Source organism: Microcaecilia unicolor, chromosome 7, assembly GCF_901765095.1.
Source record: "Microcaecilia unicolor chromosome 7, aMicUni1.1, whole genome shotgun sequence".
Classification (NCBI taxonomy): Eukaryota; Metazoa; Chordata; class Amphibia; order Gymnophiona; family Siphonopidae; genus Microcaecilia; species Microcaecilia unicolor.
The window spans coordinates 43,651,115-43,920,129 of record NC_044037.1 but is presented as its reverse complement, the minus strand read 5'-3'; the positions used below and the strand labels follow the sequence as shown (position 1 = coordinate 43,920,129).

At 44.4% G+C, this 269,015-nt stretch overlaps 1 protein-coding gene across 4 annotated transcripts; it reads left to right on the top strand.

Moving 5' to 3' along the window:
- The first annotated feature begins 77,581 nt into the window (after nucleotides 1-77,581).
- Nucleotides 77,582-247,720, top strand: LOC115474359 (integrator complex subunit 6-like). Of its 4 annotated transcripts, XR_003942838.1 has the most exons (19): nucleotides 77,582-77,850; nucleotides 78,063-78,140; nucleotides 127,790-127,939; nucleotides 145,033-145,122; nucleotides 153,347-153,530; nucleotides 154,875-155,003; nucleotides 170,006-170,169; nucleotides 177,519-177,671; nucleotides 178,181-178,313; nucleotides 179,099-179,193; nucleotides 190,038-190,148; nucleotides 209,571-209,786; nucleotides 211,408-211,531; nucleotides 230,545-230,687; nucleotides 232,511-232,745; nucleotides 234,036-234,413; nucleotides 245,869-245,962; nucleotides 246,741-247,115; nucleotides 247,484-247,720. XR_003942838.1 is itself a non-coding variant. In XM_030209804.1 (18 exons), exons 1-18 carry the CDS (start codon nucleotides 77,740-77,742, stop codon nucleotides 246,838-246,840), a joined length of 2,688 nt encoding a protein of 895 aa, XP_030065664.1. In that variant the 5' UTR covers nucleotides 77,582-77,739; the 3' UTR covers nucleotides 246,841-247,720. The 4 variants fall into 4 exon arrangements, 2 of the variants coding, with proteins under 2 accessions (XP_030065664.1, XP_030065665.1); XM_030209804.1 differs by having other exon boundaries at nucleotides 246,741-247,720; XR_003942839.1 differs by lacking the exons at nucleotides 77,582-77,850; nucleotides 78,063-78,140 and adding an exon at nucleotides 108,978-109,051.
- Nucleotides 247,721-269,015: the final 21,295 nt, after the last annotated feature.

Here is a 269,015-nt window from a genome sequence, read left to right as displayed (position 1 = left end):
TGTTCTTGATTATGAGTACTGTATTCCGCCCAGCAAGCTTGTAACCTGCCTTTAAGCATTGGATCTGAACTGAACTCCAGGGGAAATTGCCATTTGTATTCCTGTAGAGTTGTACCGCTTGGTATCCATTCTATCTTAACCCAGGCATGGTCCGACACCATGTACGGTCCTATCTCCGCTGTTGTCACTTCCCCAAACATCTGACGTGATGTCAGAATATAGTCAATTCTCGACTGAGTGGAGTGGGCCCGCGACAGGTGTGTATAGTCTTTCTCACCTGGGTGCAGCACCCGCCACACATCAACCAGGCCCAACATCTGGCTCAACTGTAAGAGGCCTCTATTATTATAACATGAAGAGGCCGTCTCCGGGGCTGATCTGTCCAGGGAGGGGTCCCAAGTTGCATTTAAATCACCCCCCAGCACTATAGCTGCGTGCGGTTGCCTAAGCAAAAAATTTATCAAAGTTTGATAAAACTTCCGATCATATCTATTTGGAGCATAAACATTACAGATTAGCAGTTTCTGTCTCCCAACTACCACTTCCAATATAACATAGCGGCCTTCAGTATCAATCAGAAGTGGATTAATTACAGAGGCTATGCCTTTTCTAATTAGTATCGCTACTCCTCCCTTTTTACCTTGTGCATTTGCTGCTATACAATCCCCGACCCACCAGGTGCTGAGCTTGGCATGTTCAATCTGGTTCAGATGCGTCTCCTGCAAGAGTGCTATGTCCGCCCTTTGCCTATTTAATTGCTGTAAAATCTTAGAACGTTTGATTGGCGAATTAACTCCGCCTACATTCCACGTTAGTATTCTTACTATTCTTGGATTTGAAAGTGTGTGCCTTTCTCCATAAATGTCCACTGTTGTACTCGAGGGGGACATCCCAGCCTCTGCCCCCCCCCCCCACTTGCACCTCCACTGTGTCAACTTCATTGTTATGTTCTACATCCTTACTAATTAAGACTTGTGCCCTGCTTGCATCCTTCTTCCCTCCCCCCACCCCCCTCCCCCCCCCCAAACCCTATATCCCTTATTCTCAGGTCCACCAATTAGGACCTTGACTTCCTTACGTCTCTCCCTCCCCCCTCCGCATTATACAATGTTACAGTAAACATAAAACATAACTTTCTTGTCAAGCTGAGCAGACACTTACAGGGTCTCCCCCCTCTTACCAGGGGTTCAAATCGGTTCACCCACAGGCTGTGTCTGCCATATAGTGTCTTAATTAACAGCAAAAAAAAAAAAAAAAAAAAAAATAAAAATCAACGTTCAAGTCTAACTCACAAACCATAGGACCTTAACTTTCCAACTGCAGCCTTCTTGCCAATCTTTCTGCTACTATAAGTGGTCCATCTTTGTTCTTGGCTGGGAGATTACTGTAGTGTCATATCTTGACCAATCAGGTCTCCGCTGACCTCTCCGTATGACATTACTCAGTGTTCTCAGAGTGTTCTCTTTCTATGCTGTTCAACTTGCATCTGAAGATAATGTTCCCAGCTGTTGTAGAAATTCTTTAGCCGCCCCTGCCGTCTCATATGTCTTAGTAATGCCATTATGCGTGACCCGCAATTTGGCAGGGTATTGTAGTGCAAATCTTATTTTCTTTTGGAATAGCGTTGAGCAAACCTCCGAAAACTGTCTCCTCCGTGTTGCTACCCCTGCTGAATAATCTTGGAAACATCTTACTGGGATTCCTTCATACTCTAATGCTTTCCCAGCTCTCAGCAACTTCATCACTTCTTGTTTTTGCGCATAGTTCAAAAATTTTAGAATTACCACTCTTGGCTTATTGGTGCCCGTCATTTTCATCCCGATGCGGTGAGCCCGTTCTATTTGTATCGGCCCCGAGGCTTCTGGGTATTGTAGTTCACTGGCAAACCAGCGTGCCAAAAAAACCTCCAAGCCCCGTTCGGGTAACGTTTCTGGCAGGCCCACCACTCGGATATTATTTCTCCTGGACCTGTTTTCTAAGTCCTCAATCTTTTCCTCCATCGCCTGCAGCTTTTTTTGAGTTATTTCTTGTATTGTCTCCACCTCCGTTACTCTATCCTCAATTTCACTCACACGTGTTTGAAAGCCTGCACAATCCCGAGAAAGATCTGTGAGCTGTTCTTTTACCTTTTCCAGGTTAGCATTTATGGGGGAAAGCCGGCGATCCAACATAGCTTCTAACACTGAGGACATTTCTGAGGTTATTTCGGCGATCCAGGCCGATGACACTGTCGGGCCCGGCGGACTTGCGGGCGGCGCCATCTTGTCTTCTGCTCCTCTACCACGGAGCTTATCTTTATGTACATTTTTCGCTGCCATTACGCCGCCAATTAAGTTAAAGTGTACGTTGCCGGCCTCTCTACCTTTTCAGGCTGCGGCGAATTTCGTTTTTAGATCGCGGTTTGTGAGCTGATCATGCGAAGGGGGGATTGAAGCCGGAGAGATCTTTTTCCTTCAACCCCTCGCGGTCATGACGTCACCGGAGGGAAAATTTTTTTTAAAAAAGTCAATCCGAAAATATATGTATCAAATATAATAGAGAATATCAGATGCCTAGAGAAACAATTCTTACAAATAAGGATATACCAAAACAAAGGGGGACAAGAGGGAGTTCAGTATAGGCTGAACATTCAGTCGAGCTAGATATCAATGAGAGTAGCTGCAACTGCAGCTCACTTATAAAGCTCTATACATCATGGATACTTATAAATGTACCCCCTAATTTTTTAAGTTTTATCAATAATAATAATACTATTGTAATTCACTCTACGCCGGCTGCAAAGAGCAAATACTCAAAAAAACTCCAAACAGCCCAGAACACGGCAGCCAGACTTATATTCGGCAAACCAAAATACGAAAGCGCAACACCCCTTCGTGACAAACTACACTGGCTCCCACTCAAAGAACGCATCACGTTCAAACTCTGTACCTTGGTCCACAAAATCATCCATGGTGACGCCCCAGCCTACATGTCGGACCTAATAGAACTACCACCCAGAAATGCAAAAAACTCCTCCCGCACATTCCTCAATCTTCATCCTCCCAAATGTAAAGGCTTGAAATACAAATCAATGCATGCATCAACCTTTTCCTATACAAGCACACAGCTCTGGAACTCACTGCCACGTAACCTGAAATCGGTCTACGAAATGACCAATTTCCGCGAACTCCTGAAAACTTCTCTCTTCGACAAAATATATCATAAAGAACAACACGCGTAACTCTAATTTCTTTAAGATATCCAGGAATGTTCTTTAATGTCTTTTGCTTTCACACTATCATGCACCTAACGTCTATGGCTTTAACACTATCATGTATTTTACCATCATGTAACCAAAACTTCTGCTAAAACAAATGTATACTCTTTTCTATTTCCAATATTAAGTATTTCACCATCATGTACCCAAAACTTGCTGTAAAACCAATGTACATTCTTTTCTATTTCCAGTATCCATGATGAATTGTAAGCCACATTGAGCCTGCAAAAAGGTGGGATAATGTGGGATACAAATGTAATAATAATAATATCTTTCAATAACTTTTAAACAGAAAATTTTTAACAAGTATAAAAATAAAAAAATCTTCAATAGGCATCCATATACTCTAGAGGACTCCCAGTTCCAGAAAAATAGCACCTATCTGTTTAAGGGCTTGCTACCAACACTATATAAGGTCATGTACAAAAGCAAAAGCACTGGAAAAAGGAACAGACAAGAGCAAACTTATCTTAAATCAATGAGCCACTGTTCCATTGAATGCTCCAAACGTCCAACAAGAATCCCTGTTTCAAAATCTCCAGGGACGCCAGTGCCATTCACCATAAGGGGCAAAATGAACATCACAAGACTTCTAATAGGGAGGTTCTGGAAGCCAAATTTATGCTCTTAAGTAGAAAGTTGAAGCCCAGATCCTCCAAGGTTGCATTTTCAGAAATACTCCCTGTTCCACACGCAGGACCTAAAAGGCAGGCAGAGCTGCGAAGTCTCAATGCGTGGTTGAGATGATGGTGCAGGGATGAGGGATTTAGATTCGTTAGGAACTGGGCAACATTCTGGGAAAGGGGGAGACTGTTCCGAAAGGATGGGTATCACCTTAACCGGGATGGAACCAGGCTGCTAGCGCTAACTTTTAAAAAGGAGACAGAGCAGCTTTTAAACTAGAATTGGGGGTGGGGGGGTGGGGACCGAAAGTCGCCCGGGAGCACATGGTTCAGTGTGGAGTATCCTTGAAAGATACTATTGAAACAGGACATTTAGGGAATTCCAGCAGAGAGGTTTCAACAATGCATACAGTAAGCCAGGTGTGCTTAATGAGAGAACAGGATAAAGGATGCGCATTATCCCCTTCAACTTCTAAGCAGCTTGTAGATCAAAGGAAAAAAACACAATTTGAAGAGCCTGTACACAAATGCTCAAAAATAAGATGGGAGAGTTAGAATATATAGCACTAAATGATAAGGTAGATATAACAGCCATCTCAGAGACTTGGTGGAAAGAGGACAATCAATGGGACACTGTGTTAACATGGTACAAATTGTATCGCAATGATAGAGAGGATCAAATTGGAGGGGGGTTGTGGTATATGTTAAAGAGGGAATTGAGTCAAATAAAATAAACATTCCACGTGACACATAGCAACGTGGAATCATTATGGATAGAAATTCCATGTGTGAAGGGAAGGAGTATTCTTGTAGGGCTGTACTACCGTCCATAGGGACAGAACAAACAGACGGATGACGAAATTTATTTTATTTTTTATTTTTGTTACATTTGTACCCTGCGCTTTCCCACTCATGGCAGGCTCAATGTGGCTTACATGGGGCAATGGAGGGTTAAGTGACTTGCCCAGAGTCACAAGGAGCTGCCTGTGCCTGAAGTGGAAATCGAACTCAGTTCCTCAGTTCCCCAGGACCAAAGTCCACCACCCTAACCACTAGGCTACTAGAGATTAGGAAAGCTGGCAAATTGGGCAATGCTATAATAATCATTGATTTCAATTACCCAACATTGACTGGATAAATGTTACATCAGGGAGTGCCAGGGAGATAAAATTTCTGGATGTAATAAACGACTGCTTCTTGGAGCAGCTGGTCCCAGAACAGACGCGAGGGGGAGCCATTTTGGATCTGGTCCTTGGTGGCGTGCAGGGCTTAGTGCGAGAAGTGGTGGTGTTGGGTTCCCTGGGAAACAGTGATCATAACATGATCAAATTTAAGCTACTATTTGAGATGAACTCGCAAAAGAAATGTACTGTAGCTGCATTTAAGTTTCGAAAGGGCAACTATAATAAAATGAGGAAAATGATTTAAAAAACTAAAAGGATTGGTGCAAAAGGTTAGAATACTAAATCAGGAATGTTATTAAAAAATACCATCTTGGAAGCCCAGTCCAGATGCATTTCACTTATTTGCAAAGGTGGAAAGAAGAGAAAACATCAGCCTACATGGTTAAAAGGTGAAGTAAAAGAGGCAATTACAGCCAAAAGATTGTCCTTCAAAGAATGGAAAAAGGACCCAAAGAAAATAAGAAGCAACATAAGCACTGGCAAATCAGATGCTACCTTATGAGGAGAGGTTAAGAAGGCTAGGACTCTTTAGCCTGGAGAAAAGGCGGCTGAGGGGTGATATGATAGAGGTCTACAAAATTTTGAGTGGGGTAGAGCGGACAGATGTGAAGCGTTTGTTTACACTTTCTAACAATAATAGAACTAGGGGACACAAGATGAAATTAGAATATGGTAGGTTTAAAACAAATTGGAGAAAGGTCCATCAAGCCTAGCACTCCGTCTCCAACAGCGGCCAATCCAGGCCCCAAGAACCTGGCAAAATCCCAAAATGTAATAACGATCAATGGACTTTTCCTTCAGGAATCTGTGCAGACCCCCTTTAAACTCAGCAAGGCCAGCTGCCGTCACTACCTTCTCCGGCAATGAGGCATATTTTCAAAGCACTTTGGGAGGCTAAGTTCCATATGTTTCTATGGAACTTTGGGAGGCTAAGTGCTTTGAAAATAAGCCTCAATGAGTTCCAGAGTCTAACCACACGCTGAATAAAGAAAAACTTTCTCCAATTTGTTTTATGTTGCTTCTGATTTTTACAGGTAACTCATCCCAATTCCCGGCCTCTTGATAAGCAAATGAACCTGATAAAAATGTTTTATATACAACCGTTAATGGATCTGGATAGTGAAGAGTTAAAAAGCGCCTAAAACTCAAAACAATATTTCAAGCTGATAAATAAGATTTGTCATATAAGAAGGTGTCTCTCCGTGCACAATTTAAAAAAACCAAGGAACAGAGTTTAAAAACTATGCGTGCCTGTACTGGTAATCAATGCAATTGCACAAGCAATGGGGTGGCTCTATCAAACTTAGGTACCCCAAAAATTAAACGGGTAGTTGTATTTAGTAGAGCCTGAAGTTTTTTCACTACCACATCTTTGCAACTTAGATAAATAAAGAAAACCCATAACAGAATTTATTGGAAATCACTACCAGGATCTTGGAAACATGGACATTAGCATTCAAATTAAAACTGAATAGGGAAAAAACATGTTTCCTAATACTCTCATTACCATACAATACTGAACAATTCACAAACATCAACGCCATGGAAACATCCCTCACAACAGCAGACAAATTAAAAATCCTACGAGTCACCATAGACCGCAATCTATCCTTCGATGACCAGGTAACAAACACTTGTCCAGACCATGGTTCTCGCCCATGCAGACTACTGCAATGGAATCTACGCAGGATGCAAGGAACAAACATTAAAGAGATTACAAACAGCACAAAAGACAGCAGCAAGACATATATTTGGAAAAAAATGATTTGAAAGAGCGAGACCACTACTCCAAAACCAACACTGGCTACCTATCGAAGCATGCATATCCTTCAAGGTATGTTCCCTGGCCCACAGAATAATCGTTGGCCTCGCACAAGAATCCTACCTCACCATTCACTTTCCCAGATGCCAAGGCCTAAAATATAAATCTACATTTACAACCAATTTCACATACATTTGCACCAAAATTTGGAACTCTCTACCTAAAGACTTAAAATGCATGGACAACTACCTAACATTCTGAAAAAATCTGAAAGACCACTTTTTCAGGAAATTTCTTTCCAACCAACTCACATAATCACAGAGAACCCCGGCCATCACACCACAACACATAATCACTGACAAACTCGAACTAGGTTTGCGTCAACCCCAAACAACTTTGTAATTTGTCTACCTTAAGTTAACTGCAAACCACATTGAACTTACCACCAGGTTGAAAACTGTTGGGTACAAATGCAGAAATAAATAAATAAAATAAACAAACAACCCTGCCTTGAACCAAGTAAAACAGAGATTCTATGGATTCCTAACACAATCTGATTTCAAAATACCATTTAGGAAATATGAACTCCCACTAAAATCACAGATCAGGAATATTGGGGCATTGCAAGACTCATCACTTACTTTGAACCCACAAATTCAAACAAACTTTAAAAATGGTTTCCATCATCAGTCGGAATTACAAAATCTCCATATCAAATTGATAAGTCTGAACCTGAGCCATAGCACCTAAATAACTAGCCTTCTACATACCTATGAGGCCTCTAAGAAACAGGAAAAATGAAGGCAGATACATACCCTATGGCCTATCCAGTCTGCCCATCCATGCCATCAACTACCTCTTGCTCTCCCTCAGAGATCCTAACAAGCTCATTTTCAAAGCACTTAGCCTCCCAAAGTTCCATAGAAACCTATGGAACTTAGCCTCCCAAAGTGATTTGAAAATATGCCTCCATGTATGTGTCCCAAGCTTATAAGACCATAAGAATAATGGGTCAGACCAATGGTCCATCTAGCCCAGTATCCTGCCTCCAACAGTGGCTAATTCAGGTCACAAGTACCTGACACAATCCCAAATAGCAAAATTCATGCTACTGATCCCATGGACAAGCAGTGGCTTTCCCCATGTCTATCTCAATAGAATACTATGGACATCTCCTCCAGGAACTTGTCCAAACCTTTTTTAAACCCAGATACACTAATTGCTGATACCAGTTACAGAGCTTAACTATTCATTCTTGAATTCAGACATAGTCTTCATCTCCACTGCCTCCACAGGGAGGTCAATGAACAAATTCATCATCCTTTCTGTGAAGTAGTATTCCCTTAAGTTATTCCTGAGTCTGTCCTCTTTCACCTTCATTCAAGAGCTGCCTTTCACCTGACAGAAACTCATTTCATGTGCATCTATGCCCCAGATGTATTTAAACATCTCTATCATATCTCCCGTCTCCCACCTTTCTTCTAAAGTATGAATACTGTGATCTTTAACTCTGTTCCCATATACTTTATGACAAAGACTATTTTAGTAGAGCTTTCTGGACCAACTCCACCTCGTTTATATCTTTTTGAAGGTGCAGTATCCAGAACTGTGCACAGTACTCTAAATGTCCTCTCAAGGAACATCCCAATCTGTATCTTTATCAAAAGAAATCAAACTGTGTGATACCCGCAGAGTATACTCTGGAACTCTCCCCAACAAGGGCTATGTCTAACTCAAGGCTACTTCTACTTCAAGGAAACAGCTGAAAATCTGGCTCTTTTCCCAAGCCTTTAATAAACATGGAGGCCGACTATAAACTCACTCTGCATCTGGACTAGCTTGCTACACACCCTGTTATTAAGACCAGTTCCTCATACCTTATGCAACTGTACATATAATTTGCCTTCAGTTTAGCCACCCATCTATTTATTCCAATCATTTTATCCTATCCAGCTTGTCCATCTGTATGTTCATATAATATAGATATGATACTTACATCAGCACAATACAAATGAAACACCTTAATAGGCACACAGAAAATGAAAACACCTTATCTATACAGTACAAAGCAATGTACAAGCTGGGGAAATCAATGTGAAACAAACTTTACCTAAATATAAGAAGCTCACAGTGTGTAAAGATAATGGAAAAATAAGGTGAAAGATGACCCTCAGAAGTTTAACTCAACCATGCGGCGATCCAGAAAATCTGGTCGCTATAGAGGGTGGATGAATTTTTCATTCACTGGGTCTTCACACTGCAAACTGGCCCTTTACCAACCTTGTCGTCAATACCAGCAGTGTGAGAGAGAAATATAAGCACAGACAATCCGTACACACTGTAAGCTAAGTATAAACATTCATACCATATCACACAAGTTTTATTAGCTGTTAGCCTTTTTGTTTTCGATTTTCAGATTGTTGCAACTGTACCAAAGTCCTTGAGGCGGATGTTTTCGAAATCCATGGTGTCAGGCATTTAAGGAAGCTATGGAGAAGGAATGGTTTCATTTTCTAACATGCAAGGACTACAGCGCTGCTGGGTATAAGAGTTTCTACATGGCAGCATGAAGATAAGCGCTGTATTTGTAATACTATGAAAAATATTGATGATTTTGTGATTTCTTTTCCATAAGGACTGTTACTGCATTTATGATAAAACTCGTGTGATATGGTATGAATTTTTATATTTAGCTTACATTGTGTACGGATTAAGCATGTTTATATTTCTCTCTTACAATGCTGATATTAATGACAAGGTTGGTAAAGCGAAGATACTTACCTGTAGATTGTAAGCTCTTTGAGCAGGGACTGTCTTTCTTCTATGTTTGTGCAGCGCTGCGTATGCCTTGTAGTGCTATAGAAATGCTAAATAGTAGTAGTAGTAGTAGTAATGTTTTTAGAGGACAGAAGGGCTTTATATTCTCACAAGTGGGTGATGCCAACCCCCATCGCCCAGTCTGAGATTTACAAAAGTAAATATAGAGCTTTGTGGAGTGCAAGACATGCTCCACTGCGCATGTGCAAGTGCCTTCCCGCCCATCATGTAAACGCAGTCTCCTCAGTTTTATAGTACAGTAAAAATAAAGTAAAAATGGCAAAGGAGACAACTATAAGGAGGGGTGGGACAGATTGTGAGAATATAAAGACTGCTGTCCTCAGAGAACACCTGATACAGATAAATATATTCGCTTTCTCCGAGGACAAGAAGCTTATAGATTCTCACAAAAGGGGAATCCCTTGCATCCAGGCTCACCAAAAACAAACAACATTGGTCAATTGGGCCTCGAAACAGCAAGGACATAACACAGATTAACCTGAAACTGTATACAATCTGAATGAGAGTGCAGTCTGGAACAGAATAAAACGGGCCTAGGAGGGAGGAGTTGGATTCTAGACCCCAAACAGACTCTGCAACTCTGTCTGCCCAAACAGACTATCGCGTCAGGTATCCTGTTTAAGACAGTAATGAGATGTGAAATGTGTGGACTGAGTGTGTGCAGAGGACTACTCTGTTGTGATGAAACTTAGTATAAGGTACATCCATCACTAAGGCCTAAAGCTCACTGACTCTACGAGCTGAAGTAACAGCCATCAAAAGGAGCTTTCATCAGCTGGGTGAGAAGGACGTTGAGATCCCATGACACTGGTAGAGGTCAAACCTCTCATGAAGCAAACAACTAGAGGCTGTCCAGAGATGGGCTTACCTTCTACATGTTGATGATGGCACTAATTGCACTAAGGCGAACCCTTACAGAGTTGGTCTTGAGACCAGACTCTGATAGGTGTAGAAGGTATTTAAGCAGGGTCTGTGTAGGGCAAGCAAGGCAATTTAGGGCCTTGCTCTCACACCAGATGGTAAACCTCCTCCATTTAAAAGAGTAATACCTCTTAGTGGTATCTTTCCTGGAAGCCAGCAAGATCCGGGAGTCACCCTCCGAAAACTAAGGAAGCGAATTTTAGGCTCTCAATGTTCAAGCTGTGAGAGCCAGAGACTGGAAGTTGGAAAGTAGAAGAGATCCCTCATTCTGCATGACGAGGGTCAGAAAACACTCCAATCTCCATGGTTCTTTGAAGGATAACTTCAGAAGAAGAGGGAACATATCTGCTGCGGCTAGTATGGGGCGATCAGAATCATGGTTCCATGGTCTTGCTCGAGTTCCAACAAAGTCTTTCCCATTAGAGGTATGGGAGGAAACGCATACAGAAGACCCTGCCCCCCCCCAATGTAGGAGGAAGGTATCCAATGCTAGTCTGTTGTGGGCCTGAAGCAGAACTGGAGGACCATGTGGTTGATCTGAGTGGCAAAAATATCCACTGAGGGGGTGCCCCACACTTGGAAGATCTTGTGGGCTATGCCCATATTGAGAGACCACTCATGTGGTTGCAATATCCTGCTCAGTCTGTCGACCAGGGTATTGTTTTCACTTGCCAAATAAGTGGCTCAAAGAAACATGCCATGTTGGCGAGCCCAATGCCACTTCTGGCCAGCCTCCTGACACAGAGGGCGTGATCCGGTGCCCCCCTGCTTGTTGGTGTAATACACTGCAACCCGACTGTCTGAATGGCTACAATTTGATGAGACAGCCGATCTCCGAAAGCCTTTAGAACATTCCAGATCACCCAGAGCTCCAGGAGGTTGATCTGAAAATTCGCTTCCTGGGTGGACCAAACACCTTGGGTGTGAAGCCTATCTACACGAGCTCCCAATCCCAGGAGAGATGCATCCATCATCAGCACTTTTTGAGGCTGAGGAATTTGGAATGGAAGTCCCAGAGTCAAAACGGATCGAATGGTGCACCACTGAAAAGAGCGTACAAGGTCTGGGGCCACTCTGATGACATCTTCCAGGCTCCCCGTGGATTGATACCACTGAGAAGCCAGGATCCATTGAGCTCTTCCAGGCTCCCCGTGGCTTGATACCACTGAGAAGCCAGGGTCCATTGAGCTATCTCATGTGACAATGTGCTACAGGTGTAACATACAATGTGGAAGTCATTACCCAACAATCTCAACATCTACTGAGCTAAGACCTGCTGAGAGACTCGAATCTTGGAAGCAAATGCAACAAGAGTGTCAGCTCTGATCTCCTGAAGGTAGGCTCAAGCCTGTGTACCGAGCAGGGCTCCTATGAACTCCAATTGCTGGACAGGATGAACATAGGACTTGGGGTAGTTTAAAAACAAACCCTAGTAGCTTGAGCACCCGAATAGTCATTCGCATAGATTCCTGAGCTCCATTCAAAGAGGTGCTCTTCACCAGCCAATCATCAAGATATGGAAACACATGGACTCCCAGTCTGCATAAAGATGCTGCAACTACCATTAGACATTTGGTGAAGACCCTGGGAGCTGACGCAAGGCCAAAAGGCAACAAGTGATGTGTTCTCAGCCAAAATCGAAGATACTTCCGGTGGGCTGGAAGTATCAAGATGTGAGTATATGCATCCTTTAAGTTCAGAGAACATAACCAATCATTTTCTTGAATCACTGGGAGAAGGGTGCCCAGGGAAAACATCCTGAACTTTTCTCAGACTAGGAATTTGTTTAGGGCCCTTAGGTCTAGGATGGACGCACCCCCCATATTCTGCACAAGGAAGTACCAGGAATAGAATCCCTGCCCTTCTACCCTTGGTGGAACAGGTTCAACCACATGGGACTTCAGAAGGGCGAAGAGTTCCTCTACAAGTACCTGTCTGTGCTAAGAGCTGAAGGAATGAGCTCTCGGTAGGAAACTGGGTTTTGGGAACCAACTGAATGTGTAATCCGAGACAAAATATTTGAAGAACCCATCGGTCGGAAGTTATAAGGAGCCACTTTTCAAGGGAAAACTTCAGCCCCCACCCTCCCCCGGCAAGTTGACTAGGATGGCCACTTTTACTACAACTATCCTCTGCTGCAGCCAGTCATAAGCTCGTCCCCTGCTTTTGCTGGGGAGCAGCAGGGGCCTTAAGTGCATGCTACTGACATGAATGAGTGTGCTGAGGCTGAGCCTGAATGGGCTGGCGAGTCAAGGGGTTGTACCTACCCCTCTGAAAGTAATAGGTACTCCTCAGCTTGCCAAAAGTCCTCCTAGCTGAGGAGGCAGATGTAGACGGCACCCGGCGGGAGAAAGAGGAGATGGTATGTGTTTTGATTTGGTCAGCGACCTCCTCTCTAAAAAGGTTATCCCCCTGGCATGGGGCATCTGCCAATTTCTGCTGAACAGAATGTTCTAAGTCAGAAACATGCAGCCGTAGAGTCTGTGCATTGCTACACTCTGAGCAGAGATCCTGGATGCCCCTGGCCAAGAACTTTCGACATGCTTTCTGCTTCTTGACCAACTGGCAAAGTGACTCGGCCTGCTCCGGAGGGAGCATCTCAGCCAGGTCAGACAACTTGCACACAGAGTTTCGCAAATGGATGCTCATGAAGAGCTGGTACGATTGTATATGGGAGACGAGCACTGAAGCTTGGTTCATCTTCCTCCCAAAATAATCCAGGGCTCTAGCTTCTCTACCTGGGGTGCCGAGGCATAGTCCCTGAACTCCTGGCCCTTTTGAGAATGGATTCCACCATCAGGAATTGTGAGGAAACCGAGGCTCATCAAAACCAGGTGCACTGTGAATCTGATACTGGGTTGACAATATTCTTGAGCAAGAGCGGGACCGTTAGAGGGGACTACCAGCTCCTAACGAGGACTTCCTGGAGTATTTCATGGAGACAGACAGTCACAGCCTCCCTAGGAGGTGAGGTGTAATCCTGGGCCTCAAGCATCTTGGCCCTGGGCTCGTACTTCATTTCCAAAGGAAAGAGAATAGCATCAGCCATTTCATTCACAAAAGAAGGGAATAAAAGGCTCTCTGGAGGAGACTTTCTCCTTTTAGGTGGAAGGGATGGTTCAGAGGGAATTCCATAGGACTCATCTGAGGAAAAAGTACCCTGGATCCTCCTCCTCAGTGGCAGACAATACTTCCCGATGGGAGTGTCAAGACTGAACCTGCTTTGACATGATGAACACGTCCTCGAGAACTGTGTGAAAAATCATTTCCCGCCTCAACTCCAGCAAAGCTTCCTCTGAAGTTGAGGGAATGCCAGCTTGGGTGGCAGTCGACACCAGAGCCACATGCAGCTTTGGTGTCAGAGGCCGCACCACAGGCTGAGGGCCAAGCGGGGCCGCAACGGTAGGTAAGGTAGGCACAAGCACCCCCAATGGCGATGCAACTCATTACATGAGGCCATCCAGCAGCTCTGGGAGCAAGGCCCAGATGCACACCAGGAAAGGCTGGAGTGCCAGCTCAGGCCCAGGTTGCAGAACCGCTGGTGTCGATGTGGGAGCTGGGTCTTGGCTGATAGGAGACCGGCGCATCAGCACTTCCTATATGGAGGGGGAGCGTGCCTCCCGGTGCTGAAGCTTCTCGGGTGACAAAACCTTTCACGTAGCTTCTAACACCATGTGTCGAGGGCAACAGATGATGATGCTTCTTAGCCTTCACCCAAAGCAGGTCACTGAAGGATGCCAACAAGGATGACATCAAATCCACGTCGACTCGGGGTCGGGTCTGACAATGGACAGTCCCGGGGGCCCTGCACAGCAGGAAGCCTCGAGGCAGGTGGAGACCTACTCAATGTATCACTTCTCCCAGTGTCTAAGGGTATAGTGGCAGCCATGCTTACTGAAGCTCCCAATGCCAGTGCAATGCTGAATGTCGATACCGAGGAACTGGACTTGGCTCCAAAGACCTTCTTACGTTCAACTTCTCTGGAAATCTGGGTCCTCTTCTTCATGTGAAGACAGAGAACAGTTAGAGTGGCTATGGTAGGGCCCAAGAAACTGTAGACACCAAGAATGGGTGTCTTTCCTAGAGATTGTCCGATGACACTGGGTACAGCGCTTAAAGCCACTGGGAACTTTTGTGGACATGGAAGGAAAAACTTCCTCGGCTAAATTAAATGAATCGATGGTGCCTGAAAAAGGAGAAAGGCATGACAGAAAAAGAAAGGGAAAGTTCCCAGCCGGGGTCAAAACCCAAACGCAGTTTAATGACAACGAAAATAAAGGAAACAAACCCAGGGAAAAATAACTAAATGGAACAACAAAGAAAGGAGGTTCCACAACAGGAACACAATAATGGAGAAAAGAATGGATGAAAAATAGCCAAGACACTAAAAAAGCTCTTTAGGACTGAGCAGTGTGAGAAGACAGCATAACCCCCCCCCCCCCCCCACCCTCTCTTCATCACAGTAGAAAAACTGAACCTGCGTTCACACGGCGGGCGGGAAGGCACTTGCGCGTGCACAGTGGAGCGTCTCGCACTTCACAAAGCTCTACTTTTACTTTTGTAAATCCCGGACCGTGCGACGTAGGTCGGCGTCACCCACTTATGAGAATCTATACGCCTGATTTTCCTCGGAGAAAGGGCCAGTTTGCATTGTGAAGACCCAGTGAATGAAAAACCCATTCACCTTCTATAGCGACCAGATTTTCTGGATCTCTGCATGGGTGATAAACTTCTGTGGGTCTTCTTTCTCATTATCTTTACACACTGTGAGCTTCTTATACTTAGGTAATATTTGTTTGACTTTAATTTCCCCAGCTTGTACATTGTGTGTTGACTGATTATTTGGGATTTATTACTGTACAGTACAATAGACATATTAATAGGCATGGATAAGAATAATCAAACAGAGATATGGTGCTCATAATGTCAGTACACTACAATGAATCATCTCAATAGGTAGCAGAGGGGGCACATGCAGTTGAGACATTCTTTCTATGCTACCTATTACGGTATCATTTGTACTCTGATATTTATCGTACTTATATTATGTGATTGTTCTACTGTGCTGTTTAATATGTATATTTCTGATACTGTATCATGTTACTCCTATTTGCCCCATGCCGTACTCTGGGGGGAAAATGTTTTGAGAATCAAGCCCTAAGTGATAAGTGTTTTAAATCAGATGTACAATGAAGGCTTGAACAAGCATATCTGGTTTTCAATTTATTCACAAAGTAATTGTATACAGTCTATTTTAAAGAAAAATTAGGTTAATTTCTATTTACTATCAAATATCAGACCAGTTGGAGGCCCTCAAGGTTGGAAGTCCAGCACCTCTCTAATAACAAACATACAGCTTTATACACCCGATATCACACCATGATTTGAAAAGTATACCTCAAGATCTTTAAAAATTAGATATGTAACTTGATGAACTGAAATCAAAACCACTTGGCCTTGTCATTTCTCTTACTTAATCTCCATTTTCCTCTCCATTGGTTATCATTGTCTCCATCTCTTGGGGAAACAGCCTCCAGCAGATACCGAGAAGATTAATGAGCAGAATGTAAAGCTGTTTTTCCAAGACTAACAATCATGCTATCTGTACACTGTAATTTGGGTAGTGAGCTCCCTTAATAATTTGAGCAAATCCTTTGTTCCAAAAGAGGTCGAATAGCTCTATAATTACTCTGTACAGCCAGGCTAATTATCAGGACAAGAATATCAAAAAGTGGTTTGTGTTAAATATTATTCATACGTATGTGGCATTTGGCAAGTGGGTCTGGTCTGACATGTCTCAGCTGAAAAGGGGAAGATTCAAAAGAACATTCTGTGCCATATAAAGGGGGGGGGGGGGGGGGGAGCTTTTTTCATCTGCAAAGTAGTTAGTGTAGTAATTCAACCAGAACAAATACAGAGAAATGCATGTGAAAAAGCAAACAAAATTAGCCCAAGTTATAATGGAAATTTAAATCACATTGAAAAGAGCTTGGTCCCTGGCTGTCAATTCTCTCTGCCGCAGACTCTTCCACTGATTATAGGTGTCAATGCCCCTCTTCCTTTGTACAAGCTGTTACTTCCTGTATTCATTCACCAGTTGGGACACAGATTGCCAGCTGATCCCAGTTGCAACTAGGAAAGCTCATATCACTTTTAAAGCGGGTGGGTCTTACCAGCATATGGATGCTGGACATCTTAGATGGCTACACTTCTGCTTCACACACCTACCTTTTAACCATATAATCCTTTTCCCACAATCATTACAATTTGCCTACATACATAGAGGCCGATTTAATAAAGTGCAAAAAGGCCTAGTGCACAGCTTATTGTGTATTCTGTGCACAATTTTCTGCACTATTATGGTCATCCTATGCAGAGAGGAATTTCTGTAGTTAAGAAAATTGTGGACATCAGCACACTTTTCATTTAAATCCAATGGTAATAAAAGGTATTAGCTAATAAACCCAAATGCAGAGAACTGCACACACATGACTCAAAGGCTTAACACCTGGATTAGAACAAGGGAGATGTAGTGCCTGGTCTGAGGAAGGAATTAAAAAAGGGTTGGCCAGTTTCTTCTAAGCCAGCATGACCGATCCACAAATTTGTTTAATTAAAAGATACGAGTGAATAAATCAAGTTAAAAAATGAAGACAAAAAAAGAAAAAAAACCAACAACAACAGGAAGATAAGGAGCTGAGGGGATCACATCGTCAAATGTACTGTTAACATGGTTGTGAAATAGTGAACAATCCACTTGACTGCAGAAATTTACATACCATACTAATAATATTTATGCATAAAATGGGTTGCAGTTTACTGTGGTTTATTTGGCATTCCAGATACACATATCTAATGTGCATAATGCTTCTCCAGTCCTACTACAATTGTTCTTGGCACAGAATCAATATTCTCTGCAAATGCACATCCAATAGACATGTTTCCATGACAATCAGTGCATTCTCCCATGTCTGTGTGCACATTTGCATACAATTAGTTCACTGCATCAGCAAAAATATTTTTTTACATAATTAGGAAACTGTACATACAGCTTTAATGCATGGCTTATTACACTGGCCTCTACTATCACCTATAAAGAGTAAAAACAAACCAAAATGGTTTTCTTTCTGCAGTATGCAACAAGACAAGTCTGATCCCATTAAAGTGGGATAAATAAAAAGGAACTGTACCTAAACTTCCCAGCAGGTGCTCCATGTTCTCAATGATATGCAATGATCAAGATGGCACAGTCAAGCTAAATGTGTCATGAGACCAAGGCAGCTTCATCCAGCACTGACCTCAGATGATGGCTACAAAACATACAAAAAGGTTTGTGTGCAACCCACAATATATAAGGAAGAAAGCTGGAATGAAACAAACAGCAACCAACCACCTTCTTTATGGAACACAACTGTAGTTCTAGTTGTATCTGTGTTGCAACTGGATTGTAGTATTAAGCATGTTTGCCTATGAATCCAATATTTGTCCATTATTAAAGGGATGGCAAATTGCCAGAGAATATACCTTTGTTTACATTTATCGAACATTCTGAGTTGTTTAGGTGTACTATAAAACTAGTAATTGATGCTGTTCATCCTTCTGCAAAAAACATTTACAGAAAAAGCCAGAAAGTTGCAAGCGCATATGCTGAAAGTCACAGTAAGAGGATCTCAGGGTCGCCACAAAGCAAAACTATTATTCTGAAGAAAAATTGTCCTTAAAAATGGAAGAGAAGCAACACCCTCTCCCAGAAGCTCTTCCTTGAGCAGACAGAAAACAGCCATTAGAACAGTTTATAACCTCATTATGAGCAATTTACAGTGCTGAGAATAAGTTTTTCAGCCTCTTAGAAAGGTCTGTATTTTTTCTACTCAAAACCTGATTAAATTCTAATCTAAATCCTGATAAGAGAGAAAATAAACCCACTGAATAATCAAACTATTTCATTTATAAGATATATTCAACAAAATAACTGAGTAATAGCCTTAAGTAAAAAAGTAGATGCCTCCATTCAGTAATTAGTAGCACTTCCATGGGCAGCAGTAACTTCAACTAAACATTTCTCGTAAATGCCGATCAGTCTCTCATTTTGCCCTTGAGATATTTTGACCTATTCTTCTATACAGAACTGTTCTGCTCTGTGATATCTGCCACAACATTTCAATAGGATTTGGTCAGGATTTTTACTTAGCCAATCAAAGATAGGAAACTTCCTTCCACCATTCTATAACAGAAGTAGTTGAATATTTAGGGTCATTGTTTTGCTGCACAACCCAAAGTTGGCTCAGCTTCAGCTCATGGACAGATAACCTGGCCTTTTCCTCTAAAAATTTCTGATTTAAAGCAGAATTCATGGTTCCATTAATGATGTCAAGCTGTCCAGGTCCTGATGAAGACATGCAGCACTACACCATACCTCCACTAACATGCTTGACAACCAGAATGAGGCCCTTGTCTTGGAAGGAAAGGTTTGCCACAATAGCAAATATTTGGTTAGATGAAAACCAAAATGTTCAATTTTTTTACTCATCTGTCCAGAAAACATCATTTCAGAAGTCTTTTGAGTTTTCCAAATGCCCCTTGGAAAACTTAGGTAGGAAGCAGTGTTCTAGAGAGAAATGGTTTCTTCCCCTTTTTCCTTTTAGTTGACACATGGACCCTCACATAAGCCATAAGAGAGGAATGCAGATCTTTAAATGTTAGTCTGGGACTCTCTGTGACTTCAGGGATGAATTTCTGCTTTGCTGCTGGGGTGATCTTGGCAGGATGCCCAGCCCCAGGTAAAGTCCCTCTAGTCTTCAAATTCTTCCATTTGTTGACTGTTATGATACTGTTTATAAATGGTCTAACCCTAGACAGAGAGATGACCATCAGCTACTCTTTCCCATAGTTTCTCTGAAACGCTTGCTGTTGGCGACATGAGTTCTCACTTTTTTCCTACAGCAAAGACCAAACTCAAAACCTTTTGGACATTTATACTGGATAAAATGCCCAAACTTAGTTATACAGATTTACTCTGCAGGGTGGCTTACTTGTTACCCAATTTAAGCACCTAATTTTAATTGGCCAATTAACTGTGTTAAGGAAGATGAAACTATTCATACCTGTTAATTTCCTTTCATTGAGTCCTGCTAGACCAGTCCTGTGAAATGGGTTGTCACCATACCACTAAATGGAAGGCAAAGACAAAACTTGAATATTCCAGTGACATCACCGCTATAAAGGAGTGGTGCAATCTGAAACAATTCAGTATACTTATGGCAAAGTCAAATGAAACCAAATACACACTTCCAGGAACAAACAGGAAAGAAAAGGAGAAATCTCCAAACTCAAGTGTAACTGTGTTATGAACAACAAACTTCAATTTACAATATACACACAATGAGAGAGAGAGAGAAAAAAAAAATCAGGGAGACTCCAATCCTAGGGCTACAGTCTTCCAAGGAGAGGTGCTGTACTGGACTAATGGGATTCAAGGAAAGGAAATTAACAAGTACGAATAATTTCACCTTTCTTATCATCCTGCTAGACCTGTCCCGACAAATGGGATGTAGGGAGAAAGCCAAGGTCCCCTCCAAAACTGCCTTTCCAAAAGAGGGTAAAGCAAACACACTAAAGGAGGACAGGGTCAAAGGGTAACACTGGTAATTTAACTTTCACCAAAAGCTAAGCGGAAAAGCCAGGTTTCCAATTCAGTTTTAAAATCCTTAAAAGAGGAATTGCCTCGAAGGGAAAGAGGGAAATTGTTCCAGGTATGAGAAGCCAGGAAGAGGAATGCGCTGTGACGGGTTGATTCCAAGTGGGCATGTTTTGGAGCAGGCAGAACTAAGCAATGATCAGGCAGAACTAAGCGGTGATCGTTTAATGAACGGAGGGCTCTGGAGGGGCAATAAGGAATAGTTAAACAAGAGAGAGTTGGGGATACCAAGTCTAAAGGCTTTGAAAGTGAGGGTGGCAATTTTATAAGTGATCTGCTCAATGGGGAGCCAATGATATTGTCCACCTGTGCTGCACCTCCACCAACCTATAGTGCTTACGAAAAGAATGCAGCAATACTCACATTGCTCCTTTGCAAATATTCTCCAGGGAGATGTTTCTGACCAGGAAGCTGCTTATGATTTGAGGCCCTCATGCATTACCTGTGAGAAGAAATATAACCAGACTCAATAGCAGACAATCCATTCAGCACCAGTTGATTTGGAAGTGGCCCCTCCTCTACACGGATCACCAAAACGAACAAACATATGCACCTGAAATCTAGCTAGCAAAATCAGAACTCTCTGAATACCTAACATACGAATAACTCTACTGGAACCCTCCTTTGTAAGTATATGAAATGCTAGGAGTAACACAGATTGATTCAAGTGGAAAGAGGAAACTACATTCTGTAAAAACAAGAGAACTGTGCAAAGAGAAACAGAATTCTCTGAAATTTGAAGGAATGGATCATGATACAAGACAGCTATAAATCCAAAACTCTGCAACCTAATAAATCACTACCAGAAATGCAATCTTTAGAGGGAGATGAACCTTGCTTTGTGTTCTCAAAGGAGATACCCTTAGGAGGCAGCCAGGAGATAGGCCTGAAACAATCTTCTGCTGCACTAGTTTAACCTCACTATCTGCTGGAAGCAGAGAAATACTGAACCGTTTACTGACTACACCACCTCTTATAGAGGTGATATCACCAGAATATTCAAGTTTTTTTTCTCTGTCTCCCATTTGCTGATACAGGGACACAACCCATTTTTCTGGACTGGTCTGGCTAAGATAATAAGAAACTAGGGTTCACTTACTATTTCACACACCAATTCTGAATTAGTCTTATTGTTTCTGCCTTGTAAAATTACTGTGTCTGAAAAAACAAGGAACTATTCATTTTAGACTCTATCACATAAAAAAGGACTGGTTTCAACAATGCCAAGTTTAATGCATTAATTATACCCTTGTGCCTTTTACTGTGGCTCTGAATATGTGCACAGTTGCCATTTGTTGGTAGCTTCCCAGAGGATTGGTGGCATTATTTTGATTTTTCTTGTGCATTCACAGCATTGGGCTTGACATTTTCTAGAAGTGGAAAAGAGTTTGCCTGGCCATATTTAAGTTTGTAGTCAACCAACACACAGCAAGGCAATGGTCCTTAAAAAAAAAAAAAAAACAGGAACTTACCCCTCTATTACATTATAAATATTTTATAATACATAAAATATTGAGAAATAAAGAGGATTTTAATTTTTTTTGAAAGGCTAATAAATCCGAGGATTTCAGGACCCCATACCGTCCACTTCTATATGCCTTTCCTTCCTCTTATTTTATTTGATCTAAACTCTTAAGAATTTAATTATTTACAAACTTATATTCTGCACAATTCAAGTCATTGGCAGATCACAGTCATACATGGGAAAATTAGGTTCTTACCTTGGTAATTTTCTTTCCTTTAGTCATAGCAGATGAAGCCATTACGTATGGGTTATGTTCATCAACCAGCAGGGGAGATAGAGAGCACTCAATCTTTCACAGTGCCCTCTTGGCCAGCTAGCTCCACTGCCTCTTCAGTATTTGAAGCTTCCAAAGCAGTATGGCAAACCGCAATGGGAATCACAAGAGCTTTCCTCACAGCGAACAATGGCCCATCACAAGGGCATGAACTCATAAAGGAGGGAATGCACATCCTCCTGGAGGGAATAAACTCATCCTCCTATTTATAGACCTGGAGGGGAACACACGCGCCTCCTGGAGGGAATGAACACATCCTCCTAAATTTAAACTGAACATGAATCCTGAAGATTGTTTTCCAACTTTCTCCCAAGGAAGGAACTTCAGGAAATTAGAACAGAACCTGAAAAACAGATTCACAGCATACAGACAATCATACAGGGAGGGCTCATGGCTTCATCTGCTATGACTAAAGGAAAGAAAATTACCAAGGTAAGAACCTAATTTTCCCTTCCTTGTCATCAAGCAGATGAAGCCATTACGTATGGGATGTAACAAAGCAATCCCTAGATAGGGTGGGAACAAGCCACACCACGCGCTAGCACTTGTGCACCAAAACGCGCATCCCTCCTGGCAGCCACATCCAGCCTGTAATGTCAGGCAAAGGAGAGCTTAGAAGCCCATGTTGCTGCACTGCATATCTCTTGAAGAGAGAGTGCTCCAGTTTCAGCCCAAGAGGAAGAAATCGCTCTAGTAGAATGTGCCTTAAAGGCTACAGGCGGAACCCTGCCGGCCAGCAGATAAGCTGAAAAGATAGTTTCTTTGAGCCAGCGGGCAATAGTGGCTTTAGACGCTGGAGACCCTCTGCGAGAACCGGATAGCAAAACAAACAGATGATCAGAAGTCCTGAAAGAGTTAGTAACTCGCAGATACTGCAGCAGAGTCCTGCACACATCCAAAAGGTGCAGCTGCCCAAAAGATTCTGGAAACTCTTCCTCTGAAAAAGAGGGCAAGAAAATAGGCTGGTTTAAGTGAAAGGCTGAAACCACCTTAGGCATAAAGGAAGGCACGGTCCGAACCGTGACTCCGGACTCTGAAAATTGCAGAAATGGGTCTCTACAGGACAGCGCCTGGAGCTCTGACACCCGTCTCGCCGAGGTAATGGCCACCAGAAAAACGGCCTTCAGTGTCAAGTCTTTCTCCGATGCTCGCCGAAGCGGCTCAAAAGGAGATGCCTGCAGGGTTTTCAAAACTAGCCCCAGGTTCCAAGCTGGACAGGGTGCTCACACTGGAGGTCGGAGCCGAAACACCCCTCTAAGAAACCGTGCCACATCTGGGTGAGCAGCCAAAGACACGCCTTCCACCTTACCACGAAGGGAGGCCAACGCTGCCACCTGCACCCGCAGGGAATTATAGGCCAAGCCTTTTTGTACACCTTCCTGCAAAAAGTCCAGAATCGGCGAGACAGGAGCCCGCATTGGAACAATGGCTCTGGAAGCACACCAAGACTCAAACAGGCACCAAATCCTGGCATAAGCCACGGAAGTGGACCGCTTGCGGGCTTGCAGGAGAGTGGAAATAAATTTATTGGAATAACCTTTATCCCTCAATTGCGCCCTCTCAATAGCCATGCCGTAAGACCAAAGCGGCCGGCGTCCTCCATGGCTACCGGTCCCTGAGTCAACAGGTTCGGTACCAGAGGTAACGGCAGAGGAGCCTCCAGGAGCATCTGTCGGAGGTCTGCATACCAAGGTCTCCTTGGCCAATCCGGGGCGATGAGGACCACTTCTCCTGGGTGCAGCCGAATCCGCAAGAGCAGGCGCCCTATCAAGGGCCATGGGGGAAACACATAAAGTAGACCCGGAGGCCAGGGTTGAGCCAAGGCATCCAACCCCGCCGAACGAGGATCTCTCCATCTGCTGAAGAAGCACGGGACTTTGGTATTGGCACTTGTCGCCATTAGATCCATCACGGGCTTGCCCCATTTGGCACAGATCTGCAGGAATACTTCGTCTGCCAGATTCCATTCTGCTGGATCGATCTGATGCCTGCTCAGATAATCGGCCTGCACATTGCTCTGACCTGCAATATGAGCTGCCGACAGACACTGAAGATGCAGCTCGGCCCAGTGGCAAATCAGTTCGGCCTGCGCGGCTAGTGCTCTGCACCTTGTTCCGCCTTGTCGATTTATATAGGCCACCGTTGTTGTGTTGTCCGACATCACTCTGACAGCCAATCCTTCCAGGGTCACTTGAAAGGCCAGAAGCGCCTGAAACACCGCTTTCAACTCTAGGCGGTTGATGGACCACTCCGACTCCTCGGGTGTCCATAGACCCTGGGCATGCTTCCCCTTGCAGTGTGCGCCCCAGCCCTTCAGGCTGGCATCTGTTACCACTAGGCACCAAACGGGGAGCGTCAGCGGCATTCCTCGCCGCAGCATGCTGTCCGAGAGCCACCACTCCATGCTGAGACGGGCCGCAGGGAGCCAAGTAAGTCTGCATTGGTAATCCTGAGAAATAGGAGACCATCTCCGGAGTAGGGAATACTGTAGAGGTCTCAGGTGCGCTCTCGCCCAGGGTACCACTTCCATCGTGGCTGTCATCGATCCCAGCAGCTGGACAATGTCCCAAGCTCGCGGGTGGGGCATCCTCAGGAGCAGACGGACCTGATTCTGAAGCTTGCACCACCTTAGCTCGAGTAGGAACACATAGCCCGAGACTGTGTCGAACCTGGCCCCCAAAAACTCTAGAGATTGTGAAGGGGACAGGTGACTTTTGGCCATATTGACGACCCAGCCTAGAGATTGCAGTACTGAGACCACTCTGGCTGTAGCTTGTAAGCTCTCTGTTGCAGAGTCTGCTCTGATGAGCCAGTCGTCTAGGTACGGGTGAACCCTGATACCTTCTCACCTGAGAAAAGCAGCTACTACCACCATTACCTTCGAAAAGGTTCGGGGAGCTGTGGCGAGGCCAAAAGGCAAGGCCCTGAACTGGAAATGTTTTCCCAACACCGCAAACCTCAGAAACGTCTGGTGCGGGGGCCAAATCGGAATGTGCAAGTAAGCTTCTTTCAGGTCTAGAGACGTGAGAAACTCTCCTGGCTGAACCGCCGCAATGACGGAGCGCAGGGATTCCATGTGGAAATGCCGCACTCTCAAGGACTTGTTCACTTCTTTTAAGTCCAGAATAGGGCGAAAGGACCCACCTTTTCGCGGCACCACAAAGTAGATGGAGTATCGGCCGCAGCCTTGCTCGGCGGGAGGCACCGGGGTCACTGCCCCTAACTGAATCAGACCTTGTAAAGTCTTCTCCACCGCCGCCCGTTTGACGGCAGAACCGCATCGGGACTCCACAAACACGTCTCTTACTGGGGCGTTGAATTCTATTCTGTATCCATCTCTGATCAGGTCCAGAACCCACTGATCTGAGGAAATCTTGGCCCACTCCTCGACAAAGAGGGAAAGCCGTCCTCCGATGACAGGCATCGAGGAGAGGGCCGGCGCACCATCATTGAGAGGGTCGCCCCTGAACTCCTGGTCTTGAGCCACCAGCTGCGGAACGCTTGTCCGAGCGAAAGGAGTTCCTCTGCTGACCACGGGCACGAGAAGTGAACCCAGCAGAACGCCCCGGGCGGTACCTTCTAGCTTCACGGAGGCGAGGTCTGTACGAAGAGTGGACCGCCTGGCCCTTAGAGGAAGGTCTCTGCCTATCTTCAGGCAAGCGCTGGGGTTTTGGATCACCCAGGCCTTTCACAATTTTCTCTAACTCCTCACCAAATAGGAGAAGTCCTTGAAAAGGCAACTTCACCAACCTTTGCTTAGAGGCCATGTCCGCTGCCCAGTGTCGTAGCCACAGACGACGGCGAGCCGCCACTGCTACTGCCATTTGTTTAGCCGAAGCTCTGACAAGGTCATAAAGGGCATCAGCCAGAAAGGACAAGGCCACCTCCATCCGCGGAGCTACATCCAAGAAGGGCTCCGCTCCATCTCCAGGCTGAGCCACTGCCTGTTGCAGCCAAGCTAGGCAGGCTCTCACAGCATAACAGCTGCATGCAGACGCCCGAACAGTGAGACCTGCAATTTCAAAGGACCGTTTCAACGCTGTTTCCAGCCTACGGTCTTGAACATCCTTCAGGGCAACACCTCCTTCAACAGGGAGGGTAGTTCTCTTTGTCACCGCAGTGACTAGGGCATCCACTGTAGGCATTTGAAAACAAGCCATATGTCCCTCACGCAGAGGGTATAACTGCCCCATAGCCCTGGAAACTCTCAAAGGTCCCTCGGGGTCAGCCCACTGAGCCGAAACAAGCTCTAGGATGGAGTCATGCAAAGGGAAGGCCCGAGCAGCTTTCTTGGTACTAGCCATCCTGGGATTACCCGAGGAGGCCATGCCACTGTCAGGATCTTCAATCGAGAGGGCCTGCAGGGTATCTGAAATAAGCGCTGGCAGCTCATCACGGTGGAAAATCCTCACCGCGGAGGGATCATCCAGATCCTGTGGTAAATCCGCACCTGACTCTGGTTCCTCAGACCAAGAACGTCTGTCAGAGTTCTCCAAATCCTCACACCCCGACCACGGGGGGGGGAAAAAGGTGCACCACAATCTGAAGGGGAATTAACCCTTCTGCGCTTATCTTTAGGCCAAGCATCCGGGAAAAAAGCCTCACTGGGCAGTCCCAGGCCAGAATCCATCGGGGGGGCAATCAGAGGAGCCTCAGGCGACCCTTGAGGAAGGGCTCTTTTCATCATGTATGCTTTATGCAGCAAAAGCACAAAATCCGGGGAGAAAATCTCACCCTGGGCACCCAAATCCTGTCCGGTGCTAGCCACTCCTGAAATAACCTCATCTCGAGGTGCCCCACCCGGCTCAGGTCTCTCCGTGTCCACGGAGGCTGCGCCATGCGGTGTAAGCAAAATGGCGCCTGCTGCCAGCTCAGAGCGGGAAGAAACATCGCTCGCCATGCTCGGGCCGGCTCCTACGCCAATACAGCACGATTTACAGAGCCCTGCTGCTGATTTGCGCTTGCCACAAGTGGAACAGTGCTTTACATTGTCCGCAGCCATCGCCGAAAAACGGCGGTAAAATCCAAAATGGCTGTTTCGCGCCAAAATCGCCCCGATCGCGGGCCCACCCCGGAGGAGTTGGAAAACACTCTTACCTCAAAGGATCTAGTATACAACTACGATCCTGCTGAAAATCAGGTCAAAAACCTCTGTTCCAGCGTCTCTGCGTTTAAAAACGCGATGCGCCTTTTTTTTTTTAAGCTGTGAGGAAAGCAGAGGTATTGAAGACTCCGGAGGCTTAGATGAGTGGGAAAGGCAGGGAAAGGGCGAACCTATATGCCTGCATCCACTGTTGGTGGGTAAGGACAGGGAAAACAAGGCAATATGTCCACATCCACGGAGGTATGGGTAAGGCAGGGAAAGGGCTAACCTATGTGCCTTTAAAGTGAAGCTGCTATAGCCTCCAACACCCCGGTTAACAACTGGCAAGCGAGGAACCACCTCCCGGCAGATTTTTCTGGAGCTCGAACAAGCTGCAGCCACCCTGCTAAGGGAGATAGAGAATACTGGAGAGGCAGTGGAGCTAGCTGGCCAAGAGGGCACTGTGAAAGTTTGAGTGCTCTCTATCTCCCCTGCTGGTTGATGGACATAACCCATACGTAATGGCTTCATCTGCTTGATGACAAGGAAACATAATATACAAATCACAAAACATTACAAATAAAACAATTTACTAAAACCACCTTACAAAAAAAATAATTTCCATCTTCTCAATTCAGCCATCTACCCTCTCATATGTCTGCACAAGCAGAAGTTTTCAATTCTCTTTTAAACTCATTCATATCCCAGATCTTCCTCATCCTTAAAGGCAATTTATTCCAGAGCAAAGGGCCTGCGATATAAAAAAATTGCTTCCTTAATCACTTTCAAATTTATCACATAGAATGATGGCACATCCAGAATAGCATGAAAGAGGAACTAAATAATAAAGCAATCATGAAATCATACTGGCATCCTAATGGAAATTGTGCCTCAAATATAATGAAAGACAAGGTTCATCAAATTGTTGTTGAATAAAACAGCGTCTAAGTGATTATAAGTTCAATTTAGGTCATCAAAGACTTGAGGTACCTCTTGTTGCTCATAGTAAAACTAAGTCACATATATTCAATGAGTTATCTATGAGAGGAGGAGATCATGATCTTAAACTTTATCAAATCGAACAACGCTGGATACACAGACTAAAGTCCCTTACTCCATTAGGACTTAATAACAGGATGGAATGAAACGCTTTCATTTAATGTAACTCTGTTTGCATCTATGTTTTACTTCTGCAGTAGGTCTGTTTATTATATAGAGAGGATCGCACAGTTATACTGTAGCTTTAAATAACTGCTTTAATTTGATTGGTGTAGGAGGAATGGTGGCTCTTTAAAAAGTGGCGGCCATTTTTGCATAACAGTCCTTAGAAAGGAAGGCAAGAGAACATATGGTAAGAGAGACCACCTTATGCTTTAGTCTCCAGAATACATACTTCTTTCTCTCTAAAATGATGTTATATGCATTGTTAATTTCAGGGCTATACCATGGGTATGGAATTCGCTCCTTAAGAAGCCTGTAGCGAAATGGAAATTTTCTGTAGAGCGTGCCCAGCCGCAGTGGTCTTTAAAATCCCAGATAAGTACCGTTGATACTATAGCTGTAAATTTATATAGGTCATCGGAATAGATATAGCAAATGCTATTATTACATATTAGGAGGTTTTTTTTAAAGACTAATGAGGAGCTTAAGCGCAGTCCACAAGGGAGCATATCCCAGCTAATAGTGGATAGGAGCAAAGACCGTTGAACATCTGAAGTCTTTTTCCTCCGTAACAAAAAACTGAGAGTGAGACTTGCTTATTTAGATATTGAACTAGAGTTAACTAGCAAGTGCCATATCAAGTTTGATTTGGGTTGTATAAAACAAAAACTTCTGCAAATATATTCCAAATCAATGTCTATTAAAAAAAAAAAAACGTTTTCCTATCCAATTAGTCTCTCTCTCTTTCATGAACCCCCTCTGCCTTCACCCAGTCTCTCTCTCTTTCACTCACGAGACTTGAGACTGCGAGTCCAATCTTAACTTCCGGCGCCATGCAGCTCAGAGTTGCAGATGAACGAGTTATAGCGGAGAAGCAGGGATCCTGCAGCAGAAGACTGGTGAGGGGAAAGAGTCCAGGTAAAGGAAGGGGAAGGAGTACATGAGAGAGAGACCAAGTGACTGCTGGAGAGGAGGATACATGAGAGAGAGTGAGCGAGAAAGGCTTGGTGAAGCCTGGAGGGGAGACATGAGAAAGAGACTGAGTGAAGTCTAGGGTGGTGGGGTTTGAGGGGGGCAGAGAACATGAGAGAGAGAGAGAGAGAAACTGGCTGGCCAAGCCTGGATTACACTAATTTCTTCAGTGAAACAGCCCACTTACCTATAATAGCTCAACTTGAGCTTCCCTGACTCCATTTATTTTTGTTTTTTTTTATTTTCCCAACTGTCAACGACAAAAGCATAGGAACAAAACTACATGCTGTGGGGGTACACGAGAGAGAGAGAGATGGGTGAAGTACATGACACAGAGAGAGAGAGAGAGAGAGATGGGATGAAGGCTATGAGGGTGGAGTACATGAGAAAGAGAGACAGGGTGAAGGCTGGGGGAGTACATGAGAGAGACAGATGGGCTGAAGGCTGGGGGGGAGTACATGACAGAGAGATGAGGTGAAAGCTGGGGGGAATTACATAAGAGAGAGGTGAAGACAGGGAGAAGTACATGAGAGAGAGAGAGAGTGTGAGTGAGTGAGTGAGTGAAGGCTGAGAGAGGAGTACAAGAGAGAGAGACAGGGTGAAGGCTGGGAGGGGGGTACGAGAGAGAGAGACAGGGTGAAGGCTGGGGGAGTACATGAGAGAGAAATGGGGCAAAGACTGCAGGGGGAGTACATGAGAGAGACGGGGCGAAGGCAAGGGGATTGTACAAGAGAGAGACAGGGCAAAGGCTGGGGTGAGTACATGCAAGAGAGAAAGACAGGGCGAAGGCTGGGGGGGGGGAGAAGTACATGAGAGAGAGAGAGAGAGAGAAAGACGGAGCGAAGGCTGAGGGGGGAAGTACATGAGAGAAAGATGGGGGAAGGCTGAGGGGGAGTACAAGAGAGAGAAGGCTGAGGGGGAGTACAACAGAAAGAGAAGGCTGGGAGGAATATGAGAGAGAAGGCTGGGGGGGGGGGGGGGGGGGGAGTACAACAGAGAGAAAGAAAAAAAGCCAGAGAGAGAGGAGTGAAGGCAGTGGGGGAGTGAGAGAGAGTGAGAGAGAGAGAGAAGGCTGGGGGGGGGGGGGGGAGTACGAGAGAGCGAGTGAGAAGGCTGGGGGGGAGTACGAGAGAGAGAGAGAAGGCTGGGGGGAGAGTACGAGAGAGAAGGCTGGGGGGGGGAGTACGAGAGAGAAGGCTGGGGGGGAAGTACGAGAGAGAGAGAGAGAAGGCTGGGGCGGGGAGTACGAGAGAGAGAAGGCTGGGGGGGAGTACGCGAGAGAGAAGGCTGGGGGGGAGTACGCGAGAGAGAAGGCTGGGGGGGGAGTACGAGAGAGAGAGAGAAGGCTGGGGGGGGGAGTACGAGAGAGAGAGAGAAGGCTGGGGGGGGGGAAGTACGAGAGAGAGAGAGAAGGCTGGGGGGGGGGGAGTACGAGAGAGAGAGAGAAGGCTGGGGGGGGAAGTACGAGAGAGAGAGAGAAGGCTGGGGGGGGGAGTAAGAGAGAGAGAAGGCTGGGGGGGAGTATGAGAGAGAGAAGGCTGTGGAGGGAGTATGAAAGAGAGAGAGAGAAGTCTGGGGGGGGGGGAGTACAAGAGAGAGAGAAGGCGGGGGGGAGTACGAGATAGAGAGAGAAGGCTGGGGGGGTACGAGAGAGAGAGAAGGCTAGGGGGTACGAGAGAGAGAGAGAAGGCTAGGGGGTATGAAAGAGAGAGAGAAGGCTGGGAGGGAGTACAAGAGAGAGAGAAGGCTGGGGGGAGTACGAGAGAGAGAGAGAAGGCTGGGGGGAGTACGAGAGAGAGAAAGCTGGGGGGAGTACGAGAGAAAGAGAAGACGGGAGGGGTATGAAAGAGAAGGCTGGAGGGAAGTACGAGAGAGAGAAGGCTGGGGGGGAGTACGAGCGAGAGAAGGCTGGGGGGGAGTACGCGAGAGAGAGGGCTGGGGGGGAGTACGCGAGAGAGAAGGCTGGGGGGGGGAGTACGCGAGAGAGAAGGATGGGGGGGAGTACGAGAGAGAGAAGGATGGGGGGGAGTACGAGAGAGAGAAGGATGGGGGGAGTACGAGAGAGAGAAGGCTGGGGGGAGTACGAGAGAGAGAAGGCTGGGGGGGAGTACGAGAGAGAGAAGGCTGGGGGGAGTACGAGAGAGAGAAGGCTGGGGGGAGTACGAGAGAGAGAAGGCTGGGGGTGAGTACGAGAGAGAGAAGGCTGGGGGGGTGAGTACGAGAGAGAGAAGGCTGGGGGGGTGAGTACGAGAGAGAGAAGGCTGGGGGGGTGAGTACGAGAGAGAGAAGGCTGGGGGGGTGAGTACGAGAGAGAGAAGGCTGGGGGGTGAGTACGAGAGAGAGAAGGCTGGGGGGGGGGGAGTACGAGAGACAGAGAGAGAGAAGGCTGGGGAGAGTACAAGAAAGAGAGAGAAAACTTGAGAGACGGGACAAAGGCTGGGGTTAGAGTACATGAAAGAGAGGTTGAAGACTGGGGGGGGGGGGGAGTACATGAGAGAGATTGGGCAATGGCTGGGGGGAGTACATGAGAGAGAAGACTGGGAGGGAGTACAACAGAGAGAGAGAAAGCTGGGGGAAGTACATCTCAGGGGTGACATGATACAGATGTTATTTGAAAGGTATTAATCCATAAACAAACCTTTTCCGGAGACGGGAAGTCGGCAGAACTAGAGGACACAAATTGAGGTTGAAGGGGGGCAGACTCCGGAGTAATGTCAGGAAGTATTTTTTTCACAGAGAGGGTGGTGTATATGTGGAATGCCCTCCAGTGGGAGGTGGTGGAGATGAAAATGGTAATGGAATTCAAATGTGATTGGGATAAACACAAAGGAATCCTGTTTAGAAGGAATGTATACATGGAATATTAGCGGAGATTGGGTGACGACACCGGTAACTGGGAAGCAAAACCGGTGCTGGGCAGACTTCTACGGTCTATGCCCTGATCATGACTGAATAGATATGGATAGGCTTGAGTGTAAATGTTAAGGGGCTTTGACATTAGCATCAGAACTTTTAGTACAAGAACAGTGCTGGGCAGACTTCTACAGTCTGTGCCCTGCCGTGAGAATGGCACGGACAAAATCAAACTCGGGTACACATATAAAGTATCACATACCATGTAAAATGAGTTTATTTTGTTGGGCAGACTGGATGGACCATACAGGTCTTTATCTGCCGTCATTTACTGGGACTCCGGGAGGGGGGAACGGGTAAGGCAGGGAAAGGGTGAACCTATATGCCTTTAAAGTGGGCACTACCAGCCACAACACCCCTGCTCAACTGGCAAAGCACAGGAGCCACCCCAGGCAGAAATCCAGGAGCTGATCAAGCTACGTCCACACCTGCTGAGAGATACAGAAATACTGAAGGCAGATGGGGCTAGCCGTCCAAGGGTCACTGTGGTTTTTCAGTGTTCTATATTGGCGGATACAACCCATCAGTTAATGGATTCATCTGCTGCTGATGACAAGGAAGTTATGTTTACTATCTTACTATGAGAGAGAGAGAGAGAGAGAGAGAGAGAGAGAAGGCTGGGGGTGTATAAGAGAGAGTGAAGGCTTTTGGGGGGGGGGGGGGGGGAGTACCTACACCGCATGCAAATCTCTCTCATGAATATCCATTGTGGATATCCTGAAAACCTGACTGGTTGTGGTGCCTCCAGGACCAGGTTTGGGAACCACTGCATTAAGGTTATTCCTTTATGTTGCTGTTGCTGCTTTTGAATACATTGAGTGAGTAGCTGAAGCATATTAAGAGAAGGAAGGGCTGCACTGCAGACAAGTGGCTGACTAGAAAGCATAGACAGAAACAGTGGGGAGGCTGAAGTCCGATATAAGACTGGAGTGAACTAGGGTAAGTTTCCCTAGAGCAGGGGTAGGCAACTCCGGTCCTCGAGAGCCGCAGGCAGGTCAGGTTTTCAGGATATCCACAATGAATATGCAGGAGATAGATTTGCATACCATGGAGGCAGTGCTTGCAAATCTATCTCCTGCATATTCATTGTGGATATCCTGAAAACCTGACCTGCCTGCGGCTCTCGAGGGACCGGAGTTGCCTACCCCTGCCCTAGAGGAAGCCAGGTACAAATACTAATGTCAATGCCAATAGTCAGGCCAATGAAAATGATGATGCCAACGTTGGCTTCAAGAATGTGAGATTGAGACCAGCACCTAGAAATTAAGCACGGTAAATCAAAAATAAACAATTGCCTGACAGTGTGCCTTACTCAGTTGTGCTGATGTTGTTGGCATCGAAGGATTTGGCATAAAGGTGTCCCGATGGAGTGTAAGAACCTCCTCCTGATGTCTCTGCATATCCTTGCTGGAGTTGTGAGTGTCAACATGAACAGGCATGGCACCGAACATGTTCTGTAAGCCAATGTGAATCTGATCCTGAACTCCAAGCGGAACCATGTGGGAGACAGCAGAAGCTCCTTTCTCACTGAGCTGTGGCATTGGCGACAATGCACTTGCCTCACTCAGCTGTGGTAATGGAGTTGGGATCGAAGTGGTCAGAGTAGAGGACTGCTGATGGACTCCCATTACATCCTCCTGATGTCTGTGCACATCCTTATTGGAGTTGTGCATGTCAACGTCAATATATGGCATGGCACCGAAAGTGCTCTGGATGCCATTATCAGCCGGCTCCTGATCTACCAGCGCTAACACATGGGATTGAGGAGGGTCAGTCGAACTGTCCACCATAATAGTAGATGTAGCAGACTGAGGCTCGTTAGGAAAATTAACTGCAACAGAGCTTTTCTTCTTGATATAGTCTGAAGCTGGCATGTTATCTGAAGAAGACATAACGTTGTTAATTCAACTATTTGCGGTGACCAAATGTGCAGGTCAGAATTAAAGATTTTTCTGGTTTAATATTTCTGGTAAACTAAATTAAAAAATGATTAAATGAGGAGGAAAAACTACTGAAAAGATAAATGAAACTAAAAGAAAAAAATTATTGAAGGGACTGAAAGGCTACACAAGGTCTTGTCACAACCGCAGATAAAATAAAACTGAGGCGGGAAGAGAACGGTACAGTATTTATAGTAGGTACAGTAGGGTGTGAGCCTAGGGACATGCACGGAAAGCTCTATTAGAGTTTTCTAAGCTTTAAAAAGGATAGGCCAGCAATGTCACCATGACATCACTTCAGCCGTGTGGCCATAAGATCTGAAGTCCTGGGAGAAGGGCTTGTTCCATGCTACATGGTGCTCAAGAACTCCAATTAGCACCTGAAGGAGCCGAATGAGGCTTTTGAGACACCAGTTGGCCATTCTTATTCTAAATCATAAAATTGTCCCTTCTTACTCAATGCCAGAGACAATGCATGCTGAAGACCAAAGAGTTTTCTACCCTTTTTTTTTGGCAACTATTTTTATTTCAGGCTTAGTCAAACCAAACAACATACAATAATCTTACATAATATACAGATAACCATCTGAGGTCCCTCCATTCCATTAACCCTCTCAGACTAACTAAGAATCCACCTCATGGCCAACCCCCCTGCATCCACAAATCCATCCCTCTATCAAATCCCCACCACTCCTATTTCTAGTCTTCCCAAGTAATCCTCAGCAACAACCATCAAACAAAAACTGCCATCCCAACCTTATTTTGCATACCCTATAATTCTTTTCAACCCCTCTCCCCCACCTCCTAAACCTCACTTCCCATCATGCTCCTGCATGCCTTGTTTTCTTTTTTGGGCCTTTTAAAATGTATTTAGTCATCGGCAAACACAAGGCACCAATTTTATGCAGTCTTCATCCTTCAGTAACCTTTTACAACCAAACAAAAACTCCTTCCTTTTTCTCTCTAGGACACAGGAAAACACCATTTCTCCTCTAGTTGGACTCTTACCCAGAGGAGGTTTTACCACTGTCAGTTCTACTGCATTCCATCCCCCTCTATTTTCTCCTCCACTCCACTAGCTATCCTGCATACCTTGTTTTCATTGGGATTCTTCTTTTGGGCATTTGCTAGGGTATATTCTGTTTTAAATACACTCTTACCACTAAGACAAAGTAGACCATTAAGATAAAGTGGTAATAAAGCTGGTCTTGAACTCTGTTTTCTCCCAAAGGGACCCCTTTTCAGTGGTTGTCTATATCCCAGCCAGGGTCCCTGACAGTCCTCAGTAGATCACGTGACAGGGCATTAACCTCTCTTACTACAATATGCTATACACTGCTTATACTTCCTTTCCATTAACACTTCAGATACCTAGAGAAGCATTTTCAAAACAACATCCAAGTTAGAATTAGGACATCCTGCTCATAATATCAAAAAAACAACAACAACAAAAAGTCCATCTTACAGCAATTTTCAAACAGGGAAAAGGATGTCCAGAGGCAGGAGGGACTAAGGGTTGCTTCTGCCCTTCTGCCTCCAACTGTCAAGGTGGAGGGGTGGATGTCACTAGACCACCATGGAGGTCTTTTGGGTTGTTGGGGGTGAACTCGAGAGATTTTTGGTTTAGGGGGTGGGGGGGTCTGCTGGAATATCAGGGAGTTTTAAAGTTATGGGGGGGGATCGGGGGTCTATTGGACCACCAAGGAGTTTTAAAGGTTATGGAGGGTCAGGAGGGGTCCGATCATCGCTGGACATGGCCACAAGAGCTGTGCCTACCGTACATCTCTTGTGGGCATGCACCATGAATGCTCAGACCCTTTTTACTACTACTATTTATCATCTCTATAGCACTACTAGATGTATGCAGTGCTGTACACTTAAACATGAAGAGACAGTCCCTGCTCGACAGAGCTTACAATCTAATTTGCCAACCAATCCTCAAAACTAACTGCGTGCATATAATTTGAAAGCTGTTAAGTGTTGAGCATTGGTCGATAATTCCAACTCAGTGTTAAGCCGATGTTTTTCTGGCACTATTCTTTACAGCAATGATCAAAAACAGCGAAGATGACGCAAAAAATGTAAAAAATGGAAAAAAAGGATGAAAACTAAAAATTAAATGAAAAACAGAAAAGAAGGGAATGAAAAATTAAAAAAAAAAAATCCACACAAGAAAAGAAAAAACACTGAGAACAAGATAAAAACCAAAATATAAAAATCAGAAAAAGACGACACAAGAAAAATGAAAAAATTGAATCAATTTATTAAGGTGATTTGACTCGACACAGCTGTTCTTTACAGCGCCAGAGTTTTATGCATCAGGCCCAGAGTCTGGTTTTCCTATCCAGTCTCATTTTCAGGGGAGAAGGAGGGGACAAAAACCACTGGGGGATTAGGGAGGGGTCATGCCTTAATCCCTCTAGCGGTCAACTGCTCAATCAGAGCACCACTTTGTAACTTGGATGTCAATGAAACAGGTCTAGATAAAAATGTCTTTTTTAGACATGGATGTTGGTTGGACATCCTACTATTGGGCTTCCCTACTCCCGCTCAAAACACGCCCCATTGCTATTTGGACAAACTACAGTGTGAAACGTTCATATTCTGACTTTTCAAAATTGGGACTTGGCCATTTTTAGTGGACGTTTTCTTAGGCATTTTGAGGTGTCCATCCGCTTTGAAACTGAGCACCCAAGTGCCATGCTTTATGTCATTTTTAAAAATGTTTAATTTCTTTTGTTTTCTGATTGGTTTTTCTTTATTAAATTATTAATTGTACACTGCCAAGGTACCTATTTTACTAGTCGTATATAAATATTCCAGATATATAAAGTGATTATTTTTTTAAACCTGGCAATTTTCTCCTGCTCCTTTGGGATTCCAGAAATAGGTCAAAGCAGTTTACAAAACTATAAAAGAATAGAAAAGAACGCTAAATAAAAATAGGACAGGTAATCTCAAACACACAAAGAGAAACCACACATGCTAAAACAACCAGAGAACTGTTCCTCACACACAGTACCATAACTTCAAAAACTTTATCAGGTCAATAGTCGACAAAAGTTTTGTTAAAAAAATGTGTTTACAAAGCCGCGTTATTTATTTATTTTTTTTAAGAGAGCTCCCCATGGACAGGAGGGGGGAAAGAGTTTCAAACTTTGGGGACCAGGAAAAAAAAAAGGCAGAATGCCTTGTGGATTCACAATTGACATGGGATGAAGCAAGGAGAACCAAAGGATGGGAGTCCATGGAACAAAGGGATCTAGAAGGGGTACAGCGAAGGATCAAACTGGACTGGTAAGGAGGGTCACCTGAGTGAAGGGTCTTGCGAGATAAATGCAAAATCTTGAACTGAATATGCTATCAAACTGGTAACCAGTGCAAAGTCTTTGGGGGAACAACGGTTGAATCTATGAGCATTACAAAGAAAACAAGCGGCACTGTTTTCTAATGTCTGTAACTGTTTAAACTCAGATTGAGAAAGAACCACATATATCAGAATGCAATAGTCTAAACATGAAATAAAAAATGTATGAATTCTGAATCTAGCTTCCATGTTTCAATTTCTCATTCATTTGCCATAGCTCTACTCAAGACCACAGGCCAAAAGATGAGGAGTCAATGGCAGGAAACAAAGTTACTTTTGCCAACTACAAATTCCAAAAAATTAATCATGTCTGAATACATAACAGCAATAGGTATTGCATTGCTATACCAAGTATATTCAGCCCTTCCTAGCCATTGTCTTAAAAAAGCCATATTTAGCAATTCAGGTGGAGGTTGGAACAACTTCTGCAGTAGCCTGGGAATGCTCAAGTCAAACACTCATACAAGGGTTTATTAAGAAACCTGATAAGTTTGTTATTCTCTGAATGCTCCCTGCTCTTAAAAATAAATCCAGAATCTGTTACGTAATCAAACTCCCAACAAACAATTTTTGGACTACAAAAACAGTTAAAACTAATTTACTAGACTGAGCACTGGGACAAACACTATATCTTCAATGACTGAGTCAACTGTACTCCTTCCAGCTTAAGGCTGAACTATCCATATTTGCTAAATATTTACTTAACACTTCTTTAAAAATTAAGTTAGGCAAGATGTAGACAATATGGTCATACTTGATTTTGTGTGTCCATCATGTTCTCTTAGAGGCCTCCGAGATCATACAACACCGTAGCAGCCTTGACATGAAATAGAAAAACAAATGGATCTATGCACTAAAGCAGTAACAACTAGCTTGATTCGTGTTTTACTCAACCCCATAAATCCGTTTGTTTCTTGACATTTTCTTCATTTAGAAAGTCCCATGCCTTCTTTATTGCCCTAGTGTATTTTACTGTAGAATAAAACTGTGTACCTCTATGGTTAAGCACACAGTCAAGCCTACCATGTATCAGTGGACGGCCTGCACAAAGGGTTTAGGAACACAACACTTTTACACCTTACTTTACCGAAGCCTTCTTCCACCTAGAATAAACAAACACGCGACACTTCCAAAGCGGTAGAGTCCAAATAACGATCAGAATTAAAAGCACATCTAAATAACTGTGCTTGTTTTAACCAAGGTTCTTAGAAGAACTGCTGATTTAAATTAAGTAATATATAAGCAATAAGGGCTGGACTTGCAAAGATACCAAGTCGCACACGCAATTCTGTACTCACACGCTCAACACCCCTCCTCACACGCATTCGGGAATCGGGGTGGGGGGGGGGGGGGACCGGTCTCCCCTCCCCATGAACTGGCACCTCTCCCTCTATCTTCCACTCTCCTCTTTATCCGCGATACGGCATCTCTCCTCCAACCCCCCCTCCCCACCGCCCCCCCGGTCAAACTCATACCTGAGATCGCCCACTAACAATCCCACAGCGCAGAGCTTTCCTTCTCCAGTGCCCCGTCCCCTATACACACAACTTCTCCTGTCCCTACACATCCCGCCTTGCCGGAAACAGGAAATTGCGTCAGAGAGGAGCGCGCGCACTTAGTCGCAGCATGTCCGAAGTGGAGTGGGTTGGTGATGGTGAGGCAGCTACGATGTAGTAGTGTTCCGTAAAAGTATGCAGGATATCCATGTAGCTGCTTTATACATATTTATGGGGTAAACTGTGAAGATGCGCTTTTCTACTAGTCATAGTCCGAAGACGATAAGCTGTGTCATGAGGAATCTGCATTTTCATAGTAGGAAAAGATACAAGCCACTATCCATTGTGACTGATTTTGAGGCAGGTGCCGCTCCCGTAGAGAAAGAAATAACTGAGATGGGCGGCCTGGGGATGTTGTGCGAGTTAAATAAATAGTAAATGCTAGCGCATAATGTAAAGTATATTTGTGGCCCCCCCCCCTGACCAGGGACACCAGCCCCCACCATCATTTCACCTTTCCAGAAGTAGCAGGGAAAAGTGCAGGGCCTAGCTGTGGGTATGATAGCAGTATTAATTTGTGAGTGAGTTACTGTTGCCAGAATTCTGCTCCAAACAAAAATTAAAATTCTTCGCACAAAATGTGCACATTTTTTTTGCATCCCTCTCCCTCCCACAGCATCTCTTTTTATAGCCTCCACCCATCCACAGCATCTATTTTTTTAACAGCCACCCACAGCATGCCCCCCCCTTTTTTTTTTTTTTACAGCTGCTCCCTCCAGACACCCTCACACCTGAGGTAGGAGCTGCAGCAGGCAGTGCTAGTACTGTGCTTTTTCAAATGGCCACTGAGACTTCAAATCGTGGTCTCATGAGATTACCGCTTGAAGTTCTCAGTGGCCATTTTGAAAAAGCATGGCAGCAGCAAAGAGTGGGGTTCTTTCCTGCCCCCTGAAGAGATCACTAGACCACCATGGAATGCACAGGTAGACCGGGCGGCAGTGGGCGGAGAGTCGAGTGGGCAGGGGGTCCACCCTTTTGTGGATTCTGCACGACTGGGAAATTCTGCGCTTCACAGTTGCACAGAATTCTGGCAGGAATAGTGAGCATAGGGACTATGCAAGCACATGGTTTGAATGGAGAGGCTTAATGGGTAGAGAAGGAGAGCTGCCAAGTTGCCCAGTTACAGGATGGAAATTCTGAGCCAGTCCTGGATTTCTTCAACCCTATCCTGGTGGTACATTATGAGACCTAGAGTTACCATATGTCCTCTTTTTGAGGGCACCATGGGATGTCCAGGCGGGATTTTCCAGCCTGCCCATATGTCCAGGTTTGTGGGCAGGCCTCAGGGTGCCCTCCCCTCATGTACTGTTATCGTGCCCTGAACTAGACCACCAGGGCACGATAATGGTAAGTGAGGGGAAGGGAGGGGGTGTGGATAGAGTCAGGTGGGGTGGATGGGAAGGAGCTGTAAAAAAAAAAGTGGATGGAAGGAGACTGCAAGGGGACGTACATGAGATGGAGGGAAATGCATAGAAAGGGATGGAGACGAGGGGAGGAGGATATGTTGCTCATATTTGGGAGGGAAAAGAAAGGGGGAAATGCCCATGAAATGAAAAGATGTACATGATATGCTCATGAAATGCTTAGAAATGTACATTTCGATATAGTTGTCATAGGCGGGTGTGGGAAAAGGAGCTAGGTAGGAACATGGGGGAAACAGAATGGGAGAGTATAGAAAGAAAGGTGCCGGATGTTTCTATACATGTACCGCTCAAAGAAAATGCAGTAAAGGTATTATATAGGTGGTACCTTACTCCGGATCGGCTCCAGCGAATATACCCGACAACAGCGGGGCTATGCTGGAGGGGATGTGGTTTGAGGGGGACCATGGGGCATATATGGTGGCGTTGCCTTAAGGCATTCTGGAAGGCAGTGCAAGATAGACTTCGGGGTTGGTTGGGATGCCCGATACCCTGGGTCCCTGGGGTGTTTCTTTTTTCTGCACCGGTGGGAGGGCTGACATCTTGTCAACAGCAGTTGCTGAGACAGGTGAAAGCAGTGGCCCGAGTGACAGTAGCATTGCACTGGAAGCAAAAAACAAATGGCAAAACAAATTAAAATATGTGTGTGAGATGGAAAGACTCATAGCAATACAAAAACATTGGATAGGTCAATGGCATTCTATATGGCAGTTCTTTGTAAATGCAGTTAACTAGAAGTAGAGAGAGAATGCAGTTAATGAGTGTGGAGGACCAGAGTAAGAATTGGCAAAAAAAGGGAGGGACTTGGGAAGGGGGAGATGGAGGGGGGGGGGGGAAATAATGGATAAAATGTTATAAAGCTGATGAAGTCTACGATGGTACAGGGCTGATACAATGGGGTTGAAGTGCACGTAACACTGGGTTTAAAAAAATGTTCACGGTTTTCATGTAAAAAAAGCGAAGATTGTTTGTTTAAAACACTCTTGTAAAGATTGAAAGTTCAATAAAGACTTCTCACACAAAAAAAAGAAGTGTACATTTCATGAGCATGTCATGTACATCTTTTCATTTTGTATTTAGCAGAGTATGGAAGATAATGCATTTCTGTTACTGAACCAGTATTTTCACTGCTTATAGAATCTGGCTTTCTTGTGGGGGGGGGGGGGGGGGTCAAGGTGACTGCATGGCAGACTTATGTGACAGTGGTCATTAAGGGGACAAGAGGGGCTCAATCACATACTGAAAATGGACTGTAAACAATGTTTCATAACTGAAACTTAACACTTAGCTGGAAAGGTTGAAAGAGGTGCACTTCACATCCCAGTACTCAGCAGTTGCAATTCATTTTCTAGATAGTTTCACTACTTAACTGAAACAAAAACATAATCTCAACAAGGGCCACTTGTTTCACCTCTGGCTGCTTCAGGGGAAATTAAGTGAAGCAGCCCTGAGGCAAAACAAGTGTGGTCCTTGTTAGGATTATGTTTTTGTTTCATTTAAGTAGTGAAACTATTTAGGAGATGAATCACAACTGGTGAAGTGCACCTCTTCAACCTTACCAGCTAAGGGCTTCTTTTACAGAGCTGTGCTAGCAATTCTTGTGCGGTAAATGAGAGAAAGCACATATGATTTGAACAGGCTTCACGTTTACCACACAGGAATCTCTAGTGCGGCTTTGTAAAAGAACCTAAAGCCCGGACTCTGCAACACAACAAACCCAAAGCACGAAATGGACATAATATAACTCTTCCGCTCAATGACGACATAACTGTGTTTGTTCCACTCCAATCTATAATACACAACATTACTTTGTATTCTGTTTTTCTCACTGGATCTGTCTTTCCTACCGGACACTACTTTGCATTTGTTTTCTTACCGGAATCAGCAATCGCCTTTCCGGTAACATGTAAGCCACATTGAGCCTGCAAATAGGTGGGAAAATGTGGGATACAAATGTAACAAATAAATAAGCTGCGCTGTAGGCGCGTTAACGTTTTAGAACGCACTAAAAATTAGCATGCGCTAACAATAGAGACACCCATTCTATTCCTATGGGTCTCTCTAGCATTAGCGTGTGCTAAAAAGTTTGCGCACCTACAGCGCAGCTTAGTAAACAGGGCTCTAAGTGTTAAACGTTTTGGTTTCCTATGAATATTGTTTTATAAAAATTACTTGGATATTTTTTATTAAGATTAGATTATTGATTTTAATGTAATTCTATGCGGTTGGGATAGCTCTTTGCTCTGATCTGCTTTGAATTGCAAGTGGTGGAATAGAAATTGAAGAATAGAATAAATATTTTTCATTCTGATATTTTTGCAGATTATATTTTAAAGCAAATTGTTGATTGGCTTGTGTGGAATTTTTTTGATCCGAAGTCTTTTTTCTCCCAGTTTGAAATTTTAAACAAAAAAAAAAAAAGTTGGAGTTTTTTTGGCTTCTGGTGTTTTTCTCCATATTTTAAAATATTTTGGGGTCCTTTTACTAAACTACGGTAGGAAGTGGCCTATTGTAGCATGGGCACGTGGAATTGCCACAGCAATAAATACCCTATTTTTTTTATATGGAGGTCATAAATGGCTGTGCACTGATAAAATTGACGTGTGGCCATTTATTGCCTGACCCCTTACCGCCTCCAATTTAGTAGGCAATAAAGGCTCATTTCTAACCCAGCATTAATCAGGCGGCACACAGCGCTGCCCAATTACCACTGGGCATGCATACTCCCTGCCCCCCGCGCTAGATAATATAAAACTATTTTGTAGCGTGGGAAACAGTGCTCAACAAAAACAAAACTATTGCTGGCTGCCTTGGTGCACCCAGAGGTAGTTCTGTTTTGGTGTTTTCTACCTACTTTCTAGCCCTGCTGTCTTTTAGTAAAAGGACCCCTTTGTTTGGTGTGTGTTTGTCTTGCAGCTTGGAGGATATATGAACCAATGATAAGGTATTGTACCCTATGGTAAGCCTTAAGCAGAGTTGAAGGCTTTGAAGGGGTTTTGAGGTCTGCTGTCTCCTTAATTATGGGCATTTTTGATTGATATGGTGCCTGTCAATATTAGCTTTATTTCAGCAATTTTGCATTTTATGAACAATTGTATGCATACAATTTGTTGCTTTCATTGTGGATATTTCTTGTCAAGAACTGATTTCAGTTAACCCAATATTGACTAGATAAATGTAATGTCGGGGTATTCAAGGAAGATAAAATTCCTAGTTGAAATAAAGTACTGCTTCATTGAACAGCTGGTTCAGGAAATGACAAGAGGGGAAACAATGCTAGATATAATACTTAGTGGAACATATGATTTGATGCAAGAGGTAATGGTGCTGGAGCCACTTGGCAGCACTGATCATAAGGTAATCTAATTTGATTTAATAACTGAAGTGAATACATAGAGAAAAAACACTATGTTAGCATTCAATTTCTAAAAAGAACAATTTGAGAAAAATAGTCAAAAGAAAAATGGGAGAGGGGCAGCAACAGCAAAGGTTAAAATTTTACTTCAGGCATGGATGTTGTTCCAAAATACCATTGTGGAAGCTCAGGCCAGGTATATTTTATATATTGAAAAAGGCGAAAGGAAGGCTAAAAGGCAGTATAGTTAAAAAGTAAGGTGAAGGAAGTTTAATAGTTTTGCTAATGGTTAAACCAGGCCTGCTCAAACTCCACCATCTTGTTTCCACGCCCATATCCTTCAAGCCAGTTCTTCTCCCTTCTGTATTTAATGTTGCTATAGATGTGAAGCAATTGCAGACTTATTTCATTGTCTTCCAGCACCACATAGCTTTTAGGGAGTTTAAATCATACAGTGACCAAACTCCTGCACTGCTGTCTGTCTTAAGAGAATAGTGTGTGATTTGGGGCAGTAAACAGCTTAAACTCACTGAGACCTGCATGGTGCAGCTAGAAAACAGAATAATTTTTGGAGAGGTATGCCTGGCAGAAGATTCTGAACTAGGGGAAGAATCATAAGGCCACAAATAATCCCAGGGCGTTGCAATGAAGAATACTGCTATAACAACATTTTAGTCCATTCACCTTAACCTTAGTAGATGACACCTGTAAGCTATTAACAACACTTTTCATACATTAGGATGCAATACACTTAGATTCCCTTAGTAGACTTTTATTAGTTAAAATTCCAGGTTTCTTCTAAATTCCCTATAGTGTCAAAGTTACAGCACATGACTGAGATTTTGTATAACATAAGTTAAAGCCTTTAGTTTGGCACTTGCTTGTATTTGCTCTGGAAGGCATAAAAAAGAACTAGACAACGTATTTCCCAACTCCTGTGTTCTATTTTGCATGAGGGTAGATAATTGCTTATTACTTTTGTCAATCTTGTTTTCTTCATCACCGGACGAATCGCTGGACGATAATTTAAAGTTTACCCTCCTCCCCCGGGCCTCCCCTTTCTCCCGCACCTTCTTTTATCCATCCAACTGTAGATGTACCCCTTCGTATAGTCATACTTATCCCTTCAAAATTTGGCTACCTTTAGTGCTCTCTGTTCCATTCGATATTGTTCTATTTTCAAATTGTGTTCATTTACATTTTTCTCAAACACTTGCTTTTCCTGTATGTGCTTAATAGCAGATCTTGCTTATTTTTGAGTTCATCTCGATGCCCCTGGATCTCTTCCTGTAGGGCATCTATGGTCAAAAGCATGAAGTCCAGGGAGCACTTGCTTTGTAATTATGTTTTAATGATGTATGCACTGCTGGGTTAGTCCTGCAGCTCTGACCTGTAGTTGAGTATGCAATCAGTTTTTAATCTCAAGTCAGAAGTGAATTTTGAGGCCTTTTATTGTTATTTTGTAATTAGTGGTGGAGAGGGGACACATAGATACATCCTGCATTGCTGCTATATTGTTTGGGAGGTTGGTAGCAATGGTTGAAGTTTAAGGGGGGGGGGGGGTGGCTAGTGGCAGAAGCACAGGCAGAAATTAATTCATTACCGAGATGTCATCTGCCCTGTTGGGCGACCTATAAAGAATTTGGGGGATAGTGAAGGAGCGGGAGGGATGGTGGGAACCAAATATTATTTGTATAATGGCAATGTTCAGCAATTATATGCAGAAGCTCTACATTTAGTTTAGGCCTGTCAAATAGCAGTCCAGCACTAAACAGATGGCAGGGGCAGTGATTGTCACTTAAGTACACGGTATATTCAGCACTGTTCTGAGATATACAGTAGTTGAATACACATACTAAATGCTATAGCCAGTGTTTAAATAAATATGGAGACCACAGTTCCTGAATATTTTCCTCTATATTTGTAAATGTGGGCATATGTAGCTGGAAGGTGGGAAATGTAGGAGAAGAGGTGTTGGGATAAATGCCCAAGGAAGGGGAGAAATAAGGAAAGGTTTGCTTATCCACTAAGAACATAAGTGTTGCCGTACTGAGACAGACCGAAGGTCCATCAAGCCCAGTATCCTGTTTTTAACAGTGGGCAATCCAGGTCACAACTACCTGGCAAGATCCCAGAACAGTAAAACAGATTTTATGCTGCTTATCCTAGAAATAAGCACTAGATTTCCCCAACTCCATCTTAATAATGGCTGTGTTTTAGACTGGGCATATGTTTAACTTTCTAACATGACACTTTTGTGTGTGTGTGTGTGTGTGTGTGTGTGTGTGTGTGTGTGTATAAAAGCCTTCAATGTTCAACCCATCCTTTCTTAAATTCAGCTACTGAGGCGCTAATCTTTTTATAAACCGTGGTGAATTGTGGCAGGACGCGCTAGGGACCAAACTTTGAAGCAGTGCTGAAGGAAGGCATTCATTGAACATAATCCCTTTTCTGTCTTCCTGACAACACTCAATTTGAATACACATAATACATAACACTTCAATCCTGTTTTTCCTTCAACAATTACTTTTCAGTCGGTTAAGAGCATTACTAGTTTTATTCTAGTTGTTTCAAAAGAATGATTGTATGAGCATGCTGCATGGAGAATCTAGGTTCAGTTTCCAGTTCATGTTCTCCATTCCCTAGGCTAGCTAGTAATGCTGCAGAGGCATCCTTGTGCAGAGGGAATTCATGTCATCATGCAACAGCAGCAATTACTAGCTGTACAGAGCCCATTACTGTGGGAATCTAGAGGGAGCTCTACTGTATGAAGTGAGCCAAGGATTGCTGTTGAACGCTTGAAATGAGTAGGTAGTTGCAAATGAAGACTCATGGCAGCAATATGCCCAACAGAGACCGCTTTCATCTGAGCTAGAAGCCCAACAGGAGCAGGCTGTTTCAAACCTGCCTGCAGCTCTTGCTACGAAAGCGGAACTGGCTGCTATAGTCACAAACTGTTGACTTCAAGCAAATAGTCAAGCATTTTTCTTTCATTTCACTTTTTCTTCATGTACACCTACCCCTGGATTCTACATAGCGCAATTTAAGTTGCGCACACAAATCTGGTCATGTTCTGGATTTGTGCAAGCAACTTAATTAGTTAACAAGCCAGTCTGTTCTGATAATTGCCACTTAACAAGCAATTATCGACACTAATTGGCATTAATTAGAATTTACGTGCAAAAATGTCTAAGTGTATTCTATAACGTAATACGCGTAAATTCTAAGTCACATAATTGAAAAAGGGGCATGGAATGGGTGGCTCGTGGGTGTTTCTCAAATCTAGGCGCGTTGTTAGAGAACACACCTGGTCCATGCCTAATTTAGGCTTTGGGATTTATACCAACTTGGCATAACTACCCTGACTACATTTAATCATGTGGATGGGCGCTCGGCATATTCTATAATCTGCATGGAAAGTTAGGTTCTTTCTATAAAGTACACCTAAATTTAGGCATATTTTATAGATTATGCATAGGCATTTTTTTGTGTGGATTTTTCAGGCACCATATATAGAATGTAGCCCTAAATGGCTTTTAAAAAGACAAATTATTAAAAAGGAGAGATACTGTGGCAGATAGCAGATTCTGCAGCAATACCACTCTAAATTAACAGCTATCTTGCTACTGATTGTTTTCCTAATAAATACCAGGCATTTTTAACTATGAACTTAAAACAGAGTAGCTTGAGGTGATCTAATACCTCGGCTCGAGTGTTGCTGCGTGGGAGAGCAGCCTCATTTCCCAGACTTGCATTACTGCACTGATACGTTAGACTAGCAAATCTCTGGTGGCAATGTGTGAGGTTTGAAGACATGCTGGTTTATCAGCTCCCTGGCAACTCATGCTGGTTCCTATTACTACTTTCACTGCTGTTTCTGGCTTCTCTCCAACCCTCTGTGCCAAAGATTTGCTCCCCTCCCCGTGATTCTCCTTGCTCCCCAGCAGCCTGCAAAGCCAAACACCTGCTGATTCCCAAAGCTGAGACACAGGGCTGATGATCTGCCACTTCCCATTGACAAATTGTATCGAAAGCCACCACCAGCCATACAGTTTGAAGAGGGGAAAAAAGAGGGTCATGGAAGCACCATAGGAGGGCAGTCCTGGCTAAAATACAAAGATTTAAGATGGGAAATGACATCAGTGGTCCTCAGGGAAGAGGGGTTATTTGGAAGTCAGTCGGAACTCTGGGAGGTGGGGGAACTGAAGATCATGGAGGGACAGATCTAACAACACCTAGAGGGTGGCTGGCAACTAAATCTATCATTGGACCCAACTCCTGCTTTTTGTGGCAATGAGAACTGACGATGCTGTAGAGCTAATATACATAGCCTGTGAGGGAAGGCAATGCTGGCATCACAATAGCAATATTCACCTGTTCCAACCACTGGAGAGAAATGTATGAGATAAATCTGCATGCAATAGAGGCAGTGCATGCAAATCTGTCTTACATTCAGTATGAAAATCCTTGTCTGGCAGAGGTCCCCAGGTCAGGTTTTAGAACCACTGCTTTAATGCCCTCCTACTTGTGTGGGGATTCCTGCGCTAAAGATAGGTATATTATGGACTGAAGGGGAGGAGGGACAATCAGCTGTATTAACTAATGTACTAATCCTGACAGGGGTTCCATGTTTCACTGCTTCAGGCTGGAATGTATTACTCCAAGAACGATGATAGACTGTATCTTCCAAGATAAGTACTTGGTATATGTTTGTGGGCAACATTTTTTGCATACTTTCTAAATTAAATTCTGTATTTTAAAAAATATTTTTGTCATTTTGTAGAGATTTGAAATATAAGTGGAGTTCTTTTTATGACTAATGATTATGAAGAGTCCCCTACATTTATGAAGGCTTTGCCTTACTAGTAGGGGTGCCTCTTTTACATACTGAAGTATTTGTTCTCCACTTCTTTTGTTATTAAATTGTATGACATTCTTTCGGATACAGAATAATATTGTAGAATGGGTAGAGGTAAGTCCCTTGTTCACCCTTTCCAAAAATACTGACTAGGGAGCACACAATGAAGCTACTAAGTAGTAAATTAAAAACAAACTGGAGAAAATATTTCTTCACTCAATGTGTAATTAACCTCTGGAATTCATTGCCAGAGAATGTGGTAAAAGTAGTTAGCTTAGCAGAGTTTAAAAAAGGTTTGGATAATTTCCTAAAGGAAAAGTCCATAAGCCATTTTAAAGATGGACTTGGGAAAATCCACTGCTTATTTCTGGGATAAGCAGCATAGAATCTGTTTTACTGTTCTAGGATCTTGCCAGGTAGTAGTAGTAGTACTTGTGACCTGGTTGGCCACTGTTAGAAACAGGATAGTGGCCTTGATGAACCTTTGGTCTGCCCCAGTTTGGCAACATATATTCTTATCTGATGCTGTCATAGAGGCTGGTATGTACTGTTTGTTTCACAGTTTGGGGGGAGGGGGGGTGGGAGCGGGTCAGTGACCACTGGGGAATAAGGAGGTTTATACCTTGATCCTTCCAGTGGTCATTTAGGGCACCTTTTAGTCAATTAGTCGTGATTGAAACAGCTCTAGCCAAAAACATCTTAATTTTGGCCCTAGACATTTTCATTTTGTTCCATTATTGCAGAAAAATGTTTATCACTTGGTGCCACCTATGTTCCACCCAAACCACACCCCCTTGAAATTTGGATGAACTGTGGAGGAAAACATCTAAAATCAGGGTGTCAAAAATAGCAACTTGGACTTTTTTGAGAGAAAAATGTCTTTGTGCCACCTTATGACATTTTTTTGGATTTTATTTTGTTTTGAAAATGAGCTACATGTGTAGGAACTTTTCAGTCTTAAGGCCAGACAAGCAGACTTCCTCTCTAAAGACTCTATCAATCCAGTGGACAGTCACCTCAGTATAAAATTTTCCATGGAATGAGCATTAGTCTCTTGTGATAGAGACATATGTCTGTTCACCGAGAACTGCAATGAGCTTTAGCTCATTTAGGAACTTCAATGCAACACAACTTTGTAATCTACTCTACCATTTATGCACTCTAATGCAAAATCACTCTGTATTTCTTAATCCGGAAATGGTGATCGCCATTGCGGCACAATGTAAGCCACATTGAGCCTGCAAATACGTGGGAAAATGTGGGATACAAATGCAGCAAATAAATAAATCTCCGCTTCAAAGTGACCCAGCTCCTCACTGTTCTTGTTTGGCTACAGACCAGTATTTATTTATTTTATTTTTGTTACATTTGTACCCTGCGCTTTCCCACTCATGACAGGCTCAATGCCGCTTACTTGGGGCAATGGAGGGTTAAGTGACTTGCCCAGAGTCACAAGGAGCTGCCTGTGCCTGAAGTGAGAATTGAACTCAGTTCCCCAGTTCCTCAGGACCAAAGTCCACCACCCTAACCACTAGGCCACTCCTCCATTGTTGCTACTATTTGAGATTCTACATGGAATGTTGCTGCTATTCCACTAGCAGCATTCCATGTAGAAGTCAGCTCTTGCAGATCACCAATGTGGCCGCGCAGGCTTCTGCTTCTGTGAGTCTGACATCCTGCACGTACGTGCAGGACATCAGACTCACAGAAACAGAAGCCTGCGCAGCCTTCTACATGGAATGTTGCTAGTGGAATAGCAACATTCCATGTAGAATCTCCAATAGTAGCAACATTCCATGTAGCATCTCCAATAGTATCTATTTTATTTTTGTTACATTTGTACCCTGCGCTTTCCCACTCATGGCAGGCTCAATGCGGCTTACATGGGGCAATGGAGGGTTAAGTGACTTGCCCAGAGTCACAAGGAGCTGTCTGTGCCGGGAATCAAACTCAGTTCCCCAGGACCAAAGTCCACCACCCTAACCACTGGGCCACTCCTTCACTCAGTAACCAATGCAACTTCACCGTTCTCATAGGCTATATTCACTGAACAACAAAACTTAAGATGATATGGTCTACTGTTAGAGTGACAAGATTTGCAATAGCAAAATCCTGTTTCAGGTTTTGCTATTTCATTTGGTTTACTGAGGAATAGTCATTTATGTTTTGCTGCTGCTTTTACTTTTTACTTGTAACTGCAAGTATCAGATGTAACTAACTAAAAGTAGTATAAATTGTTGTATTTATCACTTCAGTAAAAGTAACAAATGCTTCCTGGTCTTCTTTAACAAGTAAAAGTGACAAAACCTTTACTTAAGTACAGTAACTAATTACAGTTATTTTGGGGGCCCTTTTACAATGCCACAGTAGAATTATTGCAGCATGCGCCAATCCAACACTACTGCCACCCCACCGCAGGAGCCGGTGGTAGTGCCGCCCCCACCGCGCATCATTTTCAGTGCGATGGAAATTATTATTTTTTTCTTTTTTGCCCCGGGGGCTTACATGGCAGTAATTGAGCAGCGCCGCATGCTGCCCGGTTACAATAGGGTTACCACAAGAGCCCTTACTGCCTCCTAAATAGGTGGTAGTCTGTCTCCCCCAAGAAATGGCTGCGTGGCAAGCGTGCACTTACCTCGCAGCCATTTCCTCTTTTTTTTTTTTGCCTTTTACACGCTGTGGTAAAAGGGGCCTCAGTATGCAGCAACTCTACCTCAGGGCCCCCTTTTACCACAGCTTGGTAAAAGGCAAAAAAAAAAAAGAGGAAATGGCTGCGAGGTAAGTGCACGCTTGCCACGCAGCCATTTCTTGGGGGAGACAGACTAATCTTTTAAAATTCCTGGAGTATTTTTATCTCACCCTGAATCTATTGGAACTGAGTTGATATATCAGTCTTCACCCTTTCCACCATCTGAACTAACACATTGACTTTTACCACCAAGGAAGTTACCTCCTCTGCAGATTTTCTAACAGTGGTATTAAAGATCTTATAGAGCTTTCCAAATAGCGCCGGACACGGTAGGGGACTGGAATCCAGAGGGGACAAGATGATTTTGAGCTTCAAGAGGACAGACTCCCCATCTTTCTGTCCCACAGCTGAGCTCCGGGGTTTAATAGTTGAGGTACCAGTGGTGTACCGGTCGATCTTCTGTTGCATAGGGGATGATGTTCAGGCCGGTGAAGGAATAGCCTTCATTACCCCCTTACTCTTGGTGTGGGGCAAAATTTTCAGCGGAAAAATAGAGCAGCAAGAGAGGACAAATGCCAGTCTCAGCTTACAGGAGTCATGCCACACATGCCCTTTTCAGCTCTGCTATTTAGTGACTGGAGCTGAATACTTGGATACAGTGGTCAATGTCGGCACTCTCTGGATGGTGGTAATATTCAGATTGCTATCTGGATAGCTAACTGAATAAAGTTTGGACAGCAACTTTGTTCTTCTTACTTCATCCTGACAGTTATCCAGTTACCAATCTGAATATTGCCACTAACCAGATAACTTTAAGGACCGCCCATGCTCTTCCACTGCATTACCTCAGCACTATCTGGATGGTGCCTTGAATATCCTCAGATAACTGCGGCTAGGGGAAATATCCAAATAATGCAGAAGTTATCTGGATACCTCCCTTTGAATGTTAGGCCCAATATCTTTCCATGGTATTTTGCAAAGTACAGGAGGGAACACATCTGTGCTCTTCTTTATGTGTTTTTACATATATTGTGTATGTTTTATTGTTATCCGCTTACTACATAGGATAGGGCCCCTTTTACTAAACCGTGCTAGCGATTCCTGTGCGGCAATGCTGACGAAACCCATTCACTTTTCTTATAGTGTATTTTATAGCTAATTTAAAGAGGAGGAGGGGACTGTGATGTGGTGGGTATGATGCATAGAAATGTAATTTTGCCTCGACTTCTATTCTTAGCTTGCCCCCCTCACCACCACCCCAAATAGCATCCCAAAGACTTCTGTCTAGAAGATGCCAATCCCAGAAGCCTAAAAAGCAGGAGAAAGTAAGAACAACAACAAAACAGATGGCTTTGTGGCAAAACAACTACGCCCTCTCCCTTGCTGGTGTGGACAGCAGTACTATGTGATCCATTCAAATCTACTTCAGCAGGAACGAAGTGCTAAGAAGAGCATTCAATGTAAGGGAAAGCAATGGCATACTTCTAGTATTGCTGCTGACATCTTGTGGCAAGAACATAAAACTATATGTTTTCACTAGATTTACTGCTGACAGTTCATCCCATAGAGAGATTAATATACTATTTTTGCTATTATTGTGTTTATATTACTTATGGAGAAATGATGAGGGATGAAAGAAACTGAAATAAAATGTTTCTATGATGTGTGCCATATGCACAGACACACTTTTGCGTACCTGCACTCTTGCACATACACACTTTGTCATGCACCTTCTTGCTCCGTCTCTCACACTCAGGGCTGGTGTTAGAGGGGTGCAAACAGGGTCCCTATGCTACAGGAGGCTCCAAGCCTGTTGGCATGCTGGTGGGCTTTGGGTCGTCCTTCCAAATTTGTGCCTTAACCCCCAGCATGTTTAACAGAGGCCCTTCTCACACTTACTTTCCCACACACACAATATCTCTGTCTCTGACACTCATCATCAGACAGTCTCGCTAATGCACATGCTTTCTCACATACTCTGTCATATGCACTCCCCCGCTGAGTCACACACTCCCTCTGTTTTTACTACAGTATTCATCTCTCCAGTCTTTGGTATCTGTGGTCAACCTCCCACCCTCTCTCTTTACACTTTTGTGTTTTTTTTGTGGGGCGTTTGAGTTCTCCGGTCAGGCATATTCTCCTGAATCGTATGCTCTTACACACACTGTCTCTTGCAGTCTCCCACACGCCAGGCACTCACATGCTCTGTGGTTCACACATTCTCTTCCATATACCCTCTCTCACAACACTTTCTTAAACACACTGACTGTCACTCACACACAGTCACGCAGACTCATTGTTACTTTCTAACTAACATATTCTGTTTTGGTCACATTAAGCAACTTTACTGTGGTGTGTATTATTTCTCCTCATTGCACACTAGTTTGCTTTGTAATATGCTATCAGCTTGCTGCATGTGTTCTTGTGCTAAAATGCTGCTATTTCTCTTCAGCAGGGCCGCCGAGAGACAGTGCCGCAGCCGGCCCCCCCCCCACACACATTCAGGACGCAATTGCCAGGTCCCCCCCCCACACACTTAGGACGTAGCTGCCGGGCCCCCAACCACACTCAGGATGCAGCCGCTGGGCCCAACCCGGAACGCAGCTGCCGCTGCTGCCTTCACTCTTGGGGCCATACCCCCCCGTTGGAGGCCGGGGAGGAGCAGATGCACTGATGTGGGGAGCCCCCGCCCCCTATGTCGGTGCTTCTGCTCCTCCCTGGCCTCCAAAGGGGGCCCAGCGCCATGGTCTGCCTCTTACCTGCTCCAATGTGCCCGGGACCGGTTCCTGAAAGAAGCAAGAGAGAGACAGACCCCGGGGCCTGGTGCTGGGCCCCCTTGGAGGCCGGGCCCGGGAAATTTTGCCCCCATCTCAGCAACCCTGCTCTTCAGCACACACTTTGCTTCTGTAATGCTTGCTTTTTCTCTGCTGTGCTATTTGCAGACTGGACCCACAGCAATGCCAACATTATTAATCTATTTTTTTACCGGTTTCCACTTCTGTGGGCCAGTTTTCAATGGAAAATCATCAGGTGGGATAGGGGATGGGACTTAATAAACCATCTTTCTGTGGTTACAATCAAAGCAGTTTACATATTACATACAGGTAATAGGTACTTGGGGCAGTCGAGGGTTAAGTGACTTGCCCAGAGTCACAAGGAGCTGCAGTGGGAATTGAACCCAGCCTAAGGACCACTAATCAGTGAGCACATGAAGACACATACAGATTCAGGAAATGGGTGTTTTTCAGCTTGATCAACAACAAACACAACTGAACTGTACATTTGTCCTTTAGATTGTAAGCTCCTTGAGCTGGGACTGTCCTTCTATGTTAAATTGTACAGCGCTGCGTAACCCTAGTAGCGCTTTAGAAATGTCAAGTAGTAGTAGTAACCCTAGTGAATTATATACATATAATTTACTCCCATTAGAAATATGATTGATACTTATATGTATAAATGGTTTTTACATATTTTTATTTCTAGTTTTTTTCTCTCTCAGTGGTCTCTATCATCATTTATCCATGTTTCATGTGTATCTTCCAAGGATGAGAGGTTGGTTGAAGGACTGAGCATAGGTGCTCTCTCTGTGGATGCTTGGGTACCCCTAATGTTGAGCAAAATCAGAGCTTCCAAATTATCCACTCCAGGACATAGAACTTGACCAGGTCTGGATTTCTGTCAACCTCATCCTGGTGCTTCATAGGACCTGAAGCATTCATTTCAATGGGTAAAATCGTGGACTACAAATACAACACTGCTTTGGGATATGTAAGTTTAAAACCAGGAGCAGCCAAAAAGTCTCCCTCCTGGAATGAGTAACTTGGCAGTTCTGCTCTCTCTTGTGGCCATCGTCCATTTGTTTCCCCAATCTCCAGCTCTGCAATTCTGATCTTTATGCAAGATTGCTTTTCTCTAGTGCAGTGGTTCTCAGGACACACCTAGCCAGTTAGATTTTCAGGATATCCACAACGAATACACATGAGATGCAATGGAGGCAGTGCAGGCAAATTTATTTCATGCATATTCATTGTGGATATCTTGAAAACCTCTGGGTGTGTCCCAAGGACTGGGTTGAGAACCCCTGAAAAGCTAATATACAGGGGCCTGCTAAAACTGCATTACCCTTATGGTTGTGGCTGTAGGTCTTAGAAAAGTAATGCAGGATTGATGGGACAGTACAGGGTTCACTGCAGAATTAAGTTGTGCGATGACTTTCTGGTAGAAAGAAGTAGTGGAACCAAAGATTCCCTTCCTCCCCCAGCATGTTTTAGCTTTTTCTCAGGTTCCATCTCTAGTTGGGAAGATGAGCTACAACTCCAGAAGGATATAATAAAGCCAGCTTGTTGTGGCTACCCACAGCCCACCCCCTGCTCAGGCCAGCAGCTATGATATGAACCAGCCCAAGTTGCTTGTATTCACATGCCAGGCACAGGCTAGTTTTGAACACTCCAGCTAGCTAGGACAAGGGGGCATGCGATGAAGCTGCAGTGTAGTAAATTTAAAATGAATCGGAGGAAATGTTTCTTCACTCAACGCGTAGACAGACTCTGGAATTCATTGCTGGAAAAAGTGGTTAAGGTGGTTGACTTAGCGGACTTTAAAAAAGGGTTGGACGGCTTCCTGGAGGAAAAGGCCATAGAATGTTATTGAATGGACGTTGGAATAATCCACTATTTCTGGGATGGGCGGGACAAATTGTTCTTTTGGCCGCTGTCGGAGACAGGGTGCTGGGCTCGATGGACCCTTGGTCTGTCCCGGCATGGCGATGCTTCTGTACTTATTACTGGTTGTGCCACGTGCCCCATGTTTTTATGATTCTGAGAAATGATTGATCTGAGGACATCTTCCCCACTTCTTGTTATACACCCTGCTGGCTCACTATTTGTTTGATTTTATTTATTTATTGCATTTGTATGCCACATTTTCCCACCTCTTTGCAGGCTCAATGTGGCTTACAATACATCATGGATAGTGGAAATATAATAGAAAAATAGGCATTTAGTGTTTCAGAAAATTTTTGGTAACATGATAATGATAAGACATGATAATAGTATGACAAGCAGATGTTATAAGACATTTCTAACTACGTGTGGAGATTTATGTATATTCACATTGGTTGATCTTTGTGGTAAGCCTTGCTGAAGAGATGGGTCTTCAGTAGTTTGCGGAAGTTCGTTAGTTCGTAGATCATTTTTAAGTTGCGCGGCAGTGCGTTCCATAACTGTGCTTAAGTAGGTGAAGTTTGACGCGTGCATTACTTTGTATTTTAGACTTTTGCAGTTAGGGAAGTGCAGATCAAGGAATGTGCGGGATGATCTTTTGGCATTCCTGGGTGGTAAGGTCTGACATGTAGGCTGGTGCATCTCCATGAATGATTTTGTGAACTAGGGAGCAAATTTTGAACGTGATGCGTTCTTTGAGTGGGAGCCAGTGTAGTTTTTCTCGTAGGGGCTTGGCACTTTCGTATTTTGTTTTGCTGAATATGAGTCTAGCTGCAGTGTTCTGGGCTGTCTAAAGTTTCTTGATTATTTGCTCTTTACAGCCGGCATAGAGTGCGTTGCAGTAATCTAGATGACTGAGCACCATTGATTGTACCAGATTACGGAAAACATTCCTTGGGAAGAAAGGTCTTACTCTTTTTAATTTCCACATTGAGTGGAACATCTTTTTGGTTGTGTTTTTCGCATGGCTTTCAAGTGTTAGGTGTCGATCGATGGTAACTCCAAGAAATTTTAGGGCGTCTGAAATAGGAAGGTTCAGATTTGGTGTGTTAATGGCTGTGAATTTGTTCTTGTTCTGTTGAGATGCGAGTATTAGGCATTGGGTTTTTTCTGCATTAAGTTTCAATCTAAAAGCATCTGCCCATGAATGCATAATATGGAGACTTTGGTTGATGTCGTTGGAAATTTCCTTTAAATCTTGTTTAAATGGGTAGTCCTTACCGACTTCGATTCCTGGCTCTCCGTTTTTCTTGAGCCCTCATCCCCATCCCTCATTCTTGGTGACTTCAACATACACACTGATAACTCAACCGACTTATACACTTCTCAGTTCCTCACTCTAACCTCCTCCTTCAACCTCCAACTGAGCTCCACCACCCCTACTCACCAATCTGGTCACTGTCTTGATCTCGTCTTCTCTTCTACCTGCTAACCCTCCAATTTCTGCGCATCAGCTCTTCCTCTCTCTGACCATCACCTGATCACATTCACACTTCATCACCCTCCCCCTCAGTCTCGCCCAACTCTAATCACTACTTCCAGGAATCTCCAGGCTGTTGACCCCCCCCACCTTATCCTCTAGTATCTCTGATCTCTTCCCTTCCATCATGTCCTCTGAGTCTGTTGACAAAGCTGTCTCCACTTACAATGCCACTCTCTCCTCTGCTCTAGACACCCTTGCACCGTCCATCTCCCGTCCCACAAGGCGTACCAATCCCCAGCCCTGGCTGACCCCTTGCACCCGATACCTTCGCTCCTGCGCCTGTTCGGCTGAATGCCTCTGGAGGAAATCTCGCACCCATACTGATTTCATTCACTACAAATTCATGCTGTCCTCCTTCCAGTCCTCCTTATTCCTCGCCAAACAGGACTATTACACCCAATTGACTAATTCCCTCAGCTCTAACCCTCGTCATCTCTTCGCCACCCTCAACTCCCTCCTCAAAGTGCCCTCCGCTCCACTATCATCTTTATGCTGATGACACCCAGCTTTATCTCTCCACACCAGACATCACTGCGGAAACCCAGGCCAAAGTATCGGCCTGCTTATCCGACATTGTTGCCTGGATGTCCGACCGGCACCTGAAACTGAACATGGCCAAGACCGAACTTATTGTCTTCCCACCCAAGCCCACTTCTCCTCTCCCTTTACTCTCTATCTCAGTTGATAACACCCTCATCGTCCCCGTCTCATCTGCCTGCAACCTCGGTGTCATCTTCGACTCCTCCCTCTCCTTCTCTGCGCATATCCAGCAGATAGCCAAGACCTGTCGCTTCTTCCTCTATAACATTAGCAAAATTCGCCCCTTCCTCTCATCCACTCTCTCATTACCTCTCGCCTTGACTACTGCAACCTACTCCTCACTGGCCTCCCACTTAGCCATCTATCCCCACTTCAGTCCGTTCAGAACTCTGCTGCATGTCTTATCTTCCGCCTTGACCGATATACTCATATCACCCCTCTCCTCAAGTCACTTCACTGGCTTCCGATCAGATACCACATACAGTTCAAGCTTCTCCTACTAACCTACAAACCTACTAACCTACAAATGCACTCGATCTGCAGCCCCTCCTTACCTCTCTACCCTCATCTCCCCTTACGTTCCTACCCGTAACCTCCGTTCTCAAGACAAATCCCTCCTTTCAGTACCCTTCTCCACCTCCGCCAACTCCAGGCTCCGCCCTTTCTGCCTCGCCTTACCCCATGCTTGGAACAAACTCCCTGAGCCCATACGCCAGGCCCCCTCCCTGCCCATCTTCAAATCATTGCTCAAAGCCCACCTCTTCAATGTCGCTTTCGGCACCTAACCACTACAACTCTACTCAGGAAATCTAGGCTGCCCCAACTTGACATTTCGTCCTTTAGATTGTAAGCTCCTTGAGCAGGGACCGTCCTTCTTTGTTAATTTGTACAGCGCTGCGTAATCCTAGTAGCGCTCTAGAAATGTTAAGTAGTAGTAGTATGTAAATCGTTACGTTGTCTGCGTATATGTATGGGTTAAGGTTTTCGTTTGATAGTAGTTTGGCTAAGGGTATCATCATTAAGTTGAATAGGGTTGGCGATAGGGGGGATCCCTGTGGGACTCCACATTTGGGTATCCATGTGGCTGAAGTAGTCGAGTTGGATGTCACTTGATATGATCGTGTGGTTAGGAATCCCTTGAACCAATTGAGAACATTGCCTCCAATTCCGAAGTATTCAAAGATATGTAGTAATATTCCATGATCAACCATGTCGAAAGTGCTTGACATGTCGAATTGTAGAAGAAGTATGTTCTTTCCTGTTGCGATCATTTGTTTGAATTTAGTCATGAGGGTAACTAGTACTGTTTCAGTACTGTAGTTAGACCGAAATCCTGACTGGGAGTCATGGAGTATTGAGAATTTGTTTAGATAGCTTGTGAGTTGTTTGGTCACCAACCCTTCCGTTATTTTGTTTAATAATGGAATGGATGCTACTGGCCTGTAGTTGGTTAGTTCACTGGCGCTTTTCTTTGCGTCTTTGGGGATGGGGGTGAGTAGAATATTTCCTTTCTCCTTCGGGAAGAGTCCATTTTGTAACATGTAGTTCAAGTGTTTTGTTATGTCTGTTATAAACTGTTGAGGAGCTGATGTCATAAGGTTGTTTGGACATATGTCTAGTTTGCAATGAGATTTGGCAAATCTTTTGAGCGTTTGGGAGATGATATCCTCTGGTAATGTCTCGAAGTTGGTCCAGGTTCTGTCTGCTGGGTAAATGCCAGAGTCTGGGTCTAGACAGTCAAGGAGTTCAGCATAGTCGATGGTACTGGCAGGTATCTTAAGTCGTAGTTGTACGATTTTCTCGTTGAAGTATCTTGCGAGATTGTCTGCTCCTGGTGCATCTTTACTGTTGGTTGTGACTGGTGTAATATCTAGTAGTTTATTCACAAGTTGGAAGAGTTTATGTGTGTCCTTGAAGTTTGGTCCAATTATAGTTTTGTAATGTAATCTTTTTGTTTGTGTTATGGTATATTTGTATTTTCTTTGGAGTTGTTTCCAGGCGTTGTGTGGGTTCGTCTTTCTTTTTATTCCATGCTCATTCTAACCTTCTAACTTGTGTTTTAATTTTTTTCAGTTCTTCATTGAACCATGGTATTGAATTCTTCCTATGTAAGGTTCTGGTTTGGATTGGAGCTATCTTGTCTAATATGGATCTGCATCTGTCGTCCCATTCTAGGAGGAATTGGATTGTATCTGTTTTTATTGTCCATTCGTTGTAGTAGATCTGTTGCCAGAATGGTTTGTTTGGCTGGGGCTGGGGATCTGTTACTCATGTTCGCAGATATTTGTACCACTTTCTAGCCACCATGTTTTCCTGTTTGTCTGCCATGATGTCTTAGACTTAGAGATTGCTGACCATTGCCTGCTTAGAAAAAGTACCTGCACAGAATATGTAAATTGCTGTGGTTGTACCACAGAGAGGCAGTATATCAAGTCCATGATCCTTTACCCTTTGTCTGTTTTCTCATGGACTGTTCATGAAGGTCAGTTTCCAGTTAATGATGATAGGTTTCCTCATCAGTAGGTCTTGGAGAGGCTTTATCCATGGTGTCTGCCTACAACCACAACAACCCAGCCAGGGGTCCCACATAGAATGACTAGCTGCAGCTACTGCTCCACCAGCCCATTGTGTGACACAGGTCCTCCTTCTTCCCCATTCCCCTGCCCCTACTTTTGCCAACTTATGCAAATACTCACTTTGCACACCCAGTCACCCCAACCTTGTCTGTATAAATATATGTTTAAAGTCTTTGAAAGTTTGTTCCATTTGTTTAATTTTATCTGAGCAACTATAAAAGAGAGATTTTAAAGCATCTTTTTTTCTTCTGTATTTTCTTCTGTATTTATTTCTAATTCACCATCTGCTTATGTTTTCTTTTACCAAGTTATGTGTTCCTAGAAATAAATTTAGATTGCTGTAATTGGGACATACTATTAAAAAACAAACAAAGGAAAAGGGAGAAGAATGCCACCAGTACTGAGAACATTGAGCTCCTGTAGAGGACTGACACTAACAGCAGCACCAGCTCCTGCAGCTGCCACCCAAGACTGTTTGAATTTGGTAGAGCCCCGGTACAGCTGCTTTGCCCTGAAGAGATGGAGCAGGTCACCACAGAAGGGGAGAGCCAAAAGGAATTGCCTCTCTCAGAGCTGATTCAGAGCCATGTAGGAATCACAGGGGTGAAGTAGTAGTATATGGGTTTATGGGAATGCATGTAGGAAGGGAGTTTCACAAGGAAAACAGAGCTGCGTGTAATGAGAATTCTCTGTAGACAGAATGGTAAATTAGCAATCCTACAGAACTAAAGGTTTTCGGGATGCTGGATTGGTGTTCCGATGAACTTGAAGACCAATAAAGGAAGATCACACAACCAGCAATGATGCTCCAATGGACCTTCATTGATGATGTGTGTCTGAAAACCCTCATTGAGGAGATGCATGAGATATCATAAGCTCAGCCCCAGAGTACAGCAGAGTGTCCTACTCTTCTACTACACGGTGAAAAGTTTCCATTTGAAACCATAGCATGTATGTGGCAAGAAGCTGACATTCAATATCTGTGTAGTCAGGACCAGAGGACAAAGGTTCCAGGAATAGATCTGTCCCTATTGTTGGGAGATCAGCATGGGAAATATATCCAGATGAAATTCTGGTTCTAATTAACTCAAAGAGATATAGAATCCAAATTTGACAAGGCCAGCATTGTTCAATGATTATGACCTTGGCCCTATCTCATTTTGGTTTCGTTAACAGTGCTGAAACTAATACGGCATTGAAGACTACTCTCAGTTCTGACAAGTTTATCTGAGAAGCACTCTCCTGTTTTCTCGGGGTCTCCTGCATGCAGAGGGAGACGGCATAGATGCCCCATGAGCACAACTGTTGAAAAGGAAGATCTTATGTATGCACCTCAGACAATCCCATCGGAAAGCCAAGATCATCATGGGTCACCAGTAATCTGTTTTGATAGAGCGTGTGTGAGTACCACTGGAGTTAGAATCTCCACTGAAACTGTTGCATATGAGTTGAACAAATGGTAAAGCAGTATGACTAGTACAAGCCATGCTGGGGCCTTCTTGTTGGTCCTGAGACAATTAGACAGTTAACACAACTTTAGCACTCTCTTTTTGAGAGAAAAGCCTTCCCTCCTACCATATTTATTTAGGTACCAATGAACAGCATATTCTGTGAAAGGGTTAGGCTGGACTTCTTGAAGTGTATGACAAACCCCATGCAAGAGGGTTATTACAGATGTCAGGGAGATGGACATCTTCATTTTTTCAGCCAGTCATCCATGTATGGATACATGAAGATCCACCACAGCCAAAGGTAAGCTGCCACCACCACTAGTCATTTGTGAATACCCATGGTACTAATGTTAGATCAGGTGGTAGTAGCATCCATAGATGATAAACTATAGGAATCGCTTGTGGTTGAAGCAGTGGCATAGCCAGAAGGCAATTTTTTAGTGGGCTAAAGGGTGAATTAGGTGGGCACAAAGCCTTTTCTTTCTGCCCCCCTCCACCTAATCAAATACAGAACAAGAGATCACAAATTTAGAAATATAAATTTGAAGACAAAAATTGAACTGGGAAACCCCCAAGAAGTCAAACTAGTCAGGTACCACAATACGGGAGAAATTAAAACAGAAATGCATTTCCTCCTGTACTGATCAAAATACAAATGCATCGATGATGCATATTTCCAAAAGCGAACATATTTCGGTTAATAAATTAAAAAACGGAGATCACGTGATGTGCTGAGGAGAGCGGAGGCAGGAAAGCTCACCTCTTAGGCCGAATCCCCCACCCCGCCGACAAAATAGCAGCCTAGTACTCCTTTGAACCAACATTCACTGAGGTAGGGTCGCGCAAGTGAATGGACCCTTTTATTACGCGATTGGAATCAAAAATGCCTCCGAAATCGACAAAAAAAGAAGCGGAGAGGCCCCGTGCCGCAGACCCCAAAATGGCGATGAGCCCGCAGCCTGAGGCGCCAACCTCGATGTTCTCCCCGCCACAGCTGCAACAAATCACCGACGCAGTAAAGCATGCCCTGGAACCGCAATTACAATAGCTCTCTGGGCAAATGAAAGCGGTGGAAAGTTTGCTGGCTGACACGACCCGACGAACGGGAGAACTAGAACAGAGAGTATCATCTGCTGAGGATGAACAGGCGGGCATGGCAATGGAACTTGCAGATCTAAGACAAACGGTGAAAAAACAATCGCAACAACTTGATGATCTAGAAAATAGATCGAGAAGGGGAAACCTTCGAATTATAGGAATACCAGAAACAGTATCAGATCGTTCTCTGCCCTCTGTATTAGAAAAATGGCTTCAAACGGAATTTGCCCTGTCTGATAGTATTGGCGCGCTCTGCCTCGAACGAGCACACCGTGTGGGCCGCAAGACAGACAGTAACCAAAGACCTAGAATGGTAATGATAAAAATACATAACTTTATTCACAAAGCAGAAATCCTCAGAGGAGCGCAAGAGAAACGCAACACACTGGCTTTTGAGGGTTCGCCAATTAAAATCTTTCAAGATTATTCTCCTGCGTTACAAGAGCGACGGCGAGCTTATGGACCTGTTTGCCAAACACTGGTGGATGCTAATCAAAAATTTATGTTAATATACCCTGCCACGCTGCGAATCAATTTCCAAGGCACCTGGCGAACATTCTTAACCCCGAAGGATGCGCAGGAATGGCTGGTAGAGAACCTCAATGTCAAAGAAAGTAAGATTTCCTTCACATGAAGCATGGCGCCAGGCAGGTCTGGAGAATACAACTGTAAACCAAGAAAGCGATCCTGAAAAAATAAGGAGGTACTGGGCAAGATTGGAAAATTCAAAGTAAGGGGGGGAGGGAAAGCCTCACATTATTGATCCCCATATTTTTCACATTAGATAGGAGGAAGGGTAAATAGTGATGCAAGGGAATGGGAAGAGACAAGGGGGGAGGGCAAGGGAGGGTATAAAGGTAAGGAATAGGTACTGGAGAACCAAGCAGAATAAACAGGAGGGTAGACTACAAATAAAGTCCAAAATGAATAAGATTTATAGGAAGTCCTACATTACAGATCAAGGTGTATTTGCAACCCTGGGTGGGGCTGGGCACCCGGGGAAGATTATTGGTAGACAGAAACAGCAGATGAACGCATATAGAATAACTCCACATTAAGACCACAAGATTCGCCTCATGGAATGTGGGGGGGATCTCTACACCAGTAAAGCGGGCAAAAATACTTATGAGCTTAAAGAGACACAAAGTAGATATAGGATGCCTGCAGGAGACAAAACTTACCATGGAGGAACACAACAAATTAAAGAGACAATGGGTGGGCGAGGTCCATGCAGCATCCTCGGGGGATCGTAAAGGGGGGGTAGCAGTAGTGATCCGTAAAGGGATTGCCTCAAGATCAGAACTAATAAGAGCAGACCCAAACGGACGCTATGTCTTAGTACGCCTCTGGATCCATCAGAGGGAGCTCCTGATTCTAGGGGTGTATGGCCCCAATGTATATGATGCAAAGTTCTATACCAGCCTTGTGCAACTTTGTCTCCCATATAAATCTACGCAGCTGCTGGTGATGGGAGATTTTAACTTAGTGGTGGATCCTAATGTAGATTGCTCAAACCCCAGGGTGGCATCAAGGGGGGGGGGCCTAGGGCCCATGCGCTCTCCTTTTTTCAACGGTCCCTAGGCCTAATAGACACATGGCGCTGCTTACATCCTGAGGAGCATGATTACACCCACTTATCAAGAGCACACGGGACTTTTTCCAGGCTAGATTATATATTTATCTCCCAACCGGCGTTTTCCTGGGTGTTAGTATCGGAGATAGGCCCAGAAGAGGTCTCAGACCACTCCCTAGTGTGGGTTGACATTGAAGTGCCATTATTTTATCAGCAGGCACGAAACTGGCGTTTCCCAAATTATCTAGCAAAGAACAGTGAATTCCAAGACTTTCTTCAAAAAAAATGGTCAGATTATCTTTATAACAATAGTGGCCACATAGATCAACCAGAACTACTTTGGAGTGCAGCAAAGGCTGTCCTTCGAGGCGAGATCATTGCCTTTGTTCATGCCAAAAATAAGAAGCAATCCATAGCAATAACACGATTAGAGCAGAGTCTACGGAAAGCCAAGTCACAATTTATTAAACACCCGACCGCAGAGACAAAAGAACAATTGCGAGCAGTGCAAGTAACCCTGAATGCTTTATTACACGAGCGGGGACAGAGATTTTTAGCGACCCAACGATGTAAATTTCAAAGATTTGGGAATAGGCCAGGAACACTACTATCACATCTAGTCAATGCATGGGGACCCCGTAAACCAATAGTGACGCTCCGAGATTCAACAGGGAAGATACATAATAAAAGTGACAAAATAGCTGAGATTCTCTCAAATTTTTTTGCCAACCTGTACAGCTCACCTGACGAACCAGATGTAGGGCAGATAAACCAGTTTTTAGATAAGGCAGGGCTATCAAAACTATCAGAAAAAGAAAAACTCGAAATGGGGGCACCCCTGGAGGCAAAAGAGATTCAGGAAGTCATCAAGTCAATGCCCACAGGGTCGGCTCCGGGTCCAGATGGATACTCTGGGGAGTTTTACAGGCTCCTGCCCAGCTCCTTCTACCCAGTGATACATGCATTTTATGAGCAAGTAATAGAAGCAGGCCACTTCCCGCAACACGCAAACTTAGCTTTAATATCATTAATTTTGAAACCCGGGAAGTCAGATGACCTGGCTGACTCCTATAGACCCATATCACTTATCAACGTGGACTTAAAAATCCTAGCCAAGATTCTTGCTAACCGGTTGTCAGGGATACTACCCAGGGTGGTGGGAGAGGAGCAGGTGGGATTCGTCAAAACCAGACAGGCAACTAAGAATGTACGTAGGCTATTAATGGCAATGGCAGCGGGACAGCTGACGGAGACACCAACTGCTTTATACTCACTAGATGCCGAAAAAGCATTTGATAGAGTGAACTGGACATATCTGTTCGCTGTCCTGCGGTACATGGGCATTGGGGGATGGTTCTACAATGCAATCGTAGCACTATACACAGACCCATCAGCTGCAGTAATAGTAAACGGGATTAGAGGCAAGCCTTTTGAGATAGCGAGGGGTACAAGGCAGGGTGGCCCACTGTCCCCAGCACTGTTTATCCTGTCATTAGAGCCCCTGCTGAGAATTTTGAAGAAGTCAGAAGAAGTCTCAGGAGTGCAGGTGGGGAATAAAATTATCAAAACCTTAGCGTTTGCAGATGACTTGATGATTGTGACAGCTCATCCTTCAGCCTCACTAGACCAGATTATACAGAAAACTAAGGAATACGGCCAAATCTCAGGGTTTACTCTGAACAAAAAAAAATCACTGGCCATGGAGGCATACCCAGACAAAGGAGGCCCAGACCGGGAGGACTGCCCTCTGACCAAAGTAACAGGGAAGATTAGATATTTGGGCACTAACATAACACAAGATCTGGACAGATTATACCAAGAGAATGTTGAGCCCTTGCTGGAGAACACACGTCTAAAACTAAGAATGTGGGAATCATATCCTCTGTCGCTGCTGGGGCGCGTCACTGTCTATAATATGATGATCGCGCCCAAGTGGATGTATGTTTTCCAGACTCTCCCTCTGTTTCTGAAAACAGAAGATGAAAAACAGTTAAATAAATTCATCCAGAGATTTTTATGGAGAGGGCGAAAAGCAAGGCTGTCGATACAATTATTGCACACCCCGCGAGAATATGGAGGCTTGGGCCTATTGAACATGCGTTATCTCACCGTTGCCAGTGGTATGCGACACATCACAGATTGGTATAGGAATACCACAGAATTTTCAGACACGCCCCTGGAAACTTCATTAACTCAAGGAGTCCATTTTAGTTGCTGGCTACATATGGGAATGGGCCAACAGCCTAGGATTCTCCAACAATCACACTTACTCCCAACAGCCAGATCAGTATGGAGATGGGTATGTAAAAAGCACAACTTTTCGTGGAGAGTGACCCCATATTTATCTATTTGTGAAAATCCGCAGTTCCAGCCCGGAATTATACATGATGGGTTCCGCAGATGGAGGCGAAACGGTCTGGTATACATTCATCAAGTGGTAACAGAAGAGGGGCAAATGAGATCTTTTGAAGAACTGCAGACACAATTTAACCTCAAACTATGGGATCGTTTTCATTACTGGCAGTTGACTCACTATGTAAAAAGTTTGCCTTGGGAATGCCTCACAGAGGATGTGCAGGAGGAACTTTCATCGGCATACTCCCTGCAGTCCCAGGGTAGAGTGTCATTGTCCATGAATCATCGGCATCTAAAAGACAGGACAGAAGAACCGGACTACCAGTGGCTGACTAGGCAGTGGAACATGGACTTAGACACAATCTTGCTACCAATTATAATACAGGAGTATATCAACAAGATCCAAAAAGCCTCCAAGATGGTTCAATACAGCGAAATGGAATACAAATTTGTAATGAGGGCATATATCCCTCCAAGGAGAGCCTTTCATATGGGAATATCCCCGGATGGCGCTTGCCCTAAGTGTGGGGCGCAGGGGGCGACACTTGGACATATGTTTTGGTCATGCCCCAACATCCAAAAATTTTGGACAATACTTACCCAGTCGATTTCACAGATGTGGGGTGCTACCTGTAAGAAGGGACCACAGATGTTATTTGGAAAACCCATGCTGGTGCGCCCGATTCCGACAGGGTTTAAGGGATTTACTCATAGAGCCATAATGATTGCAAAAAAAGTTATACTTACTGAGTGGATTACAAATAAAACTCCAACCTTGCAGCAATGGCGTGGTTTGATGATAGACTACATGAAGTTTGAAAAGAAATTGACAGACTATAAAAGTGAAAGAAGATTTACAGAAAAGGACTTTTATCGGATTTGGACTGCCTTCTGGCAAACTATTCCCTTAGGGGGAAGAGGTCGGATCCTGAATTTGTAACAGAACTGCTTAGACAATCCAGTACAAACTGATCTGCTAAGAACACAAGAACATAAGGGAGGGTGGAAGTGGGAGGGAAGGGGGTGGAGATAGGAAGCTAGGTACCAACAGGAAAGATCTCACAGGAATATTAAAAAAGGTCATTGGAAATAAGTTGTAGGTCATGGTAGATTAGAAGTTTATGTTAGGAAAATTAAGAGAAAGTTTAAGTTATAAATATCTTGTTTATGCTAGACATGAAAACTGTTTAGAGCCTATTTCTGAATATGATATGGAATTTTCTGTGAAAATCAATAAACAAATTTAAACATAAATTAAAAAACACATTTTTCAACCTTTGTGGTCTAGGCATTTTATTTTTCCAAGCATGTTCGTCTCAGTTTCTTTCTTCAGCTCTCTTTCCAGTGGGTACTGTTCATTTGTCCTTTCTCCATTTTCCTCACTACATCCATCTCTGACATATTTCCTCTCTCTTTTCTATCTGCCCTCTCAAATTTTACTGTCTTTCTTCAGTTCTCTACCTATATTTCGCTTTCCATCGCTTATCTCACCCTCTAGGTCTCCTGTTCCACTCCTTCCCTGGCCTTTTATTCCATTCTCTTTCACCCAATCCCCATTACTACACTTCTATCATCCTCTTCTCACTCATCTCCTTGACAACACCCATATTCTCTCATACAAGATTCCACCATACCCAGTATCTCTCCTCCCTCACCCTTCTTATACCACTGTAGCCCAGCCTCTTCTCTCTTTTTTTCCACCTACACTTGTAGCTCAGCATATGTCTCCCCTCTCCCCCTATGGTCCTGCATCTCCTTGTCTCCTCTTCCTTTCCCCTTTATGGTCCGGCAGCACCCTTTCCCTTTATGGTCCAACAGCTCTCTATCCCTCTCTCTCCTCTTTCCCCTTGTGGTCCACAAGCTCCCTATCCTCTCCCCCTCCACCAAAAAAAAATGTGCAGCTTCAATGTTCTTCAAGGCAGTGTCTCCAAGGGGAGACAGGCAGCAAGAAACCCTGCCCATTAGCAGAGGAGGCAGCTACACAAACTGCGCTGCCATGCTCCTTCCTGGGTTGTGTAGGCAGTAAACTATACATGAGAAGTGAAAGCTTGCTATATGTGGTTTACTGCCTACACAACTCAGAAAGAAGCTGTGTTTGGGTTTCTATAGCCGCATCTCCTGGGGGTCCAGCATCTGTCTCCCTCTCTTCCCTGCATCTCACAATCCAGAATGTGTCTCTTAATCATTCTCTCCTACCCCCTCCTCCATAGTTCAGCATTGTCCCCTCTTTCCAGCCCCCCCCCCAATAGTTCAGCATGTCCCCCTCTCGCTGGTTCCTTCACCTGTGGTCTGGCATCTTTCCTGCATCATTGCCCCCCCCCCCCACAAGTCCAACATCTCTCCTGTTGCCCTCCCATGCAAATCCAACACCTCTCTCCCAGCCCCCATGAGCCTATTACTTCTCCATCAGCAACCCTCCCCAAAATTCCATTGCCTTTCAGCCCTTCCATGCTTCCAGCACCTAGCCCTCAGTCCCCGTTCCCCCCCCCCCCCCCAGTCCAATACCTCTCCCTTATCTCCCCCAGGTCCATGCCATTCACCGCTGTCCTTCAACTTTCACTACTCTTCCAGCAGCGCTAGAATTCCATCTGCACCTCCATGTGACCATGGGCAAGTCATTTAGCCCTCCTTTGCCCCAGGTACAATAAACTTAAGATTGTGAGTCCACCAGAGACAGTGCAAGTACCTGAATAGTCATATGTAAACCGCCTCGATTTGTGCTTCAAAAGAGGCGGTATATCAAAAATTGAGAAACTTAAAAACACCACCAGGTTGACCTGGAGCCTTTTCTTTGCCATATCCTGCCCCAATGATGCAACTTCCTGTTTACATATGGGCAGGATCTGGCAGAGAAAAGGTATCCAGTCAGCCGCTAGTGTTGATGGAAGAATAGTGAAATTTGAAGGACAGCTGTGAGGGGGACAGGGAGGATAAGGAAGAGGTTTCTGGATTCATAAGGTGGGAAGCTGTGTGCTGGGCTTGCAGGCAGGGTAGGGAAAAGAGGATGGCCAAGATACATGTGTAATAGGTCCCACATGCACAGCTGTCAGTCATTTGGAAAGACGTGTGGAAAACATCTACATACAAACTCTGCCTTTTTCATGTGTAGGAAAAAGATATATATATATATATATGTAGATTGTAAGCTCCTTTGAGCAGGGACTGGCCTTCTTTGTTTAAACTGTGTCAGTGGGTGTGTACTGAGGGGTGTGTGAGAACAAGTGAATATGAGTGGGGTGTTTTGCTGAGTGCTGTATTAGGATGGGTGCGTGCGTGTGTGTGTGGGGGGGATGAGAATGGCTGAGTGTGACTGGGGTGTTATGCTAAGGGGGTGTGAGAAAGGGTGACTGACATTGAGTTTAATACTCCCTTAAATCAGAAAATGTGGAGACTGGATCCCTACCTAGCACTAACTTTTCTTTTCTGATCAATTTGTTTCGGTTGATTTTCTTGATTAGTTGTTTCTTTCAATCTAACAAGAGCCTGCTGTTTGGCTTTCACCATTTTCCTGTCAAAACACAGCCTTCTTTTCAAGGGCATATTGAAATTCAGTTTCCCGTCCTTTTCGAGGAGAATTCCCCTGGCAGGGTAGTGAATTCATGCACAGACACACATTTCCCAGCCGGACCCCAATATTTTCTCTCTACCCTGTTCCCAGCAGTCTCTGAACCCCTCTTGTACTGAAATTGTTATGGAAGATGGTATTAGAGAATGTTTCTCCCCACGTAGGGTTACCATATAGCTCCAGAAAAAGGAGGACTGACCCCACCAGTCTCTAAGCTCTCATCCTATCCCAAGCAGTTTGTCACTTAGCAACAGCAAGAAAGCAGTTTGTTGCTTAGCAACAGCAAAGTTGCAATGCCACGGTAAAACCGCGGAATTGGGTTATTTCCCACTTCTCCTCACGGATTTTTTTGAAAGCCTGCAGGTCACAGCTTTTTGGGCTATTTTTGTCGCAGTTTGGGCAATGTTTCATTGCCGCAGCTTGGTTGCTCCTTAACTGCGCGCCTTTCTATTGGTTCTAATTGGACCAATAGGAGGTGAAATCTGGCCCTGTTTAAAATGCTATCTGCGTGCACCTTATTTTTCTCTCTCTCATCTCTAAACTCAGAGTGACTGACATGGTCAGGGCCAGTCTTAGCAATTGCGGGGCCCTATGCAGACCAGTTAGGTGGGGCCCCCACCTAGCCCCACCCCTTGTTGATAAGATGCATTTTAAACATTTTTTTTATTTCAAATAAAGACAAATCAAGCAAAACTTGTACAGAAAAACTAATTCAAATATGCACAATGCTATCATAGGAAACCTTTGGGTTTAAAAAGCATGTGCATGTAAGGACTAGATAAATTAATTAAAACAAATCTGCTTAATATGTAATACTTGGTAGCAATAATTAAACAGCAATTGAATATTCACATGGCTGCCTAAGCCAACAGTCTCGGCAGCCATTTTTAAAGAGCGATGCGGCAACAAGGCATCAGCGCCGGCAGCGGGCAGGAAAGACTGGGGATCTTTCCTGCCCTGATGACTCCACTACACCACCAGGGTGGCCTCGGGTATATGCCGGGAGGCCACCCTGCGGCTCGGGAGGGGAGGAAAGGAGTCAGATCGCGGCAGTGGTGGTGAGTAGGAGGGAGCACCGCGGGACCCTGTGCGACTGCTCCACTTGCCCGTGCCTAAGACTGGCCCTGGACATGGCCCATGCCCTGCAGCGGCCATGCTTCTCAGCCGGAGGCGAGGCAACTGCGAGGCCCGAGACAGATGTCAGTCACAGTGTTGGCTCTGGTGGTGGGTCCCCTCGTGATCTGCTCTCCGAGTCAGACAGCAGATCAATAGGAGAGGGGGACCCACGGCTGAAACCAGAGAGAAGGAGGCAGTGCAGTGAGTGAGTCCAGGGAGAGAGAGTTGGAGCGGAGGGGGAGAAAGTCCAGCTATGAGCTGCTGCATCCACGTTGTGCTTTATTGTTGGTAGCATTTTTATTTTATCTTACTTATATTTTCAAACATGCCAGCTTGTGCAGCATACAGATATACACAGAGGAAGTATAATAACGGAATAACTATTCATAGGTAGAGTAGTAATTTGTTATAAATCGTAAACAGTGTGTCATTTGGAGGAGCTGGTTATAGGGACACCCTAGCACGTGTTGTGTTCATGAAGAGACTTCTTTTCTCCTGGTAAAGGGCCACTAAAACAGACATCATGTTATGAGAATCAGGTGCTCCTCAGTCAGAGTTTCTATCTATTTCCTTATTTATAACATTTATATCCCACATTAAACATGATTTAAGTTGAAACCTGGGAGCACATGAAATCTTTTTTTTTCCTGTGCCTAGATCAAAAGAGAGAGATGGTTTGTGGTAGGAAATTGCTTCTTTTGTTTTGTGGGTGGATGGATGGATTATGAATTTGTGCTAATTATGATGATGCTGCAGATGCTGACTATGATTATGCTGATTAAAATATCAATATTCATATTAATATTGTGCTATTTTTGGACTACTTTTGGGTTGGGAAAAAAATTCACCATCTAGCAACACTGAGCAACAGCAAGAAAGAACTTTCTGACCTGTAGCCTATTCGTTTAATGGATGGAGGTATTGCTCCCTCTCCCCTGAGTGCTCTTGTGAACCAAATTGCTTCAAACTACACAATAACTTTGGCAATGGCAGGTACAGTCTGCATGCTGGGTTTAGTGGCTGTAGCTCTTTGGGGGCCAGAGGAGTTTGGACATGGACAAACAAAAACATGTGTCTGCTTTATATATATATATATAGATAAGACCAAAATTCCTCAAGGACAATGTGAAAAACTGATCAGCAGTAACAACATTTTAGTTGAAGTTATGGCTGCTCAAGACAACACCATTAAAACTCAGGTACTATCTTTCTCTCTTACTAGGGCTTAGATTAAGATTTAATCATGTGCTCACTGCCGAGTACAAACTGTGGTAAAATACAGACCATCATAGTAGGTTCACAAATTTCTCTCAGTACCATATATAAATGTTCTTACTTGTCTATGTTTAACCTTTTTTTGTGCAGCTCTTTTACTAAAACTTTAATTTCTGAAATATAAAAATTATGGGCCTGATATTGAAAGTGATTTAACTGGACAGAAGAGGCTCCTGTCTGGTTAAATCTATTTTATGTAAAAAAAAAAATCTATTTATTACAAAAAATGATATTATGCTCAGTCCCAGAGTCCTTGGCAGATTACAATTATACATACATAATAAATTAACCAACAACATTCAATAACAAAACAGACAAACCATTGCCAGTTTCTCTACTTCATAATTATTGTAAGCAGCTTGCTAGTTTTACTACTTCATAAGTACCACCTTTATAATTCATTCCTCAATTCTCTGGTATGCCTGGATAAACAAAAAGGTCTTCAGTTCCTTTTTTAATTCACTTATGTTTCTGATCTTTCTTAACCTTAGGGGTAGTCCATGCCAAAGAAAAATTGTGTTTCTATAGTCAGCCAATTTCACCACATGAAACGAAGAGACAGCCAATAAAAATTGGTCAGCTGATCTCAAAAACCGATTTGGTTGATAAACGTGAAGCTTAGAAGACGATCTTAGAAGCCTGACAGGATGTTATTTTGAAAACTATGCAGGAATTTTTATATTGAATTCTATATTCAATCAGAAACCAGTGTAATCCCTTCAATATTGGAGTAATATGATATCGACTTCCACTGCACAGCACCCTAGCCACTGCATTCTGGGCTACCTGTAGGGCTTTCATACTCAGCAATCTAGATGGTGATATGGTGATATTCATTAGCATTTAACTGGGCAGTGCCACAGAAAACTGGCTCTGAATATTACCCAGTTAGTGCCAGGATGGTCTATGGGTGGAGTTGGGGTCAGGCCAGCAGTTATGTGAGCATCAGTTGTACTCAGTGCAGGTGCCTGCACAGCTAAGTGGGTAGATAGGACCGCACAAAAGGCATTCCTATCTTTGCCCGCTTAGTGATGAGGGTGCTAGAACTGAACATTGGCTGACAGCTGCATAACTTCCAAGTTGGCAGCTGACTCCGGATATTCAATGACAGTGTCCAGACATGGCTTGGCACTGAAAATCCAAGCTTAATTCTGCCCATGGCTACTGACTGCCATGGGCTAAATATCGTCACCTAGGTTATGTCACCTTGGTGCATTCACTGAGTTATAGGTAAAGGGGTTGAGTATCCTACTAGAATACTCATTTCAAAGCCAGCTTCCCTGAGAAGTCTGTTCACAGAGGAGAAATTCATCATTACATCATTATACAGACCACTCTTCTGAGTGCAGCTACATAAGAAAGGATGGGTCAAGAGTGTGGCGGAGAGTCAGTGTTAAGAAAGTAGTGGTAGACAGTTTTACATACAAATGTACATGAAATACGATAAGTCAGGATTGAGGTTACCATGGTTACCAGTAGAGGAGATAAATCAGAGCTCATATTTGAGAAGTAAAATGAGAGAGATATTATTGCTTTCAAGGAAGCTGCTTTCCTAGAGAACTTCTCTCTTAACTAGAAAATATGAAACAGAACCAAATGCTGACATGGTCAAAGTAAAGAGCTGTAATGGAAAGGAAGGGAACATTCACAGCGTATTATTTACTTACAGTTGAAAGCCATCTGCATGGAAGTGATAAATAGGGAATAAAATTGGAAAATGGGTAGGAAAGGGAAGGATATAGGGGGGAAAAAATGGTAAGTCCAGGGACAGAAAACTTATATAAGAACAGAGATGAAATGAGAGGCAGAAATCCGAGGGAATGAAGAAAGAAGAGGCCTAGAGATACCAGTGTAATTCTGAAGACGATCATGATCAATTATGTTAAAACAGCACTTGGATAAAAGAGGTAAGAAGGAAAGAGGAACCACAGTTCACACACAGCAAAACATATCTACTTATAAAGATGGGTCATTTAAGTGAAAAGTTGATTGACCCCAGTCTAGGGCAGCAGCAATAGTGATTAGATGGATGAGAAAATGCCGCCTTCTCAGTGGCAATGTGGAGAAACAGGAGATTTAAAAATGGAACATACAAAAACTAAGACATTCTGACCAGCCTCAGTTCTATGTCTCGCCATGTGTAAACTTGAAATGGGATGCTCTTAAAGGCTTCTTTGAGTCAGAAATCAAATTGAAAACCTGAGCACATCCCATACTATACAAATTTTGTATTACATTCTCCACAGATACCTTGGTATATTTTTGTGTAGCATAGTCCTGCCTCGTTCTGTCCCTGATGGCATGCCACTTATAAAGGCAGATTAGGGCCAACTGATGCCCTAAGCACAGCCAAACAATGATGTCACTCGGCTCTTCTGCTGCTTAACTAGCAAGATATTAAGACTCAATAAGTGCTGAGAAATATTATTATTGTACAAAACAAAACATCCTTTATAGACAAACACTGAAATTCATGTTGGATAATGGGTGTGGCAGATGGCAGTGAGTTAAGGGCATGATAGCTTGTGGAAAAAAAACTTCCCTTGGTGCTTATTTTGCGTAATGGTTAATCCAGGGCTGCTGGAAAATAGATTGATCATGATAATGACATACAGGACAAGGGACATAGAAGTACAGAATATCCACCTTGATGATTCTTGCTACCTCAAATATAGTCTACTTTGCTAGTTTCTATCAAATATAACAAGTTCAGAAACTGAAATGAATAGCTGATATAATGTAGTAGGACTAAGATACATTTTGTACAACAAACAAGACTTTTTGTTGTTTTACAATTCTTTGGAACATACCCTCATTTGTGCAAGCATCGTAGGATGTTTGTATCACATACATACAGCATTGTTTCTGCTTTGGGCACCAAAACCTTCACTTTCTGGCATCTTTCAGCTTTAAACTATGCCTACCACCTTTCAAGATTTGGCTTTTTCCACTTGTAATTTTTCATGGAGATGTAGCCTAGTGATTAGTGCAGCAGGCAGAGAGCCAGGATTCAAAATCACACCGATACTCCATATGACTTTCACAAGTGTTCATAAAAACAGAGAAAAATGAAGGCAGATAAAGACAATATTACCTATCTAGTCTGCCCACCCATGCCATCTACTATCCCTTCCTTTACCTTAGAAATCCTTTCTTGAATTCAGATACAGTCTTCAGAGAGACTTTCCATTGTCTCAGGTACAAATTTAGGGCTAGATTTACTAGAAGATGCTAACACACAATAACATGCATTATTTAATGTTGGGCCCAGTTAAGGTAACGGGACCTATTTACAAACAACTTGCATTAACAGTGTTAGTGCACCTTAGTAAATCTTGCCCTTAGATTGTGAGCCCACTGGACAAATAGTCACTGTACCTAATGCATTGGTAGCTCAAGGTGAGTTACACAAGCTAAATATAAATAAGTTCAATAGGAAATGCAAGGCATGAAACTTTAAATTGGGGATGTAACTAACATTTTTTAAACTGATACTGACAACTAGAAATAGTCATATATCAGGTTAATGAAAAGGAAATATCTAGTAATGAGACCAGAAAGATATCCATAATATAGGCAATCTCGAGATATACACAAAATATTTTAAAATACATGTTTGAGCACAAAGATTAAGACTATGCAGCTATTTAGTAAGTTTCTTTGTGCTTTGGAAACTCCTGCTAGGAAAGTATAATCATGCAACCCCAGGACAATCTGCGCTGTAGAACAGCAAAACGAGTAATATTTGTTTTGCGCTATATATTGAACTCTTAAAACCTGCGGTTACACCATGTCAGCGAGCGTGGGCAAACCAGCAATTGTCAAAAGCACACACGTATTAGCAAGTTGCTGGAGCGACCTATGAGAAGGAAATGACAGAACACCGATCGTAACCTGGCTTGTTTGCTAAACACAAACGAGCAGCAGCAGTTTTCCACTCTGCTTCTCAAACCTCCTCTCAAAGACGAAATGGGTTCACCGCCTCTTCCTTTTTTGAAACTTTTACAGCCTTCTAAAACAGTTCCCAAAAATGTCGAGCCTCATGTCAGGGTCACGTATGTACCAAAACCATTAGCTGTACGTACTGCATTAAATTAGAGGAGCCTGCAAACTGCTCGGGATTAATAATCAGACTTTTAACCCTAATTTAGCAGCTCTAACCACCTGCCTGTGAAGAGCCAAAACGGGGATCTCATGTAACAGGGAGAGGTGGGCGTAAGGAGGACTTTCCTGGGCTGGGCGAGAAGATAACACGTAGAACTACAACTCCCAGGGATCCATCGGCTCCGCGAGGCCACCTTCTCCCTACTGAATATGCAAAGCGCTTCCAGCCAATGGCGCGGGGGCTTGTCACATGGTGCTCGGGTAGGTTAGGAAGAGAAGTTCTGTGTGCCAGTGGACACACAGGCTCAGTAAAGAGATATACGGCTCAAGTGAGCGGTACAGCAGGCAGGGGCCGCCCGCCAGGGGGGTCGGGGGACACTCGCTCACACATTCCTCTCTTATGGCCAAGGGGTTTCAGCACAAGAGAGAGAAAAAAGAAATAAATCCGGGCCCAAGCCATTGTTTTCCAGCGTAGCATGCTCTAAAAATGCCTATTTTACTTTTCCTCATAGACACGTCCGCCTCAATGAACCAGCGGACTTACTTGGGTACGACGTATTTGGATATTGCTAAAGGCGCGGTTGAGATATTTATGAAGGTAACAGGAATTTGGTTTTATTTGACGATATATACATTATATTTTTTTTTTACTATCATGCGGGGCTGTTACATTTCGTTTAAAAAATCTTTTATTAGGGAGGGGGCCGTTGGTTTAAGTGTAAATGAATCACTGCGGGTCCCCGAGGCTCGGAATGTGCCCTGGAGACTTTGTAACCGTTTTCCCCCCTCTTTTCCGCTCTCTCCCGACAGCTGCGCGCCCGGGATCCCGCTAGCAGGGGAGACAGGTACATGCTAGTTACATTTGACGAGCCACCATACTGCATCAAGGTAAATGTATTCTCGTTTTTTCCCCCCCATCGCGGCGCTGGCTGCTTGGTTTCGGGAGTCGAGGCCTCAGCAGTGCGGGCGAGCAGCGGAAGGGGTTGGAGGGCGCCAGGAGACGGCCTTCCGAGGCGTCTTTTTCGCATGGAGACTGCAGAGCGCTCGGCCGCAGCCTCCGAAGATGGCGGACATTTTGCTTTTGTATGGCCGAGGCGCTTGAGATGGAGGCGGGGGAGATTTATTGGGCCCTATGACGTCATGGGACGGATGGGCGCCCTCCCACCTTTGATTGGGTGGCCGGCGGAGCCCGTGCTGCCTGTTCCTGTTTGGCTAAATTCTGGCTGTGGCTGCACAATGATTGGCAAAAAAAAAACAAAAAAAAAACCTCGAGCCACTTGTCTGTGCAAAAACTTCTTACAGTTCACTCCCTTATGAGCCTCCTCTCGTCTGACATTTTTGCAGCTTTCCTGTTTCCTGACGTCCTCCAGCACTTGGGACTGTTGTACACCTCTTGCATTTTCTTGTGTTGTGTAGGAAGACGAGGCGGCTGTTGCTCATGCCTCCTCCTTATCGCTGAAAGATAATTTCTGTTGTATTTTCTCCCACCTTTGAAAACACATAACGATAGTGATGGTAAAGAAAGCAAAAGGATGGGAGGTGAACACAACTTCTGGGTAACACGTTTTGCTACTAGTTATGTGCCAAGTCCCATTAACGCGTTCAGTTTGCTTTCTTTTCTTTTCAGCAGTACTTATTGATGGAGACATTCACAATAACAAACTGTCATACGAAATTTAGTAAACTTTCCAGAACTGTAACAAAACATATTGCTTTGGTTTACAGTATTTAAAGTATGAGGTTAGGCATTGGTAATAATTACCAGAGGCTTTTTATACATTTTATAAGGCCACTCCACCCAATATCCTTTTGAATTGCCCATTGAGTTGCACGGAGATTAATTACAGCAGAGAGCCAGGAAAGACCTTCCCTGCTCTGAGACTTGCTGTGTTAAAACAGTAGTGTAAGCTCTTGGGCATATGGACCAGGAGAGCATGGATATTGTCCTGACACATAAGCACAATAGAGCCATTCAGTTTTTATCAGGATTTTATTTCTGTTGTGTGGACTCCTAAAAATTATTTTTAGCTATAGTAAAGTTGCCTAACAAAAACAAAAATCTATTAGAACAAAAAAGAAAGGTCTACAACTATGATGAGTAAGGAGCCTTTGACTAGCCCAGCTAAGTTGAATTTCTGTACAGGAGATCCAGGTTTGATTGTCAAACTTAGCTTTTGCTCTTAGGGGCTGAGGGTACAGCAGTGTTCAGTCCAATGGACTTTTCAGCCATTACCCAACAAGAAATCTCTTGGCTAACTTGAGGGTACATTTGTGTTATTCATATGGAACAGCAGTTTTGCTGTCTACCAGACCACTGTTTCTGCAGTAGTTTGACTAGATGAGATAGAGTTAAAAAAAAAAAAATAGACTCCATACCCTAAACTTTTAGGTGGCTCATAGCATTTTTAAAATTTTTGTTACATTTGTACCCCATGCTTTCCCACTCATGGCAGGCTCAATGTAGCTTACATGGGGCAATGGCGGGTTAAGTGACTTGCCCAGAGTCATAAGGAGCTGCCTGTGCCTGAAGTGGGAATTGAACTCGGTTCCTCAGTGCCCCAGGACCAAAGTCCACCACCCTAACCACTAGGCCACTCCTCCTCTCCACCAAAATTTGTAGATGGCATTTATTAGCATATCTGTTTTTGATCCTATTGTCACTAGTACCAGTGAATGGGATTGAAACAGCTTCTGCAGGGACTAGCGTGCCCAAAAAATATGAGATAAGTAGAAAAACAAATTTTAAAAATGAACTATTCAGTTTATGTAAGAGTCTTAAATTGACATTTGCTTCAAATAGACTTTCAAGATAATTTGATATATTAGGACTGGTTGATTTTGAAAAAGCCTGATGCAGAAAACCACCCAGTAGAGATGCATGCTGATGACTCAGCGTGTGGCTTCTACCACAGAATTAATGAGAAAATGTTGTGTGGCAAAGCAGTAAGCTAATGATACACAAATTCAAAGTGCGCAGAACTTGCACACTAAGCAGAGAAAGCCTGACGGCCACATACACAAAGGTTGTACATAAGAGTGGCTTCACTATGTGCATGTCCAAAGAAAATGAAAGTGCCAATACACAGCTGTGCATAAATATTAGCCTTACAAAAATTTCTTACACATAAAATGTTTGCGCAGAACATGCCGTTATCACCTTTTAAAGTTACAGGTACCTGCTAGAGTCACAGAAAAAAACCCCCCAGGAACTGGAATTAAATCCTTTCAATTAATCCTGGCGGTGAATTTCTCATGCGGTGCGCATGTTAAAATCCCCTGTTTTCTTCTGTGCATTGCAGAGAAATACCTAATGCAGTGGTTCCCAATCCTTGTCCTGGAGGCACCCCAGCCAGTCAGGTTTTCAGGATATCCACAATGAATATTCATTGCAGATATTGTGAAAAATCTGACTGGCTTTGATGCCTCCAGAACCAGGTTTGGGAACCACTGACCTAATGGCCTCATTACCATTTAATAATATACTTATGCGCCCATGTGTACTGGGCGAGTTAAGTTCTGGATCGTGCGCCCACTAATGTGCACATCTACCTCAAGGTACCTACATGCTTCCATTCACAGTAGCTTTCTGCACAGACCTCTTTGAATTTTGTTTTCTAGGCATTATTCCATTTGAGATTATTTTAGTTAGCACCCATCTACAAATTTTGTTAGGAAAAGAAATAGATTATAATTTTGATCCGCTGAGTGGATACGCTTACTCAATATAGGAACACATAATAACTTCACAAGTCTACTTGTGTGGCAGGTCAGAGTTCTGCCTGCTTGTTATGGGTGTGATTGGTGAACCAACTGGTTATGTCAGAAGCTGAATCTTCATTTGTTTAGTAGGATGAACATTTCCCTGGTTCCTTCACTTGTTTAGAATTCTAATTACGGTAAATACTTTCTTAAATGGAGATAATTGCTCCACAAAGCAAGTTTTATACTAATCATGATTAGCATTTTTTTAAAACCAGTATTGCATTCTTTTTGGAATGTAGAAAGGAATCGTTCATTCCCATTAGTTTGCTGTTCTCTGAACTACCTTGTCTAGCTTTGTATGTAATGGTATCATTTTACATACAAGTGCTGATTTTGAACTTCTGTGTCGCAGTGCTGCATGTCATTTATAATGTTGGTTGTCCTTATGGTACTTTAACTTCTTGGAAAGACCAAGCAGCCTATGCAATTTGTAGTGCTAGCTCAGACCAACTACTCAGAAATAACAATGAAATAATAAAAAAAAAAAAAGCTGAGAATATTAACTCTGCACAGCACATAATTATGCAACACTATAGTTCTTGTGACATATTGTTGAGTTCAGCTTCCTGATACACAGTTCAGTGTGGCAGCGGCCAGACCCAGTTTTCCTGGGCAACACTGGCCTGGAACAGTTTCAGTTTTACTTGTTAGGGGATATTGATTATTTTGCATTTTGGAGTCTATTTTAAAATTTCAAAATCAAAAATTGAATTAGAAGTGTGTATTTATCTATAGGTATGTGTGTGTGTTTATATGATATGACACAAGTTATATGTTTAGATATCTCTATATATATTGAAATATTTATTTTCTAATGATAGAGAAAATAGAGGTAAGCAGTTAATACAGCAGTGCACCCTGGCTGCCCCAAAGAGTTAACAGTGCAAGGGGGTACCTGAGGCAACGGGAGATAAGGTGACTTGCCCAAGCTCATAAGGAGTGTCAATTGCAGGAGCAGGATTTGAACCCCAGCTTCAGCTTCTCAGCCCATTGCTCTAACCACTAGAGCAACCTCCTCTCCTCATCCAACTGAGCCACATATTTAGGTGGAAGGTTAAAAAAAAAAAATTCTGAACCAAACTGCAACAAAACTGGTTAAACTTAGATCTCAAGGCCTGCAAACTACTTATTCTTCATGCAAAGGGGATGGGATGACTTTCCTATGAGGAAAGGTTAAAGAGGCTAGGGCGCTCATTTTCAAAGCAGATGGATGTCTCAAAATGCACAAAGAATGTCCCATCTGCTAAAAATGTCCAAATTGCAATTTTCTAAAGGCAGAATTTGGATGTCCTACACTGCAGTTTGTCCAAATAGCAAGGGGGCATGTTTAGGGTGGGACTAGGGAAGGCCCAAATTTAGGACATCCAAAAAGAAGGGTGTTCTAAGTTAGACCTGTTTCCATCACATCCAGGGTATAAAAAGGTGCTCTGATTGAGTAGCTGACCACTAGAAGGATTAAAGCATGACCCGTCATGAATCCCCCAGTGGTTACTGTTCCCCTCCCTCACTCCTGAAAGTGGCACTGGAAAGGGAAACTAAAGGCCCTGACATCAGGTACTATGGGCATTCTGAACACAGCAACAAGCAGATCTGAAGGGTAGCCTAGTGGTCAGTATTGTGGACTGTAATCTAGGCGACCCAAGTTCAAATCCCACTTCCTCTTTTTTTTTTTTTTTTTTTAAACCCTTAAATTGTGACCCTCCAGTACCAGAGATTTACCTGCTGTACCTAAATATGAAAGACACCTGCGAGCCTGAGGGTTATTGAGGTTGTGCTCATTCAGGTATAATAGGTATTTCCTTATTTCTGGAGGGTTCACTATTTAAAATAAGAGTTGCAGTGGAATATGAACGTAGGTTTCCTGGATTAAAGGCCACGCATTGACCACTAGGTTGCCCCTCTGCGCTGCAGGGATGTCTGGCTATTTTCGTACAAATGCTGCCAGACAGACGTCCTTGACCCTGTTTCTTTTGACGTTCATCATTTGGACATTTTTTTTGGATTTTCTCACGTATTTTTGAAAGGAAACCCACAACGTTTTTCCTGTTTGAAAATGGTTGTTCTATGGGCATTTTTAAAAACATTTTAAGCAGGATGTCCCAATTCTGACTTGGACATTCTTTTGAAAATGCCCCTCTAGGGCTGTTCAGCTTGGAGAAGAAATGGCTGGGAGGAGGTATGATAGAACTCTGTAAAATCCTGAGTGGAGTGGAATGAGTAGACATGAGTCACTTGTTTACTGTTTCCAAAAATACAAGGACTAGACAGCATGCAATGAAATACTAAGTAATCAAACATATAAATTGCGAGTGACCAACTCACCTGCAAATGCGCAGTAGAGACTTTCCCTGTCTGTCCTGCCCCCACGTCAATACGTGATGACGGGGGCGGGACAGGGAGGGAAACCGCAAAGGGGAGGGAGGGAAACCGCAAAGGGGAGGGAGGGAACTGCCGAGGTCGCTACCGCTCCCCCCCCCCCCCCCCCACCCGGAGCCGCTGCCGCCCCCCCCTGTTCCACCCGGCCCGGGCCCTCTCTTCGCAATTGAACTTAAAGCGCAGAAAACGCAGCAGGCAGGCAGATCAGCTGAGCTCCCGTTGGCCTTCCTTCCCTGCCTATGTCCCGCCCTCGCCAACGTTATGTCACACGAGGGCGGGACAAGGGCAGAGAAGGAAGGCCGACGGGAGCTCAGCTGATCTGCCTGCCTGCTGCGTATTCGGCGCTGTAAGTTCAGTAGCGAACAGAGTGCCCGGCCCGGGTGGAGGGGAGGTCGGGGCGGCGACTCCGTGGGGGGGGGGGGAACGGAAGCGGCGGCTCCGGGGGGGGGGGGGGGGGAACGGTAGCGGCGACATCGAAGGGGCGGCGACGATGATGACCTGGCGAGGAGGGTAGCTGGAAATCTCGCCTGTTTTAACGGGCACAACGTCTAGTCAAACATATAAATGGCAAGTGACCGACTCACCTGCAAATGCGCAGTAGAGACTTTCCTCGGTCCCGCCCTCGCGTCAAGACGTGATGATGTCAGAGGGCGGAACAGAGAGGGAAACGGAGTTGGACGCTGCCGCTGGAGCCTGGAAATGAACATCGCGCGCACCAACCTCCACCGTCCCTCCCCCCCATCCCCGCCACTCCCGCCCCCCACCCTATCGGGTCCCCTGCACTGACCTGACAGCGCCTCTCACCTCCGTGTGGAAGCGCTGCAGGCAGCAGCAGAGCGATTTGCTGCTGCCTGCAGCGCTTTCACACGGAGGTGAGAGGTGCTGTCAGGTCAGTGCAGGGGGCCCGGCACGGAGGGGGGAGGGAGCGGCGGCGAGGAGGGTAGCTGGAAATCTCGCCGTTTTAACGGGCTTAACAGCTAGTACATGTATAACAAATCAGAAAACATTTATTCACTCAACATGTAATTAAGCTGTAGAATTTGTTGCCAGAGAATGTGGTGAAAGTGGTTAGCATAACGGGTTTTAAAAAAAGGTTTGGGCAAGTTCCTAAAAGAAAAGTCCAAAAACCATATTAAGATGGACTTGGCAAAATCTACTGCTTGTTTCTGGGATAAGCAGTATAACATCTGCTTTACTCATTTTAGATCTTGCCAGGTACTTGTGACCTGGGTTGGCCACATAGGGAAACAGGATACTGGGTGATGGACTTTAGGTCTGTCCCAGTATGATGATGGTTATCTACATATGTACAAAGCATATGCTAATCATTTGTACTGTATACAGACTCACTTTTTTCTGTCATTTGAATTAAAATCTTTATAGGTGTGATATCTATCTTTGGATGAACAAAACAAATGTAGTACCTGAACATTTGAAAGCACAAAGGTCCCTTCCAGTGTTTTAAGCTTTGTATCTGTGGGGTAAAGCTAGATCCACACTGAACATAAGAATTGCCATACTGGATCAAAGCAAAGGTCCATCAAGCCCAGTATCCTGTTCATCAATGGCCAATCCAGGCTACAAGTTCTTTGGCAGGATTCCAATGAAGTAAATAGGGGGAAAGCCACTGCTTATCCCTGGGGGTAAATAACATAAAAACATGGTAATAATGGTTTAAGGACTTTTCCTCTAGGAATTTGTCCAAACCTTTTAAAAACCCAATTATGCTAAGTGCTTTTACCACATCCTCTGGCAATGAGATCCAGAACCTAATTATGCACCGAGTGAAAAAAAATATTTTCACCTGTTTGTATTGGAATAATACATTCCTTGTTCATATACTAGAAAACTGGAAGCACCTTTCCTATGCTACTGGAAGATCTAACATGTTAAGTTGAAAGCTGTGGGAATGCTTGTTAATGATTAAATTATATGTAAAGTCAACAATCACCAGTTCTAATATTTTCAATCTCTTCTTGAAGGTTGTAAAGGAATGGAACATGAGAAATGAACCTATGGTTGGAAAAGTATCTAGATTTAGGGCTTCGTTTACTAAACTGTGCTAGCAATTCCCGGAGCAGCAAATGAGAGGAAGCCCATTCAGTTCCTACAGGCTTCTTCTCATTTGCATTGGGGATTCGCTAGCATGGCTTTGTAAAAGGAGCCCTTAGACTTGATGTTTTCTCAGTGTAGTGGCGTACCAAGGGGGGGGGGGGGCGGTCCACCCCGGGTGCACGCCGCGCGCCTGTCTGCTCCGCTCGTTCCGTGCTCCCTCTGCCCCGGAACAGGAGATAACCTGTTCCGGGGCAGAGGGAGCATGGAACGAGTGAAGCAGACAGGCGCGCGGCACCCCCCCCCCCCCCCCCCCCCAGCAGGTAAAAATGCACCTGGGGGGGGGGGTCCCTTCGCTGGGGGGTAGGGGGGGGGGGGTCGCGCTCCGCCCCGGGTTTCAGCCACCCTAGGAACGCCACTGTTTCAGTGTACAGGCAGATGTAAGATTTGCACAGGTAAAGTGATGCTTGTTCTATAATAATGACTTTGAGTACATTATTTCTCCCAAAATTATATCCCCTGTTGGACTAATTTATTTTAGCCCATAATGACTACAGTGTATCTGTCCGTTAGCCTTGGATCCTTCGAAAACGCAGTCCATTTCTCTTAATATACATGATTTTTTTGCTCAAGCAGTGAATGAGAATGCTTGGAAAATGTTGCCTATGAACTCCTGAGGATTATCGCTTTGTAGTCACTGAGGCCAATATTCAAAGAAGGCTGGGTGCCTATCATACTACTACTACTTAACATTTCTAAAGCGCTATTAGGGTTACGCAGCGCTGTACAATTTAACATAGAAGGACAGTCCCTGCTCAAAGAACTTACAAGCTAAAAGACAAATGTACAGTCAGTCAAGTAGGGGCAGTCAAAATGGGGCAGTCTAGATTTCCTGAATAGAGGTATAAAGGTTAGGTGCCAAAGGCGACATTGAAGAGGTGGGCTTTGAGCAAGGATTTGAAGATGGGTAGGGAGGGGGCTTGGCGTAAGGGCTCAGGAAGTTTATTCCAAGCATAGGGTGAGGCAAGGCAGAATGAGCGGAGCCTGGAGTTGGCGGTGGTGGAGAAGGGTACTGAGAGGAGGGATTTGTCTTGTGAGCGGGGGTTTTGGGCGGAACGTAAGGGGCGATGAGGGTAGAGAGGTAGTGAGGGGCTGCAGACTGAGTGCATTTGTAGGTAAGAAGGAGAAGCTTGAACTTTATACGGTATCTGATCAGAAGCCAGTGAAGTGACCTAAGGAGAGGGGTGATATGAGTATATCGGTTCAGGCGGAATATAAGATGTGCAGCAGAGTTCTGAACAGATTGAAGGGGGGATAGATGGTTAAGTAGGAGGCCAGTGAGGAGTAGGTTGCAGTAGTCAAGGTGAGAGGTAATGAGAGCGTGGATGAGAGTGCGGGTGGTATGCTCAGAGAGGAAAGGGCGAATTTTGCTGATGTTAAAGAGGAAGAAGCGACGGGTCTTGGCTGTCTGCTGGATATGCGCAGAGAAGGAGAGGGAGGAGTCGAAGATGACACTGAGGTTGCGGGTGGATGAGACGGGGAGGATGAGGGTGTTATCAACTGAGATCGAGAGTAAAGCAGAGGAGAAGTGGGTTTTGGTGGGAAGACAATAAGTTCGGTCTTGGCCATGTTCAGTTTCAGGTGCCGGTCGGACATCCAGGCAACAATGTCGGATAAGCAGGCCGATACTTTGGCCTGGGTTTCCGCAGTGATGTCTGGTGTGGAGAGATAAAGCTGGGTGTCATCAGCATAAAGATGATAGTGGAAACCTTGAGATGAGATCAGTGAGCCCAGGGAAGAGGTGTAGATTGAAAAAAGAAGGGGTCCAAGGACAGATCCCTGGGGAACTCCAACAGAGAGCGGGATGGGGGTGGAGGAAGATCCATGAGAGTGTGCTCTGAAGGTGCGGTTGGAGAGATAGGAGGAGAACCAGGAGAGGACAGAGTCCTGGAACCCAAGTGAGGACAGTGTGGCAAGAAGTAAATCATGATTGACAGTGTCAAAAGCGGCGGATAGATCGAGGAGGATGAGGATGGAGTAGTGGCCTCTGGATTTTGCAAGGAACAGGTCATTACAGACTTTAGAGAGTGCTGTTTCTGTCGAATGTAGAGGGCGAAAACCGGATTGAAGCGGATCGAGGATGGCCTGAGGAGAGAAAATCAAGATGCCTACCCCCCCCCCTTTTACAAAGCCGCACAGTAATACCGACACAGCCCATTTACTTTGAATGGGCTGTGTCGGCAATACTGCACCAGCAGTAGCTTTGTAAAATGGGGATGGGGTAAATTTGGCTGAATAGTCACCTAGCTTTAGGTTCCTAAGACTGAAGCCCTTAAATTTAGCTCTATTTATTTGCTTACATTTAGGAACCTAAGTTAACACAATGAAATCAGCACCTTACTTCCCTTGATTTGACCACACTCCAGTCCCAGCCTATTCTTTAAGCACTTAAATTTTGGAATTGAGTGAAAATGGGCACCTAAACTTAGGAAATCAGCCCTAGCCGATTTAGGGGGCCCTTTTACTAAAGCTTAGCGTATGCTAAGTGCCACGTGGCCCTAGGTGTAAGATAGGGCGCTTAACATTTAGTGCGCTGTACTGTCTGTTAGTGTGCTCCTTATGGCCTTTATCTGCCATCATTTTCTATGTTTCTGAGCTTTAGTAAAAGGGCCCCTTGGATACCTAACTGGGAAATTTAGGTTCCTAAACTCTTTGAAAACTGAGCCCACTGTTTTTAGCCTCTTTATGACCTTGTTTCTTCACTACTAGCTGTGGTCAAGTGCATCATCCAGTGGTACCTGTCAAGCAGGTCTGTTTATGTTGCTTGCCCAATGTAGTAATGTGCATTGCCATGTTAGGGCATGGCAGTCAGTACGATGTACAAAACTTTCCGCATGGTTATCGTGGGTTTAATGTTGTTTTACCTTGGGTTATATACTAGCCAAGGAATGCAGAAAGGGTTTGTGTGGGTGTTAAACTCGTGTGGAATCCCTGATTGCACACTGCATTAAAATGAATGTTAATGCAGTGATTGCCCATTCTGTGGCCATGCAAGAGAGAAAAAAAAGTTTTGCATGCATGGCTTCATGCAGGAAAATTTTGCCAGATCCGGGGCAGCATAGGGTTGGTTTAGAGGATTGGGTGTCTAGTGGCACCCCTTCTATCTCCCCAACTTGACTGCCCTACTGTGGATACCTTTTTGCATTGCCCCCCCCCCCCCCCCCCCACTACTTCAAAAACATTTCCCTGGTAATCTAGTGGCCCCTCTTTGAGCCAATCTCCCTTTCCCTGACAAAAAAAAAGAAAGAAATCCCTGGTGTCTAGTGGCACCCTCCCACCTTTGACCTCTCTTTCAGGCCTACTTGCCATATCTTTAAACAGGAGGCAAGAGCAATGCCCACTTACTCATGCCTCTAATGCCACCATCTTCAAGATGATGTCCTGCCCTGTGTGGTGCATCCAGCCTACCATATAAGGGAGTTTTTCTCTTGTATGGCAGACTGACCTTGCCCAGGTCATCCCCATAATTCACTGCATAAGGCAGGGTGCCACCTTTCTTAAAGATGGCAGCTCCAGAGGCAAGGATGAGTGGGTATCACTCTTACCTCCTGGGTAAAGGTATAATGGGTGAGCTCGGGCAGGCCTGGGGAAGGGGGTGAGAGGATGCTACTAGACACCAGTGTTTAATTTTTTTTTAGTCAGGGAAAGAGGGATTGGGTTGGGGAGAAAGGGGGCCACTAAACTACCAGGGAAAGGTTTTTGAAGTGGAGGCAGGGGGTGGGGGAGGAAATTGGGCAGATTCAGACCACCACTAAGGGTTTTTTTTTTTAAATGCCATTCTTCTGTCAGTACTTGAGCCAGTCACTGCTCAGGCATTGACAAGAATGGTGACATTCCCGCAGTTAGCTGTGGATTACTGCCACGTTTTTAATTTGGTGGTAATTTGCATGCTCATTGCATATAGCATGCTGGCGCTATTTTTTCCACGTTAATTCTGCATTAAAAGCGCTACCCTGTGCTGGCTGTACCACATGTCTTTCAGCATTGGTCCCAATGTGAAGTATATATCATGGGTCCCAAAACATAACATTTCCACCTCCATGCTTGACAGTGGGGACGGTGTTCTTTGGGTCATAGGCAGCATTTCTCTTCCTCCAAACACGGCGAGTTGAGTTCATGCCAAAGAGCTCAATTTTTGTCTCATCTGACCACAGCACCTTCTCCCAATCACTCTCGGCATCATCCAGGTGTTCACTGGCAAACTTCAGACGGGCCGTCACATGTGCCTTCCGGAGCAGGGGGACCTTGCGGGCACTGCAGGATTGCAATCCGTTATGTCGTAATGTGTTACCAATGGTTTTCGTGGTGACAGTGGTCCCAGCTGCCTTGAGATCATTGACAAGTTCCCCCCTTGTAGTTGTAGGCTGATTTCTAACCTTCCTCATGATCAAGGATACCCCACGAGGTGAGATTTTGCGTGGAGCCCCAGATCTTTGTCGATTGACTTTCATAAAGATCAAAGTGGTAGTGGTGATGGCCTTTCTCAGTAAAGAAGGGATCAAGGTTCATCCATCCTGGTTTACTGGTTGATCTGGGCTGATTTGAAGGAGGATGCTGTGGCAGCCACTTTAAAATGATTCAGAAATTATTGGAGAACCTTGTTTGGTTAGTAAATTATGTGTAGAGCAGTCTGTTTTCCTCATTCCTAGAGTATCTGGAGGCAGGGGGTCCATGGCAGCAACTCTGAAGATGCTCTGGTGGATGAGATCCTACATGAGGTCTCTACAGTAGACACTTCTTTCTAGCTGGTCCCCCTGTTCACAGTCTGCCCTTTTGGGGTTGATCAGGAGCTCTCTTATGGTGGTCCCTATCCCTCCCCCCCATCGTAAGGGCATGGACTTGGAATCTCTCAGTTGGGTAGCAGGCATGACCAGTGCCAGCCTCTGATGGAGGGCTTACTGTTAAGGGTAAGTGGCACAGGGAACTTGGTCCACTCAGGAGACAGCCTTGTATATCAACAGACTGAAATTCAGGGTAGTTCATCTAATGCTGGTGAGCTTTCCTGCTAATAAGGGGTGTGGTGGTTTGGGTTCTGTCTGACAAGTGCCAGAGCAACAGATAACAACAGGGAGGGGGCACCAAAAGTGGATTGGTAGCAGAAGAACGTGCCTTGCTGTGTCAGTCAGTAGAGAGCCATCTGATAGCCAGTTTGGCATTCATTTTGCTGGGGTAGAAAATGTATAAGTAGACTTTCCCAGTTGGAACATTCTGGACCTGGGTGAATAGTTGTTGAGCCCCACAGTGTTTAAATGGTGGTGGATAACTGAGGTCTGCTGGTTTTCTTTTTTTTTTTTCCTTTGTTTATTTTCCTTTTATTGAAAAAGTAATGTGATAATACAGAATTGTCAATGAACAATACAACCATAAACCAGCCCCACTGACTAGAGCATAGAAACAAACGCTAATAACAGTTTAGCCCCCATTCCCTCCCCCTCCCCTTCCCCTCCCAAGATGGAACTCTCTGGTCTGGGTATCAGATGAGCAGGAGGCATCCGGACGAGAGGGCCACTTAACATATAAGTCCCAAATTTTATGGTATTTAGTTAGATGTCCCGTGCACATAGCTGTGAGTCTTGATATCAAATGAATACTGTCCAGCTTACGTAAAATTGTTTGAAGGCCAGGGAGAGTGGGGCTCTTCCAAGCCGCCGCTAAGACCATCTTACTTGCCACAAACACCTGTGTGGCAAATTGGTGAACAGGCTTTTTAACTCCATGAGGTTTAAAGTGCAAGAGGCAAGAGTCCATTTTCATAGGATTACTAACTGCATCTACATTAAAGATAAATTTCAAAACATCCACCCAGAACGTCTGAGAATGCGGGCAGGACCACCAAACGTGAAACATATCTCCCTCTGAACCACACTGGCACCAACAGAGTGCTGAACCGGAGTGGGACATCTTGGCAAAACGCTGGGGAGTATAGTACCAACAGTAAAGTATTTTGTGCCCATTTTCCGCCATTGCACTTGAAATAGAAACCTGAAGCAAAGATTTAAATGCTTGTTCCCATTGTGAGAACTCTATGCTACATCCAAAGCTTTCTCCCACTTAGACAGTACTCAATAGGGTTACGGAATGAGAGGAGAGCCCTATATATTCTCAAAATGCCCCCTCTCCCTCTCCCACACATAAGCCCTTGTTCAATTAGGGTCTTGGACAAGCTTAAGTCACCTCTTGCCCTACGTACGATAAGATCTCGCAGCTAGTAATATTGAAAGGCATGCAAGGGAGAAAGCCCATACTCTTTACATAGCTCTTCAAAGGACAAGACTACACCCTCCTCCCATATTTGACCCAACTCGCAAAGACCCAGGCCCTCCCACAAGCGGTAACAGGAATCCTGGGTACCTGGGGTAAAGTGGGGGAGCAAAGCGGATAAACGTGTGCAGAAAATATGTATGGCCTGGGAAAAAATTTCTCGTATTCTACTCCAAGTTGTCAAAGGCCACTGGAGCAGAGGCGGGCAATCTCTGATTATCTCTCCCAGAACCTGTCTAGGTAGCCATGATATTGCTCTCAGTGGGTGAGGGTTTAACCACCCCTGCTCAAGCCGTTTCCAAATCTTCCCTGTACCCTGTAACCAATCTGCCAATATTCTAAGATGGGCTGCTTGGTAGTATAATAGAAACGATGGGACTCCCATCCCCCCCCCCCCCCCCCCCCCCCCGTGTTCTCAGCTGGTACATCACCTCGTTACGCACCCGCGGAGGCCTTTTCTTCCATATGAAGGAGAAAACTCTACATTGTAAACCCTGCAGGAATTTGTCTGGTAGGGAGATAGGCAACGCCATAAATACAGTGGTGGAAATAAGTATTTGATCCCTTGCTGATTTTGTAAGTTTGCCCACTGACAAAGACATGAGCAGCCCATAATTGAAGGGTAGGTTATTGGTAACAGTGAGAGATAGCACATCACAAATTAAATCCGGAAAATCACATTGTGGAAAGTATATGAATTTATTTGCATTCTGCAGAGGGAAATAAGTATTTAATCCCTCTGGCAAACAAGACCTAATACTTGGTGGCAAAACCCTTGTTGGCAAGCACAGCGGTCAGACGTCTTCTGTAGTTGATGATGAGGTTTGCACACATGTCAGGAGGAATTTTGGTCCACTCCTCTTTGCAGATCATCTCTAAATCATTAAGAGTTCTGGGCTGTCACTTGGCAACTCGCAGCTTCAGCTCCCTCCATAAGTTTTCAATGGGATTAAGGTCTGGTGACTGGCTAGGCCACTCCATGACCCTAATGTGCTTCTTCCTGAGCCACTCCTTTGTTGCCTTGGCTGTATGTTTTGGGTCATTGTCGTGCTGGAAGACCCAGCCACGACCCATTTTTAAGGCCCTGGCGGAGGGAAGGAGGTTGTCACTCAGAATTGTACGGTACATGGCCCCATCCATTCTCCCATTGATGCGGTGAAGTAGTCCTGTGCCCTTAGCAGAGAAACACCCCCAAAACATAACATTTCCACCTCCATGTTTGACAGTGGGGACGGTGTTCTTTGGGTCATAGGCAGCATTTCTCTTCCTCCAAACACGGCGAGTTGAGTTCATGCCAAAGAGCTCAATTTTTGTCTCATCTGACCACAGCACCTTCTCCCAATCACTCTCGGCATCATCCAGGTGTTCACTGGCAAACTTCAGACGGGCCGTCACATGTGCCTTCCGGAGCAGGGGGACCTTGCGGGCACTGCAGGATTGCAATCCGTTATGTCGTAATGTGTTACCAATGGTTTTCGTGGTGACAGTGGTCCCAGCTGCCTTGAGATCATTGACAAGTTCCCCCCTTGAAGTTGTAGGCTGATTTCTAACCTTCCTCATGATCAAGGATACCCCACGAGGTGAGATTTTGCGTGGAGCCCCAGATCTTTGTCGATTGACAGTCATTTTGTACTTCTTCCATTTTCTTACTATGGCACCAACAGTTGTCTCCTTCTCGCCCAGCGTCTTACTGATGGTTTTGTAGCCCATTCCAGCCTTGTGCAGGTGTATGATCTTGTCCCTGACATCCTTAGACAGCTCCTTGCTCTTGGCCATTTTGTAGAGGTTAGAGTCTGACTGATTCACTGAGTCTGTGGACAGGTGTCTTTCATACAGGTGACCATTGCCGACAGCTGTCTGTCATGCAGGTAACGAGTTGATTTGGAGCATCTACCTGGTCTGTAGGGGCCAGATCTCTTACTGGTTGGTGGGGGATCAAATACTTATTTCCCTCTGCAGAATGCAAATAAATTCATATACTTTCCACAATGTGATTTTCCGGATTTAATTTGTGATGTGCTATCTCTCACTGTTACCAATAACCTACCCTTCAATTATGGGCTGCTCATGTCTTTGTCAGTGGGCAAACTTACAAAATCAGCAAGGGATCAAATACTTATTTCCACCACTGTAGATTTTCTTGGCTGAAAATTGTCCTCCATTCAGTGGTTAAAAGTATGCATATATATTTCATGTTACATGTATTTGTAGTCGCATGGAAAAGGAATGAGGCGGGGGGGGGGGGGAGGCAAAATATTTAAAACAAATAGGAAGAAATATTTTTTCACTCAATGAATAGTTAATCTGTGGAACTTGTTGCTGGATGATGTGGTAACTGCAGTTAGCATATCTGGGTTTAAAAAAGGTTTGGACAAGTTCGTGGAGGAAAAGTCAGACACTGCTTGCCCTGGGATTGGAAGTTTGGAATCTTGCTACTAATTGGGGTTCTGCCAGGTACTTGTGATCTCGATTGACCACTGTTGGAAACAAGATACTGGGCTAGATGGGCCATTGGTCTGACCCGGTATGGTATTCGTATGTTCTTATGCAGGAAGGTGTGCTTGAATGGTTTCCTCCTGGTAGGGGAATTTGGCACTAGCATTGAACCTCTGAGTAAGAGAAGGGGCTCAAAGTCTGAGATGGCCTTCAAATGAGTGTGACAAACACCTAATCGGTGAGACTTAGCATCTCTGTGCATCAATGGGCAACTTCTTCAGTCCTGCAGAGAATTATTAAACTGAGTGTGGTTCTATTTCACACATTAAACTACTGGTGGCAGATTGGAAACACACCTACACCCAGTAACCACATAAGCAGTGGTGATATCTAAAGCATAAACTCAAAACAAGGAGATCCATGAACATTTCATGATACCTATTTCCTGCAGATGGTCAAGTACTAAACGGAAGCATTTGAAATACTCAGATGTGAGCCAGTGGCAAGGAAGCTGTCAACATTGAATCACAGCGATTTCTGACCCCCCCCCCCCCCCCCCTGAGAAGTCAGATTTTTTTTTTTTCTTTAGAGAGAAGCAACTTGTTTGACATTTTGTCATATTTCAAAGGGCAGGGCAGCTTGATGACTTAACAGATTAGTTAGTTGAGGTACTCTGTTTCCTTATATATATTTAAAAAAAAAAACAGGGAGTGTAATTGTAAAGGATGTAAGGGGCACAAGAATTGTGAGCTGGGTGCTTGCTATCCCTGGAGGAAATATGAATGCAGTTGGATGAATGACTCAAAAGTTTGTTTTGACAAGGAGGAGGGACTGATAGACCTGATCTTATAAGGCTGATTTCTCTGTATGAAACTAGGTTCATAAATCCATTAATATCTGGTTTCTTAAATTTTTTTTTACAGGCAGCATCTCTTTCAGTTTAGAGCTACTTTTTACATAACTCAAACACAGAAAATATTTTAATTAAATAATAATAAAGTGATATTAACCCCCCCCCCCCCTTACCAAGCTGTGTTAGTGGCTACCAGTGCTGTAATGCTGACACAGCCCATTCAAGTGAATGGCCTGTGTCGGCATTACCGCATGACAGCTGCTAGCGTGGCTTTGTAAAAAAAAAAAAAAAGTGGGGGGTGTAATAGTTAATAGTTCAAAGCCAGCTATAAACTTATCAATTGAATAGTAGCAAATATACAGTTCACTTTGTAATTAATTACAGTGTTACTTTAAATTCTACAAAATTAAACAGCAGCTTAAGGTTCTTAGAGGCTCAAAAAGCATCAACCTACCCTTTCAACTGAACTGCTTTTATCATCCCAGGCTGAAAAGGACACCAGCGTGGGCAGGGTGAGAAATGCTGGGATACCAGGAGCAGGCTGAGGTCAACTGAGGCAGGTGGTGGTGGTGGTGGTGGGGAGTTGTATTTTGGCTCTGAGAAATACTTTTCTCTTTTGTGCCACAGTTAACAAAGCAGTACAGTTAAGTAGGATTCATAGTCCAGTCAAGTAGCTCATAAAGATATGAGCAGAAGTTTAGAAAATGTAAAGCCAAAGACATTTTGTTTTAAATTTCATGTAGGAGAGAAGGTTGCTATTTTTAAGACAACATCATTGGTTATGAATACAGGCAAGGGCAATTTTTAAGGCTCTAGCAATAGTACATGGTTCAGCGCCACTTCATATACAGAAAATAATTGAGGTACATTGTCACAGCAGAAGTGTATGATCTGAAGGACAAATGTTGTTGAAATTGCCAACAGTATGTGAATATAGGTTGTTGAGACCATAAGGGATAGAACATTGAAGGGCAAATTACCGGCACTGTGGAATAAGTGCCAAGGGAAGTAAGAGAGAAAAGTTAATACCTGCTATTAATAAAAAGATTAAAAACCTGACTGTTTCAGGAGTATTTATTGAAACAGGAGAAAGTAAATCTGTGGTGTTTAAAAAGGACTTTATTACACCCCCAACATATAAACTCAATAAAGTTTTGAATTTGGATTAGATAATTATGTTGTATAAAGAAATGTTGCAGTTTTTAAGATTATGTAATCTATCTTGAACTTTTCATAAGGCAAAGCAGAAAAATACCCTTTTTTCCTAATTTTTGAGCACAACAAGGAAGACAGGCATAAAGAACTGGGTCTACAAAGAGTTATTAAGGGTATTTGGAAGGAAGTTACAAATCACAAAGATAAATTTAGATATTGAGAGTAACCAAAGTCCTGCTCTTGGGTCAAACAATGAGAATTATCAATAGATAAAGGCATAGCGAAAGCAAGAATTTTAAACACTTTAATCTGAGGTGTGCCATCCACATTGTACCTGCAGGGAGTGGTGCAGCATTTTTACAGTTTCAATTGCATAGGTTAGGCAGATCTCCCAGGAGAACTTGCTTACTGAGCAATTGAAACCTTAAGATTGGTGCACTGGATCTGATGGTAAATTCGTGGGCAGAGAACTCCAATGCACCTTAGATAGAGGAACAGTATTTAACATCGTGGCAAGTGAATTATATTCTCAGGCAGTCATATTTTTAGGATTTCTGCAATAAATATGTAATGAGAGAGATTTGCATGTACTGTTCCAAGTACCTGTAAATCTCTCTGATGCATATTCATTATGGATTTCTTGAAAACCCAACTGGCTGGAGGTCCCCTGAAAAGGATTTAGAGCCACTGTAATGCAGATCATTCTATAGGGAAAACTGAGTTATACCACTACAAATGATCAACATAGGAATATGTTTATCAATTCATAGCATATCATGTAATGTAAAGCAGTGGTTTTCAAATCAAGTCCTTAACTATCCCTAATAGGTCAGGTTTTCAAGGTATCCATAATGCAGTGAAAAATTACAAGAGGACCTTATGAGACTGGGCATCTAAACGGCAGATGACATTTAATGTGAGCAGGAGGAACCCGAACTATAGCTACGTCATGCAAAGTTCCACGTTAGGAGTCACCGACCAAGAAAGGGATCTCGGCGCCATTGTTGATGATATGTTGAAATGGTCTGCTCAGTGTGCTGCGGCAGCTAAGAAAGCGAATAGAATGTTAGGTATTATTAGGAAAGGAATGGAAAACAAAAATGAGGATGTTATAATGCCTTTGTAGCGGTCCATGGAGTGACCACACCTCGAATATTGTGTTCAATTCTGGTCGCCGCATCTCAAAAAAGATATAGTGGAATTAGAAAAGGTACAGAGAAGGACGACGAAAATGATAAAAAGGGGATGAGACGACTTCCCTATGAGGAAAGGCTGAAGCGTCTAGGGCCTTTCAGCTTGGAGAAAAGACGGCTGAGGGGAGATATGATAGAGGTCTATAAAATAATGAGTGGAGTGGAACGGGTAGACACAAATCGTTTATTTTCTCTTTCCAAAAATACTTGGACTAGGGGGCATGCGATGAAGCTACAAAGTAGTACATTTAATACAAATCGGTGAAAATATTTCTTAACGTGTAATTAAACTCTGGAATTCATTGCCAGAGAATGTGGTAAAGGTGGTTAGCTTAGCGGGGTTTAAAAAGGGTCTGGACAGCTTCCTAAAGGAAAAGTCCATAGACCATTATTAAATTGACTTGGGAAAATCCACTGCTTATTTCTGGGATAAGCAGCATAAAATGTATTGAGCTTTTTTGGGATCTTGCTAGGTATTTGTGACCTGGATTGGCCACTGTTGGGAACAGGATGCTGGTCTTGATGGACCTTTGGTCTGTCCCAGTGTGGCAATACTTATGTACTTAATAAGCCAATCAGCACTGATAATTTCCACTTAAGCAATTATTGACACTAATTGGCATTAATTAGAATTTGCACACAGCTGTCTAAGCATATTCTATAATGTGATGCGTGTAAATTCTAAGTCAGTAGTTGAAAAGGGGGCATAGCCACGGGTGTGGAATGGGCGTGGTTATAAAATACACCCAGTCCACGTGTAATTTAGGCGTCGGCATTTACACCAAGCTGGGCTTTTTTTAGACCAATGATGAATGACACAACCCCAACAGAAGACGCCAAAGTTTTAGTAAACATTTGGGTGTTTTGAAGTCTTTTTCCTCGTGTTTTAATTAGTGAAATGTGACCATATATCTTTTTGGTTGTTATTACTAGACTCTTCATTAATTGACAGTGTTTTCTTATAGCCACCAGCCTAGCCTCTGCTTCTCTTGTTTTTCACCCGTCCTCTGTGGCTGCCATTATGGCCTCCCTCCTCCTTATTAAAACCCACCAAGGCTCACCTCAGGCTATGCTTTCTGCTTCCTCTATGCATGTACTTGGTAATTATATTTCATGGGCAATTTTTTTCCATATTCTTTCTTTGTATTGAAGTTTAATGCGGTTATACACAAAAGGGAAAATGGCTCATAAACCCAAATCATAAAACAAAATTACAGACATAATTGCATCTCATTAAACCATCCCGATGCATATTGTGAAAGTATGATTTAAAAAAAAAGAAGAAGAAGATTTAAACAGAAAGGAGTTCCCGACTGCATCACCTCACCAACAAATAACTACACTATTTTTAATATTTAGATTGTACCTTTTCATTGGTTATGCAAGGAGAGTTCAGGTACAGTAAGTATTTCCCCGCCCTCTGATTGCTTACAGTCTAAAGTATGCTGAAATTTTGGATTAACATGTCCTAATGTTGAATTTTCCCACATGCTAAGCCCAGATATAATGTGGCACAATTTAAGGCTTTTAAACATTTTTTTTTCAGGTCATGTACTAATGTTCACATTAGTGTGCGGTACCTGTAAAAAGATAGCATGGGAGTCCTTACCGCCTCCTGTTTAGGAGGCGGTAAGTGCTCTTGCGATAATTCTACGTTAGCCAGTTAGTACGCGTTAATGCAAATACGCTTCACTTCCACACCCATTCTCTGTCCATGGCATGCCCCCTCCAAAAAATATTTTTTAAAAACTAGCTAGCGTGTACTAACAGCAAAATACTGCGAACACCGTAACTCATTTTGCAATACCTTGATTTGCGTTAGGGCTTAACACCCTTTAGTAAAAGGGCTCCTCAGTTTCCTCCTGCGATAGTAAAGGCTGAAGTGTCGTGCCGCACAAAGTACATGAGAGGGATGCGAACCTTGGATTTCCTGGTACTCAGCCTGCTGCTCTAACCACTATCCAAACACAAGCATATTTGTCCACTTGTTCTCATGCTGCACTTATATTTTCTTACTAACCTGTCACTTCTGTAGCTTCAAATCAGTCAGCATGGCAGTTAGTTGCCACAACTTTTGTTGCTAATTTTGTAGTTCTTGAAGATAGGTATTTTATTGCCTGTACTTTTAAGAAAGACAAGACAGAATACAGTTTATTTATGTTACACTGAATTTTAAAGCATTACCAGTGTATACAGGGTTGGAATTTGTGGATTTTGGACTAGCAGCGTTGCCTGTCAGCAGAGTCCAAACAAAACTGAAATAGAAGATTAAGCTTATCTGCAGTTAGGTCTTTAAGTTTCCTTAATCGTTTGCAAATTTTTATAACTTTCAAATGTACTAAGTTATGACTTTTCCACAGGAAAAATTTAGCTATTAACTTGGCCGAATGTAAAAATAGTCAGTGTGGGCCATTTTGTTCTCTATCTACCATCATTTGCTATGTTACTATGGGGCTTATTGTCAAAAGAGAAAAACGTCCAAAAAGTGGCATAAATCTGCATTTGGACATTTTTTCTCACAAAAAGTCCAAATTGGTATTTTCAAAACCAATTTTTAGACATTTTTCTATGAAGTCCGTCAGAAGTGTTTTCAATTCACAAGGGGGCGTGTTATGGGCGGGATTTGGACTTTTTTCTACCATAATGAAACAAAACAAAAACTTCCAGGGCTATAAGTTGGACATTTTGGTCTAGACCTGTTTTATTACCAAATAAGCCACAAAAAAGAGCATTAAATGACCAGGTGACCACTGGAGGGAATCAGAAATGACCTCCCCTTACTCCCCCATTGGTCACTAACCTCCTCCCACCCACCAAAAATGTGATTAAAAACATTACTTACCAGCCTCTATGCCATCCTCAGAAGTTATACTCAGGTCCATTAGAGCAGCATGCTGGTCCCTTGAGCAGTTTAATGGTGGTTGCAGTGCACTGCAGACAGGTGGACTCAGGCCCATACCCCCCCCCTACCTGTTGCACTTGTAGTAGAAGCTGTGAGTCCTCTAAAACTCACCAGAAACCCACTGTACCCACATAAAGATGCCCCCTTCACCCATAAGGGCTACTGTAGTGGTGTACAGTTGGGGGTAGTAGGTTTTGGGGGGCTCAGCAGACAAGATAAGGGAGCAACGGTGAGATGAGAATCTGGGAGCATTTATTTGAAGTCCACTGCAGTGCCTCCTAGGGTGCCCCATTGCTCTCCTGGGATGTTTGTGTGGCCAATCTACTAAGAATCCTGTCGTCTCCTTCATCCCAATGGCTTGATTTTGTGCTTTTTTTCACTTGGAGTTTTTTTTTTGTTGTTGTTGTAATGGACCAAAAAGATAAACGCACAGTGCACAAACATGTCTAGCAAATAGCCATTTTTGAAAAAAAAAAAAAAAAAGATACGATGTTTTTCTGCTTTGAAAATGGCTGTATACCCCACTTGAACTAAAATCGTCCAAAGTTGGACTTAGACGTCACATTGAAAATGCCCCTCCACGGAAGACAAAAATTATCAGTCTTGTTAAATAAAATGATACTGATGAAGCTGAAAGTTAAATAGAGTAATACAGATGCTTGTATTCTAGACAGCAAGTCTGGGAATACTTTCTGCTCTTAATATTGTATGATTTCATGTTGATTGCATCTGTGCTAACAGCTTGAAAGCAAGTTGGTGTGGGTTTTTTTTTTTTTTTTTTTGCTGTGGTGGTTGTGTGCCATCCCCTGGTTCTGCTTATTTTTGGCAGATGGCACATTGTTTCTCACTTCACTGCAGAGCCTTGCTGTTTGAACTATGCTTTAATATGTAAACCTTTGAATCATCTCATTTTCCTGTCTGATCAGGTAACTGCCAAAATTTCATAAAGGTGGAATTTATGAGGATAAGTATATTTAGGTGCTCATTTTCTAAGCAGATAGACTTACAAAGTTACGTAATAACATATGTAACTTTGTAAGTCTGTGCCTTAATCCTTTTGAGGCTCATTTTCAAAGTGTAATTTAGGGAAATGTTTAGGCATGGAGGCTAGAGGATTATCGATGTGTACCCATACACTGTAGGCTGAGATCATGTGACTATTCTAAGGTGCTGGAGTTGTGTAAGCAGTAGCAGAGAACATAAAGGCAGAAGAAATACATTTTGAGTTTGAAGTTCAGGTGAGCAATTCTGATCTTCAATTGCCCTGCAGGGATTTCAGGATATCCATGATGAAATATGCATGTCTTTGCATACAGTGGAGGCAGTGTATGCCAATGCATCTCATGCGTATGGATATTTTTAAAACCTGACTGACTTGTAGCATTTGAGGACTGGAGTTCCATATCTCTGTGCTAGTATGCTGCTGTCTGAATTTTCATACTAATATCAGTACTCCAGTTTTTCAGCAATGGCATAGCATCAGGCAGACTACATCTGTTGAAAAGAAATGTTTATCTAAGTTTAACAGTTTTACGTTGCTGTTTTTAATGCTACTTACCAAGCGATCCTGTGTCGAGCATTCTGACCCACTCATGGGATCCTCTAGGGCTGATGATGGTTTTATGTAATATCGGGGAGTAGCAAAGGGGAACCATGCCAGCTTCTGCTCAGAACCTTTTGGCTTGTGACTTGGTTTCAACTTTGAATTTTTATTCTTGCTTCATTTCCTTTTGTGACTTGACACATTGATTTGACATTGAATTGTTTCTATAAACTTCTGTTTATATCCACTGGGTGAGAGTGCGAAGATTTGTATCTTAAAGTTTTGAAAAGTCAGCTATTGAATATACATAGTAACACTTTCAATATCTCCTGGAGAGGTAAAGAAATATAATCTACTTCTTCCATTACGTCTCTTCCCACTATTCCAGGACTTGTGGAGAATAGTTACGTCTCTCAATCAGCAGGTAGAGTTAGAGAACACAGAATTGAGCTGTGCCATATATCCTCAGTCAGCTAGCTCAGTATTTTCTATGTGCAGCAGCTGGATGGACATACTTTTCAGCCGCTGGTTCTGAGTGCTCTGCTCCTGGTCCAGTTGGTCAGCTGGTTCCCAGTTGAGCTTGGCAGATGCCTGGTGCTTGCAGATTCATATCTGGAGGTTTCAGATCCCTGTCTCTGGTGCCCCGCAGAACCACCCCCTCCTCCCCTTCCTGCCTCTTCTCTCCTGTGCCTACACAGCAACCTTACAACAACAACAACAACAAAAGAACAGAAGTAAGCAAAGAGAGAACATTAAGGCACCTTTTACGCATTGGGAGTTGTCCTGTCATGGTAAGGCTTGTAGAGACAGTGAGTTGGGGGAAGCCAGCAGCGGTAAGTCCATCTAATTTTTCACTCAGATCCACGTTCCGGGCTGTGTTGAGTAATTCTTGTGTGTGTGTATGTTTGGAGGGGGGGGGGTTCTGTCTCAGTGCCTTTGAACAGCGGCAGCTGTGCAGCATGGTGGCTCTCGCTGAAGCTGTTAAACGGTGTTCCTGCTGTGGAGCATGGCGGCGTCTTCAAGTGCATGCAAGCCGGGAATCCTGCGGGATGTGGTTGAATCTGCCAGTGAAGGCACTTCTGCAGACTGTGCACAGCAGCAGGCTTTGCTGGCAGAGTTGGGCTCTCCTGTTCAGATGACATGCGTTTCTCTCAGGAAACCGTAGGAACAGCAGCCAGTTTGGCAGATCAGGCAGGTAGTGGAATCTTGGCTCCTGATCTTCCTGCGTAATCTGCAGCCTCCATTTTACCACCTCATGGCTCAGCAGAGTTGCAGTAATCTTCAGGTGCTCTGTTTTCCCCTGAGTTTGTTTTACATCAGGCATATTTTCTGAAACAAGGGCAGGCTGAGAACCCTTCAGTATCTTTCACAGCTTCCCCTCCAGCTCCCAAGAGGTCTCGTTGAGACCTCCAGGAAGTGGCTGAGGAGGCATTTTTCTCATTCTTTTTGTCAGATGAGGTCTCAGTATGTTTAGAGGAACCATCCATAAGAGAGCCTTTGGAGGGAGGGGAATGACACGAAAATCCTGTGGCTCTTTCATAAGGAGGAGTCGAATTCCTTAATTTCTGAAGCACTGGCAGTCCTTTCCATTGAGAAGTCATTAGTACATAAGTAATGCCATACTGGGAAAAGACCAAGGGTCCATCGAGCCCAGCATCCTGTCCACGACAGCGGCCAATCCAGGCCAAGGGCACCTGGCAAGCTTCCCAAACGTACAAACATTCTATACATGTTATTCCTGGAATTGTGGATTTTTCCCAAGTCCATTTAGTAGCGGTTTTTGGACTTGTCCTTTAGGAAACCGTCCAACCCCTTTTTAAACTCTGCTAAGCTAACCGCCTTCACCACTTTTTCCGGCAACGAATTCCAGAGTTTAATTATACGTTGGGTGAAGAAACATTTTCTCCGATTTGTTTTAAATTTACTACACTGTAGTTTCATCGCATGCCCCCTAGTCCTAGTATTTTTGGAAAGCATGAACAGATGCTTCACATCCACCTGTTCCACTCCACTCATTATTTTATATGCCTCTATCATGTCTCCCCTCAGCCGTCTCTTCTCCAAGCTGAGTAGCCCTAGCCTCCTTAATCTTTCTTCATAGGGAAGTCGTCCCATCCCTGCTATCATTTTAGTCGCCCTTCTCTGCACCTTTTCCAATTCTACTATATGTTTCTTGAGATGCGACGACCAGAATTGAACACAATACTCAAGGTGCGGTCGCACCATGGAGCGATACAACGGCATTATAACATCCTCACACCTGTTTTCCATACCTTTCCTAATAATACCCAACATTCTATTCGCTTTCCTAGCCGCAGCAGCACACTGAGCAGAAGGTTTCAGTGTATTATCGACGACGACGACACCCAGATCCCTTTCTTGGTCCGTAACTCCTAACGTGGAACCTTGCATGACGTAGCTATAATTTGGGTTCTTTTTTCCCACATGCATCACCTTGCACTTGCTCACATTAAACGGCATCTGCCATTTAGCCGCCCAGTCTTTCAGTCTCGTAAGGTCCTCTTGTAATTTTTCACAATCCTGTCGCGATTTAACAACTTTGAATAACTTTGTGTCATCAGCAAATTTAATTACCTCGCTAGTTACTCCCATCTCTAAATCATTTATAAATATATTAAAAAGCAGCGGTCCTAGCACAGCATTAATGTCTGGGGAGCAGCCTGCATCTATTATGAAGGGTGTTCAATGTTCCTCTAAAGCCTTTCCTATGTATTCTGATGTTCAGGATCTGATTACGGCGGAATGGTCTTCTCATACTCAGACTTTAAGGTGGGAAGAGCTATGGCGCGGCTTTATCCTCTAGTTCCTGAGGAAAAAGAGAAGCTGCAGCTTCCCAAAGTGGAGTCCCTAGTTACAGCGGTGACCAAGAAGACTACCTTGCCTATAGAGGGTGGCATTGCCCTGAAGGATCTATAGGATAGGAAGCTAGAAAATGCTTTGAAGCAAGCATTTGAGGTAGATGTCCTGGGTCTTCAGGTGACCATTTGCAGTTCTTTTGTGGTGAGGGGTTGCCTGAAGGGGCATTAGCAGTCTGGACCGCAGGAAGGCCTCCATGCATCCCAGTTAGAGGCAGGTTTGGCTTATTTGGCAGATGTTGTTTATGACATTCTTTGTGCCATGGCCAAGAGCACATCTTTGGTAGTCACTGAGCGTAGACAACTCTGGTTGAGGAATTAGACTGCTGATGCAACTTCTAAGTTGTGCCTGGTCAAGCTGCCTTTTAGAGGCAAGTGGCTCTTTGTAGAGGATCTCAGCAACCTAGTTAAGCAACCAGGAGAGACTAAACCCCAATGATTGCCTGAGGACAAGCCTAAAGCATCTGCTCAATCATCTTCATGGTCCTCCTGTCAGAGGTTTAAGGACAGTAGGCACTACAGGTCTGGCCATCAGCAATTTGGCCAGAGGTCCCACTTTCAGTCACAGCAGTCTTCCTTTCATGGAGACAGGAAGTCCGCTATGCAGTCGTCTTGGGGGGGGGGGGGGGCATACCTCCCAGCCTTAGCAATGCTGTGAGGCCAGCCCACTCTTTTTCTTTTCTGGTTGGAGGTCAGCTTCAAGAGTTCCAAGAGGAGTGGACCAAAATTACAGCAGACCAATTGGTCTGGGATATTCTGAGGGAAGGTTTCAAGCAAGAATTCTGCCCAGTCGCTCCTCACTTCTTAGTCTCCTTGTTGAGGAAACTCCAGAGTGGCTCAGATTCAAGTTACCATAAATTCCTTGGTGGCACTTTTGAGCCATTATCCTGCTTTATAATCGAAAGAGAAAAACGCCTATATTGCGACCCAAATCGGGAGATAGGCGTCTTTCTCCCGTGGGCGCCCAAATCGGTATAATCGAAAGCCGATTTTGGGCGTTTCCAACTGCATTCCGTCACGGAAACAGGTAAAGTTGACTGGGGCGTGTCGGAGGCGTGGTGAAGGCGGAACTGGGGCGTGGTTATCGGCTGAGGAGAGATGGGCGTCTTTAGCTGATAATTGGGAAAAAAAAAAGGCGTTTTTACCACGATTTTGGGTCACTTTTTTTGGACCCTTTTTTTTCATGAACAAGTCCCAAAAAAGTGCCCCAACTGCCCAGATGACAACTGGAGGGAATCGGGAATGACCTCCCCGGACTCCCCCAGTGGTCACTAACCCCCTCCCACCAAAAAAACCCCACTTTAAAAACTTTTTTCCAGCCTCTATGCCAGCCTCAAATGCCGTACCCACCTCCATGACAGCAGAATGTGTTCTATCCTGTGACAGCCTTTCCCTGGTTCTGATGTGGCTCTCGGGTGAGTGTGACACCTTTTCTGTTATGCGCACTGCAGAGTCACATCAGCAATGCATTGTGGTGGGTGGTAGGGTATTGGGCTCCGTGATTCCACTAGCTTGTGGCAAATGCTCACGATGTTGGTAGTTGGTAGGCTCTACTCCCATGGTGCTTTTCCCCCTGCTTACTGGGTCAGAGTGTGCCCTGTTTTGTTTCCGGTAGTCCATGAGGTAGTGGCCATTTTTGTAAGCCAGTTTTAGATCCCTTTCACGTGTTAGCCATGTGACAGAACTTAGTTCTTACCTTGAATGTGGCTGAAAGAGGGGCATTGTACACTATTCTGCCAGCTCTGACCTGCTGCTCATCTCAGTACCAGGGAGACTCGTTGCCAGTGGGGCACAACCTCTGATCTGCAGTTAACTGTGAGTAAGCGTGCTTATTCCAATAAAGGACGTTTTCGGAGAGATTAGTCTTCAGGTGTCAACTGGTGTGCCAATGTTATATAGCAGCAACAAGTCCTAGAGGCCTGCGTGTATGCAGGTCCCTGGAGCACTTTTAGTGGGTACTGCAGTGCACTTCAGCCAGGTGGACCCAGGCCCATCCCCCCACTACCTGTAACACTTGTGCTGGTAAATGGGAGGTCTCCAGAACCCACTGTACCCACATGTAGGTGCCCCCTTCACCCCTAAGAGCAATGGTAGTGTTGTACATTTGTGGGTAGTGGGTTTTGGGGGAGAGGGGTTGGGTGCTCAGCACCTGTGGTAAGGGAGCTATGCATGTGGGAGCTGTTTCTGAAGTCCACCGCACTGACCTCTAGGGTGCCCAGTTGGTGTCCTGGCATATCAGGGGGGCCAGTGTACTACGATTCGTGGCCCCTCCCATGACCAAATGGCTCGGATTAGGACGTTTTTGAGCTGGGCGTTTTTAGTTTCCATTATCGCTAAAAAAAAACAAACGCCCAGCTGAAAAACATCCATTTTTTCAAAAATACGGTCTGTCCCGCCTCTTCACGTACCCATTTTCGGACATAGACGCCCATGGAGATAGTTGTTCGCGTTTGATTATGCCCCTCCAAGTCTGTTCTGCAGCCAAGCAATTACGGTCGGTCATTGCCTCGGTGCAAGCAAAAGAATTTCTCACTGCTCTTGACCTAAGCCAGGTGTATTTTCATATTCCCATTTGGCTTTCACATGAGCAGTTTCTGTACTTTGTGCATTGTTCAGCCATCACTTTCAGTTCAGGGCTATGCTCTTCAGTCTAGCAACTGAGTGGGTTCAGAATTAGGGAAGCACAGTTTAAATCCTAGTGCAGTTCTTTGTGGTCTTGGGCAAGTCACTTAACTCTAAATTGCCTCAGGTCCAAAGTCGGATTTTAAGCACTCTGGGAACTGTAAAATACATGCTGTACCTGAATGTAACTTGTCTTGAGCTACAACTGAAAAAAGGCATGAGCTAAATCCAGAATCCCTTCCTTTTCTTTTCCTTGTAAAGCTTTGGGTGCTTGTCTGTTTGCTCTGGTGACATTTCTTTTCTAGCATTAATCACTACCTTGAATAGTGGTCCTGACTGGTAATTTTGTCAAGTTTGCTAGTCTTAGAAATCAAGAAAGTTAGGCTAAGAGAGATAAATAATTTAGCTTTATGAGAGTCTAACAGAAAGGAAATCAGGTAAATAGCTGTTTTGATGTCTTACTCCAGACTATACCATATGGGCCCATCTGTAGCATTCCCTCTATGGAGGGCTGTCTGCAGCTTGGAGAACTGCATCTAAAAGCCACATTTTGCTGATGCTTGTTTATTTATATGATGATGTTTAATGAAGGTGTCTTTCAGGGAGCTGGTTTATAGAAATCAAGTGAAGCCCTTACATTCTCAGCTTGAAAGGTAAATAGCCCTGGTAGAATGAGGCTTGCTGAATTCTGGTATCCAGTTTAGATGATGTTGAATTCATAAATACATAAGTACAAAAGCATCGCCATGCTGGGACAGACCAAGGGTCCATCGAGCCCGGCACCCTGTCACCGACAGCAGCCAAAAGAACAAACAATTTGTCCCGCCCATCCTAGAAATACTGTATTATTCGTTCGTCCATTCAATAACATTCTATGGCTTTTTCCTCCAGGAAGTCGTCCAACCCTTTTTTGAAGCCCGCTAAGCTAACCGCCTTAACCACCTTTTCTGGCAGTGAATTTCAGAGTTTAACTACACGTTGAGTGAAGAAACATTTCCTCCGATTCGTTTTAAATTTACCACACTGCAGCTTCATCGCATGCCCCCTTGTCCTAGTATTTTTGGAAAGCGTAAACAGACGCTCCACATTGACCCGTTCCATTCCATTCATTATCTTATAGACCTCTATCATATCTCCCCTCAGCTGCCTTTTCTCCAAGCTGAAAAGCCCCAGCCTCTTCAGCCTATTCTGATAGGGAAGTCGTCCCATCCCCAGTATCAGCTTTGTCGCCCTTCTCTGTACCTTTTCCAATTCCACTATGTCTTTTTTGAGGTGCGGCGACCAGAATTGCTCTGTATGTAGAAATAGTACAGTAAATGATGGCAGAAAAAAAACTTGAACTAACCCATCTAGTCTCTTCAGCAAGAGTGTTGCAACTATCACTCTGTCCAGGTTACCCCCCTCCTTCCTCATGCATTTATTCACATTTATCCATCACTTCTATGTAAATTTTCAAATTGATCTATGATAAAATATTTACACAAATTTTAAAACAAACATCCTATCTCATCAATAATACAATCATCTTCCTAACTACCCCCCACATACTGCTCTTAATTAATACCTTAAACTACCCACCAGTACCTTTATTCTTTATGCTAGTACTAGATACCCCTTTCTGGGGAACAGGCAAAGTCATTTATGCAAAACTAAACTAGAAGGAAAAAAAGAAGAAACGAAAGAAAGAAGAGAAGAGGACGTTTCTCTGGTAAGTGAACATTATTGTGCTTTGGGAGCTTAAAGATTGGGGTATAAAGGATAAATTGTAGGTTAGTGATAGGCAGAATAAAAACATAAAAAAGCAAACTTTGTCAACTAATCTCCATACTCTTTTCCCCCTAGTTTTAAAACTTGACATCGTTTAATGGGACAGAGTCAGCATGGGTTCAGCTGAGGGAAGTCTTGCCTCACCAACTTGCTTCATTTCTTTGAAGGCGTGAATAAACATGTGGATGAAGGTGGGCTGGTTGATGTAGTGTATCTAGATATTCAAAAAGCTTTTGATAAGTTCCTCATGAGAGACTCCTGAGAAAAATAGAGTAATGAAATAGGAGGCAAGGTTCTGGTGTGTATTAGGAATTGGTTATTGGATAGAAAACAGAGGGTAGGGTTAGGTTAAGTGGTTGTTTCTCTCAATCGAGGAGAGTGAACAGTGGAGTGCCACAGGGCTCTGTACTGGGATCGGTACTATTTAACATATTTATAAATGATATGGAAATCAGAACGACGAGTGAGGTGATCAGATTTGCAGATGATAAAAAACTATTCAATGTTGTTAAACATTTGGACTGTGAAATATTGCAGGAAGACCTTAGGAAATTGAAAGACTGGGTGTCCAAATGGCAGATGAAATTTAATGTAGACAAATGCAAGGTGGTGATGCACATTGGAAAAAATAATCTGAATCACAGTTACCTGATGCTAGGGTCCACCTGGGGGTCAGCGCTCAAGAAAAAGATCTGGGTGTCATTGTAGATAATACACTGACATCTTCTGCTCAGTGTGGTGGTGGCGGCGGCCAAAAAAAGCAAATAGGATGCTAGGAATTATTAGGAAAGGGATAAGACTGAAAATACTTATAATGCCTCTGTATCGCTCCATGGTGTGTCTGCACCTTGAGTATTGCGTTCAGTTCTGGTCACCGTATCTGATGTAGCAGAATTAGAAAAGGTTCAAAGAAGAGCGACTAAAATAATAAAGGGGATGGAACTCCTCTTGTATGAGGAAAGGCTAAAGAGGTTAGGGCTCTCCAGCTTGGAAAAGAGATGGATGAGGGGAGATATGATTGAGATCTACAAAATCCTGAGTGGTGTAGAACGAGTAGAAGTATATCGATTTTTTTACTCATTCCAAAAGTACAAAGACTAGGTGACACTTGAGGAAATTACAAATAACTATTTTTAAAACAAATAGGAGGAAATATTTTTTTCACTCAATGAATAGTTAAGCTCTGGTACTCTTTGCTGGAGGAGGTGGTAACAGCAGTTAGTGTATCAGGGTCAGACTCTTTCCTGCTGGTGAGGGGCCTCTCAGAATGGGGCTTAGGACCTAATACTGGTGCAGGGAACTCCTTTTTCTCCAGATCTCCAGAGTTCGTTTTGCTCTTTCTCCAGGCTTTTTTGCTCAAACAGAGGGGTCAGCAGCCCGTTGCTGGTAGGAATCTTGCTGTTTATTCAGCCCCAGAGCGGTCACGTTTGGAGTTTCAGGGGGAGACTGAGGAGGTGTTCTCCCAAGGGTCCCCATTGTCAGTGATGGCCTCACTGTGTTCAGAGGAGCCCTCTCTGGGAGCCCTCGGAGTAGGGTGAGCTCCCTCCCGAGGAGGGGATGATCTGAGAGTTCTTCGCTTATTTCATAAGGAAGAATTGAGCTTTTATTTCTGAGATACTGTTGGCCATCTCAATTGAGGAACTCCCACTGGTGCCTGCTGGGGGGGGCCAGTTCTTGGCCATTATGTGGTGGCTTAGGGGGCTGTCCATGTATCAGGATATTCAGGACCTGATAACTGCAGAATAGATTGCTCAGGGCACTGGCCTTAGGGTGGAGAGGGCCATGGTGCCTTTACCTACTGGTGCTCGAGGAGAAGGACATGCTGAGTCTGTCCAAGATGAACTTCTTAGTGACAGCAGTTGCCAAGGAAACTACCTTGCCAGTCAAAGGGGGCATTGTCCTTAAGGATCCGCAGGACAGGAAGCTGGAGCATACCTTGAAGCAGGGGTTGAGACCGTGACCCTGGGGCTTCAGGTGGCAGTTTGTTCCTCCTTTGTGGCGACAGCTTGTCTGCAGTAGTACCAGGCCACTGACTTGCAGGTCGCTTAGGTGAAGGCTGTCATAGCCTATCTGGCAGATGCCGTGTATGACATGGGCGGTCGCCAAGAGTGTCTTTGATGGTGGCCGCTAGGTAGCAGTTTTGGTTGAGGAACTGGGCAGTGTAAGCAGTTTCTGTTTGGTAAAGTTGCCCTTCAGGGGCAAGTGGCTGTTTGGGGAAGACCTTAGTAATTTGATGAAAGAACTGGGAGTGTCTAAGCCTCAGTGGTTGCCTGAGGATGAGTCAAAGACCTCAGCTCACTCTACGGGACTGTCACAGGCATGGTTTCAGGACAGCAGGAAATATAGACTGGGCTGGCAGAAGTATGGTCAGAGATTCTGTTTTCAGGCCCATCAGTCTTCCTTCTGGGGGGACAGGAAAGCCCTCTTCACAGTCTGCTAGGGCACCTGGTGCCACTAGACAGTCGCAGTGATGCCAGGCCAGCCCTCGTTTCTCTTCCTGTTGGGGGGCACCTTCAGGCATTCTGAGTAGAGTGGGCTATTACTTCAGACCAGTGGGTGTTGGATATTCTACGGAATGGGTACAAGTTGGAATTCTCCTGCCCAGTTGTTGCTCTCTCCTTACAGTCCCCATGTTGAAGAGAAGCCAAAGCGGTTCAGATTTTGGGAACAGTGGCCTCCTAGTTGGAGTTTCAGGTTATTGTACCAGACCCTCCTGTAGAGCAGGGTCATGGCAGGTACTCGGTCTACTTGTGGTCCCGAAGAAGGAAGGCATGGTACGACTGACTTTGGATCTCAAAGGCTGAACTGTTGCCTCTGCGTCTTCCACTTTCGCATGGAGACTCTTCGATCAGTCATTATGTCAGTTCAGGTGGAGGAATTTCTCACCACTCCCAATCTCAAGGAGGCATATTTGCATATTCCCATTTGGCCACATCAGCAATTCTTGCGTTTTGTGGTGCTCAGCCATCACTGTCAGTTCCAGGCCGTACCCTTTCAGCTGACCACGGTGGTCTTCCTTCGGCATCTGGGTCCATCCATACCTGGACGACTGGCTGATTTATGCATCCTTCTATCAGGACAGCGTGGAGGTGACATAACGGGTCATTCAGTTTCTGCAGCCGTTGGTTTGGGTGGTCAATTCTGAGAAGAGCAGACTCATCCTTTTGCATCCCTTCGCAGAGGGATTATCTTGGAGTACTCTTTGACACTCAGAAGGAGAGAGTTCCCCTAACAGATCTCAGGCGCAAGAATTTGGTGTGGCACATTTGCCTGCTTCTTAGTGGGTCAAGCTCCGAGCCTGGGACTACATGCAGGTCCTGGAGTCCATGACAGCGGCCATGGAAGTAGTCTCCTGGACATGCATGCATTTATATCCTCTGCAGGATTCTCTGCTCAGTCACTGGTCCCCAGCTTCCCAGAATTACAGCCTGATTGTCGTGGAGTTGAGCTGCCAGGCAGAGTGTACATTGGTGGTTGTCCCCATGGAATCTGTCTCTCGGTGTTCCATTTCCCATCACTCAGAGGGAGGTGGTGAATACAGATGCCAGCCTCTCGAGTTGGAGAGCTCATTATGGGGTTCACCTGGCTCAGGGAACCTGGTTGGTGGAGGAGTCTCGCTGGCCCACCAACCGCCTGGAGCTGCAGGCGGTTCACTGAATGCTGACTGCCTTTGCTCCGCTTTGAAGGGTTCCCTGGCGCAGGTGTTCTCTGACAACACAACAACAGTGGCCTACATCAACAAGCAAGGGGGGGGGGGGGACATGCAGCAAACATTGGAGGCCAACCTACTCATGGTCTGAGTGGAAAAAAATCTTCTGTGTCTGTTGGTGGCTATATTGTGGGGTCTCTAAATGTGGAGGCCGACTTCCTCAGCAGGAACTCTCTCAATCTGGGGGAGTGGGAACTGTCCATTGAGGCATTTCAGCTTGTGGTGAGTTGCTTGGGGGAGGTCCCTCTCTAGATCTGATTGCAGCAAGGGCAAATGCCAAAGTTCCACGGTTTTTCAGTCATTAAAGGGAGCTGGGGGCTCAGGACCTAGACATGCTTCTTCAGCAGTGGCCAGACACCGGGCTCCTCTGTCTTCCCGCCTTGGCCAGTTGTCACAGGCTGTTAAGGAGAGTGGTTCGGCACCGGGGCTGGGTGATCTTGACTGTTCTGAATTGGTCGTGCAGGCCCTGGTATGTGGATCTGGTGAGACTGCTGGATGGAGACCCACTTAGTCTTCCACAGACTTGGGGTCTGCTCCAGCAGGGTCCAGTGCTCATGGATCCCTTCTCCTTTGGTCTTATGGCTTGGCCATTGAAAGAGATACGTTGAGGAAGAAGGGTTACTCGGAGTTAATCATTGTTGCTCTGCTGCATGCTCGAAAGCGCTTGACCACCTCAGCGTATGCCTGGGTGTGGAGCACTTTTGATGGCTGGTGCACAGAAAGAGGGGTGAACCCTTTTTCCTCTTCGCTCACTCATATCTTGGCATTTCTTCAGTCAGGGGTACAGAAAGGTTTGGTTTTGGGCTGCTTGATAATGCAGGTAGCTGCCTTGGCTTGTTTCAGAGGCCATCTGCAGAATTCCTCTTTGGTGGCTTATCTGGATGTGGTCTGCTTCTTGCAGGGATTCGGCCATCCTTGCGTGCTTTGTGTCCAAAATGGAATCTCAACCTTGTCCTACTGGCTCTTTATAAGTTGCCCTTTAAATATCTCTGGAAGGCCATCTTGAAGGATCTTACACTCAAGGTGGTATTCCTGGTGGCTATTGCTTCAGCGCATCAGATCTCGGCGCTCCAGGCATTGTTGTGTTGGGATCCCTTCCTCCACCTTACAGAGGCCTTGATTCGGATGGGGCCTCTTTTCTGCCAAAGGTAGTCTCGGTGGGTTCCACATTAATCAGTCAGTGGAGCTTCCAGCATTACATAGGGAAGAGGGGGAGGATCAGTTCACCTCCCTGAGGTTTCTGGACGTCCACCGGGTTCTGCTTCGTTATCTTGAGGTCCCAAATGATGTCTGGATATCGATTCACCCTTTTGTTAAGCAGAAACTGGGTCTGATGGTGTCTAAGTCCACCATTGCTAGGTGGCTGAAAGAGACCATTGTTCTGATGTATATACTAAGGGTAAATAAGCCCCTCTGGTGGTGAAGGCTCTTGGGCAGAGTTCAACTGTTTGTCCCCAGTGGACATTTACAGGGTGGTGATGTCGCTTCCAAAGCATTATCGGGTGGAAGTTGCTGCCTGTATAGAAGCAGTGTTTGGGGCATCTGTTCCAGGGGTCCCACTCTGATTAGAGATTGCTTTTGAACATCCTGCAAGTCCTGGAATAGTGGGCTGACTGGATATATATGGAGCAGCTTAGTTCTGGGTTCTCTAGCTCCACCTGCTGGTCGATGGACATGACTATCTTGCAAGTCCTGGAATAGTGTGAAGAACTAATGGAAAGAAAAATATTAGGTAAGTCCTAACTTCTCTTTGTGAGCTCTCCAGAGACAGAAAAATACCTACTGTACCTGAATGTACACTGCCGCGATAGCTTTCAAGCTTGTAGGTGGTATATAAGAAATTAAGCTGTAAGAAATTATAGACCAATTGCATCCATACCCTTTTTAATAAAGGTCATAGAGGGATTGGTGGTGAAACAATGGTAGACTACTTGGAATTTTTTGACATCTTGCGTAACTCTCAGTCAAGGTTTAGAAAAGAATATAGTATTGAAAAGGTATTGGGCATACTGGTATCAGAGGTTAAAACATTGATTACCACTGGTAATTAGGTGTTAGTCATGCAATTCAATTTGTCAGGTGCTTTCAATCTAGTTGACCATGATCTGTTAATGAAAATTGAGTAATTATGGTATCACTGGAAAAGTATGGTGCACAGAAAGGGGCACCCAAGTTTTCCTGAGGACGTCCTCGCAGGACGTCCCGGCGAAGGGGCGGGGAAACCTGTATTATCGAAACAAGATGGGCATCCATCTTTTGTTTCGATAATATGGTCGGGGACGCCCAAATCGCAAAATTTAGGTCGACCTTAGAGATGGTCGTCCCCGATTTTTGGTGATAATGGAAACCGAGGACGCCCATCTCAGAAATGACCAAATCCAAGCCCTTTGGTCGTGGGAGGAGCCAACATTCGTATTGCACTGGTCCCTCTCACATGCCAAGACACCAACCAGGCACCCTAGGGGGCACTGCAGTGGACTTCAGAAATTGCTCCCAGGTGCATAGCTCCCTTACCTTGTGTGCTGAGCCCCCCGAAAACCCACTCCCCACAACTGTACACCACTATATAGCCCTTATGGGTGAAGGGGGGCACCTACATGTGGGTACAGTGGGTTTCTGGTGGGTTTTGAAGGGCTCACATTTACCACCACAAGTGTAACAGGTGGGTGGGGATGGCCTGGGTCCACCTGCCTGAAGTGCACTGCACCCACTAAAACTGCTCCAGGGACCTGCATACTGCTGTTGTGGAGCTGGGTATGATATTTGAGGCTGGCATAGAGGCTGGAAAAAATATTTTAAAACCTTTTTTTTTTTTTGAGGGTGGGAGGAGGTTAGTGACTACTAGGGGAGTAAGGGGAGGTCATCCCTGATTCCCTCCGGTGGTCATCTGGTCATTTAGGGCACATTTGTGTGGCTTGGTGGTAAGTAAAAAAGGACCAGGTATAGTCGTCCAAGTGTTCGTCAAGGACGCCCTTCTTTTTTCCATTATCGATCGAGGACGCCCATGTGTTAGGCACGCCCAAGTCCTGCCTTCACTACGCCTCCGACACGCCCCCGTGAACTTTGGTTGTCCCCTCGACGGAAAGCAGTTGAGGACGCCCAAAATCAGCTTTCGATTATGCCGATTTGGGTGACCCTGGGAGAAGGACGCCCATCTTGTGATTTGTGTCAAAAGATGGGCACCCTTCTCTTTCGAAAATAAGCCTTAGAGTAAAAATGTTTTTTAATCTCTTGGAACATGTGGAATCTCTTAGGGTTAACCTATTTTACCAGTATGTTCAATGTGTTGATGGCCTCATTGGGTGAATTTTCTGCAGTGGATATTTAGTGCTTTATCTATTTGGATGATATTACACTAATTTTACTTTTTTCATGTGATGCAACAACAGTACAACCTGCTATAAGAGGTGTCTAAGTGTCCCGTCCCGGGCTCTTACCTGGCGGCCCGCAGGAGGGAGCGGTAACCAGGGGCGCCCACGGGATCCGGGACGGCGGGATGAGGCTGCCGACAGGGCCGGCGCTGCCGCTGGCTGCTCCGAGGCCGGCGATCCGAGGGAGCAAGCGCCGGCCTCGGAGAAGGAGATCCGCCGTCCAAGATGGCGGCGCCGGCGTCGTCGTCCTCCTCGTTGGAGCAGGACCAGCGAGGCAGCTCCGCCCACTTGCGCCGGATTGGCGCACCAACGGGGAGACTCCGCCCGCCAGACAGGGGGACCAATCCGGGCCCCCTCTGCCTGCCTGGGCGAAGAGGATTGGCTCCAGCTGTTACCAGAGGAAGGACGGGCGGGGGATTTAAACCCCGAGACGGAAGGGATCCAGCGCTTCCGTTTTGTTTGTCAGAAGCCGACACAGGGGTTGCGTCCTGCTAGCCCCCTTCAGAGACTGTGTCTTCCGCTAGCCGTCCTTGCTAGCCAACTCCAGAGACAGTGCTCCTCTTCAGCTAGCCGTCCTGCTAGCCCCCTTCAGAGACTGTGTCTTCCGCTAGCCGTCCTTGCTAGCCAACTCCAGAGACAGTGCTCCTCTTCAGCTAGCCGTCCTGCTAGCCCCCTTCAGAGACTGTGTCTTCCGCTAGCCGTCCTTGCTAGCCAACTCCAGAGACAGTGCTCCTCTTCAGCTAGCCGTCCTGCTAGCCCCCTTCAGAGACTGTGTCTTCCGCTAGCCGTCCTTGCTAGCCAACTCCAGAGACAGTGCTCCTCTTCAGCTAGCCGTCATGCTAGCCCCCTTCAGAGACTGTGTCTTCCGCTAGCCGTCCTTGCTAACCAACTCCAGAGACAGTTCTCCTCTTTAGCTAGCCGTCCTGCTAGCCCCCTTCAGAGACTGTGTTTTCAGCTAGCCATCCGGCTAGCCATCTCCAGAGCCTGAATCTCCTTTCGGAGTCCTAGCCGCCTCTGCTAGTCCTCCCTTAAAGACTGCGTGCTTACTGTCAGCCAGGTCAGCCGTCGCCCCGCGGTTCCAGCAGTCCTGCTGGCCGCCTGCAGCTGAGGGCTCAACCCTCGGTGAACGGCGGTCGCCGCGGGTGAAGATTCGGGGTGCTCGGCTGCCCTCTGGGGCCTTGTGGGGCCTCGGGGAACTTGAGGGCTCACCAACCAAGAAACAACAGGGACGCGACACTAAGCCTAATGGAAAACTGGGTGCTTTCTCATCAGTTGAAATTGAATAAAGAAAAAACAGTTTATGGTTCTGGGTACACTATGGTAACTCTGACCCAACAACTTTGGAGTTGATAGTAGAAAAAATTAATTATGTTCTGAAATCCCAATTTAAAATCCTGGGAGTAACGGTGGATAACACATTAACATTCAAACCACAGGTACAAGCAATTATCATGATATTCTTATGGATATTGAGAAAATTAAAACATATTTGCAGTTGTTTAGAATTCTATCAGTTTAGATTAGTAGTTTGGTTCCTTATTCTATCACAGCATACTGTAACATCGTATATGTACGCTGCCAAGAGAACTTAAAAAAAATTGCAGACTCTACAGAACAGAGCAGTGTAATTATTGTGTTTGGCACATAAATTTGACAGAATAACGCTGTTATTTATTAAACTTCAATGGCATCCCATAGAAGCCAGGGCTGTTTTTACATTATGCACGATGGGGTTCTCTTCAGGGGCGAGCCCCTCAATATATGTATAATTTAATAGTTCTTTCAAGCAGAAATTGTGGCTGTTCATCCAGACATAATTTAAATATTTGTGTTCCATACCCCAAGAGGGTACAGTATAAGAATATGTCAACCTTGTCATTCCTGTATCAGGCAGCTAAATGGTGGACTATTCTATTAATAGAGCTTAGGCAACATTCCTGTTATATTGAATTCCTATTATATTGAATAAGTTTTAATTTTCTATGTGATCTTAGAGGTAGTTAATTCCTAGGTATTCCTAGTTCTCAAGTGTTAAACCACATTGAACCTTACATAAGTACATAAGTATTGCCATACTGGGAAAGACCAAAGATCCATCGAGCCCAGCATCCTGTTTCCAACAGTGGCCAATCCAGGTCACAGATACCCGGCTATACTGCTTATCCCAGAAATAGTGGATTTTCCCCAAGTCCATTTAATAACGGTCTATGGACTTTTCCTTTAGGAAGCCGGCCAAACCTTTTTTAAATTCCGCTAAGCTAACCGCCTTTACCACATTCTCTGGCAACAAATTCCAGAGTTTAATTACACATTGATTGAAGAAAACTTTTCTCTGATTCGTTTTAAATTTTTTACATTGTAGCTTCATCGCATGCCCCCTAGTCCTAGTATTTTTGGAAAGCGTGTACAGATGCTTCACATCTACCCGTTCAACTCCACTCATTATTTTAAAGACCTCTATCATATCTCCCCTCAGCCGCCTTTTCTCCAAGCTGAAGAGCCCTAGCCGCTTTAACCTTTCCTCATAGGGAAGTCGTCCCATCCCCTTTATCATTTTCGTCGCCCTTCTCTGCACCTTTTCTAATTCACTATATCTTTTTTGAGATGCGGCGACCAGAATTGAACACAATGTTTGAGGTGCGGTTGCACCATGGAGCGATACAAAGGCATTATAACGTCATCATTTTTGTTTTCCATTCCTTTCCTATTAATACCTAACATTCTGTTTGCTTTCTTAGCCACCGCCGCCGCACACTGAGCAGAGGGTTTCAACGTATCATCAACGATGGTGCCTAGATCCCTTTCCTGGTCGGTGACTCCTAATGTGGAACCTTGCATTACGTAGCTATAATTCGGGTTCCTCTTTCCCATACGCATCACTTTGCAGTTGCTCACATTAAACATCATCTGCCATTTGGATGCCCAGTCTCGTAAGGTCCTCTTGTAATTTTTCATAAATCCTCTTGCGATTTAACCACTTTGAATAACTTTGTGTCGTCAGCAAATTTAATTACCTCACTAGTTACTCCCATATCTTGGTCATTTATAAATATGTTAAAAATCAGCAGTCCCAGCACAGACCCCTCCCGCTACCTACCCTTCTCCATTGAGAATACTGACCATTTAACCTTTCTCTCTGTTTGATATCTTTTAACCAGTTTTCAATCCACATTTCCTCCTATCCCATGACTCTCCAATTTCCTCTGGAGTCTTTCATGAAGTACTTTGTCAAATGCCTTTTTAAAATCCAGATACACAATATCGACCTTTATCCACATGCTTGTTCATGCCTTCAAAGAAATGTAATAGATGGGTGAGGCAAGATTTCCCTTCACTATTCCATGTTGGCTTTGTCCCATTAATCCATGCTTTTGAATATGATCTATAATTTTGTTCTTTATAATAATTTCTAGCATTTTTCCTGGCACCGATGTCAGACTTGCTGGTCTATAATTTCCCGTATCTCCTGTGGAACCTTTTTAAAAAATCGGCGTTACATTAGCCGCCCTCCAATCTTCTGATACCATTCTTGATTTTAAAGATAAATTACATATTGCTAACAATAGTTCTGCAAATTCATTTTTCAATTCTATCAGTACTCTGGGACAGTACTTCTGTACGTGTTTCCTCCCATACCTCTTGTGGGGAAGACTTTATGAAAATTCAAGCCAGACCATGATCTTGATTGCACCTTACTGGCTACGGCATATCTGGTTCCCTTTTTTTCTGGAGTTATCCTCCAAAGAACCATGGAGATTGTTTTCTGACCCTCATCACGCAGAACAAAGGATCTCTTCTGCATCCCAATCTTCAGTCTCTAGCCCTCACAGCCTTGATGTTGAGAGCCTAGAATTTGCTTCCTTGAGTTTGATCAAGGGTGTTTCCTGGGTTTTGCTGGCTTCCAGGAAAGATTCCATTAAGAGGTGTTATTCTTTCAAATGGAGGAGGTTTGCCATCTGGTGTGAGGGCAAGGCCGTAGATCCTGTGTCCTGCCCTATACAGACCCTGCTGGAATACCTTCTTCACCTATCCAAGTCTGGTCTCAAGACCATCTCTATAAGGGTTCACCTCTGTGCTTGTCAATGTGTAGAGGGTAAGCCCATCTCTGGACAGCCTCTAGTTGTTCGCTTCATGAGAGGTTTGCTTTTGTCAAAGCCTCCTGTCAAGCCTCCGCCAGTGTCATGGGACCTCAGTGTCATTCTCACCTATTTGCTGAAAGCTCCTTTTGAGCCACTTGATTCCTGTCATCTGAAGTACTTGACCTGGAAGGTGATTTTCTTGGTAGCTGTTCCTTCAGCTTGTAGAGTCAGTGAGCTTCAGGCTCTAGTAGTGGGTGCACCTTATAGTAAGTTTCATCACAATAGAGTAGTCCTCCGCATGCACCCTAAGTTCGTACCTAAGGTCGGGTCAGAATTCCATCTGAACCAGTCGATTGTCTTGCCAACATTCTTTCCCTGACTTTATGTCCATCCTGGTGAGAGCACCTTGCACACCTTGGTCTGCAAGCAAGCATTGTCCTATTACATGGAGTGGACAAGGCCCTATTGACAGTCCGCTCAACTTTTTGTTTCTTTTGATTCCAACAGGATAGGGGTCACTATTGGGAAGCACACAATCTCTAATTGGCTGGCAGATTGCAATTCTTTTCATTTGTGCCCAGGCTGGGCTGAACCTGGAGGGTCATGTTAAGGCTCACAATGTCAGAACCATGGCTGCGTCGGTAGCCCACTTACGGTCAGCCTCCATTTAAGAAATTTACGAGGCTGTGACGTGGTCTTCAGTCCACACATTCACATCTCATTACTGCCTTGAGCAGGATACCCAACATGACAGTCGGTTCGGGCAGACGTTGCAGAATCTGTTTGGGATCTAGAATCCAACTCCACTCCCCTAGGCCCATTCTGATGTGTTCCAGCCTGCACTCTCACTCAGTTTGTATATAGTTTCGGGTTAATCTGAGTTATGTCCTCGCCGTTGCGAGGCCCAGTTGACCAATGTTGTTGTTTTCAGTGAGCCTGGATGCTAGGGATACCCCAATTGTGGAAATTAATGGTGTGCTTGTCCTCTGAGAAAGCGAAGATACTTACCTGTAGCAGGAATTCTCCGAGGACAGCAGGCCTGATAGTCTCACAAACCCTCCTACCTCCCCTAGAAGTTGTCTCGTATTTTTTATGCTGTAACTAGTACAACAGGCCTGTTTCTGACACAAATGAAACTTGCGCTAGCAAGGTTTTTCTCGTAGTGTGTATGTTTGAGAGAGTGTGTGTGAGAGTGACTGTGTGTGAGAGAGAGTGAATGTGCGAGTGTGTGTGACAGAGAGAAAGTGAGACCGCTGGATGCGAGTGTGTCGCGTCTGTCCCCTGCCCCTGTCCCTCCAGCCACCCAGCGATTCTCCTCTCTCCCCTGCTCCCCCTCCAGCCACCTAGCAATTCTCCTCTGTCCCCTGCCCCCCCCTCCAGCCACCCAGCAATTCTCCTCAGTCCCCTGCCCCCCCTCCAGCCACACAGCGATTCTCCTCTCTCCCCTGCCCCCGCTCCAGCCACCAGAGGTTCTCCTCTGTCCCCTGCCCCCCTCCAGCCACACAGCGATTCTCCTCTCTCCCCTGTCCCCCCCAGCCACCCAGCGATTCTCGTCTTTCCCCTGCCTCCCCCAGCCACCCAGCGATTGTCCTATCTCCCCTGCCCCCTTCCAGCCATCCAGCGATTGTCCTATCTCCCCTGCCCCCCCTCCAGCCACCCAGCGATTGTCTTGTCTCCCCTGCCCCCCTCCAGCCACCCTGCGATTCTCCTCTCTCCCCTGCCCCCCTCCAGTTACCCATCGATTCTCCTCGCTCCCCTGTCCCCCTCCAGCCACCCATCGATTCTCCTTGTTCCCCTGTTTACCTCCGTCGAAGCGGCCGCGTCTTTGAAAGCCGTGCCCATCTGTAGCCTTCCCTTCGAGTTCGTTCCCTCAGAGTCCCACCTGCTGACGTCATTTCCTCTTTCTGCGAGGACAGGACTCTGAGGGAATGAACTCGAAGGGAAGGCTATAGACGTTGAGATTGTGCCTCGTGCTTCTATCCTGTGGTTGGCTAGTGCTGTTTGTGACGAACCTGGAAGTGCGTGACGTCAATTCAGGAGATGGATACAGCGTTAGAGGCAGCACGAGCCCTTCAAACTTTCACTGCCACGGAGTCAGCTTCAGAACGTTGGAGGTGCTTTTTATTATATAGGATATTTAACTGTAGTAGCTGTGCCTTTGCAGCATGCTGGAAGGCACCTGCACATGCGAGGTGGAGCATGTCTCGTGCTCCACAAAGCTCTGTAAAGCTTGTTATAAGCTCTGAACTGGGCAACGCAGTACCACATTACTCAGTTGTGAGAATATAATGCCTGCTGTCCTTGGAGAATACCTACTACAGGTAAGTATCTTCACTTTACTCTGGGAGGGCAGTGACTGTTCACACTGATAAAGACTGCTTTTGATATATTGTATACCAAGCCTTATTAAGATTAGTAAAGGAAGCATTTCAAAAGCATAATATGTAAGATCTAGGCTGGTGCTAGGGAAGGAGAGGTAGGAGAAGCTTTAAGAGCTTAAAGTCTGCTGGTCTCAGACCAACAGATGGCACTGTACCCACTGATAGTTTGGTATGAGATGCAGTAGAATAAACATTACAGCCATATAACAAAGAGAGGAAAGCTGAGGAATTGTGTATAGTAAATTAAAATTTCTAGATTGTAAAAGCAGCAGGTGGTAGAGGTGTTTCAGGACATGAGACTGAATAGCAAAGATAAACAACATGTTCAAGTTGTATGTTTCATGCATTGCTTTATAACAGTTTTGAATGTCAGAAAATAAAAAGGAGTATTTGGAGTATTTTGATTGTGTTCAAGAAATCAGAAGCAAGGTTTCTTATACTGCTGCTCCTTACAATGCCTTTTAGTGCTTTTCCTGTCAGTTTTCCTAGATTCTCTGTGTCATACACTGGGTCCTTGATCTTCATTCCCAGCCCTCTGGGACCACCAGCAAGTCAAATTTACAGGTTCCTTGTCATCAAGCAGATGCAGCCATTACAGATGGGTTGTGTCCATCAACCAGCAGAGGGAGATAGAGAGCACACTTTTTCAGTGCCTCATACCAGCTTGCTCAATTGCCTCTCTTCAGTATTCTCTATCTCCCCTAGCAGAGTGGCTGCAGCTTCTTCAAGCTCCATCTAAAATCTGCCTGGAGGTGCTTTTGCCAGTTGTTAGCAGGGGTGTTGGAGGCTATAGCAGCTTCACTTTAAAGGCACATAGGTTCGCCCTTTCCCTGCCTTACCCATACCTCCGTGGATGTGGACACATTGCTTAGCTTTCCCTGTCCTTCCCCACCAACAGTGGATGCAAGCACATAGGTTCGCCCTTTCCCTGCCTTTCCCACTCACCTGAGCCTCCGGAGTTCTATTTACCTCTGCTTTCCTCACAGCGTTAAAAAAAAAAAAAGTTACGTCGCGCTTTGGCGCTTAGACGCTGGAACAGAGGTTTTTTCCTTGCCTTTTTCTGTGGGACCGGTGCTGTGATACTCGGTCCAGTGAGGTAAGAGTGTTTTCTGACTCCTCCGGGGTGGGCCTGCGATCAGGGCGATTTTGGTGCGAACCGCCATTTTGAATTTTACCGCCGTTTTCGGCGATGGCTGCGGCGACAGTAAAGCACTGTTCCAAGTATGGCAAGCGCAGATCAGCAGCGGGGCTCTGTAAATCGTGCTGTACAGACGTTAGAGCCGGCCCGAGCATGGCGAGCGACGATTCTTCGCGCTCTGAGCTGGCAGCGGGTGCCATTTTGAATTTACCACATGGCGCGACCTCCTCTGAGACGGAGAGTCCTGAGCCCGGGGGGAGGCCTCGGAGTGAGGCTGATATGGGAGCTACTAGCCCCGGCAGAGATCCGGGTGCCCAGGGTGAGTTTTTCTCCCCTGATTTTGTCTTATTAATGCATAAAGCATATATGCTTAAAAGAGCACTCCCACAAAGCCCAGCACGGGCTTCTTCTAATGCCCCCCCCCCCCCACCCCGGTGGATTCTAGCCTGGGTATGCCCTCTGAGGCGTTATTCCCTGATAATTGGCAGAATATAAAGCGCAAAAGGGCTCATTCCCCTTCAGAGAGTGCTGCACCTCCGTGATGGATCTAATGGCGACAAGTGCCAATACCAAAGTCCCGTGCTTCTTCAGCAGACGGAGAGATCCTCGCGCGGCGGGGTTGGATGCCTTGGCTCAACCCTGGCCTCCAGGCCTACTGTATGTGTTCCCTGTGTGGCCCTTGATAGGGCGAGTGCTCCTGCGGATTCGGCTGCATCCATGAGAAGTGGTTCTTGTCGCCCCGGATTGGCCCAGGTGGCCTTGGTATGCGGACCTCCGACAGATGCTCGTGGAGGATCCCCTTCAGTTACCTCTGGTTCCCAACCTGTTGTCACAGGGTCCGGTGACCATGGAGGACGCCGGCCGATTTGGGCGTATGGCCTGGCGAGAGGGCGCAATTGAGAGGCAGAGGCTATTCCAATAAAGTAATTACCACTCTCCTGCAAGCGTTCCACTTCCGTGGCTTATGCCAGGATTTGGCGCCAGTTTGAAGTCTGGTGTGCTTCCAGAGAGATCACACCCCTGCGGGCTCCTGTCTCGCCGATTCTGGACTTTTTGCAGGATGGTGTACAAAAAGGCTTGGCCTATAATTCCCTGTGGGTGCAAGTGGCAGCATTGGCCTCCCTGCGTGGCAAGGTTGAAGGCGTGTCTTTAGCTGCTCATCCGGATGTGGCACGGTTTCTTAGAGGGGTGCTTCGGCTCCGTCGTCCCGTGCGTGCACCTTGTCCAGCTTGGAACCTGGGGCTAGTGCTGAAGGCCCTTCAGGGTGCTCCCTTTGAACCGCTTCGGCGTGCTTCAGAGAAAGATTTGACACTGAAGGCCGTCTTGTTAGTGGCCATTACTTTGGCAAGACGGGTGTCAGAGCTCCAGGCGCTGTCCTGCTAGGTGGATTTACTGGTGAAAGGTATTCGTAGGCCAGGTAAGACTTTTCCAATGCATCAGGATATTAGGGACATCATTCAGGCACAGTGGGAGGTGCCAGATTCTGCCTTTCGTCTTGCCAGATCCATGCTCAGGCTTTATCTTGTTCCGGATTCAGACAAGGATCTTTTACGCCCTCCAGTGGTGGATGCCGTAGTGTCCGCAGTCACTAAACGAAATATGGTTCCTGTGGATGGCAGGACGGCTTTGAGGGATGTCCAGGATCACCATATAGAATCCTTGTTAAAGAATAGTTTTGATGTTTCTGCTCTGGCAGTGCAGGCTGCTATGGTTCTTTAGTAACGAGAGCCTGTTTTCATTGGTCTGAAAAGGTCTTGGACTGTTCTTCTGATGATTTTTCAGCAATAGATGCTGAAGTGGCGAAGTTGGAAATGGGTTCAGCCTTTTCGGCGGATGCTCTTTACAACTTGCTTCGGGCCTCTTCTAAGTCTATGGCTCTTTGCGTGGGGGCCCGTCGCTCTCTTTGGCTTCGTGGCTGGTCTGCGGATGCGGCCTCTAAGTCCAAGCTTAGTAAATTTCCTTTTAAGGGTTCTTTTTGGCGATGAGTTGGATAAGCTGCTGCGTAGCCTGGGTGAGGCTAATGTTCCGAGGCTTCCTGAGGATCGACCCAGGGGGCCTGGACGTGGTGTTTTTTTTCCGGCCGTGGTAGGGGCCGTGATTTTCGGTATAGACAAGGCACAGTAGTTCTGTTTCAACGATCCAAGTTTTTTCAGAGGACCCACTCCTTTTGGGGTGGTCGTAGAGGCCGATTTTAGATCTCCAGGCGGTCAATCGAGCCCTCAGGGTGCCTCGTTTTGTATGGAGACTTTGCGGTCGGTCATTGTGGCGGTGCAGACTGGGGAGTTTCTGACGTCACTCAACCTTACAGAAACCTACTTGCTTATCCCTATTCAACCGGCACACCAACGTTTCCTTCGGTTTGCAGTGCTCGGCAAGCATTTTCTTTTTTGGGCTCTTCCCTTCGGGCTTGTGACTGCTCCTCGGATGTTTACCAAAGTCATGGTCGTAGTAGCCGCAGCACTCAGAATGGAAGGCATTTTAGTCCATCCTTATTTAGACGATTGGTTCCTGTTTAATGTGTCTTGGCCAGGAGGGAAGGCTTAGCTTCGTGAAAAATGTCACTACCCTCATGCCTTGAAGGCAATATTCTTGTTATATTTATAGCTTCTTTTTTTTTCTGTGAGCAAGGGAAACTTGCTAATAATCCAAGGCTGTCAGGTGAAAATACCATGATGCCTAATAGCTAGAGTTACTAATGTAGATCAACACTTTTAACATGGTACTAATAACTTGTTCCTACTACGTAAAATGGGACCTGTGGTTTAACTCATATTAATGGCATTAAGCATGTGTTAATGTGATATAATACATTGGGGACTCTAGCTGTGATTGCATGGTTTTGTCACTCAACCATTAGCTTATGCCACGTTGCAAATGACATAAAATATGTGCTCTTGTCAAAAGTGAAGAACCTTCTTGGAGGTAAAGTAGCTTGCAGTCTGTTCAGTTAACAATGTGTTTTCAACAATAAGCCAGTTTGAATTTTGAACACGAGTTTTTTCTTCGGTCAGAAATCACAGAAGACATGTGAAATTATTAAAATCATGAAATGAATGGCCCAGAGCAGTAGAGCTTGGTGCCAGCGATCTCTTGTGAAAAACCAACTCAGCAGCATGCAGATGATACATAGAATTAATGCAGTGTTTGCTTAGAATCCACTTACATAATTTTAATTTGGTGCTTGTACTCGAACACACTTGGCATAAGTCAGTGCAAGTGGGATCCCGAATGTGATAGATTTTTAAGGAAGCCATTACAAGTAATCCCCGAATTATGTATGTTAATAAACGGAGCATTCAAATCCAGCCAGAATGCAAAGTACTACAGGTTACTCTACACTTTGGGACTGACTCTGAATAGCTAACATGAGCAACCTGTTGTCTAGCTTAAAAACAAAAAAAAAAAACCCCATAAACCTTTTGTACTGTTTTCTTTGCTGCTGTTCTGCTGTGGTTAAAAATTTACAAATAACAGAATATTGCTTGGTTTTTTTTTTAAACCAATCTTGAAAATTATGTACCATTTTTTTGTCAGTATGTTTTTGTATTGTGTGTAGTGACTAGTTAGTTCAACATGATTGGAGTTGGATACCCGATTTGTGGTAACATTTTCAGTATTCTTTTGATGGGAATGCAAAAATGTTTCCAGGAGTCTTGAGGAGATCCTGTTTATCGTAATATATTACACTGTTTGCTTTTACTGGATATTTGGTTGATCCTTGCAGTTGATTGTTCACACATCTAAGATACTGCTAATATGTATCCTTGGAACTTTGACATTTGAGTAGCATCTGTGTACAATATTGGCAAAGATGGAACTAGCTACCATCTTGAATGGACCATAAGTCCTATGGTGGAAGGAAATGAATCCATCTGTAAATTTGAAAAGTTTGAGAAATTTTTCTATTTTAATGTTTTGCAAACATGTAATATTTGACAGGGTCACTGTTGGAACAGATTGCCATTAAAAAAACAAACAAAGAAATCTCTTGACTTTAATAGGCTGGCTGGAAAGAAAATCATGCAACATTCATGAATGAACTGAAAAATCTTCAGGCATCAGGACTGACTACACTTGGCCAAGCTCTGAGATCTTCATTTGATTTGTTAAATCTGAACAGATTGGTGTCTGGAATTGACAATTATGGACAGGTAACAACAAACTTTTAGTTTTCCTTTTCAGTTGGTTTGTTAAATTAAATGTAATTTTCTGAAGGGAGGTATAAACAGTCTCTTGTAGGCTTTCTTGAGGGGGCAGTGTTTCCAAATGGGTTAATTTTACACATACCATGACAGTAATGAATCTCACTCCTAAGAATAGGGTATGTGGAGTATAATCTCAGTCTCTCATGCGTGGGATAAACATAAAGGAATCCTGTTCAGAAGGAATGGATCCTCAGGAGCTTAACCGAGATTGGATAGCAGAGTCGGTAGTGGGAGGCGGGGCTGGAGGTTGGGAGGCAGGGATAGTGCTGGGCAGACTTATACGGTCTGTGACAGAGCCGGTGGTTGGGAGGCGGGGCTGGTGGTTGGAGGCGAGGATAGTGCTGGGCAGACTTATACGGTCTGTGCCCTGAAGAGCATAGGTACAAATCAAAGTAGGGTATACACAAAAAGTAGCACACGTGAGTTGTCTTGTTGGGCGGACTGGATGGACCGTGCAGGTCTTTTTCTGCCGTCATCTACTATGTTACTGCTAACGCCCACCATAATACTTTCATTGTTCCAAAAAGAGCTTTCTTCTGGTGTTCATAAGATGTAGCATATATAGGCAACCTATCATGGTATGCTTGAAAATTCTTGATCAAGCCTGTGGCACTCAAAATGATGGGAAATATCTTTCTGTCATATTTTCTTGGTTTCTGACTGTATTTTTTGGCACTTAAGGATCTTTTCTCTGTCTATATGATTCACAGAATAATTACTTAGCACTAATGCATATTATCAGTTCAGTTCTTATGTTTTTCACCTTTCACTTTCAGCCAGTTTTTTTTTTTTTTTAAATATCAGTCTTTTGTAAAGTAATCAGAGTTGCAGATTGCAGTTTTCTAGTGGACTGGCAATAGAGTTGTAATTGGCTTTTGGAGTAATACTCCTTTATGTCAATGGCAAAAAAAAAAAAAGTTCAAAAGCACATCGAACAAAATTCAACTTATTATCCCTGAGTGAGATGTTTTAATGATGCAGGTAGGTTGCATAGGCGGTTGTTTACTCAGCTGTTTGAGGAGGCTAAAGTGGGAGGGGCTAGGGTCAGGGTATAGTTGTGGCTACTGTGGTGTATGAAGCGGAGTAGAAAAGAATGAAGCAAGCTAAAATTCTTGGAGAGGGGAACAACGCCTATGTCAACAGTAGAAGGACAGTGGGACACTTTTGAAGACAGCATGGAACAAGTCCTTCACTATGTGGCTCTGGTGCAGCTGTATCAGCTGTCACCCCATTAACCTATGTTACTGATGGTAATGTGCACACTGAATATACTCCAGAAATTATATGCCAAAAAAATAAAAACAATGCACCAAATTGATACAACATATTAAACAGAACAATATTTGCAGTATTCTGCAAATATATGCAAGTACTTTAACACTTGGCTCCCAGATAGACCTAGCTCCCTAGTCCATCATCTTCCTGTTCACCATGTGAGCAATGATGCTCAGCAGCACTGTAACAGAAATCTTGAGGTTAATAGCAACCATAAAATTATTTGCCTATCAAGATTTTTGGCAGGTTGCCAAATGGCCACCAGGATTCTATTGTTGAATTAACAAATATGTTTGGAATATATTTTATCAGTATTAGTCTTAGAACCAGGAAAGCCAGAGTTCAAATCCCACTGTCACTCCTTGAGATCATGGACAAGTCACTTAACCTTCCATGGTCTCTGGTGCAAAAAGATTGTACAAGCTCCCCAGAGACAGGAAAATATCTACTGTACCTGAATATAACGCGGATTGCGCTACAACTGAAAGAGGCATGAGCTAAATCCAAATCCACAATCCAGTACCAGGCATACTGGGCCCATTTTACAAAGCCGCGGGAGGGCTAGCAAGTGCCAAATCGGCACTGCCACTGGGGTAGCGCATGCACCCGGCGGTAATTCAGAGTTTGGCGCATGCCAAATTCCGTGCTAGAAAATATTTTTCTATTTTCTACCACGGGGGGCACTCCTGGTGATAATTGGCAGTGGGGCCACGGCGCGCGCTGCATGGTACTGTGTGAGCTCTTACCACTAAGTCAATAGCTGGCGGTTAGGGCTCAGATGTAAATAAGTGCGCGCTAATTTTAATTTTTGCACATGACCATTTCTTAGCCCATTAAAAATGGCCTTTTTCCCAGCCGCGGTAAAAAGTGGCTCAGCGTGTATGCCCAAAAGATGTGCCCACAGTACTGTAGGCCACTTTCTACCTGGCTTTGTAAAAGGACCCCACTGTGAAGTAATACAAAACTCTAGAAAACCACTCAGGACCTATAAAGCAATTCTGCCATACCATAACAATACTAACTTTCAGGGGTCACAAAACTAGGTCCTTCCTAGGAAAAGGCAGCCCCAATAAGCATTACAGTGGGTAGGAGAACATCAGTACACTTAATGGAAAACTAAACAAGCTGGATTAGTACAGATCAGTCCTACACAGAATCAATGCTAACAGAATAACTAGCCTTTTTCAAACACAGACCCTTAAGTATAGAATGAGTAACCACAAACTAAAAATAGAAATATGTAGACAAAAATTAAACTGAACTCCCAAGAAGCTACACTCTGCATACAGTACAACACCAGAGAAATAGAAACAGTGATGCATGTCTCTCTGTACTGTGCAAATGTAAATTTCAAATACTCACCTTGAGTATTGTGTTCAAATCTGGCTGCCGTATCTCAAAAAAGATATAGCGGAATTAGAAAAGGTACAAAGAAGAGCGACCAAAATGATAGAGGGGATGGAACTGCTCCCATATGAGGAAAGGGTAAAGAGGTTAGGGCTGTGCAGCTTGGAAAAGAGACGGCTGAGGGGGGATATGATTGAGGTCTACACAATCCTGAGTGGTGTGGAGCGGATGGAGGTGAATCGATTTTTCACTCATTCAAAAAGTACAAAGACCAGGGGACACTTGATGAAATTGCATGGAAATACTTTTAAAACAAATAGGAGGAAATATTTTTCTCTGAGGATGTCCAGAATTTACTAGAGTTAAACGAGAGTTTGGTGGAGCGTGAGTGCCTTCCTGCCCGCCATGAAAACACAGTCTCCTCAGTTTTTCTTTTACTGCGGTGAGGAGAGGGTGTGGTTTTTTACCATCTCCTCATATCGCTCGGTCCTAGAGAGCTTTTTTGTGCCTTCTGGCTATTTTTTTTTGTTTATTTTTTCGCTTACTGTGTTCCTGTTGTGGAACCTCTGTCTTTTAATTTTTTTCCTTAAAGTTTTAGTAACTTTGCCCAGTTTTTAATTTTCCTTTTATTTTCTGTCATCAGGCTGCTTTTACGCCTTCAGCCAGGAAGTTTCCCTTTCTTTTTGTTGTTCCTTGCCCCTTTTTCAGGCACCTTTGCGTAGTTTAATTTGGCCATCATAAGTTTTTCCTTCCATGTTCATGAAGGTTCCCAGTGGCTTTAAGTGCTGTACCAGGTGCAATCAAGACAATCTCTGGAAAAGACACCCATTCTTGGTGTTTACAGTGTGGGCCCGACCATAGCCCCACTAACTGTGTTTTCTGTCTTCGCAAGAAGAAGAGGACCCAGGTTTCCAGAGAGGCTCAATGAGAGAGGATTTTTGGAGCCATGTCCAGTTCCTCGACGTCGGCATCAAGGTTGGTGGCATCAGCATTGACATTGAGCGTTGCACTGGCATCGGGGCATCGGTAAGCATGGCTGCTACTAGACCAGTAGACACTGGGAGCAGTGAAATGTTGAGTGGGTCTCCACCTGCCTCGAGGCCTTCTGCTGTGCAAGGCCCTCCAGACCGTCCATTGTCGGATCCAACCCCGAGGCAACGTGTGGATTCAAAGTCGGCACCAAGGAGCCTCTGCGACACTCTTCGGGTGAAGGCCAAGAAGCATCATCATCGGTCGCCATCAACACGTGCCGGGAGCTCCAGGGTGTAGAAGGATTTGGCACCTGAGAAGCGTTGTGGCCAGGAGGACCACTCCCCCTCCATACAGGAGGTGCTAGTGCGTTGGTTTCACAGCAGCCAGGACCCTGCTTCTGCATTGACACCAGCAGTTCTGCAACCAGTGCTCAAGCTGGCATCCCAGCCTTTCCCGGTGTCGACCCTTGATGAACGCATCCAGTCCTTGCTCCCTGAGCTGCTGGATGGCCTTATGCAACAGTGTGCATCAGCATCAGGGTTGCTTGTGCCTACCCTACCTCCAGTTGCGGCCCCGCTTGGCCCTAAGCCTACGGTGTGGCCTCTGACACCAATGCTGCATGCTGCTGGTATCTACAGCCACCCAAAGTCAGCACTCCCTTGACGTCGGTGAAGGAAGCTTTGCTGGAGTCAAGGCAGGAACCAAGTTCTCAACGCCGTTTTTGAGGACATGGTTCCTCCACGTCGAGGTAGGTTCGGTCTCGACCCTCCCATTAAGAGGTTTTGTCTGACACTGAAGAGGAGCACTCATAGGATTCAAAGGAGGATTCAAAGTACTTTTCCTCGGAGGAGTCCTATAGAATTCCCTCTGAGCTCTTCCCTCCACCTGAAAGGAGAAAGTCTCCCCCGGAGAGCCTTTTGTTCCCAGCTTTTGTTAAGGAAATTGCTGATGCTATTCCTTTCCTTTAGCAGTGGAGAATGAGCCCAGGGCCAAGATACTCAAGCTCCTGGATTATATGTCTCCTCCTAAGGAGGCTGTGACCGTCCCTCTCCACGAGTCCTTATCATGCCCAAGAAGACTGACACCCAGTATCGGATCCACAGAGCATCTGGTTTTGTTAGGCCTCAGTTGCCTCACAATGCCGTGGTGGTGGAATCCGCTCTCAAAAGGACCAGGAGTTCCAGGGATTATGCCTCAGCGCCCCCAGGTAGAGAAGTTAGAACCCTGAATTCTTTTGGGAGAAAGATGTACCAGGCTTCAATGCTTATCTCCCAAATACAATCGTACCAGCTCTTCATGAGTGTCTACTTGCGAAACTCGATGTGCAAGCTGTCAGACTTGGTTGAGACCCTTCATCCGGAGCAGGCTGAGCCATTTTACCAGTTGGTCAAGCAGCAGAAGGCATGTCGCAAGTTCTTGGCTGGGGCATTTAGAACACTTTTGATGTGGCATCCAGGATTTCTGCTCAAGGTATAGCAATGCACAGACCCTCATGGCTGCGTGTTTCTGACCTAGAACATTCTGTTCAGCAGAGGTTGGCAGATGCTCCATGCCGGGGGGATAACCTTTTTTGGAGAGAAGGTTGGGGAAGTCGCTTCTTTCGCCCACTGGGCGCGTTCTGCATCAGCCTCCTCAGCCAGGAGGTCTTTTGATAAACCAAGGAGGAGTGCCTATTACTATCAGAGGCATAGGTACACTCCTTCGGCTCGCCAGCCTGTTCAGGCTCAGCCCCAGTGTTCTTGTTCACGTCAACAGCGTTTGCCTCAGGCCCCTGCTGCTCCCCAGGCAAAGCAAGGGACAAACTTTTGACTGGTTCCAGCAGAGCATAGCTGCAGTAAAAGTGTCCGTCCCGGATGACTTGCCAGCCCAGGGGGAGGTTAAAGGGTTTTTTTCACAAAAGGTGGCACTTATAATCTCTGACCGGTGGGTTCTTCAAATAGTCTGTCTTGGATACGCACTCAGTTGGTATCTCAAACCTCCAAATTGCCCACCGAGAGCTCGTTCCTTCAGTTCTCAGCACAGGCAGGTACTTGCACAGGAACTCTCCACCCTTCTGAAGGCTCATGCTGTCGAACCCATTTCACCAGAGGAAGAAGGACAGGGATTCTATTCTAGGTACTTCCTTGTGCAAAAGAAAACGGGGGAGGGGGGGGGGGAATGGTCCGAATCCTAGACCTAAGGGCTCTGAACAAATTCCTAGTCCGAAGAAAATTCAGGATGGTTTCCCTGGGCATCCTTCTCCCAATGATTCAGAAAAATGATTGACTATGCCAGCATTTCCCAAACTGTGCGCAGTGGCACCCCAGTGCACAATGGCGAACTCACAGGGGTGCCACGGGACATTTGGGAGTTCACATGCCGAGTGCCTCCACTGCCCCACCCGCTCACTCGCTGCAGGCAGTGATGTAAGAGCTGCCTTTGGCCTGCCCCCGAAGCCTTCTTAGTACAACATCCCGCCTATGCGGGAACAAGAAGTGGCTGTACAAAGAAGGCTTTCGGGGCAGGCTGAAGGCAACGCTTACACATTGCTGCTGATGGCAGCAGTCTGGAAGTTTGGAGGCCTGCTTCCGCCCCGTGATCCTGGTTGCTCACTACTCAGCTGTCAGGGAGAGAGGACGGGGCTGCAGACATTATGTTGCCTCCCTCCTGTGCTCAGGTCCGGGCTCGTCTTCATACTCCTCTCCCAGGAACAAGGTAAAAATGGATTATAATGGATTACAAGGGGGGCATGGGTTGGGGGGGGATGGTACATGGGGGAGAGAGGGAGAAATATTAGACATGATGTTCGGCGGGGGGTGGAGACCTGTGTGGCAGTGCGGGAGGGGGGGGGGTGCCACGAAAAATTGCACAGACACTAAGAGTGCCGCGAGCTGAAAAAGTGTGGGAACCACTGGGCTATGCTCTCTGGACTTAATATTTTCAGCCCACTGGAGGTATCTTTAAATTCGGCTGGGAACACATCACTTTCAGTACCACATGTTGCCTTTTGGCCTTGCGTCAGCTCCCAGGGTGTTCGCCAAATGTCTAGCGGTAGTTGCAGAATCGCTATGCAGACTGGGAGTCCATGTGTTCCCATATCTTGACAATTGACTGGTGAAGAGCACCTCAGAGGACGGTGCTCAGGAATCCATGCAGATGACTTTTAGGGTGCTTGATCTATTAGGGTTCATTTTAAACTACCCCAATTCCCATCTCCGCCCTGTCCAGCTACTGGAATTCAAAGGAGCCATGCTCAATACTTATGTCCAAGGTTTGAGCCTCTAAGCAGGTCACAGCTTGGCAGGTGTTGAGATTGTCGGGCCACATGGCTTCCACAGTGTACGTTACACCCATGACATGTCTTCACATGAGATCAGATTAGTGGACCCTAGATTCTCAGTGGTTTCAAGCTACGGGGAGTCTAGAAGAAGTCATCCAAGTGTCCTCAGAGCTTTGTACACTGTCTTCATTGGTGGACCATTTGATCCAATTTGACTCTGGGACTTCTTTTCCAAATTCCTCAGCCTCATAAAGTTCTGACGACGGATGCGTTTCTCCTGAGATGGGGCGCTCATGTAGATGGGCTTTACACCTAAGGTGTTTGGTCCGCCCAGGAAACGAATTTCAGATCAATCTCCTGGAGCTCCGGGCAATCTGGAATGCTCTAAAGACTTTCAGAGATCAGCTATCTCATCTAATTGTTCTTATCCAAACAATCAGGTTGCAATGTATTACACCAACAAGCAGGGGGGCACCGGATCATGCCCTGTGTGTCAGGAAGCCATCCGGATGTGGCATTGGGGTTGCCAACATGGCATGTTCCTTCAAGCCACTTATCTGGCAGGCAAAAACAATAGTAAATGTAACAGAAACCTTCAAAACTAATTTAAACAAAACTTGTCACTCTCATTATTCATATATGTATAGTGTTTTTCTGGAATAAAATCCAATAAATCAAACCGCTGAACTGTGACCATTATGGTCTTATATTTTGCACGGAGGGATTTTTTTGTAAAAAACATTGCAGTGGACAAGAATTTGGCAGGAAGAAGGTTTTTTCAGCACATCTCTACTTAAGCTAAGTAACTGCTATTTATACACTTTTTGAACATCAAGTTTACTATTTTTTTGAATTTTACCCATCTATTGAACAATAGTAATAGGATGGAGGTAGGATGTGCTATGATGTAAGGGTGGTGTTCCTGCTAAACTTGGATTATCAGTCCACAGCAATACACCAAAAACTGAGCACAATACATATATATATAAAAAAATTTATTGGATTTTATTCCAGAAAAACACTATACATATATGAATAATGAGAGTGACAAGTTTTGTTTAAATTAGTTTTGAAGGTTTCTGTTACATTTACTAATTTCATAATTTGAAACCGTTTCTTTAAGAACACCCAGAATTATGTTAGGCAAAAACAATACCCTGGCCGACAGACTGAACAGGGTAATGCAACCTCATGAGTGGTCTCTCAATATGGGCTTAGCCTGCAAGATCTTCTGAGCATGGGCACTACCTCGGTGGATCTTTTTGCCACGCGGATGAACAGCAAAGTCCCTCAGTTCTGTTCTAGGCTTCAGGCCCACGACAGACTACCACTGGATGCCTTCCTCCTCAGTTGGGAGACAGGTCTTCTGTGTGCATATCCTCCCATACCTCTAGTGGGGGGAAAACTTTATTGAAACTCAAGCAAGACTGAGGAACCGTGATTCTGATCGCGCCGTAATGGCCGTGGCGGATATGGTTCCCTCTTCTTCTGGAGTTATCCTGCGAAGAACCGTGGGGATTGGAGTGTTTTGAGACCCTCATCACGCAGGACAAGGGTCACTTCTACATCCCAACCTTCAGTCTGGCTCTCACAGCTTGGATGTTGAGAGCCTAGAATTCACTTCCTTGGGTCTTTCGGAGGGTATCTCCTGGATCTTGCTGGCTTCCAGGAAAGACTGTTAAAAGGTGCTATTCTTTCAAATGGAGGAGGTCTGCAATCTGGTGTGAGAGCAAGGCCCTAGATCACCTTGCTTGCCCTGTACAGACCCTGCTTGAATACTTTCTACATTTATCAGAGTCTGGTCTCAAGACCAACTCCGTAAGAGTTCACCTTAGTGCAATTAGTGCTTATCATCAACGTGTAGAAGGTAAGCCCATTTCTGGACAGCCTCTAGTTTGATTTATAAGAGGTTTACTTTTGTCAAAGCCCCCTGTCAAACCTCCACCAGTGTTATGGGATCTCAACATCATTCTCACCCAGCTGATGAAAGCTCCTTTCTAGCCACTGAATTCCTGCCATCTGAAGTACTTGACCTGGAAGGTCATTTTCTTGGTGGTTGTTACTTCAGCTTGTAGGGTCAGTGAACTTCAGGCCTTAGTGGTGGATGCACCTTATACTAAGTTTCATCACAACAGAGTAGTCCTCCTCATGCACCCTAAGTTCCTGCCGAAAGTGGTGTCGGAGTTCCGTCTAAACCAGTCGATTGTCTTGCCAGCATTCTTTCCCCAACCTCATGCCCATCCTGGTGAAAGCTCTACTGCAAGAGAGCATTGGCTTACTACCTGGAGCGGAGAAAGCCCCATAGACAGTCCGCTCAGCTTTTTATTTCTTTTGATACCAACAGGATGGGGGGTCACCATCGGGGAAACTCACCGTTTCTAATTGGCTGGTAGATTGCATTTCCTTCACTTATTCCCAGGCTGGGCTGGCCCTGGAGGGTCATGTCATGGCTCATAATGTCAAGCCATGGCTGCGTCAGTAGCCTACTTGCGGTCAGCCTCCATTGAAGAAATTTGCAAGGCTGCGACATGGTCTTCAGTTCACACATTCACATCGCACTACTGCCTTGAGCAGGATACCCAACGCAACAGTCGGTTCGGGTGGACAGTGGTGCAGAATTTGTTTGGGATCTAGAATCCAACTCCACCCTCCTAGGCCCATTTTATTGTGTTCCAGTCTGCACTCTCGTTCAGATTGTATATAATTTCAGGTTAATCTGCATTGCCCAATTGACCAATGTTTGTTGTTTTTGGTGAACCTGGATGCTAGAGATTCCTCACTTGTGAGAATTATAAGCCTGCTTGTCCTTGGAGAAAGCAAAGGTAGCAGGTTTTCTCCTTGGAGTTGTCTCCTTTGTTATTTGCTGTAGTATTAAACGGAGGAGACTGCGTTCTCGCAGCAGGCGGGAGGGCACTTGCGTATGTGCAGTGGAGTGTGTCTCACACTGCACAAAGCTCTCGTTTAACTCTAGGAAATTCCGGACCGGGGGACATGGGTCAGCGTCACCCACTTGTGAGAACATAAAGCCTGCTGTCCTCGGAGAGCACCTGCTACAGGTAAGTACCTTCGCTTTTCACTCAAAGAATAGTTAAGCTCTGGAACTCACTGCCAGAGGATGTGGTAATAGCGGTTAGAATATCTGAGTTTAAAAAAGGTTTGGATAAGTTCCTGGAGGAAACGTCTACAGTCTGTTGTTGAGATGGACATGGGGGAAGCCACTGGTTTCCCTGGGATTGATAATATGGAATGGTGCTGCTAATTGGGTTTCTGCCAGGTACTTGTGACCTGGATTGGCCACTGCTGGAAGAAGGATATTAGGCTAGATGGACTGGGATTGATAATATGGAATGGTGCTGCTAATTGGGTTTCTGCCAGGTACTTGTGACCTGGATTGGCCACTGCTGGAAGCAGGATACTAGGCTAGATGGACCATTGGTCTGACCCAGTATGGTTATTCGTATGTTCTAAAACTGACATATTCAAATTGCTTCATTATAAATTAATTCTTTGGGAATTCATTATAAATTAGCAAATAAAACGAAATCAGAAAATAAGGCAATACCTTTTTTTTTTTTTAATTAAAAGTAATATTCTTTTTTTTTTTTACCTCATCTGTTTAGCCATTTAATTTTTTTAAATTGTGTTGGCCTCGGTCTCAGGTTCTGCTTTCCTGTCTTCCTTTAAAGTCTTTCCAAGGGTCGCCTTTTTTCTCTTCTGTGTTCTTTACCTCCTCCACTTCATCCAGCTCCAGCACTGATCTGTTCCTTTCAGCTTTCTTCCATTCTTTTTTCTGCCTATTCATTCAGATTTCATTCATGTTTTCCAGAATTTTATCTCCTTCTTTATACTTTGTCTATGTACAACTTTCCATTTCTTTCCCTCACTCTAGCCCTTCCATTTTCCTTCCTCTTACTCCCCAGTCTTTCACTAACTTTTTCCTCTCTCCCCCTTCTGTCCAGCATCTTCTCTCTCTGCTCCTGCAATTCAGTATCTTCTGTCTCTCCCTCCCCCTATGACCATCCAGCATCCTATTTCTTGTTCTCTCCCCCTACCATCCAGTATATCCTCTCTTGTCTCTCTCCCTTTCAGCATCCCTTCTTCTGTCACTCTTCCCCCCTCACTGCTAGCCAGCCAGCATCCTGTCTCTTATCTCTCTCCCCCTCTCTTCCACCTGCTAGGCAGTATCCCCTTTCTTGTCCCCCGCTCTCCCATCCAGTATTTCCTCTCTATTTCTCTCTGCCCTGCACCCACCATCCAACATTGCCCCGTCTGTCTCTCTTTGCCCCTGACATGCATCATTGTCCATCTCTTTCCTCCCCCTCTCCCGCCTGCACCATTCAGCATTGCCCTGTCATTTTCTCTCTGTCTTCGCACATCAAGCTTTGCCCTGTTTCTTGCTCCTCCCATGAAGTATTTCTTCTGTCTCTCCTTTCCTCCACCCCATCATCCAGCATTGCCTGTTTCCTTGTCTTCAATACCAGACCAGACAGATCAATGGGTTATGTCCATCCCTCAGAAAGAGATAGAGAAAAGAAACCCCATAACTCCAAGCACTTTGCCGCTTAAGTGTATCGTGCAGCCTGGAATGCCCAGTTTTTTTCTCTGTCTGTTAGCAGATGGTGGACGGATCTGCAACTCCTTTTGGTCATGGCTGGCTAGCTCTTGCATACATTCTGCTGTGTGACATTTGAGCCAGGGGTGTGCTAGCTCCCAAAGCTGGGGTTTCACTAAGATGACACTGTTTTACTGGGTCCCTCATCGGCCAGCTAGGGAATACCTAGGTTTCCTAGGTCCCTCTCTTCCCCTCCCTCACCTGAAGCCTTTGAAGCTCTGCGGGATGGAATGTGGCAAGGACATGTTTCTACTTACCTTTCATGCTGAGTAAGTATGTTTACTTTCTGAGTCGGCACAGTGAGGTAAGACGTTCCTTTTATTTTCTTTTATTTCCAGTTTTAAAAAAAGAATAGCATCTGCAGTACTTTTATTTGTTTCTTTTCTGTTGTCTGGTTCTGATACAATTCAGTCTCAGCAACTTTATTTTCATGGGCTTTTAGGATGCACGCCTGTTTCTAGTTGTCTGAGGCTGCGCTGCTTTTGCGATCCGTTGTCTCAGTTGCAGTAGTGAGCCTTTTTTGTTCACGCCGTTCTACCTTCAGCTCGTCTTCCATCAACTTCCGAGGTTCCCCTTGTAGGCCAGTGTTCCTCCAACGAATATTTCCTTTTCCCTGACTTGACTACAGTGCAGCGTGCCAGTTGCCATGACAGTTGCTTCTCTTCTCTGGTACTTCTTGGGCAGCAGGCCTGTTTATAATGCCCTACTGCATGGAGTTTTTCCCGTCTTCATTTTGGCATCTGCTGTTTCCACCTTTGGGCGCTGTGTCCGTCTCGGGCTGGCAGTCCTTCTTCCTTTTTATTTTTCCTTCTTGGGTTATTACAGCTGTGTTTGTGGTGCATCGGAGCGCTGCTGTTGTGCTTGGGGTCCTAGAAGTTTCTGCTGTCCTGAGCAGCCCTGCGGTTCCTTCCTGGTGTAGGTTGTGAGTAGGAGTGTCAGCTGGTAGCTGTTGATTTGCCTCGTGGGTGCCGCAGAGGTTTTCTTTGCTCTGCCAGCTGGGTTCAGGTCCCATTAGACTCAGGCCCCTGGCTGTTCTTCTTTCTCCTCTCTGTGAGACCTTCCAGTTTCTCGGCTTGATGCTTCTTGCAACTTATATTCCCTCTCCCTTCGTTTCAGGGGAGAGCGCAGATTCCTCTCCCTTTGGAGCTGGCTTCTGCTACTGTTAACCTTGGGGGCTGTAGTGCTCCTCACTTTCAGGCTGGCAGTCTCTCCTGTCTCGTGATGTGGTTCTCCACGGCCTGGGTGGTGCAGTTCTCTTTGGGGGCTATGGTTGACCTTCTTCTCTTTCTTTTGGAGTGCACATGGAGCTGAGGAGGTTCCTATAGTCCTCTTATGTGGTTTACTGTCTTCTTCTGGGTCACTTCGATGGTTTGTTTCCTTACCCGATGGCTCTGAATGTGTGTTGCTCCTACCTCTGGAGGAGAAGTATAGATTCTTCCTGTAGGGTCTTGTGGATTGAGCGTGGCACCTACTCTGTACGTCTGACTAGTCTTCCTCTCGGCTTGAAACTCCTTTCTCCTACAGCCTGTGCTTCATACTCTTCTTGCTGCCTGTGGACTTTTCTCTGCAGGTCTGGCATACCAAGTTGTGGCAACCCTTGAGCGGGGCTTCGCTGCTCGGGACTAGCTTCCTCTCTGGAGGGTGAGCTTTGCTTCCTCTCTAGTGGTCAAGCCTTGCTCCCTCTCTCGAGGTCGAGTTTTGCTCCATCTCTGGAAGTTGAGCTTTGTTCCCTCTCTGGTGATTGATCCTTGCTTCCTCTCTAGGAGTCGCCTAGCTCCCTCTCTGGAGGTCGAGCCCTGTTCCCTTTCTGGGGGTTGAGCTTGCGCCCTCTCTGGAGGTCGGGCCTTGTGCTCTCTCTGGAGGTCGGGCCTTGCGCCCTCTCAGGAGGTCGGGCCTTGCTCTCTCTCAGGAGGTCGGGCCTTGTCCCTCGCCAGCGGTCGAACTGAGCCTTGCTCCCTCTCTGGAGGTCGAGCCTTATTCTCTTTCTGGTGGTCGATCCTTGCTCCCTCTCTGGAGTTCGAGCCTTATTCTCTTTCTGGTGGTCGATCCTTGCTCTCTCTCTGGAGGTTGAGCCTTGCTCTCTCTCAGGAGGTTGAGCCTTGCTCCCTCTCCGGATGTGGAGCCATGCTCCCTCTCCGGATGTGGAGTCATGCTCCCTCTCTGGAGGTCGAGCCTTGCTCCCTCTCTGGAGGTCGAGCCTTGCTCCCTCTCTGGAGGTTGAGCCTTGCACCCTCCGGGAGTCGAGCAGAGCCTTGCGCCCTCTCCAGGGGTCGGGTGTTGTGCTCTCAATGGGGGTCAGGCTGTACTTCCTTTCTGGAAGTTAAGTCCATTTCTGTGTCTGGAGTTTCTAGAGATCTAGCCTAACTTCTCTTTGGTTAGAATGGGCTGGCTTTCTCGGCGGCAATTCTCGTACTGTTGTTCTAGAACAGCCCTCAATCCTTCTCCCCCTCCCCGCTCCCCCTGTTTTCTATTTCTGTTGATGGCTCTCTCATTCTCCCTGTCTCCTCAGCTCGAAACCTTGGGGTCATCTTTGACTCTTCTCTCTCCTTCTCTGCTCATATCCAGCAGATTGCCAAGACCTGTCGTTTCTTTCTTTACAACATCCGTAAAATCCGCCCCTTCCTTTCCAAGCTCTGTACCAAAACCCTCATCCACACCCTTGTCACCTCTCGTTTAGACTACTGCAATCTGCTTCTTGCTGGCCTCCCACTTAGTCACCTCTCCCCTCTCCAGTAGGTTCAAAACTCTGCTGCCCGTCTCGTCTTCCGCCAGGGTCGCTTTACTCATACTACCCCTCTCCTCAAGTCGCTTCACTGGCTCCCTATCCGTTTTTGCATCCTGTTCAAACTTCTTCTACTGACCTATAAATGTACTCACTCTGCTGCTCCCCAGTATCTCTCCACACTTGTCCTTCCCTACACCCCTTCCCGTGCACTCCGCTCCATGGATAAATCCTTCTTATCTGTTCCCTTCTCCACTACTGCCAACTCCAGACTTCGCGCCTTCTGTCTCGCTGCACCCTACGCCTGGAATAAACTTCCTGAGCCCCTACGTCTTGCCCATCCTTGGCCACCTTTAAATCTAGACTGAAAGCCCACCTCTTTAACATTGCTTTTGACTCGTAACCACTCGCCTCCACCTACTCTCCTCTCTTCCTTCCCTTACACATTAATTGATTTGATTTGCTTACTTTATTTTTTGTCTATTAGATTGTAAGCTCTTTGAGCAGGGACTGTCTTTCTTCTATGTTTGTGCAGCGCTGCGTACGCCTTGTAGCGCTATAGAAATGCTAAATAGTAGTAGTAGTAGTAGTAGATGGAGAACCTGGCTCCATCTTTGGTTGTTGAGTCTGGTTCCTCTTTGGGTGGTTACTCTTGTTAGGTCTCGGCCTTGTAAGTTGAGCTTCCTTCTTATGAGCCAGACACTATTCCCTCTTGGCCAGTTGTCTGGGGTCCTCTCATGCCTCTCTTTTGGAAGATCGAACGGGACTCTATTCCCGGATGTCTCACATCACTTTCTTCCCATCTTCTTCAGGAGATGAGTTTTTCTCTCTGTCAGGAGATGCAGAATACCTTCGTTCCTGGAGGTGGGGGTGTTGCCTCCTCCCTGCTCATGAATCAGGATGCCGTTTCTGTAGGTGAGGTGTGATTCAGTTTTAGACTGGTAGGTCTGTCCTTGTGTCTGGACAGACAATGGACCTATGTTCTGGCTCATGCCCAGGAGGTCTGTTTCTGTCTTTGGAATTGTCCTTTGTCGCTGTTTGGTGCTCGGGCCTTGGCCTTGTTAGGCGAGTAGGTTTCTTCCTGTCCTGAAGGCAGTTGCTTTAGGGGAGTCGAGGTGATTCCATCTTTGGATGGTGTTGCAGTGCCTCTTGGTTGTCATGTTTAGTTCAATCTTCCCATTTCTTGGATTGGCTGAGTTCAAGTTGGCAGTGTCTACCGCCGTTTCGGTTGGTGGCCTCTTCCTCCATCCTTTCGGGTGGGATGTATCCCCCCTTGGTTTGCCAGTCAGAGTCTCAGCTCCTTTAGATTCCGACTCGGGACCCCCTTGCTGCAACTTTGGCGGTGGTTTGACTTAGCTCCAACCTGATGAGTGGTGTGTGATTTCCTCCCTCCTCTAGGACTTCCTTTTCAGCAGATGCTGTCTTTGGTGTCTGTTCAGGTCCTTTTTCTTGTGGGCCTCTTCATGGGCAGACTTGGGAACCCCTGACTGTACTTTGGCTGGAACTCCTTAGGCTCCTTCTCAAGGCCTTTCAGGCTGTGCAATGGCTTCCTTCCGGGGCTTCAGCCTTTCTCATATTTCAAGGACTCTATTAATTTCTACAGTTGGAGACCGTAGGAGTTTCTGCCTGGTGCGGGTTCTTTTTAGGCTGTTGCTTGGCGTCTTTGCGGACGTTTCCTTTGTCCCTTTGGAGTATTGCTATTCTTCTATTCGTGATTTTCCTTTCCCACCCTAATGCTACTACTTTGCAATATCCCATTGGTCTGAACTGGTCTGGTCTGGTATCGATGACTAGGAAGGGAAAATGATGTTTCTTACGTGATGGTACTCATACCAGACCAGTCCAGACACCCACCTTGTCTGGGTTTTCTTGGTTGCTTTCCTGTGGATATTTCTAGAGCTTGACTCTTCTGTATCAGTGTTGGAGGCTCTTTTTGGCTTCTGGAAGCAGAGGACATTTCAAGAGGACGGGATGCTACCTTACTGTTCATGCCACTTGGCGATGCCAGCTATGCTTCCCCTTTGAGCCAGTTCTCCTGCTTCAGAGGTACGTTTGCTTGACAGATGAAAAGGCTGAGAGATGACCTTCCTTCCCTTCTGATGAGTGGCTTGCCTGCCCTTGGCCGCGCAAGAGCCCGCAATATCTCCCATCTGGGTGTCATTGGAGTTCTAGTAAGCTCTGTTTTCCTGTTTTCTTATTTTGTTGCAGTTAAGAGCACCATTGCTTGTCTATTCAAAATACTGAACATTCCAGGCTGCACAATACACTTAAAGGGTGAAGTGCTTGGAACTATGTTTTTTTCCTCTGTCTCTTTCTGCTGGTGGATGGACATAACCCATTGGTCTGGTCTGTTCTGGTCTAGAATGATTAAAGGGAAGAAAACTATTGGGTAAGAAATATAATTTTCCCCTCTGTTTCTCTTCCCCTGGCATGCAACACTGCCCCTGTCTTCCTCCCTCCCCGCACCCTGCACCATTCAGCATTGCTTCTGCCCACCTCTCTTTCCCTTATCCAAATTTGCTCTTCTCCCCCTCCTATGCAGTATTTCCCCTGTCTGCTGTGTCTCTCCAGCCCACCCAGTATTGCCTGTCTTTCTCCCTCTGGCATGCAGCAATGCATTTACAAAGGCATAGAGTTCCCAATTTTCAAAAATTGTTCTAAACAAAGATTTTTAAAAGAAATAAATGTGATGGTGTCACTGGGGGTTTGTTGGATATGCCAGATGGTTGGATTAGCAAATATCAGATAATTGAGACTGTACTGTAGTAAGAGAGGACGATGAATACATTTGGAATGGAAATAACCTGAAATATACTTTATGTTTACTTTATTTTGTTTTTTGTATGTTCAAGGGGAGAAATCCATTCTTTTTAGAGCCATCCATTTTAATTACGATCACAGATGGAAACAAGCTGACAATTACAGCTGGTGTCAAAGAAGAGGTGAGGTTGGTTTTGTTTTTTTTGAAGGGAAGACAGAAAGTTGTAATTTTGCTTTAAAATAGATTTAGCTTGTCTATTTTTTTGGTTCCCAAAAATTATCCCTTTACACAAGAAAATCGTACAAAGTCTACTGCTTTTTATACATTTTAAGATATAGCTTGCCTTTCATATATTAAAGCTGTGTGTAAATATATGGGATGTACTAAGTTTGATTAGGTCTTAAATTATATTATGTAAGTTTCTTGATTTTATTTTGATACCATATTTTGCACTGCATTGTACATGTTTTGTTTTATTTGTGCCTCTGTTAGATATGAAGAGAAACTTGTCAGGTTGCACTAATGGCCTATTTCCTTATTCTGCTAGACCAGTCCATGCAAGTGGGTTGAGCCATCCATATAGCAGATAGAGAAAATTGAATTTCATTGATGTCATCACCGGTGTAAGGATTAGTGCAGCCTTGGAACTTGTCAGTATTCTCTGCTTCCAGAAGATGATTGCGGCTTGGATTGTGCAGCATAGTTGTTTGGTATCTGGCTTCCTGGGAATGGGTTGCAGCCTGTACCCAAGGTTAAGCTTCAGAGTCTGTTCTTAGAGATTGGTTTGTGTACTTTTGCCCTAATTGAGCTAAGAGTCAGTCCTCCTACATGACTCAGACCATGAATCCCAATCCTGCTGGGCTAGGATGTTCCGTGGTGGTGCAGCCCCCATGGGTCCCTACCTGGGAAGGGGGCAGCAATTAGGCATTGGTTCTCTCCTGTTTCTGATCCTCATCCCTACTTCATTGACCCTCAGTCTCTCTAGCCTTTACTTCCTCAGCAGCCTCTTCCCTAATAAAATTGATTTAAAAGAATAAGAGATCAGAAAAGAGAAAAGGGGGGAAGGCTGCTTTTGAGGCAATGCAGTTCTCCATCAGGGAGCCAGGAGGCTGAAGTAAAGTATTCTCAAGAGAGCCTAAGGGTTTTGCTTGGCCCGCGTATACAGGGGCAGGAAGGATGTGCATATCAGTTGGTCAGAAGTGTGGCACTTGTAGCCCCTAACGTTTGCAGTGCATTAAGTTTAGTCTGAACCATTTGCAATGAGAAGTAGGTGGGGCTCTCCAGAAGAGATACCTATGTCTTCAGGCCACGAGGCGTGAGCAGATGTAGGTGGGGTGGCATCCCCAGTGGTCTGCCTGGATTTGAGCTCTCCTTAGAGAGGGATGAGTCCTCCATTATTCATCTGTTTAGATAGGAAGAGCTAGCATCACTCATTTCTCGGGTCTATTTACTTTAACACATCACTTTATATATTGCCCTTCACTTGGGGCACCAGAGCGGTTTACAACAAAAGCAAGCTAAAAGGCAATTGAGAACAAGAAAAATCAGAAAAAGAGAAACTAAAAAGCAGTCACCGCTGAAACACTCAAGAGCACCTAACTCCAACCTAGCAGTCCACAACCTCATCAAAGACTGGATAAAAGAAATTTGCCTTATCCCCTCATCAAGTTCAAGAAAGGGCTTGTTTCACTCTGAAGATAGAAAGGAATAGAATTTCATAAGGAAAAGCCCCCAAAATAAAACGTAGAATGATGCGTGCAATTGAGATGATTGACAGATGGTGGTAGAATAACAGGAAGGTTTCTTGGAGTAAACTCATGGGCTTATAAGAAATCAACATATCAAACAAATTCTCTGGTAACCCTGAATGCAGGACATTATGGACCATGACCAAGATTTTAAACTTGACTCTGTAAGTGATGGGAAGCCAGTGTTTTGTTTTTGGATGATCAAATTTCCAGGCTTTAAACAGTAACTTAACAGCAGTATTCTGAATAAGGTGCAGCCTTCTCAGGGAGGACAATTTGAAGCCATTATAGATAAAATTATAGTAATCAATGTGACTAAAAAGTAAGGCATGAACAAGCATGTAGAGCGTAATCCCACCAAAGTAAGATTTAACTGCATGGATTCAATAAAGAATTAAAAAACATGGCTTTAGACACTGAAGCAAGTTGAATATCGATCTGAAGATGGAAATGAAATGGACTCCCAAAATAGGGATCAAATCAGAGTGCATAATTGGAGATAAGAATAGGAAGTCAGGAAATGCCTGAAATACAAAGGGCATGGGATTTCTAAGAATCAAGTTTTAAATAGTTGGTCCTGAGCAATTTACAGCTTCCAGGCAATGTTTGAGAGGAGACAGATTAACAGAATGTGGGTCTGCATAGATTACAAGATGAATCTCATTGACCAAGAGATTGCACTAATCGTGTAAAAGGAACTAGAAAGATATTAAATAGGGGCCAAGACCAATCCTTGTAAGCCACATTGAGCCTGCAAAGAGGTGGGAAAATGTGGGATACAAATGCAATAAATAAATAAATAAACACTACAATTAAGCTGATACTGATAGAAAGCTTAGCTCCAACAGAGACCTTAAATAGAAAACTAGATAGCCATGCCAGTACCTTATCACAAATACCAGCAGTAGCAGAAACAAGCGATAAACCAAAATTTCAAGTATACAAGAATCCAAAAATCTTCAAATCTCGGTTAACAATGTAGTTAATTAGGTTTCTGTATTGTGACCTTTCTTAGGATATAACAAGTTGGTCTTCTCAAAAAACTTGTTATTAAAGGAAAACAACTTTTTCCAGAATTTTAGATAAAGGGAATATAAGAGACAGGATGGATATTTTCAGAGTTAGATACATCTAAAATCAGCTTTCTTTCCAAACAGCAGTTACTTGACATGCATCAAAGCTGAAATGCACAACTGAGCAAAGAAAAGAAAAAATTATTGTAAGCCACGTTGAACTTAAACTTGTGTGGGATAATGCCCAATTCTAGATCTTTAAACATAGCAAGATTAAAAGGAAAGAACTTTCTGAAGAGTAAAAATTAGCCATGGGATTAAAACTACCAAAGACAGCAGCAAGGACAGTAGGAGTGAAACTTAATGCAAGTGGGACTAGGACAGCAATAAAATTACATTGAATATTAGACATCTTTTCAGAGAAATATGAAGCCAATTTAGCTGAAGGGGAAGAGTTTGGAGATACAGAAGCAGATCCACAAGCTTTGAAAAGTTAAAAAAAAATTGTAGGGTTAGTCTGTCCCAAATCTGGACTAAATAAGTGTTTTTTTAAGCCATTTTCACAGTTTGTGGTAAAAATGTAAGATATCCTTATACTGGATAAAATTATCTATTGATTTGTTGTTTAACCAAATACATTCTGAGTATCATGATTACTATTTAAGCAACCTTAGGCCAGAGTGGTACCAAGGGGATTGATGATGAAGTGTTACTCAAAGCCAAATTCTAAGCAAGAACCTGGTACTTGAGGGATAAATTACCGAAATCCACTGAAAATACAACACAGTTTGAGGCAAAGTCCTCTCTATTAATGGATTTCAGATTCCCTAATTTGTTTACAAGTGGGACCCTATAACGATCCCACAGATGTCAGAGGTGCCTACGAAGGAAGCCATAGATTCTGATTCCATTTTAGAGGGCTTATGAAGACTAAGGGGGGAAGTTAACGTGGGCTACCGTTAAGACGGGTTATTTTACCATAAGTCATGCTATTTTAGTACAAGGTCTCATTGCATAAAATAACCCCTCTTAGTGGTAGCCCATATTGATGAATTGCCCCAAGTCCCTTTCCACAAAGCCCTGAGGAAGATGGTCTTGGTTATGTGTAAATTGCCAGTGGCAGTTCTGAAGGGGATCAGTGTCATGGGGAATCCCATCCTATACATGAGGAAGATCTGAACCAATTGCTTTGCCTCCCCAGGGTGGGCTCCCTGGTTATGGTGGGGGCAAAGAAGACCACCATACCAGGTTTACCCTTGAACTCGCAAGACAGGAAAGTGGAGGGTTTCCTAAAGCAGATGTTTGCACCATCTGCTCTGACAATCCAAGGAGCTTATTTTTGAAGCATATGAACATAGCAAAATGCCCAAATGGATGTCCATGTGCTTGAAACATCCAAATCCCAATTTTCCAAAGGCAGAAAAGGAACGCCAACAGTGCAGTACGTCCAGATAACAAGGCTATGCTGTAAAGTTTGCAGTACCCCTCTCCACTGGTGCTGAAGATGACAGTGGTGACTGATGCATTTCGGCAATCACACCAGCTGGGAGCCATTGTTCCAGTTCCCTTAGAGGAGTGCGGGCAGGATACTACTCTTTATTTTGTCATATCCAAGAAAGGAGGCTCATTCTGTCCTTTTTTTTTTTACATCTCAAAGGTCAGTGCCACATTGTGTATGCCCTGATTTCACATGGAGATCTTACAATCTGTGATCATGGTGGTCAAGAGGGACAAATTCCTCTCCTTCCTCAACCTGACTAAAGCATACCTTCACATCTGGATTCAGGATCAGCATCAGCTGTTTCCCCACTTCTATGTCCTCGGTCAGCACTATCAGTTTAGAGCCCTGTTGTTCAGTTTGGCCATGGCCCAGAGGACTTTCATAAAGGTCAGAGTGGTAGTGGTGATGGCCTTTCTCAGTAAAGAAGGGATCAAGGTTCATCCATCCTGGTTTACTGGTTGATCTGGGCTGATTTGAAGGAGGATGCTGTGGCAGCCACTTTAAAATGATTCAGAAATTATTGGAGAACCTTGTTTGGTTAGTAAATTATGTGTAGAGCAGTCTGTTTTCCTCATTCCTAGAGTATCTGGAGGCAGGGGGTCCATGGCAGCAACTCTGAAGATGCTCTGGTGGATGAGATCCTACATGAGGTCTCTACAGTAGACACTTCTTTCTAGCTGGTCCCCCTGTTCACAGTCTGCCCTTTTGGGGTTGATCAGGAGCTCTCTTATGGTGGTCCCTATCCCTCCCCCCCATCGTAAGGGCATGGACTTGGAATCTCTCAGTTGGGTAGCAGGCATGACCAGTGCCAGCCTCTGATGGAGGGCTTACTGTTAAGGGTAAGTGGCACAGGGAACTTGGTCCACTCAGGAGACAGCCTTGTATATCAACAGACTGAAATTCAGGGTAGTTCATCTAATGCTGGTGAGCTTTCCTGCTAATAAGGGGTGTGGTGGTTTGGGTTCTGTCTGACAAGTGCCAGAGCAGCAGATAACAACAGGGAGGGGGCACCAAAAGTGGATTGGTAGCAGAAGAACGTGCCTTGCTGTGTCAGTCAGTAGAGAGCCATCTGATAGCCAGTTTGGCATTCATTTTGCTGGGGTAGAAAATGTATAAGTAGACTTTCCCAGTTGGAACATTCTGGACCTGGGTGAATAGTTGTTGAGCCCCACAGTGTTTAAATGGTGGTGGATAACTGAGGTCTGCTGGTTTTCTTTTTTTTTTTTTCCTTTGTTTATTTTCCTTTTATTGAAAAAGTAATGTGATAATACAGAATTGTCAATGAACAATACAACCATAAACCAGCCCCACTGACTAGAGCATAGAAACAAACGCTAATAACAGTTTAGCCCCCATTCCCTCCCCCTCCCCTTCCCCTCCCAAGATGGAACTCTCTGGTCTGGGTATCAGATGAGCAGGAGGCATCCGGACGAGAGGGCCACTTAACATATAAGTCCCAAATTTTATGGTATTTAGTTAGATGTCCCGTGCACATAGCTGTGAGTCTTGATATCAAATGAATACTGTCCAGCTTACGTAAAATTGTTTGAAGGCCAGGGAGAGTGGGGCTCTTCCAAGCCGCCGCTAAGACCATCTTACTTGCCACAAACACCTGTGTGGCAAATTGGTGAACAGGCTTTTTAACTCCATGAGGTTTAAAGTGCAAGAGGCAAGAGTCCATTTTCATAGGATTACTAACTGCAGCTACATTAAAGATAAATTTCAAAACATCCACCCAGAACGTCTGAGAATGCGGGCAGGACCACCAAACGTGAAACATATCTCCCTCTGAACCACACTGGCACCAACAGAGTGCTGAACTGGAGTGGGACATCTTGGCCAAACGCTGGGGAGTATAGTACCAACAGTAAAGTATTTTGTGCCCATTTTCCGCCATTGCACTTGAAATAGAAACCTGAAGCAAAGATTTAAATGCTTGTTCCCATTGTGAGAACTCTATGCTACATCCAAAGCTTTCTCCCACTTAGACAGTACTCAATAGGGTTACGGAATGAGAGGAGAGCCCTATATATTCTCAAAATGCCCCCTCTCCCTCTCCCACACATAAGCCCTTGTTCAATTAGGGTCTTGGACAAGCTTAAGTCACCTCTTGCCCTACGTACGATAAGATCTCGCAGCTAGTAATATTGAAAGGCATGCAAGGGAGAAAGCCCATACTCTTTACATAGCTCTTCAAAGGACAAGACTACACCCTCCTCCCATATTTGACCCAACTCGCAAAGACCCAGGCCCTCCCACAAGCGGTAACAGGAATCCTGGGTACCTGGGGTAAAGTGGGGGAGCAAAGCGGATAAACGTGTGCAGAAAATATGTATGGCCTGGGAAAAAATTTCTCGTATTCTACTCCAAGTTGTCAAAGGCCACTGGAGCAGAGGCGGGCAATCTCTGATTATCTCTCCCAGAACCTGTCTAGGTAGCCATGATATTGCTCTCAGTGGGTGAGGGTTTAACCACCCCTGCTCAAGCCTTTCCAAATCTTCCTGTACCCTGTAACCAATCTGCCAATATTCTAAGATGGGCTGCTTGGTAGTATAATAGAAACGATGGGACTCCCATTCACCCCCCCCCCCCCCCCCCCCCCCCCCCGTGTTCTCAGCTGGTACATCACCTCGTTACGCACCCGCGGAGGCCTTTTCTTCCATATGAAGGAGAAAACTCTACATTGTAAACCCTGCAGGAATTTGTCTGGTAGGGAGATAGGCAACGCCATAAATAGATATAGTAATTTGGGGAGTATGATCATTTTAACTGCGCTGATCCGCCCTACCCATGAGAGTGTCATCTGCTGGTTTTCAACTTTAACGACGTCTTGCCAAAAGCTAAAGTTATGCAAGAAGGGAGTTTGTCACCCAAGGGCATCCATGCTGTGATCCAGCCTTGTCTCCTGGAGAGCCTGTTGTATATGCACTCTCCATGGCCTCTTGTCAGATGGATCTTGCACGGAATAGTAACTCCTTGTTTGGTGATCCTGATGGTCGCAGATTGGCTTCATCGTCAATGATGTGATGATTTGGACAGGTTGCTGACAGGCAGTCTGCTGCACTTACTGCAGAGCCTGGACCTCCTCAGGCAAGAGCTTGTCTTTATGGAGGACCCAGATCCCATTGGCTAAGCTCTGGCCATTGAAAAACATAGACTGATGCACAGGGGTTACTGTTGGGCAGTACTTTCTACTCTTCTTAAGGTGCACAGGATCTCATTCTTGCTGGCTTCTGTGCAAGTCTAGTGAGTGTTTTAAGACCTGGTGAAGACCCAGGACCTGTCCATGAGACAAACATATTTCCCTTCCATTTTGGCCTTCTTACAAGGAGGTTTTAAGCGTGGTTTGTCCGTCGATTCCCCCAAAGTGGATGTGGCTGCTTTGAAAGGGGTCTTCGTGCACTGCACACTTGACCTTGTTCCTTTTTTTCCCGGCGGCAGGGAAGAATATAAAGTAGGTTCCTTCTCTGCTCCGGACAGTAGTTCCACAGTGGTTTTAGAATGTGTGGTTAGAGTTGTGCCTAGTTTTTTAATCTCAGCTTTTCAAAAAGTATACTGACAAGATCCAGGGCTGCACCAGTCTTTATAATGGTAGTGATGTTGCTGGATTTCCATTTTCTCTGTCTCCCATCTGCTGATTGGGTGGCACAGCCCACTGCTCTGGACTGGACAGCAGGGCTCAAGGAAAGGACATTATCAGGTAAGAGCAAATTTTACCATTGTGCACTCTGCACATAATGTTTTTGAACAGTTGAACCTTGTGTGAAGCAAGGTGGATGAGCAAACCTTAGAATTTTATAGTTGTCTAACTTGAGGATGGCTGTGGGTTGGGGTAAAGTTGTGCCGTTTGCCATAGGAGATTAAATTGAGGCTTGAACTGAGGCTGAGAATACTGTTCCTTGTTTTGTATAACCCTTATTTATGTAATTTATTATACACTACTTAGATCTTTTTATGGGCTGTTGGTTAATAAAGTATAAATACAAATCTTATCAGGTCTTGAATTTGAGGATACTCAGGTAGTCTCACAGAAGGCAACATTGCAGTTACTAATTTATCAAGCAATTAAATGAAGTAAAATACTGTACATAATTTTAATAAACAGGATTTCTTAATGCTTTCTTTCAATATCATCTTCCTCAGCTTCATCTTCCTTTGAATTCTCCTTTACCTGGAAGTGAACTAACCAAAGAGCCATTCCGCTGGGATCAGAGGCTATTTGCCCTGGTGTTACGACTTCCAGGTGCCTCCCCCATAGAACCAGAGCAGCTTGGAAGCGTCCCTTCCGATGAGACAGCCATCACTCAGATGTGTGAAGTCACAGGAGGTATTGTGCAGTGGTCCCTCTCTGTTCAACATATTAAAAACAAGATATCAAGAAGTCATTGCATTAGGGATTTTTAAAATCATTTATTTATAAGTTTTCATTTTACAAGGGTCACTTGCAAACAGTAATACAGAGATGACTGTACATTAATACAATATAGAGGAAAACAATCTCAACTAGATAAATGGATTATATACAATCTTTCTCTTTCTTAGACCACAAAATAAATAGGGAGAGTGAAACAAGACAAGGAGATCAATTAAACAACAATAAACAAAGAAAACGTGGTATTAACCTGATTATCCCCAGTTATTATTTATCTGAATCATTATTCCACATTGATCGTCTGGTTGGCTTCTTCAAACCCAAGACGGTATATAGTCAATTAATTTTGTTGGAAACATACTTATTGTCCAATATTAGTGGAAATAATACACCTGATTTCATTTTTTTCTCTTTTAAAACCAGAAATTATTTAACAATACAAACACTTGAATCTCTAATCCAATTCCCACTGATTAAGGTAATCCCAGTTTCATAGGCTTCACTCCTTTTGAATTAATATACTAAGAGGAATCATTTCAGAGGAAAAAACTTTAGGAGTCATACCCGGAACTCTGGGAAAACAACAATCTAGATATTCATTTTGTTCAAATTTTTCTGGTCTATTATCATTTTCAAAATCTTAACCGTTTCCTACTCCTGTAGAACTTCATTTGCTGTATCAATTTTTCATTCTCAAAGGATTCGATTCGATTATCCATATGGCTCACTAATAAGATTATATCTGAAGCAAAATTATTTACTACCACCGTTAGTTCCTGGAGTGCCTTCCAGATGGTATTCAATGTAACTTCCACAGGAGCCAAAAACTCCAAGCACATTAGGGATTTTTTTAATGTATATTTGTGTTCCAAATTAAAATAGGTAGGAGTAAAAGAATTTTTAAATTTTCCATTTTGAAGTGGCACTTCATAAAATAACTTTTTTTAATGTACTTATTTCTTTGTAAAATTAGTTTCTTGTTTTATAAACATGATCTTAACAAATCTGAAGGAACTGATCAGAAATACAGCCCCTTACCTCTCTGTTCAACATATTAAAAACAAAATTTCAAGAACTCATTGCATTAGGGACTAATATATATATTTCTGTTCCAGATTAAAAATAGGTAGGAGTAAAAGTATTTTAAAATTTTCTATTTTGAAGTGTGGCGCTTTGCAAATTAACTCTTTTTAATGTACTTGTTTCTTTGTATTCTTTGTAAAATTAGTTTCTTGTTTATAAACATGATCTTAAAAAATCTGAAGGAACTGATCGGTACTTCTCTTCTTGCGTCCATAGGTCGCTCCTATTGTGTCCGGACACAGAGGATGCTGAACCAATGTTTGGAGTCACTAGTACAAAAAATTCAGAGTGGGGTTGTGATTAACTTTGAAAAAACAGGACCAGATCCTGCTCCCAGCGGAGAAGGTAACTACAAAATATAAAACAGTATGGATAATGAAGCTTTTCCTCAGGAAAAGCACAGGGAAATAATCTCCCACTGCAAGGATTTTGTTTGCTTGTTAAAGCATTGCTCAGCAAAGCTGAATCAAGAACTAATTGACTTGCTCTAAGACAGTAATTCCCACATTTGTCCTGGAGGATCCCCCCAGCCAGTTGGGTTTTCATAATATCCTCCATGAATATGCATGAGAGAGATTTGTAGCAATGAAGGCAGTGTATACAGATCTTATCTTATGCATATTCATTGAGGATATCCAGAAAACTTGAGTGGCCATGGGTCCCCCAGACAGGTTTAGAAACCCATAATGTATTTGTATGTGGTATATTGTGAACAGCTTTGCTGGTTTCTGAAAGGGAGTATACTAAGAACCTAATAAACATAAACCACCATTCTAAGGCACAGAGGCAATAAATAACCTAAATGGATAAATCCTTCTTATCTGTTCCCTTCTCCACTACTGCCAACTCCAGACTTCGCGCCTTCTGTCTCGGTGCACCCTACGCCTGGAATAAACTTCCTGAGCCCCTACGTCTTGCCCCATCCTTGGCCACCTTTAAATCTAGACTGAAAGCCCACCTCTTTAACATTGCTTTTGACTCGTAACCACTCGCCTCCACCTACCCTCCTCTCTTCCTTCCCGTTCACATTAATTGATTTGATTTGCTTACTTTATTTATTTTTTGTCTATTAGATTGTAAGCTCTTTGAGCAGGGACTGTCTTTCTTCTATGTTTGTGCAGCGCTGCGTATGCCTTGTAGCGCTATAGAAATGCTAAATAGTAGTAGTAGTAGTAAATTAATGAGGTCAATAATGAAAGCGTTGTCCTCATGTAAAATAATTTACCCACAGAAATCAAGCCTTTGATAGCTGCCCAGTCTGTCTGTGGGTAAAAGTATCTACAGTGTTTAACTGGAGAAACATTTATGAAGAGTGGAGGGAGGGGAGAAAGTGTGGAATAACGTACCTAGGTTTGTCTAATCAAAACTAAGTGTTTTGCTTTTTTGCTTAAAAAAAATGCTTGCAGAAAAAAAGCGGGGTTAATGATCTGTGTGTAAATTTTCATTAGGAAAAACACCACGGATTACAATTACCCATAGAGTTTCTAGTACCGTTGCCAGGCACATTATTAGCCCCTTCCTTAGCATCCACAAAAGGTCAGTCCAGAACTTGTGGATTATGCCCATCTACCAGCAGGTGGAGATAGAGGGTACAAAACTGAGCTCTGGCATAAAAGGTACTGTGCAGCTGCTCCAAACCAGTATGTCTCTATATCCAGCAGGTAGCAAATGGTTCTCTGTGCAGCTCCTGCTCTGGTGTATCTGGTTCCAGTTGAGCTGAGGGAAAGGTTCTTCCCCCCCCCCCCCCCCAGCTAACGCTCTTCTGCCCCGCTGTTACAACTTTAAGATGGGACATAATCACAGATATTTTCTTACTGCTGCCTGTTGTAGCATCTTTATTCCCAAAGAAGCCTTTGGGACTGTTTCTGTGCTCTGTCAGTGCTCGAAAGGGGAGGGGGTGTTGCCTGAGTGCTGGTGAGTACTCATTCATCTGTTTGTCTGCTCTACTTTTGTATCATGTTAACACCTCTCCCTGTCTTTCTACATTCATGCAATGGCAGCACTGGCTGAGGCAGTTAAACGCCACTCCTGATGCAGTGCTCAACGAGTGGCCTCAGGGCAGTGCTTATCTTATCTTCTCTCTCCTCGACAATGGTCAGACTCAGCAGATTTTTTAGATGCTGGTTGTGGCTCAAGTTGGGTCGCGATGCAGGGGCTTGGGGAGACTTTGACAGCACTTCAGGGCTTGGCTTAGGTTACTTCAGAAAGTGTGGAGGGGCGGCCATCTTGGATTCTTGCCAGCCTCTACCGGTGTTTGTGGATATGCTTTCTACAATTTAGGTGTCTCACTTCTTGGCAGATTCAGCTCTCTAGCACCCTGTCACTGGTTCCTTTGAGTCTCCTGGGGATTTAGCTTTTCTCCTGAGTTTATATTGTTGCTTCATTTTGCTTATTTGCTTAAAAGGGCCCATTCCTTGTCATCAAGCAGATGCAGCCATTACAGATGGGTTGTGTCCATCAACCAGCAGAGGGAGATAGAGAGCACACTTTTTTCAGTGCCTCATACCAGCTTGCTCCACTGCCTCTCTTCAGTATTCTCTATCTCCCCTAGCAGAGTGGCTGCAGCTTCTTTGAGCTCCATATAAAATCTGCCTGGAGGTTGCTCCTGTGCTTTTGCCAGTTGTTAGCAGGGGTGTTGGAGGCTATAGCAGCTTCACTTTAAAGGCACATAGGTTCGCCCTTTCCCTGCCTTACCCATACCTCCGTGGATGTGGACACATTGCTTAGCTTTCCCTGTCCTTCCCCACCAACAGTGGATGCAGGCACATAGGTTCGCCCTTTCCCTGCCTTTCCCACTCACCTGAGCCTCCGGAGTTCTATTTACCTCTGCTTTCCTCACAGCGTAAAAAAAAAAAAAAAAAAAAAAGTCGTGTCACGCTTTGGTGCTTAGACGCTGGAACAGAGGTTTTTTCCTTTCCTTTTTCTGTGGGACCAGAGCTGTGATACTCGGTCCAGTGAGGTAAGAGTGTTTTCTGACTCCTCCGGGGTGGGCCCGCGATCGGGGCGATTTTGGCGCGAACCGCCATTTTGAATTTTACCGCCGTTTTCGGCGATGGCTGCGGAGACAGTAAAGTGCTGTTCCAATTGTGGCAAGCGCAGATCAGCAGCGGGGCTCTGTAAATCGTGCTGTACAGACGTTAGAGCCGGCCCGAGCATGGCGAGTGACGATTCTTCGCGCTCTGAGCTGGCAGCGGGCGCCATTTTGAATTTACCACATGGTGCGACCTCCGCTGAGACGGAGAGTCCTGAGCCCGGGGGAGGCCTCGGAGTGAGGCTGATATGGGAGCTACAACCCCCGGCAGAGATCCGGGTGCCCAGGGTGAGTTTTTCTCCCCTGATTTTGTCTTAATGCATAAAGCATACATGCTTAAAAGAACTCTCCCACAAAGCCCGGCACGGGCCTCTTCTAATGCCCCCCTGGTGGATTCTAGCCTGGGTATGCCCTCTGAGGCGTTATTCCCTGATAATTGGCAGAATATGAAGCGCAGAAGGGCTCATTCCCCTTCAGAGAGTGCTGCACCTCCTCCCCCCCCCCCCCCCCACCCCGTGGCTGGGCTGCGAGGATTCGGAGGACTCTGGCAGGCCTTCATGGTCTGAGGAGCCAGAGTCTGGTGCAGAAGTGACTCAGGATCTGGACGATCCCTCCGCGGTGAGGATTTTCCACCGTGATGAGCTGCCAGTGCTTATTTCTGATGCCCTGCAGGCTTTCTCTATTGAGGACCCAGCCAGTGGCACAGCCTCCTCTGTGAATCCTAGGATGGCTAGTACCAAAAAGCCTGCTCGAGCCTTTCCTTTGCATGACTCCATCCAAGAGCTTATTTCGGCTCAGTGGGCTGACCCCGAGGGACCTTTGAAAGTTTCCAGGGCTATGGGGCAATTATACCCTCTGAGTGAGGAGCATATGGCTCGCTTTGCTATGCCTAAAGTGGATGCCCTAGTCACAGCTGTGACGAAGAGAACTACCCTCCCGGTTGAAGGAGGTGTTGCCCTGAAGGATATTCAAGATCGTAGACTGGAATCAGCACTTAAACGGTCATTTGAAATTGCAGGTCTCTCTATTCGGGCGTCTGCATGCAGTTATTATGCTGCTAGAGCCTGCCTGGCTTGGTTGCAACAGGCAGTGGAACAGCCCGGTGATGGAGCGGAGCCCTTTTCAGATGTGGCTCCGCGGATGGAGTCGGCCTTGTCCTTTCTTGCTGACGCCCTTTATGATATTGTCAGAGCTTCGGCTAAACACATGGCAGTAGCAGTGGCGGCTCGCCGTCTTCTTTCGCTACGGCATTGGGCGACGGACATGGCCTCTAAGCAAAAATGGTGAAGTTGCTCTTTCAAGGCCTTCTCCTGTTTGGTGAGGAGTTGGAGAAAATTGTGAAGGGCCTGGGTGAGGCTAAACCCCAGCGCTTGCCCGAAGATAGGCCTTGGCCTTCCTCTAAGGGTGCGGAGGTCCACTCCTCTTACACACCTCGCTTCCGTGAAGCTCGAAGGTACCGCCCGGAGCGTTCTGCTGGGTTCACTTCTCGGGCCCGTTTTCAGCAGAGGAACTCTTTGCGCTCGGACAAACGTTCCACAGCCACTGGCTCAAGGCCTGGAATTCAGGGGCGACCCTCTCAATGATGATGCACCGGCCCTCTCCTCGAGTCCTGTCATCGGAGGACGTCTTTCCCTCTTTGCCGAGGAGTGGGCCAACATTTCCTCAGATCAGTGGGTCTTGGACCTGATCAGAGACGGTTGCAGAATAGAATTCGACGCCCCTGTAAGAGACGTGTTTGTGGAGTCCCGATGCGGTTCTGCCGCCAAACGGGTGGCGGTAGAGGAGACTTTACAAGGTCTGATTCAGATAGGGGCCGTGTCCCCGGTACCTCCCGCCGAACACAGCTGCGGCCGCTACTCCATCTACTTTGTGGTGCCGTGAAAAGGAGGGTCTTTTCGCCCTATTCTGGACTTAAAAGAATTAAGCAAGTCCCTGAGAGTGCTGCATTTTCACATGGAAACCCTGCGCTCTGTCATTGCGGCAGTACAGCCAGGAGAGTTTCTCATGTCTCTGGACCTGAAAGAAGCTTACTTGCACATTCCAATTTGGCCCCCGCACCAGAAGTTTCTGAGGTTTGTGGTGGTGGGAAAGCATTTCCAGTTCCGGGCCTTGCCTTTTGGCCTCGCCACAGCTCCCCGCACCTTTTCGAAGGTTATGGTGGTAGTAGCTGCCTTTCTAAGGCGAGAGGGTATTCGGGTTCACCCGTACCTGGACGACTGGCTCATTCGAGCAAACTCTGCTGCAGAGAGTCAGCATGTAACAGCCAGAGTGGTCTCAGTACTTCAATCTCTGGGCTGGGTCGTCAATTTGGCCAAAAGTCACCTGACCCCCTTGCAGTCTCTAGAATATTTGGGGGCCAGGTTCGACACAGCCTCGGGGTATGTGTACCTACCCGAGCAAAGGCGGTGCAAGCTTCAGAATCAGGTCTGTCTGCTCCTGAGGATGCCCTGCCCGCGAGCTTGGGACATTGTCCAGCTGCTTGGATCGATGACGGCCACCATGGAACTGGTGCCCTGGGCGAGAGCACACCTGAGACCTCTATAGTATGCTCTACTCCAAAGATGGTCTCCAGTATCTCAGGATTACCAATGCAGACTCTCTTGGCTCCCTGCAGCCCGACTCAGCATGGAGTGGTGGCTCTCAGACAGCATGCTGCGGCGAGGAATGCCGCTGGCGCTCCCCGATTGGTGCCTAGTGGTGACAGATGCCAGTCAGAAAGGCTGGGGCGCACATTGCAAGGGGAAGCATGCCCAGGGTCTATGGACACCCGAGGAGTCGGAGTGGTCCATCAACCGCCTAGAGTTGAAAGCGGTGTTTCAGGCGCTTCTGGCCTTTCAAGTGACCCTGGAAGGATTGGCTGTCAGAGTGATGTCGGACAACACGACAGCAGTGGCCTACATAAATCGACAAGGCAGCACTCAGTGCAGAGCTCTAGCCGCGCAGGCCGAACAAATTTGCCACTGGGCCGAGCTGCATCTACAGTTTCTGTCGGCAGCTCACATTGCAGGTCAGAGCAACGTGCAAGCCGATTATCTAAGCAGGCATCAGATCGATCCAGCGGAGTGGGAACTTGCAGACGAAGTGTTCCTGCAGATATGTGCCAGATGGGGCAAGCCCGTGATGGATCTAATGGCGACAAGTGCCAATACCAAAGTCCCGTGCTTCTTCAGCAGACGGAGAGATCCTCGCGCGGCGGGGTTGGATGCCTTGGCTCAACCCTGGCCTCCAGGCCTACTGTATGTGTTCCCTGTGTGGCCCTTGATAGGGCGAGTGCTCCTGCGGATTCGGCTGCATCCATGAGAAGTGGTTCTTGTCGCCCCGGATTGGCCCAGGTGGCCTTGGTATGCGGACCTCCGACAGATGCTCGTGGAGGATCCCCTTCAGTTACCTCTGGTTCCCAACCTGTTGTCACAGGGTCCGGTGACCATGGAGGACGCCGGCCGATTTGGGCGTATGGCCTGGCGAGAGGGCGCAATTGAGAGGCAGAGGCTATTCCAATAAAGTAATTACCACTCTCCTGCAAGCGTTCCACTTCCGTGGCTTATGCCAGGATTTGGCGCCAGTTTGAAGTCTGGTGTGCTTCCAGAGAGATCACACCCCTGCGGGCTCCTGTCTCGCCGATTCTGGACTTTTTGCAGGATGGTGTACAAAAAGGCTTGGCCTATAATTCCCTGTGGGTGCAAGTGGCAGCATTGGCCTCCCTGCGTGGCAAGGTTGAAGGCGTGTCTTTAGCTGCTCATCCGGATGTGGCACGGTTTCTTAGAGGGGTGCTTCGGCTCCGTCGTCCCGTGCGTGCACCTTGTCCAGCTTGGAACCTGGGGCTAGTGCTGAAGGCCCATCAGGGTGCTCCCTTTGAACCACTTCGGCGTGCTTCAGAGAAAGATTTGACACTGAAGGCCGTCTTGTTAGTGGCCATTAGTTCGGTGAGACAGGTGTCAGAGCTCCAGGCGCTGTCCTGTAGGGACCCTTTTCTGCAGTTTTCAGAGTCCGGGGTCATGGTTCGGACCGTGCCTTCCTTCTTGCCTAAGGTGGTTTCAGCGTTTCACCTAAACCAACCTATTTTCTTGCCCTCCTTTGTCGAGGAGGAGTTTCCAGAATCTTTTGGACAATTGCACCTGTTGGACGTGCGCAGGACTCTGCTGCAGTATCTGCGAGTTACTAACTCTTTCAGGACCTCTGATCATCTGTTTGTTTTGCTATCAGGTCCTCGCAGAGGGTCTCCAGCGTCTAAAGCCACTATTGCCCGCTGGCTTAAAGAATCTATCTTTTCAGCTTATTTGCTTGCCGGCCAACCTCCGCCTGATGCCTTTAAGGCGCATTCCACTAGAGGAATTTCCTCTTCTTGAGCTGAAACTGGAGCACTCTCTCTTCAAGAGATTTGTAGTGCAGCAACATGGGCTTCTAAGCTCTCTTTTGCCCGACATTACAGGCTGGATGTGGCTGCCAGGAGGGATGCACATTTTGGACCGCAAGTGCTGGCGCGTGGTGTGGCTTGTTCCCACCCTATCTAGGGATTGCTTTGATACATCCCATCTGTAATGGCTGCATCTGCTTGATGACAAGGAAGGGAAAATTAGGTTCTTACTGTGATAATTTTCTTTCCTTTAGTCATAGCAGATGCAGCCATGATCCCTCCCTGTCTGATGCTATCTGCTGTAACTCTGTTTCAGGTTCTGTTCGTGTTTCCTGGAGATTCCGTCCTTGGGAGAAAGTCGGAAAACAGTCTTCAGGATTCTTGTTCAATTAAAGGAGGATGACTTAATTCCCTCCAGTTTCATGTTTTGGAGGATGAGTTTATTCCCTCCGGGAGGATGAGTTTATTCCCTCCAGTTATGTCTCAGTGGAGGATGAGTTTATGCCCTCCGGGAGGATGTTTCATTCCCTTCATTCTGAGTTAATGCCCTTTGTTGTAGGGCCATCGTTCGCTGTGAGGAAAGCTTATGTTATTCCCATTGCGGTTTGCCATACTGCTTTGGAAGCTTCAAATACTGAAGAGAGGCAGTGGAGCAAGCTGGTATGAGGCACTGAAAAAAGTGTGCTCTCTATCTCCCTCTGCTGGTTGATGGACACAACCCATCTGTAATGGCTGCATCTGCTATGACTAAAGGAAAGAAAATTATCACGGTAAGAACCTAATTTTCCCGTCTTACAGCTGTTTCTTCACAGCTTCAGGAGGAATTGTTTTCCAAGAGAAGGAGATTGGAGTACAATCAAAAATTGGATATGGAATCCTTTCCCTTAAATCCGTGGATTCAGATTCCTTGGAACGAGGGGGAACTTCCAACTGAGAATGGTGTTGCTTGTGAAATTGTACAGTGCTGCGTAACCCTAGTAGCGCTTTAGAAATGTTAAGTGGTAAAAGTAGTAGAATGGTGAAGATCCTGCAGTGGTTAGGCTTTTTCATAAGGAAGAACTCTCTTCCCTAATTACCAAACTTTTAGAGGTTTCTCAATATTTCCTCTCTGGTAGCTCAAGGTCCCTCTTCAGGGTCGGATCCTTTTATGTCAGGTACTAAAACTTCCTAAAGCTTTTCCTGTTCATGACCTCTGTAAAGATCATGGTCATATAGCAGCCCAACGCAAAGGAATCAAGTTCATCCATACCTAAACAACTGATTGATCAGAGCCTCCTTTCATCAAGAGAGTCTTCCAGGTCACCTTCAGAATAGTGAATGTTTTTCAGTCATTGGATGGGTGGTCAGCCTTGCAATGAACCAATTAATATCCTTTCAGTCTCTTGAGTACTTGGGAGTCCTGTTTGGCATGCAGGTCAAGAAGATAATCCTTCCTGTTTTTCAGGAGACACAAGCTTCATTCTCAAATTCTGCTCCTATTACAGCTTGAGAGTCCTTGGGTGTGGGACTATATGCAAATGTTAGGATCTATGGTGGTCACCTTGGATGTAATTTCCTGGATGAGAGAACACAGAAGACCACTCCAGCATTCTCTGCTGAGGTGTTAGGAGGAATAGCCTAATGGTAGTACAGCAGCCTGAGAACCAGCGAAACCACGTTTGACTCCTACTACAGCTCCTCCTTTGCCCTAGGTACAAAATAAGTACCTGTATATAATATGTAAACCGCTTTGATTGTAACCACAGAAAGACGGCGTGAAGAAACAGTGTGTTTTGAGCCTGTAAAATGTATTGGATATTTTCCTGCGTTATGTTCTGAAGTGTACTTCTCCTATTTGGCCAGCAGATGGTACATGTTTATGCTTAAATCTGTTATAGAGGACTAACTTCTTTTTCTTTTAGTTGGTGCACAGATAATAGGAAATGCCTGTAGTAATGTAGCCAGTTTTTATTTGAAACCTGACTGTTCTGGGCTCTGATTGGCCTGGAGTTTGAAATTGCCCAGCAAATGCTGGCTGTTGCTTCAGTCCTAGCCAGGAAAAAAAAAAGAGCAGGATCTCTTTGCTGAGGCTCAGTAAACAAGCAGTTATACAGTGGGGGAAATAAGTATTTGATCCCTTGCTGATTTTGTAAGTTTGCCCACTGACAAAGACATGAGCAGCCCATAATTGAAGGGTAGGTTATTGGTAACAGTGAGAGATAGCACATCACAAATTAAATCCGGAAAATCACATTGTGGAAAGTATATGAATTTATTTGCATTCTGCAGAGGGAAATAAGTATTTGATCCCCCACCAACCAGTAAGAGATCTGGCCCCTACAGACCAGGTAGATGCTCCAAATCAACTCGTTACCTGCATGACAGACAGCTGTCGGCAATGGTCACCTGTATGAAAGACACCTGTCCACAGACTCAGTGAATCAGTCAGACTCTAACCTCTACAAAATGGCCAAGAGCAAGGAGCTGTCTAAGGATGTCAGGGACAAGATCATACACCTGCACAAGGCTGGAATGGGCTACAAAACCATCAGTAAGACGCTGGGCGAGAAGGAGACAACTGTTGGTGCCATAGTAAGAAAATGGAAGAAGTACAAAATGACTGTCAATCGACAAAGATCTGGGGCTCCACGCAAAATCTCACCTCGTGGGGTATCCTTGATCATGAGGAAGGTTAGAAATCAGCCTACAACTACAAGGGGGGAACTTGTCAATGATCTCAAGGCAGCTGGGACCACTGTCACCACGAAAACCATTGGTAACACATTACGACATAACGGATTGCAATCCTGCAGTGCCCGCAAGGTCCCCCTGCTCCGGAAGGCACATGTGACGGCCCGTCTGAAGTTTGCCAGTGAACACCTGGATGATGCCGAGAGTGATTGGGAGAAGGTGCTGTGGTCAGATGAGACAAAAATTGAGCTCTTTGGCATGAACTCAACTCGCCGTGTTTGGAGGAAGAGAAATGCTGCCTATGACCCAAAGAACACCGTCCCCACTGTCAAGCATGGAGGTGGAAATGTTATGTTTTGGGGGTGTTTCTCTGCTAAGGGCACAGGACTACTTCACCGCATCAATGGGAGAATGGATGGGGCCATGTACCGTACAATTCTGAGTGACAACCTCCTTCCCTCCGCCAGGGCCTTAAAAATGGGTCGTGGCTGGGTCTTCCAGCACGACAATGACCCAAAACATACAGCCAAGGCAACAAAGGAGTGGCTCAGGAAGAAGCACATTAGGGTCATGGAGTGGCCTAGCCAGTCACCAGACCTTAATCCCATTGAAAACTTATGGAGGGAGCTGAAGCTGCGAGTTGCCAAGCGACAGCCCAGAACTCTTAATGATTTAGAGATGATCTGCAAAGAGGAGTGGACCAAAATTCTTCCTGACATGTGTGCAAACCTCATCATCAACTACAGAAGACGTCTGACCGCTGTACTTGCCAACAAGGGTTTTGCCACCAAGTATTAGGTCTTGTTTGCCAGAGGGATTAAATACTTATTTCCCTCTGCAGAATGCAAATAAATTCATATACTTTCCACAATGTGATTTTCCGGATTTAATTTGTGATGTGCTATCTCTCACTGTTACCAATAACCTACCCTTCAATTATGGGCTGCTCATGTCTTTGTCAGTGGGCAAACTTACAAATCAGCAAGGGATCAAATACTTATTTCCCCCACTGTATATCATGGTATCATTCATGTCAAGTGGACTGGTGGTCCCTACGCGACCATCACAGATTTCGATGAAATTTTCTGTGAACACGCATACATGTCCCCAGTGAACATTGGTAAAGTTTTACGTTCGCCGATACTTGCTGAGATATAGTAATCTGTTTGACACTGTACTGCGGCTTTCTATGGTATGACTCCGAGATTTCGGCAACTTTGAGACACTATCTTTGGCAATATTTTGTTGAGAGAAACAAAACTTGGCCATCTTGTACAACTTTTTGCGCTCTGTTCAACAAAATAATAAAAAAATCTTCATGCGCGATTTCCATGAAGAAAACTTGGAGCAAACATGGTCCGAAAAATTATCCTAGGTTCCTAAGTCTAAAGTGGGTATCTTAAATGGTTCCCAAGCCGAAGTCCGTAATGTTTGTATGAACTGCCAGATTCCAACAATTGCTTATTTATTATTGAATTTACAAGCCACTTTCTTTAGTGTCACTTCTGGGAATTGATACTGGCGGCCTGACGACGTAACTGATGGTGCTGGAAGCACACAAATAAGATGTTGTGCTGGAACCCAACAAACATCTTTTCTTTCAGGCCAATAAAATGAATGAGCAGGGCCTGGTGGATGCATAAATGTTACCAATGCATCATTTTGTTCGATGGAAATTTCTACAACGTTGCCTACCCACCACTTATTGTCATAAATGCAGGCAACATAACAACCAGGCAAGAGTTTGGGCAATTTTAAATTAGAATCGACGATATCGGAAATTTTGGCCACAAAGTTAATCGTGTCATTTGAAACTTTGCTGACAGAAATCGAATTTGAATCAAGTGATGGGTAGACAACGTAGAAATTTCCATCGAACAAAATGATGCATTGGTAACATGCATCCACCAGGCCCAGCTCATTCATTTTATTGGCCTGAAAGAAAAGATGTTTGTTGGGTTCCAGCACAACATCTTATTTGTGTGCTTCCAGCGCCATCAGTTACGTCGTCAGGCCGCCAGTATCAATTCCCAGAAGTGTCACTAAAGAAAGTGGCTCGTAAATTCAATAATAAATAGGCAATCGTTGGAATTTGGCAGTTCATACAAACATTACGGACTTCGGCTTGGGAACCATTTAAGATACCCACTTTAGGCTTAGGAACCTAGGATAAGCTGCCCAATCGTCGGCTTGGGAACCGGACAGATACCCACACAAGGCTTTGGAACCTTGATGAAGAAACCAAACTAGAGGCTTGGGATCCTCATCCAAGAAACCCACCCGTGGCTGGTATTGCACAGCTATCGGGCGTGACCCCTATGACGATGGGGTTACTGGTTCAAGTTCCTGAACCGGTAGTGACAATGTCACCATGGACCAACGCAATTTAGGTACTAATAATGTCTGTATAAAACAAAAATAATAGAATGCATGTGATGTTGCGATAGCAGCGTGCGATAGCAACGTCCTCAACTTTGTCCCTATTTCCAGGGCCTTATATGCCAGCGATAAAAAACCAACCCTACTTTTTTAAGGGGTTTGAAACATGCTCTTTCTAATGAAAATGATTAAAAAGAGTTTCCAGAAAGTCTTTTTTTTTGTAAAAGTGGGCTAAAAATACCCTGTTTTGGGCATTTTTGCAAAAATCATCAACTTTACACTCAATTTGTGAACTAATGGAAAATATTAGGATAATGAAATTTTATATTTGAAAACCTTGTGTTGATAAGTTGTGTGCAAAGTTTCACGTTTATCACACCTTTAATTCCAGAGATATAAAAAGCCAAACTTTACAATTTTTTCGAGCCACAAATTTTTCGGACCAAGTTTGCGCCAAGTTTTCTTCATGGAAATCGCTCATGAAGATTTTTTTTTATTATTTTGTTGAATAGAGCGCAAAAAGTTTTACAAGATGGCCAAGTTTTGTTTCTCTCAACAAAATATTGCCGGAGATACAGTGTCTCAAAGTTGCCGAAATCTCGGAGTCATACCATAGAAGGCTGCAGTATGGGGTCAAACAGATTACTATATCTCAGCAAGTATTTCATCGGCGAACGTAAAACTTTACCAATGTTCATTGGGGACATGTATGAGTGCACAGAAAATTTCATCGAAATCTGTGATGGTCGGTGCTGGGGAAAAAACAAGATGGCTGCCGCACTGGTTGTTTGTTAAAGCGTTCGGCGAATTTGAGCTGTATTTTTCTTCTTTTTTTCCTATCTGGAAAATGCCTCATACTAAACGCAAGGGATTGCTGAGAGTAGTGCCTCCACCTACCTCAGCCTCTTCTCCTGCTCAACCGTCGTTAGAGCGCTTTTTCCCCAGTGCTTCCAAGTTTCAACGGGGAGAGGATTCCATAGCGGGAGTTTTCGGAGAAGCGAACTCCCCGCTGGGAGAGGAAGTCTCCCTGTCTCCACCATCAGTAGTGCAGATACCTCCGTGTCCGGCGTCGAGAGCGGCCCTGGTGGGAAACCCCGACGACTCTGATGATGTGTCGGTTGGGGCGCCCGGTGAGGACCCAGGCAAGCAAACGGCGATACGTGGAGCTGAGGAAGGTTTGTCTTCCACAACAGTGAACTCGGCGGTGACTCTACAAACGTTGAAGGTGATGTTGGACCAGATTACTACTACTTTACAGAAGACGTCAGGTGATGTGCTCAATCTAAATGTTAAATTTGAAGAGCTGACAAAAACTGTAGACTCTGTTAAAGGTGAATTAACTACACAAGTACAATCTTTGCAAAAGGAAGTGGATACACTAAACGCCTTTAAAAATTTGGCTAGCAAAGATTCTATGGACATAAGAAGGAAAATAGAACAAATAGAGAATTTCAACAGGCGCCTTAATCTCCGTCTTTTGAATTTTCCTATTATCGCTGGGGTAACTCTAATAGATACCTTTCATAGATACCTGTTAGAAATTTTGAATATTCCTCAAGAGGCAACCCCACCGGTAAATAAGATATATTTCATTCCTAAATCTAGAGGAGAAGTACAAGGACCTGAAAAGGATATTGCTGACTTACAAAATATCTCAGATATATTGGAGCAATCTTCAGATGTTATAATGAATAGAGCTACTGTGATTGTTTCTATGGTGTTTGAGCAAGACTATAATACTATTTTAAGACTATACTTCCGGAATTCTAAAGCTCAATTTTGTGGCTCCAAAGTATGGATATACCCTGACGTCACTAAATCAACTCAACAAAAAAGGAAGATGTTTCTTGCTTTAAAACAAAAAATTATAGATTTAGGTGCTTCCTTTTTTCTCGCTTATCCCTGTAAATGTGTAGTTAATTTAGGTCAAACTAAATACATTTTCTTTTCACCGGAACAACTTAAAACGTTTGTGGAATCGAAACAGCTAAATAATGTATAACTTGGAATAAGTGCAGCCTATACCTTTAATTTATGTTTATTAATACACACTTTTCTGATTCTTTTTTCCCCCCCATTTACATTTATAATTGAGGTCTAAGAAAGGTTATATAATATAATATGAATATAATTATACTCTAAATTTAGAGATTTATCTCTTTTGTTTATTGCATAGTTACTTAATTGTATGATAAAGTATGTTTGGAGTTATGTATATTATTCCCACCTGTATTTCTGAACAAGGGGATCCTTGATTATTGTAATTAAAATTATAAATAAAAAAAAAAATTAAAAAAAAAAAGAAATCCGTGATGGTCGCACAGGGCACTTCTCTGAAATCAGACCACTTGACATGGAATGACCCCATGATCTTCCCAGGTACTTTTCAGAAAGTAAGCAAATGTATAGCTAGTGTATAATTCACATTTGGTTATGTTACATATTCAATAAAGTGTAATATACCTTCACTGGAAGTTTTTTGGATTTTCCATTGTGCTTCTTTAGCCTTTTTGAGGTCATCTTCACTGTTTTTTGTATTGATTTCTCCATGAGGAACCTTTTTTTTTTTTTTTTTGCTTTGGTCTGTTGAGAATATGTCCCACCATATGCAGTTAAAGCATCTAAGCTATTTTTCAGTGCTGAAGTGTGCCTATAGTGTTTGTATAGTAAGATCAAAATAAAGACAAAACACTGATATAAAGCTAAAAAAAAAAAAAAATAATCTGTCTGAGAAAATGCCAGCCTTTTGCAAGGTAAAATCCCAATTCAGCCATTGATGCTTGTACAGCTGCTAACATTTTTCATCATGGTTAATCAAGGCTAGTGAATGGTTGGCTACAGAGAGTTAAACTTACTATGAAAACACATGCAGTATTTTCTAAATCTCATTTTATTTTCTGGCTAAACTTACAGATGGACTTGTTGATGCGATCAGACCCATCAATTCATTTGCTTCTCAAGCGTGGCATAGTTGTCATAAGCTCATTTATGTGCGACCTAACCCTAAAACTGGTGTTCCTGTTGGGCACTGGCCAATTCCAGAGTCTTTCTGGCCTGATCAGAATTCACCAACATTGGTAAGTGTTTGATCTGAAATAATCTAATTTTATTTAACTTACTATTATTGCTACAGTAGAGACTTGGAAGTCAATCTGAAAGGTGGGGCAACACTATTTTTTTTCTGATCCTCTCTTAAACAGCACCATTTTGCACAGATTTCACATAAGACAGACATAGCATTTACAGCAGGAAGAATCTTAAGTGCTTGACTATGGTGTTTCTACACATGAGCTTTTCTATGTAATAGTTTCTTTTTAGAATTTTTTGAATGAGAAGCGTTGTTGAAATTGATTAGGTAATAAGCAGAATTAAAACACAGAAAAGAAAATAAGAGGATTCCCTATCATCAAGCTGATCAATCCATAGACTGGTGGGTTGTGTCCATCTACCAGCAGGTGGAGATAGAGAGCAATCTTTTGCCTCCCAATATGTGGTCATGTGCTGCCGGAAATTCCCCAGTATGTTCTCTATCTAGCAGGTGTGTGGTCACACAGCAGCAGCTCTGGCTAGGTCTCCAAGCCTAATTGTTTAGGTTTTATTGAGTACCTGGGGTTGAGGGCTCTTCGTGAGCAAGTGCAAACCTGGTGGTGCCAGGTCCTCCTTTTCTCCCCCCTCCCGCTGGCTCCGTTTAAAAAAAAAAAAAAAAAACAACAGAAAAATAGACGTCCTTGAGAGAAAGACGTCCTTGGTTGCAGCTACTCACTGGGACTCCAAATCGTTGCAGCTCGGAGCGAGAAGCAGGTAATTTTACCTTTTCCTAGCGGGCAGGGGGTTCCCCGAACGGTCTCCACGTGGCTATGGTGTCGGAGGGCAAGGGCGCGAAAAGACGCTCCCCAGACCGCGTGCGCACGTCTAGCGGGGAAGCGGGGGGTTCAAAGGCAGAGACGCCTTTCCGGAATTGGGAGAGTTCCCCGGGTTTTCCTCCAGGGCAGCGGTTTTTCCCGCCTTAGGCGCCCCATCCCCCGCTGGCCGCCCTCCCGGTTGTGGCCAGCCACGCTGCTCAGTCGGGCCGCCCTTGAGGTGGGAGACGTTAATGGTGTGGTCGCCCTTGACTCGGGCGACGGTATAAAGTCAGCGAAATTAAAGCGCCATTCTTCCCGCGCGGCTCCTTCGTGGAGTGTCGCAGCGAACGCCATTTTGGATGCGCAGTGTGCCTCTCCCCTGCTCTTGGGAGCGCAGGTTGAGAGTGCCTCTAGGGCCGTGGCCCAGGCTGCAGAAGTGCACAGACTGGGGGGTTTCTCCCCTGAGTTTATTTTACTGCTGCATCAGGTTTTCCTTATGCAAAACGCTGCCCCTGCTCCCCTGTCTGATAAGGGTGATGAGGCTTCCATGATCAAGCGCCCTCGGGTGGATCTCCAGGCCCTAGGGGACTCGGTTTTATTTATTTATTTGCATTTGTATCCCACATTTTCCCACCTATTTGCGGGCTCAGTGTGGCTTACAATACATTGTGAATGATGGAAGTGCAATTGGTTGCAGTACAATTCTGAGTTACATTGTGAAGAGTTATCGAAAACAAAGTAAATCGGTCTCCTCTGATGTGGATGAGGGCAGCGTATCTGAGTTCTCCCAAAGGTCCTTAGGGGATTCTGTGGAGGAGACTGTTTCCCGCTCGGATGGAGCGGATGACCCATCTGCAGCGCGGCTTTTTCGCTCAGAGGATTTGCCCAACCTGTTAGTGCAGGCCATGAGCATTCTGAAAATTTCCTCTCCGGAGGAAGGCCCTCTTTCAGCCTCAGCTGGCTCTGCCATTATGCTGGGAACTAAGCGCCCGCCCAGAACCTTCCACGTTCATGAAGCCATGCAGACTTTAATTTTGGCTCAATGGGATGCCCCTGAAGCGAACCTTAAGGTAGCCAGAGCCATTTCCCGTCTGTACCCCCTACCTGAGGGTGAACGGGAGGCCTTTCTCTGGCCTACAGTAGACTCTTTAATCACTGCGGTGACTAAGAAGACGGCTCTGCCGGTGGAAGGTGGTACTGCCCTGAAGGAAGCTCAGGACAGGAGATTGGAGGCGTCCTTAAGGTTGGCCTTTAAGGCGGCCACCCTAAGTTTGCAAGCCTCGGTTGCGGCTCCTATGTGGCCAGGGCACGCCTGACCGTTTTGCAGCGGGCTTCCCCCTCGGATTCTTCCTTGAGGGCGGACTGGCCGGCCCTGGAGTCGGGCCTGGCCTACTTGGCGGACTTGCTGTATGATGTCTTGAGAACCTCAGCTAAAGGTATGGCTCAGACAGTTTCTGCCCAGCAGTGGCTGTGGCTTAAGCACTGGTCGGCTGACCATGCCTCAAAATCTCGCCTAGCCAAGTTGCCTTTTAAAGGCAAGCTGCTTTTTGGGGACGAGCTGGACAAGATCGTGACCGAGCTCAGCACATCTAAGGGCAAGAGGTTGCCGGAGGTCAGGACTCGGGCCGGCAGTGCTCACCCTGGTCCCTCCAAGGGCCGATTTCAGGAAGCCCATCGGTATCGCCCAGGCAAATTGGCCTCCTCTTCCTCCTCTTCTTTCAAGCGGAACTTCTGTCCCAAGCAGCATTCCTTTTGCAGGGACCGCTGTCCCGGAGGTTCTTCCTCCGGCCCTCCCCCAGGGTCTCGTACCCAATGACGGGGCCCTGGTCCATGCCCCTGAGCAGATCGGAGGACGGCTATCCTCGTTTCTGGGTGAGTGGACCAGGGTAATTTCAGACGCTTGGGTTCTGGAAGTCATCAGAGACGGCTACAAGCTAGAGTTCTTCCAACCCCTAAGAAACGGGTTCGTAAACTCTCCCTGCAAGTCTCCAGTCAAAGCGGCGGCAGTACAGCAGACTTTGGACAACCTGCTCCGCCTGGGCGCGGTGGTCCCAGTGCCAGTAGATCAACTTGGCAAGGGACGTTACTCCATTTACTTCGTGGTGCCAAAGAAGGAAGGTGCTGTGCGGCCTATCCTCGACCTCAAAGGAGTCAATCGGGCCTTAAAGATATGGCACTTCCGGATGGAGACTCTCCGCTCCGTAATAGCTGCGATGAAAAAGGGAGAATTCCTGGCATCCCTGGACATCAAGGAAGCTTATCTACATATTCCCATCTGGCCGCCTCATCAGCGCTTTCTGCGCAGTACTCACGTTCGGGTTGGCTACGGCTCCGCGGACCTTCTCCAAATTAATGGTGGTCATCGCGGCCTACCTCCGCAAGGAGGGAGTGCAAGTCCATCCCCATCTGGACGACTGGCTGATCCGAGCCCCTTCCTATGCGGAGTGCGGAAGAGCTACAGACAGGGTCATTGCTCTTCTGAGCTCCCTGGGATGGATCATCAACTGGGAGAAAAGCCAGCTGTGCCCGACTCAGTCCCTGGAGTATCTGGGAGTTCAATTCGACACCCAAGTGGGCAGAGTGTTCCTGCCGGACAACCGGAGCGTCAAGCTTCGGACCCAGGTGGACCAGTTCCTAGCCTCCTGTACTCTTTGGGCTTGGGACTATGTGCAGCTGTTGGGCTCCATGACGGCCACGATGGAGGTAGTGCCCTGGGCCAGGGCTCATATGAGACCACTACAGCACTCTCTTCTGCGGCGGTGGACTCCAGTCTCAGAGGATTACGCTGTACGCCTTCCTTTGGATCCAGCGGTGCGAAAGGCGCTGAGTTAGTGGCTGAGGCCAGGCAAGCTGTCCGCAGGAATGCCTCTTACGACCCCGGAGTGGGTTGTCATCACGATGGACGCCTGCTTGACGGGCTGGAGAGCCCACTGCCTGGGACGGGACAGCGCAGGGGCTCTAGTCTCCTGCAGAGACGAAATGGTCCATCAACCTCCTGGAACTCCGAGCCATTCGGTTGGCGCTTCTAGAGTTTCTCCCGGTACTGGTGCTGAGGCCTGTGCGAGTCCTGTCGGACAATGCCATGGCTGTGGCCTATGTCAATCGCCAGGGAGGTACCAGGAGTGCCCCTCTAGCTAAGAAGGCCATGAAGCTATGCCTGTGGGCAGAAGCGAATCTGGAACAGCTGTCGGCGACCCACATTGCGGGAGTCATGAATGTCAAGGCGGACTTTCTCAGTTGCCATACCTTGGATCCCGGAGAGTGGCAACTGTCTGCTCGGGCGTTCTTGGACATCACGAAGCACTGGGGCCGACCGAGCCTGGATCTGATGGCGTCCTCGGCCAATTGCCAAGTGCCGCGTTTTTTCAGCAGAGGACGGGACCCTCGATCTCTGGGAGTCGATGCTGTTCTCCAACAGTGGCTGGCACAGGAGCTTCTCTACGTGTTCCCGCCCTGGCCCATGATGGGCAGGGTGCTAGGCCGGGTGGCAAAGCATCCGGGCCGGGTGATCCTGGTGGGTCCGGATTGGCCCAGACATCCCTGGTATGCGGACTTAATCAGACTTTCGGTGGACGACCCTCTGCGGCTGCCAGCGGAGCGGGGCCTCTTGCATCAGGGTCCCGTGGTGATGGAGGATCCCTCCCTCTTTGGTCTTATGGCCTGGTTCTTGAGCGGATGCAGCTGAGGAAGAAGGGCTTCTCAGACAAGGTCATCGCCACTATGCTGAGAGCAAGGAAGCGCTCTACTTCTACCACTTATGCCAGGGTTTGGCGTACCTTTGCGTTGTGGTGCGAGGCAGGCTCTGTATCGCCCTTCACTGCTCCAATATCTTCAGTGTTGGCGTTCCTGCAAGAGGGGCTGGAGAAAGACCTGTTGCTCAGTTCGCTGAAAGTCCAGGTGGTGGCTCTGACTTGCTTCAGGAGTCGTCTGAAGGGGGCTTCCCTGGCTTCACAGCCAGATGTGGTGCGCTTTCTCAAAGGAGTTAATCACCTGCGCCCCCCTCTGTACTCAATAATGCCTACATGGAATCTCAATCTGGTGCTACGGACCTTGCAGAAGCTGCCCTTCGAGCCCTTGCCAAGGGCATCGCTGAAGGACTTGACGTTGAAAGCGGTCTTCCTGGTGGCTATCACATCAGCCAGAAGAGTTTCCGAGCTCCAGGCGCTCTCGTGTAGAGAGCCGTTCCTGCGATTCACTGAGGCAGGAGTATCGATTCGCCCAGTGCCTTCCTTCCTGCCCAAGATTGTTTCTCAATTCCATGTGAATCAGCAGCTTTACCTACCCTCCTTTCGTAAGGAGGATTACCCAGAGGAGTACCCTGCGCTCAAATACCTGGATGTTAGACGGGTCATCATCAGATACTTGGAAGAGACCAATGATTTCCAGAAGTTGGATCACCTGTTCGTGCTGTTCGCAGGCCCTCGTAAGGGTCTGCAGGCATCTAAGCCTACGGTGGCACGTTGGGTCAAGGAGACGATTGCGGCAGCTTATGTGGCGGCAGGGAAGATTCCGCCTATTCAGCTGAAGGCACACTCTACTAGAGCACAAGCAGCCTCGATGGCGGAGTCCAGATCTGTCTCCTTGGAAGAGATTTGCAGAGCGGCTACTTGGTCGTCGGCTCATACCTTCTCATGACATTACCGCTTGGATGTGGCTGCTCGGGCCGAGGCCCAGTTTGGGGCTTCAGTGTTGCGTTCAGGGATTTCCATGTCCCACCCTGGGTGAGTACTGCTTCGGTACATCCCACCAGTCTATGGATTGATCGGCTTGATGATAGGGAAGGTAAAATTATGTATCATACCTGATAATTTTCTTTCCCTTAATCATAGCCGATCAATCCATAGCCCCTCCCAGATATCTGTATTGTTTGTGTTCTGGTTACATTTCAGGTTCAAGTTCAGTCTTCAGTTCCTGTTCACGAGGACTTCGTGTTCAAGTTCTTCCAATTGAAGTTTCTTCAAGTTGAGACGATTTTGTGTTACAGTGAGCTGCTGCTTCCTCTCCCCCCGTTTCGGCGGTGGCTGGATTGATAACTAAATTATGCCGGCGCTCCCTCCCGCTTCGTGCGGCTGTAGGGTAGCTTTGTATCCCTCCCGCTTCGGCGGTGTTAGGGTAAGCCAGCTCCTCCCGCGGTTGCAGGATAAGCCAGTTCCCCCCACGTCGGCGGGTGTGGTTTCCCACCCACCGCCCCGGCGGTGGAGCGCTGGAATATTTCCCCTCCCCCGCTTCAGCGGTGGTGAGCTGGGCAGAGTGTCCCTTTGTGGGTGTAATTCTCTGAGTCCTGCGGATGGAGCTTTGATATCGACATACTGGGGAATTTCCGGCAGCACATCACCACATATAGGGAGGCAAAAGCTTGCTCTCTATCTCCACCTGCTGGTAGATGGACACAACCCACCAGTCTATGGATTGATCGGCTATGATTAAGGGAAAGAAAATTATCAGGTATGATACATAATTTTACCGTCCTTTTTATTGGACTAACTTAATACATTTTTTGATTAGCTTTTGAAGGTAACCCTTCAGATCAGAAATAAGCAAATGTTGACAAATATCAGAATATATAAGTGAAAAACAAAAGCATTCCAGTGACAGTCTCACAGGAAGAGGGTGGGGTGGGTTAGGTGAGAAAAGGGGGGAGCTGGGTGGATAGGAGACAGGGAGAGATGGATGGTTGATAAGAGGGTGACAAAGCAGTAGAATTTTATGGTTTATAATGGGCTAGAAAACACAGTTCTTTAAGTCCTGTCTGGTGGGTGTCAAAATATTTCATCATTTTGACTTCAAAGGTCTTACATTCCTGGATTGCTTTAGTTTCCTTTTAGTATTATCACCATAAGATCATTGATTCAGTGTTCTGGTATTGATCAAAACTGGGTACACACAGACTTGACAAATGTCATTACACTTTTGTGTTCCTTAATGTTGGCTGATTTTTGTTACTTTATTTTTCATTGTTCTGAAAATATGCACTTTGTATAAAGCATATCAGACTGCTTAAAAATTTATTACTTTAAACATTTACTAATCAGCACTAGCAGTTAGATAATTTTATAAATGATTTGAGCATGTAGAACAGCATTATAAATGCACAAATAGATACTTTATAAGATTGGCCAGAGGTATGCACATCTAAGAGAGAGTGCTCAGAAAGCATAGTGCTACAGCAATATGCATGTAAGTGTACCTGAGGGTGGACTACACTGAGCTGGCCAGGCACCATATTCAGCAGCACTGCCCAGTTAAGTTCTGACTGCCGTGCTACAATCTGTATTCAGTGCCCATCCCCGTATGCCTAACTGACAGATAGGACCCCTTAAAAAGCCGTCCTGTCTTTACTCAGTTGGGTATGATGGTACCAGCACTGAATATTGCCAGTATCCACAGAACTATGGGGTTCACCAGAGACCTGGATATTCAATTCCAGTGCCCAAATATGGGCCACCATTGAATTTCTAGGTCTAATTTAGCCAGCATCAACTGACTGTTTAATGTACAGTTGAGGTACAGTAGATTATGGTACTTTAGAGGAAAAGTGTTGATCAGCAAGTCTTATTGTTTTTTTTTTTTTCTTTTCTTGGCAGCCACCTCGCACATCACATCCTGTGGTGAAGTTCTCCTGTATAGATTGTGAACCTATGGTAATAGACAAACTTCCTTTTGATAAGTATGAACTTGAACCTTCACCCTTAACTCAGTACATCTTGGAACGAAAGTCTCCTCATAGCTGCTGGCAGGTATTTATTTACCTTTGAAAATAAAAGACTTGGCAGTTTCAAGAAAACTACAGCATTGCAGATATGAGTTTATAAAATGGTGGCCGCAATCTGTAAGAGATGCTAGAATGATTGGTAGGTTTACTATAAAAGCAGTAATAATGAGCAATGAAGATGTGTGCAGACGGACAGTCTCAAGTACTTGTGGTTTTTTAGTGTTCTAAAGTATAAATTGTTTTGTATCTGTGGATTTTTATGACCTCTTCACAACGGACTTAGTCATACAGAGATAATGGCAACTGTCCTAATCTGAAAGGATAGGATGTGTTGCCAGTAATAACAACCAGTGCAAACTGGGGTATATCCTTAGAAGGCACAAATATTATTTGTACCTTTTTGAAATAGTAAAAAGAAACAGTTCTATAGAGAGGCGATCTGGGAATAGAACTGACAGAAGAAGGAAAAAGGCACATTCTGAGGATGGTAACATGATGCTTTAATAGTGGCACTTCTTTTCTTATGTCCTTCAGGTATTTGTGAGTAATAGTGGGAAGTACAATGAGCTTGGCCATCCATTTGGGTATTTAAAAGCTAGCACCACCTTAACCTGTGTGAACCTCTTTGTGATGCCTTACAACTATCCTGTCTTACTTCCTTTGTTAGGTAAGTAACATCCCTTCTCGAGTAAAGACCATAATCAAAGACTATGATTAGAAGACTTTCGAGTCAGGTTTAAACGCTGCAACAAACATTTGTTCAAAGTGCTGGCTGCTGCCTATAAATATCCATTTATATTCAGCACTTCATATACGTGGACAGCGCTGACTACAGTCACTATGCATATAGCTAAGCTTTTCCTAATTTAAAGTTAAACTGATGGCAGCTGAATATCCCCGCTGTCTACATACCTAGAAGAAATACCCTTGCTCCACCTCTGTGCTATTACAAATAGTGCTAGAGAAGTTAGAAAGCTGAAAATGTATGCAAGAGGACTTATTCGTATAGTAGTGGCTGCTATACAGATAAGTACTTTTGAATTTCAGGTTCTATAAAGCTAGTCATAGAAAAAATTAGTATTATTTGATTCATTTTAATCTGGTATTGATCCTTTTGCTTGGCATTTAATTTAATTTTACTTGATATACCGCAGTTTGGAGTTCTGTCACAATGGTTTACAATCATTCAGTACAAAGTAGCAATTATTGGTATTTGAAATCACCCCCTCTTTCCAGTGACACTAAGAATACTGAGCTGCTTATATCCATTCAATATTGTGATATCTTCTAGGTAGGCACATCTGGAAGCTCGGTCTTTTTTTTTTTTTTAATAATAGTATGGTATTCTTGTGGTGTTTGGAGACTTCATAGAAATAATCCATAGCAGAAAAGTTTACTGTTAACATGGTCATGAGTGGTCCTGTATTTATTAGCTGTGTGTTTCTCTTGCAGATGATTTGTTCAAAGTGCACAAACTCAAACCAAATTTAAAGTGGCGCCAGGCCTTTGACAACTACTTGAAGACAATGCCTCCTTATTTTTTGTTGGTATGTCTTTGTACTTTCTTGGTCACATTAAACATGATGCTTACTGGACACCATTATCATTCCAGAATTTATCCTTACCTAATATTTTCTTCACTCTTGAGCTGGTGTTTGCCACTTTAATGATGCAAGTATAGAGGAAGATGGTGCATTAGTTCTTTTGCTGTGGTTTATTGTTGCAGGTCCGAGTCTTCTAATGCCAAATGTTGTTTAATTGTAAAGTACTGTAATGATTTTTACTAAAAGTACTTTTATGATTTACTGAGTTTTACAAGAAAAAAATTATGAATAAAGAAGCCTCAAAGGAGAAATCCCTAGTCAGTTTGGAGGGGAAAACAAAACTAAAAATATGTATCCTTCACAGACTTAAGCCCTATGAAAAATGAAATCTCCAGAAGAGGAACATCAGAAGACTTTGCTGATCTGAAAGGAAAAGTACATTTTTATACTTTGCAGCTAATAGAATTTACAGATTTACAAATATCTGCAATAAGTAGAAATTAGTAAGATGAAGTTCCCATGGTTGAGCTGTAGCACCTCAAGCAGTTCTTGCATTCTCAAGAAAAAGGTTATCCCCCACCACACTTCCTGTCAAACCCCTCAGCCTGGAAGAAGGGACCGGAAAACAGGAGATCATAATAAGTGGTTTATTGGCAAACCTTTTTTGGAGAGTTCATATAAGGAGAAGACATGAATTTTTACAGTGAACCAGTGCTTTAGTAAGAATCTTGTAAGATTGACAAGAGCTAGATTTAGCTTTGCCAACGCATATATGCCCTATTCAGCTGCTAGAAAAACTACATTCATGAATTAACAGCTAATAGAGTTTTATACCTTTCCTATTGAGAGATTGTTGTTCATGCCAGATTACAATGAGGAATTTGTTCCCCTGAGGATGAGCAGGATATCAAGTTCTCATATTTGGGTGACACTAAATGATGGAACCCATGTGGGAAAAAGACTCTTCAGCTTAGAAAAGATGTGTAAGCTTTTAGGAGGTAGTACCACACATATGCCTGACTTCCTTCCTCATATCTCTATGTGAGACCTTCTCTTTGTTTAGCTGTGGAGCCAATAAGATATTGCTTACCTTTCTGAGAGTATGAATTTTTCCTTAAATTCGTACTTGCTACACATGGAACCTCTTCTTTATCCATTTATCTTTCCAATCACTTATAAATTTTCTTCATTTTGTATATTCACTTGTTGCTATCCCCATTGGTGCTTGGCAATCTGGACCACAAAAACTTGACCATGTAACAGCCTTGCTTGTGGAGAAACTTTGGCTACCAGTATTATTTAGGATTAAATTTAAGACTAATTCTAGTCAGTAGATCCTTCTATAATGAGGTGGTGATAAGGACTCCCACACTAACCCAGTGGTAACCAGGCAGCGCGCGGTGATGCCTGATGACTGCCGAGTATCGCTGCACAAGCCATTTCTGGGGGCTTTCTTTTTGCCCCGGAAATATCCCACACTTGGAGTGGGACTATGGTCGTGTCAGGCCGGCAGTAGTCCCAGAAGAGTGAGCGGTAAGCCCGCGTTGGGCTTACTGCTGCTCTGTAAAAGGTCCCCTTAGTGACTTTCCAAGATCATAAGAGAGTGTCCTTGAGATTTGAACCCTGGTTTCTCCGGTTCTCTGCTTTCTGCTCTAACCATCAAGCTACTCCTCTATTCTTATAATCTCTGATCATTGGGTTCTAAAAATTGGCTGCCAAGAATGGTTCCAGGTCAGTTCCCACGTGGACAATTCCCACCCACCAATTCCCACCTAGGACAATTCCCACCACACCAGGGAGGACAATTCCCACCCATAACTCAAAAAAAAAACAACAACAAAAAAAAACCACTAGGACAGTCTCCTTCCCTTCCAGTTGATTGGGGGGGGGGGGGCAATACCACCCCTCCTTCCCTTTTCCCTTCCAGATCATTTGGTGGGCAGTGCCCCCCAAACATTACCTTTTACACACCCCTTTCCAGATATGCAGTTTGTGGGGGGGGGGGGCAGTGCCCCCCCCCAAACTACATCCTCACCAGCCTAAGCCCACTAGGCGCAGAAAAAAAACATACAGATAAAAATATGGTAATACGAAAAATATGGTGACATAAGAGAAAAGGTTGCATTGACTCTATAAAAAGATAAGATACAAATAAATGTACAGAGTACATGCACATGTGTAACTCAAAGCATGACTAACCTAAGCAGTGATGATACAACAGAAATAAATCTGTGAACATATCTGAATATGCAAAATGAAGGAGAAAGAGCAGATGTAAATCATAAAGTGTATACAGGAGGCATATTCAAAAGTACACCAAAGAACAGCAAGGAAAATAAAATCAAATGAGTGAAAATCAATAAAATACCTGATCATATATATAAAAAACGATATGGAGATAAACTTGAATAAGAAAAACAAGATGTATTGTTATAAAAGCTCCACTAACAACAACCACATTATACTTATATGAGAGACTTATGGTACTTCGAAAAATAAAAACAAACTATGAAGTAATTTAAAATGAAATATACTGCTTATAAGTACCAAGTGGCATCTGATGGCACACAAATAGCAGCAGCAACTCAGACTGATAACTGGTGTCATTTAATACCATCGGACTTCCAGCTTTCACACATTCCTTGCAGTGCCACAACCCCGGGACTGATCCTTCCTGTCACCGTGTAAAAAAAGCAGCGCCATTAACTCAATGCGATACACCGCCAAAGCAACATGATGCACCATCAGGATACACTGGGGCTCATGGGAATTTACTCCGAAAAAAAATAATTACGATAGCAGAATGAAAAGATAAAGAAGAAAAGGATGGGGAGGGTGGGAAATGACAGAGAGGAGGGAAAGTCCTGGGTGGGAATTGTCCCCCTTAAGTGGGAATTGTCCTTGGGGGAATTAGTGGATGGGAACTGTCCAGGTGGGAACTGGCTGGATACCCTAAGAATATGTGTAAGTTAGCACCAAATTGCCCACCAACAGTATCATGGACAAATTTTCAGCCCAGGAGTTCTTGTCAAGGAGCTCTCTTCCCTCTTAGAAATCAATATGTTCGAGCTTGTTCCACCAGAGTAAAGATTGCAGAGATTTTACTTAGAATATGTCATAGTCACAAAGAAAACATGGGATTCCATCCTATCCTGGATGTGAGGGCCTTGAATATGTTTCTGGTTTGAAAAGAGTTCAAGATGGTTTCCTTGGACACCTTTATTATTATTTTTCTACAAAAGAAGACTGGTTAGTTATATTCTTTGAACCTAAAGGAAGCGTATGTCCTCCTACTTCCAGTAGCTGGGGTGTGTCTATCTCAGATTTGTAATAGTATTGTGTCCTGCCCTTTGGCCTGTCATCAACGCCATGTTTTTATTTATTTATTCTTATATCCCATAATTATCCAAAAACAAGTTTTGGTTCCATGTGGCTTACAATTATTACAGAATTACAGTATTAATATTTAGTTACATATATTATGGAACATTTATTCATATGAGATTAACCATAAACTTTCTTGAAAAGGTATGTTTTTAGCTTTTTCGGAATTGGAGGTAATTGTTGATGCTTCTTATGACCTTAGGAATTGAGTTCCACCACTTGTGCCCAGGTAGCTGAATCCCCCAGTATAGATGGATTTGATTGTGGTGTTTCTGCAGTTAGGTAGGTGAAGTAATAGGTAGGCTTCTGGTTTCTGGACTTGTGTTTCTTGGTGATAGCTCAATCAGGTTTAACATGTAGTCAGGAGACAAGCCAAACAGTATTTTAAAGATTAAAGTGCTAGTTTAAAAGATCAATCTAGCTTTGATTGGGGGATTTTTTTTTAATATAAGACTTACTGCTGTGTTTTGGATGGTCTGTAGTGATTTTAGTACATTATCTTTGCATCCTACGTATGCTGCATTACAATAGTCTATCTGTGGTAGTATCAGAGATTGTATTATAAGCCGGAATGCATGTCTGGGAAAATAGTCTCTTATCCTTCTCAGTTTCCATAGAGTTTTGAAACTCTTTGATGTCACTGCCGAGATTTGATTTTCAAGAGATAGATGTTTGTCAAAAATGATTCCTAGCATTTTTAGTTGTTGTTCAATAGGGTATGTTGTTTGGTCGATTGTGAGATTTTGGTAAGAATTGGGATTATGTAGGCTGGATAGTACCAGTAGTTTAGTTTTGTCTAGCTGTGGTCTCTGCACAACTATGCAAATTGGGAGTGCATGTGTTCCCTATCTGGATGATTGGTTAGTCAAGAGCTCATCTCAGGAAGGAGTCAAAGATCCATGCATATAATCATCCTGGTGCTGGGATCATTAGGGCTCATAATACACTACCCAGACTCACATTTAAGCTCATCATCTCAGTTGTTCATTGGAACTTTGATAGACGCAGCGCAGGCAAAAACCTTTATCCTGCCAGAAAGGATAATGTGGCTGTGTGGTTCTGGAAATCAACAGATATCAGCATGGGGCATGTTGAGGTTGTTGTGTCACATAATCTTAACCGTACAAATAACTCTTTTGGCATGACTCGGAGTGAGACAGGCCCAGTGAATCTTGCATTCTGAGTAGATGTAGGCCATTCAGAGCCTATCAGACAGTCTGGTTCTCTCTGTTTTGGTGGATTTGCCAGTTCAACCATATGGAAACCCAACAGATTGTGGAACTCTTCAGCGTTGATTGCGCATGCTCTGTTGACAGTGTTGCATCGAGTCCATCTCTCTCACAGCATGGATGTTGAGAGTGTTGGCTGCTCTGAAACTGCCTGAAAACATAACACAGATCCTTCTGGCTTCTAGGAGAAACACGTAGACTATAGTTATAAGTGAATGACTTATCTGGTATGATGGAAAGGATCTAGACCATTTGTTTTGTCTCAACAAAAACTGCTTGAATGCCTCCCACATCTGAGTCAGATTTAAGAATGAACTCAATTGGGGTTCACCTTAGTGCACCTAGCGCTTATTGCCACCACGTGGAAGGTAAACTCATCTTTGTAAAGTCTTTAGTTCACTTTATAGGGGGCTTACGTCTATTGGATTTTAGCTCATGCCTTTTTTTAGGAGTGACCCAAGGTGCATGATATTCAGGTACTGAAGGTCTTTCTCTTAAGGGTTTACAATCTTGTTTGTACCTGAGGCAATGAAGCGTTATGTGACTTGCTCAGTATCACAAGGAGCAGCAGTTGAATTTAAACTTGACTTCCTTAGTTCTCAGCTAACTGCTCTAACTACTAGACTACTCTTCCATTGCACCTCCCATCAAGCCATCCACTGTGGAACCTCAGTGTTGTGGTAACCCAGCTAATGAAAGCTCCGTCTGAGCCACTGGACTCCTGTGAACTGAAGTACCTGTCAGGGTTAGTGGGATCCCGACAGTAGTGTCTGATCCACCCTGCACTAAGTTTTTCCAACAATAGCATGGTTCTGTGCACCCATTCAAAGTTTCTTCCTAAAGTGATGTTGGATTTCCACCTTGACCAATCGATTATCCTTCCAACATTTTTCTCTAGGCTACATGCCCACATGTGAATGTTTATCATGCTTGGATTGCACAAGAGCCTTGGTTGCCCACCAGGAGTAGACTAAAGTCCACCATCTTTTTGGCCTGGTGCTGCCATTGCCAGTTGTACATTTCCCAATTGGTTAGCAGACTGCATCTCCTCCACTTGTGCCCAAGTGTGCTTGATCTTAGAAGGTTATGTCAAACCTACTACTACTACTACTATTTAGCATTTCTATAGCACTACAAGGCGTACGCAGCGCTGCACAAACATAGAAGAAAGACAGTCCCTGCTCAAAGAGCTTACAATCTATTAGACAAAAAATAAAGTAAGCAAATCAAATCAATTAATGTGAACGGGAAGGAAGAGAGGAGGGTAGGTGGAGGCGAGTGGTTACGAGTCAAAAGCAATGTTAAAGAGGTGGGCTTTCAGTCTAGATTTAAAGGTGGCCAAGGATGGGGCAAGACGTAGGGGCTCAGGAAGTTTATTCCAGGCGTAGGGTGCAGCGAGACAGAAGGCGCGAAGTCTAGAGTTGGCAGTAGTGGAGAAGCGAACAGATAAGAAGGATTTATCCATGGAGCGGAGTGCACGGGAAGGGGTGTAGGGAAGGACGAGTGTGGAGAGATACTGGGGAGCAGCAGAGTGAGTACATTTATAGGTTAGTAGAAGAAGTTTGAACAGGATGCGAAAACGGATAGGGAGCCAGTGAAGGGTCTTGAGGAGAGGGGTAGTATGAGTAAAGCGACCCTGGCGGAAGACGAGACGGGCAGCAGAGTTTTGAACTGACTGGAGAGGGGAGAGGTGACTAAGTGGGAGGCCAGCAAGAAGCAGATTGCAGTAGTCTAAACGAGAGGTGACAAGGGTGTGGATGAGGGTTTTGGTAGAGTGCTTGGAAAGAAAAGGGCGGATTTTACGGATGTTGTAAAGAAAGAAACGACAGGTCTTGGCAATCTGCTGGATATGAGCAGAGAAGGAGAGAGAAGAGTCAAAGATGACCCCAAGGTTTCGAGCTGAGGAGACAGGGAGAATGAGAGAGCCATCAACAGAAATAGAAAACGGGGGGAGTGGGAGGTGGGTTTGGGGGGGAAAATGAGAAGCTCGGTTTTGGTCATATTTAATTTCAGGTGGCGTTGAGACATCCAGACAGCAATGTCAGACAAGCACGCTGAAACTTTGGTTTGGATGCAAGGTGAGATATCAGGGGTAGAAAGGTAGATTTGGGGGGAGTCAGCATAGAGATGGTAGGAAAAGCCATGGGATGAGATTAATGAACCAAGGGAAGAAGTGTAGATAGAAAAGAGGAGGGGACCAAGAACAGAACCCTGAGGTACGCCGACAGGCAGAGGGATAGAAGTAGAAGAGGATGCACCAGAGTGAACACTAAAGGTGCGGAGGGAGAGGTAGGAAGAGAACCAGGAAAGGACAGAGCCCTGGAATCCAAGTGAGGACAGGGTATCGAGAAGTATGGTGTGATCGACAGTGTCAAAAGCAGCGGAAAGATCAAGAAGAATGAGGATGGAATATTGACCTCTGGATTTAGCCAGTAATAGGTCATTGGAGACTTTAGTAAGCGCAGTTTCGGTTGAGTGGAGAGGGCGAAAACCAGATTGTAGTGGGTCAAGAATAGCATGTGAGGAGAGAAATCAAGGCAGCGGCGGTGAACAGCACGCTCAAGTAATTTGGAGAGAAAGGAAGGAGGGAGATGGGTCGGTAATTAGAGGGACAAGTAGGGTCGAGTGAAGGCTTCTTAAGGAGAGGTGTGACCACAGCATGTTTAAAGGCAGCAGGGACAGTCGCAGTGGAAAGTGAGAGGTTGAGAATGTGACAGATAAAAGGAATAAGAGCAGGAGAGATGGCATTAAGAAGGTGGGTGGGAATGGGATCAGAGGGAACAGGTGGTACATTTTGAGGAAGAAAGTGTAGTTTTCTCAATAGTAACTTCAGGAAAGGAGGAAAGGGAATGAGGGGAAGGAGAGAGAGGGTAACGGACTAGTGGAGGGAGAGGTGGTGAGGTAGAGAAAGCAAGGTTTATCTTTTGAACCATGTTGTGAAAGAATTCAGCAAGGGTCTGAGGAGATGATGAAGGGGGAGTTGGGGGAGGGGCACCTTGAGGAGAGAGTTCAATGTGGTGAAGAGAAGTCGAGAATTAGAGCCAAGAGAGTTGGTCAGTTGGATATAATAATCCTGTTTGGCACGTAAAAGAGCAGATTGGAAGGAGGTCAGCATGAACTTAAAGTGTAAGAAATCAGCAAGGGCCCGAGATTTCCGCCAGAGGCGTTCAGCGGAGCGGGTACAGGAACGTAGGTAGCGGATATTAGAAGTCAGCCAAGGTTGGGGTTTTGTACGCCTTGCAGGGCGGGTCATCAAAGGTGCAAGAGTGTCTAAGGCAGAGGATAGAGTATTGTTGTAAGAAGAAACAGCCTCGTTGACAGACGTGGATGGTGCCACAGTAGAGAGGAGGTTTGAAACATGGGAGGATAGAGATGAAGGGTCAATATCGTGAAGATTCCTAAATAAATTAGATAAGATAGGACAGGACTGGGAGGGAGGAGATTTAAGTGTGAAAGTTATAAGATGGTGATCAGAGGAGGGAAGATCAGAGGCAAGGAAGCTAGAGGGTGAACAGTTGGAGGAGAAGATGAGATCAAGACAGTGACCATTTTGATGAGTGGGGGAGGTGGAACATAGTTGGAGATTAAAGGAGGACGTTAAAGCGAGTAACTTGGAAATATAAGAGTTGGAAGGATCATTAGCAGGAATATTAAAGTCACCAAGGATGAGAGAGGAGGAGGAAGGATCATGGAAGAAGGCAAGCCAGGCATCAAAGTCACTGAGGAAGGATGAAAGGGACTTATCAGGGGGACGATAAATGACCGCTGTTCGAAGACGCAGAGGAGAGAAAAGGTGGATAGAGTGGACTTCAAAGGAGGAAAAACAGTGAGATTGAGGTGGAAGAAGGGGTTGAAATCTGGAGGAGGGAGAGAGTAGTCCAACACCGCCCCCACGGCCAGCAGGGTGTGAGGAGTATGTGAAAATAGATAACCGCCATGGCACAGGGCTGCGACTGAAGCAGATCAGGGCAGAGCCAGGTTTCTGTTATGGCGAGCAGATGAAGGTGACGCGAGATAAAGAGGTCCTGGATATAGGCGAGTTTGTTACAGATAGAGCGGTTATTCCATAGGGCGCAAGAGAAGGGCAGAGAAGAGGAGGGGAGTAGAGAAATAGAGATGAGGTTAGAGAGGTCGCGGTGAGATCTGTAGAGTTGGGATAATAGTTGGTGAGGGGGGCCAGGATTGGGATTGATGTCACCGGCTGAGAGTAAGAGAAGGAGTAAAAGAGAGCAGAGGAGAGTAGGAGAGGTGTGGCCACGAAGGCGAGAGGTATTTAGGTGGAATGGGGAAGGCAAAATGGACGGAAGAAAGAGGCGGAGATTAAAAGCCAAGAGGGAGGAAGAGGGTAGGAGAGAAGGTGAGGTGATGAAGTCGATGGATGGGCAGTGAGTTCCTGTAGCGGAGAGAGGTAGGGGGTGAGGGAAAAGATTAGGAAGGGACAGGGCTAGGAAGAGAATGTGAATAGGGGCCATAAATGACTGAGGTACTTTAGCAACTGGGAAGAAGATTAGATGTAAAGAGAAAAATGCACCTAGAGTGGAGGCCCTGAGTGGATCGGAGTGGACCTGGGTGTTACCCCGGAGAAGGCTGTAAGGATATGCAGATGAGCTGCAAGTCCTCCACAGCACCTGAAAGGCAGCCGGTTGTAGAGCTGGGCACCTCTCAGCTGAGGAAAAGGCTTACCAGGGGTTAGGCCGAAGCCAGCATTACTCCCCCTGAGGGTCGCCTGATCCTAGCCAAAAAGCACCTGGAAACTCTGTGCACTTGGAGCGAGGGCCCTGGGAAGATCGGGGTGGAACTGGAGTCACCCCGGATACAGCTGTGAGGAAATGCAGAAGGGCTGCAAGTCCTCCACAGCACCTGGTGGGAGCGCTGGGCACCTAGAGCGGAGGCCCTGAGTGGATCGGAGTGGACCTGGGTGTCACCCCGGAGAAGGCTGTAAGGATATGCAGATGAGCTGCAAGTCCTCCACAGCACCTGAAAGGCAGCCGGTGGTAGAGCTGGGCACCTCTCAGCTGAGGAAAGTGTCAGAGCCATGGCTGCATGTGTACCCCACATAAGATTGTCCTATATGGAGATTTGCAGAGCTGTGACTGACATTGGTCTCCTATTGTTTTGAAAAGGACTCTCCACAAAACAGAATCTTCTGCTATCTGTTCTCTAGAATCTTTTTTGAAGTTCAGAATCTATCTCTGTCCCCACAGTGTTGTGTTTTGTTGATTTCTAGGCTGTCATTAAAATTAAAAATAATTTTTGCTGTTTGCCCATTGGCAGTGTTTTGTTTCAGTTCTTTTTGATCTCCTGCTTGTCCTTTGAGGAAAACCAAAGGGCCCTTTTACAAAGGCGCATAGCCGCCTACTCGTGTCCAACGCACGTCAAATTGGCACTACCACCCAGCTACTGCATTCCCCAGGCGGTAATTCCATTTTTGACATGCGCCCAAAACATGCGGTAGAAAATATTTTCTATTTTCTACTGCATGGTGCTTAACCAGCTGTAATCGGCAGTTTACGCGTTCTGGCCGCTTACTGCCTGGTTAGCAAGTGAGACCTTACCGTTAAGTCAGTGGGTGGCAGTAAGGTGTCAGCCCGAAAATGGACATGCTCTGGTTTTAATTTTGCCGCACGTCTATTTTCTGGCACAAAAAAAGCCTTTTTTTCCAGGCGTGCTGAGCAAATGGACCTGCGCGTATCCAAAACATGCTCCTACACCAGCACAGGCCACTTTTAGGCAAGCCTTAGTAAAAGGGCACCCAAGTTACTTGCCTGTAGTAGGTGCTGTCCATGGACAGTAGAATACAAAGTCCTCATATACTGTCCCACCTCCCCTGGGAGTTGTAGCCTAAACTCAACTATTTAGTCACGGAGGCAGTCCCTCATGCAAGAGGTGGGAAGTCAGGCACATACGCAGTAGTGTTTCACTTTCAGATCTTTTCTGAGCTGGAGGGTCTTTTGGCCCAGGTTCTATCAGATTACTTCATCTGGATGTAAGGATTTGTATCTGCTGTTCACAGAGAAACATCTGTTACAGGTAGATAACTAATTTGCTTTTACGTTTCTCAATGGGGACTATCTAGTGGAACCCAACTTATTTCCTGTGACACCTCAATGTGATTTGGATACAGATCTCCTGATTAGCTTTTGTATGAAACCAACCCCTGCTTATCCCAATTTAAAAAAAAACATTTACTTGAGTTATTAGCTCATTATTATTATTATTATTATTTCCTTACAGCCACTGAAGAAAGCACTAAGAATGATGGGAGCTCCTAATCTAATATCGGATAACTTAGACTGCGGACTTAGTTATAGTGTTATCTCTTACCTTAAAAAACTGAGCCAACAGGTAAATTATATTCATTGTAAACTTCTGTTCTTAAAAAGCTGTCAAGTAATGCCTTGCACTATCCCTTATACTCACTCATTCTACTGCAAGCACTGCTCAGATGCTGCCTATACCTCTACTATTCTGGCAACCTCTCACTGAACTTATTTCCTGTGTGCTTCTGGACAGTCGTTCTGCCCTGCAAGTTATTCTGTCAGTTTCTGGGGATACTGAGTTTCCACAGATCCCAGAAATTATATCTGCAGACAAATACAAAGAATGCTACGATCACGAATCAGCTACAGTGGTTCCCAAACCTGATCCTGGGGTCATCCCAGCCAGTCAGGTTTTCGGGAAATCTCTCATGAATATTCATTGTGAATATCCTGAAAACCTGACTGGCTGGGGTACCTCCAGGACCAGATTTGGGAATCACTGAGATACAGACTAACAAACTTAACAGCTTATTAGGAAAAAGTTACTACAGTAAACTTTAAGAGTTATTACCAGCAAACAAGCAGGGAAAAAGCATAGAAATTATAGAATAACCATCACTTAATTAAAGATTGACTTTAGTCAATGTCTAGGGAAGTTTGTCCACAGGACTTATTCAGAAATGGAACAGTGTCCTGAAATGGGTCTGGTAGGCTGTTCTTGGTAGACAGTTGACCTCTGGTAAATTCTGGGTTAGGGGCAGGTTTGACCTAACTGTTAGATTAGTCAGTCGCCTAAGCAAAAATACTGCTGAGAGGCAGGAAAGAGCCACTTCAATCAAAACAAAACTGTAGATCCTAAGAGCCATACAACTGAAAAGAGCCATAAGTGCATATTTTACCTACATGAAGAATAGGCCATTTTCAAATAGTTCATTAACCTTGTAAAGGGCTTGAAATTTAATTATCAAAATTGGGGGGGGGGGGGGGGGGGGGGGGGGGGCTCTAGGGGTTTAAAACAGTTTTTTAGCCTAGTCCTTAGGGAACCCCAAGCCAGTCTGGTTTTTAAGATATCTACAATTAATATGCATGAAATGCATTTTTTACGCACTGCTTCCATTGTATGCAAATTCATGTCATGCATATTCATTGTGGTTATCCTGAAAACCTGACTGGCTTGGGGTTCCCCAAGGACTGGGTTGACAAACCCTGGTGTAAATGTTAATTGAAAGGGGGAGGGGTGGAAGACTGAATATAAATATCAATACAGTTCTTTTATGTTGCATATGCCTTAGATAGTTCAATGCAGGCTACTTTCAAAGAGCTAGGCATACATAGGAATTACAATTGATTTATTAACAGTCATTACAGTTTACATTTTTTTAGTTGGAGCATATTTTTGAAATAAAAATGTTTTCTGAAGCTTCCTAAATAAATAGAAATATAATTAGACATCAATGTAAGTTCAAAAAGTAATCTATTCCAGAACTTTAGTGCCTGGTATGTAAATGTTAGCATGTAAATCCATTTATATTTATATTTCACTCTTTTCCATGCTGGAAAATATACTTTGATTCCTCAAACATACTTTACTATACACAGTTGGAAAAACCAAAAGGTTACTTGCGTATTGTGGAGATTGCCCATATTAGGATGCCTAATACTCTCTGGCCATGGCTTCCCTGGAGTTGGTGCTGTAGAACCAAATTCTAATCCAGGACATAGACTACTTTCAATAATGTTGCGTACCCTTAAAATACTCGTAGAGCATTGCAATAATACAATTTCCTGGCCGGCACAAAGAAGAGCCTTCCATCCACACTACCAGGAATTGTTGAACAGTGCCAAGGTCAGGTCATCACTTGTATCACAACTTAAGAGTTTGCAAGGGGAAGGGATTTCTCATTAGGGAAAAAAAAATAGGAATCATTGCATATAAAAATGCTTATTTTGCCACAGAAGTGCATCAATTTCCCTTGATTTGTGATTTAATAAAAATGTCTGAGTAGTTTTTACAAGCATAGCCTCTACTAAATTGCAGAACATTTTTGTACAAATTTTAGGCCTTTCATGGAGACCAGTTCTTAGAGAATTTTTCTGGCATTGCTTTGCTCTGGGCTATAACCATTCTATGGGGTCTTGATCTCTTTTCCAGTTAAGGAGATTGGATAGCCTTGAGCCAAATCCCCTATACCAGTGGTTTGCAAACCTGATCCTGGAGGCACCCCAGGAGATAGCTAGTTCAGTAATCAGAAGGAAACTGCCTCCTCAGAAAGAGAGAGTGCTTCAGTGAGGAAGTTATGTGGGATAGAGAAGCTGGTGACACTTAATTTTCTAAGGCTTGATCTCTGGGTAACTCTTGCATGGGTCATGAGAGATGTTAATCTGTACAAGGATCTTGTATTCCTTGGTGGTCACAGCACCCCCCCCCCCCCCCCCCCACCATGCTTCCTCATACATTTGACAGCTAGAGATGGGATCTCTTAAGCATGAGATATCTGATTCTAGCCTTAAAAGTGGCTAATGCCAAGGGTTTTATATTCATTTCTTAGTAAGGTGTTTGGTCACCTGGTGGTGGTTGGGGGCTATCTTTCTGTAAGCTATAATTAGAGCGAAGCACAGCATTCAGGGACCTCAATGGTTAAAAGATTTGAGTCTCTGTTTAAATAATCGTTCTTTTTTCTTTAGTTTGTCTTGGGGCAGCTATATACAGTAGCTTCAGATTGAGTCCTACTGTGTTGGGTCCAGCACCCCCTGGATGGTGCATTGTTGACCTTCCTGTAGGTAAAAATATGCAGAGGAGAGAGGTCTTGGACATACCTATGCAGGACCTAACAGCTTCTGCACAAATTAACTGCTGGTGAGTCTTGCATGATGGAGATAAGTGATGCTTGGATCCTCCTTATTACCTGGTCATGACTAGTTCAAGGCAGGACCCTAGTTTTCAGCCATGATTCTAGGGGTTCCTGTGCAGAGTGGCACACATGACTCTCATACATGTTATATGGTTTCATCCTCTGCAAGAGTGAAGTGTCTTTTGAAGAAGTCCTGCAACTTTAGGGGCCAAAATTCAGAGGATATCTGGAAGTACTTATAGGAGGAGGTCTTTTCTCACCCAATGCCCCACCTTTCAATATTGGGCATTGTTGGTCTAAATTTAGAGGCTGAGAACAACTCCATTCATTTCCAGCAACTCCATTACTAAGGAAGGAAATCTTGGACAGAAGATTTGATTAGAGTGGACAACTCCTTCTTGCAAACTGTAGTGTTCTGGCTGTGCTCCTTCAGGGAAACATGAGCTTCCGCTCAGGGATGGGCAGGTGGCTGCCCAATTGCTTTATAGCCACTGTGCTTCTGTTCTGGTGACAGCAGTGAATACTATACTACATTTCCTTCTAGATCAGGGAGTAATGGAATTGTTTCCAGAATCATCTGGAGAACCAGAATATACTCCTGTTATTTCAAAATTGAAACATTGTTCAGTAATACTGGTCATGCAACTGGGACAGTTTTTAACAGCATTACATCTCAACAGGCTTGTCTACATGCTTCCTTTGAGCCGCTCCACTGCTTTTTGGTTGAAGGACGCATTCCTTTATTTGTGGGCAACTTCTCCCTAAGCATGCTGTGAAAGGTTTTATTGATTGCACTCTAATTCCTGAGAAGAATTTGGAGTGCATCCATATGACATAATCTAGTTGGTCTGAGCCAGTGCTCATTAAGATACCAAGAGATGGAACCTAGATGTTACACTCCTAGTCTCTTGGCTAAGGGGTCAATTTCTCCTGGGGCAGGCTAGCTTCCTGTCAGGGCCTACTCTCTTTAGGTGTGAGAATTGTCTACAACACACTCTGAGTTTTGTGCAAGTTCAGGGAGTATTCCAGTTCTTTTCTGGATAGAATTGCTTCTGCACCACATGGAGAATTTGTCATGGGACCAGATGCACTTGGTGGAATCAATGGTAGTATCTGTATTTTTAATCTAGTAGCCTCAAGCTCACGCAAGACCCTTACAGAGTTCTCTGTTCTTGTGCTGGTTACTACACGCCTAGAAATACCTATGGAGTTATGGTATGATGCAGTATAAGATGGTGGCCATGGTTCAACATTTTGTACTGAGGTGTCAGGCTTAAAGCTCCTAGTTGGTTAAATATCAGATTCCAGTCTGTTGACCAGGATGTTCACTATCAGGATCAGGTGACGCAAGGAGCTTGGTCAGGCCACAGTATTCTGATCATTTATCTTTCTGGAGTTTTTTGCAGTTCATTTACTCAAGTTTTCTGACTTCATTTTCATAGACGCGCACTGAGAGCATTTTCTTCTGAAAATCATACTGCAGTGCCTTAAATCTTCAGATTACAATCCTGTAATAGTGGCTTATAAAGTTTTCCTTTGGCCATATAACTAGTGGCCTGAGGGCCAACATTTGGTTCCATGGCCCAGAGTCAATACAAAGGGTTATGTTTATGTTCATTTAAAACTTGATATACCACCTTTGCAGTTAACAGTATAAAACTATTTTCCTATGAAGGTGCTTGTAAGTCAGTAGTAACAGGGAGCTCTAAGGAACGTAACTTGCTTTTAGTAAAAAAAAAGTTAACCATTTTTTTTTTTCAGTAGCAAGCATTTTGCTTCTTATGGAGCAGTGCAGTTGCAACCTGGTCTTGCTGTAGCAGAGAGTGGTATTTCAGCTTCTCCTGTTCTGCAGGGGGGTGGCTTAGGTCTTCTAGCAAAGCTGGGCACTGCCCGTATTAGATAAACAGTCTTATTGTTAGTTCACTGGGCTTTAAGCCAGGATTCAGATTCCTCCACTATTTCTTATGGCATTGGGGGATTCATTTCTACTCTCTATCTCAGGTTCACTCTTTCAGTTTGCAATGGCTAGAATCAGTAGCCATTGCATTCTTCTAGGAGCATATTTAGAAGCTTCAGAAGTTCACATCTGTAAATACTTATCTAATGTATCTAATCTCTTCTTTGGCCTTTCTAAGTTAGACATTTGCTTTGTAGGCGGATTTCCCAGATAATAAATTACCTGAAACAAGGTTTCCCAACAGAACTATCCGGAAGCAAAATATTCTGTTCTCTGTCTAGGGGAAGGGGGAAAACCTTGGCTATGGCCCTACATGCCACTATTTCGGTCAGAGAGAGAGCTGAGAAATCAGGCTGATATATATATTAGCTTTATTATGGATAATATAAAAAAAGATATACAAATAGAAATTTGGCAAAGCTTTGGCTGAACAAAAATACTGGCAGTAATTCTTACAACTATATTCTCACACTACACACATTTCTTACTGGTTGCTAGGTAAACTTGCACAACTGATTAGAATGCAATAACTATGTTACGAGGTAGTATGGTAATTAGCAGCTTCTTTCCCGACCAAGGTTATGACTAACACCAGCCTTATGCTCAGGTAATCACCACTCGCTAACCCAGACTAATAGGAGATAGATCACTGTGTCTCTCACCAGGCAACCTCCGGGGACGCCTCTCAGGAGTAGCACAGGTTACTTCCCAGACTCAAGCTGAGAGATCAGCGAGTCTTCGTCAGAGCCACGACAGGCACTCTGCAGCAGTCAGCAAAGGCACAGGTCACACCTTGTAGGTTGCTGAACCACACGGTACTCTTCCAAATACACAGTTCATCAGTTGGTGGACCTTCTTAGGTCACTGGTCTTCTTTCCACCTCCACCTTCTTCCAAGGATTCCGACTAACTAACTCCCCAACTCTTCCCGCGCCTCTCGGTCAGGTGATACCAATTATCCTCTTGTTTTTTTCTTTGTGACCTTGGAAATGGTAACTTCTGGTGCCATGCATGCCTCCCTTCTCATCATCTCCGAGATAGAAGGGGAATAATTGGAGCACAGAGTGTCCTTGGCGTCAGCAAGCCTGTCAGTGATTTTCCACAAACTGAAGCTGACTCTGACACAGAGATGTGCAGGCCAGAGGTTTGCAGCAGCCATCTTCTAGTAACAAGATGTCATAGGCTTGTATAGGCCAAGACCAGCAAGGGAGACACAGGGACATACCCCTACAGCTTCCTGATGCTTCCTCTTTGTATACTTGAGTTCTCTTTAGCTGCATCTATAGTATTTTCTTTTCGGGAAGAAGTTTTTTGTACTCGTAATGCTGTACTCAGGGAGTTCTATTATTTCTCTGGGAGCATTCAGAAAGATGAGTTAATAAATCTTCTCATTCTCAGTGAATCTTTGGATTTCTGTGCCCCAGCTCAGAGAGTTTTGGTTCACAAGAATTCTTGGAGTAATCTTATTTTTCAGTTTCTCAGAAGAAGGAAGAGAGCATGTCTCTCTTCTTCTTTATGGACTTCATCTTCCTTCCCATGGAATCGGTGGAACTTTTTTCATTCTAGTTCTTTTTCCTTATGCCAGTAAAGTAAATACCTCCTGTGCTCATTCCCAGTGTAATTGGGAAGATTGTCTAATATTTGCTTCTCTTCTACTAAACTGTTATTGTTTGGCAATGGGTTGCAATGATACCTTCTGTTTTTATCTCCAATCTGAGCATTGTATGTTCTCACATTCGCAAGTTTGGTTTCCTGTGATGTCTCCAACCTTCCTATCCTTGGATTAGGCTTTGTTTGACCAGGGATTTGGAGTCCCACCCTAAATGGGATCTGCTTTGCTACATCCCACAGGTTCTGGATTAGTCTGGTATGGATGCTAAGGAAGGAGAAATTGTCTTACCTGATAATCTTCTTTCCTTCAATCCTACTAGGCCAGTCTAGAAACCCTTCATATGTGATTATTAATGAACATGCTTCCATTCTGAATTGTTTTCCTATTCTTATTTTTCTTTTTGAAGTGCTTCTATTTTACAATGCCTTTAACTCGGACTTGTACAAGTTCAGTCCTTGAGGGCTGCAAAGAGGCCAGTTTTCAGGATATTCCTGATGAATATACATGCAATGTATTTTGTTGACTCTTATCCACCCTTTTAAATTAAAATACCAAAACAATTAAAAAATGTTTTAATTGCTATTAAACTTAATAACTTAGTAAATGATGCTCAGTACATCCCCATAATGCCTTACTGGGAGAGGATGGTTAATAGATGAAAATCACTACACCAGCAGTGCTAAATACACTCTAAATGAAGATGTTTTAAATAATTAAAGAATCACTTAGCTTTGATGAAACGTGCTGCTGGTGTTCCCAAACAAAATGTTAATACTTCCAGAGTGCAGTGGTGTACTTCGAAAACTCGTCCTTCAGGAACTGCTGATTTATCAATTTCTCTTCACATGGTCGTTCATGAAAATCCCAATCCTACTCCTTCAATAGGTCCAGTCATATTAAAAGTTGCTGCCATTCTATATACTCCTGTTGATCACTCCTCATAATCTTTTGCCTCGGTCTCTACATGAGCCATGTTTCACATAACACTTTGTCAGGAGACCAAACTGCAAAAATCATGTAAAAATTACTGATAAATTACAAACGCATTCTACCAATAAATTTGTCCATCTCTGAAAATTCCAACTTGAATAACTCCTTACTTACTGCTCCCTCCAGATAAGAACCTGAACTTCTCATACTATGGTGCCGCTCTGCAGCGAGACGCCCACACATGCACAGTAATCATACCCACAGTTTTTAAAGTAATCCCGTGTCTGAGGGGCAGGGATTGTAGAAATCAAGTCATCAGTAGACTCCAATGCACTTCTTTATTCAATTCATTTGAAGTTGCAGTGTACCATGAATATACGAGTTTCTGTTCTTTAAGAAATAGTTTTTTCTGAATCTCACCACCTCTTTTACTCTATACTTGTATAAGGACTATAAATCGAAGATCTTTTACCTGATGTCCTTCCTGCATCCAGTGTTCAACCAGTGGTGTGTCTGTGTTGTTACCTAATGTTGCTTTGGCCACGGTTAAAATATGGATCACCAAATTAAATATATATTTTTTGCTAAACCTTACCATAGATTGTAATTCTACACAAGTGGTGTATGCTATACAGTGTCCAAGTGCTAAGTGATATTCAAAAGAAACAGAAAAATCTAGTATCGCATTGCTGAACACTTAAGCAACATTAAGTTACAACGCATAGACACACCACTGATCGATTAAACATTTGATACAGGAGGGACGTCAGGTAGAAGATCTTCAATTTGTAGTCCTTATACAAGTAGAGACTAAAAGAGGTAGTGACATTGTAACCAGGCGCCTCTCTTGTGCAGCCAAGGATAGAACAATCTCCTCCAGCCACAGGCTCCCGGCACAATGAAGAAATAGATGTCCACAAGTAACTTCAAACTTAAGGACTTTTATTCCATGCAGGTTTCTAATACACAGTTCCAACAGCAGCATAACACATACCAGGATTCAATGCAGGCTTACAGGCTCCAGTCTGGGCTCTTTATCCAATGCACAATAAACAGTAATTCAATTCCCAAGACAAACAGTTCTTTCAGTTCATTATCACAGTTCAGTCACCAAGTAGCATTTTCTACCTTCTATCCTCTTTACCTTCAGGAGAGTTCAATATTTTAGGGGCTCCTTCTACCCAAGGGTTTTCCCCTGCATCAGCTTCACTAGTAAGGTCAATACTTTAGGGACTTCTTCTTACCCAAGGATTTTCAGCCTGCCAATACTTCCAAGACTTCAGTACTTTAGGGACCTCCCTGCCCAAGGGTTTTCAGCCTGCAACTGCTCTCCCTCAACTGAACTGCTGAGACTCCTTCCCACCTGCCTAATCAATCCCTGGCTTCAGCTACCACCACCAATCATTCTCCACTCATTAGCTTCTCTACACACCCATACCAGCTGAGTTGAGCATGAGCCTAATGAGGAGCTCCTACACACAGGGTTTCCTAGCTCTCTTTCCCCCTAGGGGCAGCCAATCTACACATCCTGTCAGCTTATTCCCTTGTCTTCCCCTATTGCAGCTAGAAGTCCAGTCCGGGTTCCTCATCTCACCCCCTGGCTCCTTGCCTGCAATGCCTTCTGGGACTTGTAGTTCAGACTGAAGCTGCCTTAACCCAACTATCCTGGATGTGACTTTATCACAACATTCAGAAAAAATTATTTCTTAAAGAACGGAAACTCATATATTCATGGCACACTGTGACCCTTAATGGATCGAACAAAGAAGTGGATTGAAGTCTATTGATGACTTGATTTCTACAATCACTACCCCTCAGATATGGGGTTACTTTTAAAACTGTGTGAAGCATTTGCCCATGTAGAGACCGAGGCAAGAGATTATGAGAAGAAGTGATTAACAAGAGTAAGTAGAATGGCAGCAACCTTTTAATATGACTAGACCTATCGCAGGAGTGGGATCGGGATTTTCATGAACAATCGTGGAGTAGAAGAGGAAATTGATGAATCAGCAGTTCATGAAGGACAATTTTTCGAAGTGTACCAGAGCACTCTAGAAGTATTCATATTTTGTTTGGCAACACCAGCAGCGCGTTTCATCAAAGCTAAGTGATTCTTTAATTCTTTACAACATCATTATTCAGAGTGTATTTAGCGTTGTTGGTGTAGTGACATCCATTAACCATGATCTCTCAGTAAGGCATTATGGGGATGTACTGAGCACCATTTACTAAGTTATTAACTTTAATACCAATTAAAAAATGTTGTAATTGTTTTGGTATTTCAATATAAAAGAGTCAACAAAATAGATTGCATTGATAATTATATTTGTTGATTATTGAGTGTTCATTTAGTCCAGTTATTAGAGATAAATGATGAATATGCATGAGAAAGATGCATGCCTGAAAACCTGGTTTGTTTGCAACCGTGAAGGACTGAACGTGGACAAGTCTGCTCTAACTTCTCAACAGATTTTCAGGCAACTTCTGACCCAGTTGGAGAACTGTTAGTAGAATGCAACAGTACGTTCTTCGTAAAGGTAATGGATGAATTGGACGTTTGACCGGAAGTGTGAACACAAGCACCATTGCTTGATAATTAGAAATACTGAGCATTCCAAGACTTCACAGTACCCTTAAGGGCCGAATCACACAGAACTGCTTTGGTTCTCTGTTCCATCTGCTGGGTGACAGACATAACCCATAGGTTCTGGACTGGTCTGGTAGGAAGAAATCACAAAACAGCCCCTTGGTACGATGCGGACCTGAAAGCATTAAAATCAAACTAGAACGAGCCTGACTGAAAAACAAGAATGAAATCAACAAAACCATGTGGGAGGAAGCACAAAACAGAAGACCAAAACAAGACAGGCCAAAATGAAGTTCTATAAAAAAACAGATAGGCACAGACTACAGAGACACGAAAAAACAATACCAGCTGATAAACAACCTACTAAATACCAAACTACTAACAATAGTGAACGACGAACCCCCTTCAGTAAATGAACTGGCCAGACACTTTGAGGAAAAGAAAGAGCTTAACACTAGATGACACCAACCTAGACATCCTTATAGACGAAATGGATTATTCCCTTGAAGAAACCCTAGAACATGGACGACCTGGGCCTCAACATTGAAACTAAAATTGAACATGGAAAAAACATATTGCCTAACATCACCACACAATACTGAATGTTTCACAAACATCAATGCCTTGGGAACACCCATCCCAATAGTAGCAAACTAAAAATTCTAGGAGTTATCTTCAACCGCAATCTATCCTTCGATGACCAGGTTACAAATACCACCAAGAAAATGTTCCACACTATGTGGAAACTGAAGCGTATAAAAAAAACTATTTCCCCAGTGACGTATTCCGCACACTTGTCCAAACCATTGTCCTCTCCCTTGTAGACTACTGCAATGGAATCTACACAGGATGCAAGGAACAGACTACAAACAGCACAAAACACAGCGGCCAGACTTATATTCATAAAAAAACGATTCGAAAAAATGAGTCCACTACTCCAAGAATTGTGCTGGTTACCCATCAAGCACACATGTCCTTCAAGATATGCACCCTGGTCCACAGAATAATCTTCGGCCTCGCTCCAGAATACATGGCTGGCTTAAGAGATCTACTATCACGCAACACAAACAAGAATGCAAGATCCTATCTAACTCTTCACTATCCCAAATGCCAAGGCCTAAGATACAAATCTACACTCACAACCATTTCACATACATATACACCAAAACCTGGAACTATCTACCGAAAGACTTAAAAGGAATGAACAACTACCTAACATTCCGAAAACAATTGAAAGCTCATCTCTTCAGGAAATTCCTTTCTGGCAAAATCACATGGCTAAGGAGATCCTAGCCACCACACCACATCACACAATCACAGACATAATTGGAACCAGGCTTGTGATGACCCTGGAGCTCAGAGGGAGGGAGGGAGGAAGACCCTGGAACTCGGAGAGAGGACGACCCTGGAACTCGGAGGGAGGGAGGGGGGGACGACGACCCTGGAACTGGGGGGGGGGGAGGGGGGCCCATGGCACACACTCTCATTCTCACACACACACTCTCTCTCTCACAGACACACTCGCACCCAGTCTCACACTCTCTCTGTCACACACACACACACTCGCACATTCACTCTCTCTCTCTCTCACACAGTCACTTTCACACACACTCTCTCTCAAACATACACACTCCGAGGAAAACCTTGCTAGCGCCCATTTCATTTGTGTCAGAAACGGGCCTTTTTTTACTAGTAGTTTATAAGATCCTTTATGGACTATACTCCAGAATATTTGCTCAGTTGGGTTCAAATGGCCAACAAAGACAGAGGCCTTTGAGACAGCTTACTACTTCACTATCCCGTTCCTGGTAAATTGAAAAATAAGACCATTTACTCAGCTTGCCTTATGTATCATCAGGCCCCTTTATTATGGAATTCCCTTCCTACACAATTGAGAAAATTTCAGAGTTTCTCTGATTTTAGGAAAGCTCTGAAAACTTTTCTTTTTAACAGGTTTTATTATTAGAATAAACATGAATTAACAGGTTCTTTACTCGCAGGTTCTGCCTTCTTGCTTCTGGTTGTGATCCGCACTGAACTCTATGGGTAGATGTGAAATATAAGAAGTAAAGTAAAGGTTTAAGGGGGGGGGGAAAGTTAGTTAATTTGGTATTTTATTATATTGAGGAAGGAGAGTGGTTGAAATTGTGTAACAGACTTGTGTCTGTTATGTTGTATGTATATTATTTTTATTGAAGTCCCATTCTCACAAGCTTTCCATGGTGCTCTGGTGCACTGAGCACAGGAAATGTAGTACTATCTCCTGTCTCCTGCCCACTTTTGCTTTCCTGTTTTTCTTTTCCTTTAATGTGCTTCATTTAGATTTGTAAACTGCTCTATTTGGTGTTGTCTGAAGGGCAGTATATTCTGTTCTCAGCATTTATCCCACTTGTATCACCAAGGAATCTAAGCGGGTTACAATAATAATCTATACAATAAAAGAACACACCCTGGTCAAAAATAAAATACTTGGAGGGGCATAATTGAACGAAAACGCCTATCTCCATGGGCGTTTATCTCCGAGAACGGGTCAGTGAAGGGGCGGACCGAACCGTATGTTCGAAAAAAATAGACGCCCATGTTTTATTCAACAATGTGTGAGCTGGGCGTTTTTGTTTTTCAGTGATAATAGAAAATGAAAGCGCCCAGCTCAAAAACGAATAAATCCAAGACATTTATTCGTGGGAGGGGCCAGGATTCGTAGTGCACTGGTCCCCCTCACATGCCAGGACATCAACCGGGCACCCTAGGGGGCACTTTTACAAAAACAAAAAAAAAGGTCAAAGAGCTCCCAGGTGCATAGCACCCTTCCCTTGTGTGTTGAGCCCCCCAAATCCCCCTCAAAACCCACTGCCCACAAGTCTACACCATTACTATAGCCCTAAGGGGTGAAGGGGGGCACCTACATGTGGGTTTGGGGGGGTTGGACGACTAATAAGCATTAAGCAGCACAATTGTAACAGGTAGGGGGGGATGGGCCTGGGTCCACCTGCCTGAAGTCCACTGCACCCCCTAACAACTCCTCCAGTGACCTGCATACTGCTGCCAGGGAGCTGGGTATGACATTTGAGGGTGAAAATAAAAATGTGTGAAACATCATTTTTTTGTGGTGGGAGGGGGTTAGGTACCACTGGGGGAGTCAGGGGAGGTCATCCCAGATTCCCTCCAGTGGTCATTTAGGGCACTTTTTGGGGCCTTATTCGTGAAAAAACAGGGTCCAGGAAAAGTGTCCTAAATTCTAGCTAAAAACGCATACTTTCTTCCCATTATCGCTGAAATGCGCCCATCTTTGTTCGGCAGATAACCACGCCCCAGTTCCGCCTTCGCCACACCTCTGACACGCCCCCATAAACTTTGTCCGCATCCGCGACGGAGTGCAGTTGAAAACGCCCAAAAATCGGCTTTCGATTATACCGCTTTATTCGTTTTTGTGAGATAAACGTCCATCTCCCGATTTAGGTCGGAACTTGGGCGTTTTTCTCGTTCGATTATAAGCTGGTTAGTGACCTTTTTACAAAGGTGTGCCAAAAAGTGGCCTGCGGTAGTGTGGGCGCGTGTATTGGACGTGCGCTGGACCATTTCTCTACCACATCTGGAAAAAAGGGGGATTTTGGGGGGGCCGGGAAATGGGCATGCAGCAAAAAAACATCATGCATCTATTTACAGCCTGAGTCCTTAATGCCACCCATTGAATTAAGCGGTAAGGGCTCATGCATTACCTGCACGGTAACTGTCCAGCATTTGCCAACTGCTGATTACCGCCGGGGGCACCCCCGCAGTAGAAAATAGAAAGTTATTTTCTACTGCTTGTTTTCGGCGCACATCAAACTCAGAATTACCACCAGGTGAACGCGCTAGTCGGGCGGTAATGCTGATTTGCCATGCACTGCATACACACGCACCTTTGTAAAAGGGCCCCTTATTAAATAAAAAAGTTTTCGCAGCCTTATGGAAATTCCAATATTCTGGCAATGCTCAAATTTGAATAAGGATATTGTTCCAGATTTTACTGGAGTGATACACAAAAGAATAATGTAGAAGACATTTAAATCGAACATTTCTAACAGTTGGAAAACCTAAATTCAATGTGGAATAAAAATGTGATGATGTTCACACAACTGGAAATGTTAGAAGCTGAATATGAGAGGAGAAAAACCATGCAAGATATCAAATACTCAGTATACATAGGCATGATTTTATTTTGTAACCATTTTAATGTGGAATGCTATAGAAAGTTGAATATTAAGTTTTATTAATAAACAGCTTACACCACCTCTGCAGGTAGGTTAAGGTGTTCTTTTACTGAAGTGCGGTAGAGTTTTGCATTTACCATGCACTTACAGCAAAAATGAATGCATTGTAAGTGCAAAGCCTGTCTTGTAAATGAAAAGGAAATCAGGGTTGCCAGATAGTAAAAAAAATTTCCCAGCCCAACCTTTGCCGAAAAGGAGCCCAAAAATAACCCGAGCTGCCCAACAGGCTATCTGAGGTGAGGTGGGGGGGGGGGGGGGGTGAGGAGGGAGTCCTACCCATGCAAGCACACTTGTTCTACCTCCTGTTCCCACGTGGTAACTGACTGCTCTCTTGCTCTCGTTGGGCTGATGATGAGTCAGGTGATGACTTCATTACCACCCTCACCCTCCTATTGGTCAAATTTGGAGCCGGAATGAGACTTGAGATACACCAAGCCTCATTTTAGTTCCAGATTTGACCAATAGGAGACAGGGCAGGAAACTGCCCAAAAAGTTGCAACCTGCGACTGCTTAAAAGTGCCTACGGGCAAAAAGCCACCCAATTCCACGGGGTTGGCAACTCTGCAAAGGGTGTGCACGAGCCTTCCACACTGTTGGCCCAGGCAGGTAACTTGGCCCTGGTCCTAAACCTGTAAAATGTATAGAGGTGAGACAGCACTACCCAGCCCCCCACCTGCTTTCATCTTCCCAGATACAACCTCCCCCCCCCCCCCCCCCTGTTTTCATCTCCCTTCCACCCCCTGATCTTACCAAATTCTGATCCCCACCACACCCCTCCTACCTATCCCCCAACAAGCTGCTTTACAAAACCAAGCCCTACCCATATGTTGCAGAGGCAACCCTCCTTTGCCCACTGGACCACTCAACACCCCCAGGACTTGCTCGGAGGTGATCCCTGAAGGTGCAGTGAGCTGGGGTTGGGAGCTATCTCCCTCCAGATGTTAATGTGGTGGCACTAATCCCTAGGAGTAGTCTCTTGGTCAGCCTTCCATATAAGGGCAAATTGCTTCTGTGCTAGCTGTCACAACTGGCCACTCGGACCCGCCCATGAAACATCTGGTTCCTGCCTCTACCCGGCATAGTGCAGATTTTTGTGGCAAAGACAAACCTACCACAGGGTGCTTAATTGCACACCATGGTAGTGCTGTTTTGCAACAGACTACCTGTGCGGTAGCCCAACTATGGCTTAGTAAAACATCCCGTAATTAAAATAACAGCTAAACCTAAATTCCATTACTCAAAACCTAATAACACAATTATAATAAAATATCAACCAATAAGCCCATAATACTTTTGAAACAACCATGTTTTCAAAGCTTTATGAAAAGTAGTATAACTAGATATATTGTGAAATTCATCTGTTAAGGAATTCCAAAGAAAGAAACCAGCATAACAAAATGCCCTGTTCCTAGCAGTAGTCTAACCATGTAACAATACAACTCATGTCAAAAATTCATAAGTGAAAATACTTCTATTGAAAACACAAGGAGGAAAAAGCCTCAGTAAGCCCAGACCTATTGCATTCGGTCATAACACGGCTTTAGTGCCATCATTGGCAAAAAAAAAACCCTCCTGAGAATATCAATAGTCCAATGTTTTTATTTTCTTCTTATTCTTAAATTCATTCTTATATTGAAAACGATTAATGCTGATTATAACAAGAAAACTTTGCAGTTCTCAAGTTCCTGCTCTGCCCAATAGTGCTTGTTAGCAGCCTCACCAGCAGCTGACGATGGGCAGCATTTTGTTACTCTGCTTCAGGGGCATGTGGATTACTTACAAATGCTGAATTTGCGAGGTATCTGCATGTCCCTGAAGCAGTGTAACGAAACGCTGGCCATCATCAGCTGCTGATGAGGCCGCTAAGAAGTGCTATTGGGCAGAGCAGGAACTTGAGAGGTTAAGTGCACAAATCTTCTTATGATCAGTATTAATCATTTTTAATATAAAAATGAATATAAGAAGAAACTAAAAATATGGGACTATTGATATTCACAGGAGGTTTTTTTTTGCCAGTGATTGCACTAAGCCGCATTATGACCGATTGCAAAAGGTCTGGGCTTACTGAAGCTTTTTCTTCCTTGTGTTTTCAATAGAAATGTTTTCAACTATAAATTCTTAGTGTGAGCTGTATTGTTATATGGTTAGATGATTAGAACAAAAAAAATCCGCAATCAAGCGGAGAACTCGAACGCCCCACGGGAAAACACAGAAATAGGTAAAAAGTGGGATGTTTGACCACGGAAATACAAATCCTGGAGACAATATCATAAAAGCTTCTTTATTGAAGGAGTCTCCCGCTGTGACGTAGCGTATATGAATCTGAAATGCCTGAAACACGATTTGGTCCGTGTGACGAACCAAACATAAAGTGATTGGCTATATTACAAAAATGGTCTTGAAAAAGACCTTTTGTGGTAAGCTTGTCCGTAGCGGGTCACTAGGAGCGCAGCATGGAACGTTCCAAATCGTGTTTCAGGCATTTCAGATTCATATACGCTACGTCATAGCGGGAGACTCCTGATGCAGGCCTGTAGGCCGAAACACAACAGTTGTGTCGAGTCTTTTCTTCAATAAAGAAGCTTTTATGATATTGTCTCCAGGATTTGTATTTCCGTGGTCAAACATCCCACTTTTTACCTATTTAGATGATTAGAACTCCACCTCTTTCCTATATTTTCTATAATTTGAACCTAGTAGTAATCTAACAAAATACAGAGATAGAAATTGTAATACACATTTTTGAGAAGAACATAAAGACAGAGAGGGCTCATGTTTGACTAACTTATCTGAGAAATATACTGGTTGCTCCTAACAAAAACGTTTAATAACAAGGCAAAGCAATGTAAAAGAAATCCTGACTGCAGTGGTTAGCCAATCAAAATGGATGTGACATGGTCAAACTTACTCCCGCTCCGACTCACCTCCCTTCCTTATCAAACCATTGATCCTAAGACAGAAGGGTAGAGCATCACCTGCACCGATCTCCGTTGCTATGGACCCAGACGCTGAATATGAAGTTTAGGCGGTCCTTAATACCGGGAGGGTATGGGGCAGGCTCCTGGAAAGGATATGGATCCGAAGAAAACTTCCAGGAGCTAGCAAACCAGGTCCATGCTCCTTTGCTCATACGAAGGTTCCATTGTCTGTTTCCCCACAAATCCAAACCTAGACAAGAGGGGGAGGCCCTTTGAGGAGGGGGTACTGTCACAACGATGCTGTATCCGCGACCGGGACTCCTGCTCCTGCCTCGACTCACCTCCTGCTTCTGAGGGAGTGCTGGGGTTGGCTTCATGGCTTCCCTCAAGGTCTCAGCTCTGCTTGTGGAACGGTGGGGCCTACTGTGAGGTTTCCTTAGTGCCCCAGGCCACTGCCCGACTGCTGCCTATCTCCTCCCTTTAGTGTGAGTGTGTGCTGCAGCCTGTAATTTAAAGGGCCAGCCACGTGAAACCAGCCTGGGGGCCCGGCAATGATATCATCAGCCAGGGCCTATTTAGTAAATCTCTGGACTCCCCCAGTACTGCCTTCGCAACAGGTCATCTGGCTTGTTTGCCCTGCCCTCAGCCCTGCATTGCTTGCATTTTGCCTTGCCTAGCCTAGCCCTGTCCAGCTTTGTGTTTACTTTGTTTTGTTCTTCTGCGTTCCTGTCTCCTGTTCTTGCCTCAGCGTTCCTGTCTTCTGCCTTTTCCAGGTCCTGGTCTGCCAGGCCTGTCCCCAAGGTCTCTTTTCAGAGCCACCTCCAGGTCCTGGTCTACCAAGCCTACTCCCAAGGGCTCTTCTCAGAGCTATCCTCAGGCCTGACGTCTGTTGAACCTGTCTCCCTGGGTTACTCTCCGTCATCCCTGTTGTCCAGCTCACCCCGGGGTATCTCGCTTACCATCTGTCAAAGCCACTGGATCCCTACTTTGGGCTTCGGTACTATCTGACTGTGGTCCAAGAGCTCACTAACCCAGAACCATGACAGTGACCAATGCATGACCAACCTTGATCAGATTTGATTAGTAAAGAAAAGGCCTCAGTTGTTTAATCAGTTTCAGAACAAGTCTTAGCAACATTATTAATCTGTGTGCCAAAACTGAGAGATTTATCACAATAGAAACCTAAGCTCTTAATTTCCTCTGTAAGAGGCAGTGAAACTCCTTGGATTTTTTATAACAAACTGTAGTGGTTTATTAGACATTGAAAGCTACACAGCTGTGGACTTACTAGCATTCAACACTAGATCATGAGCATGTAACCACTTGTACAAAAGCTATCCAATTTACCATTCACATCTGCTAAAGCATTCACCTGATTTTTCTCCCATTAAAAAAAATTAACTGTATATTAACTGCGAAAAAATGGAACTTGATTCTCTAACTATCCATAAACCTGGCTATTGGTGCCAAGTACAAGTTAAATAATAATGGAGAAAACAATCACCTCTGTGGAACACTCTGTGACAAAACTGAGAAGAAACTGTGGTATTCCATTGAACAGATTGTATACGATTAGTTAAATATGAAACCAGGTAAGCACAGTAGAGCCTAACCCTATATTCTGTAAAACTTTTAACAATACTGAATGAGATACTGTGCCAAATACAATGGTTAAATACAATTGCACTCACAATGCATTAAACCTTTGATCAGCTTTTACCAAAATGCTATGTGGGTGCCGGCACTGAATATCGGACAATATTCACATAAACTGTCAGGTCGCAGTCTGACCCCGCAACCCCCCATTCCATTCCCCGGTTATGATTTTCCCTCCTAGCTCCATGATCCGATCCCTTCCTTTCTGATCCCCTTTCTTTTTCTCTCAATCCCCTCACTTGAGACAGCTCAATGATAAACCCTGTTATCTGGGACTCAGATAAATGCCAGTGACCTGTGCATGCCCAGATATGCTCATGTATTCAATGCCAGTGCTCAGACATGACCCAGCATTGAATATCCAGGTCTAACTTAGCCAGTGACAGTCAGTGTTAAAAAAATTTTTTTTTTAAAAAGCAGCTCATCGCCATCAGTTGATTATTGATCGTTAAGTATTTAATAAAGATGGCAAGATATGAACACTTGAGCCAGGCATACTGTTTGTAGAGATAATAGTTAAAAACCAGTTTTGAACCCTGCTCTCAAATCCTATATTGCTTTTGCCTTTAGTTAGCCTTTAAATGGGTGTGACACCTACTGATGTGTATGGAAAGGCATTGTATAAAACACAAAGTTTCCTTAGTTCTTGTACTTAAATTTCTCTTGACTTGCTAGCAAGTCTTTTAAAATGGATTGCAAATGAAGGACATAATGAAATGTTTATATAATCCATTTCATTGTAGACTAAGATTGAGTCAGAACGATTAATAGCATCGGTGGGCAAGAAAGCTCCCCAGGAGACAGGAATAAAGGTGAAAAATAATTCCAGTGGGCTGTCCCTGGCCCACAATAGAGATTTTAAGCAGTTGCTCCAGGAGATTACAGGTGAAACACCACGCCGATTGACTGAGATGAATGTTAAGGAATTTGCTGGTTTTCAAATAGGACTCTTAAATAAGGTAAGCAGATACTGCAGTTGTGCACATGAGTGGGAAAGCGCGGGGTACAAATGTAATAAAAATAAAATATAATGCTTTGGGTTTTTAAGCTCATGTCTGACAATTCAGTGCCATTTTTTTCTGCTTATAGTTTTATCCTCTTTAGTTTGGCTGGAATAAGCAAATTGATTTAGTGACGTAACAACTAATATAAGCTTGAAACATGTAGATATATAATGGGGCTTAATTTAGAAGCACTGTTAAGGTTTTAGGCATTCACAAACTGGCCTTTAAAAACATTTATATTGCATAAATATATAAGTGCTGATTTTACAAAGCTGGAATATATACTTCTAATACTCTAAAACATGCATATGGTAAGGAGGCATAGTCTGGGCTTGTTTTGGACAGGACTAGGGCAGGCCTAAAAAGTAAAGGTGTATTTCTTAAGGGGAATACAATGTCCATTTCATTTTATATTTTAAAAAAGGCTCAGTCAGCAGATCCTGTTTTAAAATACTAGCATAACTTGAGATGTTCCAACCTGGACAGCTGTAATAAAAGGATTTTAGAGATTGCTTTTCAACTCTATCTGCCTTGACTAACAAGTGCACTTGGGGCCTGTATTGTTGATTAGAAGTAAGTTGGAATGCAGAAGATAAGACACAGCTCTGATTAATTTGGTATGTGAAGAGAAGGATAGCGCTTGTTTTCGAAGTTCAGACTGGCCACCTGGACTTGGAAACATGTGACCACATTCCCACAGTATGGCTTGTTTACCTATTGTCAAGCATTCTGTAATTTTCCTTGGCTCTGAAAATAAGCTTTAGCTTAATAAAAAGGGGGGCTTGTTGCGGCAGAGCTTCGAGGCTCATCTGTGGGTGGACGCATTGTGCAGAAAAGACTTGTTCCTGGTCATAAGGAGAGTTCGGGCTTTCGCTGCAATGGTCTCCCGGCTGATGAGATAAGGGCCTGAAATTCCTGACCAGTGATGTTGTATGTATAATATGTATATATCTGTGTTATAGCTTTCTTTTAGTTAGATGATTTAATCATTGTATATATATCTTAATCATGGTAGATTTTAGCACCTCTAATAAAGGTCTCATTTACCTAATACGAATCCAAAAGAATCCGAATCCACAGTAATTATTGAGTAGTCTGTGTCAGTGAGACAGGCTGTAAATCCATAGCAATACAGCAGCTCAATGCCAATTCTGATTCTAAAATCCACTTCAGAAGCATTTGGCCTTACAATAATTTTTCAAAGCTGTTTAAAAGTAGCTACAGTAAAAATAGCAGAGACCAACCAGGGTGTGTGTTTGTTTTTTGTTTGTTTTTTTAAATTTCAGCAAACCCTCTGCACCCTGCAGCCCTTGAAGGTTTGCATATTCCAGTTCTGTAGAGGCAGACTCAGGCACCTGAGCCTTGTGTAAACAGAATTGAGGGGAGGGGGGGGAGGAGCTTCCTTAAAGCACAGTCTGTTTTTTCAGTGCCTGTTATAGATTAGTCAATCATTAACACATTTTGGTTAAGATCATTAATCATGTATTGTATGTGGTTTGGGGTGGGGGGGGGGGTCCTCACTGTATTGAACAGTGGAACTAATAGATATTTTAATGATGTGCTTCATTTAAATTAGGATCTGAAACCACAGGCCTATAGGAATGCTTATGATATTCCACGTCAAAATCTTTTAGATCAGTTAACTAGAATGAGATCCAATTTGCTGAAAACACACAAACTTATCCTTGGACAGGATGAAGGTAAATGAACAACTCTTTCTCTTTTCTAGACTGTGATCTAATTTTGTTATGGTGGTAACTTGTTAAATATTTTCTTAGAGAGAGCAAAGCTTCCAAAAAAAGTAAGAAAATCTGATCAAACTAAATATAAAGCTGCAAAATGTGGTGCAGCAATGTGCAAGCCTTCCAGAGGATTTGTAGACGGGTCATGCCTGCCAGGAAACATTTCCATGGTGTGGTTTTTTTCTGCTGCTGAGAAGAAATGGCAGAATAGCAGATAGGGAAACCAAGGACAAACAAGGGGAGAGAAAGGAGTATTTTGAAGTAACCTGGGATGACACACACATTACTACCTGAATGATGAATACCTTTAGGGGAGTTCCCTTATGCCCTGTTACAGAAGAAATAACTTTTCCATTATGTATCTTCCCACTATTCCAGGACAAGTGGGATAATCATGTCCATCGACCAGCACTTGGAGATAGAGAATGCAGAGCTGAGCTGAAGCCTATATACCCAGACCTCTAGCTCAGCCCTTCAGTATTTTCTACCTCTAGCACGTGGATAGACACGAATTTGTCTCGTGTCCTGAGGCCTTGCCCCTGGGTCTGGCTGGTGGTTCCTGTAGGCCGGTGTGTGGGTGTCACACCTGGTGGTCCCGGGTCTCTGTCACTCTGCTACCCTGGTGGAGTGGTACTTTGCCTGCTCGTCCTCTGCTGACTTCCAGGGAGCCTGTTTAACAGCGCAAAAAAAACAAACAAACCCCGATAGAGGCTAAAAAGAAAACACATGAACTCCAGTGCATAGCTGACAGCCACAGGGCTCTCTCTTGCAGGGGTTGGGGCATGGTGTGCTCTCAGCCCTGTGTGTGTAGGGCGGTGAGTGCTGCTGTCTGGTGGGGCCAGGGTCAGGAGCGCTCTGGGCAGTCCGACGGGTAAGTCTTCCTCCTCTTTGGGCCACGTGGCATTGGATGCTTGCACTAGAGCTGTGAAGCAGTGTGAGGGTAGCGGCTGGTGGGCCCAGGGCCAGCGTTAGGGTGGGGACAGACAGGGCAGCTTCCATGGGCCCCACAGCTCCAGGGGACCCCGCAGTACAGGCATCTCTTCCCCTTCTCCCCATTACAGTCCGTCTCCTCCTCCCTTCCCCTCACCTTCCCGATCTTCTTTAAAAATGTATATTCCTTCTCAGAGGGATACTGGCACAGCAGCCATTCTCACAAGCTGCTTTCTGCTGCCTCAAGCAGCTTTCCCCCTCTGCCACGATCTGCCCCCTCTGATGCAATTTCCTGTTTCTGCCTGGATGGATTGCGGCAGAGAGGGAAAGCTTCGGCAGCTTGTGAGGATGGCTGCTGTGCCGAGGCTCCTCTGAGAAGGGAAATAAATTTTTAAAGAAGACCACACAGTGAGGGGAAGGGAAGGAGATGGACCATGGTGGGGAGCAGGGTAAGAAATGCCTAGACCCCCTCCTTAATTTCTGCCCTGGGCCCCACCATGCCTAAAACCAGCCCTGGGTGGGCCTACAGCACAGGTTTGTGCTTCGAGCCGGTGAACCACAATGTCAGTACCTGCGGAGGGGGTGAAGTGCTGCTTGAGGTGGTGCCTGGCACGCTGCTTCGGGGCACTGCACAGTGTGCAGGCTGGAATCCACTCGTCCTGCAGAAGCAGCGGCGGGAGAGTCAGCTGTAGTGGAGGCGGCACTGCGGGGGGCCCCTGCATCAGCTGACGGATCTCCGTAATGCATACCGCATGATTCGGGAGATGTAGGAATGGCAGCCATTTTGGTGGGAACAGCGTCTGCCATTGCGGATGAGCACAAGTTGCGGCCTACAGTTAGCAGTTCCAGTGGAAGGCCTCCGGGAGCAGACCAGACTTGGGGAATACTTTTTTCCCCAAAGTTCGTTTTATTTCTCCATCAGGCCTACCTCCTGAAGCAGGGAACTGGGCAGGATTCGGTGGGACTGGATGTGCCGGGGCTTCTGGAGACTGGGTGGACTGCTAGTCTTGGGGGTCTCTAGATTCGGAGGTGGCCTCAGTTTTTGGTGGGTTCTTCCCTGTGAGAGCCATTGGAGGGTGAACTCCCACTGTGGGAGGGGGACGACCCACGGGTCCTCCGTCTGTGGAGACCAATGAAAAACCAAAAACCAGCACGATATTCATAAGGTTGGTTATGTCCATGGGTTGCTCCCTAAGGACATCTGAGGTCTTCTTTTCTCCTTAAAAATTATGTTTTAACTTTGAAACACACGTGATTGATAGGTGTGCATATTGAGTTTGGTATTGTTTTACTTTAATATAACACCGTTTTTGATACTGCATTAGCATTTGAATGAATTGAGTACCCTAATTTCTGAGTTCTTGGCGGCTCTGTCAGTTAAGGAGCTGGCGATGACCCTGGCTGGTGGGCAGTTGTCGGCGGTAATGTGCGGCTTTCATACCCCTTCCAACGCCTTCCCGATGCACCCTGACATTCAGGATCTTATCTCAATCAAATGGAATGTTCCCAACATGAGCCTTCGAGTAGGGAGGGCCATGGCCCATTTGGACCCACTGGTGGCGGAGGAGAAGGATAAGCTCTGCCTTCCGAAGGTGGATTCCTTGGTTACGGCAGTAACCAAGAAGACGACCCTGCCAGTGGAAGGGGATTCTGCCCCGAAGGACCTCCTGGATAGGAAGCTCGAGCACGCTTTGAAGCAGGCCTTTGAGGTCGCAGTGCTGGATCTCCAGGCCTTATTGTGCAGCTCCTTTGTAGCTAGGGCCTGTCTGCAATGGCACCAGCGGGCTGGCGCAGACAGGTCAGGTCAGTTCACCCAGCTGGAAGCGGGGTTGGCTTATTTAGCAAACGGAGTCTGAAATGCTGCAAGCATTTGCGAAAGACATGTTCATGACGGTGGCTGTCCGTCATCTTGGTCGGCAGACACAGCTTCAAAGGCGCATCTGGTTAAGTTGCCTTTTTGAGGCAAATGGCTGTTTGGTGAGGATCTCAGCAATTTGGTGAAGGAGCTCTGTGAAGTGAAAATGCAGAGGTTGCTGGAGGACAATCCTGAACCGAGAGCATGTGTTCCAGGCTCAGCACCCCAGAAGTTTCAGGACAGCCAGAAGTACAGGCCTGGAAGGTCGCAGTTTGGCCAGAGGGCACGTTCATCACATCATCCGTCCTTTAAAGGTGACAAGAAATCTGGCAGGCAGGCAGGCAGGGTGCTCTTTGGTCTTCGTTCAGAAGAATCCGCATTAGCATTCCATGGGACTATTGTACATGCGAATATGCAATTATGAAAAAATTCTCAGTTTTCATTATAAGCTTACTTTTCATTATAAGCTTACCGCCCGTAACTATACACATCATAGCATATCCTTCCAATATAATATTTCATTCATATGCTTTGTACGTCTAGTCCCTATTCTATTCATTATTTATATGTATTTTATTGCACGCATTGTTCTTGCAATATTTAGCACTTTATGAGAGCATTGTAAATGCGAACACATTTTTTGATGTTTAGCAAATGATGTTATTCCCATATTTTATCTTCTGATTTTGTTTTTTATCATGTTATTGTTTTACTGTGGTTTTTTATCATATATGTTTGTTTTTACTTAATTTTTCTTTATTTGCATATGTATGTTTTTATAGACTCCTGATGCAGGCCTGACGGCCGAAACACAATAGTTGTGTCGAGTCTTTTCATCAATAAACAAGCTTTTTAAGATTCTTGTCTCCAGGATTTGAATTTCCATGGTCAAACATCCCACTCTCACTTACGCTCTTTGGTCTTCGCCAGACAGGCACAATGATGCCAGGCTGGCTGTCTCTCCTGTTCCAATTGAGGACGCCTCATGGCATTTCGGGGAGAGTTGGCCTAGTTTACTTCTAATCGGTGGGTCCTTGACATCCTCCAAGATAGGTTCAAGTTGGACTTCTCCCGCCCATAGGTTCAAGTTGGAGTTCTCCCGCCCGGTCACTCCTCTCTTCTTACTATCCCCTTTTCGAGGGCGGTAAAGGCAGCTCAGGTTTAAGGCACCCTTGATAGATTGTTGGCTCTGCCGGCCATTGTACACATGCCCTCTGCCGAGCTACGTCAGGGGCAGTATTCCATCTACTTCGTGGTACCCAAAAAAGGAGGGCTTGGTGCATCCGGTGTTGAACCTCACAGGGGTAAAAAACTGGTTCTTATATTAAAGCAAACAAGAAATAGCACCATAAAAACAACAGTCTAAAAACACATGTCTTGGTAACATACCATCTAAAAAGAATGGGGGGAAGGAGGCAGAGAAGCTTACCCAGCTGGTGTAAACAGCACACGTCACCTAGTCTGGTCCAGAACAGGGTTGTAGCCAGACCTGATATTTTCGGTGGACCCAGAGCTAATATAGGTGGGCACTATATATATAAGTATAAGTAGTGTTTCTTGGGATGCTGCAAAATAACATTTTAGAATGCACTTGATCATGAATTTCAAAGTAGTCTGCCCAACAGCTGCCCTGCATCAACATAACCACATACATACCTAATGGGAAAAAAACAATATTTTTATATAGTTATATTATCTCGTATTTTAAACGACCAGACATAAGTCTACTATAATAGCAAACACCTGAACATATGAAAAGACCTCCACCATCCATCCTGTAGCTAGGCATTAGCCCTACCCAAACCCCCACCCCTCCCTGTAGCCTAGAGTCAGCCCTGTCCTAAGCCCTACCCGTCCCCCCATAGTTTGGCATCTCCCGTGTCCTTCCTAATCTCACCCCCCCACCCCACCTTAAACAACACCAGCGTTAAATATAAAACCTTTTGTTTTTTTTAATGTCCTGTGCACTGCAGAGCCCACCTCCACCCAGAAACCCACCTACATTAAATACAAAACTTTTTTTAAATCCTTGGATCTGGGTATTGCAGAGAGTCTCTACAGTACCTAGGCCCAGGTTAAAATAATTACAAAAATGTTTTGTATTTAATGTTGGTGGGTTTCTAGGTGGGGATGGACTCTGCAGTGCTCAGGTTAAATTAAAAAAAAAAAAAAAAGGTTGTTTCCATATCATCAAGCTGATCAATCCATAGACTGGTGGGTTGTGTCCATCTACCAGCAGGTGGAGATAGAGAGCAAACTTTTGCCTCCCTATATGTGGTCATGTGCTGCCGGAAACTCCTCAGTATGTTCTCTATCTCAGCAGGTGGTGGTCACACACAGCAGCAGCTCTGGCTAGGCCTCCAAGCCTAATTCTTAGGTTTTGTTGAGTGCCTGGGGTTGAGGGCTCTTTTGAGCAAGTGCAAACCTGGTGGTGCCAGGTCCCTCCTTTTCTCCCCCCTCCCGCTGGCTCCGTAAAAAAAAAAAAAAAAAAATTTTGAACATCCTTAAAGGCGTTTATTTTGACGTTTATTTAAACGTTTATTGCAGCTACTCACTGGGACACCAGGTCGTTACAGCTCGGAGCGGCAAGCAGGTAATTTTTACCTTTTTATAGCGGGCAGGGGGTTCCCCGATTCTTCTCCTCGTGGCATATGGCGTCGGAGGGCGAGGGCGCAAAGAGTCGCTCCCCGGATCGCTTGAGCGCTTCTAGAGGGGATGCGGGGGTCTTAAAGCCTGATTCGCCCTTGTTGGGTGACAGTTTCGTGACCGATGAATGTCCCGGTCCTTCCTCCGGCGTGGCGGTTTTTCCCGCCATAAACGCCCATCCCCCGCTCCTCGCCTCCGCCATCTTGGCCGGCCACGCGGCTCGGACGGCTTCTTCTTGGGCCGCCCTTGAGGTTGGAGACATTAATGCCATGAACGCCCTTAATTTGGGCGACGGCACAAAAGCGGCTAAAGTTAAGCGCCGTTCTTCCCGCGCGGCTCCTTCGCGGAGTGTCGCGCCGGACGCCATTTTGGATGCGCAGCATGTCTCTCCCCCGCTCTTGCGAGCGCCGGTTGAGGGTGCGTCTAGGGCTGTAGCCCAGGCTGCGGAAGTGCACAGTCTGGGGGGTTTCTCCCCCGAGTTTGTTTTGCTGCTGCATCAGGCCTTCCTTATGCAAAACGCTGCCCCTGCTCCCTCGTCTGGTAAAGAGGTTGAGGTTCCCAGAGGTAAACGCCCTCGGGTTGATTCCCAGGCCTTGGAGGACTTTGTCTCCTCCGATGTAGATGAGGGCAGCGTATCTGAGTTCTCCCAACGGTCCTTTGCGGATTCCTTGGAGGAGACGGATCCCCGCTCGGATGGAGCGGATGACCCCTCTGCAGCGCGGCTTTTTAGCTCAGAGGATTTGCCCAACCTGTTGATACAGGCCATGGACACTTTGAAGATTTCCTCTCCGGAGGACGTCTCTCCCTCAGCCCCTGTTGGCTCTGCCATTATGCTGGGGACGAAGCGCCCGCCTAGAACCTTCCACGTGCATGATGCCATGCACACCTTAATTTCGGCTCAATGGGATGTCCCTGAAGCGAGCCTTAAAGTGGCTAGGGCTATGTCCCGCCTCTATCCTTTGACTGAAAGTGAACGTGAGGCCTATCTGTGGCCTACCGTGGATTCTTTAATCACTGCGGTGACTAAGAAAACGGCGTTGCCGGTGGAAGGTGGCACGGCCCTAAAGGACGCCCAAGACAGAAGATTGGAGGCGGCCTTAAGGTCGTCCTTTGAGGCGGCTGCTTTAAGTTTGCAGGCCTCAGTTTGCGGCTCCTATGTGGCCAGGGCGTGCCTGACTATGGTGCAGCGGGCTTCCCCCTCGGATCATTCCTTGAGGGCTGATTGGCCGGCCCTGGAATCGGGCTTAGCCTATTTGGCAGACTTGCTGTATGATGTCTTGAGGACCTCAGCTAAAGGCATGGCTCAGACAATCTCTGCGCGGCGGTGGCTTTGGCTGAAACATTGGTCTGCTGACCACGCCTCTAAATCCCGCCTGGCTAGATTGCCTTTTAAAGGCAAGCTGCTCTTTGGGGTCGAGCTGGACAAAATCGTGACCGATCTCGGCACGTCTAAGGGCAAGAAGTTACCAGAGGTCAGGGCTCGGGCTAGTACTCGTCCCGGTACCTCCAGAGGACGGTTTCAGGAAGCCCGTCGGTACCGCCCGGGCAGGTCGGGTTCCTCTGCCCCCTCTTCCTTTAAGAGGAATTTCTCCCCCAAGCAGCATTCCTTTCGCAGAGACCGCCGTCCCGGAGGTGCTCCCTCCGGTCCTCCCCCAGGGTCTCGTACCCAATGACGGGGCCTTGGTCCACGCCCCAGTGCAGATTGGAGGACGGCTGTCCTCGTTTCTGGGCGAGTGGACCACAATAACTTCAGACGCTTGGGTGCTGGAAGTCATCAGAGACGGCTACAAGCTAGAGTTCTGCCGACCCTTAAGAGACGGGTTTGTACTCTCTCCCTGCAAGTCTCCGGTCAAAGCTGTGGCAGTGCAGCAGACTTTGGACAATCTGATCCGCCTGGGGGCGGTCGTTCCGGTGCCAGAAAGTCAGCTTGGCAAGGGGCGTTACTCCATTTACTTTGTGGTACCAAAGAAAGGAGGTTCTGTCCGGCCTATCCTCGACCTCAAAGGGGTCAATCGGGCCTTGAAAGTGCGGCACTTTCGCATGGAGACTCTCCGCTCTGTTATAGCGGCAGTGAAGGCAGGAGAGTACCTGGCATCCTTGGACATCAAGGAAGCGTACTTGCATATTCCCATCTGGCCTCCTCATCAACGCTTTCTGCGTTTTGCAGTCCTGGGCCGACACTTCCAGTTCAGAGCCCTCCCGTTCGGGTTGGCTACTGCTCCGCGGACCTTTTCCAAAGTAATGGTGGTCATCGCGGCCTTCCTGCGAAAGGAAGGAGTACAAGTCCATCCTTATCTGGACGACTGGTTGATCCGAGCCCCCTCTTATGCAGAGTGCGGCAAAGCTGTGGACCGGGTAGTTGCTCTTTTGAGCTCCCTGGGATGGATCATCAACTGGGAGAAAAGCCAGCTGCGCCCGACTCAGTCCCTGGAGTATCTGGGAGTTTGATTCGACACCCAAGTGGGCAGAGTGTTCCTGCCAGACAATCGGATTGTCAAGCTTCAGGCTCAGGTGGACCAGTTCCTAGTAGCCTCTCCTCTTCGGGCTTGGGACTATGTGCAGCTGTTGGGCTCTATGACGGCCACGATGGAAGTAGTGCCCTGGGCCAGGGCTCATATGAGACCACTACAACAATCTCTGCTGCAGCGCTGGACTCCGATGTCGGAGGATTATGCTGTGCGCCTTCCCTTGGACCCAGCAGTGCGCAAGGCGCTGAGCTGGTGGATGCAGACAGACAAGTTGTCTGCGGGAATGCCTCTGGTGACCCCGGAGTGGATTGTCGTCACGACGGACGCCTCTTTGTCGGGCTGGGGAGCCCACTGCTTGGGAAGGACAGCGCAGGGGCTCTGGTCTCCTGCAGAGGCAAAGTGGTCTATCAACCTCCTGGAACTCAGAGCCATTCGGTTGGCGCTTTTGGAGTTCATCCCGGTACTGGTGTTGAAGCCGGTACGGGTCCTGTCGGACAATGCCACGGCTGTGGCCTATGTCAACCGTCAGGGAGGTACCAAGAGCGCCCCTCTAGCCAAGGAGGCTATGAATCTATGCCAGTGGGCAGAAGCGAACCTGGAGCAGCTGTCAGCGGCCCACATTGCCGGAGTCATGAATGTCAAGGCGGACTTTCTCAGTCGCCATACCTTGGAGCCCGGAGAGTGGCAGCTATCTGCTCAGGCGTTCTTGGACATCACGAAGCGCTGGGGCCAGCCGAGCCTAGATCTGATGGCGTCATCGGCCAATTGCCAAGTGCCGCGCTTTTTCAGCAGAGGACGGGACCCTCGATCCCTGGGAGTAGATGCTCTTCTCCAACAGTGGCCGACTCAAGAGCTTCTCTATGTGTTCCCGCCCTGGCCCATGTTGGGCAGGGTGCTAGACCGGGTGGCAAAGCATCCCGGCAGGGTAATCCTGGTGGGTCCGGATTGGCCCAGACGTCCCTGGTATGCGGACTTGATCAGGCTCTCAGTCGACGATCCTCTGCGGCTGCCAGTGGAGCAGGGCCTGTTACATCAGGGTCCCGTGGTGATGGAGGATCCCTCCCCCTTTGGTCTTACGGCCTGGCTATTGAGCGGCAGCGTCTGAGAAAGAAGGGCTTCTCAGACAAGGTCATCGCCACTATGCTGAGAGCGAGGAAGCGCTCTACTTCTACTGCTTACGCCAGGGTTTGGCGTATATTTGCAGCGTGGTGTGAAGCAGGCTCACTTTCTCCCTTCACTGCTCCAATTTCTTCAGTGTTGGCGTTCCTGCAAGAAGGTCTGGAGAAAGGCCTGTCGCTCAGTTCCCTTAAAGTCCAGGTAGCGGCTCTGGCTTGCTTCAGGGGCCGCCTGAAGGGTGCTTCCCTGGCTTCGCAGCCAGATGTGGTGCGCTTTCTCAAAGGAGTTAATCACCTGTGCCCTCCTCTGCACTCAGTGGTGCCTGCGTGGAATCTCAACCTGGTGCTAAGAGCATTGCAGAAGCCGCCTTTTGAACCCTTGTCGAGGGCGTCTCTGAAAGACCTGACGTTGAAAGCAGTCTTTTTGGTGGCTATCACTTCAGCCAGCAGAGTTTCCGAGCTCCAGGCACTCTCATGTCGAGAGCCCTTTCTGCAGTTCACTGAGGCAGGAGTGACTATTCGCACAGTGCCTTCCTTCCTGCCCAAGATTGTTTCTCGCTTCCATGTGAATCAGCAGCTCTGTCTCCCTTCCTTTCGTAGGGAGGACTACCCAGAGGAGTACTCTGCTCTTAAATATCTGGATGTGAGACGAGTCATCATCAGATACTTGGAAGTGACCAATGAGTTCCGGAAATCGGATCATCTGTTTGTCCTGTTTGCAGGTCCTCGTAAGGGTCTGCAGGCTGCTAAGCCTACAGTGGCAAGATGGGTCAAGGAAGCCATTGCAGCGGCTTATGTGGCCGCGGGGAAGGTGCCGCCTATCCAGCTGAAGGCTCACTCCACTAGAGCTCAGGCGGCCTCGATGGCAGAGGCCGGGTCCGTCTCCTTGGAAGAGATATGCAAGGCGGCAACTTGGGCTTCGGCTCATACATTCTCCAAGCATTACCGCTTGACTGTGGCTGCACGGGCGGAGGCCCGGTTTGGAGCTTCAGTGTTGAGGTCAGGGATTTCAATGTCCCGCCCTGGGTGAGTACTGCTTCGGTACATCCCACCAGTCTATGGATTGATCAGCTTGATGATATGGAAGGTAAAATTATGTATCATACCTGATAATTTTCTTTCCATTAATCATAGCTGATCAATCCATAGCCCCTCCCAGATATCTGTACTGTTTTTATTCTGGTTGCATTTCAGGTTCAAGTTTAGTCTTCAGTTACTTCAGAAAGACTTCGTGTTCAAGTTTTTTCACTTGGATTCTTCAAGAGTTGAGACGAGTTTGTGTTACAGTGAGCTGCTGCATTCCTCTCCCCTCCGTTTTACGGGGCTGGATTGAGATTTAAATTCTGCCGGCACTCCCTCCCGCTTCGTGCGGCTGTAGGGCAGCTTTGTACCCCTCCCGCTTCGGCGGTGTTAGGGTCAGTCAGCTCCTCCCGCGGTTGCGGTTGCAGGATAAGCCAGATTCCCCCGCATCGGCGGGTATGGTGTCCCTCCCCCGCTCCGCGGGGATGAGCTGGACGGATTCCCCTCCCCCACTTGTGTGGGGATGAGCTGGGTTAATTCCCCTCCCCCGTTTCGGCGGTGGTGAGCTGGGCAGAGTGTCCCTTCGTGGGTGTAATTCTCTAAGTGCTGAGTCCTGCGGATGGAGCTTTGATATCGACATACTGAGGAGTTTCCGGCAGCACATGACCACATATAGGGAGGCAAAAGTTTGCTCTCTATCTCCACCTGCTGGTAGATGGACACAACCCACCAGTCTATGGATTGATCAGCTATGATTAATGGAAAGAAAATTATCAGGTATGATACATAATTTTACCATATTTTGTGTTGGTGAGACCATCCACCCAACATGAAATTTACAACCTTTAAATTTTATTTTAATCTGGGCATTGAGCCCATCCCTACCCAGAAACCCACCAGCAGTCCAGCATTACTGTCACGTCTGTGGCCGGGACCACCCTCAGCCTTACCTTCTTTCTGGGGGTCAGCAGCTCTGCTGGCTTCTGTCTGTGTTTGTGTTTGTCTTGTCTCTAGTCTCTGGGCTGATTGCTTCACTAGACCTCACCTGTGTGGGCTAGGCCTCTCTAGGGAGCCAGCATCTAAGATGGCTGCCACCGGCTCTGTGCCAGCTTCCAAGATGGCTCCTGCTTGTCTTTCCTGTGGGCTCACTTCCTATGTGTATCAAGCCTCTCTTTGGGGTCTGTGTACTTCCTGCTGCTGCCCTTCTGCTGGTGACTCATCAGTGAGAGCCTTCATAAGGAAGTGTGGTGCTTGCAGTCAGGGCCTTTGCATAAGTGTTATGCTCTTAGGCCAGGTCAGGTTAGTAAGTGTCTGCTGCACTACTGCTTAGCCTCTCTCTGGGTTCCAGCCCAGCTTCTTTCTGTGTCTCTGTTGTCCTTCCGTGGGAGGTCTTCCCTGCCACTGTCTGTCTGTGGACTGCGGTCCTTCCTGGCTTACCCTGAGTTTGGGGTGAAGCCTCTGTTCCTGGCTTACCCTGTGTTTGGGGTGAAGCCTGTTCCTGGCTTACCCTGTGTTGGGGTGAAGCCTCTGTTCCTGGCTTACCCTGGGTTGGGGTGAAGCCTTTGTCCTGGTTTACTCTGTCTGTTCTCCTGTCTGCCCCAAAGACCCTTGGCCTGTTATTCCTGGTTACTCTGTTTGCTCTGCTGCCAGCCCAAGACCCCTGGCCTGTTCTTCCTGGTTTGCTCTCTTTACCCTAAGTCCTGCCTTGCCTAGCCTGTGTGCCTACCCTGCTTGTATATCCTGAGTGTATATCCTGAATCCTGTATCTGTCTAGCTAGTGTGTATTTCCTGGGTGGTTATTCCTGTATCCTGTCTCCACCTAGCTAGAGGGTTTACCCTGTGGGTATTCCCGGATCCCCGTTCTGCCTAGTGTGTATGCTGCCCTAGTCCTTGCTCCTGCTAGGCTTCTGTACACCTTGTGTTCCTTGGTCTGTCTTCTGGGTCTTGCTAGTGGCTGTGCAGCAGCACACGGTCTGTGTTTAGTTCCTAGTCTGGTCTCCCTCGTGTATCCCAGACCCAGGGTGGGTCCTCTGGATCTTCAGTTCCTGCCTTATCCTGCAAGTCCTGCCGGCCACCTGCACTTCGGAGCTCAACTCCGGAGGAACGATGGCTAAGTGCAGGTGAAGCTGTTCCTGTTTCGTCTGTTCTAGTTGCCTGCCTTGTACTACTCCAGTCCAGAGTTCCAGTAATGCTCTTCGGGGTATCCAGTTCCAAGATGGTCTTGCCTGCCGCTGCCGCTCCTCGGCAGTGGCCCAAGGGTCTCACGAACTCCAGTCCTGCCTCGAGGACCTGACAGGATGCCAAGGCCCTCGAGAACGCAACAATTACACATAATTAAAATTTAAACATTTGTTTTTACCTGAGCTTGAGTGTTGTTAAGTTTCTGAAAAGACTGCAGTTTTGCGCACTATGCAGTCAGTGTGCACGTGGCAGACTGCGCTGGATCCTGCACCTGGCCTTGTTTGTGGCAGTGGGGGCATGCTGAAGCCTGGCTGGGGCTTAATTGAGGTCCCAACTTCTCCAGCTGAGAGTGCACTCTTCCAGCTGTTGGATCCAACTGTTCTATCATTCATTGCAACTCGTACCGAGTGTCAGGTGGAAGAAGTAAGTTGAAGCATCGGGAACATAGGCTGCCCATCCAAAAACACTGTCTGCTTCAGCACTCTCATCTAAGCGGTTGAGAAGGTATGTATTGATGACCATGCTGCTGCTTTATAAATGTTCTCCAAATATGTGAAGCACAACTGTGCTGTGTTTTTCACTGTAGCCAGTGTGCTGTCACAGTTACAAGGAGGTTAACTTATGCTACTGTTAATAACTCTACAGCTTCTCTCACCGTCGCCTGCTGCCCTGCCTTCCCGTGCATCCCTCCCTCAAAGGCGCACACATGGCTTGGCCGGGCCCGATCTCCTCCAACTGTGCCTGTGTACCACTGCCAGCACTGAGCTCCTCCTAGGACCTGACCCGAATCCGATGTTCCTGACGCTTCAACTTACCTCTTCCACCTGACACCCAGGAGGAGCTCAGTACTGGCAGTGTAACATAAGCACAGTTGGAAGAGACTGGGCCCGACCAAGCTGCATGCACGCCAGGGTGGGGAGGGACAGGGGGGCAGAGCAGCAGGCATCGGTAAGAGCAACTACAGAGTGCACACAAAGCACTATGACAGCAGTTGCATTAGCAGCCGCGATGCGGTGTCGGCGATGAGCTGGTAAACTACCCTCTTGGAGAAGGTCCTCCCGGCTTCCGTTGATTAACTCCATTACCCGGACCCAAGCACTGCAGGAAAACAAATTAGGCAGGTTACAGGTAGGAATAAAGAGCTGCAAACAGGCTACTGCTCCAGGCTTGTGCGGCTGAACTAAAAGGCTGTGCAGCCTAACCAGCGCCTAGAAGATTGGCGCCAATTGGTGGATCAGACAAACTGGATGGGCCTGAGCTGAGATTGAGTGGACCTGGGCCCATCCGTAGCTACGCCCCTGGTCCAGAAAGTAAAACAATATAGGCACTAATAAAAAAAGGAGAATGTCCCCATGTTTGAAAACACATAACTGCTCAAAGATAGAATGCAAAGTCTCTGAAAAGGTCTCACTTTTGGATGGAAGCTCTGCAAATCTGTCATCACCTCCATTTGGGCAGGGGGGAGTTTCTTACCACACTCTGTCTCAAGGAGGCATATCTATACATTCCCATCTGGCCCTTGCACCAACAGAACCTGCATTTTTCGGTGTTAGGTTGTCACTTTCAGTTCCAGGCCATGCTGTTCGGCTTGGCCATGGTGCCACAAACCTTTTCCAAGGTGCTAGTCATGGTGGCATCATTTCTGTGTCAGCAGGCAGTGTGGGTGCACCTGTATCTGGATGATTGTTCCCTACTGCCACACTGTCCTGAATGGACAACGCTCTGATCAGCTAAAGTTGTCTCCCTTCTTCAGTTGTTGGGTTGGGTGATCAATTTCAACAAAAGTCGGCTGGTCCTGTCATTGGTTGGAGTTCCTGGGAGTGCTGCTTGATACGCAGCAGGAGCGAGTGTTTCTGACAGACGTCAAGGAACAGAAGTTGGTATGCCAGATTCAGTCCTTGCTCCAGTGTGGTAGGCCACGTGCCTGGGACTGTGTTGAAATGATAGGATCCTTTGCAGCAGCCATGAAGGTGGTGCACTGGGTGCGAGCACTGATGCGCCCGTTACAACAGTCCTTGCTCAATCGGTGGTCTCCAGTATCCCAGGATTACACAGTTCGGCTTCCTTGGATAACAGTGGCCAGAAGGAGTATGGCCTGGTGGTTGACACAGCAGAATCTGTTGGGGGGTCCCATTTCTAATCTCCTATTGGAAGGTGGTGACTACAGATGTCAGCCTTTCAGGCTGGGGGCACATTTTAGCTCTCAGTTGGCGCAGGGAACCTGGTGCTCTGAGCAAGCCAGGTGGTGGATTAATCCTTTGGAACTCCAAACAGTACTCAAGGCTCTTCTCCAGTTTGCCCCTCTTTTGATGGGGGCACCAGTGCGAGTGTTCTCGGACATTCCACGGTGGTGGCATACATATACAAGGGGGCACTCGCAGCAAGCAACTGGTTTTGGAGGGCCAGTTGGTTGATTGATGGCCTGGGCAGAGAAGCATCTCTGTCAGCGTCGCATATTGCAGGGTCGCTGAATGTGGAGGCTGACTTTCTCAGCTGCCACTCCCTCGATCCAGGGGAGTGGAAATTGTCCACCGAGGTGTTTCTCCTGCTTCCGCAGCAGTGGGGGATGCCTGTTTTGGACGATGGCTATGAGGATGAATTCCAAGGCCCCGCAGTTTTTCAGCCATCAGCGGGAGACGGGCTCTCTGGGCCTGGATGCTGTGCTTCAGGTTTGGCCAGTGGGCTTGCTGTATGCCTTTCCCTCTTGGCCGATGATAAGCAGACTTTTAAAGCAGGTGGCAGAACACTGAGGCCGCATGGTTTTGTTGGCTCCGGACTGGCCGTGCAGGCTATGGTACGCCAGCCTCGTTCAACTGCTCAATGGGGAACCATTGTGGTTTTGGCAGGAGCGCCCTCTTCAGAGGCCAGTGCTCATGGAGGATCCTGCCTCCTTTGTTCTTACAGCTTGGCCACTGAAAGAGCTCAGCTGAGGAAGAAGGGCTACTTGGATGCCATCATTGGTATGTTGCTTCAGCCTTGGAAGCAGTTGACATGTGCGGCGTATTCACAAGTCTGGCACAAATTTGAGAGTTGGTGTGTGGAGCAGGGTGTGGACCCTTTCTCAGAATCAGTCAGTCAGAGTTTGGTGTTCCTTCAGGTGGGAGTCCGCAAGGGTTTGGCCTTGAGATCTTTGAGGGTTCAGGTGGTGGCGCTGGCCTGTTTTCAGGGCCGATTACAGATTTTGTGTTTGGCAGCACATCCAGATGTGGTATGCTTTCTGAAAGGGTTTGGTTAGCTGCATCCTCCCTTTCGGGCTACCTGCCCGGACTGGAATCTTAACCTCGTTCTTCGGCCGTTACAGAACCCACTGTTTGAATTGCTCTGTAAGGCTTTGGTAAAAGATCTCACCTTGAAAATGGTGTTCCTGGTGGGGATTGTGTTGGCATGGCAGGTGCTGGAACTACAGACTTATCGTGGCGAGAACCGCTTCTGCATTTTACGGAAGCGAGCGTTTAAATCAAAACGGTGCCTTGTTCTTACTGAAGGTGGTGTCTGCTTTCCACATTAATCAGTCAGTGGGGCTTCCCTTCTTCCGAAAGGAGGACGAGGGCACGCAGTTTGCTACCTTGCTACTTTTGGATGTTCATAGGGTGCTCATGCGGTATCTGGAGGTCATGAATGACTTCAGGAGATGGACAGGTTGTTTGTTCTGTTCGGCAAGCAGAGATTGGGGTTTTAGTGTCTAAGGCCTCGATAGCACATTGGCTGTGGGTGATGGTGGAAACGGCATATTTGCTGGCAGGCAAGCAGCCTCTGCCAGTGTTGCAGGCTCATTCGACGTGCCGGACGGTGGCCTCATGGGCCGAGGCCTCATTTGTCACACCGGACATCTGCAGAGCAGTGACGTGGGCTACGTTGCATACCTTCACAAGATACTATCGAGTGGATATGGCAGCGCAGAGGGGATGCTGCCTTCGGTGCTGCAGTTCTGTGAGCGGCAGGTCTGGAGTCCCACCCGGGTTGGGGATTGCTTTGGGACATCCCACTCATCCTGGATTAGTGGGAAGATATGTAATGGAAAGAGAAATTGGGTCTTACCTGATCATTTTCTTTCCATTAGTTTTTCACATTATTCCAGGAGCCCTCCCCTGTTTCTGCCAGGTGGCCGCACCACATTTCAGGTTTATCGTGAGGATTGCAGATGGACAGCTTGGTCTGTCGTGGTGACTTCAAGTCTGTGCTAATGGTCAGAGTGGTGCTTTCAGCCTTTTTTCTTATGTTTTTGGTCAGGGGTCTGGTCCGCCTGTAGTGATTTCATATGAAGTTTTGGTTGTTTAATTGGCTCCGTGGTTGGGGGTTCTTCTGCTTGTGTAGTAAATACCGAAGGGCTGAGCCAGAGGTCTGGGTATATAGGCTTCAGCTCAGCTCTGCATTCTCTATCTCCACCTGCTGGTCGATGGACATTACTATCCCATTTGTACTGGAATAATGTGAAGAACTAATGGAAAGAAAATTATCAGGTAAGACCTAATTTCTCCATTTCAAAAATGTTTTTTTAACCTGAGCTAACCTTGTAACTTAACAGCAGTGTGCAGATGACCACATAATTCCTAAGCGCAGCTTTGACCTCTTGGGTGGGCTAATGATGCTGTAGAAGTAATGAGAGTCCTAGCCATTGCTCAGTTGTGACAACTAGCTGGATGGAACTAGGGTGTAAGTGAACCAGGTTCCAGAGGGAGTCTTGGCCTCTGGTCTAAAGCCAAGGACCATCACTGCAATGTCTGGGCTAGGGAAGGTGTCAAAATTGGAAAAACACTCTAGGTAGTCATGAATGAAGGCTTATGGCACTGTTGCCCAATAGAAGCTGGCTCTAATTTAGGTGGCAGGCCAGAGAGGCAGGATAAAACTACTACATAAAAATGCAATTAAAAATGTTAACATTAGCTTTATTGGAAGACACTATAAATCCCTTAAAGGTTATCATGTATATGCATTTTAACTTAGAAAATATATGATTACCTACTATAGTCTAAAACTTTAAAAAGATGTATATTATAACTTGGTGTGACATATTTATTTATTGTAAAGTATACGAATAATACAATTTGCTACATTAGAATGAGGCTTTATGCCTCTAAAGCTTCTAAGAGAAGACAATGAAAGACAGCATGTCATGGAATGTATCAGGGAGGATACCGTTCTCTTTTACCCTTCACAGTTAAGAAAGCTCATGTATTTGAATACCCTTTAAATAAATACAGAACACTAGCAATTTACAGATGGAAAATTAAACTTTACTCCTGAAGGCACCTGCACAGTACATTTTCAGCTGCTGAAGTCCCTTTGCTTCCTGCACTTCAGTGCTAATGCAGCTTGCATTTATGCTTAGCACCAATCAGGTAATATGGTTGTTATGTTGGTCCACTTACATATGTAGAAATACATACAGGTTGTAGGTGGCATCCTTTGTTTTATTTTATTTTAACTATTATGAAAACATTTTAGTAAACAAATACAAGTCATTCTCTTGAAACTGAAAACACATGCACATGGCATAACCAAACTTGTAAACCCGCCCTTTCCCAGAGATCATATATCAGCTGTATCTCTCCCACCCCCACCTTTCAACCCTTCTAGGTGGAGAAATTGTCCTCACATCTCTCTATATAAAAGGCACCACCAACAGTTCTATGAAGCCTCCAGCCGGAAGTGTGAAGGGGGAGAGATATCCGGTTTCCCCATGAGTGTCTGCCCCACCTTCTCTGTAACACAAACAGTCAGTGAAGGAAAACACAGCAAAGCACAAATTCAAATCGCTCTCTCTGTAACAGTGAAGGACTCAGAGGGGGAAGGGGAGAGAGTGCAGAGGGCAGGGACACACACACTCCCACATGCACACAGAAGAAAACCTTGCTAGCCCGTTTCATTTGCATCAGAAACGGGGCTTTTTTACTAGTATCTTGATATTGAGTCCACTTATAGGTTTGCAGTGTAGTCAAGCACTAAAGTTCACAAAAAATACCAAGTCTTTCTTTGACCTGTGTCAAATTCTGGTACTTCAGATGTCCCAAACTTCGGAAACCATACAATGGATAGTATGAATAGCATTCTGTAATGTTCTAGAATAATGGGTGAAATTGTCTTTCAAACAGAATCTGCTGGAGGGCACTTTAGCATTATTTTACTGTTCCTTCTTTCTCCTTTCCTATCCTAATGGAATTCTTTTTTTTTTTTTTTTTCTTGTTTGATTTCTTCTTTTCCCTTTTCTATGTAATTACATATGTAAACCGCTCAGATAATTTCTGATGGGCGGTATATCAAATAATAAAGAAGCTTGAACTTGAAACTATACAGCCTCTGTGACATAGAGTGGATTGCTAGTCGAGCATCTATTCGCATTCATTATTCTAGGACATTATAGAGTGCTATTCATGCTAACTATTATATGCTTTCAGAAGTTTGAGACTCCTGTTGCAAGCAATAGTGCCAAAATATGGCCTGCATCGAGTCCTCACAACTTTGAGACTGTCTGATCTAATCCCATTAAGGGCTTCTATACCAACCAGGTCTTCTTTCCTATTCGTTTGTCAGCCATACTGTATTCATTTGCCTTTGCATGTTGTGGGGTTCTGCTCTTCTCCTCTGTGTGTTTCAACTGAACTAACCATACATGTTTGACTAGCTTTTGAGAGCAATGCCTCCTTCATCACGAAATTCCAAATTGTGTCCTTCAAGGATTTACAATATTAAAATGCCTATTTAATGTGCCTCTTCCGAATAAATGTCAAAATCCTACTGAAATCTGTCCTGTTACAGATTGTCTCCACAGTGTCCCTGTTGCACAGATGGGTAATTATCAAGAATACCTGAAGATGATGCCTTCTCCCCTTCGAGAGATTGACCCAGACCAGCCCAAAAGACTTCATACTTTTGGTAATCCTTTCAAACAGGACAAGAAGGTAGGAAGAATTCTCTTCCATTGTATTGATTCCATAAAAGATTATGCAGCTGGGCACTAGCACATAAACTTTCTAAGGTTTTGTTGGTGCCAAAAGTTGCTGGGGGAAAGAATGAGTAGAGAGACAGATTTTGCAGTTAATAACATATTTTAACTTTGTTTAGCTTCTAGTGGAATTGAATTATTGCATGCTTACTGGATAGTGGCCCGAACATCGCCATTATCTGGTCAAGTGGTGTACTATCCAAGACTGGGATTTTAAAAATGCTGTTAACTGCAATCAAAATTATTAGTTGAGCAATTTAATCACAATTAAAGGTTTTGATTGAACATCACCTAATATAGATAGATATAGGTGAGCTGACTACAATTTATATCTAACAAAGCTGTGTTTGTTAGTTTTGTAGTGGGATGCACAAGTTAAATCCTTGAGGGCTACAAATAGACCCAGGTTTCATCATATCCCTTACAAATATGTATGCAAATCTGTCTGTTAAGTATCTAATAATATCTAGTTACAAAACATATCAATTCACATACCAAGTAACTGTTATGTTTACTTTTTTCACAAAACCTTTATTAAATCTTCATTAAAAGTATCACTCACAAAATGTATCTCACTCAGTATTAATCATGCACTCTTCACATACACACTACTCATACAATCACATAGTAATAATCCTTTATTTTCCCCCTTTCACAAGAATATAATAACACATACTTTTAATGTCTTCATTACAATACAATATAATTTAGCTGCAAAATAAAGCCATATATAAGTGCATCACATTACTCAGTGTAGATGTTATATATCTTAGAATCCTGCTCTCCTAAATTACGGTTTATGTTCAACTGTATCAAAAATGTTGTTATTTTAATACTGTGGCTTCTGAGGGCAATTCATATGCAGTATGTAGATATCCTCTCAAAAACTTCCCTTGTACAAAATTATCAGTGCCAAGATTTCTCTTGTGTGTTCCCTTCTTGACACTGTATGAAAAGCCCTTCCGACTCAATCTTCGGCATCATATTTCTAATTTCCATGCTAGACCCGACACAGTCGCTGCGTTTCACTATATGTGTCATCAGGGGTTCAACTACAATGCACAGATTAACGTTGTGAAAGGACACAAACTTAAATACTAAATCCTACCTACCTCCTTTAAGTTTTACATATACCTCTTATAAATAAAAGCTCTTTTTAGCTGCACATCCAGAGTGGACCTTCATTCGGTACAGGGAACAATGGCACCCAAATGCCGGTGCATGCACAATACTAACCACTTTCTCTTTTAACTCTGATCGAGTACATCACGTGCTGTATCCCGAGCCATTCCACCTGTTTATTTAATCCAGAAGGAGACACTGTTCTCCACTCAAAAATCATTCTCTGTTTCTTATTAAACATTTTTTGTAAAATGTTACCTCCCTTAGAAATATCAAATTGAACCAAAACAACAAATTTCAAATTGGCTAAAATATGTTGAGCCCTAACTCAGTGTTCTACCAATGGAGCTTTCATTTTCTGCAGTTTAATGGGTATCTATAACAGTTACTTGGTATGTGAATTACAAATATGCACAAGATAAATATATATGCATACTATATATCTATTATATGGAAATCTATTTCATGCATATTCATGTGGGATATGCTGAAAACAGGCCTGTTTTTTCAGCCCTCATGCACTAAACTTATGTACCTTAACTTTACACAAATGGTTTTGAGGTTTAAGGAACATTAAAAACTTAAGCCAATTTATGATGGTAATTTTCCATTTAAAAAGATTGATATATACTAATGTCTTTTTATTCCTGTTTTAAGGGTATGATGATAGATGAAGCTGATGAATTTGTAGCTGGACCTCAAAACAAAGTTAAGCGGCCTGGCGAACCCAACATACCAACGTCTCTTAAGAGAAGACGAAGCATGTCACCACTGTTAAGGAGGCCGCAGTCTCCACCTATAATAACCAATCATGTTGCAGGGAAAGGATCACCACTGGCATCAGCATCTCCAGCTCACTCTAACCTTATTAAACCAATCCCAGTACCCAAAGGTATGCATGGGGTAATGGGTAAACTAGTGTGCATGTCCAGACAGATACTACAGCATGTGCACCAAAAGACTTAGGTGATAAGTGCACTGCACTATCATGCAGAAGGTTGCCAGTTCAAATCTCGAGTCAGCAGAAGCCAAAACAAGGTGCACTGATATTACTAGTTGTTAACTCAGATTATGTTTAGAAGTGGCTTGCTTATATACACTGTTCTGTGAAACACTTGGGTTTGAATCTTGGGCCCTGTTTTCACTTCCTGGTCTAGCGAAGGTGTGCAAAGAAGATCAACAGCATTGCATAGTTCTTGGGAGAAGGGAATCCGCCATTTGTTCAACTGGGATAACTTTTGCCTTGGAACTAAGATGCATATGGAGAGACTCTTGATTTCTGACTTTTTGCCAAAGCCAGTCATTGCAATGGCTGGACTACAGAAGGTTGTAGAAATAGAGTAACTATCTCAAATGAAGGCCCATGACATCAGATGTGTGGCAGTAAGGTTCATTGGTAGGGTGTTGTTGGTGCTGTTGCATTTACGTTGTTTTATATCATGTGTGCTATTGGCAGTGTACAGTAAATGTTGGATTCTGGCCCTGTCAACTAACCCTGTTTAAAAAATAAAAGAGCCCCTATATTTGCCTCCACTCCACCCCTGGATCCTTCCCAGCCCCCCCATTCCATCTTACCCCCATCCATGTGGGATTCAAACAGGAAGGAATGATCTGTAGTTGTACCTGCCTTGCCATGCTCATCCTAAAAAAAAAAAAGCACTCTCGGTGCAAAAGAAATTCAGTTGGTATTTGTCAGATAAACACTTCTACCATCAGTACTCTTTACTTTCCATCCCCCCTTTATCCTCTTCATCCCAAAAACTGTCTTGAATTTTCCACTCTTTTTTCCACTGTTTCTGAACTAATGACTCCTGAAAAAAAATGTTACTAGCCAATGAGCCTTTGCTGTCCTAATCGTCCCTCTCCTCCACTGCCCTGCTACACTGCATAGCTCCTAGTAGTGAGCTTGGGAGCTAACAGAGAACAGAATGAACACTAGTGGGAGGGGGTCTAAAATAACTTTAAAAAGTTAACATTTTCAATTAAGATGTCTGTTTTTAGCTGTTTATAAATATATATCTTATGAGATGTGTAGTATCTGGTATTCTTACGTGTGGCATCTTTTTAAATCCTGTAGTCTTGAGAAATAAATCACTGATGTGAACTACATAACATGGTAATAGGTTGGCTTAGCTAAGTAGGTGAAGTGCTGTGAAAGCATTTTTTTTTTTTTTAATTCCAGATGCCAGTCCTCAAGATGGTAACGGAGAGAAAAAGGCAGAAAACTGTCATCCCTTAGAAAAGCAAGTGGATGGGTGTTCCAGTCACTGTGATTCTGCAGTAACTGATGAGGATGTACTGCCAAATGATTTAGATTCTCTGTCTGAGGAACTGAATTGTGCTGCTGAGGATGGACTACATCACAAACCTCTTAGTAATGCACTTGGAAGAGGACCCTTGGAGAACTATGATGTGCCTATGGATGACCAAGAATTGGTAGGAGAGTCCACCTCTGGAGTGGCAGCGTCAAATTCATTGAAATCAACACTTTGCATGGTGGAAGGCACCAATGCAGATATTAAAATTAAAGTGATGAAGGAAGTTCGCAAGCCTGGAAGGAGTAAGTACAAAAAAATATCTAGTGCATACTAAATTAACTTTGGTTCTACATAGTTGAAGTTTTCATAATTTTCTCAGCCATGTCAACCTTTTGTGCAAACCAGCCATTTAAATAGGAGGTGGATGGAGGGAAGTGCCGGGGGGGGGGGGGGGGGGGGGAAGAAGGAAATGGGGAAAAATTTGGAGGAGAGCAAGGCCTGGGAAAAAGTCTTAAAAGATGGAAGGGGGAGCAAAGAAAAACAAGTTGACAAATGCATGGTCTAAATATTGCATAAACTAGTAAAAAAGGCTCATTTCTGACACAAATGAAATGGGTGCTAGCAAGGTTTTCCTCGGAGTGTGTATGTTTGAGAGAGCGTGTGTGAGAGAGTGAATGTGCAAGTGTGTGTGTGTGACAGAGAGAGATTGAGACTGGGTGCGAGTGTGTCTCCTCTCTCCCCTGCCCCCCCTCTCCAGCCACCCAGCAATTCTCCTCTCCCCTGCCCCCCTCCTCCAGCCACCCAGCGATTCTCCTTGCTCCTCTGATTACCTCCGTCGAAGCGGCCACGTTATAGAAAGCCCTGGATGTCTCTAGCCTCCCCTTCCAGTTTGTTCCCTCAGAGAAAATGACGTCAGAAGGCGGGACTCTGAGGGAACAAACTGGAAGGGATGGCTGGAGAGGGGCAGGGCTTTCAATGATGCGGCCGTCAGAAGGCGGGACTCTGAGGGAACAAACTGGAAGGGATGGCTGGAGGAGGGGCAGGGCTTTCAATGACGCGGCCAATTACAGAGTTCCCTCGAGGGCAGGGCAGTGATCGGGAGTGCGATTACGAACCCTATGAACACTACACAGCTTCACTGCCACGCTGCCACGGAGTCAGCTTCAGAACGTTGGAGGTGCGAATTATTATATTAGATATGTGTTTCACCAACAAAGTGCATGGTTGAAGGATATAGATGGGTGTGTTTGTGAGTGACTGACTGGATGGAGCTGTTAAACACTGGCAGGGTGACTGAGTAGATTAGGAGCAGGGTTGACTGAGTGACTGAGAAGATTAAGAGATTGAATAGCAGTGGGAGGTAAGTGAGCAACTTAATTGGATTTAATTTATTCCTTTTCAATAATAGCTTAAGGCAAGTTACATTCAGGTACAAATATATGTTTCCCAGTCCCTGGAAGGCTTACAATCTAAGGGGCTAATATAGAAAGCCACATGGTAGAGCTGTTCACCAATGGCTGAATGTGCAGCTTCTACCGTGAAATTACCTCAAATGTACCATGGCAATGTAGCAATAAATAAACATGCAAATTACTAACACCCTCCCCCCAACACCACAAAATTATCTGGTAGTCTAGTGGACCCTCCTGCCCCAAAATATAAAGAAAATCCCTAGTAGTCTAGCAGCCCCCACAACATGACTTCCACCCCCTGACTGAAAAAACATCTTTGCTAGTCTAGTGAAGTTGAAAGGCAGAAGCAATGCCCACTCACTCCTGCCTCGGTTGTCACAGTCATTCAAAATGGCATCGCCTGACCCCTAGTGGTGCATTGTGATACGCCACTAGGGGTTAGTCTACCAAATAAGACTATATGCAAAAGATAAATAGTCAGGCAAAAATGATTGTTTATTTTATTTGATATAATGCCTTTCATAACATAAAGCAGCATACAATTCAAACAATAGAAAATGAAAAGAGCTCCAATTAATCAAACAAAAGAATGAGAAAACAAAGTGAAGGGAAAAAAAGAAATCAGTATATGTAATTGTGCAGGGATTACCTAGCTCACTGCCTACAAAGCAGATGAAAATAAGCAGCATATACTGTTTAAAAGGGTCTCTAGTGTCATTTTCAGTAGAACAGTATTTTGCTTTCTTTGTAGGAAAGACTGATAGTGTACTGTCTGGATTCAAATTTGCTACTAGCCCAAATATCTTTCTGGATTACAACAATTATTTCCCTAATAATCTCCAGAGCACTCTAGTGGGTTTTATCCTGTCTCTCTTTCAGCTCTGGACAAATTCTTCAGTGCTGTCAGTTCTACCTCCCTAGATGATCCCATGCCTGCGTGTTTAAGAACACATCTTTTGGCTTGCTTCCTTTTATCCATGTCATGGTAAACACAAGCCTGTTTCAAATTCTCGTATCTAATTAATAGAAAGAAACATAAATTCACCCCTCCTAAAAGAGGGAAATTGGATCCTAAGATAATTGCAAACCATTAACCTATTTTCAACGTACCTTTTTTTTTTTTAATTATAAAGTACAGAAAAAGTAATTGCATATCAGCTAATGAACTTGCTGAGAGACCAGCGTTCTCCATGTTAAAGCAGTCTGGTTTTAGACAGAGTCACAGCACAGAGACAGCTTAAGCTTGAAAAATTAGCAAGATGTGTATGTACGTCAATGCAGGTAGGAACATTCTTCTTATCCCTCTGCCTGTCGGCGTACCTCAGGGTTCTGTTCTTGGTCCCCTCCTCTTTTCTATCTACACTTCTTCCCTTGGTTCATTAATCTCATCCCATGGCTTTTCCTACCATCTCTATGCTGATGACTCCCAAATCTACCTTTCTACCCCTGATATCTCACCTTGCATCCAAACCAAAGTTTCAGCGTGCTTGTCTGACATTGCTGTCTGGATGTCTCAACGCCACCTGAAATTAAATATGACCAAAACCGAGCTTCTCATTTTTCCCCCCCAAACCCACCTCCCCGCTCCCCCCGTTTTCTATTTCTGTTGATGGCTCTCTCATTCTCCCTGTCTCCTCAGCTCAAAACCTTGGGGTCATCTTTGACTCTTCTCTCTCCTTCTCTGCTCATATCCAGCAGATTGCCAAGACCTGACAACATCCGTAAAATCCGCCCCTTTCTTTCCGAGCACTCTACCAAAACCCTCATCCACACCCTTGTCACCGCTCGTTTAGACTACTGCAATCTGCTTTTTGCTGGCCTCCCACTTAGTCACCTCTCCCCTCTCCAGTCGGTTCAAAACTCTGCTGCCCGTCTCATCTTCCGCCAGGGTCGCTTTACTCATACTACCCCTCTCCTCAAGACCCTTCACTGGCTCCCTATCCGTTTTCGCATCCTGTTCAAACTTCTTCTACTAACCTATAAATGTACTCACTCTGCTGCTCCCCAGTATCTCTCCACACTCGTCCTTCCCTACACCCCTTCCCGTGCACTCCGCTCCATGGATAAATCCTTCTTATCTGTTCCCTTCTCCACTACTGCCAACTCCAGACTTCGCGCCTTCTGTCTCGCTGCACCCTACGCCTGGAATAAACTTCCTGAGCCCCTATGTCTTGCCCCATCCTTGGCCACCTTTAAATCTAGACTGAAAGCCCACCTCTTTAACATTGCTTTTGACTCGTAACCACTTGTAACCACTCGCCTCCACCTACCCTCCTCTCTTCCTTCCCGTCCACATTAATTGATTTGATTTGCTTACTTTATTTATTTTTTGTCTATTAGATTGTAAGCTCTTTGAGCAGGGACTGTCTTTCTTCTATGTTTGTGCAGCGCTGCGTATGCCTTGTAGCGCTATAGAAATGCTAAATAGTAGTAGTAGTAGTAGTACTTGACATGGCTGTGGCTTTCACTCTCATAGACCATAACCACCTAATCCAAAGACTCAAAAATATAGCAGGAACTGCCTTACAGTTGCTCAAACCCTATCTTGCTGACTTTACTTTTTGTCATTTCTGACACTGATTTGTTGGCCCTACTAAACTAACTTGTCATGTTCCCCAAGGATAAATTATGCCTCCACCCTGTTTAATATCTTCATAGCACCTTTAGCTTTTATTGCCAAAACTTTAAGGAACAGATCTTTAGATGTGCCAACATTCAGCTAATCTTCCTCCATGAGTCATTGAGACCGTGGCCGCACAAAACGTATACCTTTGTTTAGAAGCCATAGGAGCTCATTTTCAAAACAAAAAAATGTCATAAGGTGGCAGAAGGACTTTTTCTCTCAAAAATATCCAAATTGCAATTTTTGACACCCCGATTTTAGATGCTTTGCTCCACAGTTTGTCCAAATTTAAAGGAGTCACGTTATGCCTGGAGCATAGCCAGGACCAAAAGATAGACGTTTTTCTGCAATAGTGGAACAAAATTAAAACATCTAGGGCCAAAATTAAAACCTTTTTGGCTAGATTTGTTTCAATCACAACTGCCTGAATATCTCAGCGCCATCTGAAACTAATCTTTCCCCCTAAACCAACCTCTCCTCCTCCCCTATTCTCTATTTCTGTGGAAAACACTCTCATCCTTCCTGTCTCATCAGCTCGTAACCTTGGGGTCATCTTCGACTCCTCCCTCTCCTTCTCTGCACATATTCAGCAGACTGCTAAAACCTGTCGTTTCTTTCTCTATAATATCACCAAAATTCACCCTTTCCTTTCTGAGCACAACTACCAGAACCCTCATCCACACTCTTATCACCTCTCGCTTAGACTATTGCAACTTGCTTCTCACAGATCTCCCACTTAGCCATCTCTCTCCTCTTCAATCTGTTCAAAATTCTGCTGCACGATTAATATTCCGCCAGTGTCGTTATGCTCATATTAGCCCTCTCCTTAAGTCACTTCACTGGCTTCCTATCTGTTTCTGCATATAGTTCAAACTCCTCTTATTGACCTATAAGTGCATTCACTCTGCAGCTCCTCAGTACCTCTCCATTCTCATCTCTCCCTACATTCCTCCCCGGGAGCTCCATTCATTGGGTAAAACTCTCTTATCTGCACCCTTCTCCTCCACTGCTAACTCCAGACTCTGTTCCTTTTATCTTGCTGCACCATATGCCTGGAATAGACTTTCCGAGCCGGTACATCAAGCTCCATCTCTGGCTGTCTTCAAATCTAAGCTAAAAGCCCACATTTTTGATGCTGCTTTTAACTCCTAACTCTTGTTCACTTGTTCAGAACCCTTATTTTATCATCCTCACTTTAATATTCCCTTATCTCTTGTTTGTCCTGTTTGTCTGTCCTAATTAGATTGTAAGCTCTGTCGAGCAGGGACTGTCTCTTCATGTTCAAGTGTACAGCACTGCGTACATCTAGTAGCGCTATAGAAATGATAAGTAGTAGTAGTAAATGACCACTGGAGGGATTAAGGCTTATGCCCCCTTATTCCCCCCCCCCCCCCCCCCCCAAAGCTATGAAAGAAACAGTATTTCTCTGAGGACAAGCAGACATATTCTCACATGTGGATGACTTCATCCATGGAGCCAGTGCGGACACTGTCATAGTGCACTATCATTTTAAAACTTTGAGGCAGTGCCCCCATTGCACATGCAAGGGTGCCTTCCCACTTGACACTCGAGCGCAAGACCAGCAGTCTAGCGTTTTCTGCGGAGCAGAAAGGTTGATTTTCTAATCTCTCCTCCGCATCAGACTTTTGCCTTATGGTGCCTTCCCCTTTTTGGGATTTTTCTCTTCATATTCTTCTTTTTCTTTCTTAATTTTGTTCAGTTTGTTCATTTTAAAATTTTTCATTTTTCAGCCTTTGGGGCTTCTGAACTAGAGAGCTGCACGGCTTCTGTCCCCGCGGGAATCCCGCAGAACCCGCGGGATTCCCGCAGGGACGGAGGCAGTTCCTGCGGGGTTCCCGCGGGGATGGAAGCAGTTCTGCGGGGTTCCCATGGGGACGGAGGCAGTTCCTGCGGGGTTCCCGCAGGGATGGAACCAGTTCTGTGGGCTTCCCGTGGAAGTGTAAGCTGCACCTGCACCAGCCTCTCATCTACCGAATACCAATTTATTTGAGTGCTGTCTCCTCCTTCTCTTCTTCCTTGCTTTAACAGCATAAATGTGGAAAGTCTTCCATTAAGGAGGTGGCAGAGTCACAAATGATGACGGAATTCAAAAAGGCGTGCTAACCTTAAATGGCTGCATGTGTGTGGATGTGTCAAGTGACGCTTAGATGGCGACTCTGGCTGTGATGAACTAGGGCTGATACCTGGCAGACTTGTATGGTCTGTGTCTCATACATGGCAATCTGGTGTAGGATGGGCTGGAAAGGGCTTAGACAGCAACTTCAGTGGCTGGAACATGAGGACAGTGCTGGACAGACTTTTACGGTCTGTGTCCCACAAATGAGAACATGAATAGGCTGGAGTGGGCTTCGATGGCAACTCCAGCAGTTGGAACATAAGGATGGGGCCAGATAGACTTCTGTGGTCTTTGTTCCAGAAACATGAAAGAAAGACCATAATCAAGTATATAATATCACACTCGTTGATTTAATGATGAATTGATCATGAGTGTGACTATTGGCAGAGTGGATGGACCGTTCAGGTCTATTTGCTGTCACTTACTATGTTACTATTAATCCTCTTTGCTCCCAGGCTGGTGCACAGACCTCAGCTCTGACACAGGCACGAGAATCAGATGTCACCTGACCTACTGGCACTTGCATGTGGCGGCCTCTCAGCACCCACTGCCAGTGGATCAGAGACAAATCTTACATGTGCACACCAGAGTGTTCCAAGTTCCAACTTCCGTTCCTTCCTTGCCTACAGTGCTGTGGCTCAAATCCAGAAAGAGACTGAGGGAGCTGACTGGAACTTTCTTTTATGTACTTTTAAATTCTTACGGGGATGGGTGGGGATGGGTTAAATTCTTGCGGGGACGGGTGGGGACGGGTTGGGATGGTTTAAATTTTTGCGGGGATGGGTGGGGATGGGTAAGATTCCAGTGGGGATGGGTGGGGACGGGTAAGATTTCTGTCCCCGTGCAACTCTCTATTCTGAACCCTCACTTGCCTGAGAAGCATCGACCATTTTCGGGTATGCGCCTATTCAAGCTCCCAGGGCCATTGAGCCTTTCGACCGTGAGTCGGCCGTTTTCCCCTCCATGTTAATGGGGGTGCCAAGTGGTGTTAAGAAGTATACTCGATGCAGTAGGACCATTTCAGGCACAGACCCCCATAACTGGTTTGTTCAGTGCTTGGGTCCGGAGTACCAGGACATACAGTGCTGCCTCTGCTTGCGCATGCAAGTGAGGACACTTTAAAGCCTGCAGAGTGTAACGTAGAAAACAGTGGCCGATCCAGGTCACAAGTACTTGGCAGAAACCCAAATAGTAGCAACATTCCATGCTACCAATCCCAGGGCAAGCAATGGCTTTCCCATGTCTGTCTCAATAGCAGACTATGGACTTTTCCTCCAGGAATTTGTCCAAACCTTTTTTAAACCCAGATATGCTAGTCACTGTTACTACATCCTCCGGCAAAGAGTTCCAGAGCTTAACTATTTGTTAAGTGAAAAAATATTGTTCTCCAAACAAACTGATCCCTCCCTAAAGTGATATCTGAATTCCATCTCAATCAGACCATTGTACTTCCTGTCTTTCCCAAAGCCACACTCTCATCCTGGAAAAGAAGCACTGCATACCTTAGGCTGTAAGCATGCTCTAGCTTATTATCTGGAGCGTACAAAATCTCATAGGAAGTTCTCCCAGCTTTTTGTATCCTTCGACCCTAACAGATTAGTGATTCCCATCACCAAATATACTGTTTCTACTTGACTGGCTGACTATATCTCCTACATGTGTGTTCAGGCTGGGCTTGACCCTTCATGGCTGGGTCACTGCTCACATGAAGGCTTCAGTAGCCCATTTATGCTCTGCTTATTGAAGAAATTTGCAAGGTAGCAACATGGTCTTCTATCCACATCTTCATTGCTCACTACTGTCTAGAGCAGAATTCTAGGCGAGATAGCCGATTTGGACAAGCAATCCTGCAAAATCTTTTTAATACTTAAGTCAGCTCCTCCCTACGGCCTTTATTTCTACCAGGGTGACTTTCTACTTAGTTGTCAGGTTTCATTTTTATTTTGTGAGCCTGGCAGCTAGGGAATCCCACATGTGAGACTATCATGCCTGCTTGTCCTCTGACAAAGCTAAGTTACTTACCTGTAGCAAGTGTTCTGCGAGGACAGCAGGCATATATTTTCATATTCCTCCTGCCTCCTCTTGGAGTTGTCATCTTAGTTTTACTATTGTACTGGTGGTCTCGCGCTCGAGCGTCAGGCAGGAAGACACCCACATATGCGTGATGGGGCACTGCCTCAAAGTTTTAAAGTGACAGTGCACTATGGCAGATTGTAAGCTCTCTTGAGCAGGGACTGTCCTTCCCCATGTTTAAACTTGTACAGCGCTGCGTAACCCTGGCAGCGCTATAGAAATGCTAATTAGTAGCAGTAGTAGTAGTGTCCACACTGAGCTCTGTGGATGACATCATCCACATGTGAGAATATATGTCTGCTATCCTCAACTGTGAGGACTCTTGAAGAAGCCTACGCGAAACGGGTCCGTCGGGACCTCACCCCGTGAGAGCAGCAACGCAACAGTTTACAGACTTCAGCACAGATAAGTCTAAGTTCGAATCGTTCTGCAATTTTGTTGATAACTTTTTGAGGTTAAACCAAGAGAGTTTTTTTCAGCTTATGATTACTTTTCCACCGTATTGCTCCTATACATTGTTTATAATTCCAGTTATCATACCGAGTAGAGCAACGGGAGTATGAAGCTTTTCCTCTCATTCCTCCACAAACATTAGTAATTTTACTCTAATGTGGTTTTTGATTCATGTTATGCCTTGTTTCACAGTCTTGTTAGAGCAGCAAGCAGGTCACTGGAGTAGCCTAGTGGTCGGTGCACTGCACTGTAGAGAAGGGGACTCGGGCCCATATCCTACTATAACAGGTACACTTGTAATGGAAGGTGTGAGCCCTCCATAACTCACCAAAAATCTATTGTACCTACATATAGGTGACACCTGCAGGCATAAGGGATATTGTAGGTTTTAGAGAGCTCACTGTACAATATAAGTGAGTAATGGTGAGATGTGTACCTGGGAACTTTTATGTGACATCCACTTCAGTGCCCCCCTAGGGTGCCCCACTTCTCTGCTGGGATGTTTGTGTCGCCAGTCTGTTAAGAATGCTGGCTCCTCTTACATCCCAGTAGCTTGTTTTTGTGCAGTTTTCTCTTGGAAGTTGTTTTTTTGTTTTTCCAGAAATGGTCCTGAAAGAGCGATGCACTGAGCACAAAAATATCTAGAAAATGGCCGTTTTAAGTTTTTTTGTTTGAAAATGCCGTGTTTGTTAGACGTCATATCGAAAATGCCCCTTCACAGAAATCCAAGGCCACTTGATTCTCTCAATAATTATTTACCCATCCCATTCACTCCTACAATTGAAGGCACCAAAATGGATATAAAAGATTTTACAACTACAATAGTTTTTTTTTTTTCTTCTAGACACCCAGCTCTGCCTTGGCTCCCAAATCTCTGTTCATACCAACCTGCCCTCTGCTTTCTCAGAATGATTTGTTCTATGAGATCTGTTCGTAATGCTGATTCAATGTATACTCTGAATCATGCTTTTTGTAATGAATAGATATTGCAAGTGATTATATGCTAGTTCAACAGGTTAAAAAATTAAGCATCTACAGCTTATCCAAAAACACAGTAGTAAAACTTCTTTATTTTGAGATAAGATCTGATCATGTCACCCATTACTTAGAAACAGCACTGGCTTCCTGTCCTGCTGCAAATCAAATTTAAACCTCTCATACCCACCTTTTTATTTTGCGTGCTAATCTTCCCTTCTGTCTTGCTTCTTTTCTTGATTCCTATATGCCATCACAATCCCTAAGGTCTTCATAGAGCAATCTACCTCCTCCATCTAAGATCAAGTGGGGGTTAACACTGGCAGGACCTCAGGACTGAAAGTTGCTATTTCATATTTTAAAAATGGCATCAAAACCTGGCTTTTTACCTTAACTTGCATCAGACGTCAGGCTTGGATCAGTGGAGGCTGTCGTCTATAGCTTATTGTGTGCCTCTTTCCCATTCTCTCCCCCTGCCTTTATAGGATTGTTATTTCTACCCTTACTCTATTGCTATCTTTATTTTCTGTTGTATGTTAAAACTTGTGACTTATTTGGCAGAATGAATCTTCATTAAGTAGCTCAACAGAGCGCTGCTGTTTCACCGGAGCTTTTTCAAGATCTTGACTGTTCATAATCGCCAGCTTGTTCTGCATTAGGATCAAAGTGCCACCTTATAAGTTCAGTCTATGAAGTCACAAATTTTAAGTTTAAGCTTGAGGAAAAAATAAAAAGTAAAAAGCTTGAAACGTATTGCCAGAAGAAAAAGTATGGAATAAAATAAAGTATTATTGATATACAGAAATGGAGGGTTTTTTTAAGTTTGATGAAGAAATAGCGTTCCTTACAAAAGCAATGTATAAGTTGCAAGCTGTAATTGGTCAACAGCACTGGTAGAGCGACAGAGATCTTTTCCCTCCTATTTTAATATACTTAGGAAAATACAAAAAAAAAAAACTTTAGGTAGATACCTGTGTTATTTATAGTTTTTAAGTTGTTTCAACTTCTTGCTAGTTTTGGTCACAACAGTTTGTTCTGAGGCACTACATATGTAGGGCAAAGAAGAAGACAGCCTATTGCACCAGGAACTTCAATGCATGCCTAAGTAGCTGGTATAAAAACAGTTTGTGCCTCTATTTGAATGACTTTACTCTAGTGATAGCCTTCATTTGTCTGAGAGAAGAACCAAGATTCTAAGCAACCATTTCAGGTTGAACAGCAAGAATTTAAACTAGATGAGGGGGGACTGCAGATGGAAAATGGTCAAATTAGACTGTTACCGTAAACTAATAACAGGTGTGTATTTCTCAAAGCTTACCTTTAAATAGGAAGGTTAAGGTATGAGGAATCTAAAAATGGAAGAAAAGGAATGAGAAATATCTAAAAGACTTTGAACACAGATGCTCATAATCTAGATCCGTGCTTCCTGTTTTTCAACCCTCTCCTGGAGGCATACCTAGCCAGTCAAAACTTCAGGATCATGAAAAACAGATCTCCATATATTGGAGACCTATTGTATGCAAATCTATTGCATACATATTCATTGTGGTAATTCTGAAAACCTAACTGGCTAAGGATGCCTCCAGGCGAGGGTTGAGAAGCATTGGTCTAGGTAATAAAAGCTCAGACTTGCAAGCCCTAATGACAGTCAGATTTAAATATTGCTGCTGTCACTGAGGCATGTTTAAAGGAGTCCCATGTCTGGGATATAGCTCTACCAGGCTATGCAACTAGCATAAATGCAGACTCATAGTTTGGTATTCTGTGCACATATTTTTCCTTTGCTGCTGTTGTTTTAGGGTCACTTTAAATCACTGTTTCATGTAAGGACACCTCTTTAGTATACACACTTCACTTAATGCTCTGGTCTCAGCCTGTTGTTCAAAACACTGTGTCCAAGAAATGTGAATGTTTGTTGCCATGTGTATTCCCAGTATTTTATATGGGGGGTGGAGGGCAGTGTTGGTTTCCTAGGAGCTCTAGTTGGGACAGAGAAGGTCTGCCCGCCTTGCAGTATGAAGGAAAGCTTCAGTGATCAGTTCTGCTGTGTCTTTAGGTAACATTCTTTCTTAATTTTTATACAGATTATGAAAAGATTTTCATGCTGCTAGAGGAGGTGGAAGGACCTATAGAAATACAGAAAACCTTCATTGAATTTACTATCAAAGAAGCAGCAAGGTCTGTATAGAGGCGCAGAGAAAACATTTGAGTATAACACTCAGCAGCAGCAACATCTTATTATCTTGAAAAATAAACTGGTAGGAATCTGGCTCTGCAATCCAACTATTACTTTCAACAGTGCAGAACATGACAACCCTTAATAGGCAACACTTTCTTTTTATGTTTCATTATCTATGAGAGTGTTTGACCCAAGAACAACTGTGTGGTCAGCTGAGTGTTTTCAAGGAAACTAGTGCTGCCCCAGCATTAAAAATTGAGTGCAAAGTAATATTTGGGATGGCTAAGTGGTAAAGTAATTAACTCTGACCAGAGCACAGGCTCCTTTTTGCTTAAATCTTTGAGGCATACAGCTTTTAAGCTCTTTCTTTAAATGGACATATTTTACTTCAGAGGTTTAAAGCATTGTAGTATAAAGGGCTTTTTTTTGGGGGGGGGGGAGGGTACTTGGAGGTACTAAGTACTGGCACCTTTTCTATTGTGTACTAAAATTGACCCATAGATCCCAAGTTTTAATGAAAGAGCTCAAGCTCTACACACCAATTCTGCCTTGTCACAGATTCTGTGACTGGTTGCAGGGGACCTGGCTATTGTGGGGTGGATCCCTCAGCGATCCCCCCACCCCTAAAGGGTGGCCTAGAATTTGAGTAACGGCACCTTTTTTGCCAGAAAAAATGCACTGGTAGTATATAGCGGTAGATGAACATTCTTTAGCAAATCTAACCTTGATATCATTGATACTAAATGGTTGTTGCTCGCTTGATTTATTTTTTTTCAGATTTAAAAAAAGAGTCTTAATACAACACTTAGAGAGAGCATTATCAGAGATGGAATCTAATAGTCTACCAAACAGAGTTAATCACATCAGCAGCAGGTAGTGGTGCCACCAGCAAGAGAAACATGGACCAAGGGACGAGTTTGCTCTGTCACTGAAGAATGGAAGAGGATCGTGGTTGCCACCTTCACCATCTTGGTAGTCCAGACAATTGAAGTCTAAAAAGAAGCAGTGGAGCACAACTTTTTACTAACATGGATCTGCAGAAGCTGGGCTGAGACCTTCAGGATTTGCTTTGAACTATGTGGCTTTTTCTGTGTGGAGGGTGCTGTTCGGTCAACAGGCTGATGAAAGTAACCATTGTGGCCCCTCCTACAGGTGATGAGAGTTTACTCATTTGAACAGTCAGTATAGACCTTTCCATGCCATAGGTGGCATGAGGTATTTGAAATAAGGAAAACAAAATGATGCTGACACATGCTCAGGGTGCCTGCGAACAGAAAATAATCCTGTACATTAATAATGGGTGGTGGCCATCTTTTGCATGCTGCCACTAATGGGTACACACACCAGAGGTAGCATTCCCAAGAACTGCTAGCCATGACACAGAGTCAGTCTGTGTAGGTTGTATCAGAAGTTAGACTGCTATTCTGTGTTAAAGAAATCTAAAGACAGCCCTGTGACTGTTTCCTCCCGATGAGTCACTAAAACAATCTACCTCAGACTCTCTTCTGTTTTGTCTGCAGACATTAAGACAGTGCACCTGAGGCTTCCCAGGTCCCCGACTTCAGTTCTCTTTCATCCTGTGAGGAGGATGGAGATTCTTCAGGTGGACTTCCACTCGCTGTGCTCTGGAAGCACTAAAGAGGAAGCATTTTATAAAATGTGTATTTACTTTTAATGTTAATACAAAAAGATTATTTTGAACAGTATTGTTTCAAGACCAGTAATTTGTAATATTTTAACTGTATAAAGAAATTTTTTGGAACATGTACATATACATATATATATATATACACATATATATATCTATAAAATAAATCATTTATTAATTTTTAACAAGTGCATAATCTTAATGAAGAGTCTGTGGCAGTAAATATTTTTACATATAAAGAAGAAAATATCTTTTTGGTCAAAAAATGATCTTGAAACTTTCTTCCCTATCAGAAAAAAAATGTCTGCTAAATTTAACATTTCAACTAATTTTAATTTCGTATTGTTTTTCTATATTATGCTGTATTTTAAAGCTGAAGTCACAGTAAACATTCACCAAGGACAAACCACTAAAAGACAAGGTTAAGTGACGCAGCTACATTCACTGTGATCCACTACCTTTATTATGTAAGTTGATGAACATGTAATAGTCTTGGTCTTTATTCTAGACAGGATCATGCAACCAATATCTCTACAAATTTGGTTCAGCTCCTACTGATTTATATGCTCAATCAAATTTGAAATCGGTCACTACCCATATAATCCAGTGGATAGTTCATCATTATCACAAACTGGGTACAAAATGACAGATGCACAGAGCTATTTACATCAAAACTTATACCAAAATCTGACTTTTCGTTGGAGCATGCTATAACGTTTTGGGGGTTATTTCACATCAAGGCACATAAGGACAAAAAAAGGAACAAGTAAGGAAAGCATGTGGAGCATGGAATTCTTTCCTGACTCTCTTCATATATATTTGTACATGTGTATGTGTCTCTCTCTTTCTCTGTGACCTGGAGGGGAGTGGGGAAAGTCAGTTTGAATGAAGCTTTTTCAAAACATTCCATTAGTTTGAAAAAGAAAATAAAATGAAACCAAATGTCATTATTTACCATTAGATGTCATTGTCAACAGATTTCAAGAATGGATTTTTACAATTTAGCCACAGTATGCCAGTATCCTAAAGCAACAGGTATCGCCATGCTTCACCTCTATTGCACATAGCAAACTACATGGTGCAGTCACTAGGGGAACAATTCTATAACTGGGTGCTTCAAAGTAAGAGCCCTGGAGGGCACACATAGGAGCCTACAGAACTTAGACACCCAGGTTCCCTTCTAGAATACTAGCATAACCAGCTATCAATGCATCTAACGTTTGGGTGCTCGTTTTTATGCCTGCCATGGAGCTGGTGTAAATGTGCACACCTAAGTGTGGCAGGGCTGCATGTGACTTACAGTATTCTATTAAGTCATTCATTTGTGGGAGCCCCACCTGTGTCCCTCTATGCTCTGACCCTGTGTACACCTCCCTTGCAAATAATGCACTATGTAAGTTAAGTGCTTTGGCACTATAGTAGCATTTATATGCAAAAATGCTAGTATTCTAAACATTTACTGTGTAATACTCGCATAAGTATGAGTGTCTAGGTTTTAGAATTGTCCTTTAGTTGCCACTATACATAGTAGCCATTACGGAAGCTAATATTGTTCAATCATTTTTCTCAATACAACAACAATATAAAAAAAGATATACCAATCTGATTCATGACAAGCTAGCCCAGCATGGATATGGATGTGGCAGCAAAAATGTGGGGGAGGGGGGCTTGGTGAGGAAAGCATGCAGAATATGCCTGATGGAATTATTTCCAGATCATCTGCATGTGCATATCTGTATTAGCAGAGTAATACAGAAGGTGGAGTGACGCCCAGGGTCTATAATCATCATGGCCCTGGATTAGCCAAGGAAGCAGTGATAAATAGACCTGATAAGTCAGGCCAAACAGTTTGAATTTTGTCAGACAATGCCACAACAGTGGTGTATGTCGAACTTTGAGGAGGGTACCAGATGTCAACAGGTAGCTGAGGAGGTGCAGCCCATTCTGAGCTGAGTAAAGAGGTTCCTTTTTGTCCTTTCAGCACCACATGTAACCAGAGTGGAAAACATCTAGGCGGATTTTCTAGGCAGACACACATTAAATTCACGGGAGTGGTGGTTAATACACTCATTATTCAGCGCTGGACAAGTCCAATCACAGACTTGATGGCAACCAGCAAGAATGCCAATGTGGCAAGATTGTTTTAGCTGCCGGAAGGAGGTAGTCTTACTGTGGATCAGTCTCGGGACATGTTTCTTCTGTGCTGTTCCCCTTCCCCCCCCCCCCCCCCACACACACACACACACACTTTGCCAAACAAAAGGCTGAGTCCCATTCACAATGGCAGAGCTCTTAGGTAGTTCCTCACATGGATAGACAGTGGCATTCCTTTTTATTTTTTTATTTCGTCCAAGGGTTACCATTAGATAACTCATTTTGGGGTGATTTTCATTAGCCCAGTGTCACAAAGCTTAGAAGGCTGGAAGGAACCTGAGGTGACTTACGGTTGTCTTTGGCATGTAATAGAACCACCTTCATGGTTATTTTGCACCATAGAGATGAACCTAATAGGCTAGGAGATGAGTTGTGGTTGGAATAGGTGGAGTGGTGAATGGGTCCTGGTGGTTGAGGGGCAGAACTGGCCATCAAACACTCCTGGCCTCTAGACTGGGAGAAGATGGTCCAGATGACAGCAGGCAAGACAATGCTATTAGTTGATGGGAACAAGCTCAAAGAAACTAGTAGCCCTCAAGTGCACTAGTATATGTGTGTTTTTTTTTTTTTTGTTACATTTGTACCCCGCGCTTTCCCACTCATGGCAGGCTCAATGCGGCTTACATGGGGCAATAGAGGGTTAAGTGACTTGCCCAGAATCACAAGGAGCTGCCTGTGCCTGAAGTGGGAATCAAACTCAGTTCCTCAGGACCAAAGTCCACCACCCTAACCACTAGGCCACTCCTAGTGGGATGAAGTTCTCTTGCAGAATGTGGCAGCAGCTCAAATGACCAACAACAGCATCATAGAGATTTTTTTCTGAGCCAACCCTTTTTGGAACCTGAAGTGTAAAGACTATAAAGAAGTAGCTGTGGCCCTACTAAATAGTGGTCTTCAGATCAGCAAAACTTCAAAATGAGCAAGTTCTTCAATAAAAAAAAAAAGAAAGCAGGGCTTGGATATCCTGGTGGAACTAGTACTGATCCTCAAACAGATCTCTGAAGAAAACCAATCGGGGATGGTACTTCACTCCCTGCCCCCTCCCCCCCCCCCCCAAAAAAAAAAAATCAGGCAGCATAGCAAGGATATTTAGTGTTAGGTGATGCAAAAGTGGACCACATGGTGAACTTTTGTTATAGTTTGAAGCCTGTGTGAGTTCAGGATTTTGGGGATACACCGTTTCCCTTGGGTGATCTATTTCTTCAATCACCGTCCTCCACAAGATAATGGGGTAAAGACAAATTAACAATCCTACAGAAGGCAGAGTGTGGCTGTAAGGCACAGTCATAGCAGCTCCCCTGCTACTCTTCCAAGATGGGTACTTTCCTTCGAGGAGTCAAGTTTGCAAGATCTCTATTTGAAACCTGAGTTTAATCCTGAGGGTTCAGTCTTCCCTTTCTTCTGAGCTTTCCAGGATAGCATCTGTTTAGATCGTCTAACAGAGGTTGGTCTCCTTGGACAATTTTCAAGGAAACGGTACCTCTGTACCTAATACTTCCTTCAGAGGGTAGTGCTTCACTTTTGATGGAATCAGGCTCGGTCTTTCAGCATTAAGGAAGTTGGATGAAGTAGGGGAGGGGCAGCGATTCTCATATTATTTGTTGGTCACCTTTGATGTGTTTGTAGGTGTCTAGAGCCTTATACTGCCAATCTGCTGCCCCTCACTACCCTCATCTCCCCTTATGTTCCCACCCGAAACCTCCGTTCAAAGGACAAATCCCTCCTCTCAGTACCCTTCTCCACCACTGCCAACTCCAGGCTCCGCCCATTCTGCCTCGCCTCACCCTATGCTTGGAACAACCTTCCTGAGCCCTTACGTCAAGCCCCCTCCCTGCCCATATTCAAGTCTCTGCTTAAAGCCCACCTCTTCAATGCTGCCTTTGGCACCTAACTCTTACCTTCAGGATATCCGGACTGCCCCAATTTGACTGCCCCTATCGTATTGTCTACTCACTTGTCCTTTAGATTGTAAGCTCTTTGAGCAGGGCGTGTCCTTTTATGTTAAATTGGGGAAATACAAAATAGGAAAAATTACTTTTCTTCAAAATCACCAAACATTTCTCAAAACGTTTTTTCTCAAACGCTCCTCTGAGTACTGGGGATATACTGGGGTTTGGCCTCATACGAAAGACTGAACTTCGCAGGAGTCACCATAGAAGGCATCATATTAGTCTCATTCACCTCCTAAGGGATACTCAAAATCCCTCCTTTAGGTCTGCACTAATTCAAACCTCTTCCTTTCATTAGGCTAAACTACCATAGGGCATAATCTACTTTCAACTAGAGACCCTTTCCTGCTCATTTTCCAACAGTGTGGCACGAAACCCCTCCCCCATGTGGCATCATCAGCAACTTCATCACACTCTCTCGGAGGAAATTTGTCAGTGTGCCAAGTCTGAGGCACTTCTACCATCCTACTTACTTCCTGTGCTCCTCTGAAGAGTAGGATTTGCAGCATAATCTACTGTCAACTAGAGAACCTTTCCTGTTCATTTTCCAACAGCTTGGTGCGAAACCACACTCCCTTGTGAAGTCATCAGCATCTTCATCATACTCTCACGGAGGAACCTTATCAGCATGCTGAGTCTGAGACACGTCACTGAATGGGCACGCTTAAGGGGCATGTCTTGCACCTTAGTATGCATCTTTGTTGGCAACTTTAGGGCTATTGGAGGTGAAGGTACTGTTCAAAAGACCCTTTTGTAAAAGCATCATGTCTTGGTTGTTACTATTACAGCTATGTTATCTAGGGTTGGGATGGGTGGAAGATCAGAAGTTGGAAAATGTGGGGAGTTAGTGGGTTTATCAATACCAGTAATACAATCAGGTTACAAACGAATACGCCACAAGAATAAAGTAGAGATTTGGGTAATTTGGTAGATTGTATGCCATTATGTATATGGATCCCAGAAGTGATATGAGGAGTTTGAAATATTCATGATAATGTTAGGAAGAAAAGATTGAGCGACAAGAGTAGGTGTATAATATACTCTCCTGTTATTTCCAGGGTTCCTACTGAAGAGGACTATGGGTCAATTGACTGCTTGTATTTAAATTGCGCTCAGTGTGTAAGAAGACAATTTGAATTCATGACCTGATTAATGAAACTTGGTTGCCAGACCCTAATTCTCCTCATGTGTTAGAACTTTGTCCTACAGGTTATCGGATATTACATAATCCTAGACAAGACAGAAAGGGAGGTGGGTTGGCTATCATTTAAAGATTCTTTTACCCTATAGGCCACCCGGATCTTGGAATGGCATTATATGCTTGTTTTTAAGGAATTATTTTAGGAGATATGAATATCCACTTGGAGAATCATAGTGATGCTTCAGTACAGTAGTTTTTAGATTTTTTGCTGCAATTGGATCTTAGGATTGATACAGATCAAGTGACACATAAAGATAGTCATACACATGATTTTTTGGCTTTCACCAAAAGGAATGACTCTGACATTAATAGGACATCAGAAGTGGGATGCAGTTCCTTGGATCATTTTGTTATGAATTCTTTTCTAAGACCATTTAAGAGCTTTCAATCCAGGTCTAAGATTAATGCATGTCTTGGCTGGGGAAAAATGATGCAGAACTTTTTTGGCAGAAAATGGGGGGAGAACTAAAATTAGAGATACAACAGCTACAGGTTTGGAAGATTGCAGTGTCTTTATCTTTAGACGAATTAGCACCTCTGAAAAAAAGAATGGTTGTTTAAAACGGAATCACAGGTTGGCAAATCTTAAGAGGGACTGTAGGAGTCTAGAGAGATCCTGGAGTAAAACTAAGGATCCTGGTATTTATTGACAGTGGAAAGAAGAGATTAAAATATATAAAATTTTTGTTGTGTCAAAAAGGGAATATTATGGAACAATGGTAGCTGATTCAGAAAATTCATCAAAACAGCTTTTCCAAATTTTCAGCTCATTAATAACTGATAAGGTGCAAATAATTTCACAAGAAATACAACCTACAGTGGATTTATTTATTTGTTACATTTGTGCCCCACATTTTCCCACCTATTTGCAGGCTCAATGTGGCTTACATAGTACCGTAGAAGGCTGTTGCCAATTCGGTTAATAACAGATACAAAGTGATATTGTGATCATATGAGGTAGGTTGTTTTCGGTTAATAACAGATACGGAGTAATATTGTGATCATATGAGGTAGGTTGGGTCAGGTAGCGGGGTCAAAAGAGGTGAAGATTATAAATTGTCCAGTATGATCATCGGTTATGATATGCTGCTGGGTGCTGTGATTTTATGTTGGATCGTTGGGATATGCTTTTTTGAATAGGTGAGTCTTGAGTGATTTCCTGAAGTTTAAGTGATCATGGATTGTTCTCACTGTAGTTGGGAGTCCGTTCCATAGTTGTGCGCTTATGTGCGTGGGTTGTTTTGTATTTTAGTCTTTTACAGTTTGGCTAATGTAGGTTTAGGTATGATCTTGATGAGTTAGCAAATTATTTCTGCCCCAAAATAGATATTATTAGGCAAAGTCTTGTTGAAACCAGACAGGATTGCCAACGGTGGGAGCAACACGAGGAGAGAGGAAATAACTCTGTGAAAGAAGACATGCTTTGGAATTAATTATTATCTACCTCAAAAGGTTGTCTAAGAAAGCTAGTTACTTAGATGTTTGTCCTTCCTATAAGACAGCACCCACTAATGTAGTGGTCTGGTTGACAATGCTTGTTAATTCTATTCTGAGTACTAGGAGTTACCCCCTTGATTTGGCAAATATTATACTGACTCCAATTCCCAAATCAATGGGAGCTGATTTGTCTAAGCCTGAAAATTATAGACCAGTGGCAAGCATACCATGGCTTGCTAAACTTATTGAATCTGTTGTGAATACTCAATTATGTGACTTTGAGCAAATTTGACATTCTTTATATTTCACAACACGGTTTCAGACCACTACATAGTACTGAAACTTTGTTGCTGGAAATGGTAATTGAAATCAGACTGGGTTTTAGTAAGGGAAAGCAAATGATTTTGCTACAATTTGATATATCAGCCGCCTTTGATGCGGTGAACCATGAAAAACTTGAATAGGATTAGTCAGATTGGAGCGAGTAGTACTGTTTTAAAATGGTTTAGTGAGTTTTTACAGAGGAGAATATATAGTGTAAGAAAGGATTCTAAGGTATCCTTGAAATGGAATGCAGACTGCAGAGTTCCTCAAGGGTCACCATTGTCATCTTCCTTGTTCAACATCGATTTAAGTACGATGGGAACAGTGCTGTCCACCTTGGGAGTATTGTTCTACTCATGCAGATGATATTTTTCTTCTGTGTGAAGCTCAAGAAAAGTGTGAAGATACATGACTTTCTTGAGGGAGATTGTCATCAAAACTAATAACTGGGCTAAAGTTAATTTTCTGAAATTGAATAAAAACTAAGGTTGTTTGGTTTGGAGATGATGTGTTTGGAATTGGGTACAGGTGAGAAGCTAATGATTGAGGAACACTCAAAAGTGTTGGGAGTCATAGTTGATTCAGGCTTAACAAATTACATAGGATGGCTTTATCTAAAATAATATTTTTTCTGATTACGGCAGCTAAGAGCAATTCAATCTAAATTACACCTGGATAACTTTAGAACAGTGGCACAGGCAATCCTGATACCATACTTAGATTATTGTAACTATTTGGGGGTCTTATGAAAAAACTTACAAAAACTTAAATTTCTGCAGAATACAGCAGCAAGTTTGATTTACAGCCTGGTAAAGTATGAAAGAGCATCCCCACTGTTGAAGAAGCTACATTGCCTTCCTGTGTCTTCAAGATTGAAGTTTAAGCAAACATAAATGATGTACGGTGCTGGATCTTGTAGACTGATTATTTTGGATTTCCCAACATCTTTTTCCTCAGGTAGAATGAAACTCTGTTTGAAATTAAACTATCCGTCCTTACATCAGGGAGTTAGGCCTTGGAAGACTGCCTTTAGAAATTTGGAAAATAACACAATATTATTCTTTCAGGAAAGCGTTAAATTCTTGTTTGATGAGAAAGATAGTTTTTAGTTAGATATGCCACTGTAATTAATGTTTTAGATATACATTTGATGAGAAAGATGGGTTTTTTGTAGTTTCAATGTATTAGATATGCAATTGTAAATTCTCCCGAAGGACTTATTGTTTGTAATCTGCTTAGAATCTCTTTTGGACTTCGCAAAATGTAAGAATCATATAGCATATGTTCTTCCTGTATAAGGCTTAGCTGGTGCTGAAAAGCAGCTGTTTACTATTGCTCCTTCATGGTTCAAAACTCCCAGAAAAGACCTTAACCCAGCCCCAATTTACAGGGCTCTAATTAGTTCCTACCTAGTGCTAAGTGATGGACTTGCATGATCATCTTCTATTATATCACATAAGGAGCAGGGACTCAAGATTTTCTAATTTTAAATATAGCAAGAAAATTTCTGATATCCTGCTTACACTAGGCAGACAAACTCTCCAAATTTAGACTCATCTAAATCCCAGCTTGATATTTTCCATTTAGTTTGTGCTTTGCTACATGGGACTTAATTTGAAAACTTACTTGGTTTCCCCAAGCTGCCTATGCATGGCATAGTGATCACATCGAGACATATATATATATATATTTTTTTTTTTTTCATGAGTGTGACATAAATGAATTCAAGAAAGCATGGAACAAGCATAGGAATTCCAAGGGAGAGAAAGAGATAGATGGTATAGACGGGCAGTTTGGATGGGCCATCTGGTCTTTAAATCCAGATGACCTTTGAGCATATAGTTGGTGAAATTTTGTATGCAATAGAAGTGTGTTCTGTTTGATTTAGTATCTGGGTAGAAGACTATAGTCCCCAACTGTCAGTTCTGTGTCCTCAACCTCCTCTTTCCTCTGATTTTAACCTGCTTTGTAAGCTGACAAATAGTACAAGATCTAGAGTAGAAACAAGGACTGATTTTACATTGATAGATTGCAACTGCATCATAGGTAAAACAACATGGATGAAAAGATCATCGTTTGACAGCCTGATGATATCCCTTCGTATCCAGAACAATTGCTTTTTGTCGTCTTCCTTTGTATTTTGCCATTTTGGGTAGGTAACATTGCTTGATATCTAGCCTCCTGGGTTCCCTGTATAGTCTGCCAGAGTGACTTGTCTATGTGAATGCCTGTTTAGATCTACTTACGTCTGTACTTTCGAGACTTCACAGTCCAAGCTACTGGTTTGATTTGATTATCATCCCCTATTCTAGTCACTGTTGCAAGCTAGCCTTTTAGATTTCCCAGTTTGGTTGCCAGACAGATCTGGCTACATCAATACCTTTCATTTCCACTAGGACAAGGATGCAGGAATTCAGACCTTGAGTGTCATAGTCAGACCAGGTTTTCAGGATATTCCTAATAAATATGCATGAGATAAGTCTGCATTGGCATCGTGCATCCCTGTACTAGGACGACTTCTTTCAATACTTGTAGTCTACTAGGAGAACACAACTATTTGATTATCATAGCCTTCTATACAAATTAGTCACACATTTGTGTACATTTACACTAGAACTTCAGACATTTCACATTAACCATTTTGCCATTCATTTTGACAGCCCCAGCACTCATTAAATTATGAGGCTATACAAGGTAACATAGTAGATGATGGCAGAAAAAGACCTGCACGGTCTATCCAGTCTGCCCAAGAAATGTGCCACTTTTTTGTGTATACCTTACCTTAATTTATACCTGTCTTTTTCAGGGCACAGACCGTGCAAGTCTGCCCAGCACTATCCCCGCCTCCCACCATCAGCTCTGCTCTCTTCACTTTAAACAACTAAGGATCCTTGGTGTTTATCCATGCCCTCTTATTGTTGTATCTTCCACCGCCCCGAAGGACATTCTATGCATCCACCACCTTTTCCATGAAAGGGTATTTACTGATATTCTTTTTCTATCTTCTGAGAGCCTCATGTCATGATTTCTTATTCTACAAGTTTCTTTTACTTGAAGCAAGTTTGCTTCTTGTGCATTATTAATATCTTTCAGCTGTTTGAATGTCTTTAGGAAATCTCCCTGTCTCTCTTCTCCTTTAGGGTATACATGTTTAGATTGCTATATATTATTTTACTGGACCTTTGAAACATACCTTGTACCTATATTGGGCTTTTATATGCACAACCTTCACTCTTTCTGTATCCTTCTGGAAGTAAAACCTCTAGAACCAAACACTAAACTGTACAATGAGATATTCACCACTTTTTTTTTTTGCTAGTTGTACTTCTCTGGCCACTGCTTTGTTGCACTGTTTGTATGATTTCAAAGTAGCTGATCATCCTAAATTTTCTTTCCTGCTTTGTGGACATTGGGATAAGAATAAACATCTTGGCTGATTACATTTCAGAATATATAGGGAGACGCTTCAAGATGCCTAGTGTACTACTGCAACAATGTACAATTACTAACCAATGGCAGCAGATTTCAAAATACTTTAACTTTCTTGAGATCATAACATAACTGTTCTGTTTTACTATAGGAAAATAAAGTTGAAAAAAAACCCTCCCCAGAATCTGACTCGGTACACTAGCCAAAGGAAATGTGTTTATTAAAGGCTATAATAGTCTGTAAAACAAAAAATATATCTATAAAGCAGCGTAAATTATGTGAGGTTGTGTTGGCAGCCTACAGGCAACTCCTGACAGCTTTGCCCGGATGAGCATGTGATCTGCCAGCAGGTGGCACTGTATGCCTGACACTTATTATGTATTGCATTTGTATCCCACATTCCCCCACCCATTTGCAGGCTCAATGTGGCTTCCTACTGGAGGCCATCTTCTTCCTCTGGCATTTGTATATAAACCTAGTCTTGGTTTGATCTCTTTGCTAGAGCTTGGTCTTCATCTTTTCTGTGTTGCTTAGTGCTTTGGTTCCCTTGCTCCATTTTCTATTCAGATTCTTCTCCACAGTAGCCTTCTGAACTCATTACTAAGTCCCTTTTGGGTACCTGCCTTTTCTTCCATTCTGAGTCGTCTTGGTAAGTTCCTGTGTTCTTATTTTCCCATCTTCTTGTTGGGTTTCACTGGTACTTGGTAGCTAAGTCCTGGTGGCTGCCAACACCAGAGAGCTCAACCTGAAGGTGGCAGCTAGAGGCAGAAGACCCTGTTTGATCTTCACCAGGGCATTTAGTGGAAAACTAGTATGTGGACCTTGCCCATTTGCTGTTCCAGGGCCCTCCTTAAGGATGAGAATAATCGCAATCTAAACAGATGCAATAACTAGCAATTTTAAACTACATAGCCTAGTTATCACAAAAATATTAAAGCCCTCAAGCAAAATGTTATACCCATGGTTATTAAGTGCTTGATTGACTGCCCTCATGTAACCTTTCAGAGCAGTTTACAAGACATATTTTTATTTTATTTATTTGTTGCATTTGTATCCCACCTTATCCCACCTATTTGCAGGCTCAAAGTGGCTTACAATACATCATGATTAGTGGAAGAAAATTAATAAGTAAACGTTTGATATTACAGGATTTTGGTCATTTTGATGAAGGTATAACATACAGAATAAACGATTTCATAGTGTACAAGCAGATATTAAGAATCAAGTTCTGAAGTGTATATGCGAGTTGTGCCTTTTCTCATTTGTTAAAGTACAATATAAATTATAAAGTTTTTTTAGAGAGGAAATACAATTAAATAGGATAGAAAAGAATCAGCATTTTCAAAACCTATTTTTAGATGTTTTTCTCTGAAGTCCACCAGAAGTGCATCCAAATCTCAAGGGGGAGTGCCAGGGGCATGTTCAGGGCGGAACTTGGGCATTCCTAAGACTTAGACGTTTTTCAGCCATAATGGAACAACACAAAACTGTCCAGGGCTAGTCCTGTTTTTATTACGAATAAAGCACAATAAAGTGCCCTAAATAACCAGACGACCACTGGAAGGAATCAGGAATGACCTCCCCTTATTCCACCAGTGGTCACTAACCCCCACTCCTACCCCCCCAAAAATGTGAGGAAAAACATTACTTACCAACCTCTATGCCAGCCTCACATGTTATACTCGGATCCATTATAACAGCATGCAGGTCCCTGGAGTAGTCTATTGTTGGGTGCAGTGCAGTGCACTGCAGACAGGTGGAACCAAGCTTCTACCTCCCCCTACCTGTTACACTTGTGCAGGAAACTGAGAGCCCTCCAAAACTCACCAGAAACCCACTGTACCCATATATAGGTGCCCCTTCACATGTAAGGGCTATGGTAGTGGTGTACAGTTGGGGGTAGTGGGTTTTGGTGGGCTCAGCACACAAGGTAAGGGAGCAATGGTGAGATGTGTACCTGGGAGCATTTTATGAAGTCCACTGCAGTGCCCCCTAGGGTGCCCTATTGCTGTCCTGGGATGTCAGGGGGACCAGTCTACTAAAAATGCTGGCTTGTCCTACATACAAATGGCTTGATTTTGTGCATTTTGCACTTGGACCAAAAAACAAAACGTCCAAATCACAAAATGTTTGAAACAGTATTTTCAAAAACAAAAGATAGACTGTTTTCTTTTTAAAAATGAACTTTCCTATTTGGATTTTGGACATTTTTTGCAAAACGTCCAAACAGTCGGACTTAGACATATCGAAAATGGCCCTCCAAATCTTTTTTGAGATGTGGTGACCAGACTTGCACACAGTATTTGAGGTGTGGTCACACCATGGATCACTACAAAGGCATTATAACATCCTCATATTTGTTTTCCATTCCTTTCCTAGCTGCCGTCACCACACACTAAGCACATATCATCGACATTAGGTCAGTGACTCCTAATTTGAAACCTTGCATCACGCAGCTATAGTTCGGGTTCCTCTTTCCCACATGCATCATGTAGAGTGAGGTGACAAATACTTTTTTTCAGGTATATTGAGAATAGGAAAGCCAGAGGTAGAAGTACAAGAAAGTGACAAAGGAAAACATAGAAATGATCAACAAATACTTCTGTTTGATGTTCATGGGAGAAAAATTGGAAAAGGTCCATAGATGGTTGGCAAAAAATACATATTGGAATGGTGTAGATTGTTCATGGAAAAATGTTTATGAACAACTTGTAAAACTGAAAAGCGAAGAAAATGATATAGGGGATTTGACAACTTCCCTATAAGGAAAGGCTAAAGCGGGTAGGGCTGTTCAGCAAGGAGAAGAGCATAAGAGTAGCTGTACTGGGTCATATCAATGGTGCACCTAGCCCAGTATCCTGTTTCCAACAGTGGCCAAGCCACTCCTTCTTACTTAGCTTCTTTGATTATTCCTTACACACCTGCTCAAACTCTTTGGTCCTTGATAGATAACAGGCTTGTCCTACCTCATCCTTCTAAAGCACGCTGGGAATCTACATGTTCTTCTGCATTTTTCTTCCTTGCTCTGGAATTCACTTCCAAAGCAGCTTCATCTGGAAAGCTCATACTCTGCCTATTGAACATCTCTAAAAATGTATTTTTTTTTAATTAGCTTTTGAATATTGAGGGCTGTTCTGGTATGGTTAGCTGTGATGGGATTACTTAAGTTTAAACATACGATGTTATAGGAACTATTGTTAAGTGTGCATCATCTTGGAGTGTTTTTGTCTCGTTTCTAACTTAAATGGTTTGATTGCCCTTGGAAGTCTGATTATTACCAGCTTAATTTCAAATGCCTGACTGCTTTTCTATCATATTATGGCATTCCTTTCCTTATCTACATGTATATTTATTTATTTTGTAAACCACTTCAACTTATTCAGTGAGAAACAGTATATCAAACCTGATAAACGATAACTTGGTCAGCCTCTAAGTGACAAGGGGTTAGGAGGAGGGAGGGAAAGCATAAGAAGCAATCTACAAAAATTAGAAAAGTGGGCTAATGCTTGACAGTTAATCCTAAATGTGAAGAAATGTAGACCAATGTATTTGGGGTTCAGAAATACCAAAACAGCTCCATGGATAAATCCTTCTTATCTGTTCCCTTCTCCACTACTGCCAACTCTAGACTTTGCGCCTTCTGTCTCGCTGCACCCTACGCCTGGAATAAACTTCCTGAGCCCCTACGTCTTGCCCCATCCTTGGCCACCTTTAAATCTAGACTGAAAGCCCACTTCTTTAACATTGCTTTTGACTCGTAACCACTCGCCTCCACCTACCCTCCTCTACTCCTTCCTGTACACATTAATAGATTTGATTACTTTATTTCTTGTCTATTAGATTGTAAGCTCTTTGAGCAGGGACTGTCTTTCTTCTATGTTTGTGCAGCGCTATATAAATGCTAAATAGTAGTAGTAGTAGTAGTAATGTGATAATAGGTAAGAGCCTAATGTGCATGCAATAGAAGAGATATTGGGGTGTTTGAGAATCTCAATGTAGTAAAACAATATGATAAGGTGGTGGCCAAGGCCAGAAAGATACTTGGCTGCACACAGAGGGGCATTATCAGAAGAAGGTGATAATACCTCTCAGGAAGTCACTAGTGAGACCTCACTTGGAGTACTGTGTTCACTTTGGAGGCTGTATCTTGCCAAGGACAGAGATTTGAAGCCTTCCAAACGAGCAACTACAATGATACAGGGTCTGCACCAGATGATGTAAGAGAAAAGACTCAAAGGCTTTAATACGTATACCCTGCCTGGATGAGAGGGAATATAACACAGATTTTTAAATTCATAAAAAGATATTAACAAGCCTTTTCTAAAAACAGGGAGGCTACAGAACTAGAGAAAATGAAATAAAGCTTTAGAGGAAGCTTAATAGCAACATCAGGAAATGTGTTTCACAGAAAGGGTAGTGAATGCTTGGAACGCTCTTTGTGAGAGGTAGTGGGGACAAAAACAATAACAGAATTCAAAAATATGTGGGATAAACAGAAGATCTCCACATGGCATGAGGATTTCCACTCCAAGCAAAACTTGACTTTCTTTCACACTTAAACAAACAAAAAAAAGAAGAAGCATAGAGGGGAAACCTGCAGTGTTGATAGTTACAATCCTAAAAACAAAAGGGAGCGAGAGTAACCTACCCAGAACAACAGGTACAATCTTGTCACCTTTCTGGACAAACCATGCAGGTCTTAATACATGATAACAGATAAAGCTACTTTCTGGTATTATTGTAAGTCTTACTTGTGGCATTGTCACTACTCTTTCCCTCACAAACTGCTAACCAGCAATTGTCTGTGTCTTCTCTTGTATCTGAAGAATCAGTAGTAGAAGAGACTTATTTTCCTGAACTCCCATGAAATCATGAGTATGATTCCTCTAGAACACCTCTTCTTCCTGGTTTTTGTTAAGAAAATAGCACAGATTGCTCCCTTTAATTCAGAGGTAGAGGAGGGGTTTAGAGAAATTTATTCATCTTCCTCAAGACCCTAGATACCCTGAGAAGCTGGTGCAATACTCATTCATCCACTTCCTCAGCAGGATATACAGAAAAGGATGGGGGTCACTCTTTAATTCCTAGAAATAAGAAGGCGATAACACAATACTGTATTGAACCTGCTTCTGTTGCCCCTCAGTGTATGGCTGGAGAAAAGGCCAAGTAATCAAACTTATTTGTAGGTACACCTGGGGCATTACCCATGACCTGTTTCAGAAATAAATTAATTTTTTTTAAGCTATACTAATGCCCACAAGGAGATTTTGTTAATTTGTTAAGCTTTGTGGAGGAGTTTGGAAAGCATTTGATCTGTTCAACCTATAATGCTTTAAAAATTAAACTGAGAGCCTCTACCATGATGCTAAATGCTGGCAGATTCTCACTGCTACAAGCTTCCAGGTTTAGAGAGACTATGAGGAAAAGGCTTGTGGATGGGCCATGCAGTGGAGATGGTCTCTTCAGAAATCTGGATTTGGATCTTGTTACTCACTTTTTCCAAATCTGAGTAAAACAGCATTACAATCAGTTACACAAGTTATTTCCCTGCCAAAATGAGCTTACAAGTTGTACTTGAGATAATGGAGGGGGAAGTGACTTACCTAAGATCAGAAGGACCATCAGTGGGAGAAGTGGATAAGGTCACAGAAGTGCGCAAGTACTACTACTATAAATCATTTCTATAGCGCTACCAGTCATACGCAGCGCTTCACAATTGAACATGAAGAAAGGCAGTCCCTGCTCAAAAGAGCTTAAGTACATAAGTATTGCCATACTAGGAAAGACCAAAGGTCCATCAAGCCCAGCATCCTGTTTCCAACATTGGCCAATCCAGGTCACAAATACCTGGCAAGATCCCCCCAAAATACATAACATTTTATACTGCTTATCCCAGAAAGAGTGGATTTTCTCAAAGTCCATTTAATAATGGTCTATGGACTTTTCCTTTAGGAAGCCGTCCAAACCTTTTTTAAACTCCACTAAGCTAACCACCGTTACCACATTCTCTGGCAAAGAATTCCAGAGTGTAATTACACATTGAGTGAAGAAACATTTTCTCCGATTCGTTTTAAATTTACTACATTGTAGCTTCATCGCATGCCCCCCTAGCCCTAGTATTTTTGGAAAGCATTAACAGACACTCCACATCGACCCGTTCCATTCCACTCATTATCTTATAGACCTCTATCATATCTCCCCTCAGCCGCATTTTTCTCCAAGCTGAAGAGCCCTAGCTGCTTTAGCCTTTCCTCATAGGGAAGTCATCCCATCCCCTTTTATCATTTTCGTCGCCCTTCTCTGCACCTTTTCTAATTCCATTATATCTTTTTTGAGATGCGGCATCCAGAATTGAACACAATATTCGAGGTGCGGTCACACCATGGAGCGATACAAGTGGTGGATCAAATAATGTTTTAATGTAACTTGATATACCACTTTTTCTGATGAGAATGCCAAAGATCATCGTTCTGCCCTTCCCCCACTTGTAGGAGGTTTTGGCATGCACAGATTGGGATACAAGTTTTTCTTCAGAAAAGATGCTTTCCTTTTGTCTACTCTTTTCCAGTAATAGATGGCTAAATTTATATTTATTTAAAAAAAAAATCAATGTGAGTCACAACTAACCTATATAATTAATCAAGTTAAAACATAATATACTTGATTACTTAGCAAAAATGCATAAATAAAAACAAAATAAACATAAAGCACTTAGGGCCTCTTTTGCAAAGCCACGCTAGCGATTCCTGTGCGGTAAATGAGAGGAAGCTCATTTAATTCCTATGGGCTTCCTCTCATTTACCACACAGGAATCACTAGTATGGCTTTGTAAAAGAAGCCCTTAGAAAGGTATCAATATGACAAAATTAAAATAAAAATAAAAAAACAAACCATTCAATACTATGACTTACAAAGCACCTTCAATGAATATTGAGATGTGGGTCCTTGTTAATTAGGGGGAGGCCTGTTTAAAAAGATATGCCTCTGTGATCACAGATGCTCAAAGACCCATGTAACATCTCAATCACAGCCAAATTTGGAGTTTTGACTAGATCCAAAATGCACCAGCTTCCCAGATGTAGTTCCTGTTGGAGGGAGTCTAAGGTTTTATGGCACATTGGTCCATTGTGATTTTTAACAGATGTTGGCCAAAGGAATGCAAAATCCAGGATAACCCCTCCACCCAAACTTTACTGCAGCTATGGAAAAGGCAAAGGAAACAGCAGAAAAGAAAAAAAAGTCACACCCAAAGTCAAAAAAGGATATCAAGTTTCTTTTATTTGTTATACGAAGTGCAATAAAAAAGATAATTTTGTCCAGCTTCGGGTTGCAGTCGCTCATCGCTGCCCTGGAGCAACATTCTCAACTTTTTACAAGCAGACTGCCAAAATATGACCATTAACATTTCAACACTACATAACATTCACCTCCAAGGTCACAGTTCCTAGCACTGACATGGCTCTCAACCCAGCCAGTGAGGTTTTCAGGATACCCACAATGAATATGAATGAGATACATTACCATATACTCTGTCATGCATATTCATTGTGGATATCCTGAAAACCTCACTGGCTATATTATTATTTGTTGCGTTTGTATCCCACATTTCCCCACCTATTTGCAGGCTCAATGTGTCCTGATGACTGGATTGAGAATCCCTGTATTAAACAATGCTTTACTAAAGTCAAATTACTCTTTACTGGGGTCAATGCTTATCTTCTTGTGTTTATCTGCAGGAACCAATCAAAATATCTTACTTGCCACTATAATCAAATATTGATCATGAGTGAATAACATGCTGCAGGAGGTTTTGGATTCATGACCTTTAAACTACATTCTGACAGGAAAGTGATTTTATGGTGCCCTGAAAGGCCAAGAAAACTAACTTTAAAAGAATAGGCTTTCTCCGACTTTCTCATAAAACCTTTTATATAAATAGTATATGGCACAGTAGGGATATTTGGCTGGTGGCTATAACCTATTAATATAATCCAACATAGTGCTAGATTAAAAGAAAATAAAGACATAGCAGAGACGTGAATTTGACTGTTCACATTGGTACTCCCCTTTACTCTCCTTCCAACTCTACATATTACCTGACCAAAACTGGAATTCTTAGATTTGTTCACTATACATTTTTGTTAAACTTTAGTAATAAGACAGGTGTGTTCAAGCCTAGTGGTTAGTGATTACCTGATTCAGACAGAAGACCTACATTTGGGATCCTAAGGCGTAAGACAACTTTGAATTTGATGTACCCAACAGAGGTGAAAAGGTTAATGCACTAAAGATGCTACCAACCCCCTAGGAGAGATGGGCAAGTTTACTACATGCTGCTCATAGTCCCCTTGTAAAGTCCAACCCAGTCTGCTGAACCACATCAGCTGTGGGAAAGAAATGAAATAAACCAACTCACTCGAGATTACCCCCATCTGACAACTACTGGCGATCAAAACATAGTTCTAAGCATGGACAGCCTTTCCTATCCAAGACTCTCAATTAGTTCCATAGCTTGAGAATGAATGCAGCTTTCGAGGAGGTGAGCTGTGTGCCTGATTAATCCTGTTGTTTCCACTTTCCATTAACAAGCAGGACAGAGTCAAGCACACAAATAACACCTAAGCTCAAGGCTTTCCAACTTCTCACTTATTCCCATTATCCAGAAGTAGGCCAAATATCAGAAAAAAAAAAAAGTGCAGAGTTGCAATATATAATCAACAGATTGACCAGCATAGCTTGACCAAATGTGCTGTCTCTTACTGTCAACTGGCACAAGCAGTAATACGATGTAAAGTTATAAAGCTGCTCTACAATCAGTATCTAGCAAGACAGACTTCAGAAGAGCTACAATGGTTCTGATCTGATGAAATTTCATTTTGGAGATGAGAGGAGAGCCAGCTTGTTAACAGAACTGGATGCATGATGTCAGCCAGTTAGCTAAAGTTCTTGCTTAAGTATTTCATTAGTCCAAATGGCAGCTTCATGGAGGGATGAAGGGCAACATTAAAGTTCCCATGGCACTGGAGGTTTCTGCAATGGTTGTCCAACATGAAGCCCCCTCTTCACGAATTAAAAAATGCATCCGGAAAAACAGGACCCTATCGATCTGTGCACTGTTAAATTGATACCAAATTTTGCTTCTGTGTGGCCAGGGAGAGGGAGGTCAGTTGAAGAGTCAAGTCAACTATCTCTGTGTAAAATTACTCCTTTCTTGATATCAAGAATCTGAGCACTTCCAAGTTCATCTTGATACCTTCAGAACTGAAAAAGATAGTATCTATGAAAGCTAAGGGACATGAAGTATAGAAGACACATTGGTATGGGTTATGGTGGATTGGCTGAGAGTCCACATTCTAGAAACTTCTTCCACACTGTGGACAGAACAACCTGCTGAGGCTGTTATTTTCTTTTTCTAGCAGAAAAAAAAAAATCGGGACACTATGAAGAATATTGAAGAAAAGAAAGGCAAAAACCTCTCAAGTGCATGGAACAGTTTTGTTTTCACATTGGAATTAGTAGAGAGTACAAAAATAAATAAATAAACTCGTGGAGACAAGAAGACTGCTGCATATAGGAAGGGCAGAGCGTGCTCAGAACTCTACATTAAAGTTCTCAGCACTAGGAGAGCTGATCCACCCAGGTGATATGAAGTGACAACACCCATTCATATGCCTTACTCAATCCTATTTTTTAGTACAATAAAGTAAAATACAGTCTGCCTAGTCCAAATAAATCTTGCCTATTGCTATATGGATTTTAAACATCCAATTCTATTAAACTAAAAGTTTACAGCTTTTAGAACATTTTACTAAGTTGCTCAACTGTAAAAGGCATTCCATGGTTGAAAACATGTCTGGTAAAAACCAGAGGTTGCACTTTAGCTTATGAATGTTTCATGCCTGGTTTAAATACTAGGCAACTAACAGAATGTAGAGTGCAAGTGCTACAGACTCAAAGAAAGGTACCTACCTATTAGGAGAATGCAGAAATATATAGTTTTTTTAATAATTTAAGAAACATGCAAAATTATCTTTAGCTACAAGTTTTAAATAGATACAATCAAAACTGAAAATTTATGAAGTGGGCCTGGGTGGACCAGCCAAGCAGACTCTTGGGCAGGGACCAATATTATTAGTGCTGCAGACTCGTATTTTCTGTCTGAGGTTTGGCTGGATGTCAACAGGTTTGGAGTGCGGTGCACAGTCCTGGCAAGGGAAGAAAGACGGCTATTGCAACTATGCGACCCTCATTGGGTAGCGAGTCCCAGAGTTTGCCCTTTTTAGCCAGAGAAGGCTCCCACTCAAGTATGCTAACTGAAGAGCATATAAAAGAGGGATACAACAAAATGTAAAAACCCATTGTGTAATTTTTTTTTGAGGAATGTCATCATTAAGGCACAGCCCACTGTAGAAAGGCAAGCAGCAAGATTCAAAGGAGGCTTGTTCCAATCAGCACTACTTCTACCACCCTAGCTCCCGCAACCATCTTATCTTATTTGATTTTATATTCTGTTTCCCCATTATTGTTTGGGTTTTTTCTTTGTAACTTGCATAGGATCTCTATAGGGATTCTGTGACTAATTAAGTCATATGTTAAGATTAGAGCAGCTACCAGGACCCCTCACATCTATCTAGGATAGTTCTGGGCCAGCTTTTTAAGACCCACCCTACTGAGGGGGAACAACTGCTGATAAAAGGCAACAACAGGGACAAAGAGATGGGTTTTCAGTGTGGCCTTTTTTTCCATCCTTCATGCAAAGGTTTATATTGTTTATAGTGATAATTGATTTGTATATATTGATTAAATTGTGCTAGCCACTTTATCATGTTTTTATTTTTAATATTGCTTTGTTTGCCATCGTGATGCGCATTTTTGAAGAACTGTTACATCTTTTTTTAGAACAAAACATT

What these genes read in the sequence shown, in the direction of transcription:
- LOC115474359 (XM_030209804.1), top strand. Translation starts at nt 77,740, where the DNA reads ATGCCTATTTTACTTTTCCTCATAGACACGTCCGCCTCAATGAACCAG. An exon ending in CTCCTCATAGCTGCTGGCAG is followed by an intron (nt 177,672 to 178,180) that starts GTATTTATTTAC and finishes TATGTCCTTCAG; the next exon opens with GTATTTGTGAGTAATAGTGG. An exon ending in AAATAGGACTCTTAAATAAG is followed by an intron (nt 209,787 to 211,407) that starts GTAAGCAGATAC and finishes CATTTAAATTAG; the next exon opens with GATCTGAAACCACAGGCCTA.